The sequence below is a fragment of the Perissodus microlepis genome, chromosome 15, assembly GCF_051167445.1.
Source record: "Perissodus microlepis isolate ML-2025 ecotype Zambia chromosome 15, ASM5116744v1, whole genome shotgun sequence".
Lineage (NCBI taxonomy): Eukaryota > Metazoa > Chordata > Actinopteri > Cichliformes > Cichlidae > Perissodus > Perissodus microlepis.
Window position 1 is genome coordinate 31,981,390 of NC_140475.1, and position 246,834 is coordinate 32,228,223.

General features: G+C 40.3%; 9 protein-coding genes across 24 annotated transcripts in view; 4 read left to right on the top strand and 5 right to left on the bottom strand.

Moving 5' to 3' along the window:
* Positions 1-4,675, bottom strand: part of LOC146372454 (E3 ubiquitin-protein ligase rnf213-alpha-like) — a 117,660-nt gene extending 112,985 nt beyond the window's left edge. The window contains exon 1 of the mRNA XM_084953316.1: positions 4,615-4,675. The gene's annotated coding sequence lies outside the window, so the exon portion shown is untranslated. The remainder of the gene's footprint in view (positions 1-4,614) is intronic.
* Positions 4,676-22,486: 17,811 nt separating this feature from the next.
* Positions 22,487-24,657, top strand: LOC146372455 (transcription factor JunD-like). Its single transcript, XM_084952559.1, has one exon. The coding sequence runs from the start codon at positions 22,779-22,781 to the stop codon at positions 23,598-23,600; it is 822 nt and encodes a 273-aa protein (XP_084808685.1). The 5' UTR covers positions 22,487-22,778; the 3' UTR covers positions 23,601-24,657.
* A 1,690-nt stretch (positions 24,658-26,347) lies between these two features.
* On the bottom strand, positions 26,348-47,790 carry rab3ab (RAB3A, member RAS oncogene family, b). The gene is made up of 5 exons (XM_084952560.1): positions 47,696-47,790; positions 36,872-37,096; positions 30,994-31,112; positions 30,151-30,275; positions 26,348-29,649 (listed from the first exon to the last, which is right to left on the bottom strand). The coding sequence occupies exons 2-5, from the start codon at positions 37,094-37,096 to the stop codon at positions 29,459-29,461; spliced, it is 660 nt and encodes a 219-aa protein (XP_084808686.1). The 5' UTR covers positions 47,696-47,790; the 3' UTR covers positions 26,348-29,458.
* A 7,676-nt stretch (positions 47,791-55,466) lies between these two features.
* Positions 55,467-60,034, top strand: mpv17l2 (MPV17 mitochondrial inner membrane protein like 2). Of its 2 annotated transcripts, none has more exons than XM_084954123.1 (6): positions 55,467-55,556; positions 56,338-56,556; positions 56,929-57,090; positions 57,389-57,465; positions 57,891-58,019; positions 58,942-60,034. In XM_084954123.1, the coding sequence occupies exons 2-6, from the start codon at positions 56,367-56,369 to the stop codon at positions 59,038-59,040; spliced, it is 657 nt and encodes a 218-aa protein (XP_084810249.1). In that variant the 5' UTR covers positions 55,467-55,556; positions 56,338-56,366; the 3' UTR covers positions 59,041-60,034. The 2 variants fall into 2 exon arrangements, with proteins under 2 accessions (XP_084810249.1, XP_084810250.1); XM_084954124.1 differs by having other exon boundaries at positions 55,477-55,684.
* A 1,385-nt stretch (positions 60,035-61,419) lies between these two features.
* cist1 (colon, intestine and stomach enriched 1) lies at positions 61,420-69,581 on the top strand. The gene is made up of 4 exons (XM_084954370.1): positions 61,420-61,488; positions 63,225-63,599; positions 65,459-65,622; positions 67,117-69,581. The coding sequence occupies exons 1-4, from the start codon at positions 61,428-61,430 to the stop codon at positions 67,159-67,161; spliced, it is 645 nt and encodes a 214-aa protein (XP_084810496.1). The 5' UTR covers positions 61,420-61,427; the 3' UTR covers positions 67,162-69,581.
* A 983-nt stretch (positions 69,582-70,564) lies between these two features.
* LOC146372459 (3',5'-cyclic-AMP phosphodiesterase 4C-like) lies at positions 70,565-174,435 on the top strand. 7 transcript variants are annotated; one of them, XM_084953160.1, is made up of 18 exons: positions 70,566-70,714; positions 82,615-82,665; positions 90,846-91,048; positions 152,113-152,304; positions 153,787-153,828; positions 154,889-154,925; positions 156,089-156,162; positions 156,247-156,296; positions 156,666-156,778; positions 161,075-161,168; positions 164,459-164,631; positions 164,722-164,820; positions 164,908-165,072; positions 165,197-165,296; positions 166,529-166,683; positions 167,298-167,420; positions 168,240-168,422; positions 169,445-174,435. In XM_084953160.1, the coding sequence occupies exons 2-18, from the start codon at positions 82,651-82,653 to the stop codon at positions 170,009-170,011; spliced, it is 2,385 nt and encodes a 794-aa protein (XP_084809286.1). In that variant the 5' UTR covers positions 70,566-70,714; positions 82,615-82,650; the 3' UTR covers positions 170,012-174,435. The 7 variants fall into 7 exon arrangements, with proteins under 7 accessions (XP_084809285.1, XP_084809286.1, XP_084809288.1 ...); XM_084953159.1 differs by having other exon boundaries at positions 70,565-70,714; positions 164,459-164,820; XM_084953162.1 differs by lacking the exon at positions 153,787-153,828 and having other exon boundaries at positions 70,567-70,714.
* On the bottom strand, positions 173,863-177,575 carry ifi30b (IFI30 lysosomal thiol reductase b). Its single transcript, XM_084953173.1, has 7 exons — positions 177,282-177,575; positions 176,259-176,447; positions 176,095-176,166; positions 175,918-176,010; positions 175,320-175,472; positions 174,804-174,872; positions 173,863-174,715 (listed from the first exon to the last, which is right to left on the bottom strand). Exons 1-7 carry the CDS (start codon positions 177,420-177,422, stop codon positions 174,656-174,658), a joined length of 777 nt encoding a protein of 258 aa, XP_084809299.1. The 5' UTR covers positions 177,423-177,575; the 3' UTR covers positions 173,863-174,655.
* Positions 177,576-181,770: 4,195 nt separating this feature from the next.
* Positions 181,771-194,777, bottom strand: LOC146372461 (phosphatidylinositol 3-kinase regulatory subunit beta-like). Of its 7 annotated transcripts, none has more exons than XM_084953169.1 (12): positions 194,169-194,777; positions 190,348-191,097; positions 187,849-187,947; positions 187,593-187,698; positions 187,361-187,459; positions 186,524-186,704; positions 186,216-186,341; positions 185,966-186,108; positions 185,686-185,862; positions 184,582-184,653; positions 184,198-184,359; positions 181,771-184,113 (listed from the first exon to the last, which is right to left on the bottom strand). In XM_084953169.1, exons 2-12 carry the CDS (start codon positions 190,598-190,600, stop codon positions 183,924-183,926), a joined length of 1,608 nt encoding a protein of 535 aa, XP_084809295.1. In that variant the 5' UTR covers positions 190,601-191,097; positions 194,169-194,777; the 3' UTR covers positions 181,771-183,923. The 7 variants fall into 7 exon arrangements, with proteins under 7 accessions (XP_084809295.1, XP_084809294.1, XP_084809292.1 ...); XM_084953168.1 differs by having other exon boundaries at positions 186,216-186,338; positions 187,804-187,947; XM_084953166.1 differs by having other exon boundaries at positions 187,804-187,947.
* Positions 194,778-197,645: 2,868 nt separating this feature from the next.
* kank3 (KN motif and ankyrin repeat domains 3) lies at positions 197,646-233,054 on the bottom strand. Of its 3 annotated transcripts, none has more exons than XM_084953096.1 (12): positions 232,951-233,054; positions 211,060-211,115; positions 210,455-210,539; positions 207,920-209,719; positions 207,063-207,165; positions 206,668-206,892; positions 206,438-206,528; positions 205,806-206,025; positions 204,089-204,235; positions 202,599-202,795; positions 200,977-201,078; positions 197,646-198,525 (listed from the first exon to the last, which is right to left on the bottom strand). In XM_084953096.1, the coding sequence occupies exons 3-12, from the start codon at positions 210,489-210,491 to the stop codon at positions 198,463-198,465; spliced, it is 2,985 nt and encodes a 994-aa protein (XP_084809222.1). In that variant the 5' UTR covers positions 210,492-210,539; positions 211,060-211,115; positions 232,951-233,054; the 3' UTR covers positions 197,646-198,462. The 3 variants fall into 3 exon arrangements, with proteins under 3 accessions (XP_084809222.1, XP_084809220.1, XP_084809221.1); XM_084953094.1 differs by having other exon boundaries at positions 210,455-210,543; XM_084953095.1 differs by lacking the exon at positions 232,951-233,054 and adding an exon at positions 214,231-215,774 and having other exon boundaries at positions 210,455-210,543.
* Between the last annotated feature and the right edge of the window lie 13,780 nt (positions 233,055-246,834).

Genomic DNA, 246,834 nt, shown 5'->3' on the forward strand with positions numbered 1-246,834 from the left:
TAACCATTTGGCAACAATAGTGGTGAATGCAAAACACTTAACCTCATTTAACCTTATTACCAATGAACAAAATGGAGACAGGATTGTAGTGTTATTTCTCATATTTAACATATTTACTCTACTGACAGGTGTGTCTGTTTGTCTTTGTGTATCTGTGTGTATATCTGTGCCTTTACGTCAATGCTAAAGAGCAAAAGAACTGCCACGTCTCCTAAGAAAACAAGAATGGCCGCTGCCCTTAACTTCAAATAGTTTCAGACCTCACAAGCTACATTACAAACTCTTTTCAAACACAGTAACGGTGTGGGGTAATTTTCAGATCTTGTCACTTTCTTACGTTAGTAGGGTACAGTGAAAAGAGTTGTTTTTTTTTTTTCAGAAAACTTTTTTAAAGCTCATCAAGCTCAGTCTTTTATGGAAATGTTATATATAACTGAGGTCACAGTTACAAGTGTGGTCCTGGATGTCTTGATGTATGCTCAATCATCCAAGTAAGGAAATCCTAAAACATTCATTTGGTTCATCTGGATGTAGCGTTTTCAGTGGCCATTGATCAAGTGGTCTTTGATTAGGCCCATTGTTAGTCAGTGGTACTAGTTCCAGTCATTATGCAAATGTACTGTTTATAAGGTTGGGGAAGCCTTAAGAAGTCACTTGGATGAGTGATGAAACCTTTCTCCCACTGAGAACGCTACGTCCAGATGAACAGAATCAACCTTTTGTTGTCCTGGATTGTTGCAAAAGCAGTAAAAAAAAAGGTTGCTGGAAGAAAGAACACACAACAATGTAGCCACATGACATTAAAACTTTTAAAGTGTACAGGAGGGTGGCACGGATGCCCCCCTCCTTGGGCTCTCGCACGCTGGGGCCTCTGGATGTCTGGGGCCTGGATCTCCTCCGTGCCTGCTTCATGCCCTGGGGGACAGGGCTATGGCTCTCTACATCCTCTAGCAGACCATTACATGGGGAAACCTTTTGAATACAAGCGCGCTGATCCACACAGGTGAGCACACGGGTGTTCACTGTTCATAGACATAAACTACACCTCTATTGGCTGCTATTTCCAAGCACATTGTGCGCTGTCGGTCCTGCTTGCTACACAACAATATTCAATATTTAGTATTTACTGCTGTTTACACTTAGCTAGATTAACGTGATGGTGTTGTGTTTAGTATGTTGCTCTGTTTTTTTTTTTGCTTGTTTTCTCTTCTTTTTCTCTCAACAGGTGATCCAGGAGATTTTTTTTTCTTCTTTCTCTTTTTAAGTGCCCTCTCTCACTGTCCCTCTTCCCTTCTGTTTTTCTTTTCCTTCATCTTTCTTTCTCCCTTTCCTATCCCTCAGTCATGTCTGTCCCGTCTTTAACAACTGAACATAAAATAAAATAAATAATAACAACAAAGGTCGATCAAATGAACCAATACGGCACGGCCGTGATGATTCATTTGGCAAAGTAAATCCATTGGGTATCCTTGTTGGTCTTCAGACAACAATTCTGACGGCTAAAGAACCAAATGGGACAGGCAAAAAAAAAAAACCAACAACTTTGAAAGTGCAGCTGGTTTGTTAATAAATTATGTTACATGGCTTACAGGGATGACACATTTACTTTCATTTACAATAATAATTTTTTTTTCTTTTTCTTTTTCTGCCATGCCTTAGTAGGCAATAAATAATCACACAGAATCAAAAGTGAAATCTTGTCAGTTTGTTTTTTGCAAAGATATTTCATTAACTAATATAGAAAAAGTGTTCACGTTTCAAGGCTGGAAAATGGAAATGTTTCTAAGTACACAATCCAAACATCAAAATCAGATATCAAAGCAGCTTCTGATTGTCACTTTTAATAACGTAGTGTCATAAAACAGTGGAAGAATATTTCAGTAAATCCTACATATGTTTTTCTATTATGTGTTTATCAGAATCAGAATCACATTTATTGGCCAAGTATATGCGCAAACACATACAAGAAATTTGGTTCCAGTAGGTGGTGTCTCTCAAGCACAGAAATGTAAATACAAAAATATGTAAACGACACAATATATATGCGCACGCACACACACGCACACACACACACACACACACACACACACATACACAAATGTGTATAAACCAACCATATAATACCAATTTAAATCTTATATACAGAAAATATAGGGGATTACAGAAATGAAATGAATACCACAGAATGTGCATTTATTACTGAGGTCATGGTTAAAAGTGGTGTTTGCACTGGCTGTTCCCTAATGCTGTTATAGAGGGAGTGAAACCTGAAGAAACCTGTTGTAAAGAATGTGACCAGACAACAATAACACTTTGCAAACCTAGCAGATTCGTCAACAGCAGATGTTATCTAAATAACTGGGTTCACAAACAGTACAGTAACAGGTACGTCTGCATTAAAACTTTTACTTCCCTTTTGTGTACTCAAAAGTTGTTCCAGACTTTTCCCAGAGAAAGATTATTTGCAAATTAGTTTTTATTTATAGTTATATTCTGATGTTATGCAAAATTCTACCAAATCATTTAGGTTATCCTGCGTTATGTGTGTAGTAACACTGTAAATAAAAAAACAAAACAAAACAAAAAAAACCCCAAACAAACAACAAGATTAATTTCAAGTAATTTTATATTACTCTGTTAATTATAACACATTACCAGATATACTGGAGACCCACTCAAATTTACTAGGAAGAGTAAAGTTAGATTATAAATTATATTATCATAAAATATAACTACAAAAACACCTTTGACTATGGCTAACCTCCTTTAACATTACAGAAACAACACTTGAATCTTGCACATAACCTAATGCACTATAGCCTGTAAGAATAATGATGGGATAACCTAGCATTTTTGCTCTTCTCCTTACATTGTTAACACTGTATAGCCAAGGTAATGACTGATTCTATAAAGTTAAGCTGTCACAGTTGAAGTAATAGGTTTGACTGCTTTGGCTTTTTCCACCCTACCTACTGAGCAAACCTATTATTTGCTCACACACAGCAAACAGCAGCTAACATTCTCATTCGAGGAGCTGGGAAAAAGGAGTATTGTCCTTGTTCCTGAAATATTAATTTCATCATTTTAACTGCTAATTTATTGTCACCTGGAATAAAGTAGTAACATAAAAAATGGGATGGAATTCAATTCATGTGTGTGTCACTACATGTTTTTTTTTAGCGCTCTTAATAGAAAATTGAGGCACCAACTCATACAGACATCCTCAGTTGTGGTCATTAGGTGACAATACTGGAACTGACCATACCTGCTTATAGAGCAGGGATAGCCAACTCCCTCATCTTCAAATAATCCTACACCTTATGTTAGCTGTGTTTCAAGCTAAAATGTTCAAAAACAGTATCAAACACAGCGGGACTGTGTTTGTCTTTGGAAAAAATTCCTTTACTCTTATAGAAAAGCAGCAGATATTAGGAACTTCTTGCTGTTCGGCAACAGTGCTCACCACCCTGCCACCGTGCTGTCTTTGAATTATTAATTTATCATCAAAATAGCTTCTGATACATTATCGCCTTTAATACAGTAGTATTAACGGAGGCAGTTTTCTCCCACTCCCTCATCTTATCTTTCCTGCTTGGGTTTTCATGTCCTCATCTAGTCTAATCTAACTTTAACCCTCAGAGAGTCGCTCAGTCTTGTTCTCTAAAACCTAAAGCATATGGATATGATCAACTGGTCCCTCAATTGACACCCTTTTCTTAACAACAAGCCTGGGTTCGAGAGAGCCCGATTGTCCTTATTGAAAGCTATATGGAAATGATCTTGCTGGAAGGCTCCCAAGGCCGAGGCTGGCTGAAAACAACAAATTCCTCTCCTTGATAACGAGACTGTGTTTTGACTCTTTGAGCTACACCCTTCAAGGCCACTTGTGTCGGCTGTAGGACTGTTTACTTTTGCTTAACTGGGTGAAAGGACACTAAGCAAATAAGCACTAAGAATATATATTAAATACATGACATCACTAATCAAAGGTGAGTTTTTGGCAATAAAGGACTGCATATGTAAAGTATATCATAAGTGGAAAGACATGGGTGTAAACCACACCTTAACTGTTTGGCTGAGCCAAAACAACTACAGCAGTGATTCTACCTTAAAGGTACTCTGGATATTGTTAAATGTGCAAATATCCTAAATAGTACAGAGAATATACTGTAAAGCTACAGAATTTTCTATTTTACTATTTACGGAAAGTCTGTCAACATAAAAAAAAAACCCAGAAAATGTACTTGCAGAATTCTTTTTTACACTGTGTTCCATCAAATTCATTAGCTATTTATCTTGTTTATTTACATTTGTATTTTTTTATATTTTACAAATGAATTAAAGTCATTCAACATTTTGTGTGTAGCAACACTGTAACAGTTAACATGACTGATTTATATAAATTTTGCCTCGCTAACATATTCCTGTTTATTTGTCAACTAGAATACAGGACAGGATGAAAGGGAATACATTATGTTTCAGTTACTAGTATAATGTTAAGTTTAATGCTATTAAAGATTTATGAGTAACCTAACATTTAATATTACATACTTAATCTTAAAAGCAGCCTAATGCACTATTATTGTTAGTAAAGATGATTGGTATATAACCTACCTCGTTTGTGCTTCTTCCTTACATAGCTGGCTTTGAATATTTGAACTGGTATGTGTGTTTGTTCTTTACTCAGTCACATATTTACTTTCATTTTCATTTACAGTAAACGGTTGGTTGTTTTCCACAACAGCCTTGTCCAGGCATGCTGCAATTGCATGCCTTAAACCCTAACAAAACACTTTAGAAGGCAGGATATTGTTCAGTTCTTGTTCCTAAACTATTAATCTTTCATTAACATAACTGCTAATTCATTGTCACCTGTAAAATAATCGAAGATTATTTCAGTCAATATTAAGAATTAAAGCAACAACACATGCAGACATTTTCAGTTGTGGGTATTAGGTGGCTAGGTGACGATATTGATTAATCTGGAGTATTTGATCAGCTGTCAGGTTTTTTTTAAATGAAATATATCAAATCAAATAGCGCTACACTTTATGTAAACTGGATTACATCCTAAAAAGTTTTAAGTTTTTAGTTTAGTTGAATTGAAATGAAATATCTCCCTCTGCTGTTACTGCGTCTTACAGCAGCTTCTGTCTGGTGTCTTCATGGTTTGGAGAGGCAAAGCGGGAAATGGACACAGTGAAATCAGTTTGAATGGAGCAGTGTTAGAGTGCTGCAGCTGTAACGCAATTTCTTGTGATTGAATTGTGCTTTACTTTTCTTTCTTTGTCAGGATAAGTAGCATGATGTTGTTATGTTACTGCTGTTGTCATAACTGTTATACTGTTATAAATAATGAATAGATTATTTATAGTACTCCTGATGCTATGTTGGTAGGATTGTGTTTGAGCCTTACTTTTAGCAAACTTGTAAGGCATGTGCTATGGAAGCAAATTTATGGTGTATAGTGACCTCTTGTGCTGATAAGGTGACGTTATTGTGATTGTTTTTATAGTTATCTATGACTCTACTAGTTGAGAATTGCCTGTTTCTGTCTTCCAGAGAATTACACTCATACTTACCTGTATCCTATAACACATGTGTTCAGTCATGGCTGCGCTGAATTTGTATTAAGATTGACAAGCAATTTGATGTAAGCAATGATTCAGTAAGACATTAAACCAACTGCAGGACTGCTGCAGTCTTTCAGACATAAGACTTAGGCCAGACTTGAATAGCCCTGAATTTCAACATAACAAAAACTAACATCATCTCAACTTGTTTTTGTTTAAAACACAAAAATATTTTCCCTCACATACTAGCAGAAAATGATTATACTTGATAGCATATGAAAAGAGAACGTTCTTACATCCATATTCATTTCAGGAAAATAGCTTCAATGTCTATAACAAATCTATCTTTGGAAATAATACTTTTTTGTGTTTACTACTGAAATTAGATGGACATCAATTACAGTAATGGTTTTGTTTCATGCATTTAGAGAAAAATTCTCCAACTATCTGCAGATATTTTCAACTGTGGCCATTAGGTGGCAGTATTGATCAATCTAAAATCCCCCTCAACTATGTAAAACATAAAAGCGTTCATATTCAGGAGTCACGAGAAGTTAAAGTTACATTGCACAAATAGTTGAATATACGTACATACTAACTGCAGCTGATTAAGAACTGCAATTTCAGCTAAACAAAACAAAACAAAACAAAAAAAACCCAGAAATGATCACTTACCTTATCTTCAAACATTTCAACATTTCATTTTTTATTTGAAAGCTAAAACTCTTTTCCAACACAGTACCAAACTACTGCAGAGTATTCTGGAGTGACTCGTTACCTTCTTCGTTATATCAAATGATAAGAATATAAAAACAAAAATGACACATCATTGCAAATGTCACAATGTTCAGCTTTTTGGCAACAGTGTTGATAATTTGTAAATTCAGTTATATGTCTAACACATCAACATTAAAAGCATATTTATATTAGACTGTAATGAAAATTACAAAAAATGAGGCTTTTCTACAAGAAAGGACAGCGAAGAATGTGACACAAAGCTTTGAAAAACTAACCATATTGTCAACAAGGTGTAATTTAGGAGGACTGAAATAGAACATCTGCATAGTTTGAGAGCATTTAATCAGAGTGTGGGGAATATTTCTTCCTAAATGTATGCATGCATAATATCCAGGATGGTGTTTGTGAGGGAGGCAAATAACACAATTTTCCTCTGCCTCTGAAGTCACTGCTCAAGCAGCGTGCTAAATCACATCATCTCATTCCTAGGCTGAATTGTTGACCGTGCTAACAGACTTGGACACTGAGTGTGTGTGTGTGTGTGTGTGTGTGTGTGTGTGTGTGTATGCTAATCTCAATTCTGGGCTACTGAGACCTCCTCCTCTTCTTTACCACCCACACATACATACATAAACACACCACAGCAGTTGCTAGCCAATCACTACCTCTTTTCCTTTCTATTGCCTTTACCTGCGTCACTCTGCATGTGTTGCCATGGTGATCACTAATGCTCCCCCCCCCCCCCCCCACAAATGTGTCTGTGCTGTTCCAGTATGAAGATGAAGCCGACTCGTGGCTGGTGATGCAGGCAGGCTGCAAACGTCATCACTTCCCTTGGGAAGAAGGCCTATTTTTACCAGTGGGCACAAAGTATACCAAGCTGCCCAGCATATTTATGGAAGCGCATCTAATCCCAGCCTGCCAGGAAACATCTCTCCCCACGCTCTCTCTCTCTCACTCCATTCATCTCTCAGAAAAGCTGTTCCTTTCAAGGCACAGTTTTCCCCTTGAGCTGAGGTGACAGTACCTGTGAAGGTTTTGAGTGATCTTGTTAGAATATCTGTTCTTTATCTATGAGACTGAGATGTGATGAAAATCAGGGGTCAGTAGAGCTCCAATCTTCTGTTTTGCTCAAGGTCACTTTAGCTTAATAACTTCCTATTTGCTGTGATAGGAAGGATAACTGTGAAGGAAGCCTAGAAGCCACTGACTCATCATTTTGAAACCAGGAGGCAGTTTATGCGGTTAGTTTTAGTGGAAGAACTGAAATAATGATGTGAGGAGATAAAGGTGAGTGGGATTAGAAAATGTTACAAAAATACCACAAATCAAGGACATGATGGATGCAAAAATGAAAAAAGTCAAAGCAGCCTGTGATGGCATGCCACACATGGTAAGCTCCACACCTCACCACCAGTTGATTCACCTGGTTTAATTTACAGTCACTACTTTAAAATATTCTACTTATTGTTCAATATTGTTTCTTTATTAAATGTATTTATTTTTCCATCACACCTTCCAATGTTTATATGGCGTGCACACATATTAACCTTGCAAGGTCAAAGTTCTGTTTTATGTTATATTAATACATCTTTCTTTGTTTGAGTTACCTGGGGGTTGGCTTCTCCTCCTGTCTGGCAAAAGGTGTGGCAAAGGGCTGGGAGACCTGAAGTACCACTGACAGCCTAATTGGATAGCACCACATGCTTCATTGCCTGGGGGGTGTTTCATGTTTGTTTAATTGTTTTGTATTAGTTGGTTATAAGGCAGCCATCTTGTTTTCCCCCGTGTGTGTCATTTGGTTTAGCTAAACCAGTATTTAAGTTCCCCCTCAGCAGGTCAGTTTATCATATGTTTGTTTGAGGTTTTGTTAATTATTATTATTATTATTTTTTTTTTTTGGTGTGTGTCCCGTTTGGATCTTTAGCCATCAGAATTGTTGTCTTAAGGCCAAGAAAGATGCCAAGCGGATTTATTTTACCAAGTGGATCATCATGGCCTTGCCATATTGGTCCATTTGATTGACCTTTATTATAATTATGAATTTATTTTATTTTCGGTTGCTACAAACGGGACAGACATGACTGGGGGATAGGACAGGGAGAAAGAATGAAAGAAAGAGAGGGAGAGAAAGAAAACCAAAGGGGAGAAGAGACGGTGAGAAGGGGGGGAAGAAAGGAAAAAACAAACAAACAAACAAACAAAACACCTGGATCACCTGTATGGAGAAAAAAAACAGAAGAGAAAGCAAACAACAAAGAGCAACATAATAAAAAAACAGCACCATCACAATAAACTAGCTAGCAGTAGATAACAGTAGATACTAAATAATAAACGATATTGTGCAGCACGCAAGATAGACAGCGCACAATGTGCTTTGAGGCACAGTCCGCGTCTGTGAACACCCGTGTGTACACCTGTGTGCATACCTGTGTGCATACCTGTGTAGATCAGCATGCTTGTATTCCAAAGGTTTCTCCATGTAACGATCTGCTAGGGAGTGTGGGGAGCCATAGCCCCGTCCACCAGGGTATGAAGCAGGTATGGAGGAGATCCAGGCCCCAGATATCCAGAGGCCCCAGAGTACAAGGACCCGAGGAGGACCACCAAAGGGGGGGGGAACCGTGCCACCCTCCTGGGAAGAGCTGAGTAGAGCCCCAAAGGAGAGGTCACCCCGCAGCTACAGAGCAGAGGCCAGAGGGGGTTGCAGTGGCGTGCCCGCGGGCTCTGCCGGCAGCCAGCTGTGCCAGAGAGGACCGAGCTTCAGGCCCAGAGGCCAGAGGCCTGAGGGCATCCCACCCCCCGGAAGGAGCCCAGCCGGGCCACAGGCGCCCGGCCCCGCCAATCGGCCACCAGGAGTGAGCCGGTACATGCATGAGCGCCCAGCCCCAGACGACAAGGACCACCAACACACCAACGTCTGAGGGCATCAGCCATCGGCAGGGAGTGTGGTGAGGGGAGATAGGCCTCCGTACTTTAGAGGGCCTGAGATGTACCCAGAGAGGTTGAGTCTAAGACCCAACCTGACATATAGACACAGACAAACAGGCACACGCGGACACAGACGTGCATTCCCAGCCCCATATGCACAACCAAATACTCGGCACTCACCCAACGTGTAGACAGACACAAATAGACACTGCACAGACAGTCGCACTCCCTAAACATACTCTATATCCCAGGTCCAGGTACCCCCGCCCCCAGAGGGGCAAGCCGCACCTAGACCCAGGAGATGTAACCCTTCTCTCTGGGGTGGAGGCAAGCGGACCACCTCCTTATCTGCAGTAGCAGGGAGGCCCCGCATCCCAGACCCCAGTCTGACGGCCAGCACCTCCTCCCAGCCCCCCAGCCCTGACGGCTAACAGAACTGGGGTGAGTGAAGACCTCAAACCTCCCTACGCCCGCTCATATGTAGTGTTGCTGTGTGCTGTTCTAAAGTGCATTTAAAACTCAGGAGAGCATGGTACTAGCTTCCTCTCAGAGAGCAGCACGGCTCCTCCCGAAAACCCTTAGCGTCTAAATGCATTTAAAATTGAGGGTAGGGCACCAGCGCCAGAGGTGGGTTGGAGTACAACGACCATCCTCTGGATGCTGTAAAACGTGCCCACCCCCACGGCCCTATATGTATGTGTTATGTGAGAGTGTGAGTAATGTGGATGTCTAGGTTGCAGAATAAAATTGAGGCACAGGCGGCCAGAAGGGGACAGAGGGGGAGTGCCTCCCCTGCACCCTGGTGACATACCTGCACCCCAAGCCCTGCGTGTGTGGGTGGGTGTGGTAGAGTGGGAATAGGGAGGCAGCTGAGGATGGGGAGGGAAGAAAGGGAGGGGCCCGTATTTAAGTTCCCCCTCAGCAGGTCAGTTTATCATATGTTTGTTTGAGGTTTGTTAATTATTATCTTGAGTTTAGTCTATTGAGTTGACCTCTTTTATTGGTCTGCCTGTTTAAGTTTTGGCTTTGTTAAATATATTTTCATATTTTTGGGTCAATAAAACCCCTTTTTTGAATTAAAACCACCTGTGTATTTATGCTTTACTGCTTTGTCCCTGACACAGCCACATACCGCATCTTTCTGTTTATCTTATGTAGCAACAATAGCTAGTGTGCACACCCTAAACCCAGGGCGAAGTTAATCATTTAACACTTTTATTTGTTTAGTCTCCCAACAACAGTAACTGGCAAATGTTATCAATTGTGGTCGCTCTGATTATGGTATAGACATGATTCCTGTTATAAAGGACACACCTTGACATTCTTCGCAAATGACAAGTAACGCTTTTATGAGCAATAGTTTCCAAAGAAGTAGGCGAACACCTGAAAGAGGAACCCTAGCATCATGTTTATGCAGAATTCCTTTGATTTTACTACAAAATAATGAGTCTGTATTTGCTCCATTTTCTCCTGTGTGGTTTAATAGTTGAAAAGCTAAGCACTGATTAAACTGAAGAATATACTATACTATACTAGCTTATACTGTTATATACTCACAGCATAATTTAGTTATCGTTATGCTATGCTGGCCAATTTAAGAAGAAAAAAATGAGCAGGTATTGGATGATAAAAAATATGTTACAGAATATTTTAAATTAAGGCGATGTCAAATCTACAAATAACAGAAAAGGAAAATGGAAAGTATTAATGTGTGTATCTTGGGTGTGTATCAGTACAGAGAATATGTATCACCTCAGACTGTCTAATTTATTTGTGTATTGTAATTGTGTCCTTTGATCCTGCTCGCCTGCTGTGGTCTTTCTGTGATAACCTGGTCTTGGTCTGGACAAGATCTACACTGCTTCAAAGGCAATCCACATGTAAGGACTTCATCAGTATTTTTAGATGATTCCTTTAACTCCTTCAAAATGATAAGTTTAAACCAGCATAGGCCCGTGTAAAGTCTTTCTTTCTTTATTTACGTTTTATAGCTAACTACCTACCTACATCAGTGGGTTGCTAACAAATGTTGGTTACAAAATTTAGATAAGGTCAACCCACCCAAGACAAATCAATGCTGCTATCTCTACAGCCTACACAAAAAAATCCAAGTATAAAGAAGCTCATGGGAAACCAAGAGAACCAGTATTCAAATGTACGAAATAATTATAGCAAATTTGTTTTGCAAATTTCAAGTGAAATGCTTTTAAGTCTGCCTCATGAGCTAATGATGACCTTTTTCAGTAGCTAACTTCCCACTCAAGTCCACTGTGCACTAAAATCAGTCATGTTGGTATAATCGGTAAACTATTATTAACTGAATAATTAATACATGCTTGGCTGTTCCTACAGTATCGTTTTGGCTATTTAATATTTTAATTATTAAGTCACGTGACTTAAATTGAATTGATATTTGTAAAAGTACACCAGAAAAATCTGAGGGGGCACTGTAATAATGTATACTTTGTTGATCCCCATGGGGAAATTCCTCACTGGATTTACCCCTTTCACTCAGGGAAGCAGTAGGCAGTCACCAATCTAGTGCCCGGAGTACCTCAAGGTGACCATTCAGTGGATTTGAACCCCCAACCTTCTGATCACGGGGCTTCCACTCTACCTACTGAGCTATCAGTGTCCTATACTGTTGTGACATTTTTGGATGGGCCTGAAGCATCATCTTCTAATCAGAAGGTCGGTGGTTCGATCCCAGGCTGCCTCCTGGCTGCATGCCAAATATCCTTGGGCAAGATACTAACCCCATGTTTGCCTACTGGTGGTGGTCAGAGGCCAGTGTCCGGCAGCCTCGCCTCTGTCAGTGCGCCCCAGGGCAGCTGTGGCTACAATGTAGCTTGCCATCGCCAGTGTGTGAATGTGTGTGTGAATGGGTGAATGACTGAATGTAGTGTGAAGCGCTTTGGGGTCCTTAGGGACTAGAAAAGCGCTATACAAATGCAGGCCATTTACCATTTACAGCCACGATCATCCATACTGCACATGCTGGTCAGGTAAAAGCTATCCTGTGTACATGTTTAGAATTAAAATACAAGAAATAAACAAATTGTAAGCATCTGTAGAATAAACTTTAATAATGTAGTGCTGTATGCCCCACAGATCAGAGCAGTTATGTTCCTCTTTCAATGGTTCTTTCCCTTCTGATATATATACATATTTACACATACAGGGGTCAAAGTCAGCTGGAAAGATCTGGCACAGCATTCAAGTAACTCCAGTTAATAAATTGTTAAATCTGATAGGTAGGTTTTGTACAAATTACTACTGAATGATTTACAGTCCTGATAAAAAGTTTAGTACCACATGCCTTTAAAAGGCCAAATCTGTGCAAAAATGTGAATTCATTGTCATCTTCTGTCAGGTAGTCACACTGTGATGATGTTCTGATGGCAAAGGCAAAAAAATACAACTTTTCCTTGAACATGGTTGGGTTGTTGAAATGCATAAGCATTAACTCCATAACCATCCGACGGCATCTGAGACTGAAGAGCTTCAAAAACAAAAAACGTCTGCAAAGGCCTCGTGTCCTTGAACGCCACAGAACTGACCATTTGGACTTAGCAAGAGAGCACCAAACTTGGGACATTGAAAGGTGGAAGAAAGTTTTATTCTCTGATGAGAAAAACTTTAACCATGATGGTCCTGATGGTTTCCAACGTTACTGGCATGGCAAGCAGATCCCACCTGGGATGTTTTCTACGCGGCACAGTGGACGGGGGCCATAATGGTCTGGGGTGTTTTTTCCTTCATTGGAACAATGGAGCTTCAGGAGGTGCATGGGCATCAAATGGCCGCTGGATATGTCCAGATGTTGCAGAGAGCATCACTCATGACTGAGGGGCCTCATCTTTGTGGTACCGACTGGGTTTGCATGTTGAAGCTCTACTTGGAACCTTGTTAAGATCCAGCCATGCAAAAAGCGGTCTTAAACTTTTGATCTGGGATTTATTTCATAATATGCTCCAGTCTGGTGTTGTTTTCATTATTACTGAACTCTACTTGCTCAATAACAAGAAAATAATGGCATCTCATAGCCAGTGTAGGGACTAACGCGTTACAGAAACTACGTTATTAAGTAACACGTTACAGTAACTACATTATTATTGTGATAACGAGCACGGTAACTAGATATTATGCCAAAATTAGGAACGCGTTAATCGTTACTGGGATTTCAATAGGGTCATTATTCGTTACTTCGTGTGTTTCGTTCGACCTACCTCAGAAATCGCAACACAGACCCTCGAGTAAACGCATTCTGGTTAGCCTCGTCAGAGAAGTCGGGATTCCAATATGGCAATGCCCTCGAAAACGGTTGTTTTGCTAGCCCTCTATAAAAAGAAATTACTACTTACATATGCAGCCATAGCTGGATTCGGTGGGCCGATGGTGGGGAGGAGGAGAGAGCCGAGGCGGCCGCCGGTCCGAGTGTCAGGTGAACTGAACTTCAGGTAAGGGTTATGACCTGCAGTCTATCTGGGTCAGATATAAACTAAGTTTAGGTGGAGTTTATTTTCGTTGTGCTGACTTTTTACAGTCAGTTACAATAACTCGTACTGTGTTCTAGCTAGCATGATGGAGTTTATATTCTGCTGGGCGGGTGCTATGATGTTACTGATGTAGAACTTTATTTTGTTCATAAGGTTAGTTATTAGAGTTGCCAACTGTGCTGTAAAAAACGGAATCGTCTCAGAGAAAATATTACGCATTTCATATTGAGGTGAAAAGGAACCGTACTTCAGCTACAATGAAAAAAAAAAAGACACAAGCTTATCGGCAGTCTGGAGTTACCTACATCTTCCTACTCGAAAGGCAGAATTTCCGAGTTCTGAGTACAATCGAAAGCACCACGACTGCAGTTTTTGTGTTGGATGTAAAAAGCGCACATGATGCTGTGACGTAGGCTAGAATCATGCCGGCAGTCGACGACGGTCCAGGCGTGGGATTTCTCTTGTGGAAATATGCACATTATTTTTTCCTTTCTGTTGGTAGGTGGCACAGTGCACTTGTGGCAGGATAGTGCTAACGTGTAAGTAAGCTAGAAGACTGGCAATCTTGCTGGGTATCCAGTTAGGGAAGCAACACACTAACAAGAGAATTCTGAGTAAAACCAAAGTTACTTTCCCTAGTAACTAGTTACTTTGAAAGTAACAAGTAACTTGAAGTAACTGAGTTACTTTTGATAGAAGTAACTAGTAGTGTAACTAAGTTACTAATTTAAAGTAACTTACCCAACACTGCTCATAGCTGACTTCACCACATTCCTTTGCACTTCTCATCCCTGTGATTTGTTCACAGTGCAGATGTAAAGTTGTGGTTGTTGTAGTACTTAGCGAACTACTTAAAGGGAGGGAGCATAAATGCAGTAAATAAACAGCCTAACAAACATCACCAAGCACAGAAGCTGCTTCTGTGCAGTTTGTCACAAAATGTTAAAAGCAAAATGTACAGCTGCTGTTTTTGACTAATTTTTTTAGTCACACATTTTACTAATGTGGGACTGTAAGCGAGAGGTGGCAGATGCTCGAGAATGTTCACACTACTTCGGAAGAAACTTTTATAAAATGGAAATTAAAATATTAAACCTAAGGTTCACATTCACTTTAGTTTTTTAAATCTGATTTTGGATCTATACATGCCATTTTCCTGTCTGATGTTGTTTTTGTGAAGAAAAAAAAATTAAAGTATACCAAAGTCTCCATGAAGATAGTGGTTAGTGGTTAGTTTACAGTACTGTGATAAAGTTTACAGTCATCCAGTATGTTAGACATACTTAATAGCACACATTAGAATAGAATAGAATAGAATTCAACTTTATTGTCATTGCACATGTCACAGGTACAAGGCAACGAAATGCAGTTTGCATCCATCCAGAAGTGCTTTAGCCATGATATAGATATATTACAATATATATTAGCAATAATATAGATATGTAAGTATATTACAGAAATGGGTCTATAATGGTATGTTATAATGTACACGGTATGAAGGTATGTTATGAATATGCTATAACTATAAGTATGTACAGGCTGTAGTGAGTACAAGCTGTGTACAGGCTATGAACAGGATATAAATATGAAAAACTATGCAGAATATGAAATAAAAAAATCTATACAGAAATATGAGATATACAGCTATACAGAAATGTGAACTATGCAGGTTATAAACAGTTGTAGAATTAATTAATTAATTACACAGAATTATACATTAGTGCAGTTAAGATAAGTGAGATATGTGGATAATTTCTACAGAGGCTATATAAAGTGCTAGTGGTTGTGAGTGGTGGTTCAGTCCATGTTATTATTGTGTGTATGAGGGTACAGTTGACATTACTTAATATTTGTAATGATGCTGATTAGATTCACTCACTGAATCCTGCCAAACATCTGAGCATAAAAACGTGACCTTCAATAACAGAAATAAATACATACAAGTGAACGAAAATATCACTGATAAAAGTTTTGAGGATTTGCTTTTCTGCATTTTTAGATATTTGAGTTAAAGTTAAATTAAATTTACTGTTTGTAACAAATATCAAGGACCTCAAGTCAATTCCAGACCGTTTTATCACAATACTAAAAGGAAAATTTGTCAAAACCACAAACAACATGAAACTAAGATATAATTAATATAAACAGAAAACACATGCAACTTCTGCCAAAGGGAAGCTTTACTGTTATCACTCTCATTTATTGCTGAGAACTTGACTTTAAAATCCAAGAGTTGAAACAACACCCCCTAAATGTCATGATGTTGTCACACCTGATGAACAGCAGTCCACTCCCACTACAGGCTGTTATCATGTCTGGCAGAGCTGGCGTACAGTAATGAGAGAAAACTGATTGACTGATTGATTAAAGCTATTGTCATGCTAATACCACATTATGATTGAACAGAAATGTGCCAAGGCAAGCCTGCAGCCCTATAGCATCACAGCAAATAACTCGTAATATATTGTCAGTTTCAATGAATAACAGTTAGCCAACTGGAGGATGGATGGTGGGCCTTGGGGGGTTTGCTAAACTGCTACAATAGACTCCTATGAAAGGCCTATGCTAAATGGATCGGGCCGGTTATACTGTCTGTAAAGATAACTAAAGGCATAGATAGGCTACATATTGGAAATAATAGGCATTATTTTTAAAAAGCTGTGTATATTGAGGAGTGACATACTGAATCAACAGATTTAAAAAAAAAAAAGAAAAAAAAAAGAAAAACACACACAGCAAATCGTCACTTCAGGTTGAGTTTATTGACAAAAGAAGAACATGGACCGGGAAATTTATTGTAGGCTGATTCTGGCAGCGAGTGGGAGGATGTAACTACTTTTGTGATGCACTGTGATGTGAACCTATATGTGCCAGCCTGTGGGCGACTTAAAGTAGTCATATCACCTGACCTGCATGTCTGTGGATTGTGAAGGAAACCCACATGAGATGCCGAAACACAGAAACCATCTGGACCGATTCTCAAACCCAATGCTTTCTTGTTGTGAGGTGGCAGTATCAACCACTGAGCCACTACCACTGAGCAGTTGAGTTTCTGTTCACACGTGAGAGACAACCTGTTATCGTCCTACTGTTGTTCTCGAGGCTTTAATGATCTTTAAAGGCAATTACGATAAAGACGTGCGGAGCAAAACCTGTGGCTGTTATTTTTAGAAAGCGCTAAATGTCTTTGGGCTGACATTCAGCATAAAAGTTTTGATTAAAAGCCTCAGCCTTAGATTATTTTTTTCACAGAATGCAATTTACATTTTTCAGTTTCAAAGCTGATCTGGAAAATGGATGGAAATCTCTGTCTGAGATCACTGAGACTCTTTGTGAACACCTTACCGCTACTAAGGGAAGCATCATCGAGAAAAACAGTAATGCTGTACCAGAAACATAATGTAATAGGTATCAGATTGGACTGTTAAACTAAAAGGTTGAACCCAATAAGAACTGAAAAATATGACTGGTTTAGGGTTAAATGTTTTGTTCCCTCATAGCAGAAAAAGCATCCAGTGGAAAACAGTAGCATGTAGTGGAAAATAATAATAATCAAATATCAAATGCTACCTTTTTCTTCATCACCTAATGCATAACTATGAAAAGGTGTGGGCCCGTGAGGTTTTGTGGTTACCTGCTTGAAATTGTCAGAGCGTGTTTTTGTGGATGCCGGTGTGTTTTATGCCGAGCAGCGTTACAGACGCACGCACACAGTTCCTACATCCCCCGTGAGTGTGGAACTTCACCTACACTTTGAAACTACGTCAGTAGGTTCAGAGGAGCAGCTTAGTGGAACTTGCATGTGTGTCTGTATTATTAAGGATTGTTACTGAACTCCATCTAATGCTGAATGTAGAATACTAATTAGACACTAAATAGATGAGTTTATTTCAGGAAATACTGGAAGCGAATCTTTAAGATGCTTTTAATCACATTTAAAATCCCAGGCACTTCAGTAGGGAACAGAAAAAAGTCAATATACAATTCTTAACCACTTCTCTAACTTTGGGTCATGGAGCGCTGGAGCTTATCATCGTGTTCATAGGGAAAAACGTGATTTGTATATTGCATACGTAACAGATTATTGGACTGGGGGAGGAAACTAACACGGGTACTGTGAAAACATGCAAACTCCACACAGAAAAGTTCTAGTTAATCTGGAGGTTTATACCAGGAACCTTGGTGTTGTTAAGCATTAGTGCTAACTACTTCCCAACACACTGAACCTTTGTTTCTGTTTAAGTGTAAAATACTTCAAATCTATGATTTAAAAAAATGAAACAAAGCGTATGTGATAAGCTTGAATCCTGCTAACTATTCACCTCCACATGCCTGGCTCACTGCCGTATGAAGGGGAACGGTATATTTGATGGTTGCTGGAAATTAAATTGCCTGCCAATTCTGACATTTATGTAGGAGGAAGGCAAATGCTGTCACAGTACCACAGTATATTTCTATGAAACCAGAATGATTACGCATGAAAGATAAGTGCTACAAAAGGAAATGAGATCTGAGATATGTTTTTTTTTAAACATCTGTTTTATTTTTGAACACAGATGCCCACAGTGTCACATGCAACGCAGGCAGTGTCACACTTACAGAGATCAGCACGAGCAACTACAAATACAAACGTATGCATCGTTTAATAACATTTCAGTTAAGTTTTTCCAGCAGAATCACATATGTTTTAATTTATTCAAACTTTACAGCAGTTAAATGAAGGAGTTGTTGAAAACAGGAGGTCAACACAGATTTCTTGTAAGACCTTCAAAGGGCTCATATCTGTGCTACTCTTCTCCTTTATTCACATTTAATGTTTAAAGTGCAAACCACACATCAATCACATTTTGCTCAACGCACCAATGAGCTCTTTGGAGCACAGAGGAATCATTACAATAAATAATACCAAGCATTCCTGACTGCTCATAGTGGTTTGCCTTAACATGCAGCCTTGAAAATTATTCTTGGAGACCTGAGTTTGCTCCACAGTGTCTTTGTTGACTCATGCTGAAACACTCCAGAGCATTCAGAAATCACATGACAAGCATGTATTACAGTAAAAAGGCTCTTAGCCAAGTTCTGTTTACTGGAATACTTTCCAATGAGATGTGAGGAATCTCTATCAGAATGAGGGTAGTGTGTAAATCAATATGAGATTGGATCCTGTATCTTGCATATTTTTTATCTATTCATTTATGGTTTAGTCGACACTATATTTTTTTTTCTTCTAATTTTTAATTTTTTTTAGATCAATTTCTTACCTACTGACCTCCACATGGCAGAAAGTCGATGCTCCTTATCTGGACGTACTGTTTTCAGCAGGAGAAACCAAGTGACTTTGATCTCAACAATTATTAAACCAGTTTTATCAAACCAGGTAGCCGACGCCAATCCGTATGTCCAGGACAACTTGAGGACAGACGGTGCTCCTCCTATAATACAGGTGAGATTTTAGTAATTATTGCGCACAATGCTGCCCCAAGGATCGGGTCCCCCGACACAAACAGAGTAATATAGTGTATGCAGTTCAGTGCCAGGAGGATTGCCATGATTTATACATCAGCGAAACCAAACAACCTCTGGCGAAGCGGCTGGCACAACACAGAAGAGCTACCTCGTCAGGCCAGGACTCCACAGTCTATTTACACCTACAGGCCAGCGAGGATGAGGATGTACACATCCTGGACAGGGAGGCATGCCGGTTTGAGCAGGGAATCAAGGAGGCCATTTACATGAAAAGGGAAAGACCATCTCTGAATTGAGGAGGGGGCCTAAGGGTACATCTTTCATCATCTTACAATCCTGTGATTGCAGCCATTCCCCAACTCTCTGTGAATGGTACTCATGGCCATTGATCAGTGGTCTTGATCAGTGAGCTTTGATCAGGGGTTGTTGATTTATGGTCATGAGGATTTGCATATTAATGATTAAGGAACTGACGTCCAAGCCCACTGTTCACCAGAGAATAGCTAAACACACTGATGCCCATCCCCATGAGTTTGAAGGCATTTTTGAGACTCAAAATGTGGTTTTAGTGTCAGGGTTACTCCTAGGCTGAGGGTGAGGGTTAGGCATTCATTTTTGTCCTCACTAAGATATGAAAACAAGTGTGTGTGTGTGTGTGTGTGCTAGAGAGAGGTACATCCTTTCCCAGCTAGAGCCTCCAGTCTCAACACCCCCACTCACTTCTTTCATACACAAAAATATCTCTCCTCTGTTGGTTTACTCCCCCCCACCTCCATTTCCGCCAAGTTAAGAGATCTGACATCACAGGGTCCATCATGTGATCCACCCGCACAGAGCGTTGCAGTGATGGATGGGGCCTACCGGTGACGCACATACCCACTTTCTGTAACCCTTTAAAAGCCAGACAACTGCCGATGAGTGAAACCAGGGTTTCTTCATCAGCTGACTAAATCATGGTCGGTTCAGTCGCCCCTCTGTGTTTTTATGTACAAAGCAGAAATAATCACATCTACCACATGAAAAGGAGGGCAAACAATACAGGCTTCTTCAAGCCATAATTACTCAAACTAATTTATTGCGTCGTTTTCAGTTGCTGTTGAAGTGGCAGCTCTGTTGTTTGAAGTGTTGTTGCTGTATACAATATTGATTTTATGGAGATGTTTAAAAACTGTCTGACTTTAAAAATATCTTTACAAATAAAAAAAAAGAAAATTGGGGAATGTGTGTCAGAAAATGGAAACTCCAAAGTAGAGAAGAAATGAACAAAATGCGAGACCAAAACCAAAAGCGGGAAACTGTTCACTGACCAGAGGAAATGTTGAAATTGAACCAGTTTCAGATTCAACTTCCCCTAATTGATATGTCCTAAAATCGCTGACTGAGAGCACAAAACAGAAGTGAATGCTCTTTTCTGAGAAAAGCATTAAGTCTGAGCACACAGATTCACCAATGGGTCACCACAACTCGTATCCAGAATTGTGCAAAGGGACATTTCCATTTTAATGTGCAGTGTTGCTGTTATCATTTTTTTTTTAATATATTTGATAGAAAATGAACCTGGTACAATACGATCTTTAATCATTACTGGATTTGTTTTATATTTGATTAAAGTTTAGATCATATTAAGCCTGAAGTGCAGCTATCGTCAAGTTGCAATATTTGTTATTTACCATGGTACATGTTGTGTTTTTGTTGACTTCGTTTCACATGCAAGAGGAATGACGTGCACTCTGTTATTGCCACTGTTGCTGTGTTTTGGGAAAACCCACTAAACCCCTTTGCTCAGTGAGTGGTTTAAAGGCCTGTCCAGCTTCCTTTCTACAGCAATAAACAGCAACAATTGCAATAACATTTAATCCAAGTGTTAAAAAATAATGTGGCATGATCACTTGTGGACAGCAGGGTTTCTGTAAAACCCCAACAAACTCATGGTCCACATGTTTAATCACATAAGTTGACTTTGTCCCTCGCTGTGACTGGAGTTTGTGGTAGAATGAGAGTAAAAGCACTACATGTTTAACAGCATACAGAAAATCTGGAATATTATATAAGGCTTAACATATTCTACTGTTTCTCTTGAAGACTGAGTTAAAAAACAGAAAACAAAGAAAAGACCAATCAATCAACGTTTACAGTTTGTAGACTTTCAGCTATTTGAGAGGTTTTAGAAAAAAAATACTGTTTTGGAATTAAAGCCATTTTTACACACAGTTCCCTCGTTATCACAGGCTCACCATTCATTCAACAACTTAACATGATTTTAAATATAAGGATTGTTTTCAGTGCTTGGATGAAAATTCTTTCCTCCCTTGAGGTGCTCTGTCAGGCCTTCATTGCAGCCACTTTTTTGCTGATTTGCTGTGGGTTTTTGTGCTTTCAGTTTTGTATTTAATAACTGAAAAACATGTTGGGTTGTGATCAGGTGACTGACTTGGCCATCGAAGCATTTCTTTTCCTTGAGCAACTCTTGGGTTGCTCTTGCAGTATGCTTTGAGGCATTAATCATTTGATATCCTTAATACTATGTCCACAGTGTTTGACAGATAATGTGTTACTCTCCTGATCATGAGCTGTTTCTTTTCTCTTCCCATCATTTTTGTCCAATTTAACTCTGGTTTCATCTGTCATGTTTATAGAACTGTGCAGGCTCTTCGTCTAAAAAGTTTGGTTTGATCTGGCCTTCCTGTTCTTTACAACCGCTGGTTTATATATATATATATATATATATATATATATATATATATATATATATATATATATAAAGCCAGGTTGGTCAGTGCATTCCTTTTTGACAATAATAAACCAAATAGTTTGTTAGTTTATTTGTTTTTCAGCCTCATCCAGACTTTTCTGAATTTGGTCCTCATATCTAAAATTACAGTCAACAAAAAGCTATAAAATCCAGTTAAAGTAAGATTTTTTTAATCCCTCAAGTTAGAGCTGAAAGTCTTCTCTTCAGTCTTATATTGATCATTTGATTTAATAATCCACTGTGGTGGTGGTGGACAAGTGCACAACTATAAAAGAGTGTGCCTTTATCTTATCCATCTAACTGTAATTACAAACTACTTCACTTTTAACAGGGTGACTCAGTCTGTCCACGGCACACATTTCTGAGCCACTTTTGTTAGTGATCTGCTTTTAGGTGTGCGTAATGCTCGATTTAAACTGGATGACTCATAAATCAAAGTGGAGACTAAATAAACAGGGTGGGAGAGAAACTATTGAAAACAGCGCAGAGTGAGACCTCTGTCTGCATCCTCTGCTCGGCTCGTCCTTTTATTCAAATATAAGACTGGAAAACGTAATTTCTACCCAATACGCGCGCTCCGGCGTGACATAATGGAACGTGCCTGGCTAGAAAAGCTCGGGGCGGTGCGCGCGGGCGTGTATTCAGATCCTGTAGGAGAGGAGAAGAGCGGCACGGGGTGTTCACACAAGTGTTGCAAGTGTTGTATTCATTTTAAGAGCAGATCATTCCCGGCGCGGTTCGTCTCTGTGAGGTTATGGGCAGGACACAGTTCTGAGGGAGTGTCGAGCAGCGCCACTTGTCATTGTACCCACGGAAATAATGATGAAGAAGGATATTAACTTGAGCTTGGCGGACGACGCAGACCTGAAACCGCACCTCCGCGACGCTGAGAGCATCCTCAGCTCCCCGGACCTTGGGCTGCTCAAGCTGGCCTCTCCAGAGCTGGAAAGGCTAATCATCCAGTCCAACGGAATGGTCACCACGACTCCGACCAGCTCCCAGTTCCTCTACCCGAAGACGGTGACGGACGAGCAGGAGTTCGCCGAGGGCTTCGTGAAGGCGCTGGAGGATTTACACAAGCAGAACCAGCTGAACGGAGGCGCGCCGCCCAGCAGCACCCTGGATCTCGGGGCTAACATCGCCCCGGTCACCGTGCAGCCGGATCTACCGGTGTACACGAACCTGAACAGTTACGGCAGTGGGCCGCTGGGAACCACTGTCAACTACACCACGGACACGGTCCCTTTCCCGCCTCCTCCGTCACATCATTTAGGGGCAGCCCCGCCGCAGCCAGAGCTGTCTCGGGTCCAGCCGCTGAAGGAGGAGCCTCAGACGGTCCCCGACGTTCAGAGCTTCGGAGAGAGCCCGCCGCTGTCTCCGATCGACATGGACTCTCAGGAGCGCATCAAAGCCGAGAGGAAGAGGCTCAGGAACCGAATCGCAGCCTCCAAGTGTCGGAGGCGCAAACTGGAGCGCATCTCCAGGCTGGAGGACAAGGTCAAATCGCTGAAAACCCAAAACACCGACCTGGCCTCGACAGCTAGCCTGCTGAGGGAGCAAGTGGCCCAGCTGAAGCAGAAGGTGCTCACCCATGTGAACAGCGGTTGCCAGCTGCTGCCACACGAGGTTCAAGTGCACTAGTCGGAGGGACTAACCTGCTGTTGGGCCACTGACCAGCTTATAAGCTCCTTGGACTTTGTTAATGTTGGGGTTTCCGTGTGTGTCGTAGCCCAGATGTGTGCCGTTACGTGCAGGGGATGAATGCCAGGCCACGTAGGCCAAAACTGTACATTCATGTTCGTCTGTTTAACAAAAAAATGAAAAGAAAACTGAACTTTTATGATTGGTCAAACGTAAAACACACCTGGCACAAAATACATCAACACATGGACCTCAGCGCGGATACCAGCCAGCAGCAAGTCAAACTGTGTTTGCGTTCCTCGACCATTTGTTCAAACTCGCCCCCACTTGGCGGATAGAACAAATCAATATGATGTATTTGATTTTTAAGTCAAATTGGTGTATTTATTTTGGTGCCGAAATGAAGGGCATTTGCCTCTAATATATTCTACATAACTAATTCTATGTATGTTTACTGTTGAACAAGGCAGCTTTAAACTGCCAGTATTTTCAATGAAATGATGCCATGGGCTTTCCTAATGGGAGAAAGAGTCGCGTATACGTGTTTACTGACTGCTTATATGCAGTCGTCAGCTGGACCAAACAGACAGACAGTGTTTCTACGATAATATACACATTTATGATTCTGATATTCTTAAAATATGAGGGATTTGGTTGTAAAAAGAAGAAGGGAAAACGCCAACCACACCCATATTTGATACATGAGATCTGATCTACACTTATAGCCTACATGCTGTGTATTTCTGTAGGGAACAATTTGCATGTTGCTGACAAACTCGAATGTCGCCCGCTGCTGGGTTCACATGAGGAATTAGTCAGTGTTTATTATCTGTAACACTTGTGTATTTCTCTTTCTTTCTTTCTTTCTTTCTTTCTTTTTTTTTTAATACTCTACCGAGTCTTTACTGCAAATGTGTTCTTGTTTTAAATGTGAAGAAGAGTGTAATCTTTCTGTTTGCGCTGACTGTTGCGATCACCTCTAGCCTACAGTTATTCGGCTTTATGCGGTTGTGTTTGAAATAAATGCTGCTGGGCAATAAACACTGTTTCCTCCATATTTTAGTCAGCCTCGCTGTTTTTTATTGGGGGTTTTTACCTGCACATTATGAAGGTCACATGTAGTCTACAGTAAACAAGGTGTTAAACAGGTCAGGGTTCATGGTCAGTTTCATGAAGGGCAGTTACATTAAAGCGCCAATGCGGAGCCGAGATTAGTTTTCGAATGATTGTGAAACTACCTGTTGTTTACCTGTTATTTTTTTTCTGCCACTTTATGGAAATGATCCCTTTAAGGAGTGTAATTTTATCTTGCTGTTCAGAATTAGTGATTCAGTGTTGCATTAACACATTTTTGGCAGTATAATTTCATCTGTTGTTTAGATTTCTGTATAAAAGCATCAGGCTGGAGGATTTCCCCCTCTGCTGGTTATTTGTGCAATTACAAATGAAACAAGAGCATTTTAGGACAAAATGTTTTTGACCTTCGTGGCAGTGGACGAGATTCATCCAGCACATCTATTCAGTTCAGTTTAATTCAGTTTTATTTTGATAGCTCCAAATCATGACAGCTGCCTGAATCACTTATTTAGATGTTGTCAACTCCAGGGCTGAGCAGAACTCAACCAGCTGTTTTGTAGATATTTGTACCAATATTTTATTCTGAAATTATAAGAATCTCCCACGCCCACAGGTGCTCCCAGTGACTGTTATGAGACCATGTTCTGTAATGTTCAAGAAACCAGCTTAAGATGATTTGACCTTTGTGACACGATGTGTTATCCTGCTAAAAGCAGCCATCAGAAGATGAGTTCACTGTGGTGATAAGGGGATAGATGGTCAGAAACAATGCTCAGGTAGGCTGTGGTGTTTAAATGAGCCATCAGTATAATCCTCTCAATCTTGCAGCAGAAACTGAGTCTCAGTAGACCAGAGAACATTTTTTGTAATCTTCTGTTGTCCAGTTTTTGTGAGCCTGGGTGAATTATAGCTTCAGTTTAATGTTTCTAGCTGACTGAACTGCGATCTTCTGCTGCTGTAGCCCATCTGCTTCAGGACTCAGTGTGTTGTGCACTCAGAGATGCTCCTCTGCATACCTTGGTTGTGTAAGATGTAATCATTTTAATTGCTGTTGCCCTCTCATCTCAGTTATCATTAAGGCTTTTTGATAAGACAACTGCTGCTCTTTTGGAGACCATTCTCCAAAAGAAGGCTGCATGGCAAAATCTCAATAGCTCAGCAGTCTCTGAAATACATGAGGCCCGCCTATCAGCTGCATTTACAGTGACTTATATTACCTTTCTTCCCCGTTCAGATGTCTGGTTTGAACTGTATGCCTAAAATGCATTGAGTTGGTTCTATGTGACTGGATGATTGCACATATATGTTACCAAACAAATGTACCTAATAAAGTGGCAGGTGAGTTGTTTAAAATTTAAATGCCCTTCTCTCTCTCTCTGGGTCTTTGACGGACACTGACTAGTTTCTGAGATTTTCTTCAAATTTCTTTCAAAAATGAAAAGTGAAAGAGTGACATCCTGAGGATGTTGACGCTACTAGCAGCTAGATATTTGCCACCAAAATGACAATTTCATGCTAAATCCTGGTGACTCAAGCGTCTGTCATATGTTATTATTTTAAACTAATCTGAATCTTAAGTTCAGAGTAAAAACCTCACTGGATGTTGAAGAAGTGCCAGGTAAAAGCATTCACTGAGGGCAGAAACACTTCAAAAACTACAGTAAACTGAATGTTAGCAACTTTTTTTTTAATTATTGTTTTACCACAAAGTACAGATAAAAACATCCACAGCATATTCTCTCACTTTAAATGGCCCAAACTGAGAGGGAACTGAAGAGGCAGTGATACAAGACCAAATCAAGTCACATGTTATTTCTGCGTGCTAGTAGAAGCTCTACAGTCGGCAACCTCTACCAAGCTGGATGGCGTTTGTTTTTGTGTACATACTGTAGTGTGTATTGCTTCGTAGCTGAGTGACACATTCATTCACAAGCAGGCCTAGAAATGAATGCAGGGTACAGTACAACATGGCTCTTTGGGGGATTTCAGGTCTTTTTTTTTTCTTCTTTTTTCAATGCAAGCCTGAGTCAATACAACACAATCCACACATATGACTCAAAGGTAGAGTATTTACAGACAGGGTTTATATGGAGAGGAAGACATATTAGAAAGGAGAACAGTTCAAAGTTTTGGATTTTACCAGAAAGGAAACAGTCACAACCAGTAAGAAGTAAAATGTATGCAGGATCAAAATCATCTCCCCAGTTTATAGTCATATTTACTGGCCAAATCACTTCCTGTTCTAATAACACCACTCTGAATGGAGACTCAGTTTTTTATAGTATTGAAGTTCCTGCCAAACATGAGACACCAGCTTTACAAAGTCATTCATTACTGATTTTCATCCAGTAGCACATTGCCCTCTCAGTCCATAGATGTCATCCCATTCATCAATATGGGTTAACGCTGATATGAAATCCTTTTGATATGAAATCCTTTTGATATGAACAGGACTCACAATATATCCCTGTGAGGAACTTGTTTTATTACCTGTTTAAACGTTTAAAATTGGTTACGCTCCTCGACCTGGCACCCCACAACAAAAACAGCGAGCTGCTTCTTAAGCAATCTTTGGTGAAGTATAAAGAAGGAATACCCAGTAAGCCAGTTTTAACCGCTAAAACTGTAATAAACCCAAAGTGCAAATACTTTCCCAGTACTGAATATTTAACTCCTGCATTGGCTCAAGCCTTCAGCTGCTTTATGCTTGCTTCGTATTTAAACAGTGCGGTCCATAATTTACCTGAAGACTGAGATCAAACGCAAACGCACAAATAAACCGACGCCCACACAAGAGCCCACATTTATCCGTAATACTGAGGTGTTAGTGGTATTAATCGCGTAGTGTTTTTTTATTAAGCAGATAAACACGAGGAGTCAGCATGTTCTTTGATACGCTGTCTCCATCCAGAAAAGAAACGAGTTCTCTTTCAGAATAATGCAATCAAACAAATATAAACGGATATACACCCCACACATGTTGCCATACATGTTTTTCCTGTCTTGAATCTCGCTACGGTGCTGTACCATGTGTCAGCATGATCTCTACTCTCTGTAAGTCTCAACCAGCAAGACAGAAGCTCAGGACTGTAGTTGCTGAATGATTTTGAAAGCAAGCAAGCATACTGTACTCACCTAGAGGTCAAAGATCAGTAGATCTGCCAAGTAACCACAACAAACTCCAATCTGGCCGTTTTGGGAATCATCCTAATCTATCCTGATGTTTCTTTCACTGCCTGCAGGCAAGCTACCAATAGAAAGCAAAATACCCTGGAATATCAAAGAAGCAACATCGCTCTTGTCCTTCAAAGATTGATGAAATGTTTCAGTGTCTTGATATTTGAGGACAGCAATCAAAGAGATGAAAGCCTGAAGTCTGAAGGTTTTCGCTGTTACATGACGTCAACTTCAGTATTTTACAAAAAAAGGTATCTGCAGAATTTTCTCCACCTGATGGAAAATACTTTCAACTGTGTTGCACAAAGATGCTTTTTAGACAGCCTCCTATTTTTCCCTTTATCTTCCAGTGACAAAGACAAAGACACATTAAAACCTTTTCTATTATACAAACACTGAGAACCTAAATGGCTTTAAGACTATTCTGAAAAAGAAATGCATCTCCTTCCTCTAAAATAGAACTTACGCAACGATGCTATGCGTCACAGCAGTGAAAACCACACCAGACGGATTTAGACTTGTTAGTAATTTAGCAGAAAGTTTCGATTTATGATGGTGCATTATTTCTGAAAGTAGCACGAGACATAACCAAGAGGGAAATTCGGCGGCTCGCAGAAGACACGCTTCGACACGACCTCCAAACAAACAGGCCTGTTATACCAGATACTATCCTCACAGAGCTTCGTACCGTCTTCATACCTATCCAGAAATGCATACCTGTAGATGTTATGTATATAGATATATATATTGCACAACATTTATATGTACATTTGAAATAAATATAAGTAAATAAAATGTGTCTCTTCATTTTTTGCTATTTTTCACTTAGTTATAATTTGTTCACATCCCTCTCACCCCCCTAAGTGTTTTGCTGTAGGAAAAAAAAAGGGGGGGGCGCCAAAGTACAAAAAGAAATGTAAAAAATGGAAAAAGGCGAAATAGTCAGATGAACAACGGAAAGACAGAACGCTTGCTATCTGTTCTGAAACTTGGTGAGACAACAAAAGAGACATTTAACGACATATATGAAATGCATTACATTGATACCGAGCAGATCTCAGCTGGATCACCACTCCTACGGAACTGAGCAGTGTGGCCCCTCTTGGTCACCAAATCCAAGGCTGGCATCTTTTCCATGATATTCAACTGACATGAAACAAAGAACTGTAAACATGGGAAGGATTTTAATGGCACTCTGAGGGTGTACGTTACGCCGTCAAATCCTTCTTGTAAAACCACACCAAAGATCAGGGAAACAACATACGACGGGTTGAAAAGCTTCAAGAACCAGGCTGCAAAGAGTCTGAAACTGCAGCTTGATTTAAGGTGCTTTGGCATCATACCAGCACCTGCACTTTTTTGAATGACCTTTTAGCTCATTTGTGCAGAGAAACCAGGAGCAACCACAGTAAAAACACTAATTCAGAAACTCTTTTCAGACACTTTTCAGCTTGATTCTTGTGACCTTTAGCCAATCTTCCTACAGAGACGAGCAGGAAAAGGAGTGAAACGGGTGATGAAGTACAGACCCAAGGACCTGGGGTCTAGCTGAAAGGAGGACAAGGAGAAAGACAGTGGGAAAGGGTTTTGGAAAGGAGTCAGCTTTAACATGCACAGTCCTGGTGAGGAGGAGCGGGCTGCTCTGTCAGCTGGGGCCCCTGTTTGGCCCCTGTGACAGCGGGATCGCCGGCGTCCAGACTCTCAGACATCTTTTCACAGATGATGTCGACCAGGCGCTCAAAGGTCTGCTTCACATTGATGTTGTCCTTGGCACTGGCCTCGAAGAACTCGAAACCTGGAGGAGAAACAGAGCATGAGAGAGGTCGCCGAGCTGTGTTCGGTCTGTCAGTCAACAAGGGATACACCTTGCTATCTGCCGGGCAGATTACATTTGGTGGTGCGGTCGCAGATCATTCCAGTGACTCACAAAGTTAACACACAGAGACAGATAACCTTTTACAACAATTTGACCTAGCGTATTTGCCTTTGGACTGTGGGAGGAAGCCAGAGCAGCCAGAGAAAACCAACACGGGAACAGGGAGTAACATGCAAACTGCACAGAAAAGCAACAGCTGGCCGATAGGTTTGAACCCAAAGGGGCAGATAAAGTGCAAACTGCAAACTCCTTCCTGGCTTATCAGACGGTATCAGCCTCAGAGAAGACTCCACTCATGTTCCTAAAACATCACAAGCACTATTAGTCTGCAAAAGAGCCATTTGAATATAAAAAGTTACATATCTTGTAAACTCGCAAGGTTGAATTTTGTGTGTGTGTGTGTGTTCAGCATGAACTCACCGAGGTGTTCGGACAGCTGACGGCCTCTCTCTGAGTTCACCACTCGCTCATCCTCCATGTCACACTTGTTTCCTACCAGCAGCACCTGGGCATTGTCCCATGAGTACGTCTTAATCTGAGTCGACCTGAGGGCGGGGTCAGAGAGGAAAGTCAAAGGCTGGGACGTCTGAATGCAACATTAAAGGGTTTTTTCCCCCCAAAATTCAGGATCGCACTGATTGAAGAGGTAAAAAAATGAATCTGAATCTAAAAACTCTGAAATTGTGCATGCAAACAATAAAAATCAAAGGATCAGTGTGATTTATTTGATTTTACTGTAAGTCCGTACTGAAACTTAAAGACTGAATTGCCCATAAACACAGGCAATATCAACAACAAGGTATGACCGAGTATGTGGAAAATAAATGGAATGGTCCTCTGTGATGTGCTGGTCAGGTTATATAGCACAACAAAAAGGAAAAGATATCACGATCGCATCTCATTACTCTGCAGAGACAGAAAGCTCATACTGTGGTCTATTAAAATAGACAGAAACCTGAACCGGATCAGTGGCTCTGTTCTTCTATCCCCCTGTATCCCTGCATCTATTTCTAGAGAGATGCTAAATCTCTAGATGCAGTTTCATTCATCATCCGCACAACTCTTTGTCTCACCAGAAAAACAGTGATAGAGGGTGATTTTTGGAGCCTAAACCACACCAAACAGAAACTTAAAAAGAACATAACAGCACTGTTTTACACAGGATACAGCATCCAAATAATAATTTTTTTAGTGGTCTTTATCCTACTCGCTTATATGTTGTAGTCCCCCTTATCATCAGCACTACCCCAGCCAATGACATACCAGTCCTGGACAGCGTTGAAGGAATCCTCGTTGGTAATGTCATACATGAGAATGAAGCCCATGGCTCCTCGGTAGTAAGCTGTGGTAATGGTGCGGTAACGTTCCTGGCCAGCCGTGTCCTGAGGAAAGAAAAGAGCAATTTAATTACAATGATTGTTTTTATCATGTTACTGCAGAGTGGCTCAAACAAAGAGAGTCTGGAGATTAAGATAGATTGGTTTTAGACATGTGGAGAGGACAGATAGTGGACATATTGGGCAATCGGTGTTAAAGACGGAGCTGCTAGACAGGAGAAAAAAGAGGAACGCTACAGAGGAAATTTAGGGATGTACTAAAGGAGGACATGCAGAAGGTTGGTATGACTGAAGAAGATGGCAGAGTAAGATAGATAGGGTACAATGGAGACAGAGGATCCACTGTGGCAGCTGAAAAAAGAAGAATTAAAGAAACAATTTGGTTACCCAGGAGCAGAAACGTGAATTATATTTCCTCATACTTCACACAGCAGTTTAAATCAGGTAATGAAAAGCTGATAACATGCAATACAATTACATCATCTATATTGCTGAATAAGCAGTGCCAGAATCCTGCTGACAATGTGACACAGTGTATCGCTCAGGTGTGTGTTTTAATGTCACAGTGCGCTCCCACAGCACTTTGAGTAGAAGTAGAAAAAGCAGTAGAAAAAGCAAACAGCAGCTCCGTGTGTGTTGGTGTAATTGGGGAGTTTATCTACAACTCTCACTGCTGTTGGAAAGGTGCTGACGATTCAGAGCAGAAAGTATTAGAAAACCTATCTTTACTTACAGCTTTGACACATCAGGCAAGTAGATAACTGTGTTTTAAAGGTTTCATTTAATGTAATCAGTCACTTTTGCAGGTAATACAAGTATTACCCTGATTATTGCTCAGGGAATTAAAGCACAGTGTTACTGCTAGCCAACACCCTGCCTCACCTTGTAAGCTGAGCGGCTTCTGTTCCAACAGCATCCCTCAGCTGTCGGTGCAGAGATTAAAAAAAAGTCTCATGCTGGTTTACACTTCACAGGATGAACTCTTTGTTTGACACTTTGGCATTCAAAACCATTTGGATAGTCATACAGCCAGTGCACACAATCAGAGATGTGTGTGGGTTTTTTTTCTTCTGCAAGCACACATATGACATTTTGGGAAATGTGCTTATTTAGTTTCTTGCCAAGAGTCAGTTAAGGTGACCGATGCCTCTCTCTTGTCTGTTGGGTTATGGTGAAGGGTTATTAGCCAGACAAATGCTGTATTTGGTCAGGTTACAACTTCACTAACTAAACACTGACTTAACCCAAAAATTAAAAGTTCCCTCTGTGAGCTTAACCATTACACGCTTAAATGAAGACATATTTGGCCTATTGACCATGAGTCTGGTTCTACAGGAGATTTCTTCCTGCTAAAAGGGAGTTTTTCTTTCCCCCTGTCGGCTTTGGCCTTTATGGGTAGTTTCTCTCTGGGTAACAGCTGTACTATGGGCACATTTTTTATGGCTCAACCAGAAGTTCAACTTAAGGCTTAAATTCCAGGCTGTCAGTGCAGGCTGTAGCTGGTCACTATCTGCCAGGCGCCACTCCCAGTAAAAATTACCAAACTGTGTTTGTAGTATTGTTCCTTATGGACATCTTTAATTATCACAGTGTCATGGACCCCGAGTTTTTGTACTTACTTATTGGTTTCTCATATTTACAGCGTTCTTTGGGTTTTGTGTTCTATTTAACAAAGTATATATTTGGTTTCTTTATGATTGTATTGTTAGCTTTGCCTACAATCTCTTTTAGTTTTCAGATCCAGTTTTCTTTGCAGTTATAGTTAACGCTGTATTGTCACATACTTAAATTTCTTAGACTTCGGTTTTCCTGCCTCCTGTGTCTCATTGTCAAGTTTCTAAGTGGTTCTTATGTTACTTCCTGTTTTGGTTTGTCTTTTCTTCCTTGTATTTAGTTGTACTTCCTTTGTCTCTGATTATTCCACCTGTGTATTTAATGGCTTCAGCTTGTCTTTGTTGTGATGACTGTTTATCTTCCTGTTGTTCCTCCCTATGTATTTGACAAATTTGGATTTTTTTTCTATATTCTATCTTGAATTGTTGTTTCTTACACCATTAAACATGAGCTGTTTGTTGAACAGCCTGTAGAGTCTGCTTTGAGTCCTTACACCTGTCTGTTAGTTAGTACTGATATTCAGGTACATGTGTTACCTGTGTTAAGTTTGCTAGCTGTAGCTGATAACTCAGCACTCGCCCAATATAAATCATATCTCAAAGGTTTTATAAGTTGAGGGGGTTTGTAGATAGAATGACATAAATCATGCTAACAGGTGAGCTTTTTCCTATTTAAGTGTTTTCTCTCTAACATTAACACACAATCATACTCTGATGGATGCATCAAAGGGTGGAGTTTGGACATTTGGCCAAAGGACATTTGGCATGACTGGAGACGACAGGGCTCAAACCACCAACCTTTCTTCCTGAGCCTCAGCCAATCCAAAAAGAGATCTCAAACCTGCAAGTTACTTTCAAACAAAGCAAAGCTAGCTGTTTTCATCTGTTTTTTCTCACTATGCTAAGCTAACCAGCTGCTACCTGAAGCTTCAGCTAGAGATATGATTGTAGTGTCAGACTTCTCAGCCAAGATTTAATAAGAGAGTGAAAGAAAAAAGTGAATTAATCTTTTACGTAAACCCTTATAATCCTTATTAAGTCATTTTAAGGGTTTACTTGAAGGAAAGACAAAAATAATCTCAACAATCAGCTATGGAAGAAGCTGAAATTGTGTCAAAAGAACTTGTACTTTTAGCTAAATCATTACTGCTATAGGTACATTTTATCACACGCGCTCCTATAAACTAAATGCCTACCTTTCAATAATCTGTTGAAAAATTCCATTTCAAGAACACATTTTTAATAAAAGTCCTGATAACCAGATAAATACACACAAAAAAAGCATCATGTGCACAAAAAACTGATGAGTGCCTGTGTGTGTGTGCGTGACATGAATATATCTATTCGCTCAGTCATACATTATCACTCTCGGGTCACTAGAAAATTGCATTTTCAGAGAGCTGTAGCTTTGATCTATGCTTTCCAAACTGATGGTTACTGTGTAATGTTCTGCAACTGCAGCTTGCACCCTATTTTTGCTCACCCACTAAGTGTGTGCTGCAAGTTGTTCTGGATAAGTGCATCAGCTCTATACCTAAAATGTCAGTGTAGGTAGCACTGAGTGGTGTTATATAATGAACACTGGACTATTCATATTTGAGCTAAGCATCAAATTTAGAGTTAAGGGCTTACTACGGAATATAAAATGATAATGTAGCCTATAGCATTTTAATGGAGAAGAGAACAGATAATTTTTTGTTACTAGCTGCAACATTATCATCTCTACTGTTTTCCCCTTGTGTGTGTGAGCCTAGAGACATCTAATGGAGGAGCTCCAACTAAGGAGGGTCTGAGCACTGGCCGGTGTGTATATGTCTGTCTTACTGGATGTCAGCTAACAGATTATATTAGTGTCATCATAGTTCATCCTATCTGTCTACCTTTATAAATCTGGTAATTCTGAAGCTCTCATTTTTTTTAAATTGGTAACCAGAAGTCTTTACTTTGGACTGCAGCTGTCATGAGCGCTGTGAAAGCAGCAGCATGCTCCACACGGCCTCTCAGGCCTTCAGTTTTATCTGCAACGTGACGCGTTCTCAAACATGGCCGTTTAAATAACATGTATGACATCTAAGTATATGTCACAGGTCTGCACAAATCAACATACACTGGAATAACTGCACACTGTGGCACAAATATACGCACTGTGCGCTCATGCCAACATTTTCATTTTTACTCTGCTAGCTGAGCAGTGGGGAAGGAAGTGTGTGTGTGTCTGTGTGCGTGAGACAGAAACGAAAGGGAGGGGGGCATCTTCTGAGATGTGTAGTAATGGGGGAGGGGAGAGCATCACCCAGTCGTAGGTTTATTCTTCTCCGATTGGCCGATTGTGTCTTTCTTACCAGAGGCAAGACCTGGGAAAGGCTGACAACAGAGGCAGCCTTACACACAAAACAGATCCACGTGTGCACAGCCACACAAATTCAATGCTCTGCTCACCATCACAGCTCTGGTTGCTGCAGAACTTTGGTGTGAAGGTGGAAATGATGTAATTGTCTACAGCATGGCACCTAAACACCAGTTTCCTGCAGCTCAAACCAAAGAGTTTAGAGCAGTTTAGAGCTTCAGCTGTCTTTAACCCTCGCGCCCGTAGAAGCAAACGCACGTCTGAGGAAACACCTTATTGTTTGCTCCTGGGGACGTGTCACCGTAACCGTCTAATGTATTCTGCTCTGTTGGTGTTCATCTGCACGTGCAGGCTGTAGCGAAGGCACCGGTGTGTGCAAATCTGTGTGTTCACTGGAATCTGACTTTGCATAATAAAACAGCACCACGGGGCAGGGTCTTAAAACTCCTGTTTTTTTTTTATTTGCTCAATTATGAGAATCCATCAGAAAACATGAATATCTACATTCCTTAATCTGACAATGACAATATTTTTAAAGGCAAGGTTAAAATCCTGACGTCATAGACAGGGGCGAAATGGTCTGAAAAGTGTGTGCGTGCAGGACGATCCTTCCTTGAAGGTATTTGTGGCATTGCACTTGCTTTCAAAAATAGTTGGAGAATGGAGAAAAAAAAAGACTTACAGGGAACTGAAACCCAGCTTTATTTCTCACATCCACACACCCTGTTTATGTATTTGACATGTCAGTGCAGAGGAAACATTTCATGCTTGTCTGTAAGCCCATCTGGGCATTGCTGTGCAGAAAAGCTAAGCGGAGGAAAGGAAGCATAAATGCTTCGACCAACAAATGTGTGTGAAATGTGTGATGAAGTGCAGTGCTTCTTGCATTAGCTCATTTCTCACCACAAACACACACACTTCAGATGCATTTCCTTGGTGTTGCTAAGTTAACCTCTCATTGGACAGCATCTGTGTGTCCTAGTTTGAAATAACTAAAGGAAGTGATCAAATCAACACCACCAAATATACCAAATACCAAAAGCAAACCAGATGCATTGACTTTCAAAAATTCATATAGTCGTACTAATTATGGGCAGACTTTGAAAACAACGTGAAAGAAATTATCTGTCATCATCCTGGGCTTTGGTGTGTCTGGGCTCTGAATCCTTGTTCGTTATTATATATATAGATATAGATATTTTATATCTTAAAAAAAACTTGATATAGTCTTTAGTTCTTGTTACCTTTGTTATCTGGCTTCTGTCAGTATTTAGCACTGTTTATGTTCTGAGTTCAGTTAATCTAGCCTTCTCTATGGCTTCATCCCCATGATGGCTGCTCCTCCATGAGCCTTGTCCTATAGGAGATTTCTTCCTGCCAAAAGGGAGTTTTTCCTTCCCACTGTCGCCAAGCGCTTGCTGTCAAGGGAACATCTGATTGTTGGGATTTTCTGTGTATCATTGTACGGTCTTTACCTTACAATATAAAGGGCCTCGAGGTGACTGTTTGTGACTGTTTGAATTAAAATGAAGTGAAAATTCCTGTCTGCTAACGATTCCATGTTTAGTTACTTCCTGTTTTATTTTGACAGAAGTTGCTCACTGTGTCTTATGTTAGGTTTAACTTCCTGGTCTCATCACTTACCTCTCCCCATGTTATCTGGGTGCGTATATATTGTCTCCCCGTGTCTGTTGTCTTGTTTTCCCTCATAAGTGTGTATGTGTGAACCTCCGTTTTTTCCTTACACCTGTCAACCAGTATAATATAAACTAACCAGATACTAGTAAGCAAAGTAGGTATACTTTTTGGTTCATAGCACTTTTTTTCTTTTCTTGTCATCTTACCCAGATCTGTAATTTAATCCTCTTGTCATTCCTGTAGATAGTCTTCACCTTGAAGTCGATGCCAACTGTGCTGACAAAGGCCGGCGTGAAGGAGTCGTCGGCGTAGCGGAACAAGAAGGAGGTTTTTCCAACGCTGCTGTTGCCGATGATGAGGATCTTGAACATATAATCAAAGTTTTGGTCAGAGGACTCCTTCTGCCCGTAGGTCGCTGTTGCCGAAGCCATCTGTGGACAAAGACAACAGAGAAAGTCTTTAACCAAACTCCTGCAGTGGCCTCACTGTAAGATCACAGTAAATGTTCTCTGAAATAGAAATGACATTTTTCTGTTTCTTCCATTTCTAAAATACTCTGTAGAGTGACAAACTGAGCTTTCTGAGTAAGAGAGATCCACACTGTTCAGATATGGTGCACAAATCATGAGCAACAGAACAAGAAAGAGCAAAAATTGATATGAAGTAGGTGTAGATATGAAAATAGAAGATGGATATCAGCAGTCAGGATAATACCCAATATAAGATTTTCTTGGGGTTACTAGAAAACCAGCGTAGACGATCTGATAAAGCTTTAGGGAAAACAATGTGTATCGTCTTTGGAGTAGGAAAATGCAGAGATTAGGTAATTAACAAGGAATTAATCAGCTTTAATGACTTTAATAATGTTTCAAGCAAAAATGCTAAAGAGTTATTATTTCCAAAGGATAATGGGCTGCTGGCAAAACCTCAAAAGCCCCAGTTTGAATTTCTCCTTTTACCAGCATTTTAATAAGAAAACCATATATGACACGTTAAAAATAGTTGGATGTAAGATGTGGAACGGGGTGGCCATCCTTCTTGGTGATGGCAGATGGACCCCCAAACTGTGGGGCATCCATCTACACAGTGCAAAGTGCAAAGAACCACAGTGACAATAAGAACAAGGATGGGCACTGCCAATTAGCGAAGGCTCTAAATGCTACATTCTGGGTCCGAAAGATACACAGATTAGTAAATAAAAATGCAGGCATTCATTAAGACGCATTAGCAGCTTCTACTGTCAGCCAGGACATTACGCTAAATTAATGAGCATCGATTTCATTAAACACACACAGAAGAGGCTGCTGAAACAACAGCAGAGGAGCTGTTTAACACAGAAGAGGTCGTACGTTTAATGCATGTTAAGACAAACGACGTTGTCAGCATCTGTTAGACTCAGCATAACAGAGGATAGTGATTAACTGGTATGCTTTACACAATGCACATTTGCTTCATGGGCATTAATCACAACCACATATTGCAATATTCTCATCGGTGGATGGAGGTGTATGAGGATGAACTTCATGCTAGCATAGAGTTTTGTACCCACTAGCTAGCCATGTAGTTTAAAGCCAGTCCCGTCCATAATTTTCTATTTTAATTATTTATGTAAAACATGTTTGATCAAAGTTACACTCTATTAAAAATCCAGCCTAACATTTACACCAACAGCAACACCATTAAGGAGTAAGCATATGACAGCACACTGCACACCGCATACAAGATGGTAAGCCATTTTCCTCAAACAGAAGGTGGCTGTGCAGATTTCTGGGGGACTCTAAGTCTATGTTAACCATGAACTATGTACAGCATGAGACCTTTACGTTCAAAGGGATAAACTTCAGATTGAATTAATTTCTTGAAAAGCTGTAGCAGGGTGTGAGCTCGAGTGAGCACCGAGCTCACTTGTAACGAGTCTTGTTCAGCATCCTGACTTCATTGTAAAGCCAATATAGGATCTGGTATGGTGCATTTGCTAATACTGAAATACCGTGTTTTACTTTAAACGATGGATGAAAAGAATGTAGTCATAATGGTCCTTTGTTCCTTTTGTCTGAAAGAGCCCGTGCGAGCTTCTTTTAAATGACTAACAGAGGCATTATAAAAAAAGTCCACATTAGGATGCAGACAGGCGAAGGATGCAGAGACAGATGTGTGGGAAAACTTTTAGACTTTGATTCACTGTTTGCCTCCTTTTTCACTCAAAGTTTAGTTGGGTTTAGACACAGATATTCCTAATTAAGAAAATAACCTTCTCTAGTCCTTAGATTGGGGTCTAACTATGATTCTGGTTACTATCATAGTTAGATCACAGTTTAAGTTAGCGCCTAACCTAAGGAACTGTAGACACCTCCACTCTCTTGGTTTCCAGTATAAGGTGTTAGGTTCAAACCCATCTAAAGGTATAACATGCCGTTATTAATGAGACCATATTTCTTTTGAGGAACACAATCTCATAAAAATATAAGACTAGCACTCACTTTAAAATCCAAAATTTCCTCAAAGTTCCTTATTATACATTGAACCTTTTTATGAATCTTATGCACTGCATTAGCTAGTTCTACATATTTATTCAGCAAAGTCAAACTACTGCTGTGTTTTAAATTGGGCTGCAGATCTGCTCTAACAGTCAGCCAAAGAACAACAGCAGTTTCACTGAAACTCACACTGCTGTTACGTTACTGCATTAGCTGTCCAGGACTACAAAGATTCAAACCTACGAGACCTAAAAGGATTTAGAAAACAGAGTGAGTGACTCTTCAGAGCACGATGACTGTAGCCCACAGGACTCAGTCCCTTCACCCGCCTCTATATTTAGACTGTTATCTCGACTCGGCTGCAGCGGAACACTAGAACTCAGACAGAATAAAGAACAAAGAAAACAAGTGCACCGTCCTCACAGCTCGGGCCTATCGGCTTACACGCAGGAACACAGAGATGCTTGTTAAATAATGGAGAAGCCCCGACCCTTCCTCAACACATTCTGTTATGCAAACGAGGGCTGAGCAGGTGGGTCGAGATGTGATAAACCTACTGTGAGAACGCTGCACAGAGGATCACAGAAAACATTCATAAACATTCATAAAGCTGTTTCATGTAAATAGGATTTAGTCAGGTTGCTAAATTGAGAGCATCGGAAAATGCAGCAGCCACATGGCTGCCAGTATCTTTTTAGTTAATGGCTTCTGTTCTGCCTGTGACGTCAACAGTTCCTCACAGCTTGGAGGATCTGTGAATACTTCAAGAGTGTGCAAAAATAAGACGTGCATACTCTTCAAAAGAGCCGAACCTAATCAATAATAATTATGGATATGCAGGATTAACTTAGACTTACTGAGTCACAAGTAAAGAAATATAAACTTTTACCTTACAGTATGTATTTTGCAAATACTACTTTAGATATTAAAGGTTTCTTTTAAAAACATACAGTATTGTGCAAAACCATAAAGCAGCCAACCATTTCTTTCTATTTTGCTGGGGAAACAGGAAATGGGTGCAGAGATTTATTGAAACACATGAAAATATAAAACATATGGCAAAAAAGATTTTGTACATTTTCACAAGCTTAATCAGCTTTCTTGTAATTCCCTTAAATAGTCTTCAGGAATAGTTCTCCAGGCTTTTTGAAGACATTCAAAGCTCTACTTTGTATTTTGGCCTCAACAAAATGTTGAGATCTGGGCTCTGGGAAGGCCAATCCATGACTGACGCGGTTCCATTGTGTGTGTTTTTTCTATCTATGTTTGCTTTTACTGCATTTCTAGGTTGACTATCATGGTGAAAAATCAGTACTGGCTGAAACAGCCCCAAACCATAACAGAACCTCCACCGTGTTTTACCTTTCTCCTGATCCTTCTCCATGTTTTTACCGTACAACCATAACCATACTGAACAATGAACTCAAAAAACTCTAACATATAGACTGTGTTTTTAATGTGCAATATTTATCAGTTCTACATTCTTATTATTTACCTCTGCATGCAATTGTTTTCATTTTCTTGTATTTATATTAATATGCATGAGTCCAGGATCCAGACACTCACTGGAAATTGGTCAGGTGCAAGGACTGGACTGAAAATCTGTGAAAAAGCAGCCAGTGTCCAAAGACAGACCTTCAGAAAGCCTGAAGCCCTGTTGCTCAAGACAACTTTAAAAAATGCCAAAATGGTCAGACTTCTCCAGAAATCTTATCCAGACTGACTATATCCAGAAACAGTCACAAAAACATAATAAAGTGAATATTTTTCTTTTCCAAATAACTGACAAGCCCATCATCCGATGAAAGTCCCACTTACTGAACATCAGACAAAAGGCAAAAAGCCGCCAAACAAACAAACACAAAGGTAGCAGTCAGGAAAGACAAGGTGACAATTTAACTGAATAAACAAACTGCAAAGAATATGGAGCAAAAGAGGTAAACACTTCGGTTCACTTGTCAAACTGATTTAAAATTGCTTAAAAAGGTTTGTTTTCAAACTGAAATAGACACATGAGCACATTGAACTCAGAGCCATTTCTTCATTTGGACTCTATTCTGTAAAAGCTCACAGCTAATAAGTAGTTTAGGGTTCACTGATATCATCACTGTTACAGCTTAATCAACCCTGTTCACTCAATCTGGGATCAGTTAGCTGACTTCAGGTGAGATTGATGCTGCGCAGTTGTACCTTACACCGCTCAACTCTGCCCCACTCAGCTGACGGTCAATACTCACTTGCTTGTGATGAGCATAATCTACACAAACATTAGAAAATAAAAAGTAAACGTGCAGCTGAAGAGGATGAACAGCGTGTTGGATTAACTGATCTGCAATCAGTTTGGTTTAGTGTTGCTTTTCCTGCCCCTTCGTGACAAACGGAGGTCCAACCTAAACAACAGGAGACACTTCCATCTCAGAATTCCTTGCAGAGGTATTTAAAGGAAGACACACCTACAACTAACAGCACTTCATTCTACGGAGTGGTGTCGGTGAATTTCTCTGAGCGAGAAAAGCCCCAAAAATATAATTTATTTATCAGTCATACAATTGCATGCTCATATTGTTTGCTATGCGCGCAATTCTGCTTAGCTCTTGAGGAAACTGGGTATTATTTGCAGGCTTAAGTCAAAGCTCCGCCTCAGGATTGGCCCATATGTCACTACTTTGATCTTTTTTGTTATGTGGCCTAGTTTGCATTAAGACCCCACCCTGGACCTGTGTGAGGTTTTCTTCCTGATTCCTGAGTTTTTACTCCCCGGAGACAACAAGTGGACTTTTTTTGGTAGTTTTTGTCTTTACAATCCCGCATATATTTCATCTTACTCTTACCATGGTACAGTAGATGGTATTTATTATGATTTGGCACTGACACTAACCATCCCTGACTAAACTGATTGACTTCCTGGTTTAAAACATTACATTTTACATGTATTTTTTTTTTTATCTCAAAAAAAAAGAAAAGCTGGCTACTAGCATGCTTACCGACACATCCGATCACAGCTGTATGATATCAGCGTCAGGTTGGAAGAGTCTAAGATTTGACACCTATAACTTAACATTTATCTTTAGGCTAAGCTCCGGTGAACCAGCCGGAGGTGAGATGGCACTTGATCACAGTCAGGGTTTGGTGTTTGATTTCCTCTTTGGCGAGCCTTATTAAAAATGTATCTGCTCTTGTTACCGCTGCACCACAGGGTCTGCTCAGCTCTGCAGATATTTCTGCCCACGTGTTCGTTATCGATGAGCTTCTCCGAGCCGAGTCAGCAGTGTTACAGTGACAGCACGTCAGGCAATTACACAAAGTTTTGCTCTTAAAAACATTCGAATCCAGGTCTTGGAGTCAGTTTAGATGCATTACTATATTTCCTTCCACTGGCTGTAATGTAAAAACCCACGTTCGCTCATATTTCTTTTAACCCCCTCTGGAACATTTGCTGCATTTATCCTAATGCTGTGATTCGCAACCTGTTTTATAACCTTTTTATAAAATCCGGGCTCCTAAATTTTTATTGATTCTTTTGCGGTGTTGTTGTTTCCAGTATTCACAGCAAGGATTCCAGGAGTTTAAAAATGACCAACCAATGCTGGAAGTGTAGGTCTTGCCAAACACTGCAGGCTTTTTGCTTCTTTTCTGTGACAGTGCGGTGAGATTATTGCTGCTTTTCCTCTGCGTCTCTGAGATTAGCTGCAGAGAAGAGAGTTGGTTTAACCTTCACTAATTCGATACAGAAGCTTATAGAGAGAGGCCTTTGTGTTTAATCTCAAAGTAATTAACAAATTCTCATTATGCAAATGCCTTTCAGCCTCCAGAATGCCACTGCTTTCTTTTGGCTTTGCTAGCAAACTTCCAAGCAAGTCAGGTGTATGTGCACTATAAGAGCTGCCTGGATATTTGGATGTCAACCCTTGAAGGTTTACAAGCCCATGCCGTGACCCCTGTTGTTATTGCAGCTGTAGTTTCTCCTAATACTGAACCATCAATTATCTGTTGCGCCTGTTTAGGAAATCAATATCTTCTACAGCCCAGAGTGACATCCTCGGATGTCTTGACCAACAATCCAGCAACAGTCTGAAAACTAAAAGAAATAGGAGACGCTGGAGAACCGGGAACTTTTTTTCTGCCACTTTTGATGAAAAAAAACAAAGCTATAAATAATAATCAAACTTCACTTTGACCTTTATGTAGGTTATTGAGATGAAAGATGGTGACAACATCTGTTAAGCACATGCATCCCTTCCCTCTTCCTGTTCCCTTTCCTTTTTTTCTGGTATAATAATATTTCATATTGAATTTTTGAGCATATGTTCTTTGAGCTGCTGATTATGCTGACTCACATCCCTATTTCCCCCCAGGGATCAATCCAGTCTAACATGACAGTCATCATCTGTTAAATAATATAGACATATATATATAATTATCAACAGAAATTTGAAGCTAAATGGCATCAAGTATGATATAATAATATCTGAGCCTAAGTCAAGCATGCCGATCCACACGGTCAGTACATTTGCACATTTAGGGTCCCATCAAAGTGGCTCTGAAATTTCCAAATCTTCCCTCACAATCCGAAAAGTAGCAATGGCATTCGGTCTCGAATAAAAAGGAGATGAGACTGAACGCCAGGAGGAAAAAAGGATTTCAGAGTTCGAAGATAACTCCTTCCATCGTGGAGAGTGCAGGGAAGATGGAGGAAGGGAAGCACGCTTTATCAGGCAGAGATGGCTAATAATAACCAAATCTGTTACCGCAGCGACTTTTGGTTTTAATATTGGATCGGCTGCTCAAGTCTCTGTTTGTATATATATATCCATGTAAGATCAGGATGAGTCACTAAGAAAACTGTGATATAAAGGAAGAGGATAAGCTATCTTTATAAGTCACAGCTCTGGGAAGCTTGGTTTTCTGAGTCTTTCTGCTTTGCTCAATAGCACTTTGTCAATAGTTACACCTTAACGCCACAGGCAAAGTCTTTTCCATTTTTTTTCCACACTAATCCAATCAGGACTAAGAGTTATAGGTTTCACTGCTGGACAATGACATCACTGAGCTCCCCCTCTAAACCTGCCACCTAAAGGAGATTGATGTCCCTGCAGGAGCTAAGTGCTCCTGCAGCCAGCCAGTCAGGTTCATCTAATCAGGATTGGCTGGCTTAGTGCAGACGGACAGCTAATCCACAGCTGATCCCAGATCACCTAAACACATTCCTGCTTTAAGATGGTTACTGAGATGACTCACTCAGAGGTTTTCAACATCTCTTAACAACATCAGAGGACGGTTATGTGAAACTAACATCCCCAGTCGATTTTATTACAAATAACTAAATCAGAAACTTAAGAGCGTCTGTGATTTTTACAGAATAAAAAAGTCGTCCTCCCTGCAGGTCCCTGTATCAGAACAGGTTCTATCTGCTATAAAAACGGCTTCCATTTTTCAAAGGTTGTCAAGCGCTCAATGAAGAAGCCACGTGTCACTGCTCTGACTGATAGCCGCCTGCTTTGTTTTATTTCTGTTCCATCAAACTGAATCAAGCTGCATTTGTTTAGAACATTTTTGTGAGTGTCAGAGTGATTGTTCTTGTAAGGCTGACATTCAGTTTCTGATTTGTGGCTTTGGCAGAAGCATAAATGTCAGTTTTTGTTGGAGTTTTTCCAATCTTAGTCTGGTGTGCAGATGGGGACGAGGAAGTGGATACATGTCACTTCTCCATGAAGCTAAAGGTTTTGACCTTTTTTCATTGAGGACATTTTCTCAGGTGGGTAAAAATATTGTCTCGTTTAAGGGTTCATGGTGCTTTCCTCCATAAATCAGTTATTTGGATCTTTTTGTGTTTGGACTGGTACTTCAATAGTGGGGACGATGTTTAACAAATCTTCAAATCAAACTCTTATCTGCTCTCCTGCTCTGCAGTCCCCACCTTGCAGCATCCTTCTCCTTCTCGTCCTAGTACATTACCTTGAAAAGGTGCCATCAATACTTCTTAATCGAGGGGTCAATGCCACCTTCCTCTTTAACCTGATGAAAGTGGTGAGATCCCCATATCTGCAATACGGCAAGCTAATGCAACTCCTTCCTTCCTTTATTAGAACAAACAGACAGTGATGGAAACTAATGAATTACATTTACTCAAGTGCTGCACTTACTGACTTAGCTACATTTCTCCATTACTTACTTTTCAGATTACAATGCATGACGCATTTATAAACGGACACATTGCTGTGAATCCAACAAACAGTCACGTAATCAGCTCCGTATAGACCCAATAATCAAATCAAGTCAAATCTATAAACTGACTGATAAAAGAAGATCTTGTTTTAATGTAGCATTACTACTTTTAACCATAATCTTCACCCCAGACTCACAACTAGGAGCAGAAGCATTTAATGGCTCCAGTGTTTATCCAGCACTAGACTGAATGCAGTGCGATGGGTGTGTGGACGCTGCAGCAGAACTCTTTCTTTTCACTGACTCGGTTCACACTGGCCAAGAGGCTTGTTAAACTCAAATCTGCGTGATCTGGCTGGATGATCACCATTTAAAAGTGAAGTCAGCAGCCTTTTCACCTCTGACCTCTTTAGCAAAACGCTGCTGTCTGCATCTTTCCTCCTGCACCGCCGTCTTTCTGTGCGGTGCTTTTGATGCAGTGGCAGTTAAAGAAAAATCCAGTGTCTCGTCAGTGTTTCTCAGCCTAGAAACACTGATGTTTACTAAAACCAATGTGATGCAACATTTACAGCTACTAACCAGCCTTATGTGTGAAACAATAACTAACAACCTACTGAAACTGGACAGCAGTGGTGTTACTCCGCTGCTGTGGCTCTCCTAGTTTTCCTGAGACAGCATTTCTCCCCCCTTTTTCCTCCAATCACGTGCCTCCTTTCTCTAGGAAGCGTGGAGATGCAGATGAAAGGAGGGGAAGCTAAAAATATCATCACTTCATTCTCCACCCCACCCCAACCCCCCGTGCACAGAAAACAGAAAGCAGCAATGAGAGCAGCCAGGATGTGAGAGATGCTTTTTTGAGGCTAGAGTCTGCAGGTGAATCCGGGACATTAAAAAGTAGTCATGTGTGTTTGTACACAAGTGCATTGCTTAATTTATAATGTTGATTCAAAATGCTTCTTCCCACTTCATGCTGAAAGATGCTGTATTTGGATACATCTTTGAGAGCTTGTTACAGTCATTAAAATAGTCTCGCCCCTCTAAATCTGCTGAGCTGTACTCTGCTTATGTAGAGCTTTTGTTCTCAGACATTGTGTTTATGTGGGTGTGGGTGTGGGTGTGTGTGCGTGTGTGTGTAATGTTCAAAAGCATCTATAATCATAGTTTAAAGCATCATAATCACGGATTAGCTCAAGAAATCCGATCTTTAAGTCTGTTTTTCTGCACATGTGTTCAGACAGGCACCTCTCAGACTACTGCTGACAAACTGACTGAAATGTAATAAAAAAAGGCATCCACCCTGCATATCAGTGGCATCTCTCCCAGGCAACATTAGTGTGTGTTTTGCCATGTGAAGCAGCAGATGCGTCACTTCTGCCTACAGCCAGTAAGTTTACCATCAGCGAGGACATTCAGATGTGGTCTGCAGGCTGTGAGCTCACTTTGAGACTCTTTAAAAAAAAGCCTAAGAACATGCTTGCAGTCTTATTGTATTATACTTATTGATTAAGCTTAAAAGCCAAAATGCAGGCTGATAGGCTGACACAATGCAACTGCACTGTACAGTTTTCAGTAGGCTCCTGTATAAGATTTGAAACAGCAGCTAAACCAGATGAAACTCTGTGCATTTCATATGTGTGCTTTCATCCATATCCTTCATTAGCTGCACATAATTAAAATATATAAAAACGATATTTATGATTTAGTCTGGGTTTTTTTTTCTTGTGAATGAATGAACAGATCATTCAGTACTTACTCCCAGAGATCTGACTCAGTGTTTTACCTCGGCATTGGAACTCAACAGTCCTCCATATGGCTGCCGCGTTTCACGGATTAAATACTCCTGTAATCCTGGTATTCGGATTGTTGAATGATTCTCTGTGCCGACCTTTAGTTATGTCATGATGCTTATTTGAATATTAACCTATTAAATGTGTAACCTATTAAAAAAAAAGGTTTAAAAACCCCCCACATGTTTCATATGTTTACTCTCGTGCAGTGTGCTCTATACTTGTACTGTATTCCACTGATCCTGCCTCAGATCCATTCAAACCTGTTTTCTTCATTTAACCCATCGGACAGTGTGAAACGCCTTTTCCTGCAGGACAGGCCGTGAGTCAAGCCAGAGATCCAGGACAGCAGCAGCAGCAGCCCTCATCCATCCACACAGATAACAACAATCAGCCTGTTTTTACGGGTTATTCTGACGCCGGTTTATGGTTTTCACAATGGAAACAGCTGTTAAGGCAGGCATCTCACGTCAAGGCTTCTGTCATCTGAAATATTTTGCTGGATGATTAAAATAAACTGCAGCTGAGACACTAAATGCGCTAAATTTAATGTACGATTTTATCTCCATTATCTCCAAATTAATAAAGAAAGAAAACCCACCTTTATATATTTCTATCTGGCTGCTATCCTCCACGTCCAGCACCCGCAGAAACACCACCACTCACTGTCAATTCGGAATGGTTGCGCGACACAACATCCTGTTGGCTTTTTCAAAATAAAAGCAGATTGGTTTAAACGCTTGAAAGATAAAGACGATTCTGATTAACTGATCCGACTGTATTTTTTACTATATATATATATGCATATATGTATATATATATATATGTGTGTGTGTGTGTGTGTGTGTGTGTGTGTGTGTGTGTGTGTGTGTGTGTGTGTGTGTAATACAGAAGTGTTTGTAATGATTAAAATTTACAACAAAATGGACAATTCTTTGTAATGTGAAGAGAAAAAACGTACAGTCCTACATCAGAACCGACATGCTTTTCTTCCTTTGCAAGACCTGGTACCCGGTGAACTTTTTAAACAGGGTTGGAAAGTACTCAGACCCTTTACACAGGCAAATACCTCAGCTTTCTGCCTTAAGACTGTTACATAAGTGTGTATGCGTTATGAGGTACGTGTATTTGTAGTAGTAAAGGTCAGGATGCAGGAAAATAATAATGAAACAACGAAATTAATTGACAGAAATGAGAAGCCACAGCGCTGGTTTTTAAAATCTTTCTTTTTTTTTTATTCCTATACCTCACGTGATTATGAAAATAGTTACTTACTATTTAGTAGAGTGAAATGCCTCAAAAACCAACTCATCTCATTTAACTGCGTCCATCGGTTGAAAAAACTGTTTCATACACGCAGTTGTAATCCCAGCGATTGGTAAACAAATAACGGATATCTCACGGTCTTTTTGAATAAACAACCTCTTTGAGCGTGGCTTTTATTTTGAAAAGGGAAAAAACGAGTTCCAGTCGTTTTGTAACTCGGGTTGTGAAGGCGACATAAATGAATGACAAGTGGGCGGGGTTTAGGGGTACGAGAAGGATTGTCGTCCTGTCTAACGAATCCGGAGCCGTAATCAGCGTCCTGAAATATTCCACCTCAAACACTGAAGCGGTCTTTTATTATTGATGAAAGCTGCCGGAGAGGCTGAATTATTGATTACGGGGTCAGCAGTAACCACTGAGTCCATTCCCACCCAATAAAAGACACCGGTCCCATAATGCACTGCAAAACCATCACACTCATATACGTTTCACACGGATGCGGTGTAAGGTACAACGCCTGTTTCATAAGACAGCTGTAAGCGCTGCAGAGCGGATTTTGTAAAGTAACAAGAAACTGATTTTAAGCACAGCTGGATCTTTTATACTGAAAGCATATCACTGATTATTAAAGAATAGCCTACATTTAGTAAGAAATTGCACGTGATGATGATGTCACTGGAATTAAACAATTGCCATTCAGTATTTTTTTGTTTTGTTTTTTAACTTATTAATCATGCTTAGTATCCACACAGAGAGCAACGTTCTTTATCTTAGTGTTTAACTGTTTACATTTATGAGCCAGTGAGCTGAAATGAGACACAATAACATTTTTAAAAGGATAATAAGGATAAAAAAAATAGAAATGTTGCTTTCCTTTAGTCATGAAAATAGGCCTATGTACATATAGCATGCCACATAGTCACCTAATTGTGTTTTAGTATTAATGCAAACGAAAACATTTTGAATACTTTAAAGGGTTAACGACCAAACAGATTAAAACATTTCATTAAAATAGTTTGTAAGTTAAAATGATGCTTTTGCTTTTCAGCCCAACTAAACTTACTTTCTTAATGACTCAGATAACAAAAATGTAATATAGGCAAAAACGTAGTATCCTTATCTAACAGCGTACATTCACTCAGGGTGGCATTTACATTTCCACCTTCACATGAGATTAGTTCTGTAATAAATAGTCCCAACAGCCCTTTATCTGTGTCCAAGGCAAGAGAAAATACAGTTGTAGGCACCGCGTTAGTATTCTTGCGGCTGTCTGCCACAGTTTCTGCTGTGCTGTTACTATGTCAGGTGACAGCATTTTACTGGGAAAACCTGTTTGCTGGAGAGGAGTAACAGCTTGTATCCACATTCTGTTGAGATGACCTGCTGCCTAAAACATGGTCAGCTGTAAAGTCGATTCAGTGTTATGGTCAGTGTCTCTTTATGAGCATGTATTAATGCACTTATGTTGCTGTTATTTTCTTCCTTATTAAATTCCTGAGCGGACAAAAGCGTCTTTTAAGTGACAGCTGTGCAACAACTGCATAAACGATTTTCAGCAAAGTGAAAATGCAGTTAATCGTCAAGTTTCAATGCTTTATGTATTGTATGTAATTTTCATATTTTTGTATTTAGACACAACCATCAAATCAGTTTTTTCCCAACAAGCTACACGTCCTCATCTAAACCTAACACCTAATGTTCTCATTTATTTTACTGTATTTTGTTGTCAACTGACTGCTTGTCTGTGAAAAATGCTTTGTAAAAAAAACCTGCACTTTACTTACTTATTTATTTACTATTGTATGTATAATAGTAATATCATATATATAGTATGTAGTCTATACAGTAGTAATATCATATATATAATAGTAATATAATAATACAATAGTAATAAGTATTTTACATCAGAGTTCAAAATATGGCTTTCATTTCACAATTTTTATTTATTTATATAAACATAATTGGAGAACTCAAACAGTGACCTGTCCTTGGTAATGACTGAGTGAAATTTTAATGTGTTTTATCGCTACTGTTTGCACCTGCAAGTGTTGAATTATGGCGATTTAAATGTTTGCATAATGGTGTAATAAAAGGCTTTGTTAGTGTTGTGTCTGTACTTAATGGGGCCATTTTCCTGTGTGGAGGCTCACAGACATTTGAATAAGGTGATGCAAGAACCATTCACTGCTGTTTAAAGAACTGGGAGCAGCTTGAGAGACACGTTTTACTCTTCACAGCTTATTCGGCCTGGGCAACAGTAGTATGTTGTAAAGGAGAGGCTGATAAAGTGTTTTACTAACACTATCATACCATATAATAAAATATAAGCTATCTAAAGCAGTGGAGTCCAACATAAGGGCCAGAAGGTTCCCGTTCTCTATGGCTTTGCAAAGTGTGAATATTAACAACACATTTATGTTTTTTTTATTGTGGTGCTTAAACTATTTTTTCACAAGATGTAAAATATGTGGAAAGTTCAAAGCATTTTCAATAAACAAAAACATAAAATACTACTGTTGTTTCTGTATAGGCTTTTCCACTGTTGTCTGTAAATTGTAATGCATGTGTCAGGGCAGTTGCTTTACAGAAAATTGATTTATTTTGGAAGTTGAAACATGTGCAAACATAAATAGAAATACAGTCTATCTATCTATCTATCTATCTATCTATCTATCTATCTATCTATCTATCTATCTATCTATCTATCTAGATAGATACATAGATACATAGATACATAGATAGTGTATACATAGATAGATATCTAGATAGATAGATCTATCTATCTATACATACATATATACATATACAGGGAGTGCAGAATTATTAGGCAAATGAGTATTTTGTCCACATCATCCTCTTCATGCATGTTGTCTTACTCCAAGCTGTATAGGCTCGAAAGCCTACTACCAATTAAGCATATTAGGTGATGTGCATCGCTGTAATGAGAAGGGGTGTGGTCTAATGACATCAACACCCTATATCAGGTGTGCATAATTATTAGGCAACGTCCTTTCCTTTGGCAAAATGGGTCAAAAGAAGGACTTGACGGGCTCAGAAAAGTCAAAAATAGTGAGATATCTTGCAGAGGGATGCAGCAGTCTCAAAATTGCAAAGCTTCTGAAGCGTGATCATCGAACAATCAAGCGTTTCATTCAAAATAGTCAACAGGGTCGCAAAAAGCGTGTGGAAAAACCAAGGCGCAAAATAACTGCCCATGAACTGACAAAAGTCAAGCGTGCAGCTGCCAAGATGCCACTTGCCACCAGTTTGGCCATATTTCAGAGCTGCAACATCACTGGAGTGCCCAAAAGCACAAGGTGTGCAATACTCAGAGACATGGCCAAGGTAAGAAAGGCTGAAAAACGACCACCATTGAACAAGACACACAAGCTGAAACGTCAAGACTGGGCTAAGAAATATCTCAAGACTGATTTTCCTAAGGTTTTATGGACTGATGAAATGAGAGTCTTGATGGGCCAGATGGATGGGCCCGTGGCTGGATTGGTAAAGGGCAGAGAGCTCCAGTCCGACTCAGACGCCAGCAAGGTGGAGGTGGAGTACTAGTTTGGGCTGGTATCATCAAAGATGAGCTTGTGGGGCCTTTTCGGGTTGAGGATGGAGTCAAGCTCAACTCCCAGTCCTACTGCCAGTTTCTGGAAGACACCTTCTTCAAGCAGTGGTACAGGAAGAAGTCTGCATCCTTCAAGAAAAACATGATTTTCATGCAGGACAATGCTCCATCACACGCGTCCAAGTACTCCACAGCGTGGCTGGCAAGAAAGGGTATAAAAGAAGGAAAACTAATGACATGGCCTCCTTGTTCACCTGATCTGAACCCCATTGAGAACCTGTGGTCCATCATCAAATGTGAGATTTACAAGGAGGGAAAACAGTACACCTCTCTGAACAGTGTCTGGGAGGCTGTGGTTGCTGCTGCACGCAATGTTGATGGTGAACAGATCAAAACACTGACAGAATCCATGGATGGCAGGCTTTTGAGTGTCCTTGCAAAGAAAGGTGGCTATATTGGTCGCTGATTTGTTTTTGTTTTGTCTTTGAATGTCAGAAATGTATATTTGTGAATGTGGAGATGTTATATTGGTTTCACTGGTAAAAATAAATAATTGAAATGGGTATATATTTGTTTTTTGTTAAGTTGCCTAATAATTATGCACAGTAATGGTCACCTGCACACACAGATATCCCCCTAAAATAGCTAAAACTAAAAACAAACTAAAAACTACTTCCAAAAACATTCAGCCTTGCTATTAATGGAGTTTTTTGGGTTCATTGAGAACATGGTTGTTGTTCAATAATAAAATTATTCCTCAAAAATACAACTTGCCTAATAATTCTGCACTCCCTGTATATGTATATGTATATATGTATGTATAGATATATGTATATGTATATGTATATATGTATGTATAGATAGATAGATAGATAGACATGTGACTGAAGAAGTCACTTGGATGAGTGACAAAACCCACTGAAATCGCTACGTCCAGTTGAACACAATCAACCTTTTGGGATTTCCTTACCAGGATGATTGAACATGCATCAAGACATCAAGACTTCATAACTGCATATTTTTCTGTCCAGTTATGCTTTCATAGCACTGGCAGTTCTGTAGTGATGTCATTATGGAAAATGATGGCCCAAACTAATGACAATCTTTTGTGCACGTTCAGTGCCCACACATAGCACTGCTGTCACAATGTTTCATATATTTTTTAAGAGCATGACTTTCAGTTGCTGTTTTAATGGATGTAGTTTTAGGCCTGCTGCTTCCTCTTTTGTCCTCCACCTGTCCAGTTTGATCAAAACTGCAGAGCGTGCCAAGATATGCCAACCTTTCAGCTAATCATTATTTGAGAATCATCTTATAGGCATAATAATACTATTTTATGCTATAAAAATGACTTTTTACTTTCGGGGATTCAACTAAAGAAATGGGAATGAATGAATGTTATGCAACTAGATGTTTTTTTCATTTCTTCCATTGTCTCCTTAACCTGTGTTCCCTTTTGAGAGCACAGGTAGGGAGATGGCAGGGACAATATACACAAGGCTAAATTTGACATGTGTCAGGTCACTGTCTTTATTCAAGAATAATTCATGTTAAGTATAAAAACAAGAAATGGGTAATAGCTACATGTGTGTTTGTGTGTGTGCATAATATGCATACTTTGCTTGTTGTATCCAAATCAGGTAATTAGGAAGATGCAACACAGCTGGGCAAAACAAGGCACAGGTGAACTGAGACAAATGACAGGGAAAGCAAAACTGAACATAACACAAGCAGGACAAGAGACTGTCAAAATAAAACAGGAAACTACCGTGGAGACATACAGACTTGATAAACACAAAGCGAGAATAAACAGGCTCAGAGAGAGTCTGTTGTACTTTGTTGTGCATGCCTTCTAACTGCTGATTTCTCCTCTGGATTTCTTGAAGTATACAGGTCTTCCTGTATTTTCTCTTCTTGTTGCTTTTGCGCCTGCATTTCAGTGTATTTGCCAGCCTTCGTTGTGTTTTTCGATGTTCTGATGCTTGCAATCTATTTCTTTCGGTTTTAATTCCTGTCGCTCTTTCTCTTGAAGAAACTCTTCATTTCTGTGCAGTGTTTTATCAAGCCTTATTTGCAGCACTCTGCATTTTGTCTCTGTGTCTTGGAGTTTGCACTGCATGTCTTTCTGTTTTATGTCCTGTTGATTTTCTTTGGGGTTTTTTCCAGGCCTTCATCGGGCTTTCCTTGGAGCTCCTGATTCTTTCTGTACATATTCCTTGGAGATCCAACTGTATCTCCTTAATAAAAGCTTCCCTGTCTTGAAGCTGGTCAGACATTTCTTTTAATCCAGTGCTCTTTTTCCTGTTTTCTTTAATCAGGCACATAATCTGCTCTCGTGCTTGACCAAACGTGATTCCCCAGCCCTCATAAGTAATCTTTATGTTGGGCTGGCGTTGCGTATTGTTAGTTTGTTGATCTTGTCTGTTCATGAGAAATTCGTTGTGCATTTCTTCCAGGCGTTTATATTGTGCTTCCATTTGTCTGCACTTCTCCTCTAGTTGAAGTTTCTCTTCCTCAGTTTGTTTTTTTTCTGTTCTATAGATCGTAATTTTCGTTCCTACTTTCCTGTAATGCCCTTTGGACGGATAAGACGCCATCTGGGAAAATTGGCTGGCCACTCCAGGAAGGAAGCTGGCCGCTGAGGTGGAACAGTTGTAAGTCTAAGTTTGATACTGATTTTCCTTTTTTGGTTAAACAAATGCAAATAAAATGTAATAAACTTCCCATCTCCTCATCATCACTGTTACAAAAGCACCAGTTTAATTAAGAAGAACCTTTTTACTAGGGTTTAACACATTTTCTCTCTCTCTCTCTCTCTCTCTCACACACACACACACACACACACACACACACACACACACACACACACACAGGTCCCCAAAGACAGGGTCCTGCCAAGGTGGCATTTTTTGTTAAAAAAGTAAACTTGACAACAGCACAAAAATTGCTCTATAGTTTTAATTTTTATCTCGAGCATATTCATCTTCCTATTCCATCACCATATTTTCATGACCATATATTTTTGGGACATATGATTATTGATTATTACCGAATTTTGTGATATTCATAAAAAATATAACTGCCATTAACTTTTATTACTTCCTTTATTACTGTCCTAAGTCATAAATGATTTGACAGGGGGCCATAAATCACTGGTTTGACATAAAGTACCAATATTCCTCCTTGTGTGGACACAGCACTCGTTCATCCACTGAATTTGGTAACTTCTATGCCTCAGTGATTTATATGCCAGTGTTAACTGGCTTAACAAACAAACAGCATCCCTCTCAAGATGGTCTGGAACAAGGACTAGACTCAAAATGGGTGAAAACACGGCCAATATCCAAGAAAAGCTTTTAAAGACTATCATAAAGTCAGGAAAACGTTTACTCACAACCACTTTTTAAAAAAAAATTACACGAGAGTCTGGCTCCTTGGAAGCAAAATATAAAGAAATGTGGGGTGTCCAAGAACGTGGGTGGTGGGTGTTCTTTGTACAACGAGTTTTCGTTGTTCCTCCCGACCAGCAGGTGTCGCCATCACATCACTGCGCTAATCAGACATTTGCTCACCCGTCAGGTCGTGGATGCAGTCTGCGGATACAAGCAAAAAACTTCTCTTTCCTGTAAGGTTTTATCGTCGTTTCGCTCTTCATTGCTGGTGGATTAGTGTGTTTGACTGTGGGTTTATTAATGTTGTGTTGTTAAGTCAAGGAAACGCATCATCTACGCGGAAACGCACATACCGGCTCAGGTTTGCCTCATCTGTCTCTCTGTTGCATGTCGCGTTCACTGGTATCATTGTAAAACCGAATGTAAAATTTCATGTAAACGTCAGTGCCGACCGGGACTGGATTGTTTCAAACAGAAAACATAAAGTGTTCGTCTCTGAGCTGTTAGACCAGAAACTAGCTAACGAGCAGCAGCTGGATAGTTGAACTTTGAACTCGGAGCTTTACAGCTTTATCAGCACTTTCGGAGATTAATAAAGTCTGTAGTGGTGTTTAAACTACATATGTGGTATTTTTCTCACAGAGGTTCGCAGTTTGTGTATATATAATATACGCTGTGCACATAAAATTGCTTTTAGGTTTTAAGTGAGAAAACAGTGCGGCGCAAAATCAACAAATAATAGGGACCAAGTAGTGTTCTCGCTAAATCTCACGATATTTTAGTATTTGACAGGTAATTTACACAGGCACGTGCATTTACACTCACAGGTGATCACATATGCCTCCACGTGTCAGCTAGCATTATATTTCCTCTCTCCCTGTGTTGGAAGATCAAGTTGTGTCATTTGTTTTAGTCCTTTTATTACAGTTTGTTTAGTACAATGAATCTACCTATCCGCTGGCTTTCCCTGCATGAACCCTAAATGTTTATTGTCTTTTTCCTTCTTCTCCACAGATGACTGTACTTTCTCCTGTCTGAACATCATGCTTCCCCGTGCGGGTAAAGAGTTTCTGGTCCGGATACGGTTCTCCTGGAGGCCGTTCTTCCAGGGCCGCTACCTGCTGGTCACCAATATCATGAGTGGAGGGGTGATGCTGTCTCTGGGAGACATCCTGCAGCAGACTCGGGAGAAACACAGGGATCCTGGCAAAATCAGAGACTGGAGCCGAACAGGTGACACAGAGTTTTATGCATTTAATGTCATACACCATTTTCTTATTTTGGCTGATATGCAGGAGAGCTCCAGATCTGTACAGTTTCTAAAATAAAAATGTAATGAACTCAAGTAATTTTGGACAAAAGCATCTGCATTGTTGTTAGAATTATCATTTGATTTGGGGATACAGAGGAGAGCATGCCAAAGAACATATGCAAAAACAAATGTAGTTGTCAGCAGTAAAGATTCTGCCAACAGGATTATGCTTAAACACTTTTTAAAAAACAATTCTTACAAAATAAAAAGGAACTCCTACTATTTTGTAATAATCTCATGTTGGGCTATCATGATTTATTTCATGCACGGCTGTTCTCTGTTTGGCTTCAAAGCTCGCATGTTTGCCGTGGGCTGCTCCATGGGTCCTCTCCTGCACTACTGGTACATCTGGCTGGACAGAGTGTACGCGGGCAAAGCTCTCAAAACCTTGGTCAAGAAGGTTGTGGTGGACCAGCTGGTTGCTTCCCCGACCCTGGGCGTGTGGTATTTTTTAGGTGAGAAGGATTTTACTGGTACTAAGTCCTGCTTCTCACACGTTGTTCAGGGTGTGAGCACCTGAACAGTTTGTCAGTGACGTACGCACACTTGAGAGATCATGTACAGAGGCAAAAGTTGCGCATAAAGATGTGGGTAAGGAAAACTCCCGCGTATAAGACATATATGGGGTTCAAAGGGTATCTGTTTCGAGTAGGCTCAAGTTTAGCAGTTCATGTTTATAAGAGCGCTTATCTGAGGGTGGTTTTAATAAAGTGTGGCGCTGACGCACGTCTGACAGAAAACTGTTTATCGCAGGTATGGATCTCATGGAGGGGCGCAGTTTATCCGAAGGATGGGCGGAGTTTAGAGGCAAGTTCTGGGAATTTTACAAGGTAAGTAAACCTGGAGGTTGAACATTAATTGTTCATCATTCATCCCAACTGAAATTCTTCTTTGTCTTTAACAGAAGATGAGAATTTAGCGTTTAAACTGTAACTGAACATTAAGTAATATAAAATATAACTGTGCTCTACACAGCAAACAGAGGAACTTTACGAGTTACGACTATAAGTTACATGTAGTAATTTAGCTCTGTGCTCTTCTGTCTTAAATCTTGAGGTTGTTGTTGTTACTCAGAAGGTAGGAAAAAAAAAAAAAAACCCAACCCAGCAGAGCAGATAAAACCTCCCAGTCTCAGCTGGTAACCTGCCGAGCAGGCGGAGCACACTTCCCCCCCCTCTTGTCTGTTTCTGCAGTGTTTGCTCTGAGTAATTAGTAACTGCTTGTTTATCTTAATGTAAGTTGTTCTTGCTGACAGGCAGACTGCTGTGTTTGGCCCGCTGCTCAGATGATCAACTTCTACTTTCTCTCGCCCAAGTTCCGCGTCGTGTACGTCAACTTTGTCACCTTAGGGTGGGACACCTACCTCTCTTACCTCAAACACAGAGTAAGTCAACCACACAGGAAGTTTTTGGTTTTGTTACCTCTTATTTTACCAATTAACAGCTGTACGGTGCTGTGTGCAGCTCCTCCCAGCTGTGTGTGTTCTGTCTGCATACACATTTCCTCTGGGATGGCGAATGGAGCTGAAACTGTGTGTCGCTGGAAGCAGATGGTATGTTTCTGCTCTATGCTGATTGGCTGACAAGTGGGCTGAAATAGGGAAGAGTGTGACAGTGGAGTTCACCAGGAATGGAAGAACTATGAAGAAAATTTCAAAGATTAAGAAAAGCAGCATGGAAAGCGCAGGCAGCTACAGTGGACACTATTCATTGTTTGTAACAGTTTCACTTCAGCTCTTTGAATGTCAAATGAACTCTCTCTCCACGGCTGGTTGACCAACAACAGCACAAGAGAGAATGATCTACAGACGGGTTGCACCACATACTTTGTATGCTGCCTCCATCACACAGCAGAGCTCCCTGCAGATAGACAGGCCATCCCTGGACTGCCAACGCCATCCCTGCTGAACCATAGGTTCCAGTATACAGGCAGCCAGTCGGAGGAAAGCTGCTTTAAGCAGGAGGCTGACAGTGGGTGAACTGAGGGGCTCTACAAAGGCTCAGAGTTTATAGTTTTATTGTTTTACATTGTTTTATTTACTGTTATATTGTTTTTATATTCCCATTTCCTGTGTTGTAAAGCACTTTGTGATTTTTATCTGTGAAAAGCGCTATATAAATAAATTTTACTTACTTACTTTTACTTCAGTATGAGCTCAAAAGGATTAATACAGTATATTGGGACTCTTACTCACCAGCGCTGCCCATGAGGTTCATTGCATCTCTGACTTTTCTAATCACTTATGTACAAAAGTGAAGTGATGTTGATCATGTCAATGCATCCACTGATTTGTATTGTCTTGACAGAAAGACGACCCCCATGCTGAGCTGGCATTAGACAGCAACGTTGCGGATGTACAGAAGGAAGTGCTGCCACAGTCCGAACCGTTGGAGGAGAAGGCTTAAAGAAGCTCAGTAGAGATGATACGTGTTGCTGTTTTTATGCATTTATACTCTTCCTCCCTTTGGAACTGCTGTCGGACTGTTGTGTGCATGCAACAGTGTGTGTTCCTGTGTTGGTCACTCAGATTTAAACTGATGCGTCTCTGGGAAGTTTGAAGTTAAAGTGCTGGTACACGTCTTCTTAACTCCCAAAGAGTTTAAATGTGTCTGTTTATGTGTGAATGATGTGCGCATGGATGAGAAGCTGTTTCACTGCCCTCAGCACTTACTGTCAGAGTGAATTGAGCGGCTGTTAAGGGGAAGGTTTAAAAAGTCCCAAAAGTCATTGGACCCAAATTTTAAATCTGATTCTAGTAATACTTTTACTTTTTTTTTTTAATATGCTTTATTTAAAAAAAACAAAAAACAAATCAATATTGATGTGAGAGAGCTCTACTAAATAACTGCTTCAACAACAAACCATTTCTTTGAACATTGCCTTAATATATCATCCAGTGCTGCACTTGTTTTAATGTCAATCACTCCATTTAACTTGTCCCTCTGAGGTCAAATGAAGCATGATTATGGATCTATTTGTATTTTGTCATATCACATAGAATAACCGTTGAAAAGAAGTCGTTTTTCACTAGTTACTGTAAAATTGACTGTATATGTCTACCAGTTTAATTTATTGATGATTTTTATTTTTTAGCTTTGGCAGGTCCAGTGATGATTTAGTTTATGTGATGATGGGGGGAGAAAAACCAGTATAAATGGTGTCAGCATAAACACTGTGAGGGTGGGGAGCGACACCATCTTCGGTGCTGCTGCTGTGTTCGTATAATGTATTTATTATATGAAATATTTTCCCAGAGTTCTCCACATAAAATGCATCATTGGTGTACTACCTGTGTAAAAGAACTGAGAAGCCATGTATCAGAAGTCTAAGATTTCTGAATGCTGAAGAATTTATTTTCAAATAAATTAAAATCAAATAAAAAAAATCTTTCTTTTGGCACTTTTGTGGTTCCATCCTAATTATCCATACAGTTTAGTTTGGACACATTATGTTACAACATGTTATCAATATTGAAGCAATTGAGAATTAAATGGAATAAAGCCCCCCCCCCCCCTTATTTTTATAACCCAAAAGTAAATATGGTGATATTTGCCCTCTTTATGATGGAGGAGGCTATTACCGTCACTGTGTTAGTGTCTTGACAGGAAATATTAGGGACAATGTTACAGTTATTCTCATATGAATGACATTTTAAAAATGTATTCTTTAATACTGTGCAAAATTCTTGAGCCACCCCTCATTTTTAAATATTCTCCTTCACAATAACCAGACTTTCTTGGGTTTTTAAAGTGGCTTTAAGCAATAGTTCCCTAGATCTTTCAGTTGTTTCCTTTGGACATTGACTGCCTTTTTACTAATTTTCACTCCAGTCCTTGTTCTGTACCATTTTCAGAGGAAACATCAGCAGGGCATGTTGTTGCTAGCAGCCCATCACAACAATGCATAATTTGTTCCCATTTATTTGGCCGAGTCTGAAATATGCCAATGATAACACCGCGTGTTGTGTTGTACCAGCATGGAGATTCCTAAAGAGCTCTAAGCTGGGAACCTCTGGATGGCAGTGTGACCTAAGAAAAACAAAGAGAAAACTGAATATCTACAGCAGATGAACGATGTCTGAAAGTCACGTCGTTTTGAAAAATGAAAACATCCAGAAAAGACCCGAAACGTGACCTGAGAGACACACCTGACCCTTCAGCTACTGTTCACTACTGTTCACTGAGGCCTCATCAGAAATGGTCTCAGGGGAAGGATGGATGCCAAGAAGTCAAATTTACACAACAACTGGTCTGTATGTATAAAGTTTAAGTGATGTACACAATATCAAAAACCTTAAAACAGCATAAAAATGAAAGAAAGTAAAGAAGATTGGTCTTAAAAAGAATAACATGCGAGGCAGAAATAAGCTCCACTGCACCTGATTCAACAAAAGTGTCAAACGTGCAATGGACAAAATGATTTTCTTGTTGCATCGAAAATAAAGTGTCCAGCTCTGTGCTGCAGCATAAGCAGCCTGCACAGTGCAGAGTAAAAGACCTGGGATAGCATAGGTCATTGCAGCTGGCAGCATGAGACAACTTTCATGTTTAAAATCTATTTTAGAAGTAAAAACTAATCTGCAGCTGCCTGCAGCAGGAATAGAAGCAAAAGCAAACACACACAACCTTGTTTAAATATTGACTGATAGTGTGAAGGGTTTAATGCTTGATATGCAACAGCCTGTGTTTGGAGCACATCCTGCTGTCAAGGATGTAGTTACCGTGTGTGTGTGTGCATGTGCGTTTGTCTGTGAATGTCACTGATATGACTGCCAGCCACTTCCCCTCTCAACATGCCCGCAACGATGCACCTCACTCTGCTGGTGTCCCTGTTAACGGCGACAGTCATCATTGGTAAGTCAGCATTTTTCAACGAGTTTTCACTTCTCAAAATTTTGTGTTCAATATGTTTGAACGTTAGGCTGAAGTCTTGTAGAAGTGCAAATTTATGCAAACAGGAAGCTTCGTGCAGTGAGAGACAGTCGGCCGGTTTGCCTGTGGCAGCGCGGCTCTGGCTCTTGTTTTAAGTGTAATAAGAAGCAACCGTGTGTTGTCACAGAAACATTTGTATTCATTCTGTTGCTGTTCATTACTACAAAATTCATATCATAAGTAAAGCGTGCATCTGTAAAACATAAGGGGAAGTTAAGGTAGATGGGAAGTTCACACCTGGGTGTAGACTGGGGCTAATATTTAATCAGTGATAGTGAGCTGAAGTCGAGCCTCCTGTGGCAAACACTTTACTGAACACACGTTGCAATTGCTTTAATATTACCTGACCCACTGCTACGCGCCAACACAATCTGCTTTTAGACACTTGCAGCATGTCGTAGTTTTCTGAAATTTACTTTGTTTTTGTTCTTTTGTCAAGTTTAAAGCCGTTTCTTGCCTCAGAAAGTTGTCACAGCATTCTTACCTTAAGCTCCTCTGGATCTTTGCCCACATGGCTGCGTACAAGTACAGTTATGTGATTTAAAGCTCCTAAACGCTCATACATGTACCACTTAAAATCTCAGCTTCGTCATAGTTTAAAGGTTTTCCGGTGTGTTTTCTTTGTACACAAAGCGGATTTTAGGGGTAAAACAGTAACAGGTAGAGCAGCTACAGTGTTGATGAGGACCCCAACCTGAACCCTAAAGTGCCTACACTCAAACACCTGCCAAACTTCAATCCCACACGGCTCCGTAAAGAAATCTAAAACCGTCTTCATAAACAGTCCGAGGCCACAAAGATGATGCACATATAGATTGTTATTGTCTCAGAGGTGTGAATCTAACATACGTAGCTTCCATAACATGATTTTATGATAAACGTGGTGTGAGTGGGTGTGGGCGGTGACTAGAAGATGAAACTTACAGAGTTCCATGATGGAAGTGAGCTTTGCGTAATGCATCATTACTATCATGTTAATTATGTGTGACTTAAGTAATAGTGGCAAAACTCCAGAATAGTGAATTTAAAGGTGTAGCATTCAAAATTTCTAATCTGTGATAATAAAGCTTATATTTAGGTTAAGGTAGGGTTACTTGATTAAAATGAATCAAATGTGAAATAAGAGCCTACATGACCACTTCAGAATCACCTGGGATTTATTTTTGTACTATATTTTGCACTCAATAAAACGATTGTTCACCCCTGTCAAGCAATAATTTTGAGTAAAACGCAGCTGAAATATATCCTTATTATAGAGTTTACCAAAAATTTAAGTACCAGCAACGTTCTGTTAGTCTGTGTCAGACATCAGATATGTATTTTGCTATTCAAACTCTGGGATATTCAATGATCTAAAAGTTGGTTATAGAAAAAAATCATACAAAGCAATTATTTTGTGTCAGAACTTTTTGATGATTACAACACCACCATGCTCTGTCAATAGGAAGGGCTAGGGTTAGTGCACAGCATTAAGCCATGCTTGTCTGCATTAGTGCTCTCATGCATTAAAAACATCCAGTGCAAGTATGGAAAAATGTAATTAAAACTTTCTTTGTGGTTTGTTGGCACCTTTAAGATGCCAACAAACCACTTGATCATTATTTCAATAAGGTGTGAATGCAGCATCTTATATTTATGTGCTGTTTGCTGCTCTGCAGAAACCACCACTTCTTCCATCTCATCCACTGCACAAACAACCACTACCAAACCACAGTCACAAACAACAATACTCCAGACTACCACTGAAAGAACAACACATCCAACTACAGCTGAAACGACAACACATCCAACTACAGCTGAAACGACAACACATCCAACTACAGCTGAAACGACAGTGCAGTCCACGACCGTCATCACTTCGGCTTCACCAAAAACGCAGCAGACAGACGACACCACCCCCAGCCCACCTCCTCAAACCACAGCAAACAACCAGACATCAAATGAGACAGCTTTGCCAACTGAAACAACGCTCCCATCTGCATCAGCATCACCAAACATCACTGCAACCACCACTGTGAACACAACCGACACAGGTCAAAAAACATCCAGTCCGCTCTTTTTTGCCATTTTAAAAGAAATTAATGCACTTTTGGGGGTTCAAGGACAGTGAGAAACAATACAGATGGACAAATTTATACATAGCAGTGCCATACTTTATGACCTAAAGCAAACAAAATGCTTTTGCGTGCACAGAAGATTAAATTCATTTGCATGTTATGGTGGATTTCTTCTCAGGTTTCAATGAAATTTTGATGACAAGACCCAGATAGCAAGGAGACATTGACTAAACATTGTTTCAATATCAGGTGCTTCTATTGAATCAACGTTGAAATCTGACGTTGACCCAACGTCACTTTTGCACCCTTTTTTAATATTGAAACAACGTCAGGTTTTGATATTGAATCAATGTTGAACGCTGACATTGATTCAACGTCAAATTTTCAAACACTGTTAATGTTGAAACAATGTCAGATTCTGATATTGAATCACTGTTGAACTCTGATGTTGATTTTCCATCAGTTTTGCACCCTTGGTTACTATTGAAACACTAAAGTCATGATTAAAAATCAGTACTTAAAAGGTATTTGTATTAATAAAAAAAACGCTGCAAATTACCAGCAATACTTTAACCTGCAAAAAAGACAATTGTATATGATCCACAAATAGGAAACCCATAATATGCTGGACATTGTCTTACAATTTGTCATGTCCATAATAATATCCCTATAAAATGAAGCATCTGGCATTATGTAATAAAAATGACAGACATCTCTGTATCAATTACAAAGTAATTTATTATATTTTTAAAAAAGTTTCTTTGTTACATGTATTGGATACAGGTCACTTATTTTTTTTAAGTTTACTCGGGGATCAAACTGGATATCGGGCATCCTGCACCACCCATGTTTTCTGAAGGGTAGCGGAGACATTTCTGCACTGCTTGGGCGAAGGCAAACTCAGAAACAGCGTTTACCCCCACCCGCTGAGTCAGGCCATCTAGGACACAAACAAACACAAAAAGAAGAAAAAAATGCCAAATTAGAGCTTAAATATGAATAACCTCTTGTCTATTGTCTTCAGCAGGGAGAAAGCATCTAAACTACTAGGCTGGTTAATATGAAAGTCACAAGGCAGAAATCAGCAAACTGCTGCCTCACTTTGATTCTCAAAGAGCCATTAGCTAAAAAGCTCAAAGCCTATAAAGATAAAACGAATAAACTAAACTATTTGCAGTGAAATGCATTTCTATTCCTATGTGTTGGCTCTGCCAACGATAGCCTGCTGTTGTCTATTCAAGCAGAACATACAGGAGAAGGCCATTTTTAAGCAGTTTAACCAAATTTGACAATTTCTAAAGTTCAGGGCTACTAAAGCCCCACAATCTTTAAGAACTTACCATTGCTTTATTTGCCTCCGGTCATTGCAGTTCATCTCGTCTATGTTGTTAAATGGCTAATCCAGAGGCAATACCCTAGCATGAACAGGGTCAGTGCTGCAGGATTAACGGAAGGCTCTGAACTTCTCACGGAGGTCACTGACTTCTCTGATCAGCTCTGTTATCATGATTATAAGTTTTTGGAAGGCTGCATCTATTGAAAAGAACAATAACACAAAGAATACTGGCTTGTGATAAACTGGATAAGCATTGTGATGAGAAAAACAACTATATCCATAAGTGACAAACAACTGCCCAGGGGAATTTATTTGTCATGACAAATAAATTCCCCTGGGCAGTTGTTTGTTTAAGTCAATTAATAAATGAGGCATAAAACCAATGGTGTGACTTGTGCAAAGCAAATATGATTTCTTCTTACATTAGTATAATTTCAGCTGTGTCCAGCAAATATTGCATTTGTTTATCTCATCGTTTCTCTGTTTGTCTCCCCCTCAGGTTTTTCACCCGACTGGGAAAAAGATGACCTGGCGTCAAACCCCGGCCTAGTCGCTATCATTTGCATCTTCTGTATCGTCCTCGCCCTGGTTCTCGTGGTACTCACAGTGAAATGTATCCGATCGCCGAGATCCAATTTTGAGAGGCTCGAAGACATGCCTATGGTGAGATAGAAAACGTGACAGATATTCACAGTTCCAGAGGGTGAATCCTAATCTTAATCTTACTGTAGGTCTGGTATACCTCTTAAAAATCAGCACTGAAACACACAAAATGACAAACTTCTTGAATATTGTTTCAAGAATATAATTCATGAGTAACAGTATGAGGCTATGCCTGCTGTAGGTTACTCATCCCAGCAGGGGGAGGCACGTGCTGCTTAACACGTAGAAAACATGGATTTGCCCGTAACATGGATTTGGAGCAAGGCCAACACGTTCCAGGATTTTGCTTCACGGGGATGTTAACTGACAGCCCTGCACCATGAGTAACACGTAAAAGTTTCCCAGCATTAAATGTCGTCTTCTTCTTGTTCCTGTCTCCTTAGTAATGAGGACAGTGGTTTCTCATTTACACGAACAGGAAGTGTGAGTGGATTGTCTGTGTGTGAAAAGTGTGGTGAGGATTTCTCAAGAGAAGCTTATCATTAGAGCCGCATCAGTGCGTCGCCAGATACTTTTAAACTGTTGGCATCTCTCAATCTCAGCAGCAAGGGTCTAATCAAGAATGAGATTTCTGAAAAGCAAGCCTTCTCTCTCACACTTACGGAGCACTTACAAGTTCATGTATGTACTATGGTGTGCAGAGAAAATATCACAAAGACTTTTCAGATGACCCACAATGAGGCTGCCAATATGTGTGAAATAGAATAAAATACTGCTATTCTGGTAACCGCTGCAAAACTAGACCTGCAGCGCTGTACGGACCAGTGTTCTTTATAAGGTGTTCTACGAGTGTAAATCTTTATTGCTGCATGACTGGGCATTGTGCTGGAGTGTACTTTATACCGTACGAGCTACATATCCGACAACATGGGCTGAAAAACAACTGATCCTCCAAAATGAGCAGGTCGGGACTTAATGATAACTTGCAGGGTTAATAAATGACAAACAATCCCCTGTAGAAATCGGATAATATGATCTAGATAATGTCCATGTATGACCACATCCATGACGCTTTTTTTCTTCACACATTCTTAGCAATTTCCTTTTGATTATTCCTGACATTATGAGAAAAGAGAACAAGATAATTATGAAACATTTAAGCTTCCCTTCCCAGGAGTTTCTCAACCTCATCTTCACATGGTAATCCCTTCTGACATTCACTAGTTTAACATTTAAAACGGGTAAAAAGACGATTTTTTTAGACGCTTGTCTCCGTCAGCTGATTGTCAGTCCTTAACGTTAATTACATTAATGTGCCTAAAGCGGGACAGCAAAGACTTCACCTACTGTTAATCTGAACGGGAAAAAAATATGCCTACAGGCAATCACTGTAATCGGATAAAAGAAAAACAACAGAACACATTGTACTGTAAAAGAACCACTTTAGTTCAGATGGTAAAGCAGGTACCACTGGACATTCAGCGCAGGCACTTTATCACCACGCTGACTGCTGGTTAACTGTGAATGGGTTGTTTGTTTTCTGTTAACTCTCAGGGCAAAGTGAATGAGGAGTCTCCGTTCGCCCACTACTCGAAATGACAGAATGCGCTTGTGGACGCCGAAGGCCCGGGACGGGTCCAACCTGCCGAACGACTCTGACATCATCAGGCTCGTCTTTACGTAGCACTTTATTCAATGCCAGTGAAATATTTTGGCCTCAGCGTTAACCTTTGACCTGCTTAATTCATTTTGGTTTTAATTAAGTGTAATCAGCTAACTACAACTGTCGCTTCCTCCATAGTAAAATCTGAAAATCAGCCTGAAAGGTAAACCTTCATACATAACGCTTGCTAAACTGGTGACATGTATAATCTTGTAAGCACTACAACTCAGAATTACACTGGTGATTTAATAAGAGTGCAGATTTCGATTTTACATAACGCTTTAACAAAGTCATAACTGGAATGCACAAGTGTACAAATGTGATCTTATCTGGAGTGGCATAAATGACGTATGAATTGTGGGGTCTGAGGTCGTCTGTGCAAGCAAAGCTCAGACGCAGAAAGTCACAGTGCTGAGCACATGTTTTAGACCACCGGCCAGTGTAAGGTTTATGCCATAGCTGTTATAAATGAACAGTTCTGGTACTTACCAAAATCATTTTTTAATGATTCTGTAATAGTTAAACCACCAGTGTGCTCTTAAATTAAGATCATATTTTTAATGCTAAAATATAAATATTGTTGTCATTATTTTCAAATTTACTGTCATAAAAATAGAATAAAAAGAGTAAAGGCATCATTAGTTTATGATTAAATTAAATTTGATTAAATTAGTTACTTACTTGCATTCCTGAACAGAACAATTACTGCTAGAACGTCATGCTTGATTCATTTCTGACTTCCTACAGACATCCTCAGTGTGGGTATTAAAAACCTGAATACCGTTTTTCCATTCGCTTAAAATACATTTTTTTTTGTTTTGTTTTAAATGAGCTTTTGGCATATTTCAAAAATATTTTTCTTTTGTTTTTCTAATGGCAGGTAGTCTAATAAATGTGTTGTGCACTGGAAATATCAGAAAAACTGTGGGGCCACTGACAGAATCTTTATGGCTAAAAACACTAAACAATAGGCTCATGTTCTTATTACTGATAAAAAAAAAAATACTTGTGTATTTGTATGCACTAAAACAGGTACCGCTAATTATTTCTATGTTCACTCTAAAATTACACATCAGAAATGTTTCCAGGTTCAGGAAAATCTTGGGACTCTTTTCCAACAAAAACACGTGCAATTCTACTTTGTCTTGCTAATCTTGATAAATGTAAACAGATTTGCTTATGCTTATAAACAGATTCAAATATAGAATTGGATCCTTTCTACTTTAAATGCCTTAATAATTAATATCCCTGAGCTAGCCTGCACAAAAATTATAAAAGTCATATTTCTAGACATTTTAATTGTGGCTCAAAGTAACTTTTTTCATGAAATGCTGTCACACTGAGTCTGTGTGGCAAATCTGCTATCCTACACTCAATTTTGCAGTGACTTGAATGCTTTCCTGCCATTTCAACAAAATGATTTAATAAGTCAGTGTTTTGTAAATCGGGACGATCACATGCTGTGTACCAAGTACATAATTGTGATGTTTTAATGAAAATAAAAACATGGATGTGGTGTTTTTCACTTTCCTGTAATGTGTCCCTTGTTGCTACCTCAGGTTAAGATTACGTAAACCTTTTACCCAGCCAGTTATCTGGAAAACCCCACCAGCAACTTCCTTTAACCTACTAACTGTTGTCTTCAGCCATGTACCAACATGCCAGAGCTCCTCAGACACATGACTCACACTCCAAAGATAAAGAGAAACATCTCCAGGGCTCGAAGGTGAGGATTACCCAAAAAGGCCATGACTATTTAAGAGGACTGGAGATTGAGGCTAAACCAAATGAGCGTCTGGATAAGAGTGTGACTGGGACCTCATTACCAAGACATGCTGCCGATGAAAATATAAATGGGCTACATGAAAGTGTGACCACTCAAGCGGTTTTGTTTGTATTAGAACTGTAAATGATTCATATTTTGTGAGGAAACCCTTTAACCCTTTAAGAGAGACACAAAAACAAGCTGTGGGAATCTCAGATGTGAGGCATTAACATGAAAGCCTTGTTTGGTTAAAGCACAAGACCTTTTATGAGTGTAACTGAACTTTTTTTTGGATCTAAAGAGTTGCACAAGCTGACAGTGGAAAGTGAAAGAGAGGTTTAAATTCCAGATAGAAAGACACACTCAGTGAAAAAGACTATGTGTGCGACTCGTGCAAGGAAACAAACAGGGCAAATTAGGACTGGCTAAAAGATCGATCTCGTAAAATTCCTCAGATACCACTGCACTGCTCTTGTTTTATTGTTAATGCTGAGATAAGGACAGGGAAAACAGCACTGCAATCAGGTCAGATGGCATATCAGGGAAAGAACTATTTGAGCATCTCTTAAACTTTGATCTTTTGTTATAATGATCCAAATCTGCTGATGAAGTTACTTTGTGAAAAGCAATTTCCTCTAATATTCTGAGAACGGGCACAATCATTACTCAAAAGGAACGCAAAACAAACTTAGTAGTCTTAACGCAAACAAGTATTTAAAACTTTTTTCTTTTTCTTGTAAAATCTTCCACTTTTTTTTCAATACTGGACTCAAACATAGACAAATTCACAACGATGGCTGATGGTCTGTAGCATACACTCACTGGCCACTTTGTAAGGTACCCCACAAATATCTATTTAGCCAATCACATGGCAGCAACATTTAAGCATGTGTACATGCTCATGACAACCTGCAGAAGTTCAAACTAAGCATAAGAATGAGGTAAAAAAGTGATTTAAGTGACTTTGAACATGGTTGGTGGTGTCAGATGGGCTGGTCCCAGTATTTCAGAAACTGCTGATCTGCAGGGATTTTCCCACGCAGTCATCTCCAGGGTTTGATCGTGCAGCCGACAGTTCTGCAGCAACCGTGTGTGACGCTCTCGTGTCAATACGGACTAAAAATCTCACAGGAATGACTCCATCACATTATTAAATATTCATAAATCTAAATAAATCTATGCCACGTATTAACTGAATTATGAACACGTGTTAATGCAAAAGATAGTCTTATCCAGTACTAGCAAGGTGAGCGCAGACTGACAGAGTCCATAAAACGTAGTTTTAACCAAAAACGTGGAGGAAAAAACAGAACCATATTACCGCCGATAAGTTTAAGTGACCTAAATAAATGACAGATAAACAAAACAAACGGAATCAGGTGTACGTGCCAGATCAATCGAATAGTAAAAAGGTACAAAGGCGCTTCAGCAGCCAGGTGCACTCAGCTGCACCGGGCGTGAAGCTGGCCTGCCACAGACCTCGTGGCCGGCGTAGTGAGCTTGTTTACGTCTCGCGGCTTCGCTTCCTGCCACGTGATCCGCTGGCTGACGTCGCAGTGACGGAAGGGCACGGACCTCTGCATGCAGCAGAGTTTGAAGTCTAAAAGTAAGTGACTAATTTGCAGCAATAAAAATGGATAAGTGCAGTAGTGTTACCTGAGCAAGTTCGAGCAGTACTTCACTGTAAAGGCAGACGAGACGAGAAAAGACGGCGGGTCGCTGCGGTGAGTGTGAAATAAGACTTTAACTTCCAGACTAACTGTAACCTGCACCTCAGATGCGCTCAGATGGCTAACTCCTAAACAGCCTTTTAACGGAGTAACCCGACGTTAAAGACTTCAGCGCTGACAGTTTTCTCATGAGAGAGGACATTTAGAAGAGCACCAGTTTCCTTTTCACACTCTTGCGGTGGCGATCAGAACCCTGCCCAGATACTCAGCATTGATTTCAGAGCGATCATAAAGAAAGTAACGTCACATCTGATCATATATAACACACTCACCTACTTCTAATAATAGTCATTGTGTAAAAAAAGCAAACAAACAAAAGCAAACATAAAAAACCGTCTACTCCATAAATGTTTCCATGGATGTTCTTCCTTGTAATCATGATAAGATTCTGTTGTAGTGGTATAGTTCTGCTCTATTATATGTCAATAATACTTTGAACGGCAGGATTTATTAAGCAGTTCGAGGGGTAGTTTCAACTGTGGGCGTTACACTTTCTGAATAATTCATCTTCCCCAGCAAAGCCACAAGGAATGTTCCCTCTTTCTACCTTTATCTCCTTCCTTCCTCCATATCTGCTTCCTTCACTCTCTCTGTGTGACCCCCGCACAGACACTCAGAGCGTCTTCCTAGTTTTCACGCAGATCTTCCTTTCCTTCTTTCTGTCTCTCTTGCTTTCGCCCAAAAAACTGACAGCAACAACTGAAATACTATCTCGCCTGATCATCACCTCGTCGTTATCTCCCTTTTCTTTCTGACTTGTTTTCTCACAAACAAGCCACAAGTTACAAGGAAAGCGGTCTCGACATCTCCATGTCTCAGCATGCACACTTGTCTTTGCTTTAAGCTTCTAATTGGATCTTGCAAATGTGGGTGATTTGTTATTTCTCTGTTGTATTGCTTGTAGTTTGTTTACCACTTTGCAGCATTTTTGTGCCTTCCTATAAGTACTAATATAATTACATTCCTGAAACAGACTGGGGTTATTGTTATAGAAAATGCTCATACAGATGCATGCAGCTGTTACCGATTAGGAATGACAGATCAGAAATTACTTTTCTAAATATTTGAGTTTTTAGAGAAACTCATGTTTCCCGCGTTTAACTCTACTGGAGTATGTTTTATGTTTCCCTTTTAAACACCATAAAACAAATGCTCTACCTTTACAAAACCGATTTTTAACAATAAAGGCGTGTGCGCTTCCATTTTTCCCCATTTCTGTGAGAATGTTTGAGATGGGATGAGTTTTTGGTGGGTCAGCAGTGATTCTCTCAGCCTCCCTCCATCAACCCATTAACAGGAGTGATAAGGTCTCCCCAGTGTGACATGTGAGAGAGTTTTTCTCTGTCCCAGAGCTTTCATTCACACAAACGGGTTACATAATTCTGCAGTTTTCTTCTTGTTCGGTCAGACCCGTTTTTTTGCCATGGGAAACTTTTGAAATCCTGCAGTGTCATCCGTTTGAGAAACAAAGGTAAACAAGGAAGAAAATGCAGAATGATCCGTGCCACCTGGAGTCATCCAGAGCAGCTTGGAGTTCAGCGTCTTGCCTAAGGACTCCTGAATCACGGACCCTAAAGGTAGGGGGCTGTACGACTGGAGGCACAGCCACCCGAGGGAGACCGTTCTCTCTGCATCCATTAGATGGCAGCCTGCCACACTGCTAATCCTCCTGCCTCCTGCTCTCCTCATCTGAGCAGAATCACAAAGCTTGTGCCTGAAACTGTATGACTCACTCTGTTTGACAGAAAAATGAGATTTGTCTTGTCACTTTATTAGAATTGACAATGGTGAGAAGAAGAAGGGGAGGCTTTGGAGAGAGAAAAAAGTCACCGTGCCATTTATTGACATCTGACTAATTTACAGTCTTAATTTTATCAGCAGCGTTTCTTTCATGTAATTACTATTCTTAGGAATTACGTCGGTCATGACTTGATTCTGACCTATGTCACATTTATTGCGAGGATCTATTTGCGTCATTTTTCAATCATTTTAGATCAACCACTTGATTTGGGTTATAGCGCCGTTTGTAAGTCATGCATGATTGTTGCGCAGACTTTTTCTAAGTCTTATCAGCCTAGATTGAAAGAAGCCTGTCTGCTATCTGCTGTGCGTCACCACAAATACCATCATCAGAAGACGCCTTGGGTGTTCACTTTATGGTAGCAAGATTGGAGGATGTATAAGAAGGTGCCGCCGCTCTTATAGTTAATCATTACATGGTGTGCCGTACAAGAGTGGGGAGTTCAACTAACGTGCAACGTGCGATCTTTCGCAAGGCTGCGTCGCAAAGTAGTGTAAAATGAGAGCTGTTGATGCTGGGTTTACTTAAGCGAACGGAGAAATGTGCGCAATATTTTTATGCATGATTGCACTGGGTAAAAAGCGTAACACTCGATCTTGTTATGCTCACTTTGCCTGATAGCAGACAGAAGTTGCAACTTGTTGCACTTCTACCTTCAGTCTGGCGTCGCTTCCAGTCTAACTGATGTTTGCAGAGAAAGATGATCACCTTACTCCTTGGCTCAACCCCACAGTTTGACAAAAATAGTGACGGGTAATCGTCAGCCGTCACCCAGCTTCCATTGGGTCAGCCATGTGTGGTTTCTATGGGGCGCCGTTTGTAAAGTGAAACATGCTGAAATTAACGGCAACATTTTTCCACATTTAGCTCAAAACCTTACAAAAACATGTTTTTTCGAGTAATTTTTTACAACATTTAGTAAAGTATTTGTAACTTTTCATCAAATGTTAAATATTGAATCTAAATGTTAAATATTAAATCTAAATATTATATTTAAATCTAAATGTTAAAAGTTAAATCTAAATGTTAAATGTTAAATCTAAATATTATATTTAAATCTAAATGTTAAATGTTAAATCTAAATGTTAAATGTTAAATCTAAATCTAAATGTTAAATCTAAATCTAAATGTTAAATGTTAAATCTAAATGTTTAGGCTAATATGCAAATTTATTGTACGGATCAACGGAAATACCAAAATAAAAGCTTCCCGAAAACCTCCGGTGCAAAATTGTGTCTGCTCTCCCCCTCACTTCTCCCCGCCATGACCTGCTTCACTTCTTGCCTACGAGCATGTCCAGCGATTTTGCTGGACATGTGCTGCAGCGATTGTGAAGTGGAGACTGCAGCTGCTAAGAGTGCACTACTGCTGAACCTTTGGATGGCCGACAAAACGGATCTTCCGATGTTTTCAGCTAAATCGCCGGACGTGCTTTCTCATGGTCCGTGCCGGGTTATGGCTGAATTCCAGTGGATGACGGTCCCGCCATAATAGACGTTCCAGCCATGTGTTCCAGCCCTAAACCTAACCTTATCCCTAACTATAACCTTATTCCTAACCTTAACTAGCAGTTAAATGACGTAAAATAGTGTTTTCCAAAGCGATTTTTAGAAAATGAACGAACATGTGTAGATTGAGTCCAAACGGTTCTCATGTGCTCTCCTTTTTCCGATGCCGTCATTTAGGAACGTGTTGGGTACCCGAAAGCATAAAATGTTGACAATTTGTCACCTAGCGAAAATTATTACGCTTAGGGAGTGAGAACGTGTCTGACCACTACCGGTACACTTTTGCACCGAAGGTTTTCGGAAAGCTTTTATTTTGGTATTTCCGCTGATCCGTGCAATAAATTTGCATATTAGCCTAAACGTTTAGATTTAACATTTAACATTTAACATTTAGATTTAGATTTAAATATAATATTTAGATTTAACATTTAACATTTAACATTTAGATTTAACATTTAGATTTAGATTTAAATATAATATTTAGATTTAACATTTAACATTTGGATTTAAATACAATATTTAGATTTAACATTTAACATTTAGATTTAACATTTAGATTTAGATTTAAATATAATATTTAGATTTAACATTTAACATTTAGATTTAAATATAATATTTAGATTTAACATTTAACATTTAGATTGAATATTTAACATTTAGATTTAACATTTAAAATTCTGTTTTAAATATGAAAAGTTACAAATATTTTACTAAATGTTGTAAAAAATGACTTGTTTTGAGCTAAATGTGGAAAAATGTTGCCGTTAATTTCAGCATGTTTCACTTTACAAACGGCGCCCCATAGGTTTCGGCCCAATTTTATGTGGCAATCCTGGACCATCAACTCAGTGGAGTGCACCGATGCAAAGGTCTGGAATCACTTTTCAGCGTCTTTAAGTGGTTTAACCTTTCTACCACGCCTGCATTTAATGAAGCACTTATTAAATAGTCATTAGAGCTCTGATATTCTGCCAGCTATGCTTATAAACAGACCCATCTTCCAGCACACATTATAAATAGCCATTGCAGACAATTTCACACATAACTAAAAATGCTATTCATGGTTCTATTCAGTAGTTTTGTCAGGGAGCCCTGCTTTTTAGAAAGTTGGTAGCTTACACCTTACTTTGGGTCAGGGTGTTCCCAAGTAAGGATTCACAAAGATTTGTGCCTGAGAAACCCATCATCCTCTGAGCTGAAAGTCATCTCCTGTCAAGTAAAAAAGCCACCTGACATTATTTCAAGAAGCGACAGATTGCCACAAATAGACAGACCTTTGAAGAATTGTTTCTGCACTCTACCAAAAAGCATCTTGAAACCAGAACATCAAAAAAAGAAGAAAAAAAACCCCTCCTGTTGGGGTGCGCTTCAAAGGACAGAGGGTTTTCAGGTCTCAAGAGGGTCCTTTTTGCCTTATAGGCAAAAGCAAATAAAGTCACAGTGAGCTATCCAAAGATTTAAAAATTTGGAAAGATCCACTTGCTGTTACAACTTGAGATGAGAATCCTTCTGTCACAGCGTCTATCTTCAATGATTCTCAATAGCAGGCCTTTTTCACAGCACACATATTCATTTGTCATGCAGTTGTAAAGTGGAAGCAGCTATTCTGAGCATGAAACTCCCATTCATTTTTCTTTTTCCAGTAGGTAGGACTTCATGACTCACACAGAGGCACCTCTGCAGCGCTCTTGGTTGAATCATTGGTGCAATTAAAAAATATATTGACTGTATAGGAATCTATACATTGGGGGGGGGCATTTAACGATCTCTTCCAAGATGCATTTTCATTGCAAACTGCTGCCTTTTAAACCTTGAGATGTGCCCTAACGACACGCACACGCTCACTTTATTGTGTTGTGCTATCTCTGGATGATGGCTTCCCCTCTATAGAAATTTTAACTGGATCTCCACACTTTCCTAATCTATCATATTTGTGGTTATGATGGTGTAAAAAATACCCTCAGATACAGCAGGTGGATGCAGGGATGATGAAGGGGTGGATTTAGCAGGCGCACACGTCACAGGGAAAATTTGCAGCTCAAATTGAGAAGTCGTGTTTGGTCTATTGTTTGAGGGTAATGAGGTGTGCTACATGGACGACGCAGCTCAGTTTGATCGGGCCATCTTATTTCTGGTAATAGTGACTCTGTTTTATTCAGTAACGAGGTGGCTACGGTCATATCAGCACCCTAAAACTGATGCGGTTAAATGGGATTCAACCTTTCTTACTGGGATGTGTGAAAAAGGCCCATAAACAAGTTCTGGTGTACATCAAAACGAAGATCACATCCCCAGAACTAGTCCACATGCCCAGACCCCTACTGCCTTGCTCATGTTGCTAATGACCCCAGTGCCTGCCCCTGTGGGTGGTGTCTTTCAGGGAGAGAGGCCTGGCTCCAGGCATGGTCAACCAGCTCCATTTCATTCTGGCTTTCTAAGTTGAGCTTTTTCCGGCATCTGGATGGGATGATTCCTGGTTGCCTGTTTTTGGAGGTGTTCCTGGCACTCTGAGAAGAGACCCTGGGGTAGAACCAGAATGCCTTGTAGTGGTTATATTTCTCATCTGGCCTCCCTCGGGGGGAAGTGGAAGGTGTGGTGGGGAGAGAGATGTCTGGATTTCCCTGCAGCATGACCGTGGATAAGTAGAAAATAATGGATGTATCAGAACAGATAGGGATAGGTCTGAGTTTCACTCACATCAGTGTAGTTGTGCTTTCTCTAGTATAGTAGTGTAGTAGTACTTTCTCATAAACCGCTAAACTGAATACACCTACATTTTGTGTTTTTGTTAACAGTCATACCTGCTGCTTTATTACTTGTAGCTTTACACACAGCACACTTCACAGAATTACTCCCGTCTAACAAACAGAAAAGCCAGCATCACTGAAACTTTAGACATCATGCACTTTCACCTTTTTAATTAAGTTTAAAGTGAAACTATCATACTATTGTCTGTGCAAAACCCACAAACTCTGATAGTACATGTGTGTCTCAGAAGAGTTTCCTGTTTAGATTAATGATTAATATGCTGAGCACAGTTTGTTTTTCTCATTCTGTACATTCCCATCACTCTCATCTATCAGAATTAACTAATTCTAATTAACTAACTATAACTAATTCCACGTCTCTGGCTCAGAAACCTCAGATGTGTATGCATGTTTTATAGGATCGCTAAAGGTGCATACACATCTGAGGAAGGAAAGGACAGCGCCTTGTGGACAGGAGAGCTGTTCACTGAAGCAAAGGTCCAGGTTGGGCTAAAAAGGAACACGCTGGTAGAGCATTTTGTGTGACATTGCTGGAAATGTGAAGTTGGCATGTGTCTTGAATAGCTGCACTGGGAGATGATGGAAAAATTAAAGGCACCCCATGACACAATATTGTCACAGTACTTTAGTCACATTTTTTTTTACTTTTTGCAGTATGCAGAGTATTGCAGTATTGCAATAACACTATCTATCTATCTATCTATCTATCTATCTATCTATCTATCTATCTATCTATCTATCTATCTATCTATCTAGATAGATAGATAGATAGATAGATAGATATTCCCTTAAAGTGAGTTTTAAGGGAATATTTAATACCATTTGAAATACCTTTTACATGAAAGACACCATCAGAGGAGGGGAGAGCTGCAAGAGTGCACATAGATACATAGATAGTGTATACATAGATAGATATCTAGATAGATAGATCTATCTATCTGTCCTGAAAGTTAAACTTTGTCTCTGTTGGTTTGATCCAATAAGATAAAGTTATCTCAATTTAGTCATTTTCCTTTTGTTCTTGCAAAATTGTTGTTGAGCTTGTCAAGCGTACCAAGACTGTCACTAAAACCTGCCATAAATGTTGATATAAGATAGAGTTTATAGCTGCAGGGAGGGTGCTGTCCTATTTTTACAAGCGTGACTGAGCCATTAGCTTGCCAGCTCTGTCAAGCTGTGTCCAGTGTTGGATGGATGGTTTTTCAATTGAGTCAATTTAATGTAAGTCCGCTAACATTATGCATGAGATGAGCACTATTCCCAGAGAATTTTCATTTATTTAATAAAGTAACAACATTTGGCGTCCCTGCATCAATACAATATTTTCAATTCAATTCAATTTATTTTATTTATACAGCTCCAAATCACAGCAACAGTCGCCTCAAGGCGCTTTATATTGTAAGGTAGACCCTACAATAATACATAGAGTGAAAAACCCAACAATCATATGACCCCCTATGAGTAAGCACTTTGGCGACAGTGGGGAGGAAAAACTCCCTTTAATGGGAAGGAACCTCCAGCAGAACCAGGCTTACCACACAAAATATTTGAAAAGTATGTTGTCTCGACTTTTTTTTCCTCCACCCCTGGTAAAAGTAGACCATCTTGGATATAGAAATCTAAAAGTAACATAAAAATAATCAGAATAATTTTTATTGGCAAGTTTGTACCCAAATCAGGAATTTCTGTGGTACAGAAATAGAATATAGACTATACTAAATTTACAGTGCATATGTAATCTATACATCTCTATGTAAATATTAACATAAATGCACACAATAGGAGTATGTACTAACTACTTCAGATATTAGAATGCAAAAGAAATTGTTGGGTGGGGTGCAAAATGTGACAAGACTCTAATGTGCAAAGAGCTCGTACTGAAGTTTAGTAAATGTGTGAAGTAAGTGTGTTGCTTAACGGAGCAGTGAGCGGGGCGATGTTGGGTTCTGGGTTTGAGCCATAGTGTCTTCACAGTCTCCCTCTGTTCATGTGAGCTTTCTCCAGCAATCTGTAGCAGTCCAATGATGTGCATGCTAGGTTCCCTTGTGATGTGAGTATGTGGGTGTGAATCAGCCCCAGTGTTCCTATCAGCCAGTGTAAGCTCTATTCCCACTGTGACCCCAGTTAAACACGCTGTTAAGAAAATGTTGCAGTGTGTTCATGTGAAATGCTGCAGGAACAGTCACCTAAAATGAGCCGCAAGAAGATTGAGCTCAATCTCTGTCGCCTCTCACCTACACACACCTGGCCAGTTACAGTGTGAAGTGAGTGCCAATGTTAGATTGTCAGTTTGGGGGGAAATCATAGAAATAATCAGAAACAATCTGAAAAGCAGCTCAGACTTACTTCCCAAATGTGGGCATGCAAGGGGCTGGAAAATTACAAGAAAACAAAAATTGCAATGCATGCTTAAAGTTTGGCAAGGCTAAAATTTGCAAATACATAGTCTTTAAGCCAGAATTATAGTGCACATGTGCACTGATCAGTTTTATAATTCTATGAAATCAGCACAGGAAGGTTTTCAGTTATGTGGCAAACTGAAACGGAAATGTACAAACTTGAAACAGAGAAAACTCTGGTGTCAGTGAAACAAAGAGTGCAGAAGAAACAATAGTTGTGACTCCAGTTTAATCATAAATTAGTCACATTTACCTGCAGAGATAAACCAGAATTTACTGTCATACTCAGCAAAGGCAATGAGTCAGTTTTTACTTTATAACACTTAAAATAAAAAATGACAATGTTCAGGTAAAATAGGGTAGCAACACACATTTACTTAGTTCAACTCAAAAGAGTAGTATATATATATATATATATATATATATACATATATATATATGGAGCAATACTACAATATATAAATAAACATGTGAAGCTCTTTGATGAAAGCCAGTCCATGTTCGTGAAACACAGTGTTTAAATTATATGTAGACCTGCACTTTCTGGATCTTACAGTCAGCAGAAAATAGGACAAAAGTTAGACTGATGGGCAGAGTTAGCAACACAGAGGAAGGAAATATTCAAAATCTTTGGTATTGATTGGTTCTGACATCAGGGAAAAAAAGTGTTGTTATTAGATCCTGGGTGTCCGCGTGTGCCAACCCCACTTTTTAGGAAGCTAGGTGCTACTAAACATTGGTACTGACAGTTTCTACACATATTGTCTGGACAAACATGAAGCCGAGCGGTAGATTGAATTTTCTATTATGGCCCGGAGGGAAGTTTAATAATCCATGATATAACAGCAGGAATTACAACAGCTCAAACTGATGCTTGAAGCACAGTTTTCCAGTCCAGCTCTCCACATCTTGTCCCCCTGAGCTACTGCAGCTTGTAACTGACAGGCGTAATGGCAAAGCTGAGCGGCAAAGAGTAATAATCCGATGAAGTCTAATGCAGTCAAATGCTGCTCGAGGACGAGATGGCTTGTGCAGCGTGCGACTTTGAAAAGGCAGCAGGATCCTCTGCTGAGGTGATGATTTTACCAATTTTACACATTATGAGGAAGACTTATCCGTCTTATGGGCTCAGAAAGAGATAATGTTACAGTGATGGAGGAGCAGAGTTTAATCAGGAGATTTCTGATTTCATCTTTAACGCCCAGACTGCACTACAAACTGGAGGTTTGAAAGAGGCTCCAGAGGGTGAATGCCATTTATGCTGTGCTAAGTTATGGGGAGTGTAAAGACTCGGGGCTTCGGGAACTTGACCTACACTCACTAGCCACTATACTGGGCCAATACTGACCACAACCTTCTTAGTAGTCAAAAACGGACCACCTGCATAGATTCATCAAGGTGCCAAATACGTTCTTCAGGGAGTTGTGCTGCTGATTTGCCATCTGCAAATCCATGATGTGAATCTCCTGTTCCACCACATCCCAAAGGTGCTCTGTTGGAATGAGTTCTTGTGACTGTGGAGGCCATTTCAGTACAGTGAACTTATCATCACGTTCAATAAACCAGCTTCAGATAGTCTGAGCTTTGTGACACGGTGTGTTATCCAGCTGAAAGCAGCTATCAGACGATGGTTACACTGTCATAAAGAGATGGACAGCAACAATACCCATGTAGGCTGCCAAGTTTAAACAGTGCTCAAGAAGTCCAAAGTGTGCCAAAAACTTTCCCTCTTTACAGATCCCTATCAACCTGAACATTTGACACAAGGAGGATGGATCCATGCTTATATTTTGTTTACGCCAAATGTCGATCCTGCAATCTGTACATCACACCAGAAATCGAGACTAATCAGAGGAGACAACATTTTCCAATCTTCAGTCAGCTGGTGTGGTCTTCTGCTGCTTTAGCATTCAGAGATGCTCGTTTCCATGCCTCGTTGGCAACAAGTGATTATTTAAGTTCCTGTTGCCTTCCTATTACCTTATAGCAGTCTGATGCTTGGTTCAAACTTCTGAGTTCTTAGCCTGTGATTGGTTGATTGGGTGTTTGCATGAACAAGCAGATGAACCAGTGTACCTAATAAAGTGACCGGTGAGTGTGTACCACAGTAGAAAAGTAAAAGCCAAAGTATCTTAACTTTAGCCATTAACTAGAGTTTAGTTCAGTTTGAGGTGCTGGGAGTCACACACACAAAAAAAAACACTGAATCCCAACACCAAATTAATGTTAGCTTTTTTTAAAATCATGTATTTATTTTTTATTACCTCTTTACTTTAAGGCCGCCTGAGTTATTGTAGCTGGTTGTGTATGTCCTCAGAAAATTAAAGCGCATGGCTGGAGGTATTTTCACAAAGTAAATTCAGCAGCAGTTTTGGATCATTACAAGTTTTAAGAGAAGTTTAAAGTGCTCATCTGCCTGATATGCCATCTAACGTGATTGCAGCGCTGTTTCCTCCTGTCCCTATCTCAACATCAACAATAAAACATAAGAGTAGGGCAATGGTGTCTGTTTATGTGGTTTCAAAGCTGATTAGGCCCATGTCACTTGCTAGATGTACTATTTAATCTTAAAGGTAAAAAACACATAAGCTCTTTGTCGTCTCCTGCACAGTGCATGAAAAAAGGAAAAGTATCAGTGGCTTAAGAAGTACAGGAGAGTCATTTAATTGAAAAACATCTGTAAATACACAGTGTGTTCTCTTAACTGCGTAACTGGCAGTAATAAAATAACATTTGTCGGCCTGAATTCCACCCATAAGTTTATGTGTTGAGTCTAAACATTTATTCCTGAATATGAGATATTGAGAAGCACTTTGAGTCAGTTAGAAACTTCACCCCAGCCCATTGCCAATTTTTTGATTTATCATAGTTTATATGAGGCGCTGAGGAATGTCCACGTCTGCTAATTTAATCTGCCTTTGAAGGGGAGACAGCACATTTTGTCCCTGCTGTTGTTTGTGCAATATTTTCTGTTTATTGTGCTAGGTTTTATTTTTATCGCAGCATCCTTGGAACCCACATGGGCTGAACACTCTGCGAGAGAGAGAGTCAAGAATAATAATACAAAAAATCAGCATATCAAAGTAATAAAAGTGCTTTATCATGCTCTTTTCTGGCTAGATAGAAAGGCTCATTAGGCCTTTTGATGCCTCTGGCATTCTCACCGATCATCAGCACGTGGTAATGCCAGGTGGTCTTAATGAGTCGTGTGAAGTTCAATAATATTTTTTTTATGCTTTTATACTTTAAATCTCTTTTTTTATTAATGGGCTACTATATTTGATTTCTCTCATCTCTCTTTGGAGCCGAACCCCTTCTGTTAGTTTAATGACCAACTTGGATTTATGTTGAATGTAATAACAAGTTTGATGAGTGTCACTTTAACACCTCCTCTCTATTGTTTCTTTCTTTCTTCCAGCTACTGTTTGGCTGTTGCAACGTTTAACCAGCATCAATGTCTCGGCTTGAGGTAAATAATTTGGCCCTTTTCTTTGTGCACACACACAAATGCAAACACACCCTTTCTACTTGCCTTATCAAGTCTGTTGACTTTAGCGATAAGTGTATAATATCCAAAAACCTCATTGTGACTGTGCTGCATGCGTGACACAGCACCTTCCTGTCAGATGATGACTGGTTTGGACTGCCCCACAGACATAAATAGGTTTATCTGTGCTTCAGGGCTTTGTTCACAGTTAGTTAATAAAGACACTGAAGAGGGGGCTGCTAACAAACGCATGCACATTTAAAATCAGTTGAGCATAGAGAGAAACACTTCAAAAAGGCTTTTGATAACATCTTAATGTAAAAAATGTGATCTTGCTTCAAAAGCTCTTAAACTGGATTGCAGCCACACAGGAAGGTTTAAAAGTTACACCAGTGAAAATTAAACTCCACAGAGAGGTTGCGTTAATACTGTGAGATTATTGAAAGTCGACTTTCACACTCACTAAAACTTCACAGCAGTTCAAACTGAAACATTTCATATTTCCACCTACTCACCTACCTAACATCCGGAGGATCTGTTGGGTTTGGATTTTATTGCACAGCAATTTTACACCTCAAGAATAAGAACAAGAGTAAAAAGGTTGAAAACTGGTATTTTGTATGTTTTCTGAAGCTTTAGTTGCACCTTTGTCTAAATGACACCTGCAGCAATAGAAGTTAGTTCACAAAGCTGGAAACATGACAGCTAAGCAGTAAATCCTGTTGTAGTCAGTGTATTGTAATGTAAAATGTCCAAGGACGTGTCCACATGTCCACAAAAACAGGCACAGAGATGTCTGCGCGGACCCTCATGCTCACTGTCTGATAATGAAGTTTACTTAGTAACTCAGACCTGAGGTTAGAAAACGTTTGTTTTTTTGTTTTTAGGGGTTTTTGGTCAAGTTGGACGCTTTCAAATGAACAGAACACTTAACGTGTCGGCTCAGACAGGTAAAGTTGATTTCAGGTCATCCCAGCAGTATGCACCATGTGCTTTCTGCAGTTGTCCTCTGCAGGCTTGCAGGAAAGCCACAGCACCTTTTACTTGAGGCTTTACAAGCAGTGTTAAGGTGTTTGCTATGTGTTCATGTATACAAACACACACACACACCCAGCAGGGCAGCACTATGCACTGTGCTTTCCTGCCATCAGTATCAGTATCCTGTCCAAGAATACTTTGGTACACTTTGAACTTGGAATTGAACCAACACCCCTGCAATTAAGCAACTGAGCACAGACTCCTGTGCTCTGTGCTGGACTGCACACAGGTACAGTTAGACACCAAAATCAGAGCTTAGTTGTGATCTGTTACGGAAAGCACTGCAGGTTGTTGCAGAGCTGCACATGGAATAAAACTACTCTCATCAACAAAAACAACAAGTCTTTTTCCAACAGGTGGAGGTGGACATCTGTTACTGGCCTCCTTTTTCAATTCAATTCAATTCAATTCAATTCAATTTTATTTATATAGCGCCAAATCACAACAAAAGTCGCCTCAAGGCGCTTCATAGATACAGAGAAAAACCCAACAATCATATGACCCCCTATGAGCAAGCACTTTGGCGACAGTGGGAAGGAAAAACTCCCTTTTAACAGGAAGAAACCTCCGGCAGAACCAGGCTCAGGGAGGGGCGGCCATCTGCTGCGACCATCTTTTTCCTCCCAACTATCACTAAATCCTTACCAAAGAGTAAATTACTGGGTTTCTTTTGCTAAAATTGTAAGATTTTGACCTCATTATGCAAAGAGCTTTCAGCTAACAGATGGTATCTTACTGTAAAACAAACTGCAGCATCTCCCTGTGTAAGTGTTATTTAACCCTGCGTGTAGCTTGCTGTAATATTTCTAACACTAAGCTTAGAAAAGTAAAATTGCTCTATGTTTGAATCCTGTTTACAGTTGACTGAATTACAGACGAACAAGCTACAAAACACTAATCTCAGAAATGTAACCACCCTACAGCCTTTGGCTGTAGCCGCTGGCTTTCATGTAAGTTAACTTTTGAAGTGACGTCTGGAAAATTCCAGCTTTCATGAAAACATGCTGTTTTTCTATCTGCCTGCAGAGTTAATCATGACATACACGCACCTCCAGAGGCAAAGAGAGGTCTGAGGGGGAGATGTCTGATTGGCTCATTTCTGGAGCGATGCTAATCGCGCTCTTTGCACCTCCAGGTGGCATTAAGCGTACAGGTGAACGTTGCCAGTGCAATGATGCACACATCACACAACGGGAAGGTTTGCTGAGCTCCCCTCCCCTCACCGTTATGATGGTTGGATTCAGTATTCATTTTCCCATTTTGAGAAACAGCATTGGCTGTGATTGCTTTCATAAGTTCAAGAAGGATCAGTGTGTCTTGTTTTCTCTGATTACATCATTGTGCTATTAACAGGATGTGATGTGCGTGTGCTGTGTTTCTTTATGTACCTGTGTTTCACGTGTGAGAGCACAGTGCATAGATGCTTTGCTGTGCAGAGCAGATGGGAGCCCAGTGAATCGTGGGATACCTGTGGTGTTAAGCATCGGATGCTTGTTAGTCTGTGGTCAGAGCAGCAAGGTGTCTGGCCTGCTACAATTAGTACTCTTAACACATGCTAATACACATTCTGAATATCAGGTCCTGCCTCGCTGTATGAAACCCCCCAATGTGAGATTATCTGACACTTCACAACCTTTTTTTTACTTTATTTGACCTGGGCATCTAAATTTGTTCAAATACTGTGGCAAATATACATCCTTCAGTAAGCCATAAACAAAGCCTGCCAGATCCTAAATAATGCACAGCGTCCTCCTGATGAAGAATGACACCCCTGTTTGTTATGAACACCAGGAGATGGATTAGTGGAAGGGGTCCAGAGCCAAATTACAAGGAGCTGTCATGTGACACGCAAGCTTTTGATTGACTGCGGTTGATGCTGATTGCCTCATTTACGCAACAGGCTAATCAAGTCATTTGCCTAATCAAAAGCTAGACAGGCAGAGAGAAACAGAAGGGCCTAGATGTAGTTTCAGTTTATAAAACAAATAATAAGAGCATAAACCCAGAATAAAAGCCCACACAAACTATCACAATGGAAATAAATTTACCAGGAAGACTTGCTCGAAAAGCCACAGCAGATTGCAGACAGTCTTTCTTTGGATCTTTCCACTTGGATCATTTTAACAACAGCACAGAGTGTAATACTGAGAAATTCAAGCTGTCCCAGCTCAGACTGAAAATGTTACTTCGATGTTCTGGGTAGATTCAAATTTATAACGTGTTGTGATATGTGTGAAACACCACATCATGAGCAACCATATGCGTGAGATGATGTCAATGCAGCAGTATGCTTGCTGATGCAGTGGCGCAGCCAGTGGTTCCTCTTTTTTTTTTGAAGTGTAAATGACCAGAAAACTCTTTTTTTTTTAATCTTTGCTGCATTGATCTAGAAGTCTGCCTCTCAGTGTGTCAGATTACCATGACTGCAGCTGGGTGGTAGTTGCATTAAAGCACACTTGTTACTCCAACCAGCACTATGTGGGTCACATTGAGGTTCACAGATTTCAACTCATCACCTGCAGCTGTTTGTATAACCAGTCTGGTTTTAGCTACCAATTTTCATCATTGTTAATAGGCAGGGAGACAAATTATCTTAAAGCGCTAAAAAAAAAAATTCCCCATTTCAAAATGATGGTGGTGAGTCATTTGCCTTCTTGGCCTTACTGTACAGTGGAAGTCTTCAGTGGCTCTTTGAAGGCAATTATTGTGAAGAAGAAGTGGAAAATCTTGAGTTTTCTATAACAGCCCACAGTGACCAAACTTATTCTAGTACATACTGTATTATAGTAGTACCAGAGTATTGTTTGACCACTGTTGGATTCAGTTAAACTGAGAAAAGCGATGCAATTTTTGCAGGTAAAAAATATTCATATACCGTTTATATGCTAAAAAGGAGGTTATTTTAGCCTGTTGCTAGGCAGTTGCTAGGCATGAATCATAAATTTTTTTATGGATAAGATGTTATAGGATGGCGTTGCAGGTGTATTAAGGCTAAATAAAACGTAATTTTTGCCTGTTGCTAGGCGGTTGCCAAGCAACGTGATGACATGATAATATCTGATATAGATGAGAACCTTCAGGGTCCTAATATGTACCCGTGTGCCAAGGTTGGTTGCTGAGTTCCTGAAGGGCTTGGAGGACTTCATGGACAAAGGTGCAAACACACAGATATATAATATTGTTGTATTTTATATGACGCCTAATATTATTATTTTCCAAGCGTTTAGTCATAAATTGAAGTGTAGACGAGTAAAAGGTTAGGTGATTTAACCTCTTAGCACCTTGAATGTCTGTAAAATTTCAACTAATTGAAAAGTTAAAAAGATATTTCAGTGTGGATTAGTGGAGGGAGGGCTGGGTTCAGATTCATATTGGGAGTTTTGCATTGTGGCAGGCTTGGTATTGATCAATCACAGATTTGTAAATCATAAACTATTAAACCAGTAAATGAATACTACTATATGAACTAGCTGATCTCCCTGAAAGATGAATAAGCTTGAGCTACAAACAAATCTGTATGTAACTCAAACTGCAGTTTTAGGCCCAATAATTTTTTCTACACTGGAAGCTTTAATGCATGACTGTTGATTTATCAGTTCTACTGTTCACTACAAATCCATCTGTACTTAACACTGAGCTGTGTTGAAGCAATACTTGAGCACAGATGCAGTTGTGCTTTGGGTTTTGATTCTCGCTGTGTCCTCCCGCACCGCGCCGAGAACACGACAAGCACTTCCAGAGAACGGGTGAGTCATAAGTGTTCATTCGTACCCTTGATTAAAGGGAAAGCGTGCCGCCATTGGGAATCAGCTCATTCGGAATCAGCTCATTGGTTCTTTAGCAGCAGAGGCCTGCTGAGAACCCACCATCCCATCTTATCATGCACGAGGCCTACCGCCACCAACTCATTTTCACTTCCTGTGTGTGGCGTGGCAGGAGATCGGCCAGGTGATAACAGAGCCAGATGCTTCCTCCCCGGTTCCGATTGGCTGCGGGACATGTGTGTCATGTCAAAAAACGTGTTTAGGAAAATCAGAAAAAAACTGCTGTCAGGGGAAATTTCAGCTTTAGAAGAAAAATATTAGATTTGTGTAAAACTGGCAAATGGTTGTGTGCAGGGACCAGAGAGAAATTTTGTTTTTGTTGATCAAAAGTCTCCATTTAGTCAACCAGGTTAATACGAGCAGTTAAATAAGTATTGCATACAGGTGTAGATGTTCCAAATCTCAGTGGTGTGCTCACAGGCCCTTAGATAACCGGGTTACAGTCCACCTTTTTTGAACATGTCAACACGAAACCACAGTAGACTTTATATTACACAGCTGGGCACAGTCTGAACAACACTGAGTGTGCGAACGCTATCAGAAATGTGGGACTTGTTTCTGATGCCTGTGCGAAACAGATTTCCTATAGCTGCTCGAAGAAAGTTAGGAAACAACAGAGTAACTGACAGGGAGGAAACGTGACAGGTATTTCTTTGGTACCCAATCCAATCGTCCGCCCGTTACCAACATCCTGCGTCAGTAAAGGAAGGGAGGCAGTTCTTGAAGTTTGCATTTTTGACCACTGAACTGTGGTTTTAAAAGAGCCAGCAGCTCTTTTAAACAGCAAATGACAAACTGATTTTAATTCCAGGTCTGCACTCGCCAGGCCAGCAGGCACAAAGAGACAAACCAGACTTTAGATGCAGCACCAGGTCCACAGTCAGGAACATTTAAGCTGCCAAGATCTGAACAACATGTCAGATGGTTGGGCAGCTTCAGAATCCCCCACATCTTTACAATCTCTGTATTCTGCCAAAATCAGCTGTTTAACATTCACGCCCGCTGTCTATTGCAATCTCATAAATGTGTGCAGGTGAAAAAGGAGCTGTGGATTTGAACTCCTGGTAAATGACATTTCCAACAGGGTCAGCTAATGCCATGCGGGGTACATTTTGAGTACGAGATGCATCGGTTTCATATCAGTCTGATACAAAGGTTGAAGCTGTTTGTTTGTATTGATTGGGAGAAAATAGGCAAAGGTGAGAGAGGTGGAGAAAATCAGATCACTGGAGGCGAAGCAGTCTGCGACGATAGGTGCACGCTGTAGCCCAAGGTGGGCAGCAGGCCTGACAGTCATGTCATGTTTGATGCTTGACAGCACCGATCAGGGAAAGGAGACTTGCTGGATGGCAGATCAATATCCATCAGCTCCCACCGAACTCCACTCGTGAACTCAGTCGAAGCCCAAATTACAGCAGCAGAGGCTCAGAGCGACCGAAATGGACATGGATTTTTGGAGAATGTATATTTCCCAGGGTGCCTCATTCTCACTTGACCTTTTAATGGGGAGACTTGGTTATGTACTGTTTAAAGAAGACTCACAATCATATGTAGTTGTTTGTCAGGCAGAGTAAGCTGCTGTCTGCCCGCTCGCCTGTTGACTAATCACTTTCCACTCATTGGATATTAAATGGTGAAAAAAAAGTCAAATTAATGCTCGGTCTGAAACCTGGAAAGAGTTCGTGCTGTGCCTGCAGTACCCTCGGGGCAGATTGGGCAGATACCACGTGTCCCTGGAAAAATACACATATATTTATTTTAGTTATTTATTGAACTATTTCTAATTGCGACAGTGAAATAATTTCAGCTTTCAGTCTGTCACGGGTACACGCTTATGAATCCTATTTTCCATCCTAAACTGTGTACATGTCCATGCATCAACTGTGACGTATTGCAAATATATGGTAATTGTAACTGATGAGATGATACTTCAGAACATTTAGGCTATTAAAGTGTCGTCTCTTCTTTTATTAACGAATCTTTGAGTGATTTGTTTGCCTAATTTCATAGAGTTCACTGTGGAGGCTACTCAGCAGGAACCCTGTGTGGCCATTTGTGAAGCAAATTTAAAGCGGTATACAGAAGGCTTTAAAATGTACATTTCAAATGCACTATGGGAGGTTTATCATGAGCAAGAGCAAGCATCACCAGGAAAATGTAGACTTGCACGTAGCTCTGTGAACGCTTTCAGCTGAAGTCCAGGATGCTGATTTTATCTTTGCAAACCATCATGAAACACAAAATACAGCAAAGTCTGATGAGAGTTTGGAAAGGCTACTTTTTGGTTTTGGCCTATTTACAGCTTGTTACAAAGTATTTCTAGGCAGGGCCAATTTCTTGCCAGTCCTCTCGGTGGTTTCACTCAGAATCACAACTGCAGCCTCCAGTGGCTGTGCTCCAGTTAGCTACAGCATTAAAAACAATATAAAAAGTGAGTAAAATGATTATCTCATTATGATGACACTTTTAAAGGTCTCAGAGTTGTTATCCAGCAAGTGCACAGTCAGTTCTTGTAGTTAATCTTTGAGAAATGCAAAGATCTGAGTGGTGAATCACTGAGCCTCAGGCATCCATCAACAGCCCATCCTTGACCATTTTTGGTAGCCTCTGCATAGGCTTCCAGTGAACTGTTGATGGATGCCTGAAGCTCAGTGATACACTTTTTAGCATGTACCCTCTGACACTTTGGTCAGGAATGGATTGAGGAGCGTGACAAAGAGTTAAAAGTCTCAACTTAGTCACCAAATTCTCTTGAGCTTTAGATGATCTGGAAAAGCAGCTCAGCTCTATTGAGTCTTTACCTTTCTGCTGATAGGACTTAAGGGATCTGCTGCTAACATCTTATGCACACTTTCAAAGGGCCAATGCAGTCCATGTTTTGGCAGCACAGTACACCGTAATGGGCGTTTTAATGTTGTGACTGATTTATGAGCAGCTTTCAAATGGCTTAAGTAAAATGGTTTAATCCTTTAAAGAGGCGTTCTGGACTCTTGTGTTGTGCTGCATTAGTTTTACTGGCTGTGAGTGATTAAACTTTCAGATGAGTGCGTATTCTGCTTGTTTCCACACACATCTGCCCCAGGGCAGCTGTGGCTACAACTGTAGCTGCCTCCACCAGTGTGTGAATGTGTGTGTGAATGGGTGGATGACTGGTTGTGTAAAGCGCTTTGGGGTTCCTAGGCGGGACTAGTAAAAGCGCTATACAAATACAGGCCATTTACCATTTACGTCACCTTGACTGGAGAATAATATTACATTAAAACTTACCAATATGTTTTTGCTTTTTCCTTTGGGATGCAGCATTTTCGGGATTCTATACCAGTGGGCAACCATGTGGTGCGGCGGCGTTTCTCAGGCCCACTGCTGCTGCCTCCGCTGTGGAGGAGACACTCCCATCAGGACCACTCATTCGATACCCGGCGAACATCTCAAGGACACATGCTACCGCTAGCCCGGCTAGAAGAGCTGTACAGTCTAGCACTGGCCACCCATGATGAGCACCGGTCAGTGACACACACTGTTTGTTTGTATGTTTGTTTGTTTTGCCTCTGAGGAATTCCTTCAGTGAACTGTGGATGTGGTTAAACAGGGAAAATTGCTGATCTTCCTATTTCTGTGGGGCTTTGTTTATCTGTTAAGCTTCATCAGATGAAGCTTAATGCACAGATGATTCACACAGATGATGAACTCTGTGTGAAATGGAGAATAAGATTAATAATTTTGAGACAACTTCTTTCTCTGTTCTGCAAAAGTTTTAACACACCCATAATTTCATTTTATTTTGCTTCCAAGCAGCCTGACTTTCTTACATTTTTAAGTGCACTTGGGCAACAGCTCTCAAGGCTTTCTGAAGGTCTTTTTCATTCATTTTAAGTCCTTTCCTGTTTAGTTGCTTTTTTTAAGCCACTTAACACTGACTCAAGGAAAGAACATGTTTGGTGTCTAAGCATAAACGACAAATTGGGAAAAACTGTAAATTATATCTTTAGGAACTTGTTACAACCAGCCGGTAACAAAAAACACATCGACAGGCATGGCATAACATTTTTGCACCAACAAGTTAAAAAAGGCCATTTTTAAGGAAGGGAAACAAAGAGAAAGGCTGTCATGGTCTGTGTTGCATTTAGTCTGTGGTGATGGGGATCTTAAAGGACAGAAAAATACAGCGAGATTTTGATCCACCATCCAATACCATCTGGAAAGCAAGTCATTGGCAGCGGGTCATTTTTCAGCATGGCAAAGATCCCAAAAACACTGCCAGTGTATGCAGTAAAAGCATACCTGGATAGAAAAACACACACAGTCATGGACTGGCCCAGACCTCGGACCTCAACATTATTGAAGCAGTGTGGGATCATGTTGACAGAGAATGAAACAAAAGGAAGTGAACATTCAAAGATGTCTTTCAGCATGGAGAACTATTCCTGAGGACTTCTTAAAGAAATGACAAGAAAGCTGCCAAAGAGAGTTCAGCCATACTGAATACTGAATTTCGCGTTCGCGTTAGAATTGCACAAACTCGGTATGTGTCTCTTTGCACGTTTCAGCAAATCACCATAACTTTCCCAGCAAAATATAAAGAAATGAGGAGTGACTCCAGACTTTTGCATAGTACTTTAGTTACGTTTTTTTCATTCTAATTAAAAGTTTTAGGAATCATGTTTTTCTTGTTCACGAAATGAAGTTTTGTGTGTTGGTTTGGAGCAGCTGTTGTTACTGTTTCATTCACACAAATTATGTAAGTCAAGCTCAGCAAATAGACATTTGCCTCGTTCGTCTCTACCACATTCCTGTCACATGGTCATGTTTTGGTGATTGTCTTGGTAGGTCAGTGCTCGTAAGCAGCAGACAGAGGCTGTCTGTGTGACACTGAGACAAAAATAGAAATGTGGACTGTTGTTTTGTGGTTTCTGGTGATAATGAAAGGCATCTCCTGTGTTTAAAAAAAAAAGAAGCCTAGTAATTGGAACAACTGTTAGAAACCTCCCACTGAAAGGTCATGCATGTGCATGTGCATGTGGGTGTGGGTGTGCACTTGTATCTCCCCTGACTCCCTTTTAGACATAAAGGCTGACCATTTTCATGTTTGAACATCTACAAACATTTGTGTGCTGTCCAGGCATTAATGACCAAAAAATAAATAAATAAAACGGCTGATCTTTGTAACGTAATCGTGCTTTTTTCAGACTGAAAATCCTTTTTGGATAAACAGCTCGTTAGCTAATGATACAGCCCCTATTTTTCCTACATAATAAAAATAAGTGGGTTTGGTGACATCAGTAATTTGAACCAGCCCTATGTTGTTTTCCTGTTGTGCCTATAAACCTGAATTTATTCGAATTTATAAAACACAACCCAATCTTCCAGCTGGTAATGAGATGTAGGGTACAAAGTCTGACATATAAAATTTACTGCAACCTTATAGGAAGCTGCACTGCACATTAAACTATAGGCCTTATGATGGCTATATACCAACATGCAACCACTCCTATCTTCAGTTACACACTGGTTTGCCTTTATTTCTTAGTTTGAGGGCTTGTACACTGTGATTTCCTGAGACAGGGTTAATGAAATATGTTAAACCAGTGCTGCTCTGACCAGTAAACATATCTCTACCTTCATTATGTCAAAAATCTGTCTGACTGCTCAATATCTCTTATATGACACAAAAGATAAAAGATGGATTTTTCCAAAAATCAATTACAAATAATGAACAGGCAGTTTTGCTCTACCAGAGCAAATACAATAAAGATAAGGCAATGTTGTGTAATGCTGATGATTGGCGGTTTGACAAATAAGACAGCGACAGACAGGGAAACAGATGGAGATGGCAGGAGGAAGCTGGTCGAGAGAGGCACAGCAAGAGGTGAGGATGGCGACAGAGAGAGAGAGAGAGAGAGAGAGATAAAAGAAGGGAGAAACTGAGAGGGAGAGAGGGAGGGGGAGGAAGCAGAGAGATGGAGAGAGAGAGACGGGGGGAGCTGGTACTGACTGAGAGGCTCACAGTCGTTTCAGCACTCCGCCTCGTGGACAGCAGCGCACCATGACGTCGCGCGCGCCTCTCTGAAGCGCGTGCCTTCCTCCTCACAATCCCTGCAGACGAGCTCTACGCTGTTCTCCGAGACTGTTTGTAGCTCAGAAGTCGCTTTTTTACAAAAACAGACAAAAAAAAGCCAAAAAAAAAAAAACAATCCAGCGAGCACGTAAAAGTAAAAAATGGAGTGCACCACGCTGAGCAGAGAGGGAGCGGGGCTTGCCAAGCCGCCCAAACACCTGTGGCGGCAGCCCAGGACTCACATACGCATCAAACAGCGCTTCAACTCGGACACCGAGCGCTACCTGTGCCGCAACCGGACCCTGGAGAAGCTCCGTCCCGGACTGAGAAAACCCCGAATGTCCTGGCCCTCCTCGCTGAAACGGTAACATTCTTTAATCTCCCGAGTCACTAAAGTAAAAGCAAGTGACTTGTTTTCTACCGCTTCGGGGATGAGAGTCAATTTGAAAAGCCTAAAAGTTCAGAACACCCACTGGAGCATTGCTTTGACTAATTACACGATGAAATAATGGCGTGACGATAGTTTTAATTGTCAAGGTTCAGAAGAACCCGCAAACCAAAGCTCTCTGAAAGTCGATTAAGCTCGACGAGTTGTGTAGCTAAAGTGAAACTGTGTAACTTGTCATAATCTTTACACTTAACAGTGCTCAGTTTGACAGCTGCCTGTTTGTGTAGCTGAGCAGAGGAGTGGAGCGGTGATGGCTAGATGTTAGTGTCTGAGAGATGATGTTAGGCCATTAGTCTTTGCTGCCTGTTGCAGTCATGGGTGGTGGGGCTGGGGTTAGGGGGAGGCTCCCCCCCTCAGTGTTGTTTCCCACCAAAACCTTTAATGCGGCTGACAGGGTGATGACTGTCAGACCCTGAAGCACACAGTGCAAACATATTAAATGGGTTTTAGATTCTATGCCCTAAAAACTCCCTTTAACATCCGAAAAGGTTGATTCAGTTCATTTGGATGTTTTCAGTGGGAGATACGTTTCATCCAGGTGACTTCTGCAGGTTTCCCCAAACTTATAAACAGTATATTTGCACAATAACTGAACCTAGCCCACTGAATGAACAATGGGCTGAGAGGTCAGTTCCTTGATCATCCCTGTAATGTCATTATAGATAATGTTTCATTCACATGTAGAAAATATAAGAGCTGTGAATCAGTAATGGACCTGCAACAGTGTCTGTGTTGTTGAAGAGCTTTTTCTTTTTTCTATAGTGACTTGCATAAATTGTATCCTTGCAAACATTTCAGAGATAAGGCTCATATGACTTTTTAGTTCCAGGCTGTTTCTGACCTGTTACGCATTTCCTTGTACGTAGGAGGGTTTCAGAGGTGATTGCTGGGGTCTTTGATGCTGTATCCTCAGAAAACTTAAAATTCTGCTCTTTATTACAAGTTCATAAAAATATGTAACATACAATTTTTGAATAGTCTTCTCCCTTGATTGCTCATCTTAATCTGATTCTTAACATATAAGAAACTCAAACATAAAGCCTTTTGATCATGCCATGAGAGGCGTTTTGGATTATTCAGCCCACGAAATAATCCCCTGTGACTGCGTGGGTGTCTCCTGCACAGGCTGCCTACCTGTTCTTCGAGCTTGACTTTGTGTTCTGCACCTTTCACTTTTTAGGATGGAGGAGGGAGGATGTAGTTAACGGTGCACTCTGTAAACCTGCTCAGCCAGTCTGGGAAAAGGTTCTGACTTCCTCTCCCTACTTTTGCACCCAGAGATTGCCAGGCGAGAGATTGATGGCTGGTGTTTGTGCCTCACCCTTATTTGTGTGATTTTACTGTACTGAGTTTGAAAAGAGCCTCAAGGATGTGCTTTTAACTCAAGGAGAAGAAATGAAAAAGCACTAAACTTGAGAGCCTTGTAAATTGCATTTTATTTTAAACGAGTTTTGCAAAACTCATTTTTTGTTCATTACTATTTCATTTTCTCTGTCGAGATTTAGTGCCACGATAGTTTAGACCCCAGCTCAGTGTCTTTCCATTGCTAATAAGACTGTAGGGAAACATTGGCGTGTTTATGTAACACGCGCTGACCCTCGGTTTTCGGTATTTCCTATAGGAAAGAAAAAGCTGAATTATAAAGTTCATAAAATATTTTGGTGATTGGATGCAGCAGAGCTGAACAGGCATAAAACCACTGTCAGTTCAGCTCCGTTCCCCAGACGCTGTCAACAAGCAATGTGGCAGCTCGTCTCGCCTCAGAGCTTTCTCACACTACACTGAAGTGCTTTGTTTTTGTCCCCTGGTAGTGCACCAAGAGAATAAGAAGAAGATAATCACCAACAAACAATTGTTTTTGTAACAAGACAGAAAAAGGCCGGGGTAAGATGTGTATGGCATGTGCTGACAATATAGACTTTGTATAAAGATGGCATTAGCAACAACTGGTTATGGACTTAGGTTTTTGAAGTCTCAACTTTAGAGCTTCTTGTTTTCTGAAAGCAGATGTAACAAGAGGGTGGAGTGCTAACTTGGTTGAACCCTTGGTTTGGCACTAATATCTGCCAAATGGTCAATTTTCAAGCATCAGAACTGAAGTATTGAGTCACTGGATAGTCTGAACCGTACAGCAACCCATATTCGTTTAACACCAACAACGCAAATACACTGAGAGGCTCAGTGCAGCCGTGCCCAAAATTCAAACAGGTAAGTATGTATGCCTCCATCTGCATGCATGCTTAGTGCAATATTTGGTCGGCATGTTGACATAATGTAGCTGAACTGAGATTAATTCAGTGTTTAACATGCCTTGGGGTAACACTGGGAAATTTCTCCTGCACTTGCATAATTTCAAACAGACAGTAAACACCTGCCTGGCTAATTATTATATTCTCGTTTCCCTTTTTCATCTCTCATTATCAACTGAACATTTCTCAACAGCTCCTGGCAATAATCATTAATGATTCAGTTTGTTCCAACAGGTCATTTTTCCTTTTCTGAGTAGAAGTGCATGCTCTGCACTTGATGCTTGATGGCACCATTTGATACAAAAATTCTGAAAACATAACAGCACTTTTTTTGCATGTGTGTCTGTTTGGTTTTGGGGGTCTTCACAACCACAGCACCATATGTACTGAGTAGTAGCCTCAAAACAAAGCATGATACTCGACAACTAGCTAGTTTCAGCGGCTTCTTTGTTTAAAGTGGGTCACCACAGCGGGTGGCTCCACATTTGAGTTGGCAGGCTTTTTATATAGAATGCTACTTGATACTGAAAACTACTGTCAGGTTAGATATTTGCAGGTTTGGAGGTTTGATACCAACAGTGTTGTCTTCACCTTCACCTCTAGCTGGCACACAACCTCATTGCTGCTGATAGGTAGCCACACAGCCCCTCCCCTCACTAGTAGCTGAACATGTAAACAGCAACTCAGCAGAGTGAAGCATCTTAAGGACTGATGTCCAAGTCTTTATGAGGAATTCAGGAGGTCAGTAAAGCTCCAGTTTCAACAGCATTGAATAGTTAATAAGTGTTAACATCAGCTGTTAAACTATTAGCAGTTACCCACATTGACTGTTAAGGTACCATTAACCTTCTAAGACCCGAACTCTTCCACAGCATGCATTTTTAATTTCTCTATGATATTTGGGCATATTGGGGCCCGATGAATGTAGAAACAAAGAATTACCAGATTTTTTTTTACCTTATTTTTGTTTTTAAGAAAAATGAGAGCCACATATGAGGGTATTCATTTTAAATTTTGATAGAACAGTAGCAGTATAATGTCCTCGTAAGTGGATATCAGGCCCTTGTAGAGCAAAATTGAGTATTTTGGTCTAAATAACCCAAAATGTGATGTCCACATATGTGGACGCCAGGTCCTAGGAGGTTAAGGTAGTGGGTAGAGGTTAATAGCAAAATGGTAGCATTAATGTGGGAGCTAGGCAGCAAATGTGAGAGCAGCTAAACTGAACGTGATCTATTATGAATCGACGGACAGAAAAATAAGAAAGGCCACAAGCCAGACAGGATTTCTTTTGGGTCACAATCTGACATTAAAGTGAAGAAAATATGACAAAGGTTCAATAAAGACTCATTGTGAAGCAGAATGGGAATTCTTTTCTGACTTTTCTCAGTGAAGCCACATCAATTTGTAAGTGTCAGACCTCAGGTTACCTGAAAAACTAACCTGAAATGAAAAAAGACAATTATAGTAGAATATGTAAGAAGAAGGTAGTATGTGCAGACTGGCAGGGATACCGTATGCCGTATGTGTTTGTGGAGGTTTCTGTGTATATCCGTGTGTCTGTGAAAACAAATTATAAATTAAAATGGATTGTCCAAGTTCACTGCACTGTAGAGTAGAGTCATGGCACAGTGGACTGGACAATGAAGCCTGCTGCCGTCTTACCCTCAAGCTCTTCCGTCACCCTCACTGTAGGCCTGCTGCTTTTACCGTATCCGTTAGTTCCCCATACGATCCTGCCAGTGTGAATGCCAGCTTCTCATCTCTCAATGATGATCGAGAAAATGCAAACAGTTCGAGGTGTAGGTAGGAGTAAGAGCAGTGAGTCAGCCCGCTCTGTAGCCACCAACGACAACACCGCTGGCACTGCCTTTACCCTGCTCTGAGTACGTATTTCCTTTTTTCTTTTTCGTCCCAGAATGCTTCTGATTGTGGATCATTCTGGATGACTCAGATTATTTTTAAATATAAATCATCTACAACACACGTGGGCTAAAATTTTATGTAAGACCCAGTAAAAAACATAATGAGTTATGAAGCCACCTGTTTTGTAAATTTGAGTCTGCAGTTAAAAAAAATTAAAAAAATAAAACAATATTAATAAAAATGAGTCAGTAGACCAAACTTTAATTTTTGGTGACTCTCTCTATGCCAGAATCTCTCTGGAATAATGGCCACTACAGCTGTACCCACATATAATATTAATTGGATCTTTTTTTCATTAGGTATAATGATGTGGAGCTTAATACTGTGCTAGCAGATCTCTCTTGTGGCACGAACAGCTCTTTCTTGGATTGCTGTACTCAGTCAATGACAGATAAGAGTGTTCCTCTAACTTTTTCTCTGCACCATAATTTTGCTTTTAAATACAGCCGACATCGGAGCACAGCTGTTATGCAACCTCTTCATTAGGTACACCTGTTCCACTGCTTGTAATAAGCAAATATCTAATCATCCAGTCATATGACAGTAATTCAGTGCGCTTAGGCATGTAGACATGGTCAAGAGCACCTGCTGGGGTTCAAACCAAGCATCGTCATGGAGGATTTAAATAACTTTGAACAGGATGGTTGTCAGTGTTGAATGGGCGGGTCTCAGTATATCAGAAATTGCTGATCTTCCTCGATCTTCCCACACTCTAGGGTTTACAGAGAATGGCCCAAAACGGAGATGTCAGACCTTGAAGCAGATGGGCTACAGTAGCAGAAGATCATGCTGCCTTGTTGCTGCAACATTTGAATGGTAGGGTCAGAGTTTGGAGTAAACAACATGAAAGCATCAATCCATCCCAGCTTGTATCAGTGGATCTGGTGGTGTTATGATACAGCACACTTTGTATTTTGGATTTGGTGAAAGAGGAGAACATCACTGATGTATAGCCAAAAAATCAGCAGCAACTTTGTCAAAATCCTTCCCTGAGAATTTGGAGTTTCCAGCACCTTGTTGAATCTACGCTAGGAAGATTTAACCTCCTAGGACCTGGTGTCCACATATGTGGACATCACATTTTGGGTTGTCTAAACCAAGATATTACATTTTGCTCTACAAAGGCCTGATAACCACTTACGAGGACATTATACTGCCACTGTTCTATCGAAATTTAAATTGAATGTCCTCATCTGTGGATCTCATTTCTCACAGAAACAAAACTCAGGTAAAAAAAAAAATCAACTCAGGTAAAAAAGAAAAAATCAGGTAATTCTTTGTTTTTACATTCATCAGGTCCCAATCAGCCCGAATAGCAAAGGGAAATTGAAAATGCATGCCATGAAAGAGTTCAGGTCTTCAGGCAATTTTCCTTTTGAAGGCAAAAGGGGGTCCAGCAGGATGATAACTCTGTTTGCCATCATTGTCCTTGGGAGGTTCAATAATCTTCTCTTTATTAATCAAAAGAACAAATGCCTTTCAAGTTTTTAGTCTTTTGGTGAAAGTGACAACTCTGAAATTCACCTAATACTGTTAATAGGTGTAACTGGGGTCCTGCTGACTGGCTCACAAATGGCACAGAAAGACAGAGGCCAGATGGACACGACAGAGTGGATTGTTTGTCAGGCTGAAGGCCGCGCTTCAGGCTGAATTACAATGAATTAACAAATAGGGCTGCACTGTCTTCCTCGGGGGTCTTCAGCAGCACAGTCCTGTTGATGCGAATGTGTCAGCTCCCAGGGGGAACGGATTTTTGGCTTCGTGGCCACAGGATGTTCTCACGTCATTAGGTCGGCAGTGTGTTCATGCATTACCAGTGGCTCCACACTCCAGGCCATGAGTAGTGAGAAAAGAAACTGTGATCTGGAGAATTGGTCAACTTGAATCGGGAACGGGCTGCTTTGAAAGCACTTCTTATGGGGTGATACTGAAAAATTACACTCGTTGCTATGGAGCCCTGCTTTCCAGTGATAATGGCATGAAGGGTTACCCACTAGGTTATCAGAGAGTAAGGGGCAGCTTCGCTGAATGTTATCTAACCAGTCTCATGTTGACAAAAGACCCAAAGAGGACTGGCTCTATCACTACAGCAAAGATTAGTGAAAGCAATGTTGTCATGTTTCATACCTGCTGTGTGAGCTGACCTGCAGGTGCCACTTATTATGTGCATGTTGCATTAATCAGCTTCCATTACTTAATTGACACCATTTAACCACTGCTACCCCTGCAGGGGAGGATTTTCCAGTGAAATTAGAGGGTGCTGATGGGTCGGTGTTTTCACCATCCGATAACAGCTAATGTGTTGTCATTTCAAGGAAGGAAGCTTTGGGAATTTCAGTTTACTGAGCATTTCTCTGCTCGTTGATAATGAATCTACTCTAACAAAAGCTATGATGGGAAGCTAGTTACTGTGTCTCTTTTTGGCGAAGACGTGAATTTGTTAGTGTCTGATTTTTACAGAGTGTCAGTAAATGGTTAATTTATCAGTCAGCAGTGCTCGTGTTGATAGCCCAAGCAGCGTGGTGCTCCTTTTGGAGAGGCTTGGAAAAGATTTGTTATTGTAAAAGGTGAAGATGAGCGTTCAGTGCCAGGAACATCGATTCATTATCGCTGCAGTCTGTTGAAAGGCTGACAGAGGCAATGCGAAGCAGCCTGCATTTTTCCTCTACACTGTCAGCCAAACAATCGGAGTGGTCCATGGAGACACTGTTCAGTCTTTGAGTTTGTTTTTCACCAAATATGTTAGCCAATAACAATTAGGGTCAGGATGCTGGAGCCTTCTTTTAAACAAAAGAGCTAAAAAACTACGTCTAATATTTCTGTATTCTTTGGGTCTCCTGCTGTTATTTGGCTTCAGTAAACTGAAACAATTTTCATAAGTGGATACGAGCAAAATCTGCGAGGTTTTAGAGCCAGTTATTTTAAAAAAAAAATTTAAAATCCCATTAGCCACTTGAATTTTCAACATTTAAAATTCCAATATTATCATTATTTCCATGAAACAGCTCCAGAATTAAATTACCAGATTTTACTCTTAACTTTTTAAATGCTTTTGACTATAGGTAAGTGAAATTAGTCACACAGAATAACTATAATGACACAAATGTTACATGGCGCTCCGATGGTCCAGAGACAAAGAACTGTACAGCCATCCTTTTGATAACATGCATACAGCTAGGTTTAGACATTCAAATTTAAATTCAGTGACTCTTGATGGACTCCTCTATCCTTGGTTCAGCTCTATCATGCTGGCACAAACGTTCATCAGTTTTAGTTGTGACTGGAATAAAGTTCCACTGCTGATAGTTCAATTACATACAGGTGACGTATATTTAACCAGGCACGGTTAGGCAACACGCAAAACACGCAAATGAAGACTGTGACATCGCATTTGTACGGGGGTGATGAAATGAACATAATATTTTAAAAAAATTCTAAAGAACTGAGATTTAAAATAATCTTTTTTAAAAGCTTATAGCTGTTTTTGACTTCTACGTGATGGGGCATACATGATTTCACACTAAAATCATTCAAAAGGGTCGTCTAGGAAATAAAACAACAGATATATATATATATTTTTTTTTTTGGCAGCCATCTTGAAAATTGCTAATAGAATCAAAAGATGAAGCATATGTACCAGTTTTGGCTCTTGGATCCACCCAAAACAAAATGAGCTAACAAATTCAGGCAAATATTGTTAGCAAATGTTTTTTCCTAATGTACCTAGTCATCGTTTGTGACATTCATTCGTTCATTGTTGGATCCGTGTCAAAGTACAGTGCATTGTCTACCTTGTCATATATTTAATGCATTAATCCACTGCACAGAAGACAGACATTAAAAATGTATTTGAAAGGACACTGATGAATTAAAATGCCCTAAGAGGTGGAGGTGTACCTCCGCGCCTGCATTGCTTATTAAGTTTCTTTAAAAAGACTCAGAAGGTATAATGGATTTAATTTATGCTAGCTAGAATAAAGCAAGGCAAAGGCCCCTCCTCTTGCTTTGTCTCTTATGAAAGAGCCTCACATTTAATTGTTTTACCAGCACAACAACCTGCAGCTCACAGAAAATCTGGCACATTTTCTGACATTTCAAAGTTGTCTCTGATTATGAAGACAAACAGTGGACACTGCTTCTGAGGTTTGCGATCCCATCTGTGCTTTTCAAATGTTTACATATCTTGATTCCTGATTATCAGCTTTTATTTTATTCATTTATTTGCTTGGCTGCATTAATATGCTTTTAGCCACATTATATTTATATATTCATTCTTTGACCTCAGTCTTTTTGACCACGCATGGCTTCTTATGTCATAAACCGTAGATCTTCAAAACTGACATCGTGATGATGTGTTTAGTTTGAGAGCAGACACAGAAACATTCATTTTACTGTCTCCCTACAAGGTTTAGATGAAAACTGCTCAGTCACGTTCTCTTCCACAGGCACAGTTAGTATCTGTCAGAAATGGAGCCAGAACATAATCAGACTGCAGAGGTGTTTTAAAAAATTGTGCCCACCGTCGACTTAAAGCTGAACAATTAGCGCATTGTGCTTTGTTTATTTGTGCATAAACATTAAAAAAATGAATATTGTAGACTGTGCACTGACTTTTTGCCATCTTGTTGTCTTGCTATCACAGTCGGGCTGTTAGAACAATGGGTAGACTCAAGTCAAGGCATAATTAAACTTAGCAGCTAACTAAATCTAATTACATATCAGGATGTCTGTTCACTTTCCAGTAATCTAACACTCATATCAAAGGGTGTGGTAGTTCGGGCCAGCATAGCAAACACACCGTTTTACTCTGGGAGATCAAACATGTCGATTTAGATCCTTAAACTTTCTCTGATTTCATGAGAAACACAGTGCAAGCCTTCATTTCTGCCAACAGTTCTGCCAGAATCAAATCTACATGAGATGAATCATGTAGATTTGATTCTGGCAGAACTGTTTGTCCTAAACTCCGATTTATAGCTGTGATGTGAGGCACATCCATTTAACAAACGATTGCTGCCTTCTTGCTTATGGTGCATTTGTTTACAGCTGGTGTCCGGACACACGCAGAGATGACAGTGCTTTTCCGTTTCCCAGTGAGTCGTGTCGCCTGTTTCAGGTGTTTCTCGGAAACCGCTGTTGCTGCCCTCTTGATGAACTTGTTTGTTAGTTTTACTCAGGATGTAATGTTTAATGATGCTCTAATGCTTTCAAAGATAAGTTAATCACTGTCATAATTTCCTGAAAAAGAAAATTAATATTCTGAGTTTTCATTTCAAGTGTCGAAAAATAAATTACCTTGAGGCTATACTTTGTAAAACTGTGGGTAAATATGACTCATACATTGTCAACAGATTGATTCACTGAAGCGTGCACGCTTATACAGACAATTAGGGTGGTTACGTTTTATTTGATTTGGGAAATTAATAAATGCAAAGGAAAGGAGGCAAGGAAGCTTTTATTAAGTTACACAGAGAAAAGATAACATTTTCCTTGAAGCCCTTATTTTCCACTAACAGAGTTTGTTTATTATAAAGTAAAAATTAATCAAACATGCAGATGAATTCATCACCTTCTCCCTCAACCTACAATTGGGTACAGAAAAGGATTAGAGCCATTTAAAGTTTTCCTGACTTTTAAAGTCAGAGTTCTAACTTTGAGAATTCAGATTTTTTTTTTTGTTTTATCTTCATGACAACCCCAAAAATTTTCAGTGGCCTTAATCCTCATTTCCGAGAAAGGAGTCGAAATCATTTTTCATTTTCCCTAATCCTCTTCCTTACTCATGGTCCTGTTTTTAAAAATCTCACCTGAATTTGTAATTTTCTGCTATTTGATCAGACATTCTTTGTAAACCCGGTGACTTCACAATAAAACAACCACATAATGGCCTGAAATTTTAGACAGGGAATAGAAATGAGTGTCAGGCGTGACATTTACACATTTTATCCCTTGTCCTCGTCCTGCTAAAACATAAAGAGCCCTGTCACTGTGGCATATTTGTGATGCAGCATAACATTGAAATAGCGCTTTTATTGAAGGCTCTATCTTGAAATAGCGACTTACCCACGGTGGCTTGCTTCCCAGTCAGCCTGCAACAATTAATTATAATTGCCAGACAAACAGAAAGTGAAAAATTAAATGAGTCAACAGATGCTATCTGTAATGTGAAGAATCTCTTTTATTAGTTCTCCAGTGACAGAAGACGGATCCACAAAACACAATCAGGTGGTGAAATCTTAGAGTCAGCGAGCTCTGTGACCTCACAGCAAGAAGGATACAGCACACATACTGTTTGTTTGCTGATTTCACATTAGAAGCATAACGCCAAGGACTATAAATATTTAGAAATATTATTTGAGTCCTTAAATGACATGGCAAGAAATGGAAGTTACTTTCTCATCGATGTTGATTGTAATTACAAAGAAAACCTAAAGGCTGTTTTTCCCTTTATCTGCAGTAGTGTGGGTTGTGAGGTGACCAAGCATTTCTAAGTAGCTGGCAATCACAGTAGAAAATAGGGTTTCTGATCCATCTGGCAGGAGAGCAGCGATAGCTCAGCGATTGAGCTCTTGAGATGAGTAAAGCGACGCTCGTCTGTGTGCATACAGTGCCCGCTGATTCAGTTGTGGTACAGCAGGTCAGAGAAATGAATGCAGGCACTTGATAAACCTCAATGAATTACCGAACCATCCTCTCGAGCACAGACTTGTATCTTTGCCTTTGTACTGACCTCAAGCTGAAGCACGTCCTGTTTCATTTATTTTACCACCCTTGGCAGTGGTAGAGTAGAAGGAAAATTGCATGTCTCCGTTGTCGTTTTCATCTTTTATACTATCAAAAAAAAAGAAACTGTCAGATGGCGCACAAACCTGTGCCAACAGTTTCTAAACATGCTGTTATGTCACTGCATGACCATGCAACTTTTTTTGTTTTTACATTTAGGAGCCAATCTGTTATGCCAGTTTAATAGCTCAGGCTAATAACTCTCTCATACAGAGAGATTAGACATGATGGTAACAGCTTCCAAAATAATGTGGTCCGTTATGACTTGCAACATTCCTCTCCCAAGAATTATTGGATGGGACTGAGACGATGATGCCACCATTTAATTAATGAGGAACTTCTTTCAAAACGAGTCATGCCATTTGACCTTCGCTTCACTTGAGATCAGCTGAGTTTTTTCTCGAGTTCCAAATGCTGTATTGGGATGGCTTTATTTTGGATGCTGTGGCTTTGGATATCACGCAATTTGAAAAAAATTAAGAAGGAAATCACATAAACCATTTGATTGGGAAATTATTTTATCCCTATGCAAAGTCTAGCCTTGTTTTTACAGACTGTTCCCCACTAAAACAATCTGAAGTTAACGGTTTGAATCGTCACCATACTATGTGGCCATGTTGCCACATAGTAATCACTGCCTCCACCAGCTTGTACGTGGAAACACTAAAGTGTTCCCAGGCCAGGCAAGAGATATTATCTCTCTTGTGTGCCCTGGGTCCGACCCTGGGCCTCCTCCTGATGGGACATGGCCGGAACACCTCACCGAGGAGGCATCCTAGTCAGATACCCGTACCACCTCAACTGGTTCCTTTCGATGTGGAGGAGCAGTGGCTCTACTCTGAGCCCCTCCCGGATGGTCAAACTCCTCACCCTATCTATAAGGGAGAGGCCAGCCACCCTTTGGAGGAAGCTCATTTTAGCCACTTGTATGCGTGAACCTATAGGTGAGAGTAGGGATGTAGATCGACTGCTTTTACGCTCAGCTCTCTCTTCACCACGATTCACAGAGGGGATCTGAACCTGAGTGGTGTTCTGAATTGAAAATTAAATACATATAAATAAACAATGATTTTGCAGCCCTCACACAGAGAGAAAACTATACAAAAGATGTTATAAAAAAAAAATCGAGACTATCTGTATTGGGTTCTGTGACAGCGACGTGTTACTGTGAGCTGTAGCAGCTGTATATTTAAATGAAGTTATTTTGGAGACACTTGCCACTTTGCCTTCTGCTTTCCTGTTAGCAGCTGTAACCTTCCTCTTTCACTCTTTGCCACTTCACACAGAAATAATCTGTCTAAATAATACATCTGTAATATCTGTAATTGTTTTAGTTTGACCGGTAATATGAGAAGCATGGACTACAGATCAGTTCTAGGAGCAAAACAGGAGGCGGTAAGCATAATGACTGTGATTCATCACAGCGATGCAGATCTGTTGGTGTGTTGAGTCAAGGGGAATCACTGTGCTGATTAGTCAGACAAAGCAGAACGGGATGATTTTCTTTGTCCTGTTTTAAGCTGGAAGGTCTGGGCTTCTGGCTGCAGACAGTAGTCCCCCTGCCACTCATAATGTTATGTTAATCATTTTTGTGCTATTGCCAAATTAACAGTGATGCATCCGTTTAATTGTCAGAAACTAAAGAGACCGTGGAGCAGACAATGAGTAGCCTCCAGCTCACGTCTGGTGTGCTCGGTTTTCTTTTTGTCCTGTAAAAATCAGATATGTAATAGAAAATATGAAGAAACAAAAGTTTCAGAGTTATGTCATTAGAAATAAAACATGGAAAGGTTTTTTTTTTTTTTTTTTAAAAAGTAAAACATTGTCAAAATGGTTTGCAATCTGTTCATTTTGGGTTATTGTCTGGCTATTGTACAGAAGCAATATGAAGCTGAAGACTTATTGCAATTATTAATTGGTTTTCCTAATCCAACTTAATGTCTCCTCCACAAGCGTCTGTGTTGTAGGAGGTCTGGGATATTTGCTTTGTGTAGCCAGCAATCAAACTCTTTGCCTTGGGAGATTTTTATTGTTTGATTAAAGTAATAATTTGTGTTTTCATTTATTGCAAACAGAATTAAAGCTGCATTGGAAGACTTGTGTGTTGAAATACACCCACATAAATGGCCTAAATCACAAGCTGTTAAAAAAGAAGGCTGGTTGAGGGGCTGTTGATCAGATGTTATTTAATTCCTGTTTGGCATAAGGAAATTTCTTTTATACACAGAAAGAAACTATGAAGCTGAAGAGCGCAAAACTACAAATAACATGCACTCTGTTATGTGTATACCTTGTCCTGACCCAGCTGCTGAGAGAATTACAAAGATGGCTGAGCTTTTTTGCAAGAAAGAAATTAATTAACACGTACATGTAGACTGTCTCTTAGTTCTAGGAGGGGGTCAGTAAATATCTCTCGCTGTCTTCTTGATTTATTGCCAACCAGTGATAGCAATATTGATAATATTTCACGTCAATAAAATTTCTGTCTTTTTTATGACCTTAACAATAATTGCCCTCCCATAAGCACAGCAGCAGTTGATCTTTAGCATGCTCACACTGATTGTAACCTATGACCATCAGGTTAGGGTAGGTCTGTAATCAACTCTTTCATCTTTTAGGATTTTTCACAGTCGCAGGCCTCTTGAAGGGTTTTCTTTTCTCTTATTTACACTCTCAGGTTTTCAGGAGGAACACTGCGCACACACTTGAGTGTAATCCCCATGACAGACTAACACTGTCAGACAGCCGAACACACGGAGCCTGCACAAAAAAAGCTTTTTAAAGCTCCTTTGTCAGCCACAAAGGAGGGCGGATAGAAGAAAATCTTCACCTTATTTTCAGTTCAATTTATCCATCCTAGATTGCAGCACATTAAATAGCAAGAAAGCAAGAAAAACTGCTTAACTGGAGTGGCAACAGCTGGTATTTTGAAGCCATGATGGAACATCCACGATGGCAGCCGGTGTCGTGGTGATGCTCTTTGTTGAGGAGCAGCTGCAGAAAGCTCTTGTTACCACTGAGAGCTGAGCTGTGTCAAAAAACGTGCATTGCTAAAGAGAGGGATTTATTCATTCCAAGTTAGAAACTGCTCTTTAGAAGAACAACAGGCTGCATACAGAACATTACAATGCACCAGAGGCATGTTTTCTGGTGACATTAATTTCAATGTGATAGTCATGCACGGTGAATGATAAATGAAGTGGCCTGCTGAATAGTATTTAGTGTTGATTCTGATGTTTGCATTTTCTAAAGAATGGCAGCAGGTGAGTCTGTAAAAAGTAAGTGATACTACACCTGTTAGCTTTACTGCTACATGTTTGGTCTGAGCGTAGATGTTTGTTGACATTAGCGAATGTCAGTTTGCTTAGGTGGCCTCTGCTTCATATTTCGGCTCCCGCAGTTACTGGCTATACCATTCTCCTGTTAGTTTTACTTCTGTACGCCATTATTATTGATAAGGCAACCATAGCCACACGGATTTGTCTGTCTTGATTTAATTTGTTTGTAAGAGAAGTGCTTGCGACACCCTAGCATCTTCACTTCTACCTGTACTTACCTACAGGCTATAGTATGTCTCAAGTACTTTGTTTGGTCTAACTGACAGTATACGTGTTACATATGGATTATGGAGGCAGATGAAAATGTTATTCTCCATCCAGTTACATTTAGTTTCTTAGGAGTGTTACATTGTTTCTTGTTGTTCACACACTTTGCATTTTCCAGAAAATAACTACATCAAATTTGAAAGGAAATCCTGCCAGTGCAGCACAAGCAGACACATCGCTGGGTGGGTTTTACATATGAGATTCTCCACGCATCACTGGGTAATCAGGATATGGATTCAAAGCTTTATTTGTTTACTTCTTAGAGCTCCCAAGTAAATCATTCTTTAGCAGTCCCACACTTGCACAGTGTCCCACTCATTTCTATGGTATTTTCTATTGTAATTGTGGCAAGCTTTCTAGGATTCAATACTATGTAACATTTACCTGGATTTACCTGTCATCATTCACTGGGTGCTAAATCATTTTAAATGGCAATATGACGATTGCAGGTTGAGCCACATTTCTTTATATTGTGCTTCCAGGGAGCTAGACTTCTAATTTTTTAAAGTGTCCTTTAGCAGAGTTCTCCAGGATTTCTGAAGGTCTTCCTACCATTACACCTGCCCATTTTCAGATCATTGGCTTTTTTGTTTAAGTTACTTAATACTGACCTATGAATCATTAAAAAAGCACCTGACTCAAGCAATGAACCAGTGTTGTGTCTACACATAACAGGCAACTTAGCAACATGCCAAAGATAACTCAGTTTGACAGGCATGAAATAGGATTTTTCCACCAATGAGCTGATTCCCAAAAAGCTGTTAGTCAAAGACTTGGCATATCTCATACCTAAAAAACTATCTACAGCATGTTCAGATACCAGAAAATTGAATCCTTAAGAAACAAGACCAGGACCTGAAATTCACCCGCCCCTTCAGTTGATTGACCACTGTTCATGAAAGCCTTATCAGAAATGGTCTCAATGAAAGTTTGGCTGCCAAGGCACAATTTTTAAAGAGGATCTTGTTACAATTGATGTAATTGTGAATGCAGAAAAGTACTGTCAGAGTTAGATACATAAGGAAAGCATCTGATTATCTCTGGCTTAATGATGCCAAATACACTCTTAATGCAGTAAAAGCATACTTGAATAGAAAAACACACAATTGAGCACTATCAGTCATGGATTGGCCTCCCCAGAGCCCGGGCCTCAACATTAACAAAGCAGTGTGGGATCATCTTGACAGAGCACGTAATAAAGACAGCCAATGTCCAGAGGGGAACTTTGTAAGTACTCCACAAAACCTGGAGAACTGTTCCTGAAGACTACTTGAAGAAATTTCAAGAAAGCTTGCCTTATTCCTCATATACTGTATTCTCTTTATGTTTGCACATGTTTAATAAATCCATTTCCTAATTTCCTTGCCAAATATGAAGAAATGCGTTGTCATTTTTCCTCTCACCACCACAACATGAAGTGTTTTCACTTTACTTCTCATGTTGTTGGATTGTATCTCAAAACCAGATGAGTTCATTCTTATTAACAATTTATGGATTAAATGGTTCCAGGCACAGCAGATAGGCACAAACTCTGGAAAAAGATGTATGAACATTTGGTCTTTTTAATGCAGTTTTACAGTTAGTACAGTTTGGTAAATGCTACTAAATACTAAAGTTTTGTCACTCCCTTGCAATTACAAAGGACATACTTAGGAGGAAACAAAGTGATGTGGAGTGGGACATCAGCTCATGCAGTCAACCTTTCTCCAGTGTCTTTGATTATTTGCTGCGTTAATTTTAAATATCGCAATTAACCAATAAGGTCAGTGTAGATACCTTTTTCCATTACTTTTACAGGTATGACATAAAGAAAAATGGTACCCTGGGCCTCCAAATATCATGATATTTATTTACTTTCATGGGAGACAAATGGTCTCCCAAACAACCAAGAACCCCTGATGATATTGCTCTCAAAGGCTCTTCATCCAGAAGAAAAGTTTGACCTTCTGTTTGAGACATTATCAATGAGCTGCCCCATTTTGGAAAAGGTTTACTCGTCCGTGGTTTCCCATTGTTTTGGATCAGCTCTCCCTCCCTGTGGAGTCTCATGAATGGATGCTTAACCTTTACAGCAGTTTATTTGCTGTAGAGAGCATATATTACTGTTCACAAAAGAGAATCCTGGCACTGAAAAAATGTCACACATGACTGAAAAAGTGAATCAGACAAATGGGATAAACACATGAAAGATTCTGCCTCAGTAATTTATTGTGCAGTGAGCTGAATATTCCTGTTGGGAAGTACATTGCCACCTTCTGTTCTCAGTCTTGACAGGTACTGCCACACATACTGAAGAAGCTCAGATAAAGCGAAGATTAATTAATTTTGACAATATTAATATCTTTGGAGATTTTCAGAGAGCCGTTGTTTTCCTTTGAAGATTTTCCATTTTAACTGGAAGGTTGACGACATGTCAGACTGTTCTCGCTGCTGCCGATGAACAAACACATCGTGCGCATGAAGTAGTTTAATGGTAACAGAAGCAGATTGGACATGTGTAAATTAACACTCCTCAGCTTTAGTAACACATTCTGGTGCTACTTTCCAGTGTTGAAACAAGCGTTTGTTTTTGTGATGAAAATTCACCTATTCTCAAGTTTTTGTCAGCATTAAAAAAGAGTTTTATGGTCTAAACAAAACGAGCCGTACATAAAAAATAGAGATTTGCACAGTGAACTTTAGGTAGCACAGGACAAACAGTTTTAAAAAAAATACTGTAGACTATAGGGAAATGTTTAAAAGACAGCTAAAGACACTGGAAACATGAATCATGAAAGCTTTATGTACAGTCAGGGAGGAGACAGTTGAGCCTGTGCTGATATAATTAACCCCACAAGATGATGTTCCAAACTCTGAAAAAGCCAAATGCATTGCTTACTTGGTTAGCAAAGCTGTTTTGAGTTTTTCTAAGGATCGCCGGGGTTCTTAACATGATACATACTTCCACTGAATCAGTTTCTGAATAGACATTTGATAAATAACGTGACCGTGTGCAATGATTTTGCATTCTTTAAAATGATTGTTCAAATATCAGGGCCAGGTCTGCAACTACTCACAATTTATTGTCTTCAAAGCAACTTTGGCACATCAAGATAGAACAGCAATCAGGTGGAGTCAATCTGTTGTCAGTGTGGAGTTGATTGGGGTCAATCTGGCAGTTTAATGCAATCTGTTTATTCATTAGCTGTGATATATCAGCGCAAATCTGTTGCCATCTACACGCAGAATAATTCTAATTATACTGAAAGTCATATAAACTACTTACATTCAATGTCCAGCCAGTACCTTGTAGATTCAAAACAGAAATTCAGGGACATATTTGTTGTTGGACGGCAATTTAACAACCTTGCTTTTATAAGGAAATAAAAATGTAATACAACCAGTCGACTCCCCTTGTGCAAAGACATGCGTCATCAGAGCAGAGTGACTCAGATTTATTGTAACGTGTTGGCAATCTGTTTGTGTTTGCACTGTGATTGTTTCCAAGCTTTATCAATCAGTTTGACAGGCCGAGTCAGCTCATGATTGTTTGCAGACAGGTTGTTTCCTGCTGTGCAATCACCTTCTGGTTGAAAGTGGTTGCCACATCTACTTGCAGTGTGTCTCTGACAGTAAATAATTTAATGTAATGACCATGCAACCACTTAGTTTCTTAGTCGTGAGGAAGTTACTGTCTAATTTTCATTCTTGTTAGTCTGAGACATGAAACAAGGCAAGTGAGCTCAAGCATAGTACTGCCCAATTTGATACCTCTGCTCATTTTCCACAGAACCTGCTTTCGTGTCAGACCGAGCAATGAATTTGTGAACATTTTAACAAAGTGTTCAGTGCAGGATGTCCTTGTTCTTTTGGAGGCCTTGCCTGTCTGTTCTCACCAGGTGAAATGTGTTTTGTGGAGTTGTCTAAGTTGCCAGTAAGCTGAGTGTGACTGCAAAGCTACCAGAGGGCTTTTGAGATTGCAGTTAGTGGGATGACGACGCTGCAAATACAGAGTTGATCCTGTCAGCGAGTCAAGGAAAAGCCAAAAAGAGGCTTAATAAGAGAGATAGGTCAAAGGAATCACACCAAACTATTAGCTTACTAAGGCAACAGAGAATCACTTTTACAAGTTGCCTAGTTTAGCTGAAAAAAGAATAATTATTTTTACACTATTAACACTGCTCTTGTAGAGCAGAGCTGCTGACAGGCTGACAGACCACAAGTGTCATTTCATTTCATTACAATAATATCCGACTTTGACATAGATCACACTTTGCTTAACAGGAACAAACATACATTACAATGAAGTAAACAGAAGGGAACATACTGATACTGTTCTGGCCATGGTCAACTTATAAGGATGACACTTAACACAGTTTTTGTGTATTTCTCACAGACGTGGGTGCCAAAAAAAACTTTCAAACTCTTCTACCAACTCGTTAGAGATCACATCTCAACTTCTCTCTCTTCAATTTGTTGTAAAAACCCACATCCAGGCAGTGCGTCGTCCTCAGAGCCACTGTGAGTGCTGACATTTGCCCGTTGGTGGATTCTTATAAATACAAAGCAGTAGCAATTTCTTATAAAAACAAGGCAATATTTGCAGAACAAACTACGTGCCATATGGGCTGTTTTCCTTGTTTACTGCCTTTGCTCTGAACTTTGCCTTCAGCAGCAGATTAAATCTTAAATTCCCTCAGCTGTTTATTTCTCTTCACTCCAAACCTTTTATAAGGTGATCTCTCAAGAAATCCTCTTGAAATCTCCTGAAGGCTTGTCAGTAAGAAACCGCAACAATATCAAGATAAACTCTAACTATATTAATATGTGATATCATCTTAGTAGTTGCTTTACTTGAACTTTGATTATTTTTTATACCTAAATCATTTTTGGATTTGAAGTGCTAAACTACACCATCTCTTTGGCCGTAGGCCCAACTGTGTCCAAGGTCACCGAGCGTAGGTAAAGCCTTAGATAACGAGATGTTTAATAACAAGACAGCGCTTGCCTTTGAGGAGCTCCCGGTTGCCTAGGAGATGCAGCAGACCCTAACAGACAGTTGGATGGGATGCCGTGTGATCAAGGATGCGATGACTGAGTCTGTCATCAACACAGTCACCTGGTCGGTACAAAAGTGAGAAAATCCTACGCTAAAAAGGCTCTGACTGTTTGTGTGAAATAACCTGATGTGGTGTAGAACTGTTGTGTTTTGTTGCTTTGGTGGTTTTGCTTTGTATAGCCTCGACTTTCAGGAACTCGTGGAATTTATTGAACCTTGTGCCAGCGCATAAAAGGAGTGCTGAAACGCTGACAACAAGGTTGTGCTTTGAAAAGACAGGCAGCCACCTTCATAAGTGAGAGTCATACCATGGTGTTGAACATTATGATATATGAATTACTGTCATTCAAATTTACAGCATACTGTAGATCAGAGAAGCTTATGTTATTGCAGGGCATCTGTCACTCTTCACTTTTCTTCTTACTCCAATTTTAGTGAAAGATGACTTACTTGTGCTGGATATAACTAGCCTCCTTGACTTTGTAGTGGATGTTAATTCTCATTAGTTTGTGCAGTGAAGCCAACCAGTGGCAACAGAACTTGTACAATCCTCTTTGTACTTCGTACATTACAAATATGTGAATTGTGATGGATTGTGAGCTGGATACGTTACTATGTCATTGATGTTCTGGTTTTATTACATTAGCATAATCCGTGTCAGATTGGCGCTCTTATTGTCTGCAACCTGCTAGCAGTTGAAAACCTAGAGATTAGAGATATACTGATCAAGACTGACTGATCAAGACAGAGACTGGAATTGGGCGATTACCAGCGTGCATGGCCCAGTCTGGTAATTGACCAGTCAGTCCAGTCTGTGCACAACATGCACCATGCACACAGTGGTGCAATCAAATAGTTGCACGCACACTTTTAGCTTGTGGCTGTGGTTGTTAGTGAGTTCTTCCCTGTGAGTGAGGAAGCTTGCCAAAGTAACCCGTGGCGCAACCACCAGGAAGACGCTCAGAACAACAAACCTAATGAGGCTTGCTTCACCCTCACTCAGCTGAAGAAGCCCAGTAAGAAGAAGGTATCAAAGGAAAAGTGGCTAAAGCTAAGCTAGTCAAAAGTCAGCCACCTTATGAGCAGTGAAAAGATCAAAGCAGCTATGATGAAAGTCATTACAATGAATGAAAAAGCAGAGAGATCTATGTCCTGTTATCTTGTGTACTTGTAAACACACACTGGAAAATGATGTAACTGACATTTGTTTTGTTATGCAAATCTGACGTAAGGAAAAATGTGTTGGGTAAAGGTGGCTGTGCAGCACCTCAGTTCATTATGTGTACCTCTTTCAGAGATGTCCAACTGAGAGAAGATGCTGTAACTTAATACAGTTTTGGGAAAGAGTAAAGTTGAATTTCTGTTATCATGAAGATGACAGAAAATATTATTTTTGCCCTGCCCAGTACAGAGCCATAGCACCAAAATGTGGAAATAAATCTTACGATCATCATAGTGGCCCTGACTCTGCTAAATTGTTGTATAGTTGTATTGAGTGATTTTGTGCTGATCGACTTCTTGTTCCTATATATAATATTGTCTGTATTTGCATTTGTTGTCATGAATGTCATTATGCTTTATTCTGGCTAACTCTGAGGGTTGGCTAAGTCTCATGTTGCTTGGTAAAGTATTGTAATATAAATACTGTAAGATCAATATGTTTGAATTTTACATAAAAGATCCTCAGAGGACAGTCAGCTATTATTAGGAAATATCGTGGCTCATGAGTTGGGAGTTCGCCTTGTAATCGGAAGGTTGCCGGTTCGAGTGAATGTGTGTGTGAATGGGTGGATGACTGGGTGTGTAAAGCGCTTTGGGATCCCTAGGTGGGACTAGTAAAAGCGCTATACAAATACAGACCATTTACCATTTACTCAAAGTAGTATAATCGTTTAATTAGCGCTTCCTAAAATTAAGCATTTATTGTTGGTATTTTATAATCTTTAGTAACATGATTGCCTGTCAGCACTGAACACTGGCTACAAAATATGATGAATGAGTCATTTTGAATGAACAGCAGTCTTAAGCAGCATAAACTGAGAAACCATTAATCCTAAAGATTAAACTGAAACATTGTCACAACGTGGTCTGAGACAATTGTCTCTCTCACACAGGTTGCTGGCTTTGATCTCAACTTGTAGCTTTTTCCAGAGAAATTTCTCCAGACTGAGCCTCTGCATATTCCTGGCAATATAATTCTTATTGAATTACAGGGAGTGCAGAATTATTAGGCAAGTTGTATTTTTGAGGAATAATTTTATTATTGAACAACAACCATGTTCTCAATGAACCCAAAAAACTCATTAATATCAAAGCTGAATGTTTTTGGAAGTAGTTTTTAGTTTGTTTTTAGTTTTAGCTATTTTAGGGGGATATCTGTGTGTGCAGGTGACTATTACTGTGCATAATTATTAGGCAACTTAACAAAAAACAAATATATTTCAATTATTTATTTTTACCAGTGAAACCAATATAACATCTCCACATTCACAAATATACATTTCTGACATTCAAAAACAAAACAAAAACAAATCAGCGACCAATATAGCCACCTTTCTTTGCAAGGACACTCAAAAGCCTGCCATCCATGGATTCTGTCAGTGTTTTGATCTGTTCACCATCAACATTGCGTGCAGCAGCAACCACAGCCTCCCAGACACTGTTCAGAGAGGTGTACTGTTTTCCCTCCTTGTAAATCTCACATTTGATGATGGACCACAGGTTCTCAATGGGGTTCAGATCAGGTGAACAAGGAGGCCATGTCATTAGTTTTCCTTCTTTTATACCCTTTCTTGCCAGCCACGCTGTGGAGTACTTGGACGCTTGTGATGAAGCATTGTCCTGCATGAAAATCATGTTTTTCTTGAAGGATGCAGACTTCTTCCTGTACCACTGCTTGAAGAAGGTGTCTTCCAGAAACTGGCAGTAGGACTGGGAGTTGAGCTTGACTCCATCCTCAACCCGAAAAGGCCCCACAAGCTCATCTTTGATGATACCAGCCCAAACCAGTACTCCACCTCCACCTTGCTGGCGTCTGAGTCGGACTGGAGCTCTCTGCCCTTTACCAATCCAGCCACGGGCCCATCCATCTGGCCCATCAAGACTCACTCTCATTTCATCAGTCCATAAAACCTTAGGAAAATTAGTCTTGAGATATTTCTTGGCCCAGTCTTGACGTTTCAGCTTGTGTGTCTTGTTCAGTGGTGGTCGTCTTTCAGCCTTTCTTACCTTGGCCATGTCTCTGAGTATTGCACACCTTGTGCTTTTGGGCACTCCAGTGATGTTGCAGCTCTGAAATATGGCCAAACTGGTGGCAAGTGGCATCTTGGCAGCTGCACGCTTGACTTTTCTCAGTTCATGGGCAGTTATTTTGCGCCTTGGTTTTTCCACACGCTTCTTGCGACCCTGTTGACTATTTTGAATGAAACGCTTGATTGTTCGATGATCACGCTTCAGAAGCTTTGCAATTTTGAGACTGCTGCATCCCTCTGCAAGATATCTCACTATTTTTGACTTTTCTGAGCCTGTCAAGTCCTTCTTTTGACCCATTTTGCCAAAGGAAAGGACGTTGCCTAATAATTATGCACACCTGATATAGGGTGTTGATGTCATTAGACCACACCCCTTCTCATTACAGAGATGCACATCACCTAATATGCTTAATTGGTAGTAGGCTTTCGAGCCTATACAGCTTGGAGTAAGACAACATGCATGAAGAGGATGATGTGGACAAAATACTCATTTGCCTAATAATTCTGCACTCCCTGTATATCACCGATGATTATAGCACAATAAAAATACACTAAACTGCTAAACCACTGGACTGTTATGGAAAAACAGCAGTGATTACACACACTTAATGCAACATAAGATGATGTTTCATCATTATGTGAAATTCTATGATCTAATCACAGCCTGATGATCTGTAATTTGTATTACACAACCAGAGCCAACGACTAAGCCATCATACAAACAAATGGCTGCAAGCCTCATGGTGAAATTTGTTAGGCAGCCACTGAACATACTGTTTTCACATCTGTGTGGAAAAATGTCCAAGTGAACACCAATGACCGGGCCAATGACCGGCCAGACGATGGCCTCATCTGCCATTGTGAGGTATGTGCGACAGGATGTTGGGCACCTAAATGATGCTGATTGTAAAAAACTTAATGTTGATTATGATCAAAAGTGCTACTGGACCACATGAGCCAGGTCTTCAGTTCCTTTCCTGTCACTGTAAACAGTACGCAATGTTTAGATACCGTATTTTTCGGACCATAAATCGCACCAGATTATAAGGTGCATTAAGCAAAACAAAACAATCAGATAAGTGAGACTTTACTAAACTCATTCTTCTTGCTTCCTCCACTTCCGTACCATTAATTCATTAATGTTGAATTCTCTTACAGCCCTATTCCCATGTTGTTGCAGTATACTAATGACTGACACCGTATTGTGGATGGATTATCTCAGTTGTTCTCCTGACTGATGTTTGGTCTGTTTACAGCATCCTGCCATGCGATTGCATTTGTCCCTAACCATCGGGAACCCTCACGTTAACTTTTATCAAGTGGAAAAAAGTTAGCATTCATCCTCCAGCTTCACTATGTTTATGTTATGCTAACATAGCTGTGTCACTAGCGATCACGTAGCACATCATTATATACCAGCTAGCCCAACTTCAGTAACCCTACAAAAGTCACTGCTGTTTAATTTTCTGTCTTCATTTATGTTGGAAGTGATAGCAGAGCTATACGTTTTAATTTTTTCAGAAATCTCTCAGTCAGAACATGGTGTATCATGTTTAGGTGGAAACTAGCGAGCTAACTTCCTGCTAACTTCTAACTCTGTTAAATTTAATAAATTCTGTTTTCATGGATGCCTGGCTGTTAAACTTAATTGTTACACCTGGTAAAGCAACAACACAGATCATTTTATTAAAGATGAAAGAATTTAGACAGTTTTAACTCTCAGTGATGCCGCAGTGTTCGTTTGACTTTGGGACCTGAGCTTGATGCGTACTTTGAATTAGAACTGTACTTGGTCTCCGACTGATGATGTATCACAAGTCCACGAGAAAGCAAGTACACACAAGTATGCTTATTGAGACATGTCCCTGGATTACTCCGCGAGGCTCATGACTACGGTAGCCATAATGCTCAGACAATCTATGAAGCGGTGCGGCTTTGTAGCTTACCAAAGTCGTACTAAAACATTTTTGACAGATGTCTGAGCGCGGTGTACCACATAAAGGTCAGTAAGCACAACCAGAATTCATACATAAGGCACACTGACGATTTTTGAGAAAATTAAAGGATTTTAAGTTATTACTTATAGTCCGAAAAATACAATAAGTGTTACACTGAAACTTGAGCCCATCTTCATACCGTGGCAGCTTGGCAACCTCTTCACAGTCGATAAAGATTTTCACCACACAAAGTGGGTCACTTCTTTACAACACGGGCCATCAAGAGCGTTGTTTAAAGGGCAGGCTTGCCCTAGCACACTGCTATCACTGTGTGCTATCACAATGCACATTGAGTATGTTTAATTTTTAAGTGCAGAACTGAGATTTTAATACACTTAAGTTTAGTTTTTTTTATGACTGTGTAAGTACAGACTGGTGAGATCACCAATCATGCCCTTTGCACTTCATTTATTATTAGTGTTATTCTTGTTGCTGTTACTAACTTAAGTGTTAACCTGAACGCCTGCCAAACACCACTTGAAAAGAGTGAATATCTAATCGTCTTTAGAGTGGGCATTCATTTCTTTAAGCGTCTGAGTAGAAACATAACTCTTTCCTCCTCACCTTGCCTTTTTTCTTTATGTATGAATATATTATGAAGGTTTATCATTTTCACTTGGAAATACTGTGAAAGACTGTGGGTTTTTTGCATTCAAGGAGAGGAGTTATTGTATGTGTGTTTCAGCCGCAGTTTGTAGTAGGTATAATTCAGTGTTCCAGCTTTTATGGCTTCGTTTTATCCTGCACTTTTTTGAGGTGTCCTATCTTTGCTTTTGCTCACTAATAAATGTTCAGATGTGCTTCTTTGCTTAAATGCCAACCAGTGATGAAATTCTGCCCTGCAGCAAACATGAATAGTTAATATGTAGATAAATCTTCACAGTGAAAAGGCTGAATTTGATGGTTAGGCTGAATAATTCAATTTCTTTGTGTTAGCAACTGCAAGACATTGAAATCAAGTTATTCTTCATTACCAGTTACAAAATAATCTTTTCTCCTTGATGGAGTGAAGTATTATTTATTCAGCCTTCATCCCTTTCAGTTTGTCAAGTTCCTGCATCTCTTGTCAGTCACCTTGATGAACTATCATCTGTCATAATGCTGCCTACACACATAGTACTGTTATTTAGTTTGAGCTTCATGTGCCACCCATCTGAGCAGAATCACTGCAAAGTGCTCAACTCAATGATGCATGCATCCTTTTTTATCCCAGAAGGAAAAAAAGATGACACACATTATTTGAAAAAACAAACAAAGACAAAGACAAGAAATTGTCTCAAGAAACTCATCTGCACTTAATGCGCTTTGAAAAACCTTTAAGGCAAAGAAGTTGAATAATTTGAATACTGAGAACTACATAAAAACTACAGTGATGGATTTGACACCCATCAAATAAATTATGCTAGAATTTGGTAATGGGATAAAGTTTTTTTTTGTTGCTGTCACATGTCGATGCTGGAGAAAGGGACACTGAAGTGCATACAATACTGTTACACATCCGCATATCTTTATATTTTGTTTCTAAGAAACATGACTTTCTTCTTTCTTTTGTTGTGTGTGTAGTCTTGAGCAATAGTTCTCCAGACTTTCTGAAGGTCTTCGGGCATTTGCTGCTTTTTTGCTCATTCTCAGCACAGTCTGACTTATGAGCAGTGTTGGTCAAGTTACTTGAAAAAAGTAATCAGTAACTAATTACTGATTACTTCCCCAAAAAAGTAATCCCGTTACTTTACTGATTACTTATTTTCAAAAGTAATTAATTACTTAGTTACTTAGTTACTTTTTAAAAACACGATTTACAACCTGAATAGGTGATAAAGCGATAGATCTTTCAGCCCAATTCTACTTTTTCTACAATCCATCATACAAAATGTAATCAAATGGAAAAGTCCCTTTTTAAAACTTGTTTTATTAGTTTTAATCTTTTAACTTTATGCATCAAGCAAAAATTTAATTATATGCAACATTCTCTGACTGGAAGAAATTTGTTTTAAACCTATTTAAACCTATTTTCTGCACATTCCAGCACATAAAATATATATTTTTTTTGTGTTTACACTCAGTCTTTCAAATAGATGCAAGTAAAACACAGCAGAAAATAAATAAAGTCAAAGACTAGCGGTCCTTTTGCTCTATTTTCACCTGTAAAGCAGGAGTAGGGTAGGCGGAGGTTTACCCTGGTGCAGGTGTGCCGCAGCAGGTCAGTGGAAGAATCCGCGAGTTTCTCTGTGAATTTCCCATTACGTCGTAGCGCACTCAGTGCTTGCTTGGAAGTTTAGGGGTTTTTTTCGCTGTAAAAAGAAGTTTTCTTCCCACGCACAGCGGATGCTAATGTTTTTGTCACTTTTTATGGAATCAAACTTAAAGTAAGGTCAGTACTTCCACGCTTTAAACGCTGCACGCTCATACTCTCTCCCGCAGTCGATCCATTGTTGATCTGCACACAGCTGTTGTCACGAACGTCGCATTTGCTTACGTCACTGTCATGAGACATTCTCGCAAAAAAATCACGGTTTTAGTAACGCAGTAACGCAGCGTTCCTACGGGAAAGTAACGGTAATCTAATTACCGTTTTTGCAATAGTAATCCCTTACTTTACTCATTACTTGAAAAAAGTAATCGGATTACAGTAACGCATTACTGCCCATCTCTGCTTATGAGTAATTCAAGCATGCCTCAGGGATGAAACTGAAAGAAGGAAGGTGAAGAAGTGGCAGGCCTAAGTAAGTAAGGCCTCTGCAGCAGGCGAACAGTCTGAAAGTCATGTTATTAAGATATCCAGAAAAGACTGAAGCAGTGTGTGATCTTGACAGAGAGAACGTAACAAAAGGCAGCCAACATTTGAAGGAGCTTTGACTCTCCTTCAAAAGCCTGGAGAACTATTCCTATAAACTACCAAAGGCAATTATAAGAAAGTCAATACCAAATATTGACTTTCAAGCTTGTAAGAATTGTGCAGACTCGGTTGTTGCATTATGTACTGTATTTCAATGTATGTTGGCATGTTTCAATAAATCACTGCACCCGTTTCCTTATAAAATATAGAGCAGTGAGGGGTGGCTCAAGACTTTTGCACATTGTCGTATTAAGAGTCAGAGACTGTGTCAGCATGTGAACCTACAGAGTGAACAGGGATTCAGGTGTGTTTATAAAATGTTTCCTTCACCTCCCATTGGATTAAATTAAGGAAATTTAAAAAAAGAACTATGACAGTGCTTTTATGCCAATCTAACTGTCACGGGCTGCGACGGCAGACCGTGGAGTTGTAGAGAAGGTAGGGCCCAAACGCGAGACTCTAGTGAAGGACAGTGGATTTATTTATGGTGAGTGGACAGAAACCACAACTATATACAATTCAAGCACTGTGACTCCTGTGGCGATTCCTCTAAGAATCCCACACAGTGCACGTGTCCATAGCAGTGAAAAGGTGACAACTCCAAAAACCCGATTCCACTCCGTGATTTCCCCTCGTGACGACGTTCCTGACTCCCGACTCCTGGTGACACAAAAACACACACAGCTCAGCAGGCAGCCTTTGGTAGCGAAGCCGATCTCAACACACTAATCTACGGAGGTACTTAACAGGTTCGACTTAGTATAATCCCGCGCCGACTGGGGCTCCGCCACCTTCTTAAATAAGACGCCCCTCATGAAGCTATCAGCTGCAGCTGGTGAGAGCTAATGGGCGGCAGGTGCGGCAGTCCCCAGTGCGGGAACACTTCCGGGTCGCAGTCCCCTCAGCGACCCCAAAACATCCGGGAGCACACAGGGAGAAAGGACAAAAAAGGGAGAGAAAACCACCAAAACATAACATACGGAAAAACATATACAAGAAATACATGAGCTCTGGGTCATCAGACCCAGACCATGACACTAACTTAATAATTCTTCATTTCAGTAATGAGTAATGTCGTTGCTAACCTTTCCAACTAAAAAATGCAATTGTTACACACTGAAGGACGACGGGGTTCATTCAGGTGCACATGAATGTTTATTGCGCTGAAACACAGCAATGGAATTCAGTGTTACTGGCGGCATTACTTTTGTAGCATTGCGTGTAATGGCCCTGTATTAATCAGCCCTTAACACACAGAGAAAATGACCAGTAAACAATAGACAACATAACATGTACTGGCTGGTCTATTTCCTATGACTTTAACTGAAACCAGCTAACAGTTTCCTTTTACATTACTGATGGAACAACACGGTTACAGAGATTAATGCAGGAGGCTAACATGACTTAGCTAACACACAAACGTTACTAGCGTTACTTTTGTGAAGGATTATTTTGCCTGTTACCTGTTTGGCTGGACATCAGGTGGGAGCAAATGAGCTTTTCGCTCTGTGTTATGATGCAAACACATCTGAGACTTGTTCTTAATGCTCAAAATACTCAGGGTGCCACACAATTACTTGGGGAAGTGGAGTGATGGAGACTTGGCCATGGTGACCCTGAATCCTCCCTTAGTTATGCTGCAATAGACGTAGGCTGCCGGGGGATTCCCATGATGCATTGAGTTTTTCCTTTCCAGTCACCTTTCTCACTCACTATGTATTAATAGACCTCTCTGCATTGAATCATATCTGTTATTAACCTCTGTCTCTCTTCCACAGCATGTCTTTTATCCTGTCTTCCTTCTCTCACCCCAACCGGTCGCAGCAGATGGCCGCCCCTCCCTGAGCCTGGTTCTGCCGGAGGTTTCTTCCTGTTAAAAGGGAGTTTTTCCTTCCCACTGTCGCCAAAGTGCTTGCTCATAGGGGGTCATATGATTGTTGGGTTTTTCTCTGTATCTATGAAGCGCCTTGAGGCGACTTTTGTTGTGATTTGGCGCTATATAAATAAAATTGAATTGAAATTGAATTGAACTTGGCCTCAACGAGACAATTTTAGGTCTCACTGTACAGCTCTTCTTTTATGCTGAACACATTAACCCCTTAAAGCCGGCATAACTATTTTTAAATCCCTGTAGAACCAGAACCACGTAAGCTAGCACAAAAATTTTTTTTGCATATGAAACCGGAGGAGTTGTACTTACATCTTATGCCATCAGCTTGTCCTAAGTCACGGTTTCCTTCCACATATGGCAATTTTTCAGAAACATGCTTTGCAGATCCGATCAGCTGTTCATAACACTTCCTATGTTGGAATAGACATCAGCGCGAACTATCGCATGTAAGCCATTACCTGCCCGAAACCGGAAGTGACGTCATTTCGCGGAAAATGTAGGGTTGTGGTTTTTTTGGGGTTTTTTTTTTACCTTCGGGGCCTTATAAGCCTATACTGGTGTTTTTAAAAGTCATGTTTGACTTCATGCTTTTCTGAATAGTTTCTGGGATGCTTGGAACTCAAATTGCACTGCTGGAAATAGTTTATTTTTATGCACTTGTTTTGTTTTTGTTTTTTTGCAAAATTGCATTATAATATTTATTTTTGTTTTTCCTGCAGGACATAAAAATTGGTGTATCTCAAAAATAAAACTATGAAGACGCTCAAAATACATTTCCTGTTGTTGGAAACTATTTTGTATAACTTTTTTGTATTTACAGTTTTGAGGGATAAACTTCTGAAATTTCTCTAACTAGAAATTTATGTAAAAAAACAAAACAAAAACGAGTTTATTGCACTTTTTTTGCAATTTATGTAGTTATTATGGACTTAATGCATACATATTATTAATATTTGGGCTATAACGGTTGTATTGATGTATAACAACTTGAAATGCTCTCAAAAATGGCACTACGGCATGTAAAAATATAAAGATAAGCTCTGGCGGACTTGGTTCTATGGTAGGTCTTAAAGGGTTAATCCAGCAACCCACTGCACACATGTTGTCACAGTCTTGCTTTTTTTAACACAATCCCGCCTCGTATTCCAGCTCTCAAGGGTATGAAAGGTGGGGTAAACCCTGAATAGGCTGCTAGTCCATCACAGGGGTAACACAGACAAAAATACCACTAATAATAATAATAATGGATTGGATTTATATAGCGCTTTTCAAGGCACCCAAAGCGCTTTACAATGCCACTATTCATTCACTCTCGCATTCACACACTGGTGGAGGCAAGCTACGGCAAGCACTATTCATGCTTTGAATTAAAATCACCAGTTAGCTTAACAAGTATGTTATAGACTGATGGGTGAAGCTAGAGAACATGTAAACACATAGGGAGAAGATGGTTTTGAACCCAGAACCTTCTTGCTGTGAGGCAGTAGTACTAACCACTGCATCACTGTTTTGTTTTGTTTTTTATGTGTCTAACAAATCCGTTTTGGTTCTTACAGATACTCGTTGGACTTGTTGTGACTTTGTATTTACAACCAAATCTCCACCAACTGTGAAAGTGTGGATCTGTCACTGTCTTCACACCACAAATGTGATTTTGCTTACACGCATATCTGCTGAGAAAACAGATTAATGAGAAAGTAGTCTCTTTTTATTAAAAACATACAGTAAGTAGCCTTGGGAGTTGCTGCGAGCTTAGAGGGAGTATTTTCTCGATTAAATATAAACTGCAATTGTCTAGTTAGGTTATGTAGTTAGGTTGTTTCCATCGTTTTTATGATTAAAGATCCTTGACTGGGTATGTGATGCACTTATGTATACTGGAGCTTAATTGATAAAGCAGCATGCGTGCTGTCTGTTCCAAGGCTTTTCAGGTGCTGAAACCCAGTTTGTTTGTGTGTTTTTAAAATGAATTCATGTGTCTGTGTGCATGCATGTCTATGTCAGTGTGTGTGTGTGTGTGTGTGTGTGTTTTCTGTTGTCAGCCGTGTGTTTGCATGTGTTTGATCTGGTGTTGCTGGTGGGAGGAGTATGGTTATATGACTCAGTCTAATAAATAGTTCCACATATCCTGGCATTAGTCACTTAAAGAAAAGCCATGGGCTTCATCTCCTTGTCTTTTCTCCCCATTGACTCATAATGATAACCGTATGACTGAGTCGGCCCACGCAGTCTACAGGTTTTTAAATTACCTTTCAGCCAAACCTTCACTTAGTCACAACTGTATCGGTAGACTGTGTTGGCAAATGATGTGGGCCATTTCCAGGGCTAAAAGGATCAAAGTGAATTGGGGTTTGCATTATGTTGCTTTAAAGAAAATGGCAAATAAATGATCCAGAGCTCAGTAGCTACAGCTCAAAACCTTGCAGAATAAACTGACATTTCATAATGCTGAGTTTGTGCATGTGTGTGTGTGTATTCATGGGGATTTGTGTCCTTGTGTTTGTGCATGGGCGCCATCTGCTGGTCACATTTAACAGCACTTCATACAACAGCTGTGTTTTTGTTCATGAGCTCATTGCAGTGACCTCTTGCACTCCCTCCTGAGTTAAATCAGTACTTTGGCAGGCAGCCCCTCAAACTCAAGAGCCCTTCTCCGTCCTTACTTTAATGCATCATTAAAATGGATGCAGAGGCAAAGAGACATTATGGCAGTGGGGATAATTGTGGCTGGATTTTCTGTGAAGGTATTAATCCCATTTAGATGCATTACGGTGCAGTCACAAAAACAGTAACTGTAGGTTTAAGTATTACTCACATACTTTAACTCCAGCCCTCGTGGCACTGTAGCTTAAATAGCTCAAAGGTTTACTGTCATAGTCACTCCATCTGTGCAGGTCTCATGTTTTTATAATGAAACAGATGAAAAGAAAGAAAGAAAAACCCTTTCCACAAAACCCCAGAAACTAATAGTGTTGCATAAAGACTTTGTGGTTCCACTGTTTGATTGACAAGCAATCTGTGATGATTGCAGTGCAGAACCAGCACAGCACTGAACACTTTACATTTGAATAGAGAATCAAACATATGAGTTTTGCTTAATTTGAACTGTTTAACTACTGGGTGAAGCTCCTAATAATGTTTGAGATTCTTCATGTGATTTGCAGTTCCCTTTTCTTGATCTGTTTTTTAATGTGTGGGCTGTAACTCTAGAAAGACGTGTACTGATCAGTGATAAATATGGCAACGATCCCTGACTGCCTGAATGCGAACCTGTCATTTAGATGTTTAATAGATTGGGGCCGAGTATTAACTTAAGCACGACTAAAGCACATGCAGCATGTATTTACAGGATGCTCGTTATCGAGGGGAATGTTTAGGCACAAGCAGTACAGTTCAGTTTTGTTTTGGGCAGCGGAGGGTTGGGTCACGGGCCGTCTGGGGGTCAGAGATGAAACTCGAGCTGATCTCTGTTTTTCCATCACCCCTCAGCCCCAGTGGGAAACGCTACTCAGTCAAGATACCAGTAAAAGTTTAAGTGACATTTCCAGGATTCTCGTTATCTTTTATCTCAAGCAGGCTCTGCTTTTAGACACAGTGTCGCCCCCACCCACCCCCACTACCCCACCCCAGCGACCATCATAGTGAAAATCTACCCAGACTGTGGCCTCTTGACACTGCACAGCTCTGGCATGTGTCTACACAGTCAGAGCTGTAATCACTGTCTAATATTTCTGTACTGATGAGTTGAGGAAGGAAGCCGACGTAAAACGGTTCACTCCTCTGTGAAGTGTGTGCCGGACGCAGCTAGTTCACCCGAGGTACGAGCTAACAACGTTATAATTCAGGCCTGGCCATATTTAGGCAGAGCTCAGTGCTATGTAAACAGAGCTTACTGCCGAGGGGAGGGCACACTCCTGCACTCGTGTCCACGTCCGTCAACAGGGCTTTTAGGTGGCTCCGTAGAGAAAAGCCATGAAGCCGTAGCACAAAAGTGGCTGTGGAGCACTTAGAGCCAACTACGAGCGGCTCCGAATCTGAGCTGCATCATCACAAGACGAGCTTGAGAGCCGTTTACCTAATTCACTTGATAAATGCTGCTGTGCTGAGATGGATGACTTGGACTCCCTGTCAGGGGTTAGAAGGTCGCACCAGAGAGCAGCGTAAGAGGAACATTTTGTTAAACTCCTACACGACAGCATGAGTGAAGCCCTATTGGAAAGCTCAGGGGAGGTTGGCTCCTTCCCACTCAGCAGTCCTCAACCCATCAAGCTGAAGCCGCAGTCACCATCCGGCTCGCCTTATGGATCTCCCAGGATGTCCCCCGGTGACTCTCCTCGGAACTCCCCCCGCCACTCGCCGTTGCTGTTCCGCAAGCTCCTCATGAACCGTAACATTGCCTTGCAACGCCGCTTCACCTTGGCGTACACACCCAGGTAGAGTCAATGACATGGATCTAAGTACTGTCGTTAGCTTATGTGGAAAGCTGTGTGTAAGGGGTGGCTCAGGAGGTAGAGTAGGTTGTCTACTAATTGATCCCTCGCCGCTTCAATCTGATACTGAAGCCGGGGTTGCTCCTGATGCATTCATCGAAGTGTGGCTGTTAGGTAGAAAGCACTAAGACATAGTGGGGTGAATGGGTGAAGGAGACATGTTGTATAAGTTCTTTATAGGTACAACTTTCAGCTGTACGTTGATAAGATAATCAGAAGGTTGGGATTCAGAGGTCATCTTCTCTGAACTCTGCTGAACTCTAATAAACTATAGGCCCAGTGTTTGTTCAGCAGCTCTGAGGTAACATTGCAGAGGCTGCTTTTTCACATCATCACGGTATGTGTCATGGGTTGGCAGTAGCAAAAATGCCTCATTGTCTGATAAGAAGGTAACTGTGGGAAATCACAGTTTTGTTGACGTTGGGACCGGTGTCATCTCAAAGGACCTTATTGTTAAGGCAATGAAAGAGAGGGTCTTGTTTCGTGCCCAAGGTGCTCAGCAATCCTGGCGGAGCCAGAGATGAGAAAGGTTTCCTATACCACCAGATGTGGGGTTTCTGTGTAGCAGAGACAAAGCCTGTAGGGATTCGGGGTGGCTCACCACAGTAAACACAAAGATGACGCTTAATGCTGCATCGTCACTTTGTCAGTCCTTGTGACTGAAAACAGGCAGCCTGTGTCCTGCTTTTTGTTTTTTTTACGTCAGAAAAGATGGAGCTGAGTAAATCTTGTTCAAGCTATGACAGAGCCAAAATGTTCAACGTTTGATGGATGAAGCTGTTTAAATAACAGAGTGATCTATGAAGGCATTTGCTGATTTTTTTTCCAAAGAGAACTCACTATGGTAGTTTAAGAAAAAAAATAGCAGCAGTGCCGGGTAGTGACGTATTTAGATTTTCCACGGACGTAATCGTGACCAGTAGGTCAATTGAGGAAACTCTGAGAAAGCTGTGAAAATTACCCTGGAGTCTAAAGCCCTCATTTTTCTCTCATGTATGTAAACACTCCAGGAAAAAACTATTTTCGGGTCACGGAGATGCAAGTTTACAATCAGTTATATGTAGTAAATAACTGATGTTTTTATCTCTTTTGTAGAGCAGTCACAGTGTTGGAAAATGAGTGGAGTTTTAACAGGGGACGATCACTTTATATGACTTTCTTAACAAGGTTGTCTCTGCCGTCACCACCCTCATGTGGCTGCAGGCTGTTTGCAGCAATATTGGTGGTTTCTTCTTGTGGTTTTCATTTTCACCATTGTTATTGTCAATTTTGCACACAAACGGCATCAGAGCTGCCTGGACATGACCACAGATTCCATACACACCTTTCTTAATTCATTCAATGGTGATAAATGCTGTCTTATGCTTGAGTTTAAAACATAGCATCAAAAAAAGCTGCAATTCACACACAAATATTTAAATTTGTAAAATATGCCATTGTTAAAGATAAATTTGCCAAAGATAATATGTTGTGTAATGATCCCACGTTAGCGTTAAGATGCCAGATTATATAAAGCAACTAACCTTTAAGTTGTCATGGTACTAAAAATTATAATCGTGCTCTCAATAAATACACATTTCACCAATCAGTTTAATTATAGAGGCTGCAAATTGATGTCATACTGAAGAGAAAGCTCCCACATGCAGTCACGAACCATTTAGTCGAAAGTTAAACTGTCTTTATCAGATAAACATGAAACCTGGGTGCTTTTGCACCCCCACCCCCCCCACAGCAGCCCTTCCCGCTCTCCAAACCCCCTGACTGTTTGCCTCCCTGGCAGCCTGCCTGTGACTATGTAGAGGAAGCAGCCTGTAAACACGTTGCGTGTACCTACGTCATCAGTCGTGACATTTTACTGATGTCATTTGATGCCTGCCCGTGTAATGTTTAAACATCCTATTGTTTTAAACTGTGAGCCTCCCCGCCACCCCACCCTGTCAGGTGTGCGAGTCTTAGTGCCAGCATAAATAAAATATGAACCACACCGAGCAGAAACTAAAACCCAAACAAGACTGCAAAAGAAGGACGAGGACAAAAGTGCAGCTTTAAGCCATTTAAAATTCAGAGTATTTCAATCAATTCCTTCTAGTTAAAATGCTTTGGAGGAAGTGGTGAGTTTAATTATTTGTCTAACCTTTTCCTTATCATATTTTAAAGGAAAGGTAGTTACAAGAAATAAGGATAACAAGAGTCACAGCAGGGTGGTTGTAATGACAAAAATAAGCCCACAGGCAATCAGGAAGACGACCTTTATTGCTTATTTAAATGTTTAACAGGAAAAAAAAATAGCATTACGGACAGATATTCATTAGTATTATAAAGCCCATGCACTGTCAGGTACCTTTCAGTAGGATTTAAATGAGCCAGACCATTTTTACTGTTTCTTTGTCTTCATTACATCCTGTTTGGTTTATTTGGTCTGTTTTAACTTATGAGCCTCTATACATACATGCGCTAACAACAAGATAAATGATCTATCAGCACAACGCCCTATTTTAGTTTGCAGTTCATGTAGTGCTTAGGGAAGTGGTTGTGGTGTCTTTGGTTGTTGCTGTGCAACAAGTGTCCGTCAGTCTGAAAGTGAATTGGCATGTCAGTATCTGCATGGGTTTTGCCCTGACAGCTCTCAAAGGCCAGTCCCCTCTGCTGTTAGCAGTGTGGAAATAAAGCCAGGAACGTGTGACTTATGCATCCATATATCTTATATATTTACACTGGCGTGCAATTTATATCACTTATCACTGCCATTGATAAGTTAGTCAGAAAACACACAACTGATGCTCAAAATTTTAGGCTGTTTCACAATGACTGCAAATGATGAAAAGGATCCTGCAGTCTGCATGCAAGATGTGCAACAAATTCCCCTGATCAATAACGTGAATTTTTTATGTGACTCCATCAGTCTCTCAGATCATTGTGGAGGAACTGTGGCCTGCTCTTTTTTATACCTTTGCGTCAGGTATCTTTAAGGTCCTGCCACAGCATTTCAGTCAGCTTGCGTTCTGGACTTTGACCGGGCCATCGCATTACCTTCTTTTCTTTTTCAGCCATTCTGTTGTAAATTTGATGCTTTGCTTGGGATCATTGTCCATTATATGATGCAGGTTCGCCCAGCTTTAGCTGACAGATAGCCTCGTATTTGACTCTAGAATACTTTTGCTATACAGGAGAGTTCATCGTCAACTCAATGACTGCAACATGTTCAGGTCCTGTGGCTACAAAAGCAGCCTAAATTGTCACCCCTCCACCACCATGCTTGACAGCTTTCTCCAAAGACTGCTCCAGAAGTCTTGTGGTTTGTTCAGAGGCAATTGTGAAAACCGAAACTGTGCTGCCTTGTTCTTTCTCCTGGCAACCTTTCCAAATAAGCCATACTTCATTTAGTCCACTTTTTTTCTAATGGTGCTAATATGCTACCTGAGACCTATAGAGTCTGAGATTGTACTAATCTTCTGTCTGATTGCATTGTGCAGTCTGACCTTGGGGTGAATTTGATGGGACATCCACTCCTGCAAAAACGCTTGCATTTATGACGTCTTGACCCAGCATCGCTTACGATCAGTTGAATTTGTTTAGCAGCACCTGTTGAATCACGGGGTGTACTCGGTTTCCACAGCACTGCAAAGACTGGATTTCTCTATTTTTTCATTCCATAAATCAAACAATTGATTGATTGAGCAAAAGCAATAACCTGCAGACGAATCTGTTAGGTGCGGCCCTTCTTTGATTGTCTTTGAATCTGAAACTTGCCGGTGATAAAAACTGCACAAGTTGAAACTCAGGGCTTTCTCCCTATGGTTAGTTTATCCAAGTTTTTTTGCCGTAAATCCTAACATGTGTTTTGTCAGGCCCACCCAGCCCCCGTTGCCACCCTGCCCAGCACCAACTCTAACAATAACCTCTATAATTATGTAGCTGCAGGGCAACAGAAGGAGGGTATTGGGTCAGGCAGCATGTTGATCTCACGTGTCAACGAAGGCTGCGTCAAGCTAGCTCTGCCAGACACAAAAACACCCGCCAGCCACACAGTCGAGTCAGATCTCCCTTTAACAAGTTGGGACACACCGAAATGTTGTGCAGCCCTGTAACTCTCTAAATGTGGGAGCATTTTCTCTCTTTGAGGTTTTTCTTTGGAAAGCTGCAAGTGTGGCTCGAAACACGACCAGTTTGTAACTTGAACATCTTGACATTGGATATCCTGTACTAGACAGATTGGAGCTCGTGGTGGTCTGTCCTCAGCTCCCACAGCGACCTCGGGGGATTCCTCCAGTGTTTGCACTGCCAAAGGAAGAGGTCAAACCCTCACTGACGCTACCCTGCAGTGTCACTGCTCTCAGAAGTGGCTCAACCCTTCCCCTTTCCTGCGAACAGTGAGTGAGTGCCTGACAGAGAAGTAGAGAAACACTACTTTCAAAATTTTCAGACTTCTCTACAGGTCGCCTGTTTTCTCTCTGTTTTGGAGTTGTACTACTGAAAACCCCTTCAGGAATGCTGTCAGTGTCATGTCTGGGATTAGTTTGGGTATTTACAACAACAAATCAATGAGAATGGACAGACAACCGTGAATCCTTCAATTCAGTTGAGTCTACAGTTGCAACAGCTGCATGTGTGCTTCTTGCTTGTGGAGACTAATTGAATATCACACTCCTGTCTGCCTTGTTGGGGCTTGCCTGAAACCTCGGCGCAGAAACTCTGCAGCATTCCACGATTTCTCTTCCCGCATCCTGAAGAACAGAAGATTGGGCAGATCTGCTCTCTATCTGATCCTTTCCATTTTCTTTTTGCCTCTCACCTGGAATCTTCATGTTTTTTGGTTTATCGGCGCGCAAAACCTCATGGAGCCGATCCAGATACCCCCGGAGGTTTACGGGAGAAAAATAACTAAACTGTGAAGAACTGTTGTAAGAGGCTCAGATCAGATGTGCAGTTTATTTTCATTACAGCCCAAAGTGTCTCATATGAGTCAGGCGTTCGAGGGACAATGAACAAAGACCTCCGATTGACAAGAAAAGGAGGGCTGACTGGTTTTGGACATGGTCGGAGACACTCGTGCTTGGGGTATGTTCCTAAACTCTGCATCCTGCATCTCCTTGGCACTCGTATTCATGAGAGGGAGTGTTCAGATAGGCTGCTCAGCGAGATTGGCTCAGAGATCTGCACTTGTAGTGTCACTGCGACAGTAAGAAACATGGAAAATAGATTGTAGATAATCATTTTTTAAACAAACACACATATCCCAGAGAAGGCTGTTGCAGATAAAGTAGGCACTCTGGCATGAGATCTCACTTTTTTTTAAAAACAGCAGCAGAGAGCTGGCGTGTAGCAGCTCATAAATATTCAAATGATTATACAATTTTGGTAATTGGAACTTAGATTCACTTAGACTTCATAGTACCAACTTCTTTGACAATGCCAATGCATTGTTTTTAAAGTTGTGATTTGGTGTTTTTTAAAATGCAATTATTTTGTATTTGCTTGCAAGTTGCGTTTGTGGTAAGTTCCAGCCAACAGACTTCCTGTTTCTGCTGCAAGTCACACACATTTTATTGCACGATGACCCGACACATATGTCGCTGACTGAACACAGACAAGTGTTTTATCATCTGCAGATGAAGTTGCTCAAACAGTCGAATGATTGTGTGCGCTCAGCTTCATGAATAACAAACTTTTCTCACTGATGTTTTCGAGCAGGAGGCAGATGTTTTGGACAGATGTGACGCTAGTTATTCCTAAAGTCACAATGAGGAGCTGACTCTGATGATAATCCCTCACTGGCTTCTGTGCGTCTGCACGTCTCTGAAGTTATAAGCAAGTTTTCTGCACATGTTCTCACTGCATACACGCTTTCTGTAGATCTTATTGTGCTGTGTTTGTGTGTATTCAAACTCAATTGCTCATGCCTGTTTTTGCCCTCCCTGCTGGTAAACTGAGGTGAAATCTGAGGGCTGAAGGTTTCTTCTTTTCTGCCGGTTCAGCAGTTGACTCAGTCGTGCACGCCACATCTCAGCAAAACCACACCTTTACCTCCGTGACCATGATCTGTGAACTAGGAGTATTAATCCAGTTAAATCCTCCTAAACGTCTTTACATTTAATATTACTCCCAGAATTACTTTTAGTGGATTTGTTGGGGCTCCTTATTTTTGAATTACAACTGTTGTCACATAACTCAGTTTTCTTAATTACAAAATAAGAGAAAATCTTTTTTTGGGAAATAGTTTCAGCTTCAAAGCTCTAAGTTGTGTGAAATGCTTTAATTTTTGTGTTTTAAGATGAGGGATATTGGATACTTACTACTTTGTGATTTGGCAGGTTGACAGAGAATATCAGTAACCAGTTACCCATTAGACCCAGTTTGTAACGAGTAAACTAATATTAGGACTGACTTTTGACCTAGTGCCGCCACAGTTGAGTCTAAGCAGGGCAGAGGAGATGTGGGGTGGGGGGTTGATACCACAATAACACACCAGACCCCCAAAATAAACCCCCCGAGCCTAAATTTGTTCCCCCAGCCCCACCAGAGGCTGGCAGCAAATAACACGTGAATGTGACACGTGTTTGTCGTTCCTTGCGTGCACACAGCCATATCCACCAGTCACAAAATCCATACTGATTGTTCCACCAAAGAGTGTTTGAGGTCATCTTGGGTCGGCAGATTGGGCTACAGGGTGTGCGTTAAATCAGTTCTTGAAGTAGAGATGTGATATTTTTTTATTGCTGGATTATTGCTGATGATAGGCTCTTGAGTTTTGTTTTGTTTTTTAATAATTCACTTTTCACATCACGTACTGTTGATGTTTACCTCGCTATCCATCAGTACAAGGAGACTGTAGCTGTCACGATGCTGACTCTTTAAAATGATTGCAATTTCTACTCTCATTTGTGCTAACGTGTGTGTGTGTGTGTGTGTGTGTGTGTGTGTGTGTGTGTGTGTGTGTGTGTGTGTGTGGCTTTCCTCCATTTAGTTTACTGGCAAACAGCAACCTCTGCTGGGCTGTCAGCTCAGCTCGGTCACAACTGTGGCTTTACAAAACTCCTGTTTGCACAATGTCCACATTTCATATTCATTCATCATCTTATGAACTTGCGTTGGACAAGTAAACATAAATGTTAAAAAACTAATGATAAGAGTTGGTATAAATAAGACTGTTGTGTGTGTTATAGGAGATGCAGGACCTGAGTCCATCAAGAGGAGTGTGTGAACTGCTGAATAGCCAAAGATGGTAGTAATAGGTCTAAAAGTATGTTAAGAATTCGTTATAAATGATGTGGTATGAATGCATTTGGAAAATACTGAATTAGAAAATAGTATTTTAAAGTTTGTGCGTGCACTTCACTGTGTCACCACAGATTTCTGCACAAGGTGGCGCAAGAATATCTGTGCTGCTGTCTTACTGTTCGCGTCTTTAACTGTAGAATAGACTCTCCCTGCTTTTCGATGCAGAGCGCACTAAAAGATCCTTAAAGGAGGAGTTAAACAAAACTTCATTGTACTGAAAAGTTCCTCAAACACTTTCTCACACTTTCAGACACACACGCTCATGACACTCTGCCCTCGCAGCTCATTCTCATTAGCAGAGGTAATGTCATAGGAGCCTGCAGCCAGCTGGGCCGTGGAAGTCATTTGGCCAGTTGGATTTGGTTACACAGCGGCCTCACAAACACCTCATTCTCAGCAAGTCTCCACGCTGGCATCTGTTTAGAGGTCCAACACAGGAACATTTCACAAGGACAGATGCCAGCATTGGACGGGAGAAACAACAGGAGTTTTTATTTAGTTTAACTACAAATATTTAAATATGATACCAGAAATCACAGCATGCGGAACAAAATAAGTTTATTCTGTCTTTCCAGATATTACAAATGGCCTTTAAGACAGCGCTGGAAAAAAGCAGGAGTAGGGAGGAATGAATTGTACCTCTGTGCTTTAGTTTTTCACCTTTTTGAAAATATTCTGCATTCTAGTAATGCCACTTTAGCTCTGTGAGGCCTTCCTTTTCAATTTAATCAACTCAACAAAACTATAAACTGGGAATCTGCATTCCGAGATAAACTGGAATGTGGGAAAATGAACAAGAAGCAATTGTGAAAATAAGACTTCCCAGAAAACACCAGGCACTCGCTGACGTTGTGTCCCTGACTGAAAATGGTCTGATGCCAAAAAGTGTAACATGGTTATTAACCAGACGCCCAGAGGAGCTGCTGCTGTTCCAGTTAGACCGTCCTTTAGAAACCAGGAAATATTTGTCATATTATTGTTGCAGACTAAGCAGATGGATTAGTCTTTATTTTGCCAAACCCAACATCTGATCATCTGAATTTGTTGGTTGTGTGTGTGTGTGTGTGTGTGTGTGTAGCGATCAGGCATAACATCATGACCATTGACAAGTGAACTGAAAAACACTGATTATCTCTTCAGCGTGGCACCTGTTATTGGGTGGGACATTTTAGGGAGCAGTGAGCAGTGAGTTGATCTGTTAAAAGCAGGAAACATTGGCAGATGTAAGGATGATAAAGGCCAAACTGTCATGGTTAGACGACTGGATCAGAGCATCTCCAAAAACTGCAGCTCTTGTGGGGTGTTCCAAATCTGGAGTGGTCAGTATCTGTCAAAAATGGTCCAAGGAAGGAACAGCGATGAACCAGCAACAGGATTGTTGGAGGCCAAAGCCCAGTGTTTCATGTGGGGAGCGAAGGCTGGCCTGTGTGGCCCAATCCAACAGACGAGCTACTTTAGTTCAAATTGCAGAAAAATTAAATGCTGGTTCTGATAGAACGGTGTCAACAAGCACGTTCCCTGTATCTCAATCCAGTCGAGCGTCTGTGAGATGTGCTGGACAAACAAGTTTAGAGTGCCCTACTCTGTCTGCATTTACAGGAGAAAACCAAACGTGCTCTTGATTGTTTGATTCCAATAAAACTGTTGCCAGTGATTCTGTTTGCAATTATAATTTCCACGATGAGTGACAGCTGACCAGTTTGATTTATTTATTTTTATTATGCTTTATTCACATGAATGGAGTCACTGACTTAAGTGCAGGGAAAGTTTGCATCTGGCTATAACTGTGAGACAAATAAAGAGTGAAACTGTCAATTCCCCTTGCAGGAAAGTCACCAGAAGATGTGTAGGGTTCCCCATGGTCTTTTTTATGAATGAGGGTAATGCAACAGATTAATTTAACACTATTTTTATAAGTGTGTTGACGTCATTATTAGACTGCTCTGGTTTAGAGGGACCAGCGTCTGACCCAGTTCTTTTGGGAGGCTAGAAGGAGGTCAGTTATGATTACAGTCACACAGGATACAGCATAATGGTATAATAAGCTGGTAAAAAGTGTGGTTCTTATGTGTCCACGGACATGTTCCTGATCACCTTGAATTATTATGTTTTTCATAGATTTGAGCAGCCCATCCAGCAGCAATGTCCCAGACAGAGACAGGTGGTGTTTGGAGGGTTTCTTAGACCTGTTACTTACACTGGAGTAGCACAGAAACTGCGAGCTTACCTGCCATGAATAATGAGCTTTCTTTTTGTTTTAATCTTCACTGATTAAAAAAATTGTTACTGAAGTTAAAGATGATTGCTGTGCTATTAAAGTGTGTCTTTGTGGGAACACCAGCCATTGAGAAATAGCTCCGCACAGAAAGACTTCGTCATAACTAGCCACTTAAAAGTTCGGAGATCAGGGTGAAACATCTGCGTCCCCCCTTTGTGACTACGTCACAACATCTGGCTGCATCGTTAGCCAACCTTTTTTTTTTTTTAAACGGGTTGACATTTAAATCCCCCTCTGCTCCACCTCCTCTCCCGTGTGCCTGCCAACACGTCTGACCCAGGCTCCTGCCCACTGTCTCAAAAGACAAATATTTGCCTGCAGTGTCGACAGCAGCGGGCCAGCCAGTTGGTGAGATCACCGAGTCCAGCAAGTCCACCGCTCTGTGTCGTGAGACTGACTGGTGCTGGTGTGCTCGAGCTGCTGCAGGCTGAAGTATTTCACAAAAAGGGGGAATATCTAATTACACCTGCTAACACACTGCTGTTTGAATGTTGCTCCTCAGATGCACTAAGCGAGTTTGCTCGCTTTTCTTTTGAAAATACTTTAAAAGTACTTGATACTTTCCCACACGAGTCTGGCCATCATGTCGTCAGAGTGTCAATGGTTCCTGTTGCACATAGATGTAGTTTTCTAAATTTGTCTCACATGATCACTTGGACTCGAGGAACTGACTAGATCCTCCTTAAAGGTCAAAGGTTATTGTGACCTTACAATGGCAATAACTGGAAAATTCATACAGTAAATAGGGTGAATTTTCTCATATTCATATGTAACGAATGAAGTGATGACATTTTTGAGGTGTGAGGCAGGAATGCTTCGTGACTCATGTGTGTTTGTTGATGCTGCAAATAAGTAAGATGGGAGACACACCTCTTCTTTTACGCACACATACACTGCTTATACAATACACATACATACACGTCTTTGTGCCAGCATTCATTTACATAATACTTTCCCTCCCTCCTTAACAATCAAACTAAGCTCGCAATCCTGCCCTAAACCAAAACTGAATTCTTTAAAAGGGTCTTAAAAGGCGAACGCTGCCTCACAGTTCTCATTGAAACTCAAACTGGTCCTCGCTGAGATATATGGCAGAAGTATATCCACATGCACACAATGAAGCTACTCCAACTGAAAGCAAACACGCCCCTATCAGTCTCCCTCTCTAACCCACACATACTGTACATGCACATGTACATAGTTCATGTCTTTTTTAAAGCCTCAGTAGTCCATGTGCCTGGAAGGAGGAGACAGAGTGAGACAGAGGGAGGGAGAAAGGAGCGTGTCTCCAGAGGGAGGGAGAGTTCAGCTCTGAACTCCTCAACGTGGATTAGAAAGAAGCCTCCTCACGCTCTGCTCTTGTTTAGTTTTTCTGTGTTTCACCGCATGAAACAGCAGCATGACGCTGAGGAAATGACTCTTTAAAACCCACACGGCTTTGATCCCTTTTCCTTTCTTCGCCCTCTCCAAACGCCGGACTGGAGTCATGTTGCCAAAACACACCGAGGAGGGCTTTCCTCCATCTGCCCGCGTGTCAGTGGAAACCCGGTGTGGCGTGAAGGGAGAGGAGAGAGCGCGCGGGAGCCGAGGAGCAGAGGAGCGCCCGGAGGAGGAGGAAAAGGATAATTAGTGGAGAACAAAAGCAGCTGAGAGACAAACTGTAGACATGAGTTTACCAACTAACTGTGTGTATCTGACGCCCTCGGTCCAGGATCGCTACTTCAAAATGCGGAACGGGAATATCTGCGGGTCGCCGTGCGCCGTCAACCGTCCCATCGACATCGTTCAAAAGCGCAGGCGGTAGGCCAGATGTGGTTTCAATCCAGATGTTGTTGTTGCACAACCCTGAGCACACTGGTGTCTGAACTTTTTTGTTTTTCTTAAGAAAGCTTTTCAGTTCTTTCACACAAAGTAAAGTTCTTTTATGTTAACATATTAACTTAAAATAACTAAAGTTATGGGTTTAACTGTAACTTGGCCCCCACAACATAATGAAGAACTAGAGCATCTTTTTAACCTAAAATAGCATTAATGCATCATATTATTTTATGTGTTCTGATGTTCACACTGTGCAAAAATGTTCTTCATCTCCTGGATCCAAATCATTTTATTCCACGACATTAACGGAATAGAGAGTGACATGTGCATATGAGTGGAAAATATGCAATCACACAGTGGCTTTTAGCTCACAATGACAAAGTCATCAGAGTTTGTCTGTGCAGTTTGCAATTCTAATGGTGAGTCAGATGGACTGATGAGATCTTTGGAATTTATGAATCAGTTTCTTGTAAATCTGTGTGTGTGCGACTTATATAGTCGTCATTTATACATGAATTTCAGCTTAACCCGCTGCTTGACCACCTCAGCTCGTTTCCTCTGATACTTTAAATACTGGCTGTTTAGAGAATGATCATTGTCCATATTTGTAGTGATTTTACAAAACAGATACGTTTTTTTTAAGATGATTGAAGAAGGAACAGCTGACGCCTGAATGTGCAGAATCTGGATAGATGGATGTAGAAGTTGTAGATACAGAAATATGTAACTACATCTCTATATGACATAAAAAAAACCCTGTATAGTTGACACATCCTCATGTGTTACAACACGTATGAGTATACCTGAAAGTGTCCACTGCTTTAAGAGCACAGAAGGAAATATGACTAATTCTGCAGCTGACCTTCCAGAAAAGTAATGACGACATAAGCCGTGTTTGACAGGGAGGGGGATCAAAGTGATTTTATAATGTCAACCCACCAATAAAAACAAAAAACCTTCAAAGGCAGATATCTAATGAATGCTGAGCTGGACGTATTTATAGGCCTGATGGATGAACCGCATAAAGGAGAGCTCAACTTGGAGTGTAATCTGCCAAATCTGTTTAACAGGGAAACCTACTACTTTCACCATGATCGAGGTAGTACTTTTACAGAGAGTCTTCAGAGAGTGCAAATATTTAGCTTTTGCCTTTAGGGTTATGATTAAGGGGGAGTTCGCTGAGCGTGGAAAAGCGTCAGTGACGATGTATCACTCACCTCCCTTCTAATTATGTCCTGATTTATTTATTTTTTCCCCACTGACACTGACGCTGCACGGTGACTCATAGCACAGCGTTACGCCTTGTCTTTTCTTGTTCTGACCTGTACTGTACACATACTATTAGTACTGTACATAGTACTTGACTGTAAGTATTGTGGGAAATACTTGGACCCGGAACAACATTTTAGTTATTGATTAATATTTAATAAAATATTTGTCTGATTAATTGTTAAGTTTACAAATTTTGTTTCTATAGACTAATGACTATGATGCGATAATTTTTCAGTTAAAAAACAGTCCACATACAACCGACTTTTTTTTATTATTATTTGTCGCCTCTTTTCAGTTTCTCCAGTGTAAAGATTTGCTGTTTTTGGCAGCCTGAATATCTTTTTGTTCTGGGCTTGAATATTTTCTCAGTGTCTGCTTCTGTTCTTCAACCATAGCATGTTCACAAGGTTGTCTTTAAGAACTGAGCAGGCATAGTACAATTTAAGTGTATCTTGTGGCAGTGGACATTTTATTTATATAGCACATTTCATTACATGCAAACTAAATGAGGACCAGAAAAAACACATTTACAGTTCCTAAAAGGAAACAAAATATAATGAACAAAAGAAAAAGCTCCTATTTACTGTAGGACTGCGTAGATAAAAATAGATTTTTTTAATGCTTTTGATGCACAATTTAATTGATCAGCTGGGAGCTTGTTTCAAAGAACAGGACCACAGTGACTAAAAGCACCTTCAGCTCACTTAGATCTGATTCTGGGAACAGTTCAAAGATCTGCAGCTGATGAACTGAGGGGGTTGACCGGACTGTGAACAGTAAGCAAACAGGAGGTGTACTGAGGGGCCAAACCACTGAGAGCCTTAGGAACTGTAAGTATTTTAGTGGTAATTCTGCATTGTGACTTCAATACTAGAGCTCAATACCAAGCCCCCGTTTGTCACTGACAATTTAAATTCCAATAAAGTTTTTTTGTTTGTTTGTTTTTTAATGAAGGAGACTGTAAGGCCTGTGGTGGCAAAAAGTAAAAGAGACATCATGACTTCATTCTTACTTTTAGGTTGCAGCCTTGTCAAAGTAAGCATTTTGACCAATTTGGTCATTTTCAGTCATTTATTTAAATTAAATAAAAAAAGCTACATCTTACATTATGTTGTAGCTGTAATCAGAATATAATTAAAATAAAAAATCAAAATCTTGGAAATCTTGCTAGATGTTATATTGTCCTGATTTAATCATAAATGTATATTTTAACCCTTTAAAGCCAAGAATATCATATTTGGTACATGTGCTGTTGTGAGTTTTTGAGACTTCTACCTCATCAGCGTTTTTACCCTTAAAAAATGATATAAATTGCATGACACATTTTTAATGACTAAATTGCAAAATTATGGCTAATGTAGCAAATGTTTGTACAAATTAAAACTGCACATTAAGCAGATTAAGATTTGATATATATAGATAGATATACATATATATAGATATATATAGACAGATATATATATATATATATATATATATATATATATATATATATATATATATATATATATATATGTATATGTATATATATATGTAGATAGATAGATAGATAGATAGATAGATAGATGGAATTGTTTTTTTAGTTTTTTAGTGAATTTCAGTGCGATCTCTGTTGATGGTGAGAGCAGACAGGTTTCAGTGGATGGGCTCGGAAGTGTTTGGTGTTTGCATGAAGATGACAGTGAAATGGTCTTTGCTGCTTGTAAAGCGACATACTTTATAGTGCTGCCTCACAAAGTCAGATCCGTACTACAATGCCGACTGTTGCATTGCCCTGCAGACGGGTTCCCATGTTGTTGTAAAATGCCAGACCACAGTGTTACCTGTGATGTTTCTAAATATGAGCATCTACTATCAGATTCACGTGTAGATGTTCCAGAAAATTAAATGCCAAACCACTGACCTCACAGGCAGTCATTTGTAAGTAGTAAAACTGAGCTGATATCTTTTTATTGTGTCCTAGCTGCAGGTGGTAAGAGTTGAAAAAAACGCAAGACGTCTCCAAAAGTACTCTTATTAGATTCACACATAAAACATATTCATCGACTTAAACATAATGACCAATTAGCTCATTTAAAAGAAACATTTTATCAACATCCGTCGTGTGATTTATTATTTTTTTATTCACAAAGAAAAAAAATAATAATCAATATCAGACGTGGAATCAAACAGCAGCATCGTCTCAGAAAAGGTGTCGTGTGACTTTTCGTGCTTTCTGCGTGTCCCCTCCCAGTAGTTCAGCAATGAGAGCTGACCTTTGGTGGTGTTGCAGCAGCTTGGCCGGCGCCATGGGCCCCAGGCCATGTCAACACACGGCAAAGCGATGCACAGCTCGCTCCCCGTATGGTCACAGGTCACCGTGAGCTGCCAGTATGTATTCCCACATAATGTAAATAGAGAGTAATGTTAGCTGTTGCAGTTGTGGAGTTGTGCTCACAGTGAGAATGAGTCAGCAGTGAGTATCAGCTGACAGTATCAGTGCTCTCATTATGCCCCTGCAGCTGCTTAGGCTTTACTCACCTGCACCAGCTCCATCTGTATAACTCATGCTTGTCACAGGCATATCTCAGCCCGTGTTTGCCATATCACACTGATATGTATATCTGCTCTGTTGGCTCTATTTTTGCAGGGTTTCTTTAAACTGCATGGGTTTGGTGGGTTTTACAAATCTCAACAATAGTAACTACTCTTACAAAAAGTGTAACATGTCTTATATTGTTCTGGTTAAGTATTTCCCCAAGGACCTGGATGTGCTACAAAGCAGAGAGGGGATTTCAGCCAGCTTTACACTTAGACGGAGGTGGCAAGAAAATTGAATTATTTATTTATTTATTTATTTTTAAAAAGTTACTTACTTTCCAAAGGCTGTTTTCAAAGAGTTTTTACCTGAGCTTTCAGGCCTTTTTGAAGCTCTCTAGTTTAGTATGTATGTAACTAAGTTAGATATTGTACTGGAACTTTGGTCTTGTGATAATAGTTGGTTGGCAAACATGGCCTATCTATAGGTAAGGCTTTCAGTGGACCCTATAAATGTTTATCCGCACTGACATTTGACCCCCTCCCAGTTGGTGCTTTAGTCTTCTGATCTTGTGTCTGAATTCACTCAATCTGTCATCGAGATGTAGCTTTTCGTATGTGACACAACGATGATGCCATACATCTTTACAAGTTCTCCTCTCCAGTTGGTTCTTGTCTTACATAGAGGTTTATTTAGCACCTTCAAGACAAATATAACAGGCTCCATCATTAATCTCCCATTTTGTGACAAAGGATGTGCCCTGATGTGAGGACAGGAAATATTGACGTGACAATGGCTGCTCCCTGGACATGATCCCAAATCATTTCCAGTTCACAGATGATGGCTCAGCTCGCTGAACCGCGGGACGCCTCGACTCAGAGTCCCCAGAGTCGCTCCTCTACGTTCCTACAACAAACACGTGTCGACAGAAATCCCACCGCGTCCGCAAGCTCGGCCAGCTGGTTTCTCTTCAGTGTGTTTCATAGCATCCTTTGTGTTTGGTGGAAAACAAAACTGCAGTGAGAGGAGCGTTGGGCTGGGAATAATTGCAGGCCTGCATGCTGGTCGATCGGCATTGCAGCGACAGCTATGAAACCACAACTGACGTCAGCAGTCAAGTGTGACTGTGTTTCTGTGACTGTGTGTGTGTGTGTGTGTGTGTGTGTGTGTGTGTGTGTGTGTGTGTGTGTGTGTGTGTGTGTGTGTGTGTGTGTGTGTGTACTCATGTTGAATATCACTACTAGAATAGTGGACTGAGTGTTATCCTGACATCTGTGTGATTCCAGGAATGATGATCAACTCAGAGCCAGGCAAACACTCAACAAAGAGGCGCTGTCCAATTGTTTTCTCGCAGTAGACAATAGTTTGGTTGATCGGACTTTTAACGAATGAGGAATTAAGGTGTCCACATGCAGCCTGCTTCTGCTCAGTTTGTCACAGGTGAACTCCATCACCTACATAGACTTGAGGGCTCCGCCTACACAGCAGGAGGCCAGGTAGGGAAAGCCCGGGGATCGCACTTCAGTTGGCTTGACAGGTAAAATTAAATAATAATCGAGCTATATGAAAAAAGATGACGCAACCTTTTTTGGGAAGTGGAGTTGCGAGACAACTGGAACAATAAGGTAAAGAAAGAAATACTAACATAGAGGAAAAGTGACTCAGAGTCTGCTTGTCTCTTGTTTTTTGCTTTGTGGAAGTTTAACAAAGACGTTGAATATGTAGGGGAACGGATATCATCTAGGACTGTATTTGTGCCAAAGATATGCATGCAAAATATAAGTAAAATATGGGAATATAAGACTTTCTGTCTAACAACACCAGTGCCTGAACTTAGGGTCCCTGTTAAGCCTAAGAAATAAACTAATCCATGTGCTTGAATGCACTGGGATCATTTAATGAAAAACTACAACAGGCCTGGATTGTGAGTCTGTAGCCCTCAGTGATGGCAACAGACATGGCGTTAACATGAACATGAACACACAATGTTGTGACTGGTACCTCATACACTTGGAAAGGTCAGTATCTTGCCTGTTCCATTTGAGTATATTGCATGAGTGCATGTCTCATCAATAAATACATAGTAAGTAGATTTTGCTCTCTTTTTATTTGTCCTTTTAATGCATTACTACAGTATGTAGTATTCATAGCTGTTAAATTTACTAAGTGTGATTCTCCACCCTTACGGGAAACAAAGGGTTAGAAAAAACACTCTCTATGTGCTGTCTCCATCTTGTTGTGTCCTGCTGATCAGAGATGTGATTGGCTGCTCCTGGGCTGCCCTTGGCTAATTAGAGGAGGAAGTTGCATGCTCCTGCCTCACCACTGGACTCAATCACTGTATACTGAAAGGCGCCAATTACTGGCGTATGAACTTGATTAAAGGGGCACCCAGCACGGCTTGTTGCTGGGCAAAGACGGATGCGTGTCTGTTCGTGCCCCGAACCGGCCTGTCCGGTTGCACACCAGTGTGATTTAAGGCTGTTCGATTTTCAGGTCGATGCTGGAGCCAAATCTGGATCTCTACCGCTGGGGCTGTAATCACACACTGCCTTCGTGTGTATGTGTGTGTGTGTGTGTGTGTGCGTGGAGCTCTGGGTCATTCTGGCCTAGTGTGTTACCCACCTAACCAGTTTCTAATGATGTTAATGCTGATCAGCCACTGTATGGATTTCAGCCTGGCTGGATGGACAGAGATAATCACTGCACATAGACCTCCATGATCAATACCCGTCCGGAGGAGCGAATCAACCTTTGAGGCACCCTGAACTCCAAAAATTTAACCTCTTCAGCTCCACACCAGTAAAAAGTCTGTAAAAAAGCCAAATTTCTTACTGTTACGTTAGACGGCACACACTTTTACAAAATTATCTTTTATTAAAATGAGGTTAAAGCGTTCAGAGTTTCAGCTTTTCAAATGTGGATGGAAGGGTGTGATCCTAGGACAAAAAATGCTATTAGTTCTTATTCTGATGGTCTGATTGGAGTGTTTTATGTCAGTATGTGTGCATTAGGTTTATGTTATAAGATGATTCATGTGTGTGAGATGTGTTGCAGTAGTGGTTAATAGCTGCACCGTTGTACTGGCTGCAAACAGATTTCACAAAACACTGTGTCACACTTTTTTTCTTTTTTTTAATTTATGCACACAGCCCCAGACACCAATTTTTCTCTCACTTTCTTCCTTCCTTTGTTTCTCGTGACAGCAATTAAAACAGAGCTCTGCTGTTTTCAGAGACAAGAGTCCTTCCTCTGCCTGTAGGTCAGAGGTGACAGAAAAATAATAAATACAGCAGCTGGTTTGACTCTCAGCAACCTTCTCCTCCCCTTGGCTATATTTAGAGAGACACGAGCTGCTCTGAGATCAGATGTTGATGTTGGACGCAGAGTGCGTGCTCTGTTTGGACAGTGATCCGCAGTGGCTGGCTGGTCAGGTGAATGGAAAGAGCAACTGGCTCTTAAGGAAGGTGCGGCTCCAGTGCAGTTTTATAAAAGAGAGGAGCTGATAGATTTGTTAGGGTTGTTAGGGTTTCCACTGATGGTACAATATGCTTGCGGTAAAGTGTAAAGTGATATTTTACTGTACAGCGTGTGACCAGTATAAATAGAGAAGAAATTCCACTCATTAAAATCACCTTTTCTGCTGTCTGGAAACTGTGAGCGGGCAGTGCTGAAACTGATTGCAGTTTGGGGTTTCAGTTTAGCTCCAGGATGCTTAATTGGAACGCCACGTTTATTTATTCAGTGCATTTACTGTTAGAAACAACAGAAATTTGGGAGTTTGGAAAGCTTAATTTGATTTATACACCATTATTGATTTTAATACATTCTGTTTATGTCCTGTATGTAAGTTGTAAACACTGTGCATGCTGAGGCAAATCATATAGAGAGCTAAGAGTGAAAAGTGTCCATTCAGCGACCACTCTAAACCTGCTGCTAGCTCCACACACTGATTAACTCTTTTGGACTGTTCCCCTGTGGGAGATGAGCCTGAAGCTGTTGTTTCTATTTCATTTGTTATTGTCAGAATAAATGGAGATCACTTCCAAGATCACCTTGTGCGATCCTGTGACTCTCACAGGATTGCTACTCCCTCGTAAGATAATGGAGGGCTAAGAAAAGCACCGGTGATATCACAAACAACTGGAAGATATCTAGTGTGTTGCGTGTTGCCCGTGTGTGGATAATGTATTTTTCTTTCAGGAAAAAAAAAGCACATTTTTATCAGTACAGAAAAGGATGTTCTGCTCCCTAATGTAGCGCAGCATGTTTATCATTAACTCACTAGAATTCACAGTTTGTGCGGGAGAAGAGTTTGAACACAGGGGCCTCCTTTCTTTTTGCAATGCTCAAATCTGGGTTTGCACAAATACTTTCGCTGCTTGTTCTTCCCGTGCCCTGCCTTGCAGTCGTGATGACGTTCGCACACGCACAGAGCGTGCAAACTGCACAGAGTGACAGTGAGAGGAAAGATCTGTTTGGCAGGCTGCTGGACGAAGGGAAGCAGGCTGTTTTTCTGCTGTGTTCAGATCAAATATACAATAGGCTTGAGGTGTAAAGCAAACAAACCCTCTTTACTCCCTGGACTGTCACACAGACACGCTTCTCTGTCTTTCCTTTCTTAGTGACATAATGCAACGAGAAGACACACACTGTACTCTAATGCTAACCTGAGCCTTGGAGAAAACTCACTATTTGCTAAGACTGAGCCTCAGTGGTATAAAATATTCCCTGGTCTGTTTTCCTCCTCTCCCCCTCACCTCTTGTCTCCTTCCTGGTGTGATGTTTGAGGCCCCTTGGCCAATTCCCACGCTACAAGGGAAGAAAACAGGAGGGAGGGTGTGTGTGCAAGTATGTGTTTTGACCTCCAACCCCCGGCTCTGTGTCATTCAGCCATCAAATAACATCTGGACTCTGGTCACTCTCACACACACAACAGAATGTTTTCTGAAATCCCTCAGCCTTGTTTCCCATGAGCACATCACAAGCAACAACAACAACAAACGAACTGGAATCAGTTCTGCATCTCATTTCATGGCATACGGACAGGTTTTAAACTTTTTGCTCAAGGTCCACTTATACAGAGTATATCTGTATAACTCAAAAGTTGCTCCAAGATTAAGGACACAAATGTACTAAATTATTTTTTAAACAATTTGAAACCAAAATATTTAATTTAGAATTACAAAACTCAGCAAATCCTCACAATTGGGAAACATGAATCTGAAAATGCCTGACATAGCTGCACTTTTCTAGCAAAAGAATAACTGATCATAAAACCAGAAAAGCAGTTTAGTTTACAGACAAAAGATTTTTTTTCCCCTTCTTTGATATAGTGATAAGGGGAAAAACTAAACATCCTGGGAACAAAAGCAGAGCTTAGGATGTGGGTGTCAAGGGATGTGTTTGTGTGTGAGAAAAGTTCAGTCAAAAACACAGTTAAGGACAGAAAAGGGAGCCGTAATGTACGTCAGAGAAAGGAAGAACAATGCTCAAGTCAGGGGACAGACCAAGGTCAGCGTGTTATGTACGCTGTAACTGAGAACAAGACGCCAGTGTGCCTGGCTGAATGTCTGCCTGTCATTCTGTTTAAAGGGTGGATGCCCATTCACTTGTTAACAGTAGCTGTGGTGCAGTGAAAAAAGGGACACTTTCTACATTTTCCGCATTAATATAAATACGTCATTTATGTAATTATTAACAAATTCTACTATTCACCTTAAAAAACTTAAAAAGCACTTCCAGGACTGAGCTGTTTAACTTAACTCTAACATCCATCTGTCCGCTTCCTCGGGAGTGCTGGTGACTATCACAACTGTCATAGGGCAAAGGTCACAAGTCTAACACAGCTCAGTGTAACAGCACATGTAAGTGCGTTTAAGGTGTATCATGGTCAAATCTGGTGAATACCACTCTGCTTTACTGGTGATGGAAGGAAGTATAATCACACTGTATTAAAACTGTGTTACAGAAGACACAGAAACTGCCAGATTACTGGGAGTCGGGTCCATCTATCCATTTTCTTTCCTGCTTTTCCAATTCAGGGAAGCAAGAGGTAGCTGGAGCCTGTTCCAGCTGTCATAGGGAGAGCAGTTCTGAACAGGTCGCCAGTCTCTTGCGTGGAGAGTGTTTTACAAAATTCAGATAGATCCAGATGCATTGTACCTGGATCAGGATGCAAGAGATGAGATATGAGTTGAGTATTAGGATTCTTTTATTTTAAACCATAACTTGTCTGTTGTGCATACCGCAAAAGCAATGGCCATTGCAGTACTTCTTGTTCCTCAGTAGAGGGAGTTGTCTCACTATCAGAAGCCTTCTGAAGTGAGCTGCAGCTGCTGAAAAACTTTGTATAGATCTTTTGTATTATGTTTTTATTTTATGCCACATCAAAATTCTCTTTCACACTTGATTTGTCATATTTTAGGTCTTGCTGTGCAGTTATCTTCATATAAATTCATCAAGTCCACTTTAAGGAGTGTTTGTTAAAAAACATCTGTATCTAGCCTTTGTCATTTACCCCTAAACATTATGGAAAATTTGATGTGAACACAAATAAACTTGTCATTTTCTTGTACATTTCAACAGAAATATTGTATTGCATGAGTTTAAACAGTTTAAACGTATGCTACGAATTGCCGTGTCACCTGCACGATGTCCTTGAGAAATGTGCTTGAATGCCATCGTACTTGCTCACGCCGATATCTAAAAAGAAAACACAGGAAAAGAGCTGTATGGCTACTAGGATTCACCTAGTAAAATTTAAAATATCATCCTTCATAAATATATTCATGCGGACGGGTGAAATCATCTGCACCCTGCATTGGGATGGGGGGTGGGGGGGTGCATCTACGTAAGCACCATCACAAGTCTCCCAGTTCCCCTATTTCCTGTCAGCCAGGTCTATTTTTAGCTTCTGACGTCACCGGTCTCCTCTGATGGAGCCTCGTCACGGCCGATTACACCGAGCCAGGGGTGGAGGAGGTGTGTAGAGTGGGGCTGAACGAGGTGTAGTGGTGGGGTGGCATCATTGAGGTAAGCCCTGCTGCTGCATATCACCCCCACCAACCCACCCTTCGGGAAATTGCACCAATCAGATGCAAGGTGCTGAGCACATCACTGTGCTGGATACAGCCCTCCTCATCACCACCCCCACTTCCCCCACCCCCTCCTGATCTCGCTGTATCTCACTGTTTCTATGAACTGGGCCCATTTCATTCAGCATCGATTGCTTAATGGCCATCTTTCATTTATCACGCAATATTATTGCTGGAGCGCTGGAGGCAGGCTGCACTAAAAATAGACACAGGAGCAAGCTTCCATTGCTCGACTGGTGCTCTGTTTTCAGCTGTTATGAAAGGGGGAGTTTGCATGAATGAGAATGTATCTAATTGATAAAGACGGTCTGTTAATCGTACCCATGCGGCGGCCGCATAATGGAGCTCCGAGGTCTCAGTCAGGTGAATTCCTTAGAAGGAAAGAGGTTTAGCCGAGAGGACGCTGGCTCACGGTGAGCTTCAAATAGTGCAGAGATCAGCAGAAGAAGATGAATTTCCGAGCTGATAAGCTTTGACCCCCCCAGACAATACTCAAAGTCGAGTTCTCCTCCACTTCCTCTCTGCCCACGACGGTTGCAGCGCAGTGCTGGCTCTTGCTTGGACAGCGTGTTATAAAAAAGTGTGGTTTGGTTCAAAGGCATTAGGAGGGAAAGGGAATTTACTGCCATAGTGAAACCTGCAATTGAGAAGAATTCAATCTGATCATTTGTAGCTGTGCTGCTGTTTGCTGACAGAGGCTTTTCTGGAATTGACATAATCCCACTTTTATCATACCAATAAAAAAATCAAAATTTTCCAAATACGGAAAAAAAATACTGTGTGGTTATTTTCAGCAACTCTTTGTTGAACACTTGGGGGCATATTTCGATGTCGCTGCTATGACGGGCAACAGCGCGAGCGGCGGGGCGGGTTATTGGTTGTCGTTGCACCGAGGCAACGTGCCAGTGTTGACGTCAAACAGAGATGGTGAAGGGGAAAGATGTGCGTGAGTGTGTGCTAGATTGTGAAAGCAGTAATCACAAGGTCACCTGTTTAAACTCAGAGGAGACAATCTATCTGAATACATTTTTTTCCCATTGTGCTGCCAATAAAAGTGGCATCCTGTGCATTGTATTACTATAATTTTCAGGTAGTCCGCATGAACCCCGTTCTTGTGTCACTTTATAATTGTAGCTCCTTTGTGTCTGCTGTCAGAGATTCCATTATGATGATTTGGGGGCACTTTGGGAAATTGATTTGGATTTGCAGCCCTCTGCATTACTGTACTTTCAACTTTAGCTGTTCCATAGAGGTGCAATTGTACCCTGTCTCACCACGGTCTTATCCTTTCTGTCTCTACATGCAGATCAGCAGCTGCTGCAGAAACTGTTAGTGCTGTGCATCACAATATTTGTGTTTGTCTGAGATTTATATGTGAAATCTTTGCTGCCTGTCTCATGTTTTCATATATTTCTTGTGCTTTTTTCCTACAGTAGGGCTTCTTTGTTCAAAACTATACATTTACTATGCATTTCTTTGTTATTCTGGCTAGGTTTTATGCCCAATATTATATTATAGCAAGTAGCCAACAATTATAGCAGTTAATAGCAGCTAATACTAATAGAGGTATTAACCTGACCTCTGAGTCACTGCATGCAATTTTAATCATGCCAAAAATTTAAATAAAATAAATAAAAGCAACAGAATTATTTCATTAAAAGTCAGGCTGTGATGCTAGCTTGTGGGTAGGAACAATAGAATACTTATTAATTGTTTCTCTCTTCCTTTTCTCTGTAGTTTTGATGTGGAGAATGGCCTGTCGGTGGGTCGCAGTCCACTGGACTCTCAGACTAGCCCGGGTTCTGGTCTGGTACTTCAGGCCAACTTTCCCCACAGTCAACGCCGCGAGTCCTTCCTCTATCGCTCTGACTCAGACTTCGACCTTTCGCCCAAAACTATGTCTCGCAACTCGTCCACTGCCAGCGACCTGTAAGTATTCTCGGACGCTTTCTGTATTGTTTCAGCAACAATAAGCCAAGAGATGTGGATCTTTTTTTGTTTTCTGTTCTTTTGTTTGTGGGGTTGCACAGCTGGATTTGGAGGAATATATATAGTGTGCTTAAGAGCTCAAAAACTTATCTCATCATTCCAGAGAAATCAAAACGTTTCAGAAAGAGGCTGAAGATATGAAGGCGCCGAATACCACAGATCATCTAATCTCTGAGAAACTGCACAGTAAAACAAACTATTGAATGAAATGAAAATGAAAACTTTAAAGTTAGTTTTAAATATGATTCCAGCAATATGTTTTAAAACTGTTAGTTAGCCATGTTATCCACTTTGTTAGGTACACCAGTTATCTAGTCAGCCAATCACATGGAAGCATGTAGACATGGTCAAGACAAGCTATTGAAGTTCAAACTGAGCATCAGAGGAAGAATGGTGACTTATGTGACTCTTGACATCATGTGAGGCTGGTCTGAGTGTTTGAAAACTGCTGATCTGCTGCGATTTTCCTGCACAAACATCTCTAAGGTTTACAGAGAACGATCTGAAAACAGCAAAATCCAGGGAGCTGTTATTCTCGTTGATGCCATGTCTGGGGGAGAGCGTCCCAGCTTGCAGAAGAGCATCTCTGAACGCACATCAAACAGATGCTCTACAAGAGCAGAAGAGCACAGTGGACCCTAAAAACAGCAAAAGTTTGGACAAGCTTAACAAAATTAGACTATAGAAATTTGGGGGAGAAAAAAAGGTTTGAAAGGGAGAATTGTGTCTCTGGAACAGGAGATCCACATCATGGATCTACAGCTTACAAATATAGAGCTTCTGATGTGACGCTATCATGTCAAAAATGGATCAAAGTCTCAGAGGAATGATTCAAGCACACTGTGGAATCAATGCATGAAGAATTAAAGAGATCTGAAGGCAAACAAGGGTCCAACCCTGTACCATGAAGGTGTACCTAATAAAGTGGCTAGTTGTGTATTTCGTTCAGCATTTTTTAGCACAATGAAATAAAATTTTCATTTAAGTCAAGGTTTGAAATAATTTGCAAATCACTGCCTTTTATTTTACACTAAGCCAGTAAAACTCATTTCACGAGATCACATTGATTGTGTCAGTGTCATAAATACAATAAATTATAATAAATACATTTAAAACTATTTCTAGTAAGCTCACCTAAGGTCCTATTTACACTCGAAGAACTACATGCATTTGGCAACAGGCTTTAAAGACACTTCAGGCAGCACAGCTAGAGTTTAAAAATGAGAGCAACCAGTTGTAGGTGTAAATGCAGTGAAGTCGCCAGCCAGCGGGAAACATGCTGGTAACGCTACGCTAGTTCAGCAACTAGTTTCTGTCTGTTTATACAGCTGAAGATTTCTCTTGTGCAGCTAGCAGTCTGTTTGAAGCCAGAGTGTTAATGGGGCCTCGACCACCAATAGCTGTCGCTCCTTTGTTTTGAAGGGAGGAGGGATTGAAGCATTGGGAAGTCAATTGGCTACCTCGGTGAGACAAAGTGTGAAGATTGCTGTGATTTTTCTGTCTATCTCTTTGGCCTGTGCCACACTGTCATGAGTCACATCTCCCACGCTTTTCCCAAACACGATCCAAACAACTTTATCTTGGATGCTCAAAAGTTTGAGAAACAGTCCCAGCAACCATTTGACAGATGCTGATGTGTTGCCACCCGTGTTTCAGTCACAAACCTGACGACTACAAAGGATTTTGATATTTTACTAAACAAGGTGGCGCTACAGTCATGCATCAAAATGTTTGCTGGACAGTGATGGCCAACTTAGTGTTTTTCACAGTTAGCATGATTTCACCCTGAGGTCTGGAGGTCTATGTGCATGTTGTCACCCTAAAGCTTCCAGAAAGCTTTAGCTGATCTAAAACTGGTTTCCCAAGCATCCAAAGCATGAGCTCTGTTCCTCACCTGCATGTTGTTCTAGTTATACAAATAAGTCTTAGAGGCATTTTTTGTCCCTCATGGATAAACTTAATGTCCCATCATTTCTAACCTTTAGTGGGATTGGTCTTTTTTAACATTTCCCTTGAGATACAGCTTACTCGTAGCTGGGTTTATTTGTGAGACGCAATCTTGTTGTTTAAATTTAAATTTAGAAGTCAATCAAAGTGAATACTAAAACATCACTAAATGCAAGTTTAACTAATTAACTTTAGTCCTTAGATACAATACGAATAGGGTTTTTTTTGCCTAGCAACTAGTGCGAGCCTTTCTAACATTAATCCTGCTCCTCTATTCCTTATTGCCAACTCTTAATTACCACGTAGTCACAAAAACAATATATCTATGAGGTTTAGCACCTTTGCCTCTAAGAAGGATTTTGTGTAACTAATACAATGTGTTGTTCTCCTTTCTTTGTCCAGCGTGATATTCAGACCAGTCACGGTCTCATCCAACTGCGACGTTCCTGCTCAGTCAAATATCCCAGTAACAGCAACCTGACTGTTGTCATGATTTGTGTGTTTGTGGTGTGGAATCACACAATACATCACGAACTGCTCTTTCCCCTCTCACGTGGCCTTTTTTTTTAATTTGCAGGCATGGAGAAGACATGATAGTGACTCCATTTGCACAGGTTAGTCGCATATGCTTGTTGCTGGTCCTTTAAGAGTTTCCGTTGTTTGCTGTCATTGAATCAAAGCCAAACTCAGGATTGAGGGTGCCAGCACTGATATTATGACAGGCGGAAGCCGGCAACCTGTACGGCAACAGGCCAAACACAGCACAGGCTTTACAGTTTAACAGACATGGCATCAAAATGAATGTTTATACACTTATTACTTGAAACAGTTGTTTGAACTGTGTGAAGATCTGCTGATCAATGCATTAAGCCAGCGAGCAGCAAGTTACATGTAAGCAGTTCATAAAGAAACAGCCCACAGTGAAAGCATGGTGTAAACAGCTAAGCAGAGGTGCTTCCATATGGTGCAAATTGATTTAATCATACTACACTATTCTCTGAACTCCTGAAAGCCCTGTTTTCACAGTGAATTTCATTAAAGCTACTATAGATCCACTGATGATGTATTTAAAAAAATATTTGTTTACCGAAGTGTTTGCTATTTATGACAGACCGTCTGTCCCGTGAAGTGAGATGTGAAATATAATTGTTTCCATTCAAAGTAAATCCATCTAATTTGGGGCGTTGCGCTGTCCAGATGCTCTGCGTGGCTCCTTGCTCCTTGCTTACTCATCACTTTGAGAAATAAGACATGGTTCATTTTTCACAGACAACACCCACACACATTCTCTTTGTGCTGAACAGCTTGTTCTTCTGTGTGTGTGTGATCATCAGCGACCTACTAACATGATCTGTGTACATGTGATAATTCCAAACTAAAGTCCAATATTTACTCTATAAAAGTTTATCATCAGTAAACGTTAGATATGAGAGAGAGCAGAGCTTCAGCATGCTTCCTCTCTTACATCAGGCTTTTGGAAGTTAGCTGAGCGCGGATAGTACTATCAGCGACATGAAACCCTTGCATGCTGTGCCTGTAAAGTGTGATGTTTTTAAACCACTTAGCTTTTCTATTCTTACTCAAAGTCCATTTTGCATTTTTATTTAAATGCTAAAAGTTCCTGATAGGGTCTTTAAAAATGGTTTAAAAGTTCCAAAACAAATATCAAAGTCACTATATTCATGGTAACAGGTAAAAAAGGTTCAACCATCTAAAAGAATGGTTCTTTATTTTGAACGAAAATTGGTTCACGTATTTTGTTTATTCATTTTTTTAGGTTCTTGCCAGTCTACGAACGGTGAGAAGTAACTTTGCTGTTCTGACACATCTGCAAGATCGTGTGGGAAACAAGTAAGAGCACAAACACGATGTGGAGCGGATGACTAATTTGCTCTTTTGTTATTCTACCGACACATCATCTGTTTCGTGTTTCAGGCGGCCGTCAAGCAGCAACCAGCCGCCCATGTGTAATCCATGTCTCACAGGTCAGTGTTAATACCCCTGGGTGATGGGACACTGAGAGGTTCTAGTTCCCCTGTGACTAATGGTGCCTTTCTCATAGAAAATGAAAATGTTGTTGTCTTTTTAAATACATAGAAAAAGAATTAAGTGATTGTTGATTCAGGTAAATCTGAAAGATGTGCTTCTTACAGTTAAACAGATGCAAATATAACAGTGCTGGTAAATGAATGGTGAAGACATTAACAGTCAGGACGGGTGCAGCATGACAAGATCAAGTTTTCTCTTACCAAGATCAACAGCAGACCCATGCAACATGTTAAAGATGTGGATGTTTCCACAGCAGTCCCAGGCGTAAACTGCAACGTGTGTTTGTTTGACCTCTGACCTTTCAGAGGAGCCTTACCAGAAGCTGGCGATGGAGACCCTGGAGGAGCTGGACTGGTGTCTGGACCAGCTGGAGACCCTGCAGACGAGACACTCGGTCAGCGAGATGGCATCCAACAAGGTGAGGTGATTCAACTCAGCTGTGTCCATACCGATCATTAATGCTGTGAAGAAGTGCAGGTGGAAAACAAAAGCCTCTGATCTATGCCCATTTGTTTATGTATTTATGTATTTATTCAACTGAGTATCCAATCTGTGCTGTTTGACTGTCTGTTGGCAGTCTAACATCTAGTTTTCAAGATATCATTTTAAAATTTTGTGTGATGGTAGATACCGATAACAGCTCCAGCTGAGATGATTTGGTGCAAATTGGGTCACACAAAACTATAAAAATCTATAAAAAACTAAATATTACTAGTTTTTTTCTGAAATACTACATTGACTAAAATCTTTTAACTTTTTCTTTGTACTTTAGTTTGTAGAGAGAGTACACAGACTGGCTGTGACTGGGCTGTAATAAGGTAGATGGAGGGGGAAAAGTCAGTGTGTCCTAGGAGCTTTGCAATCTAACCTCATGCATCAACTACACATGAGATTTTCAGCTTTTTCATTGTAGTGCAAACTTGCTTTCACTGTTCACAAATTAACTTTGTACAGGAAGAAAATTAGATTTGAGGCGTGTGTAAATAACACTACTGTTCATGAATGGCGCCTCTCTCCACTGAGCGTACGTCCTTGCTGGCTCTTCCTGCTGTCTGGTTGCAAACCTCCTCCTCTCCTCACTCAGCCAATCATATCTCTTTCCTCCACTCAGCCCCTTAAGCTAGACTAACGTGATTGGTCGAAGAAGGGGGACCAGCATGCGGGGCAGGGGGGGCAGGGGATCCTCGCAGACTCTCCCTCACTCTAGCTCCTGCTCTCCCTCTTTATGTTTATCATTGACAGCGTGTGACAGTAGTTGAATGAGAGACTGCAGTCACACCCTGATGGCAGACCTCTTCTCCTGCCTCCTCTACCTCAGCTATACCCCACCCTATCCCTCCAGCACCGCCCCCCCTTCATCTTCAGGATTGCAGCTAGGAACTGTGGGAACTTTAATTTTTAAATGGACTTTTTTTTCATGTCCAGACCATCTCTGCTGAGCATGGAGCAGAACTGAGTGGGGAAATTACAGCCTATTGCTAAGCAAGCAAACTTGGATTTTAGCCTCTACTAACATCAACATGCGTGAGCTGACATGCCTGCGTCGGCTCTCTGGGTTTATCTGTACTGGAGACTCAGACAGGTGAGCGATGGGGAGCCCTGCTGGCTTTCCTTGTTGACAATGGGATCTAGTGATCAGCAGTGCAGGCTTTGCAGTGGGATGAATGCTGAGTGAGCCCGCCTGTCGGATCTGACTCAGGACAAGATCCACAAAGGGGCTGAACGTTGTGTGTGTGTGTGTGTGTGTGTGTGTGTGTGTGTGTGTGTGTGTGTGTGTGTGTGTGTGTGTGTAGGACAGAAATGACAGCAAAAAGGGCCAAAATAGCCATGCGTGTTAGAGGAAACAGTTGTCATGATTGTCAAAAAACAAAACACGAAATCTTAAGAGGAATGATTCATAGGTGTAGGAATGGCTCGCATGTAAACAAGTGTGTATGTGTGTGTGTGTGTGTGTGTGTGTGTGTGTGTGTGTGTGTGTGCGCACACGTGCAGGAAGTACTGAAGCGCAAAGGGGGAAGCCGTGATGAGAAGCTCCAGGAGAAATCAAACAGATGATAAACAGTTATGTAGGCTGATGCATGTGTTTGCGTTGGCCTGTATGTGTGCCACAAAATAGCCGTGCAGCCACTGCAGCATCACACTCTCACCCAGATCCCCTCCTTCCTCCCTCAGCCTCCACCTGCCGAGACTGTTACATAATCAGTGTGGAAACTACCGCTGCCATCAAATTCAACGGGGAAACACTGAACTCTTTTAATTTTGTAAAACTTCATGAAAATTTCACTTGTGGGTTTTTTTTCCTACAAACAGTGCACGTGTTTTTGGTTTTTTTGTGCTTAGAGATATTATAGAGATATGATAGCTTGTTTTGATTTTTGTATAGATATATATATATATGCATATACGGAGGTATATCAAAGGGTATTCATGGACTGTAGGCTGGGAGCATAATCCTATGAGTGCTGCACTGCTGGGGTTTCCCCACATTTCGTTTCACTCTTAATCGAAGCAAAAACAATGAAACATTTGATTTGGCTGTGAAGTCTTTTGGGCTTTAACAGTGAAAATGAATAAGGAAAATACAGATGTGGGTCGTGCCCATTAAGAACTTGCCAACTTTTCTCTACCAATGCAAACAGCAAACAGCTGGACTGAATTATGGAAGTCTGAAGAAATTATGCATACTGACAGTTTAACAAATGGAAGCCTCAGTAGCATGTGGAAGAACACTGCCACAACAGCCTGGCACTTCCTCCTCATGCTGGTCATCATCTTGGTCACACACTGCTGTTGGATGGCATCCCATTCTTCAACCAGCATTTCTCGCAAATGTGGTTGTGTTGGTCGCACAACCTGCATCTCTCTGCATTGAGATAACAAGCCTTATTTTTCAGTGAGGGAGATGCCGCCCCGCCCCATCACACTACCTCCACCAGAAGGTCCACCAGTCAGCATAGTGTTGTCCACGTCCTCTTAAAGCTTTGATCCTACAATCCAATAGTTGTAGGCAGAATCTGGACTCTTCGCTGAACATAATGTACCTCCAAGTGTTCAGGTCCCAGTGCACATGTTGCCAATGCCAGCGTAATGGTGTAGAGTAATCTTCTTGGGACACCCACTTCATGGCCTGTCTCTGACATCCCAGACACCAGCTTGAAGTTGCCCTATGGCACGGGCCCTTTCCAGGTCAGTCAAACGTGGCACTTTTAGAGCAGATAGACACCACATGACTGCTGTAGCAGGGACCTTGCTCACAACTGCTGCTAATCAGGCACCCAATTGTTAGCATCTGGGCTACTGGAAACTCAAAACAAGAGTCAAGAAGAGTTTTAATATTGTCAGAGAAGATTTGCCACATTTTTCATGGGCACAACTCACATACTGAACTATTCTGCTCGACCCACGAATGCATTTTCTTTACAAATGTGGCACCATTTCAGAGGAAACAGGCTCTCCAACAGTATAAGATTTATTCGCAGAAGCATTGTTGCAACAAAGAAGTAATCGACCAAACCCAGATTTCCTTCATTTATGTGCCAAGTTTAGTTCTTGGCACTTAAAAGAGGTTAAATAAACAGAACCAAACTCAGTATAATAAAGTAGATACAAAGAGATTCAATCAGACCAATTTAGATACTCTGAGCAGGGTGAGGAACAAACACTTGTAAATTATCTAATAACAAAGAAAAAAATCAACAGTTTGCTTAGTAGTTAATTGAATCTATTGTAACAGCAATCAAACCCAAAATTACTCAATATCTAACTCACGAAACTAAGATATATAAAGAACAAAGATAAATGATTCTAGCTATCTGCCCTATGGCGTCACAATACTTGGTTTGTTCCGATCAGCACCGCCTGTATTTAATAGGACCGCATGCTGGAGGAACAGCCCAGAGGCCTCAGCAGCCAAACAGACTTCTAAAAATGAGTCAAACCTATAAAAAATAATGGTATGAACACTACATATAAAACAATTTCAGTAAATGCAAAATAAATGAGCGTGGTGTATGAGATCACAGATTGTGTTTCCTCATTTAGGGTTATGTATATGAGCCATGTGTATCAGGTAACTCAAGGTAGCTCAAGTATATTGTGTAAAGCGTGGATGCATGGAGGTTACCACCTTCATCACAGCACCTTGTCTTCTTCCCTCTATTTTGTTACACAAATAATGAGATTTGTTTTTTAGTTATGCGATCTTTCACCTGCCTCTTCACATTTCTCCCACGTTTTTGCAGTTACAAAAATCTAAGCAAATTAGTAATGTGCAATTTAAAAGCTAAAATGTGACATGCATCCATTAGGTTGTCTGTAGTAACATATTAGTCATTTTTTTCCGTTGACCTTTCATGCACTGTGGGTTTGTTTGTTTTTGTTTTTGTTTGTCCTTGGAAACCTTTTTGTTTACCGTTTTGTCTCCGTGTTTAGAACATGAAACAAATTTCATTCAAACGTTGGAAAGTGCTTCAGTGTTTGTTTTGTTTGGTCCTTCTGTTTGTTTGCACCCATATTTTGGTAACGTAGTTTGCTACAGGTTTCCTCTGTTGTTCTAAGAGTCAAGTAAAGGGAAGAAGGCATGTTGTTTTAGTGTTTATAGTTACAGAAAGGATTTTGAAATAAAATGCCTTGCTACACACATGCACACCCATATGCTTGGTGTGTGTTTGCAGAATAACCATGTGTTGTTTATGGTTTTGTCATGTCTACACAGTTTAAGAGGATGCTGAACCGCGAGCTGACACAGCTATCGGAAACAAGCCGCTCAGGGAATCAGGTGTCAGAGTACATCGCCAACACCTTCCTCGGTAAGTTAGAACTTTGAAATCTTGTGAATGCAACGACTGAAGAAGGATTTTCAAATTGATACCACAGGTGTATCTACTACGAGGCTGAGGGGAAACACTGCCAGTAAACTAATTTGCTTCTTTGCATCTCCTGTTTTTCTTTTTTGCTCTTCAACATATTTGAATGTTAGGAGGTCTTCTTGTATTTTGTTGGACTGGATAAAAATGTGGTTTTAGGATGAATAGGGACAAAAAAGAAGACAGAAAGATCAAATGAGGCTTTTTTAAGAAGGGAAGGGAAGGAGAGGATGACTTTCCAAAGGAACAGAGAAAAGGGAATTTTACTATATAGAAGAAGGGAGTCATTGTGAGGGAGAAAGGATGTGGGGGTTTTCTTGTACATGGAAATGAAAAGAGCATGTTTCTGAAAGAAGGTGAGGACTGTGTTAACAGGACAGATGGAGAAGGTGAGGATTTTTCCTTTTTCTGAAAAAGAAGGAGGCGGGGCTGCAGACAGCATTCCCGGACACATTGTGTGGCGTTGTCACGGCAACAGGGTGCACATTATTCAACGGCGTGCCGTATGAATAGGAGGCTCAGTGTTCAACAGCCCTTCCGGCAGGATGGTCCGGCTGAACGAGGATGCCGCTGTCAGTCGGACGCCGTTTTGATATGAGTGCCTCTTCTTCAAGTCTGGCTGCGTTTGGAAATGAGCACCATGGTTTTGGGTGTGAGGAAGAGAAGGCACTGTGAGAGAGGTGAGAAAGGCCAGACAGCGCCTCGTGTGACGCTGCCACTCAGATCGCTGTGCATCCTTAGGTGCCGTGTGCTCGTATCTGGATTTCGTGCCTCTGTGCTAATGAAACACAATGATTGGAAAATACCAAAGAGGATGTGTGGACGTGAGGTAAAGCTGGCTGTCCGTGATGTCACAATGGTATCATTATTCCCTTGGTTTGTACACCCCCAAAAATGGATGAGTCGTCTTCAACACAGCCGTGTCTGCTGGGGCAGTACCTCTGAGTCAATAAATCATGTTGAGATGATGCTGATACCGTCAAAGGAAACCTTTTGGTGTTTTTGTGTTTTTGCCTCAAGGACTACGCTCTCTAATTTGGGTTGAAAAACAAAATCTCCTGCCTTTGATCTTAATCAAGTGTTTCGGAAAACAAAAGCACAAGAGCTTTGTCATCAAACTGCTGGGAAACAGATGGTTTTTAACCATCATCGTTACGTTTTTGCTGCTAGTGTTCTCCACCTGCTGCCGTAAAATCTGTTTTCATGGTGTTTTTGTGCAATACTTACATTAATTGTGTTTAGTTGGCCAGATCTCTCAGCAAGCACTGCAAAACCAGCAATATTGTTGCTCCTTTTAGCCTTGTTTTATTATCTCAGCTACGAACAAATAGATTTCGGGTTTCTGATCAGGTGGTGTGAACTGAGTCTGTGTTATTCATGCTGACCTCACTTATGTGTCATTATACTGCTGATGAAGATGGGTTTACACATGTTTTCCGTACGTTTAAGTTCCTTTGTGCAGGAATTCATGTGTTTAGGAAAATGTCAGGTTGCACAGTGACAGTGAATTTTAGCTCTGTGCACCACTACAGTGGGTTTGAAATGAAGCAAAGGATGCAACTGACATGCATGCTTTAACCATTTAGGATTTGCCACTATTTTTATACAGTCTTTGTAAGTGGAAAACAATATCACAAATATAAATTAATTGCTTAAATTCATGGATATCACCAAAATGTGGATTTCTGCCTTTATGATTATTTACTGCAGGCTTTCTGTTTGTTCAGTAGTCTTAGCTTAGTTTAGCTTAGTTTGTAAAATACTTTACTTCTACATTGCTTTTACACTGATGAACCCTCAGTATTTTCTCGTGAAAATAGTGGAGTGTTTTGCATCCTGCTGCACGCTGTGAAAAAGTTCTTCTTCTTTACCATGGACAGGATCCTTTGAAAATCCTCTGTAGTCTTTCATGGATGTCCAGGCTTTTCTTTTTTTTCTCATGTTAATAGCAGTTGTAGTAACAGCTACTGTTCACAATGTGTCAACTAAAGTCATAGTAAGTGTATAAAGTACACCTAGTGGATATGACTGCAGCAACAATTGAAGAATCACAAGTTCCAGCTGCAGTATTGAGAATTTGCGTGAGCTGTTGCAGTCACACGATCATCTAATACTTACAGAGTTAAGTGTTTCTAGTAGTGCAATGATTACTAAAATATTGACAGTATTAGTAGTAATTGTAGCAGTAGCTAAAAGTATGCAGACACTGACACATCATCATATACTTCCCACTGTCTAGGGCAGATCTACAATAGTTCTACAGTGATAGGAGGCCACAGCAAAAGCAAAATCATTGTGATTTTGTACAATAAACTTGTAATGTCATTGTCTCTGAAATGGTTGTTGCAAAAACAGGGACCAGGTCTGCAGCCACTTAGAGTCAGTTCCTGTCTTGAAAGTAACTTTGGGCTGTTAAGGCGGAGCATTGTGATCGAATGGCAATAAGATGGCGTCAGCCTCCTATGGGTTTGCAAATGAATGGGGTCAAATTAGAAATTACATCCAATATGTAAAATGTTTGTGACAATATGGTGATTAACTATGACAAACTGGCAAATAAATTGCTAGTCGGTTGCAAATCCGTCCACCAATAGTGATGTAGTAGCTGCGCAGTAACACTGGCATTCAGCAGCCAAGCTTTTACTAGGGGTACAACCACTTTGCGATCAATTTAGTTCCCAATTCCAAAGAAGCGCATCACAAATGAGGTACGCTCATCGGTGCATGCTTACTCAGACTGATTGCACCGTGCCGGCTGCGTCTGTCTGCATTTTTAAATCCGACAGTACTTTTTTTAAGAACTTTGCCAATCTCTCTGCGAGTGATTGCAGTGAGGAGGTTGTCGTCCTGTTTTTAGGTTCATGAACAGCTGCTAACAGCAGTGTGTCTAAACGACAGTCAGACCCACATTATGTGGAAACAGGGCTGCTTCATAGAAATGGCTACATTGTGGACAGTTTGGTGAGTCAGTTTAACAGATCTGAGAGAACTTGTGATTTTTTTTGCGTTTGTCAGAGTAAAAAGCTTTGCAAAGATAAGAAAACCAGCGTGATTATCTCCCTCTAAATGTAAGGCAGGTAGAACTGAATAATCAAGTGGCTGTGTATTTTAAATTGGTTGAAGACACAAGTGGGTGCAGTGAGCACTCTGTCATGGTTTTTCTAACACAGATCTAACTACAGATCTAATGAATCACATCTGGCCATAACATTACATGCCTGTTCATGTTGCAGAGAAACAACATGACGTGGAAATCCTTTCTCCTCCTCCGAAGGAGAAGGAGAAGAAAAAGAGGCCGATGTCACAGATCAGCGGTGTGAAAAAGGTCACACAAAGCCCGGGTTTGGCGCCTGCCTCCATCCCTCGCTTTGGAGTCAACACACCACACGAGAACCTGCTAGCCAAGGTGGGTTCGCGCATACGCTGCAAAGACAGAAGACACAAACACACCTACAAATGCGCTGTGTCATTTACATGCTCTCTTTTATTTCTGCAGCAATTTGAGGATATCGATCGTTGGGGTATGGATATATTCAAAGTAGCAGAATATTCTGGAAACCGCCCTCTGACAGTGACCATGTACACCATTTTCCAGGTAGAAATCTGTTCGCTCCACCAAAGACCAGAATCAACCCAATTTGTGTCTCATGTTTATTTTGAATGCTCCTCATCAATGTGACAGGAGCGAGACCTTCTGAAAACCTTCGATATCCCAGTTGACACCTTCATCACCTTCATGATGACCTTAGAGGACCACTACCATGCAGACATAGCTTATCACAACAGCATCCACGCAGCTGATGTGGTGCAGTCCACCCACGTCCTCCTCTCCACCCCGGCTTTAGAGGTGAGCAAATAAGGCATTATTTAACCCTACCAGCTCCAGGGCTCTGATCTCTCAGTGGACCGAGCAGAGCTCCACCTACTTTTTCTTCTGAATAAATTAATTTTCTCTTCCTCGTTCACCTCAGGTGGTTTTCACAGACCTAGAGATCATCGCCGCTCTGTTTGCCAGTGCTATCCACGATGTTGACCACCCAGGAGTCACCAACCAGTTCCTCATAAACACCAGTAGGCTTCTGTCTTTCTATTTAAACAGCACACAGCTTGGGGTAAATAAGGACAGTTTAAAAGTCGACTGTTAAGAAACTGTAGCTAAAAGCTTAGGATTAAAGCCGCCTTTCAAAGAGGTATTCCACCAAAATGTCACTAAGGATCAAAAGGTGGCATTTTTGTATCAAATACCAGATATGAACACTGTTTTCTAAGTATAGTGATAACTGCACCAATCAGGTGTGGCACAATGGCACAAACCATCCCCTGCGTGCATGACAGCGGGTCAAGAAGATACAGTAGTACATATATCAGATCGGAACGCCATATTCCCCGAGACCTCAGGATGATATATTTATCAAACGGTGGAGGCAGACTGATCTGAGTTAACTCACAGACCCAAAACAATATGCATACCTGTGTGTCACTATTCCACTTTCTCATACAAATACACGCCACAGGTTTTCTATTGATTTTTATTGATTTCTGTTATTTTTGTTCCTTTAACCCTTTGATGCATGAATTATGACAACCTCAATCAGTATTTTTATTCATCTTTAGACATGAAAAAAAGATTTTTGAACTTCATTTTTTTTAAAACATGTACTTTTCAAAGAGTTTTTTTACATGTCAACTTAGGTGGACAACATACGTTTTGACTTATGAATTTGGTATGGAGTGACACATCAGTGTCCACTGTAGTGGTTTATGTGCAAGTGTACCATCAACACTGACACAAATACAAGAACACAGCCTTTGAATAGCTGTCCACTGTAGTGACCACTATGCATTAAAGGGTTATTTCCTTTGTTTTAATATGTCTATTTTAATCTATATGGATCTCCATAATCTGCACATTTATTTTAGCAACTTTGTTCAGTCGTTATCATTAATAATAGTTTAGATGCAGCTCAGAAATGTAAAAACAAGAGTCTGAATTGACGATGTAAATACATTAAAGTTGAAAATTAGCTAAAAAGAAAAAAAAAAGACGTACAGATTAAAATCAATAATAATTACAGCCAAAATATTTTAACATGTTTCCTTAACTTTTCCACTCTTTAAAATACATAGTAATACATAGAAATGATGCCAGGTCAGGTTCTTTATTATATTTGCACACTGTGGCACATGATTTAATTCCCAGTGGGTTGCTGTGTGCTCCGATTTACATCAAGCTAAATAAAGTAGAATTATCTTCAAGGTGTTCTGTTTTTTGTTTTTATGGATTTCTACCTCCATTTCTCCAGGTTCAGAGCTGGCGCTGATGTATAATGACGCGTCAGTTTTGGAAAACCACCATCTCGCTGTGGGCTTCAAACTGCTGCAGGAGGAAAACTGTGACATCTTCCAGAACCTCAGCAAGAAACAGAGAGACTCTCTCCGCAAGATGGTGATTGACATGGTGAGAGCGCTGCCCTTTTTATACAATTTATATTATAACATTAGTTATACTGTCCCTTTGAAATGTGATCGTTTCACTTCAGTTTTTTGTTTGTCTTGTGAATGCTTGCTGATACACTGAAAAGTCTTGTTGGTAATATATTTTTCCTGAGAACAAAATTGCAGCTTCCTTTTTTTTGCATCTACAACTGGACGGAACAAAGAAAACCAGAAGGTTGTGAGCTGAACTCAGAAACATAGTTTTTGCTGTTGCACATCACATTGACATAATGCTATCCCTAGCCGCTCACCCTAACCCCCACAAACATAACATTCCAATTTTTGGTCCCCACAAAGATATGTAAACATGGCACACACACACACACACACACACACACACAGGTCAGGTGTTGCTCAGGACTGCTGCAGTGAATCTGATAGATGATAAAACAGCCTGTGTGCATTTGCTTTGTCAGCATTACATTTTGTAACCCAGGCACTGTAAGACAACACTTCACTTCCTGCATCTATCCTTCCTTTTCCTTGTAATCACAAGGAAGTCATCTTTAGGTTGAACATGAGACCCTTACAATTGTAATGCATTGTGTGTGTTTGTGTGGTTGTTGTCCTCTGTAGGTGCTGGCCACAGATATGTCCAAACACATGAACTTTTTGGCAGACATGAAGACAATGGTGGAGACCAAGAAAGTCACAAGTTTGGGAGTCCTTCTACTAGACAACTACTCTGACCGTATCCAGGTTAGAGCAACTCCTGCTGGCATAACACTTTAATAGTATATATATGTTTAAAAATAATTATTATACATATCTCTATACGTTATATTTTTTCAATTATATACATGTGCAAACCATTTGTCCATTCAGTGCAATGAGCAGAAGAGAGTTGTTTCTGTACATTTCACCATTAGGTCTTTAATAAAAAGGATTTTGGTACTAAAATTGCTCAATGTGACAGATGAAAACTATGCAGTGGCTCGAAGACACTGGTGTCAGCGTGTTTCCATTTTGACCTGTACGCTGCTGTACAGCTTGCACTTAAACCAGGCAGTCTGTGTGACGGTGCTGCCACCTACTGGACAGATAAGTCATAACATCTGTACAGTTTTGCTGAGTATTGAGGTTCTGATGGAAGTAAAAGGTTTTGATCATAGTAATAAAGAATAAAGTTGGGTATTTACCCTCTCAGTCCAATATATGAAAATCTGTATTGTTTTGTTCTGTGTTCATCTTGTTTCTAAGTAATAAATTGTGTAATTTCTTTAAAAAAAAAAAAGAGGTAATAAATACCACACCTCCTTGACAGCACTTACAAAATGCAGTTTGTTTGAATAAACAGTAGTTTTTACCGTCAGCAGTGACTGCTGCTCTGAATGGACAGATTTAACCCCCCAAAAAACCAAATGACAGTAACATTGACTTTCTTAGCCTTATGCCGAAGCTCAAAATGTTTTTCAAACTGAATTTTTTTTCTGGATTATTTTTACAGTTGAGATTGCATTGCATCTCTGACATTGCCCAGCATGACACACCACATCTGACTGCGTTTTTCTCTTCCAGGTTCTGCAGAACATGGTCCATTGTGCAGATTTGAGCAATCCAACCAAACCGCTGGAGCTTTACCGCCAGTGGACGGACCGCATCATGAAGGAGCGTTTCACCCAGGGAGACAGGGAGCGGGATAGAGGCATGGAGATCAGCCCCATGTGTGACAAACACAACGCCTCCATAGAAAAGAGTCAGGTGCTGACAGATGGCAAAGTTAACAGATGTTTTAGTCTCATAATAACCTGTCTACATAATGTTTCCATACATAATTGCAATACGATAAGCAATGAGCTAATATATACGCCTTCATAGGTTGAATCTAAAAGTACAGTGCTGTGCATGTCTTTAGCCACCCCTCATTTCCTTGTGTTTTGTTTCCAAGGAGGCAAACTTTATTATAATCCTTTTAAAGTGCTCTTGAGCAAAAGTTCTCCAGGATTTCTGAAAGTCTTTCAAAGTTTTTCTTTAGACATTTGGATGCTTTTTCACTCACTTTCAGTTCAGGCCCTGAACCTGACCTTTTCAGATGGATGTGCTGTGCAATGCATCTGGCTCTAGAGCTGATGCAGAGGAAGAGTGGCTGTCAAGAAGCCATTCTTAAGGTAGGGAAACACAGAGAACAGCTGAGGTATGCCAAACTACATAAGACCAGGACTGAAAATGAGAGAAAGTGCCACAGTGAATATCTGTAAAACACAATGGAGGCTCTTGTAAGCATTGATGGAATTATGACCACAGAAAAGTAAAGTTCGATTTTGATCCATCATGCAGCACCATCTGGAAAGTGTCTAAATGGCACCGGTTTTCTTTTTGAGCATGACAAAGATCCCAAACGCACTGCCAATGCAGTAAAAGCACACCTGGATAAAAAAAAACACATAATCGAACACTATCAGTCATGGATTAGCCTCCAACATTACTGAAACAGCAAGCAATCCTCACTGATTGTTCAGCTGTTTCTGCCTCATATACTTCATTTCTATGTATATTTAAAAATATTTCTATAAATTGCTGCACATATTTCCCATTTTTCTGGGAAAAATATTTAAAAAATGAGGAGTGGCTCAAGACTTTTGCACAGTTTGTTATTCTTCCTACGTGTCCTGAAACCACCTCTCCAGTATTTACTCTGCAAACGTGATCCTGTTTGTCCTTTATGTATCGTACTCCTGTCACGTTTGCTGTTGTATTATTGTTAACATTACTATCATAACCAGGTGAGCTTCATTGACTTCATTGTGCACCCGCTGTGGGAGACCTGGGCCGACTTAGTGCACCCCGACGCTCAGGACATCCTGGACACGCTGGAGGACAACAGGGAGTGGTACCAGAGCATGATCCCCCGCAGCCCCTCGCCTTCCACCCCAGAAGAGCACCAGGCTGAGGTGGGACCAGCAGCTTTGGGAGCAGGAGCACCCATTCCTTCTGGAGGAGGAGGAGGGGACAAGTTCCAGTTTGAATTAACTCTGGAGGAAGAGGAGGAAGAAGAGGAGGAGGCAGATTCTGACCTTGAGAGCCCCATAGAGAATGAGTCTCAGTCTGCTGCGGAGAGGCACCGAGACTCCTCCTCCCCATCTCTTTCTCCAGACCCCCGCAGCAGCAGCAGCGGCAGGTACCGTCCCCCTTCGCCTCATCCATCTCGGACCTTGAACCTGGCTGCCATGTCGGTGCGGAGCCCCAGCCCTCAAAGAGCGCCAGTCTCCCCAGGGCGGGAAGGTGCCGACACGGACAGAGAACTGAGCCAGGAGGGCGACGGAGTGGCCTGCCTGCGTTTGGGCACATAATGACCAGCACAACCTGCCCTGCCTGAGAGACACGGGTGCTGGATGTATGTCGATGGAGGCAGGGCAAGCCTTTACCAATAATGTCTGTAAAATCACCACAGTCCCTTTACACTGGAGACACCCACTCTGGAGAACAGAGGAATGTTCCCCCTCTGTTTTAGGTTTCGTTTTTCAGCAGGGAGAATAGTTTTTGCCTATCTTTGGGTGCCTGATAGGCCATCCTGGTTTGTTATAGCTTCAGTTTGGAGAGTCCCAGACAGAAACAAAGAAAACGAAACTGCTGCGTTTATTCTGGGAAGAAGAACGAAGCTGAGGCCTGTTCTCTAACAAGAGGTAACAAGGTAAAGGAAATGTCTTCCTTCAAAATAACTGTGACATTTGAACGCGAGCAGCGAATGAGGACCGCAGTGGTGTGACAGGGTCTTGGAAATTATTTTGCACCATAGTTTCAGTTTAAGGTATAAAATTATTGAGTCCTCGTTGGATTAAGTGAGTCTGATTTCTTTAAGAATGATGTGAGAGATGAATCATTTTACCAAATACGGGATGTAAATGAGAAAAATCGGTGGACCTTAACCTCAGGGTATGAAGAGAAACATAAATCTAATGTAGCACAGATGTACTGGGTACCCCCTAACCTGACCACCATCCCAAACAGTCTTTCCAGTTTGATTTACCTCCAAGCCGGACAAATGAGACTCATGGTGTGTCTCTACATTTAATCAAAACCCTTTAATATACAATTTGGCAACTTACATACTTAAACCAGCTTGTAGCACCACAGAAACTGAACACTGAAGAAGACTTTACCCCAGTCTCACCTGTTGATACTATAAGACACCACCTGTATAATTAGTTTAAGCTTTATTTTATTTTGTACCTGTAATGACTTTTAATGATGTCATTGTTCTGTTTTGATTTTCGACCTGTTCCTTGTTGTACATTAGCTGATCTCGTCTGTGGTTAAGTGCTTAAAAAGCATTTGTTTTGTTCGGTTTTTTAAATCAGGGTGCCTCCAGTCCGCAGTAGCACTTTACTGTCTCGGCCATTTCAGCTCTTCTGTTCAGTCACAAAAAAAGGGCTTCACCCACTGTAGGCCTGCTGATCACAAAAACACAGTACAAAGCATTTGACTAAAGGTACCAGAAGGCAGGGCGGGAAACTAACCAGCTTTCACAAACTAGCGTCTCAACAAAGGATTTAATGGCGTGCAACAATAATAAAGTTCCTATTCATCTACCGGTCAGATAATATTGGAATTCTAGGACTGCATCTGTTTGTTTTGAGACAGTCCAAGGGTGTGCAAACTCCAACAACTGTAGGTGAAATATAAAACTCAGCCTCCCACCTCAGACCCAAACTGAATCCGATTCTGAATATTTGTTCTTATAAAAGAATAATGCTGGCAAAAAACCTTCTTTTTTTAATAATCAGCAAACAATGAACCACTGCTATAACAAAGTATTGTGTGGCATCTGTTCTATAGATGTTCCATAGATGCACATGCTCCCTAATTATAATTTAGTCCGTTTTCATTCAATCCTATTTCTACCATCCTGATGAAAATGTGTCCAACAAAGAAACTGTTCATTTTTTAAAGGCTCCCACATGTTTGTTGGGAAACACTATTCATGCAGTCACATTGTCACGTACTGCTACAATTAAAATCAGCAGCTACAGCTACTACTGTTTTGAAGCTCTGTGAACTTCTATGCTCATTCAAATGTTTTGTTTTGTTTTTAAAACCAACATTTGTGTAGTTGTTTTTGTGGTTATATTTTATTAAAGTGCTTATAAGAGATTAGAGAGATTATTGAGGAGATCTGTGCTTATGTCCAGGGAAATTTAAGATTTACTGCTTGTTTCTTGTAAAAGTAACAAGTAATCTACTATATTACTTCTGTAACACGTGTATTCATCATGTCTTTCAGATCAGATAGAATTCCCAAAACTCTGCGAGCATCCTGTTAACTTCCATCCAAGGAAGCCACTTGGATGTTTGACAAACTATCAGTGTGTGCATTTATAATGGCTGATAGATGGAAATTTAAAAGCTTCAGCCATGCTATAAGTCTAGATGTTGAGGGCACCTGAGCCATCAACCATCTGATCTGAACAGAGCGGGGAAGACAAACCAGCAGCATAGTTCATCACAGGCTTTGACACCTGTTTGATTAAATCATACTTGAGCTCAGAGCACTTTATAAAAGAGGCCCTTGCTGTTGATTTTGTTTTTGTAGGTATTTTAGAAAATGTAAAAAATGCCAGCCTTATCCTTTAATGGTAAAATGTTGTTTCGACACACAAACCTTCAAACCTCAGTCAAAAGTAAAACATGTTTACACATCTGAACTAAAGATGCTGCTTCTAAATTGTTTTATTTTCCATAAAAAACCCAACGAGGATCTTTGAATTCTAAAATCCCAGCGGTGTGTTTTCCTACCCTGCCGACAGATACCGATGTAGAGATCAGAGAGAGCTCAGGTGGCAGAAACAAGTCACCTGTAGTTCATCCTAAACAGACTGTGCTCCATCAGCTCTTATTTGGTAGATAGTGCTCGACTGGGATAAATGTGTGCCACAAGTGTTGACAACACACAAACACCTGCCAGCCTACAATGCTGTACATTTTTACACTAGAGATTTTAACCTGATGATTGTATCAAAGTCATTAACTTTATAGTGTTAGTTTTTACAAATGATACACGTTAACAGTATTTAAGGCAAACGATTCAATAGATTTTGTGCAGCTTTGGATCCGTCTGTTCAGTTCTTTCCTAATCAGATAGCTGAGACTCGAGGATGTGTGTAGTTTCAGGTGTTTCATGACTTTGTCTTTCTGTACCAAGTACACATTCAGCCTAGAACAGTGTTTGTCGCCGTCACTGAGGTAGAAAGACCGGGAAGTAAGCAAGCACTACGCAACATACGATGCACTTCCCAGTCAGGCAGTAGTAGAAAAACACTAGTCCAACAGTATTTCATTATTTCAGCTAGTAAGCTTTATTGATCAGCCTTACGTGGTTTATAAACGTTTTGAGCCTTGTGCTAAAGGACCACTGTGATGATTTCGAAATGCTGATCCTCAGACTGTTGTTCCATTCACTTTTCCGTGGAGAAAGAGGAAAGTGGGAAAACTGTTGCCAGACTTACATTTTTTGAGAACGTTTACAAAGTGTGCAAAAGAAGATTTTTTTCAAAGGCTCCAGATTTAAAGACAGTTTAGAGGTCTAATAAAAATAATTGTGAGTAGATATGTCATATTAAAAGTGTCTCCCATTAAACCGTTCACATTGTAATCAGAGCAGTTCAGTTTTTACAGTAATTTTTACTCATTAGCATATTTAGATATCAGTATCCAGCTGACCACAGATGCCTTCGTATGACAGAAGTGTCTGCATTTGGCTAGTTTTATTAATTATCTAGAGTGTAACAGGCTGAATGTAAGCCAGTGAACCTCAAAGCCTTTGAGCATCACCCTGAAGAGCAAACATTTTCAAAACACTGCATCTAAACGTCTGTTTTTTGTTACGTCATCAAAAAACATGTATCGTGTCAAAAGTTGGTTTGTCAGCCATTCGTCAAGATCCTTTAGCACTGGTTGGTTTTGATCCAGTCAAACAGCTTTCTATGAGGAGAAAACCTATTTTAGTTACATTTTTGCATAGTGTAGCAATGGTCACATGGCTACATTATCAAAGAGCACAAACAATGGTTTTACCCCCCAAAGAAGTTTATGATATTTGTACTACATTTAATTAAGGAATAATCGTCCAAAAATGTAAAAATACATTCAAAAATTTGGCTTCTGAGATTAAACTGATTTTTCTCAGATGTGCCACAACAAATAATGTGTTTCCAGTTAGTCTTTATTTTCTCTTATTGTAACACACAAATGAACAAATTAAAAGCTCATATTTTTATCCTGTGTGATACTTTAAGTAGATATACAGCAACAGTTTTCTGACAGCAGGTGTAATTTGCTCAGCACTGAGCAGTCTGAGGAGTTACAGCAGGTTAAACTCAGCACCGTGGCTCTTTGCAGGAAGACGTCAGTGCCATACAGCGCCATCTGTGTCGGTGAGCGTTCCCGCTTCTACACAGAGACCGTGTTGCACTGACACCGCCTCCACCCACGTCCATGCAGTCTTGTTCTTTCAGCCTCTGTGTCGTGCAAACTTCTATAGAGATATTTATTCTTCAGATGTGTCTGTCGATACAAAGTACTGTAACATAGGATGTCTAATTTTATGTTCTGGAGCCTAAAAATCAAGTATACTTCACAAGTATGTATCCACCTGCCACTCCGATGTTTTTGTCAGAGAAATTAAATCTATTTTTGTTTCGCATTTTAAGCCAAAAGAGTCTCGGGAGTTCAGGGTGTTTTAAGTGGAAAATGCCAATAAATTATATGGAAATTTTTATCCTGTGTTTGGCTGCATTTGTTATTATAAAACATATTTGAATTAAGAGACAACTTAGTTATCTGCTCTGTTACACAAGAAAGTTATAATACTCTATATGCTTACATTTTCATAGTATTAACGACAACACTGAAACAAACTAAACATTAGTATGGCTAATTTAACGTGTCACATTTGGCTGTTTGCCTGTAGGACTGACATATAACTTTATTTTTCATGTTCAGCAGAAGCTTCTGTCGAGCCGGACCGGAGCTCCAGTGCAGGCTGGAGGTTTCACCCCCTGTAGAGGCAGAAACATGCACAAAAAGTCAGACGCTAGAGTTGTGTGTTTGAATCAAAGCACTTCATTCACAAATACATCTACTCACCTTGTAGCGATGACAAACCAGTTGGAAAAGGGACGACATTGCTTTGTCTTCATTCTCTTCTGTGTATTCCTGTAATAAGGACAGCACTTAGTCCCAGCATTTCCTTCTGTAAATCCCACAAAAGGTATTAAATTCGCTTGGAATATTTTATTATCTAAGTTTTCCTTTTTAAACTTTGAACCCAAATTATGAATTTTAAACTTACAACTCTGTCCACAGTAATAATTTCAGCTTAGTCATATCAGTTAAGAGTTTAAGCAGCTGATAGGGACTACATGATTTTTGTACTTTTAAAAGAAAAAAAAATTAAGATCTTTTCACTTCAGCTCTTACAGATTTGGTGTAATCTGAATAACTCTAGAAACTAGAAGTGCAGAAAGATGCACAAGCCTTGTCTGAAAACATGAGTTAGTTCATATTCTCTGCAGCTCAGAATTAATTTCAAATTCTAGCTTTTTAAAATGAGAAGCAGATAGACCTCTCAGTATGTTAAACAAATCTCAGCTTGCGTTTTACCCCATTGAAGGTGATCCAGGGCACATGTGTGTGTGCAGGGTTCAGGGCTCTGGTCATAAGAGCGTTGGCACGCATCAGCTGGTATCCCAGATCTCCTTTGACACACGAGTCAACTCTGGACCAGGGCACAGAGGGAGCATACAGCCGGAGACACTGAGAAAAGAAAAAAGAAAACAGAAACAGAAAAAGCAGAAGGGCAATGACATAGCGAATGTGATGTCACCTATCGGTCCGTTCAGAATTTGAGCCGAGCATTTGTGATTGCCATTTTTGCTTTTTGATGTCAGGGGCTGTTGCAATCCTCAGTTACAGAGTAGGCCGTCCTTTTCTCCTTTCATTTGTTGTTTTTATTTAATCAGCATCAGAGTAAACATCACACTGTATACAATTAGACTTGAAACCAGGGATTGAGACCATAAACTCATCAAGAAACAAGTTTTCCCGAGGACGTGAATCAGGATAGCAGGGGGGTTATTGTCTTGATGGCCTGTGCTGGCTCCTCAGGACTATGAGCTCAGCTATCACAGTAACAGTTGTGATCACTGGAAATGAAAACGACCCTTATATTAAATAAACATTTTTTTCTGAAGTTACTCACAGACTGTGCAGCGCTCAGAACATCTGCAGATGACTCCATGCAGTAGATGATGTGAAATGCAAGAGAGTGTTCGGTTAAATGGAGGATGCAGGCCTGAGGAAGAGATCAATCAGTCTAGAAGACCCAGCAGAAAAAAAACAAAACAAAAAACACATGCAAAGTTTAAGCTGTTCAAACCTCGATCATGTTTCCTCTGCATTCAGGCTCTCCGTGCTGACAGGTGAAGGGAGAGTTTGCTGAGCGAAGCTCCTACAAGAGAAACAAAGCCCAGGTTTATTCAGGTGAAACATCCTCTTTGTTTGTGAATGCTGCATGCATCAACAGAGGAAGGACTGATGGACCTTAGCATTCCCATAGGGCACCAGTGTGACAGCCATGATGTCCTGCAGCATTGTCCAGGTGGGGAAAAGCTGCTGAGTGATAAATTCTCTGCAGTCTGGACACAGACTCTCATAGTACAGTGTGACAGATACTCCAGGGACAGCCTGGTTTGGCCTGGTAGCATTAACCTCCATACACTGTTTCTCCACCTACAAAACAACAGAGTTGATGTCATCCCATTTCAGTAAGAATTAAGACAAATAAAAAGTGTTTTTCATAACTGCTTACATGATTTACATTTCCAGAAAACACTTTTCTGAAGCTCATCAAACACGCTCACATACAAGTTCAGTGCTGAAGAACATTTCCATGACATGTACAAGGATTAATTTTTAAAAAGTAACAAATGTGACTTGAACCGTTTTGCAAATTTAAGTTTAAAACACAATCATTGGAAAACTGAAAAGAATAGCTCTTTGGTCCTCTGAGCATTTTCTACATTATTGAAATAATAAAGAGGAAGGACAATGATTAAAATTAATAAAAGACACAAAGCTCAAAATGGTCTAAGGAAGCGCCACTGCACATTCATCTCCTCCTCCAGACTCTGTTTTCTCTAAACTGATTAGGTGTTTGCATGATTTGACCTCAAGCTGCTCTGTCAGTCACATGAACAACCTCTGGTGTTGAATTTCTGAGGCATGACTCTTATTAATGTCCAGACCAGGGAAACTTTCAACTCCACAAAAACTGTCCTCTATAGGTACAACAGTGATGAATGATACCATTTGGGTGCACAGTAGCAATATTAAACATTTCCTCTTGTTTTCCTGCTAGTCCTTTGCTTTAAAGTGTTTACATTAAGAAGACGCTTTCATACTGAGAGGACCATTTTACATTCTACTGAGTAAAAGCACACGAATAATGTATAAAAATGTAATAAACTTCTTAAATCTCGTTCAGCTGTGCTTACTTGTGCCTAGCCTATACTAAACTAAATTACTAGTAGGAGCATAGATGACCCCCAATGTGGTCAGACTTACCCTGCATTCTATCGCTATTTCCAGGGACCTACACCACTGGGAGGGAGGGTAGCGACAGGCCGGTTTAGGATGGCACATCCCGAAACCGCTCCGTTCAGTATAGACGAGCAAAAGCACAGACAGGATTCCCGAGAGCTTCATGTTGTCATCTGCAAAGGAATCCACACAAATCTGAGAAAGTAGGACGGAGAATATCGAAGATGCTCCTCACTGGAACCGCCCAATCAGCTGATTGACTACAGGTGCGAATGCTGCCTTCAGTAATCCTCGGACATCACTCTTTCTGGCTCCGGAGTATAAGGGAGTAACAACCAAAATAATGATCTGAAAAGGCTGACAGTTTGATAGGATTTAATATATATTAGTATTTACTTTAAAAAAAAGCCCAAAATTCCAGCTTTAACTAGTTAGCCACTAAACTTTTAAAAAAAGAAACGCAGAGCAAGCGTTGACAGTTTTCTTCTTCTTTTCTTTTCTTTGCAGAAACAGCTAATGAAAGATGAAAGGCGGCATCTTGCGCCATCTTTGATTTTGACCTTGGATTTTGATGTTATTAATTGGTAATGTGTCAAATTCTATGAACTGTTTATGGGCAGATCCACTGTTTGCCTTTTTAAATTCTCACCAATTGCACGAACACAATTTTGAAGCTAACCGTTAGCATCTCTGTGGCTATAAACAAGAAAGTCTGCTATTTTCGCTCTTACTGAGATCAAAGGGTGGCTAACGTTTGCGTTGAAGTGTAAGGCACACCACTGAATCTGTACTGCATTGGAACTTACTAAGAAGCTAAAGGGTGAAGAGAGTTCAAGAGCAGATAAGTAAGACGGTTGCTCATTGTCTCTGTCAATAATTGGCGTTCATGGTGTGACTCATTGACACATGATTATGTAATTCACAGGTGATTATAGGACCAAAGCTTTTGTATGCATAATGGCATACATACAGTGCCTTGCAAACCCCTTTCACATTTAAAAATCTTAATTCAAATGATAACAGTGTTGAAACTGAATATGGGCTGCTGGTGGATGTTGACACTGTAACATGCTTTTGACTTGCTCTCACTGGATCTGTACTGTTAACAAAAACAAACAACAAAAAATAAACAAATATAATAATAAAGTCCACTTTGACCAGAATATAAATAAGATAAAATGATAAAGTACTCTAGCGTGTATGACAGCAGTCTAATGGCTAATAATCTGTAAGCCGTTACAGATCCATTAATATCGGTGACCTAGCCTACAGTAGCTGCTGTCTTGTGACGCCATTTAGAGAGATCCAACAAGGTGCTGAAATGATGGCATTAAATAATACTCCAAACAACCCGTGAAGCTATAATCTTTTATTTGGGATCTGAAAGTGCATACATGAACAGTACAGTTCTGAAGTTGGTAAAGTTGGGGTTTACATTTAAAAAAAAAAAAAAAAAGGAGAAGAAGAACTCCTCAAAGGACGCACAAGCTGATTCTGATTCAAGACAACAAGCTGAATGTTATTGCATAATCAATACAGTAAATAAACAGTTACAAGAACAGTATTTTCTCACAGCAGTAGTCGTACAACTAATGCAGCTAAATCCTTTAGATCAGATACAAAAAAAGAACAAGTGTATACAGACACAATGAAAAGATAAAAATGAAAGATACAGAAACATAATTTTAACAAATACGATAATGCATGTGAGCCAGAGACAGAGGTATCGGATCAAATGCACAGCTCATCGTGAGAAAGAAAACAGATATATATTCTATACTAAGAAGTTCCACATCACGTGACCTGCTAGATCTCATCAGGTTACGGCATGAAAGAAAGGGCAACAGCCAAGAGATTGGGTGAATACAAATCTCTCACCAGCCTCCTTCCACCTAATCCATCCCCACATACCACCTCCAACTGACATACTTACTAACCTCCATCATAATACTGTACCTGAACACATGCCACACCATCTTTCTTGCCCTACATAACTAATACCTCAACATAACTGTTTCTGCTGTTACTTTCCCATAAACTAATTACGGTAGCCCGATTTTCATTTTCATGCCACAAATCTGTGGTATCTAGCATAAATGCCAACAAACTTTTGGAGGTTCCTGAAGGGAAAAAACAAATATTACTGGTACTAAACCTCCTTAATATGATTCGCACATACAAATTCAAGGACTACACAGTTCTAAAGGTCAAACGCTAAATGGCAATCATTTGTTTCTTTTATTTAGTTATAAACCTCAGCAGGCTGGTTAAAGAGCCTATCTTTGATAATTAACATCTGTGTATTTGTAACATATGTGAATATTTGTTAAATTTCTGTAGCTGTGTATATTTCTATTCATATACAGCAGCAGATACAACATGGTAATGGTTGTATCATTAGGTAGCAGATCATGATGACACTTCATGATCCCCTGCTGGGATCATTTCACCATCTCTATTTTGTTTTTGTTTGCACAGTGATAAAACATTAAGATACACGAAGAGACAGAAAAAGACCGAATTGTGCAAATGCTAATTACAAAGAGGCATGACTTTGCTGAAGTACAAATCCTGTTAAGTGGTCAGCTCAATGAAGATGCCACCAACTGAAGATAAATATATATATATTTTAAAAATCAGTGCTACTATGCATCAATCTCATGAGCAACTTGACCATATTTACAAATCCCACATGTCCACCTGCCTTAGTAACAGGGTGAAGACAGTCACAGCATCTCCACCTCAAATGTGGAGTTACGTGTGTGCAAATGCTATGCTTTAAACCTAAACTCCACAGAGCAGTGGTCTTTGTGCACATATAACCTGTGTAAATTGATTTCATATTTTAAATTCTTGCTACAAAATTTACCAATATAGCCAACACTTCATTTTTAGAAGTGTTATATAGTAATATACATATATATATATATATACATATATATATATATATATATATATATATATATATATATATATATATATATATATATATATATATATATATATATATATATATATAGTAATATATATATATATATACACACATATATATATACACACATATATATATACACACATATATATATACACACATATATATATATATATATATATATATACATATATATATATATATATATATATATATATATATATACATATATATATATATATATATATATATATATATACATATATATATATATATATATATATATATATATATATATATATATATATATATATATATATATATATATATATATATATATATATATATATATATATATATATATACATATATATACATATACATATATACATTATATATATATATATATATATATATATATATATATATATATATATATATATATATATATATATATATGTATATATGTATATGTATATATATATATATATATATATATATATATATATATTAAATAAATATATTGCAGTTATAGACTCAATCTATTCAGTGTGCAAAAAATACAAAAAAGACGACGACGACGAGATAACGTGGCGGAGGAACGGGCGCATACATTTTTCTTTCAGTCCTCGCGCTGTCATGTGACGATTGTGGCGCACTCCGTCCGCGACCTGTGCAATGCAGCGATGGACAGTTTACTACTGTGCAACACTATTTCACAGACTGATGTGGTTACGGGCACGACAGACCACGGCCAACACGAAAACATTTCCATTTGCTTTGATAAAGAACTCGTCACAGTTTGACTAATACTGACAGGTGATCGAAAGAGACGCATTAAAGGAAAACTATAGCAATAAGTGCCTAGCACCATTAATGGAGGCTAAACAAAATCGATTTCATAGCTGCTGGTGTCATTCTAATACCAGAACTGGTATCAAAACAGTTTCCAGCCATAATATTCTGATTTAGTAATATGCATTATACCTTTTAAAACCTGTTACACAATAATAGCATGCAAAAATCAAACATATACACCTCTTCACTGCCACAAAGTAGGAACTTGACAGTTTCTCTCCCTTCGTGGCAATAAACAGTCTGACATTTAACTTCAAGTGTACATACGCAATGACAATCAAGAATGTGTGACCATAAAGAGAGAAGTGCATTTTAATGTGACCCGATGACACAAGAAAAAATATATACAGGTCACGATATGTAAAATTAACTCTTCATATCTTTATATATGTTTAATTGTTTCTTAATTCATGGGCAGACCAAGCTAGGTTTATTCACTGCTGTGTTCTCCTCTATAAAAATAGTTTAATTGATGATATCCACAAGCACCACTTCATCTCTGCTCAAAAATTGCACAATCAAAGAAGTCCCTGGGTTACAAACCTGCTACTTATCCAGGGCTGCACATACCTGGATAGATCTGAAATGTAAACAGTTTTAATTTTAAATGATACTTTTATCAATATAGACACAATTTTCTACCGTGTATATATCTCATTTACACTTAAGAGGAAAAAAAAACTTCTCAGGTATGGTCTGCTGGTGTGGTTCAAAAAACTAAAAATCATTACCTATCTAATTTTATTGTAACATACTGTTTTTGGTCCCCATAGTTGGAATCTTTACATTATTAGTTAATACCTAGCTAGCGAATATGCCTGCAAAATTCTAGCAGTAATGATAAAAATTGTTACAGCTGTTTGGTCAGTTGTAAGTCTCTATGTTATGTGCTAGGGGTGTTCATATAACCGAAATTTGTTAGTGGGTACCAATCCCTCTTATTTTTTTATCATTCTCAATCCAAAAAAGTAGAAAATTTAAGATCTAAACTCAATATAAAGCCTTTAAAAAACGCCACAGCACACACACTGCTTTCGCAAACCAATCATACCTGCTTCTTTTTCCTTGTGTCTTTTGTTGACAGTTTGTAGCCACCAGGGTCATGACTAAAATCATTAAAATCATTAACCTTTGTTTTTATAATCAGACGCCATGGATTTAGGGAAGTAGCAACTACCTTGTTATAAGATATTCAACTAGAGATTGGTTTGTCTATCTGTTTGGTTCATCAGACTGTTGTTGTCTGCAAGAGAATCATGTTGGTTGAAAAGAAGCACTTAAAGGCACTATTCTACAGTTTGCTATGAACCTGGAAGTCCTGTAGTATAACCTTGTAAGGTCACCTCACATCAGGCTTCTTAACTTTGTTTTTTATCCCATCTTCCTTCTCTCTCCCCAAACAGTCGCAGCAGATGGCCGGCCCTCCCTGAGCCTGGTTCTGCCGGAGGTTTCTTCCTGTTAAAAGGGAGTTTTTCCTTCCCACTGTCACCAAAGTGCTTGCTCATAGGGAGTCATATGATTGTTGGGTTTTTCTCTGTATGTATTATTGTAGGGTCTACCTTACAATATAAAGCGCCTTGAGGCGACTGTTGTTGTGATTTGGCGCTGTATAAATAAAATAGAATTGAATTGAATTAACAAATCTCCTGGACTCCAACCAAAATCACTTCAAACCAAATGACTGTTAAATTTAGATTTCTCACTGAGCAGGTCCAAATCCTGTCAAATTCCTTACTGACCCTTATTAAGGTTAGTTTTCATAACTATAACTTAATGTAGTTTTGTAATGTCATGTTTGCGCCTAAGAAGCCTCAAATGTGACCAGATCAGTCACCATTAAAGCAGTTAGACTAGCCTTTCAACCTCTTGCTCCATTAGTTCTAACACCCCACACACTTACACCCAACACCTGGTATTTCAAAAACTTTTCGATCCAAATTTGCTGCTCCTTATCAGAAAATGAAAATATCAATATCATCTAAATGTGAAGTTGAACTGGAGAAGTCTTAAAATACAGGAATCCAATCCTCTGTGTGTATTCAGGCTATCTTATTTTGAAAGTGTTTGTGTGGATGCTCTGGCCTTAAAATAACCATAGTCAGCAATGCAGGGTGGTTCTGTCCCATACTGGGCTTTTTTTCTGTTCATATTGTTGTTGCTTCACTGTTTCTATGCATTTGTTAGACGATTACGAAGCTTAAGAAATCAATTTAAGAAATGCACACTGGTTTGTTTTTGTTCAAACAAGTTAAAACAAGTGTGGTAGAGGTCAGGAGTGGCCAACTATAAATACAAAAACTTGATAGCGGTGAAGCTATTTTATATTTGGCTTCTTCATTAAAATAGAATTTCTTGTGCTTGCGTCTAGATAAAAATACAGAAACTTGTGCTGGATTGTTTTAGCTTCAGGACTAAAGAATAATTGAAATCAACATTGCAATGACAAATTTTGTTATTTGTGTTTTCCTAAATATTTTGTGCCTTTGCTTTAGTTACTCTTTTAATGGAAGTGTTGTATTCAGAATCCAATTCACTGCACAGCTTTTTGCAACACTTTGGGGAAACTAGTGAGGCTGAATTCTGTACTAGGACAGTTTAGTTGAATATTTACTGCTGACTTCTGCAAAAGCTTCTGGCAAACTTTAGGTGGTGATGAAAAGTAAATTGGCTTTTTAAACACAGAAATTATAATAATAACAAAAGAGTAATAAAATGACTTTTGTTTGGCATAAAAGCAATGTTTAGATTATTATCCAATTTTAGCACTGAATATTTTAGTGCGGTGATGACACTAACCGGTATGCTGTTTTGAGCCTGGTAATAGTGTCTGTTTGGGTGTGTCCACAGTACTGTTACTGGGTGTGTGCTGGTGTGTCTCAGCTGGGCTGCTGGCTGAGAGCGGGCCAGGCCAGGGTTACATTCAGCTGCTGGTTGTGCTGGATCAAGGATGTGTGACGGTAGTGAAGGACGAGCTCTCTCAGTGATGAGTACAGGTTGTAGGGCTCAGCGAAGCCGTATCCCGTGGACGTCCTGTAAATTACACAGTGTTTCACTTCCCCGTCCACACTGTATGAGAGAGGAAACTGATTATTTAGTATCTACAGGATTTCTCTACAGAGCATCCAAACATTAAGTACCTAAAACACTCACACGACAGAGCAGGCAAAGGAGCCTCTCCGAGTCTGGCTGTCTCTGATTAAGAATGTCCCATCTCTCTTCCCTCTCAGCAGCTCCTCCGCCTCCTTTCGTCTCATAGCACCAACGTACCAGCTCCTCTCCTCCTGGTGGGTATCATCTGCTAGGGTGTATGGGCTAGCCGGTGGAGAGGGAGCGGTATGATGATTTGAAGCAGTTGTGCTCAGTTTTGTTGAGTGTTGGTGTTAGTATCGATCATATGAACCAAAAATAGCAACATGGGTGGCATGATGAGCCACATATACAGTATGTGTGTTGTCAGTAAACATGCCTTTGTGACATTTTACTACAAAAGATTTGACTAATGTGGCCACAGGCCAAGAGAAAAGGGATACTTACTCTTCTTCTTCACTCCTGATACCGAGCCAGTCATTTATCTGGCTCTGCCTGGTGCCTTGTTGAGTTAGCCAACTGAAACATGGACAAAAAACAGTTGGAGTGCTGTTATATGTTTATCAGGGTAATTTCCAGGATTTTTTTTTTTTTTTTTAAAGGAACACCAATGAGTAATCAGGCTATTTGATCAGAAAATCCAAATCAATACAGAGCAGTAAATTGGTGTAGAAAACACCATGATTTTCAGACTCACTGGCATCACTTTCGCCTAATACGGATGGTATTCATAAAAAGTGCCGCTGTAGAACATTGACTTTACTCTTTAAGTGTTCAGTCCCTTTACTTAAAGAAGGATTGTGACCACTGGTTAAGTAATAGTGCAAATCTTTAAGCATCAAAATATACTTAAAGTGCTAAAAGTATAAGCACTTATTACAAAGAAGCACACACATTGTATTAATGGATGATTATTGATTCACTAATGTCACTTTAAAGTTTAAAAAGGAGATTATTTCACCTAAATGCTAGAAATCCAATCCAATCCAGATCAACGACATCGATCAAAGGGTTACACAGTAAAAAGAGAGATACAGTATATACATGTTTGTTTGTTTTTTGTACTGCCCAGTAAATTAAGTACATTTTACTATACTATATTGATACTTGTTCAGGTTTACTTCATGTGAAAGGGCAACAGTTGGTTAGAAAGACACGCACTACCAATCAGGCTTATGATAAAGCTCCATACCAAGCATAGTCGAGCTGCACAGCTGTGACAACATGGAGAACAGCTGATTTATTTTCTATGTTTATAACGCAGCTGTGTTATTGGTATGTGATGAAATGTAAGAATCAGATTGAGATACTCGTTTGACTGTGAAGTCACAACACGCATCTTTCAGTAGCTGTGACGCTGTGCAGGACACACTGTGTTTTGTCTTTCAGTTCTTGCTTCACTGATGCACTGATTGTAAAATCCAGCCCTGACACCAATGTTTAAAGTCATAGTTTGGCCCATGCTGATACCGATCTCTTGTTATTTTGGGACCTAAATTGGAACCACTGTACAACAAGCCTAAACATGGGACAGTGAAGGGTTGAACTTACACCAGGTATTGATCTCTGAGCTTCCGGAGCTCCACAAGGTCAGGCTTCAGTTTGTTCATTTTCCTGTCGACCTCCATGTGAACCAGTGCCTTGTTCCTCAGTTCCTCCTCTAACTTCTTCTTGCTGCTGTGGATCTCTTCCACCCTCGACTGTAGTTCATCTGAATTGTTTTGAATTCTGGAAGTAAAAATGAAGGAATTACTCAACTAAACTAGCAACTATTATTAATTCAACTTGTTTTTAAACAAAAAGTGGAAAACCAGGTGCTTTGTGAACGTACTTGTCGGATTCTGTACTGCTGTCTAATGTGAGGAACATGTCGATGTATTCCTTGCTGTAGCGCTCTTGGGTTTCACATTCCTCCTCAAAGATCCGAATGATTTCACTGAAAGCCTCAATGGCAGTTCGCTTGCTCTGCAGTTCCTAGGAAGAAGAGAAAACAAACTGTTTGTTTTTAAGTCTTTAAAGGAAAGGGCTCTGAAAAGAAAAAAGTACAAATTTACATGGTGAAAAGGATTAAGATCATGTACCTGGGATGTCAGATTCAGCTCCTCGAATAGGCGGTCATACTCTTTGCTTTTTTCTTTGTATTGATCCTGAAATATCCTTAGCTGTTCTCCAGCTGCATCAATGTCAGCTTCCATCACAACCTGCTGCTATATGCACAAAATGGTAAAAAAAGGATGATGGATTTAGTCTGGACATTAGCACGGCGGTTTTGTTCCAATACCAGTAACAGACCATGTGGTAAAAGTCTTCAGTTGATTACATCTTGTTGCAATGTTGTTGTAATGTAAGAAAACAAAAGTTCACAGTTAAATTGCCCCAAAAAGGTTACCTGCTGGTTTCTGGATATTGGATAGAGTAACCGTGTATCCAGTTTAGAGTTGTACTGGGCCAGTGACTTCTTCTGGTAATACTGGATCAGGTCCGCTACAGAGGAAAAAGCCAGTGGCTCAGAGAAGCCGTATTTGCCCCCATTATGGAAGATTTTAATTAGTCTGTTTGAAGCGTCTTTTCTGCAAAAGTCAAAGGATAGTTGTCCCATAAATAACATGGTACTTCTTGTCATTTTAGGCTAGCAAGTAGGGAGCTTTGTTCCCCATTAGAGCCTCTCCTGGTTCTGTTTAGTCACTCTTGCTTTTCCTGACAGGAGACTTTTAGAGCTCTAAAATGTGTGTGTGTGTGTGTGTGTGTGTGTGTGTGTGTGTGTGTGTGTGTGTGTGTGTGTGTGTGTGTGTTCTTTCATCCAAATGTAAGATGGATGACTGGAAAAACACTCGTGAAACACATCTTGTGGGGACAGGGTGTTATGTTGCTGAACATTGGAGTCTACGCCAAACTCTAATCAACAAAGCTTTATATCTGAAACCTGGTCTGTCCCAATTCCGCTAAAATTAGAGCGAAACCACAAAACGTATAAAGTTACACTTTAAAACCAGTAAAACTAAATTTAGACTCCGAGACCAGGAAATAATAACTAACCTTTGACTACAATATATATATTTAATTTGGGGTTAACTTTGTTTTCACATGAGATACAGACTACTGATGACTGGTTGTAATGCAGCAATAAAATTCATAAAACCTGGTACAGTCTTTAACTAGTTGTGTTTGATACACTTTACGAAAGTGTAGCCATATGCATACTTGTCACTAATCTTCTAGTAGTTACCTTAATGTCAGCGTGTATTCTCCTTTAATCCTACTGGAAGCATCTCGAACCAGGAATGTACCATCAGGAGTGTTTCTCATCATCTCGTTTACTTCCTCTCTGAACAAATCAAATGGACATGAAGGTTTCTGTTAATTATAACGGTCTGAGGAAGACAACGTCAATAAAATCGGATATGCTGTAACAGTGGTGTTGGCTGAAAGAAAGAAAAAGTGATAGAAATATAAAGTACCTTGAGATGTTGCCCCAGTACCACTCTGCTTCAAAAAGCTGGTGGTCATCAGCGCCGCAGTCACATTCTGCCATAGCTTTGTATATTTTGTTCTCTGGATAAATTTCTGAAAAGAAAAAAATGCAGTTACATTTTTAAGTAGGATAAAACATTTTACCTTAATTTGAAACAAAACTGCTAAGGAGTCAGTTGCAAATATATTGGAGCACACCTCCTTCCTTGCTGCTGCTGTTGGTTTTTCCTGGAAGAGACGTACCATCATTATGATCATGAGAGGAAAGGTCCTGCAAGAACGCTGCTAGGGTGTCGGACTGCGCCTCACTTTCACTTTGGCCCATTTCACTTTCCAAGAACTCTGAAACATCAACCGTAAAACAACCCAGCGTTACCCTCCCTGCCTGTTCACATCAGTCTGTATGTGGCGATCTGCGCTCTGCGGCCGTTCTGCACACACTGCCGTCCTCCTGACTAGCCGCTGAGAGGTTGATATCGTTGTGTAGCTTATTCTCGCACCACGTGGGAGACCGTGTCTAGACTAGTTCGCTGACAGGTGACAGTGTCTGACTGCCTAAAATACCAGAACTGGCACTCCTCGCTCAGGCACACTCGGCTAGACTCGTCGCTGCTTAGTGCCCGACCTCGCCTTGCCTCGCCTAACAAACAACAGCTGTCTACAGCGAGATGCAATGTTGGCCTGAAGGTCCAGAGCTGATGCTCCACTGTGGCTGCTTGTGATTTTTACCCCTGCGTGTGTGGTTGTGTCAGTGTTACATTAGGATAGCAGGGAAATGTGAGACCCCGTCTGTCAGGCATATTCCGCAATCATTACATTTATGTGGGAATTCTTTGTGTTTCCCAGCATGTAAACACACACACACATGCAACACGAGCACTGAGTGCAATAAGAGGTGTGCTCTAAGCAGTTGACATAAATCGTCCCCTCACCACTTGTGAAGGCATGCCTGGAGATGCTTGAAATCGTTGCTCCAGAAAGAGCTGTGTGTTGGGGGAATCATACTTATACTGTTGTAAAATTAGAAAGGGCGTCAACTCATTAACCCAGGGTCTACACACAGTGAAGCTCTGTCAAAACTTGCCTTGTATAAAAACCTAATAAAAGCTGTTCAACTAAAAAAAAGCTGGATAGTAGATGGTAGATTCATTAACTTTAGGAGGTTTCTTTGCTTTATTTTCCTCCTCAACGTGGTGTAGCTTGTAATGTTTAAAAAAAACTATAGCAACGGTGTTGTGTTATAGCGTGAAAAACTAAGCCCACCTTTACTGCTGCCATAAGAATTAAGAAGGTAATTGGCAGCTGGGTGCTGCTAATCAGATGCACTTGATTAAGTGATCATCAATGAATGCGAGCGCCTCTATAAAAGCAGACGTTTTGATAGCTTGCTGGTTTGGCGCGTTCGAGTGTGTTGACGCAGTACCACAATCTTCTTAGGAGGAGACATCCCAGCAAATTTGCCCAAGGTCAGACTGCTCAGTGCTCGCAGAAAAGGCAAAAACACAAGTTTTTTGGAAGGATTGCCAGGAGAATGCTTCTTCTCTTTACCTGATTCCAGTTAAAAGTCAACTGGTCTTCTGGGCTAAAAGTGCTGCTGGCTTTTTTACACTTCTGAAATGCATGTTTTGTTTTGTTTTTTAAATAAAGGCACTGTAGCATTTCTGCACCTTTGAAGGTCCACTGACCTGGGTGTGCCAACTTCCCTAAACAACTGTGTGTAGAACTTGAAATACTATTTGTAGTATTTTTGGAGTTCAGCAGAAGCAAAACAGAGCACCATGTCACTCGGTCTTAGCACATCAAAGGGTAAATTCTGCCATCTGCTGGTTCCTTTTTAAACCATGCCCTCATGTTTATAAGATTGGGGAAATCTGCAGTCAGCTGGGACTGAATAAGTGATTTGTATGAGTGATGAAACGTTTCTCCTACTGAAAACGCTATATCCAGATGAACAGAATCAACCTTTGGAGACATGCCCCACATGTTGCAAACTAATCTTAACATTTGGTTTGATAGTGTTTCAACAGCCTCCAAGCTTCCTTAAGATGAAAGTGTTTCAGCCTCTGTCCACTGGCTCCTAATGATTATCTTTTATTGTGTAATGTAGCCATGAAAATATTTCCAAGCTAATAAAAGTCCATATGTTTGGGTCAAACATAAGCACTTTTTAATCCCCAACTTTTTTCAGCATCTTTGAGCCCTCATAGCTTCAACATTAGCTAACCGCATGAAAGCCTCAGACCTGACAAAAACATTTAACCTGTCTGTCTTTGTTTGGTTGGTTTTTAAACTTTACATTTGTGTCATAGTTTCATTAGCGAAACTTAGCCAGTATAACCTATCACATAGAGTGATGGTTATACACATTGATACTCTGGTTGTTTAAGCTGTTTTCTGGTAACAGGAGAAAACTTAATGTTGAAGATTTACCTTAAATGCACTTTTTTCACATAACAAAGTGGCCGGTCAACAGAATTGATAGTCCTCGTCTTTTATCCTTCGAGCCTCCTGATTCCTTCTGTGCCAAAATATTTTTTTAATTTGGTCATTTTCACAGAAGTGGTTTTGTTTGTTACCCCAAAAAGAAGAGAACCCAGCATGTCTGTTCTTTTTTGTTGTTGTTGTTTCTTGATCATTCTGTCATATTTTTTGTATAATTGCTACATTCATAAAAATTGATATTACCGTCAAATAGATTTTTGACATTATAAAACATTTTTATGTTTTATGTTTTAATCTTACCTTGATCTGCTGAGTGAGACTCAGGCATGATAGCCATGGATATGTCTCCCTGCTGTTGTGATTGGTTAAACATTGATGACATCACCACAGGACATACTGAACCGGTCTCAGGATTATCCCCGATTTGGTTGGTGTTCTCATTTGTGACGACAGCCTCATCCCTGAGATGGAGCGATGCTAGTGATGACGTTGGGTAATCAGCTGGCTGAAGGTTGTCGTCCTCTGTGCTGTGCTGTAAATTCTGATCTGCCATTTTGAAAGCGCTAACTTAGTATTGTTGTTGTGCAGCTAGGATTTATTGAGAAGGTGAAGCAGCAGGATGTCGGCCCCACAGTGTGGTTGATCACATACTATCAGCTTACAGTTATAGTCATGGCTGAGAAGAGAGAGGGTGGCAGTGCAGAGTTCATGGCTGCCCAGTGTTGTGGAGGTAGAGCGTGTTCCTCACCTTGAGTCTTGGTTTTAAGCATATCATATAGTAGATTGATGGCACTGCCAATAGATCCAGTTTTCACTTCCTTATAATCAGTGGAGTTTTCCTTATTCAGGTGCTCTTGTGCTTTGTCACTGTTTGCTCAAGGGGGTTCATATCTGGGCGCGATGGAGAACAATCACACTCTACCAATACGAGTGCTTCTTATATACCTCAACACTAGTAGCTAAGCTGTAAACTGCTAAAGAATGGCAGGCTGAGGAAAAACTGCCCAATTTGTGCTTCGAGGACCCGTGCATCATCTCATCTCAGGAAACCTAAATTAGAAAAGGCACAAATTTTCAGTTATTCTGACCAAAATCCTTATACACATTACTTCATAACTATCCTGCAAGCTATACACCTGTATAGCTTACATTTTTTCTATGGATCGGTAAGAGGGAAACTTTCCAGATTTCCTGGGCCAGTGTGCATTAAACTAAGAACTTGTTTCTGCAACCAACAGCAGTGCAACAACAAGTAATTTGTACTGTGCATGGCAGGGAAAGGAGACTTATTTAACTTTTTGTGAATGATCAAATTCAGATTTATTAACTGGATCTGGGACATCACCTCCCAGGTCACTGGGAGTCACTATGGCAGTGACACAGTGAATAGTCAAACAGACAGCCTTAGATGTTCATTGGAAGGTTTGCAGTTTTCAAAATTTGAGATTTGTACACATTTGCAGAAGATGCTTCAGTCAAAATCGTTGCTATCTTAAATTTGTTGCAGTATTTAGTTTTTGTGGGGTTTGTTTGCTGCCTTATATCTTTTTTTTGTTTGTTTGTTTTTTGCTTGGTTTGTTTTCAAGAAATTCGTAAGAAGAAGGAATACTGTGATTTTGCTCCGTCTCACACTTTCGTTGTCGCTTGCTCCGCTCTGCTCAGGTCTGGACAGCAAGTATCAAGGCTTTGGTGAGAGTAGCATTGCTTCAAATGTGGTGTGAGCAGGTAGAAAAATAAGCGTCATCAATTATTTTACTGGTAAATGCAGTCAAAAGTGTGGCAATTACTGCAACTATTGGCAAAGCCAGTGGTTATTTGACCTGTTATTAATACAACTGGCTGAATTTCACTGGCATGAAATGATATTTGGTAGCCTTTTGTCACTGCTAGACCTCTCAGTGTAAACACGTCCTGCACATTGTTGAGAGAAATTAGAGGTGTGTTTGGCAGTACTGCGAAACTGTGCTCTTAAAAAATAATGCCACTAATTCTTTTAACGTTAGGAAAAACCCATTACTTACATATGAAGTGTTCAGTGCGTCATCTGATGAGTCAGATGTACACATATCAGCTGTGAGGGTTTGAAATGTGATGCAGCATGTGAAAACCAGGCTAAATGTTCATCTCTTACATTTTTATGTGCAGATTTATCGTTTTTAACTCGCAGATGTTAACTTACAACATCTGTCCCTTAAATTATTGTGTGTTAGAAACAATGTAAGTAGAAATACTCAATCTTAACACATTCATCAATAATGAAACTTCTGATTTAAAAAAGAAAATGGTAAATTGACCACGAATCGCATAACATTATTTCCACAGACCAAATGCTGAAAAGCTGCCTACATTACTGAGGGCAAATTCCCCAGGTTGACGTTTGGGGCTGTACTTGTTAGGACTTGGGTAAAAACGATGCGTTATTTGCAGATTTTTGCTACGCGTTCATTGAATTAAATGAATGCAAATGTAATGTATCAGTCAACACTAGTGTGTTTCTCTCATGCACAGAGACACATACACAGACCAGTGGAATCGAGAAAAGTAAGTAAAATCATAAATAACCATAAAATAAGGGGCAGGGGTCCCGTTGGGTTATAAAGTATATCTTGCATTTTTTTAAATTTATTAATTTTTTTCATTGTGATGAAGTATTTTGACTTGAAAAGCTCGTTAGACAATTGCAACAATTTCTGACACACTCGTTTTTACAGACGTACTATCATATAAAAACACCAGCGTGTATTTAAAAAAATAGTTTTGAATTTTTTTTATTGCTAAAATACAAGGCAGCGTGAAATCCTCAGCACTAAATGGTCTCACCCTGAATTATTCAAGAGATACCTGGTGAGATTTAAAAATACATCCAATTAAAAAACATTAATATTATATCAAATATTCAACCATTTATGTAACAGATCTTCATATGTAAAAGTAGATCATTTGTGAAAATACTGATAAGGCTGCCTACAGTTGTGTTCTTTTACAAGACCTTATTTAAGGGAACTAATGTGACAATATCACATAGTTGACCTCTTGTGTTTATCTTTGAATTAAGAATTGAATTTGTTTGCAAATGTGGCACATCGTGTTGTGATGAATAACGTCTTTGACAATGAAGAGATTGCAGTTGCTGTCATTGTACGCTGCAACTGAAAAACAAATCAGCTTCATTTAATTTATTATACTAACAAAACCTTAGTAGTTATGAATGTGGTAAAATGAGAAGAGTGATACTTCTCATTTGACCAGATTTATTTGACCAAATTTAGTTTTTGAGATTACTTAGAACAGGAAAAAAAGCATATGTAGTTACTAAATTGTCAAATGTAATGTGTCCAAGTTATGCAACATTACAGACATTACAGATTTTCAGACCATTGAAAATGGCGTTTTACACGGTACGCAACCATCATGGATTGATGTTCACCGTACATTTTGTCGATTTCCAGTTGAGATGAGATACTAAACATGATTTTCCCCAAACTTACAAAAGTGTCATTATTGCATCCAGCCAGTTTTGTCATGTTTTAGTACTTTCTGGACCCAATCCATCTGGAATGGCACAGCTGTACCATAACCATTTTTTTGGTTCGCAAGTCAGAAAAATGTCCTGTCTGAAAAACTAGCAATCTTTCAGTCGTGACCTTATCACTTACGCCACTTGAAACGCCACTGACAGTGGCCAGTTTGGTCTCACAAATATGTTGCATTACACAACGTCTCATACTTTCACGTAGTCTGCGACAGTTGGTAATCAGTCCAACGTCTCTCAGATAGTACTGGAGAAACTGATCATATGTTACTGGTTTGGTTTTGGTAGTTTTTTGGTTTTATTTTAATTTGGGGGAGGGGTCATTTTGCAGCTTAGCTTGTGTTTTTAGTGTCTTATCAATGAATGTTGAACCCCACAACAAAAACGAAACGGCTAATATACGCCATTTTTTTCTTCAACGCCTTCAAGCTTCTCATCCTGTACCAGAGCTTCGACAACGAAGAGACGTGAAGGCTAAACGTTAACAGAACTTTCAAAATGGCAGCTTCTGGTAGAACTAACATCCAGAGAACCTGAAAAAATGAAAGATCATTATCAAACTTGGATGTACAGGAGAGTACGCACCTACCTGGGCTCAGACAGAAGGGACCGGGCGACATGGGAAACCAGCGTTTCATCGGTATCCACGAAGCAGCGAAGAGACGTGGCTGGACGCACACGTGGCTCAGATCAAACCAACCACTGTCCTCGGTCCTCACGCCATTCTCTGTCCCTCCATCCCCCTCCAACCGCAACTCATCCTATCCCGTACAGCTTCTCCTCCTATGTCCTCCATCTTTTAAAGATCCTCTCCATTTGGTAGTTAATGGTCCCCTCTGAGTGCCATCTTTTTCCCACGCTGTCATTCCTCTGCGTTTTTCCTCTCCTCTTCACTAAAACATGTCCTCTTAAAAAATGAAGCCTTCTTGAGACATTCCCCCAGTTTGATTTTACTTTCACGTGCAGAGCGCAGGAAAAACTCCACTGATCAGTGGGGTGCAGTGAGGAAAGAGAGGGGGGAAAAGTGTCTATAAAAATATAAACAAATATGAAAAGCCTAAATGTACAATGTACATTTCAGAGCTTATGCTGCTAACAGAAAAACCAAAACTAAAAGAGCAGCACTGTAACTCTTTTGCACAGTTTGACAGCGCGGTGTGGCTGCACACTGGGGGGACAGAAGCATGAGAATGAGTCGGTGGGAGAAAAAACTCATATATAAATAAATAAAGGAAGGATGCCACTGTTGCTACACAGAGCGAGGGGCTTAGTATTCTCCTGAAATCCAATTGGTCGGCTTGTTGCCATGTGCTCAGCAGACAACAGAGATGCTGCTAACAAATCAAGGAAATGTTCTAATATTAGACTGTATGTATCTAGGCAGCAGGAGTCCCTGACCTCTCAACTCCGCCAGCGTTACTTTCCACTTCACGGATCAGCATAATGAAAGAAGTGGTGTGGAAGTAACTGGTTATAAAAAAAAAAAAAAAATGTTACGGCACTGTAGACAAAACAACCCCCCTCACCTCACCTCCACCACCCAAGCGCCTTCGTGATGTCCCAGCCAGCACAGTTATAGTAATGGGGAAAACAGATTCATGTTCTCTCTAGAATTTTTGTATTTACCTTTTAAAGCATTTTGCTTCTACCTACAGTTTGCACATGGTGTTGATGAAACTTATATATAAGCAGCAATGCAGCAAATCAGGTCCATGCATTAAAAATTAAACAAATTGAGTGCTGAGGGGAAAAAAATAAAATAAAGATCATCTGCAATTGTGCCCTATTTACATTTGTGGTATGGCTGATGCTCAGTCATCTCTCTAATATGTCTTAAATTACACTACTACTGCATTTCTAGCACATTCAACAGAGTTGGGACAGTTCCTTGTTCTAGATGAATTTGTGCTCATTATTAAAAGCAGGAAACAGAAATATTCATATCATAAATATTATTATTTAGACTTCATAAACTCAAACATTGTTTGGTAGTTAGAAAGGGGTGTGATGTATTTGCCTTTTTTCTGTTTATTTAGAAAATATGATTTCCTTAATAATATCAACCATTTTTAAAGATGCATTTATCTAATATGTTCATTATTTATCTTGCTTATCGCCCTTTTATGCAGTCAGTAATAGGCATCAGATTCGATGCATGCAAAAGGTCTGAAAAGCATTTTCCTCTTTACACATGGCAGGTATTATTTACTGTGATGTGCTCTGGTCTGCCTGTGCAGGGTTGTATTCATTTCAGTTGTGAAGTCTTATCCAACTTTAAAAGTGGGATGAGGACAGATAAAAAAGAAAGACAGACAGAAGAGTAATCTGAAGAAGTAAAAGGAAGTTGAAGAAAGAGGTAATAAAGAGGGGTAAGGGGAGTGAAGGACATGCAAGGCTGAGAAAGAGGGAGTAAGCATAAAAGGGAGATGAGTAGCACTGGACTGAAGTTTGAAGGGTGAGGGGGAAGATTATTAAGGCTTGCTGTTTTTAGTTGTGACAGGCGATTGCTTACACAGCTGGCTATCTAGATGAGAGGGAAAATTAGGCATTTGTTAGAAAAAGGAAAAATTGGAAAATAGGCAGTGAAATAACCCGGTGTTTAGACGGAAAGAGTTAACAGGTATTCATGAATATTTATCTGCAGCCTCCGGCAGCTCCAGTGACCTGGTTAGACTCAACGTCTGGCCACAGCCCTCATGGCGCCTACATGGAAAGTGAGAGAGCGGTCTGAAATGAAAGACGATTAAACACAAGATTAAACCTCACTCAGCTGACTGCCTTGTGCTGCGGAAGAGGCGTAACTGCTGATTGTCCGGGTATGTAGACTCAATCTTACAAATCAATGAGCAAGACTGCTTAAGAGTGAAATATACAGTTGTGAAAAAGAAAGTACACAGTCTTTATCTCCTCAGGTGCTTTTATTGCTAGGCCTCATTATTAAATAATGCTGATCACAACATTTTAATACAGAGACTAGAATACACCTTTGACATAATCATCACACTATAATGATCTTAGCTTATGTATGTTCCCCATCTTCTCCTAGACAACTGGAGCAATCGTGATGAAACATTGCTTAGGGCACTGTGAATGCCAACATCTATACTGTGTATACAAATACTTTATACAGATCCCACAAAAAGTTCAGTTGAGCACTGAACCAACATGTGTGCATACTGCATGAGTTTGCTAGTTAAAGGAAATACACTGAATGAATTTGAATCATCGTCTATCTCATAGATTCCAATTTTTCCATATAAATGAGAAATCTCACACAGAAGTTAGTCATGGAGTTCCACAGGGTTCTGCACTAGGACCAAGACTTTTTAGGCTATGCGTGCTTCCCTTTGGTAATGTTATCAGAAAGCACTGTATGTTTTTATCTATGAAGTCAGATGAGACAATCAGGAGTACTAACAAGGATTACAGAGAGAGACCCTAATCCTCAAATATTATCTTCTCTTTATTGGCTCTATATTATACCAAGAATTGAAATTAAAATCCTTCTCCCCGCATACAGAACTATCGTGTTCCATCATATCTTAAATACCTCAAAGTACCACATTATCACAGTGGAACGCGTCACACTCAGACTGGAGGGTAACTTGTGGTTCCCAGAATTTCTAAATGTAGAATGGGAGGCAGGGTTATCAGTTACCAGACCCCTTTCCCAAGCTCCCAGTTTGGATTCCTTGACCTCAAGGTCCAGGTCAGAAGTCAAGTTTTTCCAAAAAAAATCTTGCAAACTCAACTCAAAAAGGATGTCACCTAGAATTTTTAAATTGATACCATCTAATATCAGCTTTTTTAAAAACTGTGTTCAAACGGATTAGTCCTGTTTATCCCCACTCAAATGTAACCGTGTAGCTCCATAGTTCAGTGGTTTACCTGTTTGTCTAATTAGCAAAAGAGCTCTCATTCAATTCTTCTGGTATTAAAAACAAAAAGATTATAGCTGCCAACTCAAACATGTGGCAATCCTTGCTTTGAAACACCAACACCCACAAACTTTTATGTAAATATGTTTATTTTAGACAATAATATATATATATATATATATATATATATATATATATATATATATATCTCAACATAATGCACAGACAGTTAGTGCAGACTATGACAGTTAAGGTTTACACATCAGTTAGCCAGGAAAGGAAGACTACAGACCAACATTCATTCAGTTCAGTCACGCTGGACGATGTGACGTCCATGTGATGATTTTTGATGACATTGGGGTATAACTGTACACTGCGCCACTGTGTGCGCATGTGTATGGAAAACCAATAGATGTATTTTTTGGATGTACATTATGTGGTAATGATGTGTTGCCCTTAATAGTAAAATATTAGTGGTGTGCAAATGATAAATGTAACATCTCAAGGCATGTCATAGAGAATATAAACATATCTTAGAGACCTAAAGTAAATAATAACCATTGAAGAATCTTATGGAAATATAATATTCTCTTAACAATATTTTGTACACTGATCAGCAACAGCATTAGTATCCCGGCTCTGACTCGTCGGAGCCTGAAAAGGGATTTCTGGCAACAGGTTTTTTTGGTTCTGCGGGTTTGTGGAGGCTGAGTCCACATGTTCTTGAGCTGTGCCTCAGCAGTTTTTGTGGTGTGAGAGTCTAAATTTTGTCTATCAAGTGACATAAGCCAAATCAAAGCTGACCAGCTAAACAAAGTATATTAACAAAATAATCCAATTATTTTTCACTTCACCCGTCGGTGTTTATGTTGTGGCTGATCAGTGTAAATGGAGGACATGGCAAACTATAAATATGCGTTTAAGTAAATTCCAGTGGAGCTTTTCACAGCTCATATCCAGTTATGTTTGCTGGTGTGTCCGCCCCAGTTAGCGGCTTTGATCGTGTCAGTCTGCAGGCCAGCACTTGTGTGGGCTCGTGGGGCTCCGTGGCTGGGCCTTTGGACTCCCCTGAAAGACAACATAAAGGACAGGGTTACATTTTAAATGCTTGATGGTAACGATTGTATGCATTCACTTCATCGCCTTCCCAAGAAGACCATAGCTTGCATGACTGTGGTGACACCTAAAGGGGGCAGCGGTGCACCTTCATTTAGTGCAGCCCACACCCTAACTATAGCTTGGAGCACTGCAGCGGAACTGATCCTACCACCTTTAAATACAAGAGGCATCATTCACTCCAAGTTGTTTATAAGTGTGACCTAACTTTAACTAACTCGCACGCTTTATTCATTAGATTCAAAGGTGATCTTACAACCCTAAATTTAAACTTGGCCAGCTACAATGTGAAATCTTGCAATATGTACATTAGGGACACTGTAAGTTGCATAATATAAAAATAGCTGGGAGATGGGAGCTGATAACCAAAAAGTCTCAAAGTTACAAGGCGAACACGGGGGATTGGGGTCGGCTTTGTTTTGTAAAGGAACCGCCTGGCTTCTCTTTGAAGTGCTGAATCGGTTCTGCTGATGTTGGATGACTTAATCAAATTGTACTGTACTTTACAATCAGATTTGGCAAAAGGGAAATTCTCGTGATGTTGGGCCCAAATCACTGTATTATAGCGCTCCAAACATTTTGAAGAGACTTTCTTTGAAGCGGGCCCGCTCAGAAGAAATAAACATGCTGATTTGGTTAAAAATGATAGCTTTTGTCATCAGATGTAGCCGTGATGTCGCATAGCCTCATTCAAAGTGTGTAATGTTGAATTTTCTGTTTACTGCTGGTGTGATTATTAGAAAAGTGAAGCTCAGTGTTTCCCTGATGGAAAAAGAGAAACTGTTTTAAAAACTATTATAAATTTGATTCTTGAAAGTGGTCCTTCTTAGCTGATAAACTTAAGCAACAATGCAAAAACAATGCGAGCATCACAACTAATTCTAACCACCCTGTTCATATAAGATGGGCCAGACTTTGTGAAGAAGGCTTGTGGCATTTTATTAGATTTTAATGCAGAAGGGCATTATTCTTGTCACAGGGTGGCATGTGACCTTTATACAAAACACACAGTGCTTGTAACTACGCTGTGTTTCTTGTGTATTGTTGCCAAGTCATTCATGAAATCGTTAAGATTTGTGAGTGAATCCTGACTTTGAAACTGCTAGTTTGGATACCTCTCCTCTAGACTAAACTTGGCCTCTGTCTGGTTTGATCCCAGGAATTGCCAAACCAGTTCAGTCCAGGCCCTTTTGGGCTCCTTTTATGGTGAACTTCCTAGGGAAATGTGTCAAATGTGGTATTAAGGAGGGGAAGTTTGGTCTGATGTTTGAAATATCTTTCCATTTTAAGTAGTTAGAGAGCAGGTACATTCTCTTAATAGAACAACATTTGTTTTTCCACTGCTAACTTATTACAGCTTTCTGCCCTATTAAAATTAGGTATAGAGCACAACAGTGACCAAACTTTTTTTTTTCTACTCATGTTCTCCAGTGAAGTCTGAGAAAGTCCTTAAGTAATGAATTTTACGCCTTGAATCGAGCCAACCAGCTACGAGGTGAATTGTGACCAAAAAAAAAAAAAAAAAGATTTGATTTGGATAAAAAGAGAGTCAAAGATACTAAGACTGTGCACCTAATTAACATTGGAGGGACTACTCATCCCATAAAAATTACAAATCCCAGTTTCCACAGCAAATTACTTCCAACAATCCATTCATACTCTTTCACCTACCCTTATCAAGGTTGCGGGGGGGCTGGAGCCTATCCCAGCTACCATAGGGCAAGAGGCAAGGTACACCCTGGACAGGTCGCCAGTCTGACGCAGGGCTAACACAGAGATGGACCATTCACACTCACATTCACACCTTTGGACCAATTTAGAATCATCAATTAACCTAACCCTACTAACGGCATGTCTTTGGACTGTGGGAGGAAGCTGGAGTACCCAGGAAGAAACCACACAAACACAGGGAAAACATGCGAACAGTGTTGTATGTGTGGTGAGTTTTATGGCTCATAATTCTTATGGAGAATATGAATGGGACTTTTACTTCCTGATCATCACTGTTGCACTCTATAGCAGTGTGCAGAAGTGTTTCCTTAAATGTTACATTTACTTTGGATGTTGAGCCAGCCTTACTTTTTGTTCTCCATTATTTTTCTTCGTTTGCGTTCCACTTTAGTTTGGCCATGAACATACGGTGCACTAATCTACTACTGTGAAGGAGGCAAAAAAAGAAATAAAAATATTGTTCAACTGTTTAAACACCTTTGAGTTCTGCCTCCAATACTCACCTGTCCCTAACAATTCTTACAGGTTTAATTATTCACACAGTGTGACAAGATTATGTGGAGATTATGCGGATTTTTCCCTTTAGCCTAAAATAAATTGTCTGTATTTGAGAAAGTGGAGAAGAAGGAGTCGGGAATAAACCAAAGTCCATCTTTGATAATATGAACTCACCGCAGCAGTCTGGGTCTTGGCATAGTTCATATGAGCGTAGAGTAGCACAGCTGTGTCGTTGTGGGATGCCTCCAGTGCGATGGACAGGGCATTGCTTCCATCCTGCAGACAGACAGCAAAGATGGAGAGAGACACATGAGTATCCAGGAGAGCTTTTCAACTAGAGCAGAAAGCTTTACAGTGTGAGAGCAACCATGTGATACATGTTACACACAGTTGCTCTGTTTTCCAGTTGTTTGGACAGTTTTGTTATTTCTTTTACCATCATGCACCTTTGCTTAACCAGTTAACTATGGGACTTTTATTGCTTTATGATACGTTTGACTGTTTATAATACAGGAAGACAAAATGGTCAGTTTGGAGTTGTTTTGTTGGCCAAATAATTTAAAGTACAGTGTCTTGCTACCTTCAGTCTGTGTCTGTTTGGTTTTACGATCCTTTTTAAAAACCAGTCACACTGCTGTCAGTATACTTATCCTTATTTGTGATCGGTCAGATGCTGGCAGCGCCACCGTTTTCTTTTGAACGAAGAGGGGAAAGTTGATAACTAGCTTCATGTGACCGTTTATCCTGACTGCTGATTTTGGGGTAAGTGAATCCAGATTTCGGAAGTTACCCTGGGTATGTTGAACTCGCTTCATCTCCTCAGTTCCCAGACATGTGCAGACTGGGGGTTGCTGCACAGCGGTCAACGTGGCCAGGTCCCAGCTTTCATGAAATGTGCCAAGAAATTCAAAGTGAGCCAATATATTTTCTCATTTTAGACATTTGATATGTTTTCTAATATGAGCTTGTTAGATTTGAAAATCGTTGCTTTCCCTGTACATTTTAAACATGGTCCCAACATTTGAAAATGGGGTTTGTAGTAATAGTACTGCTTAATATAACAAGTGAACTGAAAGTAAAAATGGTTCTGCAGTCATTACTGTATCCACTCAGCCTTGCAGTCAAACTTTGTCACGCAGTTTTGTGTTTTCAGCGGAGAGGGGAGGTGGGGGCTTTTCCTTCCACCCCCTCAGTCCAGCTGTGCTGTACTGAAACACAGACCAGGAGCTGCTTGCACCAAATGGCCAACTCATTCTGGCACAGATGTTAATGCTCAAATATCTGTCTGTCTGGCTTCTCTTCAAGCATCTACAGAAATCCACTGTAAAATCACTTTAAAACATACAAGTGGGGAGAAAAGCAGGAGTGTTGAGCAGCAAAGACCTTTGCTAGCATTAGCATTTAATGCTGCCAGATTTTTGTATTTCTTTATGGGTTAAGTGGTGAAAAATGCAGAGGACCAGTGTAATGCCTGCAGGACATTGTGTCTGAAATCTGCAAGTGTGTTTAAATTTTTTTCCTCTGGGGTCCAGTCACTGTGTTTCCTCTGTACAGCATACGTTTTAGTCTAATCTGATTGTGACACCTCAGCTTTCTAAGACGAAATAGAGAAAAAAGATAGCAAGAAAAGGAAACTACTTAGACGAGCAGTTTCCTGAGAAGAGATTAAGCCAAATCCCAGAGAAGAAAGCTCCTGGATGTTTTTTGGCAGCCATCAAACAGCTGGCTTCAGTGTTAGGCTCATGTTTCTGTCATTGCATGAGCTAGTTCAAATGCTTAAATTGTAGAAGTCTTACGTTATCCACAATGGATATGTCGCACCCGGGCTGTTCCAGGAGCAGTTTGACGATCTCAGTTCGGCCGTGCTCACTGGCACACATCAGAGCCGTCGATCCCTCATCGTCCTGCACGTTGACATCGGCTCCACACTCGAGCAGCGCCCGCACCATCTCCTGACGCCCGTGGCTGACTGCTAACATTAATGCCGTCTGGCCTGCCTGCAGAGGTACAGAATTTTAAATGATTTGGATTAATGAGGAAGCTTCTGCCATTTAAAGCTTGAGTGTTCAGAAGACTTCAGACTGCTTTATTTTTGGATAAATGGCATTCCTGCATGGTGCACTTTTTCCTTTTACTGCTACTGCCCAAAAACAACGCTCACATTTGAGCATCGTGCACTCTTGGTCATTCACTTATTTACTACTCCTCATATAACAGACAGCTGTTTACTCAGTAGCAGGCAGTAAATTAAATTCTAGACACATAATTTGATTTTGCATCGTCACTTGCAGGTGCAGTTACACAATGCTAATTTTTGCCATCTATGAGATGATTCGATCTTGCCAAAAAGAATCAGAGAAATGGACACTTATGCTAAAATCTGATTTTTTTTTTTTTTAAAGGGAGGATGTCTCCCTAAAGTCCAGCTACAAGGAAAGCTGGCACAACTGAATACACACCGTACTTGAGAATCAAGACGGCAGCTTTGCAAGAAGTATACAAAACGTGTCTTCTGGCTGTCTGATTAAGCACAAAACTGATCCAAAATGTAAATATAGCAAAAAAATATAGTCTGAAGTCCTTACCCGAAAACTGCATTGCGTGACTTGTGCTTAATTACCCACAGCAACAATAACAAGCAGCAGTAATTGGTTTTATAGACAGTGATGCTATAAATTCGGTCCTATGACTTGGCAGTGGAAAAACCCATCAGGCGCTGTGTCAAAACACATACACTACTCAGCCTGATTAGATCAGCCGGGGAATGAAGAACACTTCAAGTCAACAGGTTCTCGTGAGTGGCTTCTGTGTCATGTTAGGCTCCACATTTGCTAAATCTAATCTGAGATATGCCCAATCACACCTCAGGTTTCCAGATTTAAATGCAGTATAGTAGTTTATTACAATAACGCAGCTCCACCTCGAAATAAACAGGAAATAAAGAAATTACAGTAGTCTAAAAACAAATTCACTCATAACATTATTTTTTAATAACACAGAAGCTCTTTGTGTGCATTTCTAGACATGTTGCTCATTCGCATTTCTCCAGGGCTGAGGTTGTTTTTATTATAAAAATAACTAGTATTGGCATGTTAAAGTCACATGAGTACTAAAACTTTTTGTTCCCATCAAATCTTGTGGAATTTCAAAATAAAACGAACAAAATAAATGAGAAATACAGGATATAAACTACTAGCATACGAAAGAAATGGCTGCTTCCAAATATCTGCACATTCATGTGGCATGTTTGTCCACTTTAAGAGCTGGATGATGAACTGCTGATGACTTGCCTGGCTGGCCTTGGCGTTGACATTGCCCTGACTGAAGAGCTTCTTGACCACAACCATGTCCTCCTCCTTCTTCACAGTTGACAGAGCAGCCAACATGATGGCTGTGTAGCCCGCCTTGTTCTGCTTATCCACAGAGCACACACCTGTAGGAGATATGCTTATCACTTATTGAAGCGTTAGGACAGGACCGTCAGCAGGTATTAGGTTAGTTGACCAGTAAATAACACTGAAATGCCAATGAAATGCTGTCACTATGTAAATAGTGTATAAAAAGTAACAATATATTCCAAAGATGGCGCTTTAAATACATTTGTTGCTCGTGACTGAGTAAAAATGAGTTTTGTTGTGGTGGTATTCTGATTACCATTTCTTTAAAAAGATATCATCAGATTAAGAAAAGCATAATATGTTCAATTTATATCAGCACTTTGGCTGAGACTTGATGTCTTTTATATGTGCTATATAAATAAAGATGACTTGACTATATACACATGGCGAAAGTCTTTAAAAAAATTAGGTGTGTGCAAGTAACCAACTTTGTGATCACAATAACTCAGAACGAGACAACATAGGATTTTCAAGATACCACAGGTCCATCTATTAGGAGGCTGTCAACTGTCAGTATTATTTATTTATTGATACTCTTGGCTCTGCATGATTATGTAGAGATGGTATATTCTTAAGAGGGTCAACTCTGGCTGTGCGCACAGCAGACCCACCCTCTTGCTGTTTAATTCAGTTCTGTTTTATTTATACAGCGCCAAATCACAACAACAGTCGCCTCAAGGTGCTTTATATTGTAAGGTAGACCCTACAATAATACATACAGAGAAAACCCAAAAATCATATGACCCCCTGAGCAATCACTTTGGCGACAGTTGGAAAAACTCCCTTTTAACAGGAAGAAACCTCCGGCAGAACCAGGCTCAGGGAGGGGCCAGTTGGAGTCGCAGCAGATGGCTGCCCCTCCCTGAGCCTGGGAGGCCGTCACTTTCAGGCTCAGGGGCGGCCAGATGGCTGCAGCCAGATGGCTCCAGATGTTCAAGGCTGCTCCAGATGATTGGCTGGTCCTTGCAAACAGAAGGTTTGCAAGGACCCGCCAATCATAAGCAAGCGCGTTGTAAAGGAAGCTCGCCTTCAAGCGAGAAGAGTTAAACACTTGCAGTGCACACGCCATCAGTTTGAGTTATACATTGGATGATCTGAAGGGCTGTCCCTGAGGTCCAATATAATATTTACAACTATTTTAAGATATGAATTATGCAAAGCTACTCTAGCACAATAAACACAAGGAGCTAGAAATGAGCGTTACCGTCCATTTTAAATTCCCCTTTATATCTGCCTCAAACATTCATTATTTTAAATGTATACACAGTCCCACAGTGCAAACAAGAAAGTTCTCCTTGACTGTTAGTTTATTAAACAAAAGGATAGTGCTACACTCACTGAAAAAGCAGGTTTCATTTCATTGTTTACTTCCTTTGGCTGCACATTAAGTGTGTGCTGTTTTTTGTTTGTCTTCCCATGAGGCATGGTGATAAGGTCGACAGGAATTATAAACTCCAAAAACCGAAAACGGCTGATCCTTCCTAGCATAAAGTGGACACAGAACCACATGTTGCCTGATCTTATCAAACCTCAAATCAAGATAGTAACAGTGCGCAAACATTAAATTCAAGTCAGGATTATCCTTCTCTGAAAGCTACTGCTAACCTGTGTCCAGCAGCAGCTCCACCACACCAAAGTTAGAGTGAGAGACGCTGTAGTGAAGAGCTGTATTCCCATTGCCATCTGTCATGTTGACTACGTGCTCCAGCAGCATTGATGACACCTCGGAGAACGCCATCAGGTAGTCGGAGACCCGCGGCGGCTGAGCCATCTTCGCGCTGGAGATACGAAACCACTCTAGTTGGACAGTGTGTGTGCTGGAGAGCTGGAGGTGAGGACGGGAAGTGATATATACTTATAAACTGCAGACAAGTGCCTGAAGTAGATCGGCATACAGTATAGACACAAGTAAAACTGCTTTTGTCTCAAGTTTTTAGTAGCCAGTTAGACCCAGTGAATGAGTTTTTCTTTACATGATGGCTGTTTTTCTACAAGGCACACTTTAGCAGTGATGAGGTTAACAGTTTACCCCCCAGAGTTCCTACCAGGCAGTCATGAATCACTAATTCAAGACACATTTGGCACTTTCTCAGAATATTTTTGTATATAATCAAGAGAAGGAGCAAAAAGTTTGATTTTAAACACTTTTGCATGATTAAATATTGCCTCACTGCAGGGGAAAGCATTACGCATGTCCCCTGGAGGTAAAATTAAAAAAGAGGAAAGCAGGGACGCACCACTTCCTTACTCTTCAGTGTTTTGAGGTCATCGTTTAGGTGGTTCTTCAGAATGAGACAGGCTTCTCGCATTTTTGAGCTCAACTCAAATCTGTGACAAAGCAGAGAAACGTGTGAAGTTGAAACACAGAAATAAAATCACATTTAGAGGATAAGGCCTTTTGTTCCCTCCATACATTACACTCTAAGTCAACAAAACTACATTTACTTTCATTTTCATAACAACCCACTTTTCTTTCACACCATCAGATGAATAATTTGCAGCTCTCAGCGTTTCCTCATCAGTGTCACTCTCATCCAGGTTAACGTTTCTCTCCTCCTCTGACGTTTCTTCCTCCAAAGCTGCCTCATCTTCTTCAGTGCTGTCCAAGCACTCGCCTTCGACACTTTCTCCAGAAGAGCTCCCATCTTCCTCCTCTTCTTCCTCCTCTTCTTCACTGGATGTTGATTCATACCTGGAAGAGCCAAATATCTCAAATATCTCATCTCTGGCTCTTTATTTCTCATTTGTTAAACCTGTCACCTGGTCAAAGTGTCATTTCCCTCCTTGAGACTACTTGTCGCCACTTATTTTATTTTTGCAGAGGTAAAAATAAAAATTTGGTTTCACATTACAGTAACTCACCCTCCATTTAGAATACCAACAAACTGCAGGCTCTTCTTGCTGCTGCTGCGATTCTCCTCTGCGTTATTCCCGTCTTTCCTCTTCATGATTGATTTCAGCAAACCTGTTGCCATAAAAGAGGGAAAAAAATAGTGAAAATGCTTGTGCATGAGCAGAACGTGTCTCACACACAAGCAGAAGGTTCAATGAGAGATGCAGGCAGCACAGTTAGGCTGCAGTCAATCAGCATTAGTGATGACAACCAATCCACAGATGAGCCATTCAGTTCAGTACTACATCTCCCACTAGCAGCACACTCGCTAAGCTAGCATAGCCTGAAAGAGGCTAGCAGAAAAGCAACAAGTGCTTGAAGCCAACTGACTCAAGCCATCCAAACAACCTTTATTTGTATGTTTGCAGGAGTTTTTAAATTTAACTGCAAATTGTGATCAAGTGAGCTGAAAAACTGAGCATTGACAACAGAGCGCCTTCTCTCGCTCTCACTATTGGTATGTTGCATGTAGCAAGTGTGTCCTATGATCTTGTGTCGACTTTCAACTAAAAGAATTTAGATGCCTAAATTATGACTTAAAATAAAATCAAAATTAATACTGCTAATGGGAATTTATTATTTTTGTTACTTATTATCTTACTAAATAATTCGTGATGCTGAGCCTGACATTGCCTTGCACATAAATGATTCAGCCTCGTTCTAACAGTGATAATTACAGGCCATTACTGCATCACTGGGTTTAAGTTAGGATGTCTGGATCGAATCAGAACTGGGCAAAGTTGGATCCATGCATCCTTAATGTTAACTGCAAGCCAATATTTCACCCCAGCTCATAAAATCAGCAGCAAAGCCAAACAGTACTTACCTGTCTTGGTACTGCTGGCTGCAGTCTTCTCTTTTTCATCTCCTCCTTCATTCTTAACCTTTCCAACTACTTCTTCTTCTTCTGGTGAGACCTTGTATTCAGCAATAGTCAGCTGTCTCCTCTTTGGTACAGTAACCTTTTGCTCTTCAGTCTTTTCCTCGCTTAAGTTCTCCCATTGACACCCGGTGCTAACGAGTACAACCGGAGCAGCCGGAGCTCGTTCTTCTAGTGTCTCTAATGCATCGGTCTGGGTGCTTTGTTCACTTTGATCTGACTCTGCGTCTTCACCTACACATGCATCGGCCACCTCCGGATGACAAGAAACTGCAGTGTGCTTTAATGCAGAAGTTAGCGTTTCTACTTGGGCATTTGTCATGACAGGTTTGGCAAGAACCCCCTTCTCAAATGTGATTTTGGAGATGTTTTCCTCCATCTTCGCTCTAAGAACTCCAAGGTCTTTGTCTGCAACATTCAACCGATCCTCTAGAGCCACAATGGACTCCTGTTGGAATTTAATGGTGTCCTGTAAGGTGTCTATCTCCCGCTGTGCTTCTGTGGTCAGGCCAAGTAGTGACTCCATGACCCAAACCTCAGCCTCTTCTGTCTCCACTCTGGTTTGTATTCCCTCCTCCTGAACCAGGGGGGGTTCTGTTTCTGTGCATTTCTCACAAACATTCACTCTGGTGCCCTCACATGCATCTTTTACACCATCTCTGTAGTATAAAACAACTGAGGCCATCGGCATGTCGTCCCCTACAGCCACTGACTTCTTCTGAATGACTGTTTTTTCAGGGGCATTTACTAAAGTCTTACTTGACAGTTTGAGGGGTTTCTCCTCTTTCCCTTCAAACTTTTCTGTCAGCCTTTTCAGCTCACCAGATTTTACAAAGCCTTTGTGTCCAGTCGAGGTCGGCGAAGTCAATCGACTGTGTTCAGTTTGGAGGATCTCTACGGTTTGGGTGGATGTCTCTGTAAACTGTTGCTTCTGTTGGGCCAAGTCCATGGCTGCCTTCTTCTCCTGCAGGGCTAACAAGAGCATATCTTTCTCTGCACGAAGCTTGGCCACTTCTTTCTCAAGTGCAGGAACACCTTTTACCCTTTCTTCCATCTCCTTCAGCTGCTTCAAGGCTGTTGCCATTTGCTCTCTAACTGTTTGCAGTTGGCTGGGTGGGATTGGGGTCACAGTGGTGCCAGCAGCTGGAGTGCTGCGCCCAGAGGTCTGAGGACTGGGTTTGGTCCAACTACTTTGCAGAGGCTGCATGGCTGGAGAGGGTAAGAGCGGTTTGGGAGGATCTGCAAGCTGGAAGCGGGCGCCATTTTGGGTCTGGTGGGTTTGTTCCTGCTGTAGCCTCCGGCTGGTTTCCAGGAGAGTCCGCTCAACTCTGGGGTTACGTTGTGGTGGAGGCGGTGGCACTTTTGCCCCAGCAGATAGTGGAGGAACGTTGAGAAAAGTTACAGGGGAAAGGGAGACTGTCTCGCAGGGAGCTGACCCAAGCCGGTTACGAGGCGGTGGTGGCGGTGGAGCTCTGCCATCTTCGCTGACCGGGGATGAGAGCGACTCAGTGGACGTCCAGCCACTGGTACGCCCCCCCACACCCGGACTCCTCTGGGAGAGTTTTAGCCCCCGACCAGAGCGCCGAGAACTGATGGGTGCGCGACGGAGGTTGTGCCCACTTTCTATCTCTTCTACATATTTAAGAAAGTCTAGATCCAGCTGAAATCCATACGGAGTCTGGACAGAGTAAGAAGCTTGCTGATCTGCCTCCTCTTGACTGGGGTAATGGAAAGGCGAGCCTAGATCTGAAAGGGGAAAGACATGTTATGGACAACACGTGATCGGTACTTAAGAAATTCCAGAGGGCATCTCTATAAACAGAAATTACATTTGATTTCAGTGAGACCTGGCAATGAGTTGAATTGCGTTTCCTTTTTAAACATGTGCATGTGTTTATTTCCTTTGTCTATATCCGTCTTTGCCAGCTGCTTCCTCACCGACTTCCTTATCATCCTGGTATGCATGATCAACAGTTATATAAACAAACCAGGAGTGTGATTGTAAAGCACTGTGTCATCATATAACTAACAGATTTAAAACCCCTCAGGCTACCATCAAAAATATTACACCTTTACAGGAAACAAAAAGCACTCCTGTTGTATTCGCCAAAAAAAAAAAAAAAGAAAGAAAGAAAGAAAAGGAGAAAAAAAAGCCATGTCTAATTTTTTGGCTTCAGCATTGGCGAAGGTTAACACTTTCAGCGTTATTTCATTATCAACTGTAGTTGATTTAGATGTCTTAAAGATGCATCAAACTCAGATACTCTGATATCATCTTAATTATCTAAATGTGGTTAGTTCATCACCGTCCTGTCAGGTCAAAACAAATTACTTGATATATTTCTAAAACTACATGTTGCAAACCCCAAACCTCATCTCTAGGCGTAACAAACAGAAATATTCACATCTTCAGGACACACAATTACATTTGACAGTAAGCTTTAATTTCAATAACAGAGACTTCTTTATGGAGTTTCTTACCAGGCAGCTTTGGGTTAACTTGCACAGACTGAGTCATTTTTCAGGACGAGGACCTTTCAGCACGCACACAGCTTTGAATCAACACCTGGCTTAAAGAAAAAACAGATCAACATGAATGCATTTGTTATAGATGATAATATAGATGTTATAGCTATAAAGTATTGCACAGAAGTAAGTTTCTGCAAGTAGAATTTAAACTTTCCCATGTTTTGTTTTTTTTTCTTAATTGGTAAAATTTTTAGACCAAGCGCAGAGGATCGTCTTTTATGGGTTGTAAGAACATGTAACAACCTGTGACTGAATTCAAAAGATTGCAAATCCCCATCTTTCACTTTAACTAATTCAGTTAAACCCATCTCGTAGTTAGTTGCTGTTAGTCAGCCTTTTTAAGAGAGGTTTCTTTGTTTGGCCACAGTAGCTGTCTCTGCTGTTACTAACTGATTCTTCTTCAGGAAATATAAAATGCTTCCTGTGCTGCAGAAAAGCTCCTAGGTCCAAACAGCATGTGGAAAACTCTGAATTTTGGACACCAATTACAAAGGAAAAACGTAAAAGTGAAGCTTAAAACAGTGTGTTAAAGAGGTTCATCTCTGTCAGCCACTCACTGATTAATTCATGCAGCTGGAGCTCAGGTCGTTCGTCCTCCCTGCTTCACACAGCCCTGTGAAACAGACATCAATTATCATCATAAATAACTTCTGTCACAACAGAGGAGAACTGAATAAACTGATGAGTCAACATTTCTGTATCAGTTTGCTGAAGATGAAAATGATGTGAATCATCACATCTGGTTTTTACAGTGACCAAATGCCACACACAACCTTCAGTGAGAGCCTACTGGGAAAAATGGTGGGTCAATACCGAGGAAGCTGTTCTACAGCTTTGTCTTTTTTCCTGTTAATCTACCACACACACCGCTATGATACAGATCAGAATGCACTCTCTCGCAGGTATTTTCTTTTTGGTTTGTTTTTGGGCATTTCAACCTTTCTTGCTGAATAGGACAGTGAAGCAGGCAGGAAAGGAGACAGAAAGAGCAGGAATGCCATACAGGAAGTGGATTTTTTGTTTTCAAGCCTCGAGTTGTTTGGCTCACTCTCTGTCACTACAATACTACAGGATGTTGCTACTTCCCACCAATAAATAGTCAAGGCAAAAAGAAAAACTAGTTTTAAACATTCATTTCAAACAAAGAGATAATTAGTGATGCAATAAGAATTTGCATTGCAGAAAGAGTTCGCTTTTAGACTAGAAACCGGCTAAGCTCACCACCAACTGATGCGCACAGAAATTAGAGATTTTACACGAAACAATAAACTATTATAAAATTCAAAAGTTGTTCTGTGGAGAAAGCCAACTCTGATTACAGTCTGATGAGTTAATGTCAAACAGTTGAGGATGGCTTTGAGTCCATGTCTACGATTGTTTTTTAGTATACCAACATGTCCCCTCACTTCCTTCACTTGCATCTCTTTGTTCGTTCGTGCATTTTATTTATCCATCCATTTCGGGGGGTTTTCATTGTTGATCAGTTAGCAGTGTTTCTGCCATATAAATGAAATGAAATTTCATTAAAGCCTTCACACTGGTATGAAAATGTCAAAAATTTTGTTGCCCATCATTCATACATAGATGGATTACAATCACTAATAGTCTGGTGAAAGTTTTACATATAACACTGTTAGATTAGTAAGTTAATAATTACCAATAGCTGTATTACTGTTATTACTTTTAATATTTACTATTATTTTTTTAAACCTAATGCATGTATGCATCAGTGTATACGTTACTTCTCAGACCATTTACCTACTTGCATCGTTATTACCTACAACATGTTGCACTAAATTGGCCTGCACAATCTACAGTGTTAAATTTACACCAATCAGATTATCCATTATATTGCATCTCACTGTGCTACTGCATGAATAAACTATGACATGTTGAGGCGCAGCATATACATAAAAACACAGCAAAAGACGTGCACATTGGATACACCTTTGCTTCCTCGCTCTTAGAGAAGTGAGAAGTAAGTCATGTAATCCCACTTTGTCCCAGTGTTTATGTCTACCGGCACTGAAGCACATGCCACTATCACAAGTGATAGTGGCTGGTGTCTGAGTGGGTCAGTGTTACTGGCACAAACCTTGTTTTGGTGTGTTTCAGATTTAAAGCAAAGAAGGGATACAGGAAGTTGAATACAGCAACCTGACCCACATACACACAATCAAAACTTTAGAATACACGTAGTCATTCATTTAGTTTACAACACACACTGTTGTAGCCATGCACAACACACACACACGCATGTTTTCCCATAGCCTCAAGCACATTCCTAACACACGCTGTTGAAGCACGCCAGTCGTCCTTCTAGCTGGCTGACTGCTGATAACCTATAAACACACACACACATCATCTGACAGCTCAGACTATAACACACACACACACACACACTTTTTACTGTCACAGAAAAGCCCGTAAACATTCGTACAGGCTGCTGACTAATTATTCCAAATCTTGTCAGAGGTTGTTGTCTCTGACTTGATAGTAAGAACCTTTAGTGCAAAGAAAAGAAAGAATGCAGTACTGATAAACGTTTCATATCACCCACTGCTTTGGGTCCTGTACTACAAAGCAAGATCAACATACCCGGGATATCTTTTTTTTCCTTATCAGGCTTCACTTTCCCCAACATCCGCAATCAGGCTAAGCAGTCACACGAAAGCGGTTATCAATAGTTAATCCAGGGTTTGTTAATCTAGCTACAAGCTCATTGCCATGAAAGAAATTTGGCATTGGCATCTGAGCAGTCGCAAACATGGACAGGTCTACCAGCAGCACGTCAGCATTGGCTCAACACAGCCCGCCACTCCTGTAATTGGCCTGTTCAGCACCGCCAATTCCTCCTGTGAATTCCTGGAAACCCGCAGTTTTTGAATCCGTCAGTGAGATCATTTATCAGCAAACATCGCCTCAGTGTAAGGCATATAATGCATTTAAACTGACCGCATGGTTATGAACATGTATAATATACGTGGGCAATGACGCTGGTCACTTACGAAGGTTAGTTCATAGACTGTACAGAGGTTACAGAGGTAACCCGCCTTAGACAAGTATGAACAAATTTCCTGTTTGAGGTTCATAAATACAACAGAGTACATATTGACAATAAACACCACTGCACTCTACACTCTGTTTTCTGAAGCGGCTGACGTCTTAACATCTGTCAGACAATGTTCAAGATTCTCTGTGAGTCTGTTGTGGCAGGTTGAGGATCGCAGATGCCAACAGACTCAAACTGATCCACAAGGCCAGTAATGCTGTGGCGATGGAGCTGGACTCCCTTGAGGTGATGTCAGAGAGGCTGATGTTGTCCAAAATAAGGACAATGCTGGACAACACCTCCCACCCACACCATGACGTGCTGGCCAATCACAGGAGCGCGTTCAGTGAGAGACCAAGATTACCCAAATGCATCACTGAACGACACAGGAAATCATTCCTGCCCGTAGAACGCCGCCATATAATGCACAAGTATACACATCCTCTACAGAAAAAATAAAGTACCACATGATAAGAGGGGCACCTCAGTGTTAACCACATATATATCCAATTTGTGCAATATACTGGGATATTTACAAGCAGAGCCATTTGAGCTATTTTGTTATACATTATTAACTAACTCTGTAATATGTTAGAATATTTAGTCTAGAAAGAAAAAAGTTAGGAAAAAACAAAAGACTTTAGAGAGACTTTAATGTATGAACTTCTTAAGTTACCTGGCTAAGTAGTACGGGCTTCAGGTTCCCCTCAGTGTTTCAGCCACATTTGACTCTCAGACCACAGCAAACACAACGCTGCAGTGTCTGTGCCAATCGGACAAAAGCCACACAAAAGCTTTTTAAAGATGTGGCCTCGACCAAAGCAGAGAGCAGTACTTTGAGTTTTGAGTCACAGAAATCTCGATTCAGCGGTCACTTTTAGAAACATGTAATCCTACCTACAGTTTTTGTCTGAGCACTTGTCTGCAGTTCACAAATTGAGTCTCAGTGTTGTTTGCTTTAGTAAGGTTCAGTTAGCCTGTGGTTATTGAATCCAGTTAGGTATGAGTCACAGTGCTGTGTGTTGTATATTTTCCTCCTCCTTGCAGACAGTGGTATTATGTCCATATTTACTAATGTGAAGCTGTTGGATTACAGTTTCAGTAGGGCCGTTTTAACTTGCTGAATAGAAGAAAGGACACTCCTTGAAAATAGTGCATTTTCCATGATTAAATTGTTGGCTTAACAGCTCAAGGCTGACGCTAGTGACGCAACCATGTTAATACAATTCCTTCAGAAATGCTTCCACTTCAGATAATTTGTTTACCATACAGAGCAACACAGAAAACAAACTGAAGAAAATACTGTAAACAAGCAGCTGCTGTAAGAGGCGCCATTCAGAAAGAAAAACAAAAAAAGGAGGCTTTTACTCCCGAAAATCAACACCACATTGAATGCTGAGACATGCTGAGGCATTACTCATTAAAGAGAGTCACCCATCGCGCTGCAAGTTCATTAGATTGTTAAAAGAGTCAACGGGCGAGTCTCCTCTTTCTCATTTCTCACTTCTTCCTCCACAGCTCCCTTCATTTCCTCCCTGCTCCTCTTCATTTCCCAGCTCTTGTCTTCCTCATCTTAACCCTTCTCACATGACTTTTCCCTTCTTCTCACCCCCAGCTACCCACAAGACACACACACACACACACACACACACACACACACATTTCCCTCAGCTCCTCTCATGTGTTGCTGTTTTTCTCTCTGATTTGATGACAGCAAATTACAGACTGCGGAAAGAAGCTGCATTCCTTCCCTCTACACCCCGAGCCCTAACCAGCTGAGAGCCCCGCTGTCAAGTCTTTCACACTCTCAAACACACACGCAGAGTCTGAGGCTGGCACAAAACACACCGTATACACAAAGATATACAGCTGTGACACTGTTTTAAACAGCTCAAAAGTGATTGTTTTCACACCACTGATAGCTTTTAGGGTTTTTTTTGTTGTTGTTGTTGTTTGTGCAGTTTAGTGCATTGCTTTTGTTCTTTTGTCTTCTTCGAATTTCACATCTGCCAATGAAATTGGTGCCCACTGCTCTGAAACCGGAGTCTGAGAACGTGGCCAGCTGGTCACGAGCACGGCAGACAAGAATGTGTTTCAGTGCAGGAAATTCAGCAGTATTTTGTTTATGAAATGGTTTTGTTTTAACATTTGAAACTACAACCGAGAGAGGAACTTCCTGTTTAAATAAGGCATTACTTAAACAAGTGATCAAATGTATTAGCTGTTAATTACTCCAAAATAATTAAATCCATTTTCACAGGGGATTATTAATCTAATCTATTCAATTCAATTTTATTTATACAGCGCCAAATCACAACAAATATATGCTTTATATTGTAAGGTAGACCCTACAATAATACATACAGAGAAAAACCCAACAATCGTATGAGCAAGCACTTTGGCGACAGTGGGAAGGAAAAACTCCCTTTTAACAGGAAGAAACCGCCGACAGAACCAGGCTCAGGGAGGGGCGGCTGTCTGCTACGACAGGTTGTGGTGTGAGAAGAAAGACAGGATAAAGACAGGCTGTGGAAATGATCTATTAGCTTATCTAAAGTAATCTATTACTTTCCAAAAGTAACCTTCTCAACACATGCAATGCAGCATCCTAGGTCCTACCATTAATTTATTTTAGATAAATGTTTTTTGTTGTTGTTGGTTTGGTTAATTTTTGATTATTGCTTGTCTGAATGTAAAAGTTTTAAAACAATACAACACATCTCAAATGTCACACTACAAGTTTCAGTGAACAAACTTGTCAATTCATTCACAAAACATCACAAACTGAGGGTCACATCCTTCAATCTCTGAATTCAGGTTTATAAAATCAAGCACCACGCAGTCTGCTTTTACACACATTCCTGAAACAATGAGTCATTCTAGAGAATTCACTGAATTAAATCATGGTACTGTAATGACATGCCTTGCAACAAAGTCAGCTTTGTTGCAAGGCATAAGGAGTATTACTACAAAATGGAATTGTTTAGGATTTACAGCAACTCAGCCGCAAAGTGTCAGACTACATCAAGTTACAGCACATCGCCAAGAGCTGAGGCACATACTTTGTAACCAACGCTCTGAAAACTCAATAACTGCAGCGCTCCAAACCTCCTCTGGTATTAACATCAGCACAGAAACTGCACACTGGGAGCTTCAGTGGAATGGGTTTCTGTGGCTGAGCAGCTCCAGTACTTCCCATGTCAACAAACTGTGTTTTTAACAAATTCTTAAAATTTGGTGCTGAACTGCAGTCATAGCTACTGGAGCTCTATTCTGGTGCACAGAAACTAAACGCTTAAAAAGTAAAACACCTGTAAGCGGAAATTAATTAAATGCTCCAACTGCCTGTATTTGTGGGTGCTTTTGACAAATTTTGACTCGTGTATCTTTAACCAAAGAGTCTAATACTTTTGGTAAGTATGAACATTGTGTGCTGTAATTTGGAAGAGGCTGGCTCAGGTAATGGTAGCATCGGTGGGTACACTAGCAGTGCAGTTCATGAGCTTTTGATTTCAGGATTGTGTTTTGTCTCCTGGTTTGAATCCAGATCAGCACTAGTAAACTACAGGGTTTTTTGGCCAGCTTTGTGCAACAGCTACAGAACACAGTCATGTAATGTGTCCAAGTAGCCACCAGCTGGTGCTACAATATATGTATTATGTTACTTTTACTGAATATATTTGAAACATAAAGACCTGTTCAGCTGCTGTTGTCTGCTGGCACAAGCTACACTTTGGTATCATTACAGCTTGTTGTGCATTTCTTGATTTTTGTAATGCTGACATGACTGAGTGGAAGACACCAGCATCATGATTGATATATGAGTACAGGCTCCAAGAGATGGAGATGGTCCACTCTCTTGGACCACTCAGACAAAACCTCTACATCACCACCTGTATTTTCTGAGTGGGGACGGCCATTATCCAGAACACTACTGCAGCGAGTCTGGGACACCCTCAGAGCCAGCCAGTGTAAACGATGAAAGACTCAAAATCATCAGAATATCCACTGTACATCCATAGGATGTGGTACAAAATATGTCTATATGTTAGAACAACAACAGCTTGATTCTAAGACATTCAAAAGTAAAAATAAACATCCATCATACAGTCATACCACTAAACACACCTGAAATCTATCACCTGCAAAAATGTATGCACAAAGTTGCAAGCATAAGCATATACCCCCAAACAGTCATGACAGATGGTTGCCCCTCCCCGAGTTTGGTTTGATTGTTTCTTCCTGCTAAAAAGGACGTTTTCCTTCCCACTGTCGTCAACTACTTGCTCATAGGGAGTTGTTTGATTTTAGGGGTTTTCTCTGTGTTACAAATCTTTAGCTTACAATATAAAGCGCATATTTGGAGCTATATAAATCAAATGTAATTGAATTTAACTGAATGAAAAAACTAGCACTCAAGTTGTAACCACTTAGCAAAGTAATGATTAAAATCGTATACTTTCCCAAAATTGCTTTATTGCATCAGTCAGAGCTTCTTTGCACTGGATACACAACCCAGCATGTTAGTTACCTTTAAGCTACAACAAAAATGGAAAATACAGAATAATATTGCTGCATTTTTTCCCCCTCAAAAAACATGGAACATGAGAGGAGAGGTATCCTGTAATCCCAGCACACACTCATAGATGTGTTATTAACGAGGACTGGAACACTGGTCAGTCCAGATCATGGAGGAGGAAACATGTTGGTTGGAGAATCGGGGCCATGTTTTGAAAGAATGACCTCATCCCCAACGCCACCCTTTTCCTGAGAAGGGAGGCCTGTGAGAGAAAAAGGGAGAGAGACGAGGAGACACGACTAGACTGATGATGAGGGGGAGAGGGGGACGAAAGCCAACATCCTCTCCCTGACAGTAGCTTGTACAGTCTGACTGATTTGCATGAGAAAAAAAAAACTCATTCAGAAATGTGAACACGTACAGACTAATAGAAGCAAAGATACAAACCAGACACACACTCATCCACCCCAGAATGGATACCATACACTTATCATTATATAATTTAACTTTCATGAGGTTTGGATTAAGTTTTGATCCAATAATCTGTGCATTTTTACACTGCATTACAGGCATTTGTAGATTCAAAAGAACTTGCATTTCCAGACGCACAGCTAGAATAGTCTAGAGTAAAAGAGCTGCTTAGAATTTATTTACCTTCTTGTTTGAAGGTAACTAATACACTTTCTGTACATCCATGAATATAATAATTGAATCATCCTGCATGATTTTGTCAGCAATCTTCATTAGTCTATTTTTAGCACCAAATAACAACAACGGTCACCTCACGCTGCTTTATATTGTAAGGTACAGGCTCTACAATAATAAAGAGAAAACCCCAACAAACAGACAAGCGCCTAAGAGCCAACACTTGGCAACAGTGGGAAGGAAAATATCCCTTTTAACAGGTAGAAACCACCAGCAGACCAGGTTCGAGGAGGGGCAGCCATCTTCCAGGGCTCATTATTTTTCCCTCCTCCTCCACTCTCATCAACACCTCATCCTTTTTCTCCTCACTTTAAGCCTTATCTCATGAACTGAAGTCAGGGCTTTAAAACGTGAGAAACTTGCAGAAATTACTTGACAAATTGTTATCAGATTAGACATCACTGGACAGCTGACAACAAGCCAGTTAAACAACAATAGCAGGTTTTAAGCTAACATTAGCTTAAAACCTGCTAATGTTATGTTTGAATATCCTATAATCACACTTTCCCTCTGAAAAACATTTTGATTACATTCTCACATCATATAATTTATTTACTAAGCATCTAACAATGTTAGAGCCATTTCAAACAAACAAAAACAAAACAATCACTAACAGCAGCTAAGAGTGGCTAACAGCAACTTCCAATCTACTGACATCTAGCGATGAGATTTTACACACCATGTCTTTAAACAAAGCTCATGGGACATTAATAAAAACTTAAGCTTCTGAAATAGAGGTGAGAGTTTCTGTAATTACCATTTAAGAATCAACTCTGCATTTAGAGAGTTTACAGGTCAGTTTTCAGAATCTTTACTTCCAATCTGATAATCTGAAACTTAAAGCCAGTTGCTAATCCTGAGCTTAATCTCTTTCACAGGAGTCCTCATCCTCATGAGGACATTTAGGCTGAACAGAAACTAAAATGAAGCTCAACACATCCACACACAAGAGGCCTCTCTGCTGCTTGGATAAGTCTACAGTTTCCTGAAGGGAAGCCCACTACTCCCCCAATAAATTCCCACCACCGCACACCTCCATGCCCTGTGAGACCTCCTATTGTCTCCCAGTAGGAACTGGGAGGGGGGTAGAGGGTCCTGCCAGGAAACCCATCAGGCCGTCCTGAAAGCTGCTTCCTGAAGGCAGCAGGAAAGCATGAAGCATATGACAAGCAAAAGCTGAGAGCTGAACAAACACATACACACAAAGAGGTATCCTGCCGCCAACACCAGCACTGAATCCGCCATCACATGATGCATCACACTGAGGTTAGGTAACATGTTATCACATTTGGCAAGAACTCAAGCGTTTAAGTGTTTGTGCGCGCTCTCACTCACGGTGACACACAGTCACCTCTGTGCAGGGTTTTTGCCGCCAGATGCCACTTCCTGTGTCATAAATAACAAAATTCACCTCAATCGCATCTTGTTGTGTACAGAAAAAAAAAAAGTTTTATTTTTTGAAAATTCACAATCAGGTTGAATTCAAACATCACATGCGTCCCGCCTCCCCCTCCCTCTTCCTTCCAGATTCTCCAGCAAACACACACAATCATGCACATTCAGCCTCCACAATGAGGCATTATGCCTCTTTGGTTGTGACGCTGTTTTCCAAAAGTTTTCTGAGGCCTGGTTGTTTTCTTCAAACCATCCCACCCCCTCACCCTCCACTCCCTTTCGTGCTCCTTGCCTTTTTTTTCCTCCCCCATGTCCAGGTTCAAAAAGCCACAAAGTGAATTTAGCAAAGTCGTGGGGGAACTGCGGCACTTGAGTTTTGAACATGGAGAGCCGAAGCCGCTCCAACGGTGGATCTGAAGCTGAAGAGATCCTGCTGAATAAAGGAGAGAGGGCAGACGCTGTCCACAGATGGTGGCATCAAATAATGACTTCTTCCCACTGACTCCACTTCTGTCAGATCTCATCCATCTGTGATCTCTTAAATACCTCACCGTGTCCTGCTTCCTTAGGTTTCCTTAAGAGCGTTAACATTATGGTTTGTTGGACGTTGCCACTCCAAATGCAAGGTCAAAATACAGACTGTTTACCGACTCTCAAACTCGTCAGGACTATTACTTCATGAAGTTTATACAAGATGACTTGATTACGACTTTGTACAGGTTCTTATTACACGCCCTCAACTTCTCATTTCCTTCGGCTAAACCCAGTTACCTCAGAAGCTGAGATTGAACACAGGAAATCTGTGTCCGTATAACTTATATTCACCAAAGTACTGGGCCACCTGCAGGAGCTGCTTCCAGTTTCTGTGCTGATGTTAATAGCAGAGGTGGTTTGGAGCGCTGCAGTTCCCGAGTCTGCAGAGTGTTGGAAACTGTTACACACCCCACTCTGTAACTTTATGTAGTTGCTGAGAATTCCTGAACACATCCAGTTTGCAGTAGTACTACTTACTGCCGATCACTGAATATGTAGGATGGAAGAAATTTCACCAACTGGCTTACTGCAGCATCCTGAAAAAAATTATGATACTTTTCGCATCCGCAAGTCCACTAGGGCGTGCTCAGGTCCAAGTGATGTACATTTCTGTTGGTACAATACACCAACTATGTATATGCCGCAAATGGTGGATTTTAAGCAGAGTTCAGATAAGTAAGAGGAATGACTACTGACTACTCGGTCATCGTGCCTGCAGCCCTTTGGGATGACCCATTCTTTCCGAAATGTTTGTAAAGGCAGAGTGCATATTAATAGGGACTTTTTCTTCAGTAATAAAGGGCACGAGTACTGATTTTTCTCTCTTGGCAAAAGTTGCACAAGGGTTTCTTGATTTTGGATTTCTTTGAAATTCCAATATAATTGAAGTGAAAAAGCAAATAGATTACTTTATTAGCTTAGGGGGTGATTCTGACTGCGAAACAACTTCACAATGGTCCCAGCACTTCATGAGACCTGCAAGAGTGATGGAAGGGTCAGCTCCAGTAGGGCACCTACAGAAACCCTGTTAAGACTTTCACTTCTTTTAGATGCATCCTGTTGACCAAAGGCTCTCCTTCCGTCATGTCGGCTACAACTAAACCAATCTGTGAGAGAGTCTGGGCCGTTTGGACGGACCTACCACAGATTGCTATCGTTGTTTTATGTTGGTCATCCTGCTGATTTCCTCTTCCAAAGATTTAAAACCCCATCTCTTATTAATAAATGTTGCATGTTTATTTCTGAAACAATGATGGTATTGGCACAACTAGATACACTTCCTGCACCGCACCCATTTTGTATCCCAGCAGCAGCAGCAGCATCCAGTCAGCCCCTCTTTAAAACAAAGCAGCGTTCATAAGTCAAGTTTCCCTCAATCAGCCAGTTTCCAGCTCTGACGTCACGTTGCCTTTCAGACCGAACACGCCTTGTTCTCCCTCTGTGGTGACACAAACTCTTCCCACCATAACAGACTGAATCCTTGTATCTGGGTCAATAATCAGCATATTATTTCCATGTAAACTGCAGGTCTGTCGCTCTCTCATTTCTCTTTTTTGTAATCCATTCAGCTCTTTGCTATTCTAGCCAAGTGAACAGTGAAAGTAAAGCAGCTCTTGACATCTCTAAAAGCCTTTTTGCAGTTGACCCAGACATCTGGTCCACAGATTTGAGTTTAAGAGGAGACTGTGACCCATTTGTCTCCTTCACAACAGTAGCTACTGGAGCCTCCAGATGTTTGATTGTCGTAACTACAGAACAAGACCAGATGTCAAGTGTTTGTTGCTTCATGCCCAGAATCTACTAAAACACACTCCATACTGTTATCATTTCCTTCACTGGATGAAATTATGATAGTTCTGCATGTCGTTGATGGAGCTGGTCGGTATAATGACAAGGCAGAGGATGCACCGCCTACGAGATGTCTCTCTACACACACCTTCATCTGCTTTGGGCTGCTCCTCTGGAAAATACATGTTTGTGGGCTCTAATTCAGTTTTCCGTAAGGCAGTGATTCAGTTAGCTCCTTCTTTATGGTTGTAGTCACACTAAGATGCAATTGGACATCGTGCAGGGATCATGACTGCACCGAACATATTGATGGCCTGCGGCTGACCCTGAGGCAATCTGCCAGGTGATTTTAGGCAAGGAAAGTCTGTTTTTTTACTTACTGAATTTATGCCATCCTTTTGGTACAAGACCAGATTATTAAAACTCTATAAATTGGCTATAAACCACTTGTGACAGCATGAGAAAACCACCAAACATTTTTGCATCCAAAAGTATTAAAACCTCTAGACTGACAAAGATAGATCATTGAAATCTGTTTATGTTCTATGAATTTTTCATTTGAAGACGTCAAACTGTGTCCGCCCTTTGAATTATTGTGGTTTAGTAACAATGCTTTTTTTTTTTTTTTTTTTAAAAGAGCCACCAAAAAGGCATATTCATAAGTGATGACGATTCTGATAAAAATGCTGCAACATTTACTAGAAATCATCAATCGATCCCAATCCCCACAATGTTTTTACCACAGGCTAAAGACGGAAATGTCACCAGCATCACATCACTCGTTGGTTGTGTAGCCAGGTTGCACGGATTGAGGTTTTGCAGACACATGATCATTAACCACATGATTTTAACTTGGATGTGTAACAATGGTGCTGACAGTGTAGGTTGAAGTGAATAAGACCCCAGACACACAGGGCTAGAAAATGGTTCACAACATCTGGCAACCATTGGCTGTGAAGGCAAAACTAGGCTGGTGGAGGTTGATGGCAGTCACTAAGAAAATGACTGCTGAAGATCCAGTCACACAGACATACAGACCAGTGAGTGCCCAGATGGCAATCACCTGTCACTAGAGAAAAATGTGCATTCCATTCCTTTGGCTCAATCCTCCTTGTGATTGCTTTGATCGTTAGCTTATTGCTGCGATTATAGGTTGAATGAAAGTGACAGACTTGTCTACAAACAGTAACCAGCTGTTCCCTGAGCTATAGTGAAACTGTGAAAAGTGCAACACAAACCTAAAATGGAGATTTGCCTCCAAAGTAAAAGTTATGTCTTAGTGCTACAGCCAAAAGGAAGAACTTTACTTTGAAGGCGAACCTTCTCCATATCACTTTTTCAAGTTTTGCCACTGCTCAGCTAATAGCTAGCGAGCATTTGCAGACACACATGAAAAACTTCCGGCAACCATGAAAATCTAGACATAACTATTTAAATCAGGTGAGGTTTTAGGCGCGGTACCTTCTTCCAGCAGGGGCCAGCAGCCTCCAGGAACCCCTTCCAACTGCTCGGAGAATACGCATTTCCCGTGCAACAACTGGTTGTATCACATCCAATATGATGGACAACTCCTAAGCAATGTGTGAGTGACATCACGTGAGAAATCTCAATAAACATGTGTGACTGAATGTGAGGATTGTGTGTTTATTTCCAGCGTATGCTTCAGAAACTGTCCAATTAAGCTACATTTTCAAACATAGCTTTGTGAGATATTTGCAGACAGTGAACCTAAAATACGATATGTTGAAAATATTGGAAAATGCTCTTGTTCTTGATTGCTTGGCTGTTTCTGTGCACAGCTGGGATTGTTGATCTGCATCTTTGGCCAGTTTTTCCCATCCAGATGTGAGCTGCATTCACATCTGGAGACCCATTTGTCACCAAGCAACTTAAAACTTAGGATTAAGTCTTTAAGTGTTTCCAGCAAGTTTAAAGTTGGCAGAATGTTTCCACCATGTGTCTTCTTTTCTTGTCACAGTTTTGTTCAAGAAAACAACATTTTGTTTTGTCATCTATATGAAAGAATTTCTACAAAGCGCAGTCTGGGGATGACTCAGTGAGTGCCATATTACCACAATCCTGCTGAGTCCAGCAAGATATGGTTTGCTTATATTGCCCTCCTTGTTTACTCCATATTTGCCGTTTGCCTCTTCATTGTAAAAAAAAATATGCTAAAGAGTAGTTTCCACAATGCACTAGCAAGAAAGGGTTTCAGATTTCCACACTTCACCAGAAAACAGATTTTCTCCATCTAACAATATTCTTCTGCTTATCAACTTCAGGTTCACAGGGGGAGGGGGCACTGGAGCTCATCCAGTGGGGTACATGCCCTAGACAGGTCATCAGTCTATCACACAGTTAACAAACCAACCACTCATGCTCTCAATCATACCTGTGGCCAGTTTAGAATCAGTAATTAACCTAACCCCAAGCATGACACTGTGTTTAACCTTGGGAGGAAGCCAGAGTACCTGCAGAGAACCCATGCAAGCACAGGGAGAACATGTAAACTCCACAAAGAGATTTTCTGGGGGAGAAAAATGCTACAATACCTGGGACAAAAGCCAGATCAGAGGAGTAAAAGATGGTTTTATCCACCTTAGTGCAGGGATGTTGGGTTTGTCAGGAAGGTGAAGTTATGGATGGTCAGACTGTAGAGGTGGATGATAGCTTAGGGTGCCCACACTAGTGTAATTTTTAGGGTTTTGGGATAAATCTTGCTGCTGGATATGGCCAGATCAGATTCCAGGAAGCGAACAATATGCTTAAAAAGATCAAAATAAAGAAGACTAATCTGTAAATGGTTGAATACATCCATCAGTTATAACCTGTAAATTATTTTAAAGAACAAAGTGGCACTGGTATTATTAGACGTCATTTTATAAGTCTTTTTTATTTTAACGATGGGACATACAATACTTGGCAGCAAGAGTGAGTTTGTCTCAGGACTGAAATGTATTAAGGGATTAAATAGACCATAAAGTCCAGTTATATCTCTTGTAACAGCATGAGGAAGGGAACATTGAGTTTTGGAGCCTTGTTAAATCTTTTTATATGATTTAGTGGCTTCACAGGGCAGGAGTACATTTTCACAGTCACCTTAATACTAAACACAACATTTGTTCCACTATGGACCACTGAACAGAGGTGACCTCGCTCCCACTTCACACTTAGAGACGCTTGTCAGGCAGAATTGGGGAGATGGCGTCAGAGAAAGTACCAACATATTTTTTCCTGTCGAACGGGGCGTTTATTGTTCGGTCCAAAAATTGAAAGTTGTGTCTAAATTTCCAAAAGCAGTTGTGGTTTGGTTCTTTGAGAGATCTGATATTTTAGATGTTCAGTCCACAAGCATTAAATCCATTCTCACTCTACCAACCAGTTAAGTGAAAAAAAACCCTGAATGATGGCCAGTGCGTGGCTGAGTAAAGACTTTACAAATTTGCAGCCAGTCTTCAGTAAATTTGGAGTTTTCCCACCCTGGTGTTAGTGGACAGAGTCTGATGACTTTCCCAGTGCTGCCCTGCTAGTACTTGAGCTGATGTTGGTATTTTTAGCCTGTTTTTCATTGAGTGTTTCTCAGACTGCAGAGATAGCAGAGGGAGGAGCGTCTGATTGGACCACAGTGGTAGACCTCACTGGCATTTCTATGACACGACTTTCACATTTGTTCAGATGGCAGAATCAGATCTTTGCAGGCAAACATTACCTTAATTGTGAACAAGTGGATGGACTATAAGGACTATATCTATATATACACATATTAGCTGAGGTTTTTTATAGTACATAGATTTACCTCATACTTGACCTTTTTTTAAGATTTCTTTTATGGAAACCGACAGGCCTGAGGATCAGAGGCCTATCAGAGCCACATATAAGCTGGAAGGTCAAAAAACAACATTCATTTTATCTTTATATCCATTTTTCTGAATAAGAGAGGACATACATTACATTGTCTGATACTCCGGGCATTTACCCTCACTACAGATACAATCTGTTATCTTGAGATTTTCTTCTGAGCCATACCTAGCTCAATTATCTTGTCTTCATCACGTACAAATCATTATTACAAGATGTCCTGAATTATCAAACCGCCTTCCCTTGTGATCAGAACTTCATAATTTTTTCAAGATAATTGAGTTTTAGTGGTTACATCATATCATTCATGAGCCTGTGCGTACCTAATAGCTGGGCAGCATTATACAGTATCAAAAGGAAAGATCACAAATATTTGATTTCATTTAACTAGGAATGAAGATAATGAAAATATGCAGACATGGACTGTCGACAAGTTTCAACATGATTAAGTTAAGCTGATCAAGTTAAATTTCTGCAAAGCCATGATTTTAAAACTGTCTGACATCTCGAGATAACAATATAATGCAAACTCAATCTCAGTACAATTAGCTCAAAAACTGGACATGAGCTCCCGAAATTGTTTTAAGTAAATGACTCATGATCCCGAGACTATTGAGGCAAATACAATTATGAGAAACAGAGCTGCTCTTGATTCCTGTAAATATCTGAGCGTCACAGAAAGACACTTCAGACTTCCTCAATAACACCATTACTGCTACGATATGCGTTTTTACCTTTTAAAATCTAGATCTGAATGCAGAAATCCAATGTTCTTTAGAAGACCTACCGTTTCCTTTAGCATAAAGTGTTCATTTCCATTTTAAAAGCCTGGATGCATGCTAATTGTTATGGAAATTCCATGCAGGTCTCGCACTTAAAGCTAATTGCTCCAGAGGAAAAAATGCTTCAGCTTTTAAACTTTCAGAAACCTTTGAAATGTTTCTTACGACTGCACTTGATGGAAATAAATAAAAACAGAAACTCTTCACTCACTTCCATTTTCCTCTAATAACGTACCACCTACCAAGGAGAAAATGGGAGTAAGGGTAAGACTACCAAATATTTCCAAGTACATCTTTGATATGCACTCACTGAACACTTCATTAGATGTTAAACTGCTTGTTAATGCAAATATCTAACCAGTCAATCACATGACAGCAAATCAATGCATCTAGGCACACATAACATCTCTATGGTTTATTGAGAACAGTCTGAAAAAGAGATCAGGTGAAAAAGTTTTGTTGATGCCAGAGGTAAGAGGCAACAGTAACTCAAATAACTACTTGTTACAACCAGATGAGCTACAGCAGCAGAAGACAACACTGGGTGCCACTCCTGCCAGCTACAATCAGGAAACAGAGACTTCAATTCTCCAAAATTGGACAACAGGACATTGGAAAAATGTTGTCTGGTCTGCTGAGAATTGCTGTGACAGTCAGGATCAGAATTTGGTGTAAACAAATTGAAATTGAGGCTCAATCCCTCCTTGTATTGTTCAGTGCCTCAGGCAGGTGGTGCTGGTGTAACGGTGTAAGGAATATATTTTTTTGGCACACTTTGGGCCCCTTAGTACTACATTAGCAGTTCTATGGTCTGATGAAACAAAGATTGAACTCTTTGGCCTGAACGCCAAGCATCACACCTAGAGGTAAACAGACACTGCTCATCACCTGGCCTATAAAACATGTTGAAGGCACGGTGGTGGCAGCATCATGCTATGGGGATGGATTTTTAGCAGCAGGAACTGGGAAAATGGAGCAATTAACAGATATTTTTGATGATAACCTGCTCCAGAGTGCCTTGGACCTCAATCTAGGGTTTAAACTTACAACAGGACAACATCCTACTTCCGGCGCAGCTCCGAGCTGGCAGCCAGTATTAGCAATTCTATCAAATCTTCCCTTGTGTGACAATTAAAGGATTATTCTATTCTATTCTGTCCCTAAGCACCACACAACCAAGATAACAAAGAAGTGCCTCTGGGACCACTCTGTGAGGAGCCCAGACTTAAACCATAATGAACATCTATGGAGAGATCTGGGAATGGCTGTGCACCAACGCTCTCCATCCAACCTGATGGTGCTTCAGAGATTCTGCACAGAAGAAAGGAAGAAACTGCCCAAAAGCAGGCGTGCCTAGCTTGTAGCATCATACTCAGGAAGACTTGAGACAGCAAGGGGTGTTGTGTGTAGAATTTTAATGGGAAAATAAATTTAATCCATTTTGGAATAAGGCTGTAACAGGACTAAAAATGGAACAAGTGAAGCGCTTTGAATACTTTCCGGACACACTGTAGCTCTTAGAGGTGGGAATCACCATACATCCCACGATACGATATTATCACAATACTTAACGCACGATACGATATTATTGCAATTTTTTTAAATATTTTGCGATATTCAGATTCTGTACATAAAGGTAAACTTTATCAATATTCATTTTATCTAATATCAAAGTCTCACTCTCAGTCTTTCTCTCATTTCAGTCAGTTTTATTGTTGACAAACTTGAACGGTTTGTATTACAGTCTAGTCCAACTTAACTGAATGCAACCATCTGGTACAATTATAGCTATTCTGAACTATGCAATTTATGAAAACTATGCAGCCCATTCAGCAACTGAAGAACTTGAAAGTAAATTAAAACAAAATATAATTTTACATTAAATAAAAAAGTTTTAAACTTAATTAAAATAAAACATGTCTTAAATTAAAATAAGTAAACTCTAATGTTTATTGCTGCCAAAAAACAAGTTAAACACATTTGGACAGTGAAGGAATGTCAGGATTCTTGCTCAGAAAAAGGAGCTGATCAACATGCTCTGAAGTCAGTTCCAGTCCACAAAAACTTTTTTTTGTAACAAAATATCGATTTCTGCTGTCCCTGTATCGATACGTTATTAGCAAACAAAATATCACGATACTACACAGTATCGATTTTTTCCCCCACTCCTAGTAGCTCTACTGCTGGAGCACTCCCAGTCCCTCACAAGCAGCCAATCTTTTTTTGTTGTTTTTGCTCTTTATGGGCATTGTTCTGGATCTTTTCTATCAAAAACGTTAAGCAGCAATACTCCCAAAAACCTGCAGAGAGACTCTGATGATGACTGAATTTCACTTTAACTGAATCAATGCTACTTAAAAAAATGGATGCAAGAGGAAACTACTTAAATAGGCCTACATAAAAATCAGAAATTCAATACCAAGTTCAGCGAGGCACACAGCGGTCTCTTGTTTACTAACCTAGTTTGTTTAGAGCTCCGTGATCTGGGCAGACCAATACAAAAATTTAATTCTTCACATATGGGCGATGGGGTCAGTCTATTCAGAGGGATAGAAGAAAACGTATTTCGTTGAGTTGTGCGATTACAGTTTCTGGAGCTTAAAAATACCTCACTGATGAAACTATCTCAGCACCAAGTTGGGTACATATAAACAAAGACGTCAGAAAAGTCTGCGTTTCCCAGTCATAATTATTACTTTAGAAGTCTAGATCTCATAATTACCATTACCAAAATCTGACCTGAATGTGGCACAAAATGCGAAGGAAAACAACAGCGAATGAAGTATTGATTTATAGCCCGGTCTCGCTGCGGCATTTGTATCTCAGTACGTGGCCCGGTCAGAATATGTCAGTTTTATTTTTTACTTCTCCTGACACGGCTGCGTCCAGCTTTCTTTTTCCTGCCTGCATCATGTCACCGCAGTGCACTGGCCTGCTAAAATTAAAGCCACTTGTAATAAAGCTAAAAATACGACCACATGTACTTTATCAAGCAGCAGGACTCATGAGCACACACTCAAATGCAATTTAGTTCTAATTTAATAAACTGTTCTCCATCAGCTCCGAGGTGTAAATCAGGCAGGAATGCATTAATTAGGAAGGCAGTGTTTATTAAAATATATATATATATTATATATATATATAATACTGTCACTGAGTATCAAGAGTGTTACAGTGACCTCTTGACTCCTCCAAGTAGACTTACTGCCAAGCTATTTTTGAGGTGGCAGCAGTAAGTCAAACCCCAGGGTCCTGTTGCAGAAAGGCAGCTTCCCCTGAGAGAGCGCCACAAAGTTATTAGGAGCTTAACACAAATTCTGAGGAGCTTCTCCTCATCGCCCCCATCAATTTCTCACTCTTACCCTTCATCCAGAGACTTAAGGATGTATTTACTGCAACTGCCTCTTTGATTTCAGTTTTCTGGAGCCCTGATATTTAGTCTGTTAATCCATACGGCTGCTATATTTCACTCCCAAACCAATAAATGAGCTCACACTTTTTTTTTCTTCCTACTCCCACATCAGTTAATTAAGGAAGAGCTGACGGGTGGACAAGAAATCCAAAAAGGTTACATTATCCAGAATTGCTGACAATAGCGAGGTAACGACGAGCCACCGAGCACCAGCCGCTGCACTGCTTCACCTACTCATCTCATGATTCCTGTTCTGCTGAGCTCATCGTTCCCAGACAGGCAACAAATTGTTTTATCCCATGACGCGCAACATAACGACAACATCCTGACCGAAAGAACGTCCATGACATTCATGAGGGGGGGGGGGTGTGTGTGTGTGTGTGTGTGTGTGTGCGCATGTGAGATGGTGAGTGATGGCAGCACAAAACACTCTTCACTGCAAAACAACAGGCCAGAAAATCAAAACATGTCTCTTGGGTTTGAGCCACAGATGGATCTGCAGAGGTTTCTTATTTAATATACAAACAAAGGTCACAAGACAATGGCCACACATTAGAGCTCTGAAACTTTAAACTGGATCCATTTAAACATCAAGGTTACCGTCCCACAGCCTAATAAAGGAGACGTGGAGATCACTTTAGTTTGTCGGCAAATCAAAGTGAAATTAATTTTACTGACCGAACAGCTATTCTCGGTGTGTGTTCTGTCTTCTAGTAGCTGCACATCCAGCAGTGCAAAAGAGACTTAGCAGAGTAGAACTACGTTATGTGTTCGGCATAAGTTGCATGGTGATTCAGCCAGGTAAGGACGGACACTTTGATGAAACACAAAACTCGGACTTCAAGCTCACATAGCTCGAAAACTTCCAATCTTGCTTTATAGTACTTATGCACATCTAATTATAGATTCAGTTGAAAAACAACTGATCAGATTATAAAGACAGAGCATTAATACCACAGTCAGCACTTTATTAATATAGCAGAACCACTGAGCTAAGATATCTTTTACAACAGAGACTTTGTCAAGATAGCAATCATATAAACTCAAAACATCTCAAAAGTATCAAAAATCCAACGTTACATACAGGACCTACAACATAATATGCAGCATTGCCACACTGACTGCCAGTGTTAGGGTAAATGAAGCTGTGGGTATGCTGACCTTGTTTTTTAATAGTAGTGGCGTTAATCACTTTAACCAAAAGCTTAAATACGCACTTCCTGTTTCATTAATACAGGTGAGACAGCAACACAATTCTTTAGCCGCTGAATAACTTCATAACATAAAGTGCACTTCTTCTGTTGGGATGAAGGATCAAAGTCGAGTTGTAAAAACTTGTGTCTTTGTATCGAAAAGAAATGCAGCAAAAGTTTTTATTGTCTTATAAACCTTCAAATTCATGGATGTGTGAATAAAAAAGGGAAAAAAAGCCTCTGAGGGTAATATTTCATCACCTCACTGGTATTTAATGTAACACGCCCCCAACAGCGCTGCCACTTATTTTATTTTTTTTAAAGCAGTGCTGTTTTCAAGCTAAACATCCGGAGCTGTGGCTGCAGGCCGTCCATCATTCCAAGTGATTCATAGTGAGAGGCTGATGAAGCCAGCAAAGCTACAGAGCAAACCAGACACTGGAATCACAGCACTTTATTATACGACAGGAAAGCAGCCAGGGGGTCAGATATTGGGGGTGCTGACTTGGGATAGAGGGGGATTTCCGTCCTATAAAGCAGCCTCACCCCTCCCACAACAATGTCTGGCACAGAAAGATGTTCCCTTCTTTACTGAAGCTACATTTAGTTTGCTTCACATGTGAAGAAGCTGCAGTGTGTCCTGCAGGAAGAGGTGTAAAAGGAGATGCGCACTGAAGTGGCTCGTCTGAGGTTTGACAAGTCAAAGCAACAGCAATAACAACAACAACAACACAACAAGAAAACCACAAAAGATATCAGCTGTTGGAAAAACACTGACCTAAATCCTGTCATTTCTAATGTGAGACAGCCGCAGGCAATAAAACACAGCTTTAAAGTGAATGGTTCTCATAGCAAATGCAATGGTGGGAGAAAAAGCCCTGTTTGGGAAACAAAAACTATTTTCAATTTGCCAAATTAGTGGCGAGGGAGCCAGTACAAACCACATCCACTCAGACAGTTCAGTAAAACCTAAATAGAGTCTGAGTAGACTCTAAATTTAAAAAAGGGAGCATTTAAAATAATTTAAAAATGTATATATTATATATAAGGTTCCAGAGGCAAACACAAAATCAGACATTATCAATAATCCACTGGAACAGTTTGCAGCAGCCTCTGTTTAATAAAACACAACTACTTTGGCCAGAGGCTCGATGAGTAATAATCAGCTAATCAATACAGCCATGGACCCCCTCGGGCACTGCTGTCTTACCTTGTGGCTGCCCTCCGTCCAGTCACACTGAGGCTTGTCATAACTTCAGGAGAGGTAAGAAAAGTTTGGGAGGAGAAGGAGGGAGGGAAAAAAAACTCCTACCCCCTGACTTCAGCCTTTGGGTCAAGTTACCGAAAAAGTTTAAAATGTGTTTCCGATTTAGAATTTCAAAATAAAACGACCACGTTGCACTGAAGGGGTTTGTTTTATCTCTTGTATACATTTCCATCTCTAATCTCGTTTTCTTAAATCCCGTTCTATCACAGCTCTTGTGTATACACTGATGACAGACCTGTCAGCTTCAGTTATCTAATGTTTTGTCTGATATTATAAATACATTTAGAGCATTGAACTTTTAATTTATTTATTGATTCATTCATGCTTTTGTATCGTAAAATTTATTTTCTAAAACATGCATTTTATTATTTTATTTCGCAGTAGTGATACAGTAATAATACAGTAGGTTTAACATTTGCATGGTTTTTAGTAAAGATCATTGTCGATCAGTAAATAAGTCCAACAAACAGGTTTTCTTTCAACACGGCAGAGCATACACAAACATAATTCAAATTCACGACTGCTTATATCATGACTGATGCGTTGCTTTCTACCAGTCTACTTGTGTGTTTGTCGGATGCACAGAGTGATGAGGATTTGGAAAAGCATCATTGGTGTTTATACATATTTCTTGTCTTACAGGGTTTTGTTTTGTTTTTTAACCTATGAAAATCATCTATTCAATTCAATTCAATTTTATTTATATAGCGCCAAATCACAACAAAAGTCGCCTCAAGGCGCTTCATAGATACAGAGAAAAACCCAACAATCATATGACCCCCTATGAGGAAGCACTTTGGCGACAGTGGGAAGGAAAAACTCCCTTTTAACAGGAAGAAACCTCCGGCAGAACCAGGCTCAGTGAGCATGCTGTGTATCTATTAGTGTGAGTGAATATCAGGGGGGTTAATGTCAGCTGAAGCTTAAAAACAATTGAAGCGCTGATTTGTCTATGTTGTAGCAGGTTATCGGCTGCAAATCTTTTAACTGTTCCCAAAGCAGATCTCAGAAAATTAGTGCTCAGGATGCATTCAGGTACTTTTAAAACAAGCCACCTGCTGACCTCAGAGCAATTACAACTATGCTTACATTCAAAAGCAGACTTAAAAGTGTATATTTAACTTTTATATATTATTTATAAGAATTTGTAACTTTTTATTTTGTCTTTAATTGCTTTTTATGTTTTTATATTTTATGATAAGTATGTTGGTTTAACGTCCAATGAAATGTTGCTTTAACTGGCTTTTATTTTGAATGCAGAGGCCTTCTTTTCCGTCATTTCCTGTTTAGCTGCGACGACAGATTATATTTTGACGTAGGTTTTGGAGAGTTTGCCGCTAATTCCATCTTGAAGGAACACTGACAAACAGCTGAATGCTCCAATCAGGAACCCTGTGTGGAGCCCCCAGGGACCGACGACACATAGGCGGGGCTTGTTTGTCAGTTTGGTCAAATGGCGCCAAATCTGGCTTGTAATCATAAATCATTTTTAAATATTTCTTTTGTTTCTTGCATGTAAGGTCAATTGTGCCATTGTAAAAAAAAAAAAAAAAAAAAAAAAAAAAAAAAAAAAAGCCCAACACAAGTTAAAATTTCTGGTTTTGAGATCAAAGTTTTTCCTTAACTCAAAAGGTTTGGTTGGTAAATTAACAGGAAGAAACCTCCAACAGATGCAGGGTCAAGGAGGGTTGGCCATCTACTGTGACTGGTTAGGGGCTATGGGAGGAAGACAGACAAAAGATACGCTGTGGAAGAGAACCAGAGATGAATAATAACTAATGATCAAGGAGGCCAGTGAAGAAGAAGCACTCAGTGCATCATGGGAAGCTCCTTGCAGCCTGGGCTTATTGCAGGGTAACTATGGGAAGATTCAGGGTCACCTGATCCAACCCTAACTATGAGCTTTGTCAAAAAGGAAAGTTTAAAGCCTAATCTTTAAAGAAGAGAGGGTGTCTGTCTTTTGAGTCCAAACTGGGAGCTGAAAGGTTAAAAATAAAGTTTCTTGAGACGCCTTTGTGGCCGATTTATTCTAGACTGTCTGCCTGAGGGATGAAAAACCATGATTCCAAGAGATTTTCCCACATTTGGTGCTTTGACAGTTGTAGTGAAGGATTAATGACAAATAACAGCGTCACCAACCACAGGGCAGGGGACGCTGTTATTTGTCAAATCTAACTGAACTCCTACTGGGTATTTTGGGTCCTACTTTGATGTATTTTCTCAGAATTTTGAGTTAATAAGTTGAGATTTTGACATCCCTAATTCGAAATTTCAAGATATGAAATCGACAAAACCGTCCAAGGATTGTGTGTCTCTTCCTGGCCTCAAAAAGGGGATGATTGACTTATTATTCGAAAGTACCTTCATAAAGCACTGTAAACTGCATCACCTGCCATCCAACAGCTGAGGGCGCTGTAGTCTTTCCAGTATGAAGGTACTCACAGGGATTCTCTACATACAACAAACAGGACGCCTGAAAAAAAAAAGATTCCTAAAGTGGCTGTGACAAAGAAGCTTCCAAATGTTTTATACTGAATTAAAAATTTAAAAGAAACCTTACTGAGCCAAAATATTTGAAACCAAACAAAGAAACTGTAAAGGGTCATTTCAGTGAAATAAAGAATGAAAATATTGGCTTTAATACAATAAAAAGACATCAGCCACACACAAAGACATCAGTCTGAATGAAGTGTAACAAAGACTAACTAGGGAGAAGAGCCCTGCACCATAACAAAATGTTAAAATATCTCAAATTGATTCCCAAAATTCTTTTTCTGCTGTAAGTTTTGGTTATTTCTCACCATTTTGATCACCGTCAAAGCAAAGACTCTATAAAAAAAACTAAAAACTTAAGGATTATCATGTTGCATCATTCTCCTGACATGCTTGTTGAGTTCATCCAGTATTTTGGGGTGTGTACAGCTGCATTTAGCTCTTGTGTATCTTCAGTCATTTCTAATTCATCGCCTTGCTCCATGTTCATTACTGCAGTGGTCCACTGGTCTGAGCTATGAAGCAAGTTCAACATAAAGAGCATTTGTTTTTGCTGTTTGCTTGAAATTTAGGACAGCGTGCAGAACAGAGTCACAACGGGGGTTATAGGAGTATTCACGCATGAGTCAAACATAAGCGTGCAATTAGGACTAAGTTTGGGTCCAAACCTAAGAGCTCTTTCATGCTGGTAATCAAACTGATGGCCCCAAAGATGAAACTACTGCTGTCAGTGGTTATGGGAGGGTTTAATCCAAGAACTTTTATGGATGACTGGTCTGTCCACAGGGATTTTCTTCCCACAGAAATGACCTCAAATGAACGCTACATTACTCTGTACTTTCAGCTCTCAAATGTGTCTCTGAGGGTTCACGGGTTTTTTAAAAACCTTGTTAATGGTGAATTGTAACCATTGTTAAGCTTACACGGCAATTAATTGTGAAATCTGTTTTTATGGTCTTGAGGCTCAAAGTTTGGGCCTACATTTTTGTTGGAGTCTACTCAACCAGTTTCTTATTTGTGCATCAGCTTAAACAATCAACATATTAAAATTCAAACAATACACTCATTCTTAACCATTTAATATCTTTTTCATATCACACAGAGCTGTTGTTTGCTTTCTCAAAAAGTGTAATATAAATTGTTATTACTGGGTTTAACCATTCATCCATCCATTGTTTTAGGTCACTGAGCAGCAGTCTAAGCAATGATACCCAGACCCTCATCTGCTACCTCCTCCAGCTATTCTGGGGGTGGATGCTTTCCATATCAGCCAAAAGATATAATGCCCTGGGTTGGCTCCCAGTCGGGCCTGCCCGAAACATCTCACCTTGTCCAGGAGAAATTTGCCCCAGATAGTGTCTTCCAAGACAAATTGGTCCTTGGTGACAGGCCAGACCAAGACCAAGATAGAAGATCAGTGGTCCATATTACCTTGCACAGATCGTTACTAGGGCCCCACCCTGGACCCACGACCAAGCAAAGGGCCTTGGCCCATGAAGCCCAGCTAGGCTCAGCCTGAGGGAGCCACTGGCTCACCCTCCTGTGGACCCAACATCTTGTAAAGGTCCAGTATCATGTGAATCAGGCTGCAGTAAAAGCAGGGCCCTTGGCAAAAATGATAAATGATTGCTAAATCTGAATAATTTTTTATCCCTTTTATTTTTTATGCCCAGCAGTTAACACTAGTTTACCTTTAGTTTATTCTGCCTTCCTTTTCCTCACTCTTTCTCACTTGCTTTCATTTCTTTTTGAAATAAAAGGTGTTTAAATATGCCAGTATTAGAAATTGCCATCCTTCATCCAAATCTGTAAACAATAGGGGAACAATGCCACTCCTTCTCTGCTTCTGGGAAGCCAGACCATCCAGCATCTGGTTTGTTTTTGCTGCCATAACAAACCCTAAACTATGAGAGAAAAAGGAACATTTGACTTAGTTACAGTTCCCCTCTCCCTCTCCTGAAGCAGTTTCGTTTTTGCTTATAAGCCTGTTTTATGGGGAACTTACACAGTTCACAGTGATGACATGACCATTTCTTCACCTCACACAGTCTTTATGGGATGAGGGTGAGAGAACAGAGTTATAACAATGAAAGAAAAAAACTTCTTCTTTTTTTCTTTTTAGGAAGAGCTTTGAGAGTACACGCAAGAGTCACAATCATCAAAATCTCAGCTCATGGTTTTCTTATAGAACACATATTGTATCACTTATTACTGACTGACACACAAAAATATGATTTAAAAAAAGTGTTTAAACAACCTGGAAACAGAGAGAAATGTTTGAGATTATAATGTCAAACTGCCTTTAAATGTGGTTATAATGAAACCTGTTATCATTAGTTCTGAGAAGCACATGAGATGTTGAAACCTGGGGAAAGCTGGCAAGATAGTTTGTTTGATTTTGTTAGTTTGATTTTGGGTTAGAGGCAAGCAGTTTGTGAACTGTAACACTGCAGAGGTGACACATTGTTGAACCTTGGTTTGGATCTGACTGATATAAGATGGAGTGTGAGCTGCTGGACAGGAAGGCTGAAGCAACAATGCTTTCAGGTCAGTGTGACCCAGCAGGGTCGACATGACACTGTGTCAATACATTAATGAGCAACACGACACTGAAAACACAGCAGGCTCTGGACGGGAAGAGCAGTGCAGTTCAACAGTTCATATCTCTGGAGCCAAACTATCCCACCCTGGAGGAACAGATACTTAGAAGTACCAAAGCTGCTGCTTCTGTGATCTTGTTAGAAAGACCTGTGACCTGGTCCACTTCTTAAGAAACACTCATACACAGATAACCCTTTCCCCCACTTGGATCAAAACATAAAACCTTTGGTCTCTACAATGAAACAAGGCAAAAACAAACAATGACTTCAAGTGAATATATTCAGTTAAAAAAGAAGTTACACCTTGCCAGTGTTGAACTCCCTTTTGCCTTTAAAACTGCCTTTTCTTTCAAAGCACAGATTCAACAAGCTGCTGGAAAAGCTCTCAGAGATTCGGGTCTATATTGACATGATATTTTCCATCCCAAAGAAACCAGGAGTGTTAGCTTGGTGGAACCAGCCAGTAGAAGATGGGTACACTGTGGTTATAAAGGGATAGAGATAGTCAGCAACAATACTCGGGCAGGCTGTGGCATTTAAATAATGCTCAGTTGGTACTAAGGGGCTCAAAGTGTGATAAGAAAACAGTACAGTATTACTACAGTATTACTTCACACTACAAGTCTGCACCATTAATATGAGTCAGGATAGATCCATGTTGTTTATGCCAAATATTGACCCTACAGCAGAATTTAAGACCCATCACAACAAACATTTTAAATTTTTCCAATCTTACATGTTACACAAGGTTACATTTTTCCCAACCGGTCACAGCAGATGGCCCCGCCCCTGTCTGAGCCTGGTTCTGCAGGAGGTTTCTTCCTGTTAAAAGGGAGTTTTTCCTTCCCACTGTCACCAAAGTGCTTGCTCATAGGGGGTCATATGATGGTTGGGTTTTCTCTGTATGTATTATGTATTATTATTAGGGTCTACCTTACAATATAAAGCTCCTTGAGGCGACTGTTGTTGTGATTAATATAAATATGGTATATTTATATATGGTAAGTATAAATAAAATTGAATTGAATTGTTCAGTTTTGGGGAGCCTGTGCAAATTGTAGCCTCAGTTTATTGTTCATAGCTGACAGGGAATGAAGCTGGTGTGCTCTGCGGTAGCCCGTCAGCTTAAATGTTTAATATGTTGTGCATCCAGAGATGCTCTTCTGAGGCACCAGTACATCTCGCCTGGTTGAGCAAGAGATGTGCTGCGAGACACAATTCCAACCCAGGGCCCTTTGTCTTTCCTCATTCACTCCTTTTTTTTTAAGAAACGCTCTTCTCCTTAACTGGGCTTCATCAATTGGTTATTTGAGTTACTCTTGCCTTCCTATCTGCAAAGCAGTTTTGGCCACTCTCCTCTCACATCAACATTTTCACCCAGAGAAACCCAGAGCTGTATATTTTTCTCTTTTTCTGACCATTTTCTGTAAACCTGGTTGTGTGGGAAAGTCACAGCAGACCAGCAGTTTCTGAATTACTCAAACCAGCCTGTCTGGCACCTTAGTCACTTAGTCACTCATTCACTTATTTCTTTGTTGTGTGTGGTCATGACCCACCCAGCTGTAACCTCTGTAAACTGCAGAAATGGTCTGAAATTTATAAAATTATTTCAGTATACCAGTGCATTTTCCTGCTAATGGTTCTGCACGTCTCCTACAGGTTGCTGCTGTTTTTCTTCTTACAGCCACAGTTACAGACGTGCAGAAGTTCGCATGAGGAGATGTTCTGATGGATCGTACAGATGGAGGAAGCTGCAGCAATTTGGAAGCACTGAAAGGTTTTATGGCTTCTTTTTCCTCCAGGTAAGCATGACTTCCGGTTCAGAAGGTCACACTCACAGTGACTTGGATCATGCCTAAAAAAGATGGACACACCCTCATCCTCCTAAAAGAAGAGGAGACTGCCATCAGCTCAAGTCAACCTTTTAACCTTTCATTTTTTTAAAACACAGATGTATGGGAGAAAAAAATCTGGAGTTCCATTATGCCCAAGAAAGAGCTTTGATTTTAGTGGGCAAAGTCTCTCTCTTTCCATGTCTCTCTCAAGGTCCTTTTGAAGCTTTTAAGCTGTTCACAGGACATGTGGTAATATATCATAATGTTTTTGTTTGTTAATATTGCCACAAATCAAAGGTTTTCTGTTATCACGGATGGCGTCAACACCCAGTTCATCCCACCAGAAACATAGGGCGGTTGCTGGTTGTTTGTGCGTTGGCAAGGTTTCTCTCAGTGAGTCATTACTTCCAGGAGTGCGATGGTTTGTCTTCAAGAGCAAATGTGCAATGTGCATTAAACACGACAAAGCCAGGAAGTTATCATTCGGATCACTCTGAGCTTTAGCTCCACGCCTGCTCTGTGCAACACCAGAGGAGACTCTCCTGGTAGATTTTCACTGATCTTACTAAAACAGAAGTTCATCAGGAAATTATTTGTAATTTTTGAGTAAAACACCAGAACCAGTTCATGGATGATGGATGAAAAAAAAATGTGGCCACTTGGGGGCAGAGAAACCACCTGTAAACACAAACCTGAGATCACAGCACATTCCAATCGTTCCCAACTGAGAAATGATTAAAATGCTGACAAACACTGCAATAAAAACTGCTGCACGTTCTGTACCATCAGTGGTACCACTCCTCTCTGCTGTTTCTCTCACTGCCGCATTTCATGGTAACATTGTAGAAACCTTTGTACGCTATTACCGGCCAGGGAGGAAAAACAAAGCTGGAGGCCAAGCAGCAGCGGCTCTTTATCAGAACAATAACCTGTAAAATAATTTCCCTGCTGAGCAGTTAGTTGTACGTACAGGATGGAGGTAGGAGTATACCTGTCTATCAGCTCAGAGTATGCATCAAAGTCCAAGAAAACGCTGGCAGCAAAATGTGTTTTCTTCACTTCGGGTCTCAAGTAGAGTCAGAATGAGGCCACACAGGAAAGAGTCATAAACACGTTTACATTGGTCTCAAGGCCTCTGCGCACATAAATGCTCAGAATTTCCAAGAAAAACAAGCTTACAAAATAAATAACTGATGCAGTCTTCTAGTTTAAGTGGCTATAGATTCCTATTTCTACATCATAGTAATGATTATTTTGTCATTGGCCATTTTTCCTTTAAAACTTGATCAGAGAAGAGTCGGAATCACAGGTGACCTTTATATCAAGAATTACATCATTTTAGCTTCTTGAAGTTTGTTAATCTTCCCTAAAAGAAAGTCAGATTCATTAAATGCCTCACCTGTCGAGGCTCTCTGAGCCACTGGCTTAAGGTGTTGAGGGTGCTCAGGAGGCAGAATGGGTCATCTGCTAATCTGAAGGTTGGTGGTTCAATCCCTGGCTGCTCCAGTCAAAAGATCACTGGGCATAATGCTGAACCTCGAGTTGCTCTGCAGTGTGTTCAATAGCGTGTGAGTGTGAATCTTCAATCTCAGAATATGTGTGTGTGAATGAGGCATGTTATATAAACCAGAGCAGAAAAGTGCCACATAAGAACGAGCCTGTTTAAAAGAATGACTGATTTCTACTTTATTTATAAGTTATTATCTTTCAAATGTTTCAGCATTTCACTGACAAGAAAATTCACATTTAACAGAAAAGGGAACTCCCATAACCAAAAGAGTTTCCGTCACTCACAGCCTCCTTACGTGTTTTCTCGTTATGGGTTAAATTGGGGTTAAAAAAAATTTTAGTCCAACAATTTAGGAAACTCTCCATCACACACGCTTTATGAAGATGAGTCATTTAAACTTGCCTCACAACAGATTCATTTTTTTATTGTGAAAATACACTTTAGCAGCTCTGGATGTTGCAATGGAAAAAAGTCCTGTTCAAACAAGTACTGGAGCTCCCTGATATGATAGTTGTGCTACAAGAACAGCCTGGAGCTCTCCTGAGTCAGTACAAGTCATCTTGATGGGAATATTGCTATTCATAGATTTCACAGAAATGCTTCAAACAGTTGGAAGACAGAAGACTGAAGACAGAAACATCCAAAACCGTGCAGTTTGTGAATATTTGCAGGAAAAGTAGGAAAATTACAGCCTCAACAAAGTCAGGTGAATTAATCCTCTGGTTGGTGATGACTCCTGGATCAACATTACAAAAAGAAATATTAACAGTTACAAAAACTAGAACAATTTAGGTATTTGAGGTCAAACTCATAAATTAACAACAGTTTGTTTCAGGAAACAAACTGTTGTTTCACAGTACTCACTCACAAAACATTACATAATCAAATTAAAATGATAAAAGTTACATAAATTAAATCAATTTTATTAGCAGTTTTAATGTTAGTGTTTTACTAAACTTATCCATTACTAACATTTCAGTCATTTTTTCTGGATTAGAAACCACTAAGATTACATTTTTAAAAACTGAAAAACTTTATTGATTTCTTCTGAGCTGCTCACAAACAGAGCTTTGCAGGATATCATATGAATCCCATGAAATTTGAATATTCAGACAAAATGCAAACACTTACCAGAGGGCTGATTTTGCCCATGCCCCTAATCTCTACACATGCGGTAACCAACACTTATTATTTGTTTTCTGTTCATTTTCGCACATGTGAGGGCTTTCCTCCCAGTTTCTGGGTAAAAGGTGAGCTGTGTAAAAACAGCAGCATGGCCTGCCAGGAGCAGTCACGACCAATCAGAGTGCAGAGTAACAGGATAGAGGGTGCAGTGAGCCCCTGAATCAGAGCTTAATACCTGGTTATTAACAAAAAATATACCTGCTTCTTTTTATTGAGTGTGAGTATGCTGAAACATGTGCGATCAGTATCAGACTATTAAACAGGGTGGAGAACTCAAACTTGTGGGTTTTAGTAATCTGGCAACCACAAATCAGAGTGGAAAGTCCCACAGAGTTTTGGTAAAGGGAATCTTTTTAATGGGAATGTGGTCCTATCGCTTACAGAAGAACAACAAGCATACTGTGCACCACACCCACAGCAGATTACTTTAGTGATGAAATTCAGATGAAAACAGCCTAAGATGCATTTGTTTTAGGTGAAAGGGTGTAACTGCTGCACCAAACAATGACTGAAGTGTGCTTCGTGTCAATTATTCATGTTTTTCACAAACTTATAAAACATTCACTTCTCCACTGAGTCTCATTAAGCCTTAAATGAGTCATTAGGATCTAGAAGGCGGGCCATGGCCTGTGCTGATTAATGACATTTTCAGACTGACTGAAAACTCATGGAAATGATGCTAAATGAAGCTTAGACAAATGTTTGATAAAGAACATCTGTCCCTCATTCCTTTTGTTTCTCTGTCACTTCTCCTGCCCACATTCTTTTTAAGCTCAGTGCTTTAAACCACTTATTTTTTCCCCACTGTGCCACTTCCTCCTCCTCCTCCTCCTCCTCCTCCTCCTCCTCCTCTTGGATGTCCAGTGACTTTCAAAATTTCCATCAGCTATTCCAAAACAACCTTCACCACCACCAGCACCACCAGCATTTGGACTACACACATGGTCCTATTCTGTGTTTTACCTTCATCTGATGTGACCTTTCCCCCCTCTTGTCATTTTAGTGTTTACTGGTTGAACTGCTGAATGCAACGCAGGTCGAGACACAGCATTGTGCGATTTTCCTTTCTTATAAAAAACAAAGTGGGAATCAAAACAACATATCAAAGAACATTTTCAGATCGTATCTGTGATCTCATCCACAATTATGCAAAAGTAACATCTGCACAGGGAAGTTTGTTTGGGTTGGAAGCAGAAATGAAGATAAGTCATAAGGTCAGTAATGTTGTTTTGCACACAGATGCAGGTTTATACTTGCAACACAATGCCAACAAATCCTGGATGCAAATGTCTAAAGAAGATATTTGCTTTTACACCAGGATAAGGATCCAAGTGAACTTCAAAATCTGCATGAATACAAGCAGAAGCTTTTGAAGAGGCGCCTGGAAACCAGTGGGGGGGATCTTAAATATCCTGAAAGGGGTAAAAATGAACTTTTATAGTTCAAGGAAAAAAAACTAATCATAATACTATTTAAAAACATCTGTTTGCTTTAACTTAAAAAAATAAAGTAATGGTTCCAGTAAAGTGTAAAACTTCTCTCTTGTCCCTTCCTACGAGTGTGGATGCTTGGAAAGTGTTTAAATTTACACATTGATGCTTTTACACAGAGTTAAGAAAACTGGGTAATAGTCAAAGTGCTACTTTACTATGCTCGGGCATTTACAGCAGCCATAAAATTCAATTAACACACTCACATCAACACGAAAAGTCAGCATGTTTTTGCAGTCAACACAAATCTAACCTCTGACTTACATGTCTTTGGCTCTGCTCCTCTGTTTGATCAGAGGGAGGACGCCCTGAGGAAACGGTGCTGCATTCTGGGTTAAAGTACATTCAGAAAGTGTAAAAGAAAAAACGCCACCAGTCCCAAAGTGAGTCGTAAAGCAGGGATGCTGCGAGCGTGTGGAAACTAGGTAAAAGGTCAGTGTGAAGAAAGTCAGCGAATGGAGCAGCAGCCTTGCAATTGTGAATAACAGCTGTTTTTAATGAATCCCACATGACATCAACACATGAAGCTGTGCGCGAGCTGCGTACGAGCTGTGCGCGAGCATTACCTTTCACCCACTTTTCTTCTCTGCCAAAAGTTGACATGAAAAACAGGAGCCAGGCTAACATGAAGGCTCTCTAAATGAATCAATAATATAATGAAAATAGAACAAAAAGTGAAATCAGACTTGATTTTTATGATGGAGATTTATCTTCTTCAGAAACAAATCGACATTTTAATAAAGAGAGGTGCAGGTGAATAGACTGTTCTTGTACGTCTCGGTTTAACAGCATTATCTACGTCTCCTCATCTGCCACTCTGTCCTATGGTGTACCTCAAGGTTCTGGTTTGGGGCCCGTACTGTTTGAACTGTATTTATTATCTTCTGCACCTTTCATATCAACGTTAAGTGGATGATATCTAATTGTAAATGTCTTTTCTAAATATATCTATCCTTAAGAACTGGATGGCTGCTAATTATCTTTTACTTAACACTGGGAAACTGACTGGTCCAACTTATTGTTGAACTATTGTAATTCACTGTATCTTGGCCTCAGGATTTCATTGTTGGATCGGTTACAAAATCCAGCTGCGAAGGTACCTACCAAGTCCTCCAAGTGGTCTCAGGTGACACCTAATTTGTCGTCTTTGCGCTGGCTCCCCATAAAGTTCAGACTTCACTTTAAGATCTTGGTGATCACTGTTCAAATGTCTGAAGACTCCTATGAAAATGCAGGTAACTGATGCCTTCTCACAGAAACCTGTATACATTTTGTATTATTTGTATAGGCTTGGCTTTAACTAGTGGATATTAATGTTGGCATCAGTTTAACTCCCTGCATATATATCAAATTTCAAGCTATTTCAGTAAAGTAAATTCATTGTGTAGGTCAGCATCAAGGTAAGGATAATAAAGCTGGGGGGACTTCTGGTTACAGCCAAGTAAGAAAGACCTCTTAACACATTTGACATGAAAATGGAAGAAACAGACCATATCCAGGAGTGGAGGAGAATACCTTGAAATCTCTGAGCTTCATGGAATGATGGCAGCCATAGCACAATATATGATAAAGAAAATAAAGGACTGGGTTTACCCAGCTGCAAATGGACAGCGCTTATTTAGCCTTCTTGTCTCATCTTTATGCCACTTACCCAACACCTGACCAGGGATTAAGACCCTTGTAATTAGCCACCACGACCAGATTCCTTTAAAGTCTGAAAACTTCCTTTCAGAGTTCTATGAATAACACTTTGCTGAGGTTGGTTGTTCGAGAATTTCCTTGTTTGAGTTTCCTGATAATTACTAAACAAGATCATGGTTACATGCTGATCCAGCTGCTGTGCCTCTGCCTGTTTTTAGAGGCTTGGGTTCAGAGTCCCGGCTCTTCCTCTGGGTCTCCCGCTGTGCGTGTCTGGGCTCAAACAGAGCTCAGGGGGAATAGTATGGGAATAGTTCATGCCCGCTAGAGGCTGATGCAACATACCAGACATGTAGCAACATCCTCACCTTTCACACACTAACCCACTGGTGCCTGAGGACACCGTCTCCCTGCGATCCCCCACTCTGGAAACTCATGCACTGTACATGTGCAGATCTGACAGGACATGCTGTGTGGCTGTAATCTGCACAGTTACCGTGCCCTCGTGGGTAATAAACAAAGGAAGGAGGTTTCAGGGCTTTTTTTAGACAACAGAAGCTGTTTTGACTTCCTACAAGTTTGAGATTTTAAAACGACAGATGAACAGAGCCTGATGTTTGTGTTTTTTTGTAATCAGACAGACAGCGCTATCCAACCCTGTGATGATGGAGGTCCTTTCAAAGATAGACACAGTAAATTACACATCATGTAACACTTTTATCTTTACACAGCATTGATTTTTATGGGGGTGTCGTCATATAAAAGCCTAAAAAGAAATACGCAGGGACTCGATTACACTCTAGATTTGAACTTTGCCACAGTACCAAATTAAATACATGACGAAAGTGAAGTGTGCTATATTTAGTAATGATTGTAGCATTAAAATATAAGATTTAAACCAAATATCTGTGCTAAACTTACAAGCTCATAAACAATGCATTGTGCAATCATTTTTAATTAAATAGAAGTGAAATATAAAAAATCAAAGTTTTACTTGTTTAAATTATTATTCATTAAGGAAAAAATGTTTGGTATAAACTGAATATAGAGCAATCAAGAAAATTTAATTTCACCAG

Coding starts and splice junctions, on each gene's coding strand:
- cist1 (XM_084954370.1), top strand. CDS start 61,428: ATGCCCGCAACGATGCACCTCACTCTGCTGGTGTCCCTGTTAACGGCG. Junction 63,600..65,458: donor TGTGAACACAACCGACACAG/GTCAAAAAACAT, acceptor TCTCCCCCTCAG/GTTTTTCACCCGACTGGGAA. Junction 65,623..67,116: donor GGCTCGAAGACATGCCTATG/GTGAGATAGAAA, acceptor GTTAACTCTCAG/GGCAAAGTGAATGAGGAGTC.
- LOC146372455 (XM_084952559.1), top strand. CDS start 22,779: ATGATGAAGAAGGATATTAACTTGAGCTTGGCGGACGACGCAGACCTG.
- mpv17l2 (XM_084954123.1), top strand. CDS start 56,367: ATGCTTCCCCGTGCGGGTAAAGAGTTTCTGGTCCGGATACGGTTCTCC. Junction 56,557..56,928: donor CAGAGACTGGAGCCGAACAG/GTGACACAGAGT, acceptor TTGGCTTCAAAG/CTCGCATGTTTGCCGTGGGC. Junction 58,020..58,941: donor TCTCTTACCTCAAACACAGA/GTAAGTCAACCA, acceptor TTGTCTTGACAG/AAAGACGACCCCCATGCTGA.
- rab3ab (XM_084952560.1), bottom strand. CDS start 37,096: ATGGCTTCGGCAACAGCGACCTACGGGCAGAAGGAGTCCTCTGACCAA. Junction 31,113..36,871: donor GGATTAAATTACAGATCTGG/GTAAGATGACAA, acceptor TTCTTTCCTCAG/GACACGGCTGGCCAGGAACG. Junction 29,650..30,150: donor TCAGCTGTCCGAACACCTCG/GTGAGTTCATGC, acceptor TTTCTCCTCCAG/GTTTCGAGTTCTTCGAGGCC.
- LOC146372459 (XM_084953159.1), top strand. Junction 156,163..156,246: donor CAAGATCGTGTGGGAAACAA/GTAAGAGCACAA, acceptor TTCGTGTTTCAG/GCGGCCGTCAAGCAGCAACC. Junction 161,169..164,458: donor CATCGCCAACACCTTCCTCG/GTAAGTTAGAAC, acceptor TTCATGTTGCAG/AGAAACAACATGACGTGGAA.
- LOC146372461 (XM_084953166.1), bottom strand. CDS start 190,600: ATGGCAGATCAGAATTTACAGCACAGCACAGAGGACGACAACCTTCAG. Junction 187,948..190,347: donor GTCTCACTCAGCAGATCAAG/GTAAGATTAAAA, acceptor TTGATGTTTCAG/AGTTCTTGGAAAGTGAAATG. Junction 185,863..185,965: donor AGCAGTACAGAATCCGACAA/GTACGTTCACAA, acceptor TTTTACTTCCAG/AATTCAAAACAATTCAGATG.
- kank3 (XM_084953096.1), bottom strand. CDS start 210,491: ATGACTCAGTCTGTGCAAGTTAACCCAAAGCTGCCTG. Junction 206,026..206,437: donor CACTGAAGAGTAAGGAAGTG/GTGCGTCCCTGC, acceptor CCTCACCTCCAG/CTCTCCAGCACACACACTGT. Junction 198,526..200,976: donor CCAAGACCCAGACTGCTGCG/GTGAGTTCATAT, acceptor GTTGTCTTTCAG/GGGAGTCCAAAGGCCCAGCC.
- ifi30b (XM_084953173.1), bottom strand. CDS start 177,422: ATGAAGCTCTCGGGAATCCTGTCTGTGCTTTTGCTCGTCTATACTGAA. Junction 176,167..176,258: donor TGCCCTATGGGAATGCTAAG/GTCCATCAGTCC, acceptor TTTCTCTTGTAG/GAGCTTCGCTCAGCAAACTC. Junction 174,873..175,319: donor CCTGGATCACCTTCAATGGG/GTAAAACGCAAG, acceptor TCCTTATTACAG/GAATACACAGAAGAGAATGA.